The sequence below is a fragment of the Bemisia tabaci genome, chromosome 8, assembly GCF_918797505.1.
Source record: "Bemisia tabaci chromosome 8, PGI_BMITA_v3".
NCBI classification, from domain to species: Eukaryota; Metazoa; Arthropoda; class Insecta; order Hemiptera; family Aleyrodidae; genus Bemisia; species Bemisia tabaci.
Genome location: NC_092800.1, coordinates 18,502,135 through 18,773,497, shown reverse-complemented (window position 1 = coordinate 18,773,497; position 271,363 = coordinate 18,502,135). Strand labels below are relative to the sequence as shown.

Here is a 271,363-nt window from a genome sequence, read left to right as displayed (position 1 = left end):
CTCGACTTTGCATTTTTGAAGAGGAAAATTTGACAATGAGACTGGTACCTATAATTTAAAACAGCGTCTAACTCATTATTTGCTAAACTTTGACACTGTGAGTTTCCGTTAAGCGTGGTTCAATTTTCTACTGTAAATTTGACGTAGCGTGCATGCAGGACTGCTAAAATGCAAATTCCACGCTAGCCTGAAAAAGTTTTGAAGTTGTTCGCACGCACTGTTTGGCGCTGTTCCCAGCCACGATCTTTACCAGTCTATAAATCAGAGGGCATATTCGCGAAAGCAGTAAACCCTGCAGAATGAACCAGGATGTGGCAAAGGATGGATGCCGCACATGGAAAACAGAAGTGATGGACTCCGTAGGAATATTGCAACAAAATAGAAATTGATATTCCAGCGTTGCCGTTTGTTTTACATTTCTGCATTTTCTGGTTTCTGCTTTCATGGTTGAGATTTCAATAGTTTTACTAACACCAAAAAATTTTTGAGTAAATCTAGTTACAGAATGAGGCTTTTGTTTATCAACTATTTTTCCCCAACAGGAAACTCTGACTATAAAAGTTTTAAGCTCGGCTAAACTTTGTTTACCTGCTTTTAGTTTTTTTTCACTACTTTAACCTCACTAAAAAATGTTTCATCTAAATTTCAGGTTTCTTTTCCAGCATTAATACTTATTGTCAGCATATTCAACACGGAGAGAAAAAAATAAAATAACACAAAAGTTCCACTCATATGGAAGCGGAACACACAGTAACCCAAGCCGTCAATTGATTCTGGACTATTTTGATGTTGTCCCTAAAACAAACTGTGCCAAAATCAACGAAAAGTTTCGGCTTATTTGTGTTTCACTTCGCTCTTTAACCAAATGTGATATACAAGAACACAGGCATTGTATTTTTAGAATGATGAAAATATCGATGCATTCTTAGTTGATTTCTAGGATATATTTTCGGGTTTTTTTTTTTGCCAAAATGTTCGGAACATACCCTTTTAAGTTGTAATACCAGTAATTATATTTCAAATTTTGGTTTTGGCCTTTTTTTCGTGGTTGGTCGAACGGTCGATTTATGAAAATTAAACGGCAACGCCGCAAATACAACGACGGGGTGTCTCGACCGATTGACCAAGTTGGCTGCAAATACACAGAAGCAAGCCTGAAAGTGTACCGATATGAGTCAAGCTAAAAGTTATTATCCGAGTTTCTTGCTGCACTTCCTTATCAGGATGATCCTGTGGTGAAATTCCGACGGACAGATCCGCGAAGAATCTAATCCGACCAGGAAAACACACCCGTAATGGATTTTGAAAAATAGCGAGTATGATACCCACATAATTCAGGACTAAAAAACACAAAAAATCGGGTAACCAAGGCTAAAAAAACAACAAAACTCAAAGTTTGGGTTGTTTGGGGGTGGCTCCAACCGCCTTTTTGACCGAGAAAGAAAAATATAAAAATCAAAATGCCTAGACGTCCATTTCGTGTTAAAAATAGCCGATAATCGATTTATGATGCACCTGATGATGAGGATTGGACCTGGTAAATTTTCCCACTTATCTGTGATAAAAGCGTCGCACTCGATCAAACTGTCCTGTGCATGTTGTTACTAACATGTTGATCGTTGGCGACGGGACTACAGAACTTTTTAAACGAAAATTTTTTACGCGTTTTTAAAGGTTTCGGATCGAAATGAAAAAAAAAAAAATTCTGGAGCTAACAAAAATATCGTAGAAAAACTCAAAATTCTGAGCTGAAGATGATATACGTGAACAATCAAATAGGTCTAATCCTCATGGGATCTGCGCCTTAAAACCTATCTACTGGAGCGAGGACCTAAATTACACCATTATTCGTCGGATTTTTCTCAGTCATTTACTCACTTCCTGTGTGCTAAACTCGGTCCATATTATGATGGGACACTCAAAGCACGAAGTCGGTCCTATATCGTCGCCTACCCGACATAAGAGCGTAACCACACTCTGTAATGAACCCTGTTTTCCATACGTTTCAATGCTTGTTCAGGCTCATCTCAATGTGTAATTACGCCCTTGCGTTGACCAAGCGGCGATATGTTGCGTCTAAGCGAGCGCTGAGTCGCGCATCTCTGCCGTGCTAAGGAAAAACCCCGTATGAACAATCGGGAGTTGCCAAATTTCCTTCGATAAAATGTTTATTTTTGAGGAAAGATATGAATATTTTTCCACTAAATTTTCAGAATATTTAGGTGATATTGCCAACAGAATTATCTAAAAAATTGGTGGAAAAATATATTCAAAAAATCCTGAAAATTAGTGATTTGCCGGGAGAAATTTGGCAACGCCTGAAGGCTCATACGGCGTTTTTCCTGAGCACGGCAGATCTGGTCTTGGGCACGCACGCGCACGCGGGCAGCGAGAGCGATGCGGTATCCGTTAGCCGAGGAAGCAGCGAGCAGCGCGCCGCGTGCTCGCATCTGGGACCAGACACCGGTCTCCAGTCTTTGTGCACCGCTAATTCGCATTATCGGATTAGTTTTCCATACCCAAGCAAGATGACACTCAGCGCATCGCGATGGGCCTTATTGCAAACGTCAGCTAGAGCTAAAAGATGAGTTGCTTTTAATAGAATATGCCGCAAAAGTCATGATGCGCGCATTGAGAAAGTCTAAGGTATACACTCCTAACTTCACAATCTGTGTAAGAAATATGCGTTTCGCTCAACGATCCGGAGGTCCTGGGTTCGATTTCCGGCCAGGTGACCCGGGTTTGATGGTCTCAAACAACGGTTACTTACCCTCCCGATGCGCTAATCGTGATTTTTTAGGCATGTTTTCCAAGAAACAACTCTTCTATTTGCTGTAGCTGAAGTTCACAAAAAGCCCATTTAATTAGTATAGTCTGTGCCTACGATCACGGTTTTAACAAACCCGAAAACTGAGCTTGATATCAAGAGTGAGGGTTGCAAACTTCATCAGGCATGAGAACAAGAGTTTTTTTTCACATGGAGAGTGGGCTTAAAACTCTCTCTGAGCGAATGAGCCTCTTAGCAAGGTACATAGCACATGTTTTTGCTTCAGAATCTTACGCAAAAAACGGTCTACACAATGTAAAGATCGTAAATCAACCTACAAATGACATTTTAACAGGTATTTTTGGCACAGATCAACTTGAAACTATAGACTACACAAATGACGTCATTTGCATTTTTGTCATTCAAGTAATGACAATTGTAAATGTATACATCTTGTTGTAAGGTCGATTCTACGATTTATCTCCTTGTAGAGAAAACGAAATGCGTAGTGCTTTCATGTGTACCTACCCCGTTGAATGTCTCACTATGGATGGTATAGAGGTTTGTGCTAACAAACACAGCTTACTCTATTCTGAAGTTAAATGGCAGACATGTAACGTGAGACATCACTTAACTTAGTAGCAGACAGAAGACACGTTTTAGTTACTTACGTTCTTATAAAATCCCCTTCATTTTGACAGAGATAACTATTCAGACGTGGCTGTCATCGGGTTGCATATTTTTCATTTTGAAGGCGATTATGTTTGCTGTCTACAAATAGTCCTCTGATTGTGAGTAAAGTTGACTTATTGTTAGTTGCAGGTAAGATTCAATTTCCTATACTCGAAAGAGATAATGACTTTAAATTTTACAAAGCCAAGTCAAGGATTTATCACCCATAAATTATGATTGCCAAGTTTCAAAGTCTCTGTCTAATTTGACTGAAATCGACACAAGTTTCAGAATGTAAATTGAATTTCCGATTCTAATAGACCATGCATTCTTCCCAAAATCAGCTTAAAAGCTCATGATGGGCACATTTTCAAAGCTGAAAGATCTTATAGACAAAGATTCGTTGAAGAGCTACCTGCCGACACTACCACATATAACCACTCATAACCTGCGACATATCGATGGCCAAAGTGCGAAACCACGTAGGTATCTCCATTTACGTCGTTGCAGACTTCCTGTCATATTTTATTTTCTCTTTGTGAAACTAGCCAACGTACTTCCTTGAACATTTTCTTGGTATTCTTCGCTGCGTGAGGAATATTCTGTATAAATTCCAAGCTATAATTTTGGCTTTTTTTTTATAAAAAAGTAAAAAAATAAAATAGAAGCGGAACTTTTGAAGTATTGCGATTAAGATACGTGGTCTCGCACTTTGGTTATCGATGTACTTCAACATTGAGTTCCTGTACGGAGAGAGTACGAACATGTCGGTAATTTGGAGGTTGGGTAATGGAGCTTTTAGAGCCCAAGAGGGCAGCAAACCTACAAACTTCAACTATCCAGAATGATCTCTTTAAAACTTTTCCGATCTTTTGTTTGTAAAGCACGTTTTGACTTAGTTTTTTATAAATTCACACATTTTTGCGGATCGTAGTACTCTTATTTATGAACACTCAAAATGTGTTTTGGCTGTCATACATATAATATATGCAGTATTTTAATGAGGTATCAACCATCATTTTTTTTTCAAGTATGGCGATTCTCGCTCGTATGGTAGGAAATCCATCCTTGAAAAAACCAATGGATATTTTTGCCAAACGGAACTATGTGCATTAAGACATAAGCCCTGAGGCCCATGAGTATATATGCATAACAGAGCACAATGCATAGAGTTCTGTGTGACAGAAATACGTCCATTTATGAACATTCTTGGCCGTCTTGGTTTGATATTGGAAAATGAAGATTGGCTATTCCTAAGGTTTTTTATGTTAGACGGTTGGAAGCCCTTTTGGGCCCTAAGAGCTCCATATTTCAACATGTCCGTACTCTCCTCATATAAAATCTCTACTTAAACATGTCCTTAACCAGTTCCTATTTCTAACAAACTCTTGGCACGAGGTCTCTATCACCGCTCGCTCGGTCTAAGTTGGCAACGCTGATAATCGCTGCCAATTAATAATTAGGATTAACCAGAGTGGCCACAACCGAATATGCCGTTAGCCAGCATTTTATCCGACCAAGCTAATTCGTATGACGATGCGCCGTATTATCCTCCCCCCCTTTCCTGCCAGGCCCTCGTTGCGAGATCGATACGAAGCTTAATGATAATGCGTCATTCCGCCGACGAGAGAACGTAATTGAACATCAAGATGAGACTTAGATTCCGTATAGCTATGTACTTTTTGGAGCCCAAACGGAGATAGGGATGAGTTCTCGTAGGAATGAAAGGAGTCCGAATTAAAGCACTGCATCGTGTGCGTGGTTGGATTTCACTTCATCGGGAAGCAGTTTGTGAATATCTGGCTTAAACAGATCTGAAACGTGATATAGTATCAGTCGAGATCAAAATGTTTATGTCGTGTATCAGGTCTTCATTTGCAGAAAATGCTTGGATTTATTGGTTTAATAAAGTGCCAAATAATAAGCCTTCGGTAGAAATAAGCTTAATCTGTTGTAGTGGTACTTATCGAATATTTGCTGAAATTTGTCGAGCATTCTTTAAAAATTGAGTCAAGATTACGATGTAGAGTCTCAGAGAAATATTAATGTATAGTATTGATGTCTTAATTTGTGAGTACTTTTTCGGTAATTTTTTACCAAGTGTTTACTAATCGAAATTCTATCCTTCTAAGGGTCATTTTTTGGATCTTAATCAAAGAGGTTGTTCCATCCCCCATTAGATTTGGCCCCCTATCAAATATGATCCATCTTTTCAGGAGTGATACAGTAGCATGCAAGACGTTCAAATATGGCGGTCATTTTGACTTAGGCCCCCCCAGAGAGGGGGGGCGGGGGGTCAAAGACAAAACCTTCAACTGCCTATAACTTTTGAGTGAAAAATCGGATTGAGTTGAACTTTTTTTTAAATTAAAGATCTCAAAAAGATCTATCTGCTGATACCAGAAAAATTGAAAAAAGTTAAATTCAATGCAAATTTTTAGCAATTTTTCGATTTTTTAGGAGACAAAATTTTCAATTTTGTCGTGTTTCGGCACCGCGCAATGACTCCACTAAAACAAAAACAAGTTTTTTAGATTCTATACTCAATTTCCTATAAAATGCAAAAAACCGCATCTTGGGGAAACGTTTAGATCGCGAGCTATGGCTTGTCAAAGGTAGCCCCGCGCTGTTCGCATATCCTCCACGCGTCTGCCACCGATCCTGTTGCCCCTCCTCCCGCATCCTAAATGCAAATTAACATTCTACTACCCAGCTTTCGTATATATCTGCGTTATAGGTACGTGAAAATTTCAGCAAGTTCGTGATTTCCAGTGGAATTGATACTTTATTTCGCTCCCCCCCCCCCCCCACCCGGCCACTGGCACTGAAGTTTGCTCCTGCCTACAAGTTGTAGTAGTTTTTTCTTGTGTCTAACTAGAGGTATTTGTTTTCTAGATTACACGCTAAAATGAACAGAATAGGTATAAAAAAAGTAATTTATTAAGTGAATTGAAAGCAGTTACACAAGGATACACACAGGTTACACAAGGAGGTTGGGAGGTGGGATAAAAAATTACCTCAATTCGATTTCGTAGTCACAGGGTGCTACATCAGCAAAAACATGTAACAAGAAAATGTTTGTAATTCTTTTTCGCACAATGTTTGGAGCACAGTGGCCGGGTTGGGGGGGGGGGGGGGGAGAGATATAAAGCATCAATTCCACTGGAAATCACGAACTTGCTGGATTTTCACGTACCTATAACGCAGATATATACGAAAGCTGGGTAGTAGAATGTTAATTTGCATTTAGGATGCGGGAGGAGGGGCAACAGGATCGGTGGCAGACGCGTGGAGGATATGCGAACAGCGCGGGGCTACCTTTGACAAGCCATAGCTCGCGATCTAAACGTTTCCCCAAGATGCGGTTTTTTGCATCTTATAGGAAATTGAGTGTAGAATCTAAAAAACTGGTTTTTGTTTTAGTGGAGTCATTGCGCGGTGCCGAAACACGACAAAATTGAAAATTTTGTCTCCTAAAAAATCGAAAAATTGCTAAAAATTTGCATTAAATTTAACTTTTTTCAATTTTTCTGGTATCAGCAGATAGATCTTTTTGAGATCTTTCATTTAAAAAAAAGTTCAACTCAATCCGATTTTTCGCTCAAAAGTTATAGGCAGTTGAAGGTTTTGTCTTTGACCCCCCGCCCCCCCTCTCTGGGGGGGCCTAAGTCAAAATGACCGCCATATTTGAACGTCTTGCATGCTACTGTATCACTCCTGAAAAGATGGATCATATTTGATAGGGGGCCAAATCTAATGGGGGATGGAACAACCTCTTTGAGCCTCAGTTAAAAGGAGACTGTAAGATTGTGTGCGTAGTGTGAATAATGTGGAAGATTAAAATTTAAGAAAAATTTCTTTAGTCAAAAACATACCAAAGATGAAGATAAATTTGACTACACCGGAACTTTGCCTGACATAACACTAACGACTATTTGCAGGTAGAGAACAGAAATTGCCTTCATAATGGTAGATATGCAACCGGATAGCAGTCCCGTTTGAATAGTTATCGCACATAAATCAAGGGGCTTTTCACGGGACGGGTCAAGAGAGGCTTTAGGGGAAATACATAAGTACATGGCATGTGGCTCTTATTTGCCCCTAATCTTGGCCGATAATTATGTGGATTTACCTCTCATTTTATGTCCATAGTCAAACTTCAAAAGCTTTTTTTTCTTCTTCTTCTATCCCTCCATAGATACGTAGTCTCCAGAATAAATAATATAAGATATATACACCTGTAAAAGTTCTTTTAGGCAGTCGAGCGAAGCACCACCAACGGGCGAATACGCCCCTATGTCTAAGGGTTGACTGACAGACCGCAAAGCTGCGTTTCTCACCCATGGTAACCCAATACACCATCATTTTAGTCAACATGTAATGGGTCATTCTATTTTGTTCAAGATCTGCGGATTTTTAAGGAGATTTGGGTATTTTTACGAAATCCAGAGATTCATCTCGGATCAGAGCCATACTTTTCGGTACGGTACTGGAAGACCACGTTCCTTGACAGAAATATCCCAATCTACTATAGCCTCGGTCAATATGTCATTGACCATTCATTGTCCAAGATCTGCGAGCTTTTTTCGCAAAATCTGAGGACTTCTGAGGCATATTAAAAAAAAAAATCAAGATCTCCAATATACTACATTTTCAGTCAGTACGTCATTGGCCATTCTTCTCCTGCAGGCTGATTGTTGAAATTGATAGACAAAGCTATAAACATAGAGGACAAAACTGATATGGATGGATCCTATTGGTGTAAGTGGGTGGTTGTGATGGACAAAGGACGTAAGTATATAATAGACATACAAATGTCAACCCACGAAAGACCCTACAGTTAGTCCATCATTTTGTCCCTGAGTCTATATAAGAACCACTCATTTTAACCAAAAGGATCGCTCCCTACTCCTCATGTCTTCTTTGTCAGCAGCTTTGTCTATCAATTTCAACAATCAGCCCGCTGCCTAGATTACCGGATTTTTTGGGGGATATTCGACAAAGTCTGTAAATTTTGGGCATTTCGCGAAAACTAGGGATTTCATTGGACTTGAATGCGGCAACAGGGGTCCGGACTTGGGTTAGACGATTAGTGCAAAATCCAAGAAATTCTAGGGCATATTTATAAAAAATCAGTATCCCCAATAAACAGCATTATCAAAGTCAGTACGTCATCGGTTATTCTTTTCCTGCCAAGATTGGCGGATTTTTTGGGGGTATCCGAGAAAGTCTGTAAATTTTGGGCATTTCACAAAATCTGGAATTCGGCAACGGGGGTCCGGCTTTGGGTTGGATTGGTGCTGACGCCGCTGACGGATGGTCATCGACCATTCATCCTCTGCCAAGATTGGCGGATTCTTTGGGGATTTTCGTAAAAGTCTGCAATTTTTGGGCATTTTTCAAAATGTAGGGATTCCACTGGACTTGAATGCGGCAACGGGGGTCCAGATTGATGCTGACGGATAGTTGGTTATCGGTCATTTTTCTCCTGCCAAGATTACCGATTTGCGGATAGATTTTGCAAGATAGATTGCGGGTTTTTTGGAGGATACCTATTCGAAAAAGTCTGCAAATTTTGGACATTTCCTAAAATCCAGGGATTCCACCGGACTTGAATGCGGCAACGGGGGTCCATAGATTGGTGCTGACGGATGGTTATCGGTCAGGAATGTTTTTTTCCCAAGATTTGCAACCTTTTTTCGCAAAATCTAAGGATTTCTAGGAAATTTTTTTTAGAAAAAAACCAATACATCCAATGCCAGTATACCGCATTTTCAAAGCCTGTGCGTCATCGGCCATTCTCCTCCTGCCAAGATTAGCGGATTCTTTAGGGATATTCGAAAAAGTCTGCAAATTTTGCGCATTTCCTAAAATCTAGGGATTCCACTGGACTTGAATGCGGCAACGGGGGTCCGGATTGGTGCTGACGGATGGTTGGTTATCGGTTAGGACGGAGATGGCTCGCCGGAACAATGGTGCGGACTGGGCCTGCGCCTGGGCTGCGCTCTCCGGGGGCGGCCGCTCCGTGCCGTAGCCGTAGCGCGGCATCCATCGACGACTCCGGCCGCGGCCGGACAGGTTCCTAGCGAGACCCAAGTTCATTCCCCTGTTCCATGCCTCCATCCTTCCTTCGCCGACTCCGCACCGCAACCGCCGCCGCCGCCGCCACCGGCCCGACCAGGCCCCGTATCCAGAGCGCGTTATCAGCTGACAACCTCAGTTGCCTCCACCGAGCGGCTGAAGGACACCACTTCCTGGATCCGCCCGGCCTCCCATCCGATAAGTCCTTCCACCCTCGCGAAAATCCTCACTCGCCCTCACACCCGCGGAAAAACCCATCCCTTAAACTTGTCCGCACACGTTCGGATAACCCTCATTTTTAAACCCTCGCTGTAAACGTCAGAATATTTCCGGAAGATGCCCGCGCCCCCACAGTTCCACCCTCCGCGATTTTCGGTGGTGACCAGAAATATTTAAATCCCCCTTCGACCCCTCGTATTTTTTTCCTTTTCGATTTTTTTTTCACTTTAATCGTTGTTATTTAATTTTTTTTCTTACCGGGATAAATTTGTAATTTTTTTCGTTTGTGTGCAGTGAAATGTTTTCCTGTTGATATTTTTTCGGTAATTTTTGATCCTTCTGTGCGCGAAACTTCGTATCATGAGACGGAAAAGTGTTTTTACGTTGCGTTCCTAGTCATGTGATACGCGGAGTGAAGTTCGTGCTCGTGGCGTGTTTTTCGTTCGATCGAAGGATATCAAGAGGATTACCCAAATTTTTCCGGTTTTTTGAAGAATAAGGTAAGAGAAAAATTGCGATGTGTTCGGCGAGAGATTGAGCGAAATCTCTTGCCATTTGAAATAAAATAACAATGATTAAAAACAAACGGAAAAGAAGTGAATAAGGGTAAAGTCTTGAGGATCAGAAAAATCGCGTGTAGTGGACAAGTATGAAAGAATAAATAGACCCAAAAAAAAAAAAAAAATGGGTATATTTTTTTGGGGTGATGAAACCACGCTCAGCGAAATTTCAAACTAAATAGGAGACCCCCAACTCTCCTAGGGCCTTATTTAACCCTTGCTGCGTGTAATTCAAGAATCATCTGGGTACTTTTTTTTTCTTTTTACAAACTAGATATTTTTTTACTTTCAAGTTATTCACACAACTAGCAAAAAAGAAAAAGCCCACGTGCATCAAATTAAGATAAGAATCAAAGTAAGTGAAAAATGCCTTGTTGCGTCGTAATCATCAATGGGGAAAAGACAGTTATCTTGAGTTCGTTGCCTTACCGTTTTAGAAATTCAATTTGTAAATCTCGGAAAAGTGTTAATCCTCTTTTAATCGTCTAGTTTTCTTAGTCATCGGGGAATCATGTAGAAAATGTAACCTTGAGGTTATAAATGCACGGATTTGAAGGAAAACCGAGTGCGCAGTAGATTCTTAGTGGATTTTTTTTTAAAGCTCACTGGGATGTATTTATGTCAAAGTAACTAAATTATATTAATTAAATCTAGAGGAATCAGGAAGTACGCATTTTCTACTTACATAGTTTCATTCTTTTGCTTCATTTCACGTATTCATAGTTTCTTTTGACGTAAATACGTACATTTGTAAGAGAATCATTTGTTGATTGTCATTATCCGATCAGTGAGCTCATGCATTTACACACGACGTCTGATCGATCTCCATCATTTGAATGATTTCCTTCCCGATTCTTCGCTCGTTCATTGATGTCTGCTTCATTCAGCCGTTTAGGATCATTGCCTCGAATTCATCATCTCCCCCACGAAAGAACTTAACTACATATCAGTGTTACCAAATCCTCGTAAATTGCAACTTTACCAGGAGAATCTTGGGTTTCTCTAACTGGAAATTTCACTGGATTTTTTTCTGATCTCATGCAAAAATCAGACAAATTTTTCGACTAAATCTGCACATGAACAGTCTTGCAAAAAATTGAACTTTTGGGTCGATTTTGCAACCTTGGAATAGAGTTACGTTCCTTCGCTCGGGGAACATCGAATTATCGGTGAGAGATGTTGTGATCGTGAGAATTGCTATTTTTTTTATTAATACTGTCTCGGAGAGGAAACACGCTGTATGAGCATTCGAATGTTGCCGAATTCCCACTGATAAATAAGTATTTCGAATTGGAATTATCAATTTTTTTTCTGAAAATCTCCAGATAAGACATTCAATTGCAAGCGAAATATTTTGAAAATTTCAACGGAAAAAAATCTGAAGCTTTCCAGAAAAACATCCAATTCATCGGAAGAAATTTGACAACCTAGAAATGTTCATACGAAGTTTTCTCTCAACTGAGTGGAAACTGTTGATAGGTTACTTTTCCTCTCATTTTTCTTTCAACATCTTCCATTTTCCCGCTTGACCTCAGAAAAAATCATTGGTTTGAAAAGCTTGTTTGTGTTTTTACTCGAAGACGGTGTCTACCTTGTCAGACTACTAATGCAACAGATTATTCATCCAATCCGCTTCTCTTTTATACCTCTCTTGGTTGTAATCAAAATGGCAATTGTATGTAGTGTTCCTCTTCAGACTGGCAGCATAACGGAAGATTTAGTTTTAGTACACGTTTCGCAAGTGTTTTGAAAATTTTAACGACACCCAGGAAAATGAAAGGCACGAGGAAAAGGCTAATAAATAATCTATCTTGGCTAAAAACGTGAGTTCAATGACCTGGTGCTGTTAGATTTAATTAATCGTTCCTTTTTAGACATTTGAATGTATTTCTATCAAACGAAACTATGTGTGCATCATAATATGAGCCCTGTTATATATTGTTCTTACAGGTCTCGGGGCTCATGTCTTAATGCACATGGATACGTTTGGTAAAAATACATATTAGACCTAGAATCTTGGCACTCGTATGAATCGCTTCTTTGTTACCGATCTAAAAATAGTCTGTGAGGCACTTGCAAAATTACGACCCTCACTCAAAGGAACGCACCGTTTTCACAAAAATAAGACATGAATGAGAAACTTAGAAAACAATTTCAATTCGATCGATTTTTACGTTAGTTTTGTGGAAGTGACAATTTTTGATGCAGAAACTTGTATGGTACCAAATGTTAGTTTAACTGACGATCTTCTCTGATCCGAAATGAAATCCGCAATCTTGGAGACTTTAACGCACGGATGGGAAAGAACAATCTCGAAATTTGAACTTTGTGAAGTGTCCTTCGTACTCCGAAATTTTGACAGATAGACATATCTTGCGGTCCGTAATGTAAGTTTGACTGAGGATATTCTCTGATCTGAAATGAAACCTGCACTCCTGGAGACTTCAACGCACGAGTAGGAAAAAATAATTTTGGAATTCGGAAATTTGTTAATTGTCCATCGTGGCCTGCGTGAGATTTTAACAAAAAAGTATCCTGAGGGCTGTTTGTTGAAATTGATAGACAAAGAAGATTTAAGGAGTATGGAGCGATCCTAGCGGTTGAAATGGGTGGTTGTTATAGACTAAAGGAGAAAAATATGGATTAACCATAGCGTCTCTCATTTTGGTGCCCTTAGTTATAGTCTATTACCTACCTTCTTTGTCCATTGCATCCACCCGCTTCTACTACTAGGATACCTCCGTATTTCTTTTGTCTTCTTTGTTTATAGATTCGTCTACATCTTTGTCTATTGATTTCTGCTCCAGGTCTGCAGACTGATTACTGAAATTGATAGACAAAGCGATAGACAAGAAGGACACAGGGAAGATGCAGCTATCTTATCAGTGGAAGCGGGTGGTTGTAATGGGCAAAGAAGGGAAGTAATAAACTAACTGCAACCAACCTATCAGTCTCCTCTTTGTCTAAAAGAACAACCCGTTTCAACCAATAGGATCGCTCTATTTTCCTTTTGACTCCTTTGTTTATCGCGTTGTATATCAAACCCAAAAATCATCCCGCAGAATTCATATTTTAGCAGAGGAGTATAGGCCATAACCTCCATAACCTTATTTTCTTCTTCACGGAAAAAAAGGTTAGGTAGCATGTACTATACTCTGGTTAAAAAACGGCACAATCAGACAGTATGATAATTTCCACCAAAATTATTGTCACAATTAGGAAATTTCTTGTCACTTTCACGATAATTTTGATGAAAGTTCTATACTCTCTGGTTGTGCCATTTATGAACCAAAATATGGTGAATGCTACCTAATTTCTTTTCCAGGTTTGTATATCGCTTTGTCTACCAATTTCAACAATAAACCCGCTGGGGTACATAATTTTTGACCTTGTCCAGTGGTCCTTTTTAGCTGAAACCAAAATGACGTCATAACGAAAGCGATGGAATGCGAGTTATTCCTGGCGACCCGGCAACGTTGCGGGAGGCGGCAACGGACAGCGAGTGACGAAGACGCGGCGGCGGCTCGCGCACACTTGTGCGTCCAGTGTCGAGAGCCAGATCCACCCGTCCCGTTTCCCGTTTCGAATGTAAATGTTTGTATCGGAATATTGACCTTGCCTCCTTTATGACCTACTTACGCCCAGCGCCTCGCCAGCCGGGGCCCGGGCCCGGGGTCCCCGCTTTCCTCCCGAGACAGGAAAACCGACTCCGCCGAAACCGCTTCCGCTTTCCCGGTCGCGAGGCCCTTTCGCCTTTCACCGCCCGAGGGGGGGAGGAAGGGGGGTAGGCAATTTTGAGTCTACGAACCGATAAGATAAGAAGGCTTTTTTTGGTCCATACTGCGTATACCGTACCCAGAAAAACGATGTATGAACATTCGAAGGTTGCCAAATTTCCTCCAGTAAAAATGTTCATTTAAAAAGAGAGTTATGAAAATGTTTGCTTGAAATTTTCAGATAATCGAAATGTTGCATGTGTGAGGAATTTGCGATTTGACTGTTGATTTTTATGTAAAAGTTCGCGAGAAACATGATGGTGCCACTGGTTTTCTCTGATATCAACTCCCAAGCTTAAAAAAGTTCTCAAGTTGAGGCCGAAATGGAGGGTATATCTCACGCTATCCTGAGAGTCCACCTCTACATCAAAACCAACTCTCCATCATGCAAAGATGGGGAGAAAATACATTGATAGGGCTGCCACTTTATTTGGGGGCTCTAAAAGTGAAAACACGGCAGCCCTGTCAATGTATTTGCTCCCTATCTTTGCAAGGAGAGTTTGTCTTGATGTAGAGATGGACTCTCAGGATAGCGTGGGATATTCCCTCCATTCTGGCCTCAACTTGAGAGCTTTTTTTGAGCTTGGGAGTTGATTTCAGAAAAAACCAGTGGCACCATCGTGTTTCTCGCGAACTTTTACGTAAGAATCAACAGTCAAATCGCAAATTCCTCACACATGCAACATCTCCATTTTGAGTCTACGAACCGATAAGATAAGAAGGCTTTTTTTGGTCCATACTGCGTATACCGTGCCCAAAAAAACAATGTATGAACATTCGAAGGTTGCCAAATTTCTGCCAATAAAAATGTTTATTTAAAAAGAGAGTTATGAAAATGTTCGCCTAAAATTTTCAGATAGTTCTCATTTCCTTGACGAAGGAACGTAACTCCATGCCAAGGTCTAATAATTATTTTGTGTTTTTATTATATTTATAATTTAATGGGCTCCGTACCAATGGCCTGCCAAAGAGTGCTATGCCTTAGCCGTTTGTAGAAAAAACTAGAGAGAGTAATAATAAGTCAGTTTTGGACTCGACAAATTTTCTTCCACAGCGCAACAAAATCATCGATGAAAACGGTTTTCTTTAGTGTAACGAAGCCAGTTTTCCTTAAACTATTGTCAACCAGCCGCATTATAATGTTTTAGAGTGCAAGAACTTGTCCCACGGGTTTAAAATCTTATATAATCTAATTGAATCGAAAATAATCGTCGAGCTTTAACTAAAAATCTTTGTTACTCCAAACCTAAATCGTCTAAGGATAGGCAACAGCCTAAAGACGCACGCAACAGAATATTTCCGAGGAAGTTGGGAGGGCCGAGGATGGACATAAGAGCCAGCCATCGCACCAATGGCGAGGCGTGAATGATCGATTATCGATTTCCCCCATTGGAAGCTTTGGTAGAGAATCGATTATTAGGTGTTGTATCAGTGGCGTGGCGTGAATTGCGATATATCGATTGATATGCCATTTAAACCTATGAAAAAAGATCGATTATCAGGGTGTTCGCAGCAAACACCTTAGTAATCGATTCTTTACCATAGCTTCAAATGGCGAGATATCGATAATCGATTATTCACGCCACGCCACTGTGTTGTATATACATCCTTTCCCATAGGTTTCAATGGCAGATCAATCGATAAATCGCAAATCACTCCACTCCACTGTACCGCACAGTAAAATGAGTCAATAGGAGAGGTCAGACATAATGTCGAAATTGTAAAAGTTCATATCTCCATTTATGAAACAATTTAGAGGATTGAAAGTGGTTTCAGTGGTTTTTCCGTAACATTTTCTTCCCATTTGTATTTACGATGCAACGAAATGAACATCGCAAGACGCAATTTCAACAAAAAATTTATGTCTGAGTTCTCCCGAGGGCTCTTTCCACTTTGCGCCGTCTGACGGTGTGCGTGGCTGGCTGGGTCAAGGCCTCGTCAAAATGCTTGAGGCTCCGCCATTCTGGCTGCAAGCAACAAACTAATTTGTTCTGCCCGCCAGAAACCACGCATCGTCAACAGGGACCTCGATGAGGATACGCTTTTTTTGGTTATGTTCTCCCCTGCTCACCTGCACTCGGAGAACTAATTACTTTGATGCGTTCGCTCACTCCCAAGTGCACCAGTGCGGTCTTCGGTCGCTGGTCTGGCAAGCTGCTGCCAACTTCACCGTTGACTTTCCCTGTATTCTTGAACACAAAGGAATATCGATGGTAGAACTGCAAAAGAGGTATTATTGCTTCGCAACGCTACAGACTTCCTGTCATGATTTCTTCTACAAATCGATGGCCAAAGTATGGAACCACGTATAACCATCATAGCTGAGTCCAAAATTTTCCGTCTTACTCACACTGGTAAAAAAACCTCTTGGTTCAAGAGTGCAGTTTCTTGTCGCCGGATTTAAGAGTCTGGACTCTTGTTTCAATGCAAAATCCGCTTGAAACAAGAGTTCAAGACTCTTAAATCCGGTGACAAGAAACTGCACTCTTAAGTCAATGTAATGCGGCATTGGTCCAAGAGGTTTCTTTTACCAGTGCAATTTTTTTGAGAAGAAACAAGTTAATGACACTTATATGTATACGGAATATTCTACATACAAATAGAAAAATCAACGAAGTTTTCAAAAAATTCCGTTGAACAGTTTTTTTCAGGAAAAATGAAGTAAGCCCGGAAGTCTACATCGTCGCAAACGCGCAATTGCAATTTTTAAATAATTCTATACCGTCCCAATTTTAATGAACTGGATGATCCCACTAAAAGAGGAGAGTTCGTTTTCTTTAAAAAAAAAAACAAAACGAGATCCTACGAAAAAAAAGTAAAAGTGCGAAAATAAACATCATCTCCAATTTTCCGACAAAACGGCGGTAAATCTACAATATCCCGTGATAGAGTGGAACATCCTGCTGTCCCGTGTAAAATGTTAAGCTTTTCCGGCGAGCGTGACATTAAAATTGTTTTTATTCGTTGAAGTAGTAACCAATCGAGTATGCATGACACTGCACAAACGCATTTGCATGAATCCCAAATCCACTGATTTGTTCAACAATGCGAAGTTCAAAAGAGGATGTCTCTTCGTTAAATGCCCACAATCAATTTTATAGAGACTTTAACGCATGGAGAGAAAGAACATCGCCCTCTGGCATTACTCTCGGACTGATTATCAGTATCGTGGCAAACTTTGCAGTATATTGATTGATACATCCATCATTTAAATTTATGGAAAAGGATCGGTAGATAAGGTGTTCGCAACGAACACCTTAATAATCGATTTTTTGTCATAGCTTCAAATGAGGAAATATCAAAAATTGATCATCCACTCTCGCTACTGCTGTTCAGACTAAGTCTTTGAAAGATTTTATTTTCGATTGCTTTATCACCGACAAAAGTTTTTTATGTTTACCTCTTTCGATGAACCTAGGTGTAAGGATCCGAGATCGTATGCTTCCTCATTATGGTTTGACCGACTGATTATCGGCATGTTCGCGTCTTTTCCAAAATTACTTTCCGAGTTCACGTCATTAAACCCAATCATATTCTGGGAATCCTCGGTGACGTGAGCGAATGCGTCTTCAACAAATGCAAAATGACTCAACCCGTCCTAGGAGATTTCACTTTTCTTGAAGCTTGAGATTGTTACAAGTACGATGCTATGGATACCCTGAAATTACCGGTCACTCTGAGTTACACACACAAAAATTTTACCAAGATCAGCCTGGAAATTTTTCTGTTCTTTCAAATTAAGTAACGTGCATACTCTCTCTACAAAATTTCACGTGGGATACGATTCGGACAACGAAACTACCTAATATGAGCTCATAACTAAGATATTCATGTTTTTATGTAGTACTAGCTAAGAATAAGTTCTTCATTTAGTAACAGGAAAGTTCCCTTTCGAAGCTATATATAGGAAGAAATTAAAAATTTGGTCAAGCAACGAACGGTACAGTTTTGGTCCCCGAAAACAACAGTTAGACTATGAAAACTGGGGGGTCCACCTGCTAGATTGCGCTAAATTATGTTAATCCTCTCACCTGACTTGTTCTGGTCTACTCATAAAAATAGGCTCTTCCCTCTATTTCAAAAATCACTTTCCCTTCCTTTCTGTTGGTCACATTGCTCAATACATCCCTCTCAACTTTAATTACAATATGAGAGCTGCTCGTAAAAAGAAAGAACGAACATTCAATCAATAATGCTACACCGGAAAGCTAATAAATGTCAGCAGCAGTGTAAAATAAAGTCAGTAATGGTTGTTCTTAATCTAAAAAGCCGTCCCATTGGTGGAACGCACTTTTACCCAGTATGATTAGACCCCCATCAATTTATATTCGAGTTATGAACGGCCTGAGGGTGTTACTCAACCGTGGCGATTGCCGGCAATAAAGCAAGCTGCAATGAATATCGCGCGTCATTTTAATTTTCATCCAAATAATTAATTTTTTCCGGTAAACTGACAAATGAATGTAGAGGTATTTGATGTAGGTATAGATAAAAACACACACAGTCAATCTCATCGTTACTTCTCAGGAACATTAAATATTCCTGTGATTACGAGAATAACCTCTGATCTTGATTAAATGGGAAATTAAATTGAATGTTGCATCAGGTGCATCTAAAGGGTGGCTGCGTTTAATTATGCATGATATGTGCAGTTTAGATAAACGAGATTAATTTAACACCGTGTTCCAAAAACACTTCACCTAAACTAGAATCTCGAAATGGATAGACTCTTTTTGCACAAATATATGAGGTTTATCTGCTTTCATTATGCATTATGCAAATTATGGAAAGACGTTTGTCGGGAAGAAGCCTTAGTTTGGTAGCAAAGGAGAGAGGAAAAACTATGCACGCGTGGTTCCGATCGACGCACAGTGGATCAAGTCAATTGGAAAGGTCGGACACAATTTGGAAACATTAAAAGCTTATAACTTCGTTATTACAAGGAGTTCCCCAAAAAGAGGCAAAAAGAGATCTTTTTTTGACAGGGTTGTCCTTGATTAGGAAAGGATAGGAGGAGACCGCATCAAAAAATATCCCTTCATCATAGAGAGTAGGCAAAAAGGCATCCCACCACTTAAAATTGTGATATTTTATTGCCTCAAAAACTGTTACAAAATTCGGAAGAAATTGACTACAGTTTAACAATCGACGGATAGGTTAAGCTGAGATTCAATACAATGTAAAACTGTGATATGTAGGCACTACATAGCTGCTGACTGTCATTCGGATAGAGTAAAGCATTCATTTAAGATCACATCGGCAAAAAACGCCTTCATTTCCGAGGTTAGGCAATAGGGGCATGCCATAGGTCGAAATAGTGGTATCTAAACTGTTACATTACCACACAGTAATTCATGTGAAGTTATACCATAAAATGGACGACATCGCTGCCGTGATAGCGAAGAGAGCAGTAAGTGCAAAAATGAAGTTTTGAGAAAACGGACTCAGAAGCCTCTGGTCGGAAAATTTTATTGAAAGAAGCCTCAGTTCTTCGTCAAATTGCTATTAATCATCCGAAATATTCTTAGAAATCGTTTGGGTGATTGAAAATTGACTGATTTTATTTCAATTACATGAGAAGGGTCTGTTTCATTTCATGAAAGTAAAACAAACAATAAAAGATTTAAAGTACCAATTATTATGCTCGGAATTGATTCAGACCTCTTTTCTATTTGTACGTGTCGCACCAGTTAGCAAACTCCCGAGTAATAATGAAATCAGCGACCTTAGTTAGGTTTGGTTGGGTTCAGCAACTAAACTAACTCCCCGGCAAAGCGGAGAGTATCGCTGGATTTGAAGGGGCTCCACGTGTTGCACCAGTTAGCACACTCCCGAGTAATAATGCAATCAGCGACCTTAGTTAGGTTTGGTTGGGTTAAGCAACTAAACTAACTCCCCGGCGAAGCGGAGAGTATCGCCGGATTTGAAGGCGCTCCACGCGTTGCACCAGTTAGCACACTACCCAGTAATAATGCAATCAGCAACCTTAGTTAGGCTTGGCTGGGTTAAGCAACTAAACTAACAGCAACTAAACTGTTACGCTACCACACGGTAATTCATGTGAAGTTATACCAAAAATGGACGACATCGCTGCTGTGATAGCGAAGAGAGCAGCAGTAAGTGCAAAAATGAAGTTTTGAGAAAACGGGCTCAGAAGCCTCTGACCGGAAAATTTTATTGAAAGAAAACTCCGTTCTTCGTCAAATTGCCATTAATCATCCGAAAGATTCTTAGAAATCGTTCGGGTGATTGAATCTCGACAAATTTTACTTCAATTACATGAAAAGGGTATTTTTCACTTTCATGCTAAGTTATTGTTTAGTAAGACAGCCGTAAGTGCTATCCACTGCATGATTTCGTGGTTGCGTTTTGGACACACAAAAAACACACATTTCGGCACATTTTCTGGTTAGGCATTGGCAGAGGAGGGCGGCATTTTACTTGAAAGCACCGTTTTCACTGGCTCTCTGGAGGAATAATGCCACTTACTACTGTTTTGTCTGAAACTACGCCATTTTTGCGCGCTCACGGCTTTCTCATATGTCTCGTTTAACCACAATCAACAGTTCAATTTGCAATTGGACTGTTGATTCTCACGTAAAAGTTTGCAAGAAACACGATGGTGCCACTGGTTTTCTCTGAAATCAACTCCCAAGCTCAAAAAAAGCTCTCAAGTTGAGGCCAAAATGGAGGGGATATCCAACGCTACCCTGAGAGTTCACCTCCACATCAAGACGAACTCTCCATGCAAAGATAGGGAGCAAATACATTGACAGGGCTGCCACTTTATTTGGGGACTCTAAAACTGAAAATACAGCACCCCTGCTAATGTATTTGCTCCCAACCTTTGCATGGAGAGTTCGTCTTGATGTAGAGGTGGACTCTCAGGGTAGCGTGGGATATCCCCTTCATTTTGGCCTCAACTTGAGAGCTTTTCTTGAGCTTGGGAGTTGCTTTCAGAGAAAACCAGTGGCACCATCGTGTTTCTCGCAAACTTTTACGTGAGAATCAACAGTCCAATTGCAAATTCCTCACATATGCAACATCACCATTAAGATGAATTTTGCTGTTTTAGCGATTTCAGTAATTTCATCTAAAAGAGATTAGACGAATTCTGAAGGCAACTATATTTTGAAATTTTGAGGCTTAATGCTCTCTTTGCTATCACGGCAGTCGAGTGCCGTAAACTTACGAACATGGGAACCGACATGGCATCCGTGGCGAAAAAGAGGGAGAGTATCACGGATTTTACTCTCGCCTCGGGTTTCCTCGTGCCCGATTCAATCGGACGGGATGGAGTTGTTTATTTCGCCAACAATGAGGTTCCACGTGAACTGTTAAGATGGAACCAACTCCTCGGCCCTTGGGAAACGGCACGCGGAGCCAGGAAGACGAGAGTGGATCAGGACAAAATCAGCGAGCCGAACTAAAAACACTCAAGTCCCACGGGAATCCTGAGGGAATACGATGTTTTTCCTGAGCACGACGGAGCATTGCTCTGACCACCTCAGACGTTGTCACGTTCGCAAGACTGATTTAGAGTCGAATTCATCGTCGATCCTTACATGAATCTGCGGGCTGATTGTTGTAATTGATTGACAAAGCAATAGACAAAGAAGACAAAAATTATATGGAGGGATCCTATTGGTTACACTGGAAAAAAAACACATTGGATCTAGAGTCCGGACTCTTGAAAACATTGACAAGGAAAAGGACTCTTGGTTCAATCAGATTTAAGCTTAAATCAAAAGGAAATCCGCTCAAATTAAGAGGCTTGGTTTTTGATTTAAGCTTAAATCTGATTGAATCAAGAGTATTTTTTCTTGTCGATGTTTTTAAGAGTCTGGACTCTAGATCCAATGTGTTTTTTTCCAGTGTACTTTGGGTGGTTCTTAGAGACTAAGGGGGTAAATGGTGGAATAACGGAAGGGTCTCTCGTGAGTTGCCGTTAGTTAGTGTATTATCTACCTCCTTTGTCCATTGCAATCGCCCGCTTCCACCAATAGGATCCCTCCATATCCTTTTTGTCTTCCTCGTCTATTAATTTCAACAATCAGCCCGCTGTCAAGATTAGCGGATTTTTGGGGATATTCAAAAAGTCTGTAAATTTTGGGATAGGCAAGGAGAGTTATAGTCAAAACTTTAGATAAAGAAGACAATAGGGACATGGAGGGATCCTATTGGTGGAAACGAATGGTTGCAATGGACATAGGAAGTAGGTAGTTGACTGACTAACGGCAACCCACGAGAAACCTGATAGTAAGTCCATCATTCTCTTCTTTAGCCTATGGAAACCACCCATTTCAAACAATAGGATAGCTCCTTACTTTTTATATACTTTTTGTCTATAGCTGTGTCTATCAATTTCAACAATCAGCCCGCAGCCGTTTTCAAAAGGGAAGAGGTCCATCTTTACATGAGCCTTGGCTGGCATAAAAATACATGATAACTAAGACTCATCGAGGAATGGGCCTATTACCTTTTGAAAACAACTGATTCACATATCTCCTTTCCTCAAGAGGCTGCATATGATTTAACTTTGTGGTTGAGATGGGTTTTAGGGAGATCCTTAATATCGCGCCATATAAAGGACAGTTTCAACGAATCTAAAGTAAAATTTAACAGAATAACAACCGAAATTGATCCTCGCAAGGGATGGCATTTTTCATCCCTTCTTTAAATATTTCTAAACTAGTCAAAAAATCGAAAGAAAAAATTCCATAATTTAAAAAAAAAAACTATTACAGTTAATTTGTTTTAAATGCAAATTATTGTACCAATTATTTAAATTGCGCTTCGTCATATAACGAAAGAAATTGAAAAGAAAACCCTGGCAAGCAAGAAACCATACTGTCACGTTACATTGGAGGGAGGTAGGGGCCAAATTTTGAAATCAAGTTCACTTTCATTTTCGGATCTAATTTGAGAGAAATCGATGATTCCGATTGTAAGCATATCACGTCTCATTTGCAACTATCAAGAATTTTGAGGGAGCACTGAGTCAGTCAATATCAATGGCGTTATCGACAAAATAGCAGTAAGTCCGAATATCCTTACGGCGAATAGTACACTGAAAAAAAAAAGTAGCTTGGATCAAGCATGATAATTCTTGAATTTGCCGCCGAGAATTTTCTTCATCTTGCTTTAAGCTGACTTTTTCTTGATTCAAGAAAAATAATGCTCAGGCTAAGCAAAAAAAGTAGCTTGTATTAACCAGCAAAATTCTTGATTTAAGAAGAAATACTTCTTGGCGGCAACTTTAAGATTCTTTTTTTCCAGTGCACCTCCTACCGTCTTGAGCTAAGTGATATCACTTTTCTACCGACTTCTGACCATAAAACTGATTTGTTATTTGTCAAGGAAACAAGAAAACAAACATGCAGAGAGTGGTAAAGACAAATGGTTTACTTAATATTGAATAAATAAATCAATTTTTTATACAGTTGGAGACAAAGTTAGTCCGTTCTATTACAATAATCGATCTCAAGGCACTTGCTGCTTTATTATATGAAAACTTGAGTACATGTTCCTTGAAGGTTCCGACTCGGATGTTAACAAATGCATTTTCAGCTGCATCCAGGAGTAACTACTCTCTTCAAGGACGTGATTGCTAGTTTCTCTGACGCAGGACCGTAACACCATTTGCAAACTTGCAAAATTGACAAAAATATTTTTTTAATTTTTCATTGGAGCATGACTGTACCATACCTGTCCAAAAGTTTGATGGTTTTAGCCTGTAACCAGACGAAAAATCAATGAAATTTTCAAGAAAAAATATACCCATTAGTTTTTTGTAACAATAAAATTTGCGTGTGATATTTTTGCAACGTCGAGATATAATACCGTTCTTGCGTCTGAGAAACAACGGAAACTTTGACAAATCCAAATAAATTGGCATAGTCCAGGAAACCAAATTTTTATGTCGAGACAAAAAACTAAATTTCTCGTGAAGCAGGAACAATTTGAAAGTTCCTGGAATGTCCAAAGGGCGAGTAAATATCTATTTGAAAGTTCGGGAATCAATTCTCTGATACGGAAAATGTTAACGACCTTTTAGGCTAATTCGACTATTTCGACTTACGCTTTTTTCAAGAAAATGAAAAATAACTGAGACGCCTTCACGTTACAAGAAGGATTCCAAGTAAATTATGAAAAACTCATCAGACATTTTGGTCATTGAAGTAGAGCTTAACCTACCTGAAGTAGAGCTTGAAGTAGAGATAGGTATAACCTTTAGATAAAGACAAAAATGAAGAGAAATCGGTATTTTTTTAGTTTTTTAAAAAAAAAACCTTGGAGAGTTCCTTCTAGAAAGTCACAAATTCAAAAATAAAGAGTTTCACAAGTTTTGACTTACACTTTTTCACCAGAAACCGACTCCAACGTTCCCCGTTCCAATCTTGAGCATCGCGAGTGTCCACCGAAGGCGAAAGTGGAAGTGGCAACATGGCCTGCAGCGATGCCGAGTTATGTAAATTCCACGACTTTCCATCGAATTAACACGTGGATGAGTCTGTTTAAAAGGGGAAATCTGGCACCCTCATCTACTCGTCACCGTCGTCGGTGCGATAACTTCACGCAGATGCTCTTGGCCAGTGCAGTGACCTTTCCCTTTATTACATCCGAGTTGCGTCTCTCTGCTCCGAACTAGATCCAATTATTTTTCGATTTTTATGCACTTGAATCCCCTCGCCGATTGTCGGACCGTTCCGCCGAGTCGGAACCACTTACCTTCAATGGTTTTCCGTTGGACTTACGAGGTTCTCCTCCGAAGATACATCGTCAACCGATTGTTCACACGACACACGCTTTTATTCCGCCGCGCCGAGGAGGAACTTCTTACAAGCTATCAGACGTCGCCGAAACTCCTCTGCTAAAATATGAATTCTGCGGGATGATTATTGGAATTGATAGGCAGTGCGATAGATAAAGGAGTCAAAAGGAAAATTGAGCGATCCTATTGGTTGAAGCGGGTGGTTCCTATAGACTAGGGAGGGACTGATAGGTTCGTAGCAACAACCACCCCCTTCCACCGATAAGATAACTCCATCTCCCCTTCGTCCTTCTTGTCTGTCACGTTGTCTATCAGTTTCAAAAATCAGCCTGCAGGATAAATTGATAGACAAGGATATAGATATAGCTATAAACAAAGAAGAAATAAGGGATACTGAGAGATCCTACTGGTCAAAGCAGGTGGTTGCATTTGACGAAGGAGGTAGGTAATAGACTACCTAAAGGCAATCCACGAGAGACCCTATAGTTAGTTCATTATTTTCTCCCTAAGTCTATAGGAACCATCCATTTCAACAAATAGGATCCTCCGTGCGCCTTGTGTCTTCTTTATCTACAGCTTTCTCTATCAATTTTAATAATCAGCCCGCTAGCGAAAATTTGTGAATTTATACTTTGGTTTTTTTAGAAGTCCATCTGGCACAAATTCAACTAAACCCGCTCGAAACTCATTCTCTAAGACAGCAAGTAGAGTCAGACTACATTATGCATTCAAAAGCGACTTTGCCTGGCTTATCTTAAAAACAAAGTATGTGAAAATAGTTTCCCTGCTCAGGAAAGTATAAAGGAACCAGAAATGTAGTTCCAAAATGCAAAAAACTGTCCAGTTTTCCGCCAAAAACTCAAAATCTAGTTTTTTAGCCCAACTCAAGAGCATTGGCGAATCCAGCATATTGGCAACATTGTCATTGTCATAATTTCTATGGAAATGTATCGATTCTTGGAAGGACCAGGTGCTCCGACAAAAATCGATCATTTGGCATAGATTTTAATGGAGGCAATCCGGTGTTGCGAAATTTCTGGATCCGCCTCTGCTCAAGAGAAATTACTCCTCAGCAAATTTTAACTCCTTAGAAATAGGGTTCCTCTCCTCAAGGACAGCCAAACTTATTAATTTGATGGAAGAATAGTCATAAAATTTCTCAAACATGTATAATTTATCGGAGAAAAATTGACAACATTCGAATGCCCTTACGGCATTCTTCCGTGGTCCCATTCAGCGCCTTTCTCTGCCCCTCTGCTCACAAAGTTGTCTTCGATCAAATCAAAGAGGCGCTGATTGACCGGACAAATTAAATTTGGGAGGTTTGATTTCGTTTCGGCCTCGAGGCCTGGGATTTCTCGGTAGCAATCGAATATGATCTGTCTTCGTCCAAAAGAAAGCGAGTGAATGAGCACGGTTATAAAATCCCCTGCACACACAGGTATATTGATAGTGGATAAGGCGTTTCTCAAATAAGGAAGTAAGTTAGTTTCTTATTGATGGACACCGACGTTTGAGTCGTCTTGGACTGCATTGAAACAAAAATTACGAGCTATGTAGACATACCGTCCGTTCCGGGCTCACAAGCCGAAAGTTCCGGGTGCTGGAGCCGTACCTCCGACTGCTCCGGGTGCTACACCCAGAACTTTCGGCCTCTGAACCCGGAATGCGATTGGTATGTCTATATATATAGCCTGTAAGTACGGCTAGTGGCCTCCACGGCCAGAGTTTTTGTTTTCAGTGTATGGTCAGGTGTAACCCCATCCCCTCAATAGGCTAGTTGCGCTGGTCACAGAATCGTGTTTCGATGCCTGATTCTTGTAAATTAGCTATAAATTAAAAGATCCGTCTAAACAGCAACTCTTTACGTTCAATATTAACCGGGATATTGCGCTTTGAAAAATTCGGTTAATGATGTCATCCACAGCGGAAATGATACCTCCGTTTCTTCCATGTTGGTTTTATCCGTGTTTTAAGTCGAGCAACCAGTGCATATATGTATATTAATGATTGATGAATCCAAGTTGGAAGAAACTAAGGCTGTCCCAACCGCGAGGTGGATGACGTCAAAAACCGAGTTTTTGAATGGGCGATATTTCGGTTAATATTGAACGTAGAAAGTTGTTGTTTGGACAGATCTTAATATTTTTAGCTTAGATACAAGAATCGAGCATCGAAACACGATTTTGTAACTAGCGCAACTGACCCATTTCGACCTGGACTTTGAGAGTTTATGAGAGCTTTGGAGTTGATTCCGTAATAAAACTATTGGCACTATCGTGTTTCCCGCGAAATTTCACGTACCAGAGAATGAAATACACGGAAAAAAATGGATTGCTGATTTAACAATTTTTTAGTTGAAAAACATACAAACACAATGTAAACGTACATTTTACAATAGTGGACAGCTAATTCGTCGCTCCTCTGACGTAAGGCGTATCTCGATTCCGCATGAGCCTCAGAAAGCATGGCCTATATTTAAAACAGGGCTCACGTAAGAAATGGGATACGCCCTTACGTCAGAGGGGCGACGATTTAACCACCCTCAAGGTTCAAATATCATTTTTTTTATTGTAGAATCTACATTGGAACATTACAGTCACTTATTTTAACTACAAAATTGTTAAATCAGCAATTAATTATTTCCGTGTATTTTGACTTTACCGGAAATTGAAAATCTATCGGGTGGATTTAAGACGCTAATCTGATGCTTTTGCGACTGTCTCAGGCTGAACAGCCGATTGAGCAAAGAAACAAGGACTCGGAAGAGATGGCAGGTGATTTCCACGCCGCCGTGAGAATACGAGACAGCGAGGAAAAAATTGTGGCTAATTTCCCAGCAAATCGCTCTACTTCTACCGGAAATAAGCGCTGCCATGTAGCATTGTCAATAGCTCGGGGAATGAGAGGGGAGACTTTTTAATTTCGGGGCTCTTTGATGGCGCTGTCAAGTACAACGCTGCCAATTGGAAGAAAATTTGCGGGTCTAATGTCTACATCGAAGCGTTTCTGTGGTCTAAAAGCGCTGACTCTATCATTAAAAGGCCCTGTGTTAGATTCCTGTGAGAGTTATATCGTTGTTCGGGGCTGCGGGCTGATTATTGAAATCGATTTAAAAAACGATGGACAAAGAATACATACAGAGTATGGAGCGATTCTATTGGTTGAAATGTAAGGTTGTTAAAACCAAGGGCGTAAATGCATGGACTAACTAAAGGGTCCCTCGTGGTTTGCCGTTAGTCAGTGTACTACACTGAGAAAAAACTATGGTTTATAAACCTATTAGAGGTAAATATGGAACACCTATAATAGTCGTAAATAAACTAATGATTCTCGGTCTGTGAACCATACTAAGGTCTCTGTACCTAATTAAGGTACCCCGTACCATAACTAAGGTATATGTGCTATTATTATATGTAGAGGTACTACTATTAGTGGTGTTCCATATTTACCTCTAATAGGTTTATAAGCCATAGTTTTTTCTCAGTGTACCTCCCTCTTTTGTCCATTGAAACCACCCGCTTCCACCAATAGGATGCCTTCATACCCTGCTTGTCTTCTTTGTCTATCGCTTTGTCTACCAATTCCAACAATCAGCCCTCTGGTTTTTAAGTATGGACTGAGGGGTGATGAGGCTCTAATGAGCCTGTTGCAAACTTAAGCTAAAGAAAGAAGAGAGGTGTTTCTAATCGGGAATGGCTCAAAAATCACTATGAAAGCATCAGAAATGTCTGAAATACACTCCTAACTTCACAATCACAATCACTAAAAAATATGCGTTTTTTTAAGCTTTCCGCTTCATAAGCGATACACTGGAAAAAACACATCTAGAGTCCAGACTCTTGAAAAAATTGACATGAAAAAAAATACTCTTGATTCAATCGGATTTTTGCTTGAATCAAAACGAAATCCACTTAAATTAAGAGGCTTGGTTCTTCATTTAAGCTAGATTCTAATTAAATCAAGAGTACTTTTTCTTGTCGATGTTTTCAAGGGTCTGGACTCTAGATCCAATGTGCTTTTTTTCAGTGTATTATGGCATAGGTGAAAATTTCGTAAGAGGAGTCGTTCCATCCAACCCATAGTATTTGATAGTATGAGTATATCATAGTATGCAATTTTGCCCCTAGCGTTCTCACAACGAGGAATCATCATTCCACAATCCCGCGATCTTTTATGTATTCGTGATACGTTTTTCCCAGAAAATCTGGCGACAATGGAAACAAAAAATGTCTCAGCTGCAAATCAACCTAAATAATAAAATGCGAGTGCTCCGAAAAAAAGTAGGAAGCAGGATTGGCAAGATAATAATATTATTATTCAATCAGAGGGGCGCTCTAGCGAGACGTGAACTAAAAATATCGCGATTGTTAATTGGAGCTTCTTCTTGTGAATAGGTCATTGGGTGCCTCGAAACAATGGCTCGGAGAATCTTCGCTGTTTCGTACAGTCACCTGCCTGGCGCGCGGCAGTGGGACATTATCTCTCAGGATTTTTTGGAGGTCAATGATTCTATTCAAACGACAAAAATTCTCAAAACACATTGTCCACACTAAGCTCTGGGATTAAACGCCTATTTTACCGTTAGACTAATTGATCCATTCCTTGCAGAGGCAACGTTCAACCTTGCGAATACTTGGTGACTAATTCGCAACTAACTAATAATTCAGTCCCACTTGATCCCGAAAAATGCACAGTTTATTTCCTCATTTCTTTTTACATCAGCTCAAATGGACTACATTTTTGCAATTAGGAATTACTTTTTCTAGCTCATCCGTAACACGTACGTATCTGCAAAGAGGAACCTACGTCGTTTTTAAAATGAGATGGAAATCTTTGTTCCTTCATTGCAAGATGTGCCTCAATGATTGTACTTCACCAAATCAGTGCTTTAATCGAAAAAGAATGATAGAATGATGATCGACTTTTTTCCTAACCCTGCGTTCAAGTCTCCGAGGATTTGTTACTGAGATTCCAGTGGCGTGGCATAATTTGCGATAAATCTATTGATCTGCTATTTAAACCCATAGAATGGATCCCCCTATATACCTTCACTGAAAGCAAATCGACTGTAAAACTCCTGAACTAAATATCTCAGTTTGCGACGTTGCAGACTTCCTGTCATACTTTTTTTAAACTGGAAAACGACTCAACATCAATGCTTAAAAAGCTTTCATAATTTTTCTTCTCTGTGCGGGAAAAATCCTGAGAGTTTCAAGGAATAATGTTAATTTATTCTCCTTAAAAAAATAAAATATAGGAGAGGAGATTTTAAAAGTGGTTTGCCAGATTTACCGTCGAAATGCTGTTCCTCAAAAGAACCAGAAATAATAATTCCTCGTTGAAAAATCAAGTCCAATTATTTTACCAAACACCTTTTCGTTCTATTCGTCTTTTTCATAAGCGGAATCATCAGCTAAGAATATGGTTGCATGTATTATTCTTTTTTCCATGGAGTCACAACATTTTCCTATGATACCACCAAAACACACAATTTCTCCCTGAATCCAAGCAAAATATTGGAGAAGCTTCAAGATGGACGTCCACCGAGATTTTACGCATTCAAAAAGTATTCGTATTTGCATTAATTTACAATGATGAAACGACTTCTTGCAACGGATGAACCCGTCTGGAATGTTAATCTTCTGTGCAAGCCTGCGGTTTGTTTTTGCCATCTCTCTCCTTCTCTCTCTTTTTCTGATCCACAGATGAGGAGATTCAGCTATGGGAAATGTTTCCTGACAACGGACCGCGTTCTGGAAGTTATGACCTCAGCCTGGTGGATCTTCCTATGCATATGTTTGCTGAATCATGATATCGCTAGAGCTACACCAGTTTGGCAGTCGACACTTATGGGAGGTAAGCACGGTATAATTTTATGTTTTTTGTTTTACCCTCAGTATTAGATACTAGTATCAGTATATTATTACGGACAAATAGAGAAAATTGCTATCATAAATTGCGGTGGCGTTTTCTGCCTCTATTAAGCAATGCCTATCCAAAGAAATGGTGAAGTGATTTCTTATTTGCATTATATTTATGTTTATTCAATATCAAGTAGATGCTTAGGGAGAGAAACGAAGCTAACATAAAAATAGCCTAGTTTAACCTAATTTTTGGTGAAGTATTTTTAAAGAATGCGATAAATCTTTGAATGAGTAATTATTGCCGCAAAAGGAATGTGTTGTGTTTTATTCTGGAAATTGAAGGTGGAAAAGCAATCCGCATTATCTTCATAAAGTGTTCATATCAATTCTGTCTTCTCTAAATAAAAAAAAAATAATAATAAAAAAAAAAAGTCAGGATTTTTCGACTTCAGCCATCGATACGCACCTTGTCTTGAACTGTTACACTGGAATCTCTTTTTTTATCATAACTTCCAGTTCATACTTCATTGTATTTGTTAATTAACGTCCAAATGAACTACTAGATTTGCCATCAATTTGGTGTTACATCGACCTGACAAAAATGAATAGTTTTAAGGTGTAAAATAGAGCAATTAACTCCCACTTGGTTGCTATTGAATACGACGAAAGATCACTTCTATCTTTGAAATTGGTGTCCGGATAAGGGGTTGGCTATCGATGACGTATTTTTGTGGTTGAATGAAATTGGAGGTTGAGCGAATTCAATCAGTAGAGAATGACTTTCAATTTTTTTCATGGTTCATGATTAATGGCCGTATAGATCATTGTACGCTGGATGGATCAAGATTTCGCGCGTTGGTTTCTAGAGATTTGCTTTCAAAAAGTAGGAGTGAGTTTTCAAATTCATTTTTTATATGTCCTTGTACATTCCGGTCAATGTTCTTGCTCCTAATTGATCCATTTTTGACGTATAGAAGCCAAGAAACAGTTTTTTACTCAAGTCTTGAGATACTTTGATCAAGTCTTGAGATACTTTGATGACGATGATAATGAGCAGGAGCACCCAAATTTGTTACAGATTGGTTGGTTAGTTTACGGTTACCCATTTGGATGTATTTGTGCTAAAAAAAAAAATAAAAAAAAAAAAAATAAATAAATAAATAAATGTTAAAATGAAATAAATCGAAAGGAATTTGTGAATAGGGTTTCATGTTAAATGCTTCATATTAATTTCATTCATTAGCATATATAATTCATCATTCTTATGTGTATTCAAAGCGTTCAATAGATTTTTCTCAAAACAATGTTTTTTGATCATAAGGGACATTTTTCTCAGGGTCGTCAGGTAGAATTTTCAGAAACATATTTTTAGCTGTTCCCTAACATTTTCTCTACCTACAGACAGACAAGAGGGTTTTCTCTGATTACTCGTCAAGCACCAAAAAAAAAAAAAAAATAGTCTGGTGGGCCCTTCTGCTGAAATGCATTCAATTTTTCTTTTAAAAACTCAAGAAAATTTCAGTTTTTTCAATTTTCAAAAATTCTCTCGTCTAAGCAAGAAAAAATCTGAGGAAGCAAACTAAAAACAGTTTTAAATAACTTATCCTGCAGAACTTGAAAAATGCGTACCTTAGCATCAGTAAATTTTACAATGTGACGATAGATAGGACTTCTTTTAAGAAACGACCATGGCAATGTTGTTAGGTCATGTTGAGCAGCATCCCTACACTGGAAAAAAAACTCCGGCCGTGGAAGCCGTACTTACGGGCTATATAGACATATCGTCCACGTTTCAGCCTCTCGAAGTTCCGGGTGTAGCGCCCGGAGCAGTCGATACTACGGCTCCAGCACCCGGAACTTTCAGCCTCAGAGCCCAGAACGGACGGTATCTCTATACAGCCCATAACTTTTTCCTCAGTGTAGGGAAAGAAACTTTAAAGAAGCGACCATAAGTCTGGCCTTTTGTTTCACTTGCAACACGAAAAAAGGGTAAAATTACCGAGAATTCAGGGTTCTATTTGATCCCAGTTTTTTCTTGGTAAAATTACCATTTATGGAATTGGTAATTTCACCGAGAAATCTTGGTAAAACTATTAAACTTTCTCGGTAATTTTACTGGACCTTGGTAAAAACGCCAATATTTTTTATCGACTGCGGTAGAATTACCGAGATAAAATGGCAAAGTCACCAAGAATCGATCACCAATTTTCAACAGTCCTTCCAGATTCACGCACGGTCGCTTCCGGGAGTTCACAGTTTGCCCTAGTTTCCTCCTCTGCCAAGAAGTCGCCTATCTCGCGAGGCATCTGCAAACTTTTACGCGTGGATTCGGACATAAACCCACCCACCTCACGCCCGACCCGAGGCCGGCAAGATCATCAAACTACGAAATCCGCAAGCTCCGCGGGACTGATAACACTCCGGGCCCAACGGGCCCACACATAGCGAGCTACTGACTCATCAGTGCACGCCATTGTCGCCGGGAATAATGCCCACGAACAGCGTGCGCTCCCCATTATCTCCTAACTTTCACGACTGGAAAGTTCGAGCTTTGACACCCTGTCCGGTTCCTTTTGTTTCGTCATGCGCGCCCAGACGGATGTGAGCTTCGCTCTAGCTCGGGGAATTTCTGTCGCGGCTGGTGTTTAGGTGTGAAAAGGTGAGCACGCGTTGGGATTCCCATTATAAAACATTGAGAAGAAAACTTCGGTTATGAGGAGAGAACTTTGGATCATATGCAGCAACCATGCGTTGTTCTGCCGTGCTAAGTCAAAACGCCGTATGAGCATTCGAATGTTGCCCAATTTTCCTCAGAAAATATATATTTTTGAAGAATGGTACGAATATTGTTCCTTAAAAGTTTCCAAATTTTCGGATTAATTTACGAACAAAATCCTGTGAAAAATTGTATAAGAATATTCACAAATTTTACTGAAGATTTGTGATTTTTCCACGGAAATTTGGCAACGCCTGGTGGCTCATAAAGCGTTCTTACTTGGCACGGCATGCGGCATTGTCGTAAAAAAGTTGTCAGGGAAGAAAAGGACTCCCTTTTTTGTCCACACACGTATATTAACACTTCATACCCTCTTTAGGGGCTGATTTTCAGTTTTCCCATTGTAGGCTTTGTTTCTCTCGAAAATTTTTGGACAAAACCCATTTTTCAACACGAAAAATGGGTAAACAAATTGTTGTGGTGCCACAATTTTAGGGGTTAGCCCCTACCCTAGCCTCACCTTTTAAATCCATTTGCTGCTCTATTTTCTTATCCTTTCGTTCAAGTCACCCAGCCCTCACCGTAAAATATCCGATTATTGCGCAGTTGTACAAATCCCTTTAATGACACAACTGTCTCCGGAGAAAGTCTTTTTCTGCACTGAAGTCTCAGATGCGTTTTGAATCATTTTTTTTTCTCTAATAATAAATGTACGCAGAAAAGTTTTATGTTGCAACCACGCTGCATTTGCGACAAGCAATGCGAAAAGGTCGTCATGGGTCACATTTTCAGAAACAATGACAGCAGATGAGGCTTTTTTTCATGGAACAAATGTTTTCTGGATGGAAGTTATTATAATGTCCAAGGCCGAAAGTGAGCTCTCGCCATAGATCAGCGCAACAACTGAGATGAACCTCGCATCAAAAGATGATTCTCGTGATTTTGCCATTAGGGGCTGTGTTCCCCCCTGGCGTTATCGACTTACAAACTTATTTTTAGAGAGTTTGCGGAAAGTAACGTCTATACGTTGATATTATCTTTTTTCTCTTCGTAGGAACATGAATGGAGCGTCAAAGACCCTCTGGAGCTCCAGGATCAGGTCCCTGAAAAAACAAAGTACAAAGGTTTGGATCGCATGGCGCGCCTTTTTGACAATACCTTGGTAACCGCAGAGGCGAGACATAAATCATCGATCATCGATATTTCTCCGTTTGAAACTCTGTTAAAGAATCGATTATTCAGGTGTCCGTTGTGAACACACTGTTTATCGATCCTTTTCCATAGGTTTAATTGGCAGATTAATCGATATGTCGCAAATCACGCCACACCACGAGTAACGCAAAAACACAAGTAGAGAGACTTAAACGCAAGGACGTTATTTGTTTGTTTATGGGAAGAGATACGCTTTTGTTAATTCAGATCAAAAATCATTTAGGTTTACTCCCTTATACTTTAAATTTTACACCTCAAGCCTTTTAATGCCACAAAGTATGGAACCGAGCCTATTTTCAACTCATTTTTCGGGACACTTGTTTTTCTCTATAGTTCGTCTCAGGAATGCTCTCGTAAATCAATCCGCGCAAAAATAAAATGTCCCCGAAAATTTTGAAATAATGCAACAGACTTGACACCTCTATGCAAAAACTCAATTCAATTTTGAGTATTTCCTAAACTGCACGGCTCCTCCTGTCACGCTCGGTCACTTTTCTGCAGCGTGACGCAGCGATCCATTCCGGAACTAAAAGAGTGGATTAACCTCAGAGATGAACCAAAAAAGCGGACTTACTGACAGGATAAATCATTCGCCTATTACTCCCGGACGGGCACAGCGATGACCCACAGCGAAAATAACCTGTCGCTAATGGGCGAGCCCAATAAAAATCGCGTCGTGTTGATAGAGTCGCAATCGATTCGGCTGTGTCTGATTGAGTCCGGTCATTTCGTCGCTCCCCCGACTCAAGGGCTTATCTCTATTTTCAAATGAGCCCCGGGAAGCATGGAGTCATACGGAGAGCAGGAGTCACGTGCAGATTGAGATACGCCTTTCTGTAAAAGGAGGGACTAATTCTGGGAGGCCGGAATGACTCGTCGATTCAGACGTTTGATAGCGGCGATGCCCTGCTCCGCCAAGAACCACGCAACTCGGATGGCGACTGTACGAGGATACGTGGTTTCTGCGCAGCACGGTGGAGCGCGTTGTGGGGTGGGGCGGGGAGGGGCGGGAGGCGAAGACGTGAGGTTAATGAAACTGGGAGCCCCATTAATCAATCTCGGCTCGGGAGCTTCGTTGCCGGGTTTGTTGGAGATATCCGAGCGAGTTTAGATGGAAAATCGTGAAAAATGATAACATCTAGTGAAAATTTTGTCCGCCAGTTCACTCTACACTGGAAAAAAAAACACATTGGATCTAGAGTCCAGACTCTTAAAAACATCGACAAGAAAAAATACTCTTGATTCAATCAGAATCTAGCTTAAATCAAGAACCAAGCCTCTTAATTTAAGCAGATTTCGTTTTGATTCAAGCAAAAATCCGATTGAATCAAGAGTATTTTTTCTTGTCAATGTTTTCAAGAGTCTGGACTCTAGATCCAATGTGTTCTTTTTTCCAGTGTACCGCAAACCCAAGTAGCATTTACAGCAGAAAAGTTGCGATATTTTGAAATTAAGTTGCGATTATTTTACGATTTTTTACCGATGAAATCGCTAGAATCATCATCTGAGTGATAATCCTCGATCTTGTTGCGATTTTATCCCCATGAAATCGCGTACAACAAAATCGGATTTTAATCTCACTTTATTACAGTTTTTTCTTCAATATTATTTCAATACATCGCCATGGATAAAATCGCGATTTCATTGTAATTTTATGAGATGAAATCGCAATTTATTGCAATTTTTCATCCAATAATATTGTGATGAAATGCCGTCGATAAAATCGCAATTTCGTTGCAGCTTTGTGTAATGACAACGAAATTTACCGCAATTTTTTATCCACTGGAATTACAATAAATCGAATTCGATGAAATCGCGGGACATTTTCCGATCAAACCGCAACTTATCGCGATTACTGCTATACTTAGGAATGTCGATTACGCGAACCAAAAGTTCAGTATGATAAATCAAATAACTATACATATGAGGAATACCGAGCATTCGGTTCATATGATCGAACTTCTTTTTTGTCAGCGACAGGGTAGCTCCAGTTTTCCTTCGCCTTCTTTGTCTATCAATTTCAATACTCGGCCCGCAATTGGCATATTCAGTTCAGAGTAATTTCCCTTCACTCAAGGGAACTAACCGCTTTAGTTCACGGAAGTGAATTTCACTTCAGTGGGCCAATGGTTCAGCTCACCGAGCTGAAAACACTTCGTTCGATACGGAACATGTTGCAATATAAATCTAAGTTTATACGTATAATGTTTTTCGTTGAAAGTTTTTCTGTATAGAAAGTCCTTAGCAGGCTGATTATTGATACTGATAGACTAAACGATAGACAAAGAAGATATAGAGAGTATGGAGCAATTCTATCGGTTGAAACGGGTGGTTATTATAGACTAAGGAGGAAAACGATGGACTAACTGCATGGTCTCTCGCGGGTTGCCGTTAGTTTGCCGGTCACCTTCCTCCAGTGTCCATTGCAACCACCTGCTTCCAGGATCGTTTAATTCTCAGTTAGTCATCTTTTTCTATTGCTTTGTCTATCAATTTCAATAATCAGCCCGCAGTTCTGTGAACTGGTCGCTAGTCACTGCGTTCTGATCAGTTCGCTCGACTGAAAGTTTACTTCTGTGAACTGAATAAGCGTCTGCCGTATTATTCGGTTCGCATAACCAACGTTTTTTTCACCCCGTATCAGTGCAACGAACTAGCTCGTTTTTGAACTCAATAACATACAATTTGGCAAAGCTCGAACGGTGGAAGTTAACTATCGTGTAACATCTCAGACAGATTCGCCGGATTGCATTCCAACCCTGCGCAGTGCGCAGATCCCGGAGAAAATGACGCCTTAGCGGAATAAATTAATATCGGCGCCAGTAGCGTGGCACTGCGATATATCGATTGATCTACCATTTAAACCTACGGTAAAAGATCGATAAACAGGGTGTTGGCGACGAACACCTTAATAATCGATTTTTTTCAATGGTTTCAAATGGGGAAATATCGATAATCGACCAATCACGCCTCGCCACTGATTTTCATTAGCATTCAGATGACCGACCGCGTGTTTCCTCTTGTTTCTGCGATACTTCGCCACGCCAAGGAAGAACGCCGTATGAGCATTCGAGAGTTGCCAAATTTCCTTCGATAAAATGTTTATTTCTGAGGAAAGTTATGAATATTTTTCCTTTAAATTTTCAGAATCTTCAGGGGAAATTGCGAGCAATATTATCTGCAAAATTGGGAGGAAAATAATTATAAGTTTACCAAAAAATTTCCGTTTTATCAAAGGAAATTTGGCAACGCTTGAAGATTCATACGGCGTTTTTCCTCAGCACGGCAGTACAGCGCCATGCACTCTACCCGATGATTCCCTCATCCGTCGCTTCAACATTCGAATTCTTGATGGCTTCTGAATATTACGTGATTTCTGTTTTTCCTCCTTTGAATGCTGCCCAAACAGGAATGTAGGTTTTTGGCACACGTTTTGATCAGAAATTTAATTTTTCGGAAATTTCTTAATTTCCGGCCGTAGAGAGAATACACAGGGTAGTATATAGTAAGTGAAAAAAATGTACATTCCTACAATCTATGAACTGCGGACAATCAAAGGTTCTATAAGAATCTTTGCAAAGTTAAGTCATGCGTGACGCGAGACGGTAAACGTAAAATGGATCGTATTCGATAATGGTTTGATGTGCCGTTTGGTTAAAAAAAAAAAAAAAAAAAAAAAAAAAAAAAAAAAAACAGAACACAATCTCAAACAAAAATTTTAGGTATGAACCTAGAAAAGCTGAAAAAGAGAAAATTTCTTCAATTATATAGTCTCGGTGTATTCAACTGATGCATGGATTAACAACATCATCATTGACTTTACTTGCTCATATAGGCATAAATAGCTGCTTTTCGCGTCACAAACAAAAGCCATGAAGTAAAAGTTCAAACAACGGTACCTAAAGTGCATTTGAGGACATCGTGAACATGCATTTATGAAGAATTCAAAACAAAAGAAGCTCACGAGCGGTAATTTAGGTTCTTTCTCCCTATCAATCTCTTTTTCCTTTTCTTTTGCTTTCTCTCAACATTAACTGCAAATCTAGTCATTATTTTCTATAATGGTTCATGAAGAATTTTTTAGTTTGATGCTCTAATGATGATTCAATTCAAGAAAGAGAGTTAAAAACAGAAGCAGAGAAGCTATACAACACTGCTTTCTCATCATGTTCGGAGTATAACGTGTGAGCACAAAACCAGGAACATATGTCGCATTTGCATAACACAAAACCAAAGCTCTGTCAGCACCTCGAGAAGATCTGTAACATCAGTTTGCACTCCTTTGACACATCGTGTCTTCCTTACAGTGTTTCAAAGTTTCCAGGGAAGATACTTTTCATCATGCAGGACCATTCGATGGTAAAAGTTGCAAAACACGTATCTGAATTGCGACTATTACACCTCTCCGCTATTATTTCATTTCTAGGAAAAAATCGCGAATCGCCATTGTTCGAAATTTTTACCGAAATTTCAACGCAGGATAAAGATAATGTTTAAAAAAAATGTGCTTGGCTCAAGCACGATGATTCTTGAATTTGCCGCCAAGAATTTGTTTATCTTTCAAGCTGAATTTTTCCTAATACAAGAAAAAATGTTCGGGTTAAGCAAAAAAGTAAATTAAATGAAGCAGCAAACTTCTTTTTTCAAGAAAAAATACTTCATAGTGGCAACTTTAAGATTCATTTTTTTTTCAATGAGTGCTAATTTATTTCTCCTTGCGAAAAGAAAATGTGACAAGAAAAATTCAGGGTGGCAAAGCGAGTTACGAGTTTTGCGAGTTTTAACTTCGCGTTGTTCTGAGGTCAAAAATTCCATCAAGGGATTTCTTTTTGCAGGAGCATTTAAAACTTCGGAAACAGGGTACTTGCTAAAGTTGAGTGTGGTGAAAATCTGAAAATGTCATTTTATTGCAGAAGAAAAATTAGTCTGTTGGTCCAGTTTTAGTGCCACAGTAAAGTTGCTTGAAATGAGTTTTGGACGCGATTTTTATCCTGATGTCTTTGAAAAGGAAGGCATACTATTAAAATTGTTTAGTTCCAATTCTTAACGTGGCGACGCAGAAACAAATTTATCAACAATGATTTTCAATGATTTTAGATTGAGTCATTTTGATAATCATCAAGCATGAATCACATATTTGATGTTACATAAATTAATAATTTCAGAGAAAAAACTTTTAATATAAAATATTCTTTCTTCTTTTTCAACATGTATTCAACATGACAACTATCCTTACCACCTTCAGAAGTGACAGTTATTGTTGTACGCAAATTATTTCCAGAATATTCAAGATTCATAGGCTAGATCTCATGAAAATTAGGACATCTCCACCTCTATTGTCTGCCTTTCTTGCTGCGAGGTTCAAACGTGACACCACCGGCTATGGCTCAGAAAAAGGAGCCGAAAAAGTATCGAAACAATACAGTCGCGAGCATGGTGTAAACATGTACACGACTCTCTTCCCCATTTCACTTATTTAGGGGGGGGGGGAGGGGAGGACTGTATAATGGAGACGTTGATTAAGGTCATTGTTTACTGACAGTGTTTGCGTTGCTCAGTGTTGCGCTCTTGAATGGGGTCGATTCGATATATTTATAACCGTTTCATGGCGTGAGCCATACGCGGTTTAAGAAATTAAGCCAATGAATCTTCGAAAAATTCGTTGTTTGTCGAGGGAATATGCTCATGCGCACTTTTTTCTTGTCATCAAAAGATGAAAGAACTTACGACGCTATGTGGTATCTTTTACAAAAATGTAGTTATCCACGATGATCAATAGCTCAGTAAAATGTTTCCCTTTAATTCCTCTACATTTTTGCATGTGACTTAAGAGAAACACGATTAAAATATTTGCGTAGTATGGCCAAATCGCGCCAAAAATGAAGTTTTACTGACTGATTTTGAGCGAAAATGTCAAACCAACCTTTTGTGTGGAAAAGTCAATCCACGTTTCTGTGTGGAAATGTCAATCCACGTTTTTGTGTGGAAATGTCAAAATCGGAATTTTTGTGCAGAAACATCAAACTACCGTATAATTGATAGGAATTCCTTGCATCACTCTCTCCGATCGGAGACGACAGAATTTTGTGCGGAAATATCAATCGAGGTTTTTGTGTGGAAATGTCAAAATCGGAAGTTTTGTGTGGAAACGTCAATCCAGGTTTTTGTGTGGAAACGTCAAAGTCGGAAGTTTTGTGCGGAAACGTCAAACTACCGTCTAATTGATAGGAATTCCTTGCATCACTCTCTCCGATGGGAGACGACAGAATTTTGTGCGGAAATATCAATCGAGGTTTTTGTGTGGAAATGTCAATCCAGGTTTTTGTGTGGAAATGTCAAAATCGGAAGTTTTGTGCGGAAACATCAACCTACCGTCCAATTGATAGATTTTCCTTGCATCACTCTCTCCGACGGAAGACGACGGATACCTCGGGGAGCTCGCGAGGCGACGTCGAGAGGGTTGTGGGCGCGAAGTTGAAGTTGAAGTTTACGTCCTCGACTTGCGGCGGCGGGTGGCGGGAGTCGGCACTCGACACTAGGCCGCGCCACGCCGGGATAACTGTACTATGCACGCCCAACTCGTACTTATGAATGACCCACATATTTGTGACACATCGGCATCACTACCGCACAGTGTCGTCGGCGTCGGTGTCGGCGTCGCCGCGCCCGCCGAGGGCTAATCGAGCCCAAGTTCACGGACGAGTCGAGTCGTTGACGCCAGGATTAATGAACCGCCGCGTGCGCCGCCGCACAGTGGAGCCAGCCAATCAGAGAGGCCAGACAAAATGCTGAAACTTTAATCGCTTATAACTCCGCTTATACACAATTTTGAGGTTCTAAAAATGGTTCCATTGGTCTTCTCGTAAAAATTTCCTTCAAAATCACCCCTTAAAGTTGATAATGTGATGAAATAAACATCAAAATTTGCAATTTTTGTTAAAAATATCATGTCCGACAGCTCCAATGGAGATGTTGCATGTGTGATCGGAATTTGCGATTTGACTGTTGATTCCTGTGTAAAAGTTCGCGAGAAACACGATGGTGCTACTAGTTTTCTCTAAAATCAACTCCTAAGTTCAAAAAAAGCTTTCAAGTCGAGGCCAAAAAGGAGGGGATATCCCATCACGCTATCCGGAGAGTCCACCTCTACATCAAGACAAACTCTAAATGCAAAGATAGGGAGCAAATACATTGACAGGGCTGCTACTTTCCCTGGCAGGGAGGTCGGACATGACATTTTTCACTAAAACGGCCATTTTTGATGTTTATTACGTCACATTTTGAATTTTACGGGGTGCTTTTGAAAGATAATTTCACGAGGAAACCAATGGAGCCACTGCTAGAACCTCAAAGTTTTGTATAAACGGAGTTATAAGCGTTTAAAGTTTCAGAATGGTGATGTTGTATGTGTGAGGAATTTGCGATTTGACCGTTGATTCTTATGTAAAAGTTCGCGAGAAACAAGATTGTGCCACTAGTTTCCTCTGAAATCAATGTGATCACGTGAATGATCGATTATCGATATGTATTTCCCCATTTGAAGCTACGGCAGGGAAACGTTTATTACAATGTTTCATTGCGAACACGCTGTTTATCGATCCTATTCTGTGGGTTTAAATGGCAGGTCAATAGATTTATCGCAAATTATGCCACGCCACTGGAATCGCAGTAACAAATCCTCGGAGACTTGAACGCAGGGTTAGGAAAGAAGTCGATCATTATTCTATTATCCTTTTTCGATTAAAGTACTAATTTGGTGACGTAAAATCATTGGAACGCACTTCGTAATGAAGGAGCAATGATTTTTAGCCCATTTCAGAAACGACGTAAGTTCCTCTCTCCCGATACGTGCTTGTTACGGATGAGCTGGAAATAGTAATTCCTAATTGAAAAACGCAGTCCATTTAAGCTGATGTAAGAAGAAATGAGGAAATAAACGGTTTACATTTTTTGGGATCAAGTGGGACTGAATGAAGATGTTGGCATGTGTGAAGAATTTGCGATTTGACTGTTGATTCTTACGTGAAAGTTCGCGAGAAACTAGATGGTGCCACTGGTTTTCTCTGAAATCAACTCCCAAGCTCAGAAAAAGCTTTCAAAATGAGGCCAAAATGGAGGGTATATCCCACGCCATACCCTGAGAGTCCACCTCTACATTAAGACAAACTCTCCATGCAAAGATAGGGAGTAAATACATTAGCAGGGTTGCCGTGTTTTCAGTTTTGGAGTCCCCAAATAAAGTGGCAGCCCTGTCAATGTATTTGCTCCCTATCTTTGCATGGAGAGTTTGTCTCAATGTAGAGGTGGACTCTCAGGGTAGGGTGGGATATCCCCTCCATTTTGGCCTCAACTTGAGAGCTTTTTTTGAGCTTGGCAAAACCAAAACCAGTGGCATCCTCGTGTTTCTCGCAAACTTTTACGGAAGAATCAACCGTCAAATCGCAAATTTCTCACACATACAACATCACCATTCTGAAACTTTAAACGCTTATAACTCCGTTTATACAAAACTTTGAGGTTCTAAGAGTGGCTCGATTGGTTTCCTCGTGAAATTATTTTTTAGAGGCACCCCGTAAAATTCAAAATGTGACGTAATAAACATCAGAAATGTCAGTTTTAGTAAAAAATGTCATGTCCGACCTCTCTGATGGACTCGATCCATGTGCGCCGCAGCCAGCACTCGGAGCTTCACGCCGCGCCGCACCGCCGACTAGGATCTTAGAGAGGGAACGTTGTACCTGTAACCTGGTCCCAGGAGTGGAAGAACCGTTCAAAAAAGCTAACCTTAGCGCCGTATTCGTAGTACAGTACCTACCAATATGGGAAGAGAACGAACGTCGGTAATTTTGGAGGTTAGGGATGCTGCCGTAATAGCAGAAAGCCATAACTCTCAAATTTTCGAATTCAGGTTTCGGGACCGCGAAATTCGAATCCTTTGGGGTCTATTCCTTATTTACCTCCGCTGTCCCTGACTTCGTACAACCTAAACAAACCGAGAAAAAGGTCTGATGCGAGCGGTCTGGGACGCACCCTACATAAGAAATAAAACACACCGGAGAAAAAAGTATATGCTTTTGACTAACTTTCAAATTTTCAAAACCTGAACAATTTTTCTATGATATTTCTCAGTTTTTGTGGAGACAAATCATTGTAATTCCTTGCAACGGTCTAATTTTATAGTTATGCTGTTTGAATCTTACTTGGAATTTGTTAAATTTGCTCTTTTTGTGATGTTGTGTTGAGGATCTCGTGAAACCTCCCTTCATCACAATATAAACCATATCGCCAGTGAAACTACCAGACCACGTATCTCGTTAGCGGTGTTAAAAAATCTCCGCTCCTATTTTATTTTTTTGAAGGAGAACAAAACAAAACCATTTCTTAGAATTTTCACAGAGTTTTCTTCGTACAGAGAAGAAAAAACAGGGAACTTTTCAAGAATTGACTTTGAGAAGTTTTCCATTTAAAAAATAAAGTATGACAGGTGACAGGAAATCTAAAAAGCGCCACAAACCGAGATACGTGGTCTGGTACTTTCACCGTCGATATAGGACTTCCTACGGGAAGGAGCTGTCCAAGGAATGACCATGAAAAACTTTGCGCATGAACGATCGTTCAAGATCTACTGTGCGCAGCCTCTGACGTGTGCCATCACTGGATCCTCGTCATATATTCATAGACGTGTATGTTAACGCGTACATGCCGGTATTATGTTACGTGTCCTGGCTTGCACGGCGAGCCGCGTCGGCTGCGCCAACATACACGCACTTCGTTGCCGTGGCTCTATTCTAACCATGCGATCATTGATGTCTTGCTCGGTTGAATACGCCATTTATGTCATACAACAAGGGGTTAAATTAATCAGCATGTTGCATTTTAGGAGGAGTCTCAAATGATAGTTTTTCCCCAAATGTCGCAGCAAACGTTATACTTACCTACTCATAAAGTCCAGAAAAAAATCAAAATTAAAATGTGGCCGGAATACAGTGTGAAACAGGACGGGAAAGTAACACTGAAACTCAGTAGTTGATTTTGTGACTCTGATTCTAATATTTGGTTTTTCTGTGGCGTTGAGTTCCCCGTGAAACACAGCTTTAATCCACCATCCTGCAGACTGATTGTTGAAATTGATAGACAAAGCTATAGACAAAGAAGACAGGGCATTTTAGGTGAAGTTATAAATTTGATAAATCATTCGAATCAAGCTGTAAACGCTGCATCAGGAGTTTAGAAATACAGCTGGGAAATACCATTAATATGTTATTGTTTCAGGAAGTCTGGCAACTGGCACCCTCATCAATTTTTAATTACCTTCAAACTATTCTTCTTCGCGACGCGGCGACACCACAGACCTCTTTTTCCTCGCGACCTAAAAAAAATCCGTCGTTTGCACTTATAACACCCCTCCCCCCCCCCTTCAAGATTTGGGACGCCCTTCTTCGCGACCCTGCGCTGTGTCTTGACCGCAGGATCGCGACCAGAGATGAATTAATGATGTTAATGGCACAGCTTGAAGTCCCGTAATACACCCATAAATATGTAATTACCGTCATCTTTACACCTCTCAAACGGTCGTAGATAATTTTTAACCGTTTGCCGCACCTTTAAAAAGCAATCACAGTTATCGTCGCACCTCCTAAATGATTGAAGATGATTTTGAACTGTCCCGCAAAAAAACGGGACCAGTTGAAACGGGTGAGTCAGGAAAATTAGAGAACGATTAAAAAATTATGGACTGGAGGTTATCGAATCCTATCTCGTCGTGGCCTTAATTTTAGATATTTTTTGCGAACTATTTATGCTGGAGTACTAGCAAGGCCAAACGGGAGAGAAAAGATATCAAAACTACCCTTTTTTCAGCAGAAATTGATAGGTAAATAATTCGTATTTTCCCATACGAAAAAAACGTAACTGCATTTCCTATCAAATTTCCTTGCACAAATTACATTTTTACCAGAAGAATTTTGGGTATCTCTAATCGAAAGTTTCCCAAATTTTTCTGCTCATCTTTTGCAAAAATCAAGGAAATTTTGGACAAAAATTGCACAGATACATTCTTGTACAAATTTAGATTGTTTCAGTCAATTTTGCAACCGTTAAATGAAGTTACGTTCTTTCACTCGGGGAACGACGAATTGAGTATCATGGAATCAACATGCATTAACTTTTCATTTGTGGGTGACTTTAAATGTTTTAACGATAAAACTAGCTTCACTTCTTAAAAATTCACCACACAAACAATTAGAACCACGTTGGGTTTCCCTTGTTGGACTATCCTGAAAACGTGGAAAGCACAAATTAATCTGTAAGGATATCTGATTATTTCAAGGTAAGAAAACTGATTTCTCTTGCGTATCAGTTGAAATAAAAGATAACGCACTCCACATTTGAGTTGGGGAGTGCTAGCCTGTGAGGAACATATTGAAGTCTGCCTTCATTTTGAACGGTTAGGCAACTATTTCAACGTGCAGGGGCTGGTTTACCTATTAGTGGGAAATGAAGTTGCAGGAATAAAGGACCCGAGATGGCAGGATGCGTGCTATCTAAGTGGCATAAGAGGGTACATAAATAGTTGATTTTTGGAAGCATCGCCATTTTTCGCCTTAAAGTAACGGATTAAATCAGCGAACGTTTGAATACTGATTATTCCCCCAGTGTAATGTTTTGCACTTTTGAGACCACCACTCACAGCACAAGAGAACTATCGCCGAGAGCTGACTGCGATGCAAATTATCAGCATTATTTCTACTTCATTGGCCTCCATGAGACGCGACTGGCAACAGTCGCTCGAACGCTCTAATTACCGGCAAAAATAAATGAAAGTAATGGAATTATCCTCGCTGCATACCTTGCACATTTGACCCGGTCTTGTTTCTGTTGAGGTCCTTTTCACCAAACTTCCATAGTAACTATTTTTTCAAATTCTATTGTATTATGTCTGCAAGATTAGATGCGATAAAGAATACTTCCCATAACTGAATTTTACTATATAATGAGGAGCTATTATTGCTGGCTCAGAGGCTCATCTAAGGAGGCAATTTTCTGCATAGAAAGATGTATGGCACATATTATGTTGCCGCTAAAATGAGGCAAAAACATGGTTCATTATTACAGAATGTAAACTGAATGGACACTGAAATTTCACATAGAATATGGTAACACAATGACAATTTCCAAATTCAATCCGTAAATTGGACCACTTTTAGCATAAAAAAAACAAGCCACTTCAGCTATTGCCAAATTTAACTAGGCACTTCAATTGTTTACAAGAAAACGTTTGTGCGGATTCCTTCAAAAATGTTAAGGAATTTTCTTTATGCTATAAGCAGGTGAATTTCAGGGAAATTTGCAGGGAAAAATCCGCACAACCATTTTTACGTAAAAAATTAAATTGACCTTAAAATTTTGCAATGGCTGATGTCGCTTAGTTCCTCTCTGCTTTAAATGAGTAATTAACATGTTCATCCTACCATTCGAAAATCATCCCCACATTTCGCGGTTTCCATTGACGATCGAGGATTTTCATCTGCAGACTACGGTCTTTTCTTTTAGATTGAACTAATAATTAGGTCACTCTTGTCTGATGAAATGTAAATCTAAACTCAATCGTTCTCTAATCTAAATAAAAAATCCCCAAACGAAACTGATTACTCTGTAAAGTTACTTGCAACATTTCGTTTTTATTTTTGTACCCAAATTGTGATTGCCTCTGGTAAGAAGGGTGTGCGTCGAGGTGTGACAATTGGGAGTGAGCATCGAGAGTCTAATTTCGTATCTTTAAATAACTGTCACTCTTTAGTCATCGGATTACCCAGATACGCAATGTTGCGTTTAACCTCGTGTATCGAAAGTGTGACCGAATCAACGCCTTCTTATATTCATCATGGATGTTGGTCTAAGATGAGCCAAAAGATTAAGAATTGAATTGTATCCATCCAATACACAGTTAAAAATTTCCGTGTTGGATGTCATTCTGTGTTATTTTGCGTTACTTTTTTTTGTGTCAGGTCAGTCGAAGGGACTTGGTTGATTGACACAATTTTGTGTTAAATTGACCCAGAGATTGTGAAGTGAGGAGTGTACTTCAGACTTTCCCGATGCGCCCATCATGATTTTTTATTCATTTTCTATAAGAAACATATCGTATAAGAAACATAACAAATTATTTTCAAAGACAGTCGTAAAAAAGTAACGTACGATCCACTACTACCGTGCTAAGGAAAAACGCTGTATGAACATTTGATAGTTGCCAAATTTCTCCGGATAAAACTTACATTTTCGGGGAAAGTTATGCTTATTTTTCATTGAAATTTTAGCACATTTTAGACTAAATTGCGCACAAAATTGTCCGAAAATTTTGAAGGAAAATTTTAATAATTCGTTTTTCGGATATTCGTTTTGTATTGAAGTAAATATGGCAACGTCTAAAGGCTTATACGGTGTTCTTCCTTAACACGGCAGACTAAATCACCTTATTGCATACACTGAAAAAAAATTCTCGGCGTTTTTACCAAGGTCCGTTGGTACCTTTACCATCTCACTTTTTTTTACAAATTATTGGTAATTTTACCAAGACAGACTGGTAAGCTTACCTAAAAACCGGTATTTTTACTGTTTTTTCAGGTAAGAATACCACTTTTATCGGTAATCAATTCCCGGTAACTTTGCCATTTTATCTCGGTAATTCTCCTACAGTCGATAAAAAATATTGGCGTTTTTACCGGGGTCCAGTAAAATTACCGAGAAAGTCAATAATTTTACCGAGATTTCTCGGTAAAATTACCAATTCCATAAATGGTAATTTTACCAAGAAAAAACTGGGATCAAATAGAACCCTGAATTCTTGGTAATTTTACCCTTTTCTTAGTAAATACACCGATATATTTTTTTTCCAGTGTACGCATTTTCCTGAAGCTCCTCTCGTATATTTTAATTTTTCCTTAATGACGGCCCATTACTCCATTAGGGAAGAATTCCAGGCCGGCTCGGCAGCGATGTCGGGCGGTGATGTCGGGCGGTGATGTCGATGTCGTCGACCGGCCGGTGGCGCGGAATTACCCGGGAAGCTAGAAATCAAATAAATCGTCATATCCAGGTCAGTGTGCCTCTGTTGTAAGTCCAGGGTCGGTACCGTCCGACTTGTAGGGCGAGCTGTGCCTGTGCGCAGCCACCAGCGTGCGGCATCGTAATTTCAGTCCGGCCGTTAACATAATGGTCCGAGGAATTACTCGTGCGGTTATTCCTCGACGAGGTGATCCATCGATCGACCGGGAAGCATCAATCACCAGGATCTGATGAGTTCCGAAGTTCTGCCGTCACCGGGGACCGATATCCTGGTCCTGGGTACTTCGCGCCGAGGGCTTCCCATAGGGAACCGTCCGTAAATGACGTCAGTTGCCTAGGGGAAGGGGGAGGTCCGGGACTGCCTGACTAACATTTTAAAAATATCGACACAAGGGAAGAGGCTACCTGACACGGGCAGGAGCCAAAAAATTTGAAACGTGCCCGAGTCATTGATGCATGGATTCAGGGATGTCTGCCGGCTGTTTATTGAAATTGATAGAAGCTATAGACAAAGAAGACTTAGGAAGTTTGGAGCGATTCTATTGGTTGAGATGGGTTGCTCTTGTAGACGAAGGGTGAAAATGATGGACTAACTAAAGGGTCTCTCGTCAGTTGCCGTTAGTTAGTCTATTACCTACATCCGTTATCCATCGCAACCACTCGATTCCACCAATAGGATCCCTCCATATCCTTTTTGTCTTCTTTGTCTGTAGCTTTTCCTATCAATTTCAATAATCGGCCCTCTGGTCCAAACTTTGAGAGTCCAATCTGTAATGTCCGAAATGCAACTTCCAAAGGCAGAAGATCCAAAACATAAAGTCCAAATTTTAGAGGTCCGAGCACGCATAAGTCCATTCATGAAACGTGCAAATACATTACGTTCAATTTTTAAAAAAAAAATTTACCGTGGGTGAGAAGGGGAATCATGCATTTTCTTCTGCAGACGGAGCTCTCAGTTTAAGTCTATATAACTTAACTAATGGAGCGGAGGTAGGTGTTTTTCCTCCTATGCATAACCACACCTTTCATTGGACTACATTCAGCAATTGGAAACTACAATTTCTGGCTCATCTGTTAAATCACTTATTTGCATGAAGAAATTGTTGGTACAAACGTTGTCCTAAACTGAGCCAGAAATCGTAGTTCCTAATTGCAAAATGCAGTCTTATTAAGGTGAATCCAGGCTTGGAACTTCGCGATTTCGCCACCACGTCGCGCTGCTCAGAATAGCCGCATATATTTGCCAAAATAATAAAAATCGTAATACATATTCAAGATTGGGGATCCAAGGGATATAGCAACATACTTGAGGAACACACAGTAAAAAAATCTTCTCAAAATTCCCAAACATAAAGTCGTAACTACGGCAGAAAGTAATTCCCATTGCGGTAATGGGAGTGAGAGAGACAGAACAGAAGGTATTCGGTTGCGCGCTTGGCCGCCGCGCCGCTGAGCTGAAAGTTTCAGCCGTACTTTCTCTGCGCTTGTAATTCTAATTGCCAATATTTTTGCCTCAAAAAATCAAGCAAAAAAATAATCTATATCTTGTGGATCTCCTTTTTGTAATTTGAACAATATTATTTCAGTAATCGTCGGAGGAAAGTGAAATTCTCAGTGGTGACTGGTGGCGCTATCTCTAATCTTGAATTATCCCTAATCGAACCCTGGATTCACCTTAAGTCTACTTAGACAATCATGACTATTGGGAAAACTACAAACAACCATGGATGTAGGGGGTTCTGGAGCGAAAGCCGACAGTCAGTGAGTGAAAGAAAGCATGCTGATGTGTAAGCCTCAAGCTTGACAGATTGCGTTTAGACAAAGGGCGAAAATGATGTTAAAGTCCGTATTATCAAACGCAGTGAAAGTTCACCGGGAGGGGGAGTGAGCAAATGAAGTCATAACGGAAGAAAGGCGGCCCTAACAGAAGTGAAGGTGTGTGAGGTGACGATGTGGGTCCTTGCTGGTATTATTCTCGGACGTCAACGGCAACGGATTCAACGCATTCTTGTCAGATTTCGCGGTAGGATTTGGCTTTTTCATCGAAGTTAAACAGGCGCTGAAGGATGGTCAGATTGCAATTAGCAGTAGGAGACCAACGCAACCGTTCGAGGAAATCGAGTCAAAAGCTATAGTGCTCCAGTTTTTCAAAATTGCATGACGCGTACAACTGAGGATTTGCTGCCCATCAACTAAAATACGTTCTGACGACTGAAATGAAATTATTGAATTGATAACTCGAAGTATCAATGAATTAGAATCATTTAACTGAAGTAATTGGATTGATAACTCAAAGTTTTTAATTACAATTATTTGATATGACTACTGTATTTCTATGTATCTATGATCATTTCAGAGGAGGGAACCAACTCACAGCTGCCTCCGTCTTGCCTTCTCTCAAATTGATTGCAACTGAATATAGGGGAGAGAACTGGGACTGACTTAGGCTGGATCCGTAATGTAAATTTCGCTTTCATAAGGCGAGGGCATGGTTCCGATCGTGAAAAAGTGCCTTCAATTACCCGGTTATGCTAAACCCCAGACAGGGAAACACGAATAGTCGTATTTATTCGGCAACCCACGAGGAACCCTGTCCTGTAGTGAGTCCACCATTTCTCCCTACAATCTATAACAGCCAGCCGTTTCAACTATCAGGTTCTGATCTCTGAATTCGAATTTGCAAAAAAAAAAAAAAAAAAAAAAAAAGATACTTGGGAATCATTAAAGCAGAATCACTTTCCGAAGAAATTGCATCGCATTTGTCAAAGGACAATGGTCGTTTCAGTTTTCCGTAAAGTTCAATGATCTACGGGCTGATTGTTGACATTGATAGACAAAGCGATAAACAAAGTAGACATAAGGAGTATGGACCGACCCTCTTGGTTGAAATGGGTGGTTCTTTTAGACTGAGGGAGAAAATTATGGACTAACTGTAGGGTATCTCATGGGTTGCCGTTATAGTTAGTCTATTGCTTACCTACTTTGTCCATTGTAACCACCCGCTTCTAGCAATAGGATCCGGGCATCCCTCCACATCCTTCTTGTCTTTTTGCCCATTGCTTTGTCTACCAATTTTAAAAATCAGCCCGCAGCTCGCTATGTTCTCTGGTGGCAATTTTTTCGCCTCTTCGTATCGCAACTCAGAGGAGACGATTGTTTCTTCTTAGATAGAAACCCAAGTTTTCACAAAATGTCACCACTTTATTCAGTAGTTCGTCCTCTCGGTCTCGGAAAATCGCGCAGCCATTTCCACCGACCTTGAGGAGGTTAGGTCCGTCCGCGGGCCGCGGGGGGCCGTTGAGGAGAGGGGGGGGACGGCAGAATATTTCCCAGCCGAGCCGAAAGGACGAGCGGCGAGCGGCTCAGACGCTGTTGCGTGAGCACGTGAAAGTGCGCGTGTGTGAGTATGCGTCCCGTTAACCGAATGGGCTACAACAAAAGGGAATCGGTGAATAAGTCTTAAAAAATTAACTCGTCCAGGAGGTGACCCGTATGTGTTATCACCGTCGGCGGGGGAAGGGGGGGGGGGCGGGATTGGGAAGGTCAGAGACCGGCTCCTCAGTGCTCTCGCATACCTCTCAGAGTTGAAATAACGGTGAACATGACGTAGTCCCCCCCCTTCCTCCCCCCCGTACCCCGACGTATCCACCTCGCGCCGGCGCGAGCTTCCTAGGATGCTCCGGTGGCCTTAACTTTGCCATCCGCGGCATTCCGAGTAAGAACGACCGATCTACGCGGGGTTGGCGTTTGGAGTTAGGCGGTTTTGTCCGGCCGGGTCGCGGCTCATCGATCTTGTTCGATCTGCGATGGAAGTGGCGTACAGTTCCGGTGACGGATGATTCTCGTCTTCATTTCTCGAGAATTTGGTGGAAAAAATAAGGAGTTATGTGTGGATGTTGCATATTTATGAACTTCGTAATACTCGGAATTCGTGACTTTGGTCGGTGTCGTAAGTTGGAAGCGCACTCTGTCCTCTGACGAAACCTTTTTTGGGTTCCTCTGAGCTCACCGCTTGTTTGTTTGGCCGATAATGGATCGCTGCACAGGGTGAGGAATCGAAAATATAAACGCGCAGATTGAAATGACATGATGACGTAGCATCTTGAATGTGTTAATTGGACGTATTTCTGTGAAACGGAACTATCAGCATTGAGACGTGAGCCTTGTTTTGCATGTATTCTTGTGGGTCTGCAGTGACAGAATCTACTTGCCCTTACTCATTGAAAATTTGAGAGCTTCGAGCATGCATGTATCAATTCTACGATGGTGTTTACGGACATCGATTAGAATCTCTAGATGGCTGTAGGTTCCAAATCGCAGCATACGCCAATAAATAAGCAAAAAATAGGAAAAAGTTAGGGGGAAAAAACATTTTTTTTTTTTTTGAAAACCCATCCACTAAATTCTGAGAAAACTGTATCTCGTGGTCAAAAATCATTGTTTCAAGAAAAATTTGTTTAAAATTTTAAATACGCATCCAAATAACGTTATTAAGGCGCCGAGTTGAATTATTCTATGTGTCACAAAACTCTGCCAGATCAGACAATGATCAGATTTAAAAAAATTAGTTTTGCATTAAAGCTGGAGATTTGTAAAGTGTGATTAGACCAACGGCGAAGCGTGAACGATCGATTATCAATATTTCGCAGGGTCGGACTGGCTCGCATCTGAGAGCGTAGACCCTTGGCTGGTTAAAGGGGCGTAATGTGATATTTCCTGATGGGGCATCTCCTTCGTAGAGAGGGGTTCAGAAAGTTTTGGCAAAGCAGCACGAGTTTACGCTATTTTCAGGTTCAAAGTTTATTAATCGTACAGAGTAAAAATTGTAAAATTGAACCTATTGAAGTGGCCGACAGACTTCTGAAATTAAAGAAAACATAAAAAATTAAAGTCACTAGACGCATCCAAGCACCATTATTTCCATAAGAACTGTGTCAGTGCTGCGGTTTACACGAGCTTAAGACGTGGGTCTAAAAATCCATCCTAAAAAAGAATCAGGCAAGAACCTGAAAAAAGAAGAAAGAACTAGTATCAACACAGCCGACGACAAGAAAGACGTATTCGGGCCTCATTTTTAACTTTTCTCCCGAATCTGAGCGACACTTCATTGGCATCATATTGCAGGGCATTGAGAACTCACGCTTCGCGTCATCGCGCCTTCAATTTTTCAGATGCAGCACGGAAGTCCATCAAGTACGAATAGTTGTATCTCTGCGCCGTCGTTAACGCGCATCCTTTCCCTCGCTTTATTTCCATATTGTGTGTTTGTTTGCGTTCGTCTTATTCGTAATGGTGCTTCAAGCACTACTTGAATAACACAGCCAAAGGTAGGAGAGATGTGTTCGGGCCTCTTTTTTAACTTTTCTCCCGAATCTGGGCGACATCTCATTGGCAGCATATTGCAGGGCATTGAGAACTCACGCCTCGCGTCATCGCGCCTTCAATTTTTCAGATGCAGCACGGACGTCCATCAAGTACGAATAGTTGTATCTCTGCGCCGTCGTTAACGCGCATCCTTTCCCTCGTTTTATTTCCATGTTGTGTTTGTCTAATTTGTAATGTTGCTTTAAACTAGAGCAGAGCATTGCGAGTTCACGACTCACGCCATCGCTTCTTACATTTTTCGTATGCAATATGGACATCCATCTTGCGAGAATAGTTGTATCGCGTTTACACTTTATATGTCTCTTACTTTTGAATTTCGAAATAAATTAAGGTTAAGTTTGCCCGAGATATGCTATGATATGTCCAAATCAATAGTCATTTTGAAAAGGAAGAAATATGTTTAAAGGTCTCTCAAGGGGTCTATAAAGTGTGCGTATGTCTAAAAATCGAACCGGCTATCGCTTCTACGGGAGTTACACATAGAGAATGAAGGAAGGGGATGATAAAGCGCCTGTATGTCAACAAAAAGGTGACAATTTCACAGAAAAGTGTTTACGCTTCAGAAAGTAGTTCTTGGACCTCTCTTCACCACTATGCGTAAAAGCACCTCTCTTCACTCCTAACTCTCTCTTTTTCCGTTCATTTAAGAAATTTTCCGAATATATTCTCCGTCGTAATTTTTTTCTCTCTTCTGATTTTTCTTTCTGTCAGAGAGGCGCGTTTTTGGCGCGCCAAGGGGGCGTATCTGCCAATGGCAGATCGGCCTTATGGCCAGTCCGAGCCTGATATTTCCCCATTTGAAGCTGTGGTAAAGAATCGATTGTTAAGGTGTTCGTTGCGAACACCCTGTTCATCGATACTTTTCCGTAGGTTTATATGGCAGATCAATCAATACATCGCAAATCACCCCCACGCCACCGGATTAGACAAAAAAGTGAAAAAAAATTGACAAAAAATGACTCATAATGGAGACGTTGCATGTGTAAGGAAATTGCGATTTGACTGATGATTCTTATTGAAAGTTCCCGAGAAACACGATGGTGCCACTGGTTTTCTCTGAAATCAACTCCCAAGCTCAAAAAAAGCTCTCAAAGTGAGACCAAAATGGAGGAGATATCCCACCCTACCCTGAGAGTTCACCTCTACATCAAAACAGACCCTCCATGCAAAGATAGGGAGCAAATACATTAGCAGGGTTGCCGTGTTTTCAGTTGTTGAGTCCCCAAATAAAGTGGCAGCCCTTTCAATGTATTTGCTTCCTATCTTTGCATGGAGAGTTCGTCTTGATGTAGAGGTGGACTCTCAAAATAGCGTGGGATATATATCCCCTCCATTTCGGCCTCAACTTGAGAGCTTTTTTTGAGCTTTGGAGTTGATTTCAGAGAAAACCAGTGGCACCATCGTATTTCTCGCAAACTTTTACATAAAAATCAGTAGTCAAGTCGCAAATTCCTCACACATGCAACATCTCCATTAGACAACAAACTGAGAAAAAATATTTGACAAAAAAATGACTCATAATTCCCCTAAAAGCGGCAACAGCGATGGAACTTGGTCGGTGCACTGCAGCGCACCGTTTAGCAGAGCCACGAACGCCGTGAAGGGAGTCGAGTGAGTGTGGATTATTAGGGGGCCATCGGAGCCCCCTTTCCTCCTCGGTCGCCTAATCATGCGTGTCCCGGACTCCCGGGCTCCCGGCATCGACCTGCCCCTGCTCGTGTCGGAGATCAATGGGCGATGCTCAGGAGTTCCTTGGAGGCAGTCATCGTTTCTTCTCGGCGATGATTTGACGAAGCCAGGAGGGCATCGGAAGAAAAGAGACCGATGATCAATGACGTGCCGCGCCGTGCTGTCATCGACGACGTGAACTGTCTACGGTGGCGCGCTCTCCGCTACTCGAAGAGTAAAGAATCCTTGCTTTGTAAATGGTCATAATAGATTCCACGTACCAACTGGTTTTAAAGTCGTTGTAAAAACTTTACAACGCGGTATAGTTTTTAGTTATTACCGTTTAGTTATTCGCCGTTTAGTTATAGGTAGTTTGGTTTAGTTTAGTTTAGTTAGTTACCAGTTAGTCACCGTTTAGTTATTACTTGAAGGCGATCGGGGGCCCAGATATCACAATCAAAAGCGTCCTGTTGCGTTCTAGGACTCAATCATAACGTGAGTTGGACGTATTTCTGTCAAACGGAACTATGTGCATTAAGACATGATCCCTGAGACCCGTAAGAACAATATGTAACAGGGCTCACGTCATAATGCACACAGTTCCGTTTGCCAGAAATTCGTTCAGTTGGAGTTTTCATCTGGCCCACTATATTCGATTTACTTGACACCCGAGAAGAAACTCCTCCCTCTCCCTGTTAAATTATTATAATATTTTCAACTGTGAAAGACTTACAGAAAGAGTTATTCTGCGCGCTTGCGTTTCCTTAGAAACTTACTTTAACTTCGGCACGAACCTTTTTATTTATTCATATGATTAATGGGAAATAATTTAATTATTATTTGAGATATGGTAACATTATTACCTGTCGACAGTACAGAACCGAATGAATCACTGAAAGATACACCACTAACCTAAACCTAAAGCTAATAATATCAGCTGTTTTGACATGGCATTCTAGCATGGAGTAATGTATAGGGTTCATGTTATACAGGGTGTCCCAAAAGTCCGTACCCCCCCTCGTAACTTTTGAACGGTTAGAGATAGAAAAACGAAACTTTAGTAATGAATCTATCTTAAAGGGGTCCATCTTCTAGGGGGGTCAAAATTTTTATCCCCCCCTCAGGGGGGGCGCGGGGGCCCCCAAATTTTTTTTTTTCAAATGGTAGCCCCTATCTTGTGATACATCATTAAAAAGAGCATAAAAAACTAAGAATTTTGGCGCAAACCGCAAATCAATATCTGAATTTTTGACCGAGTTATGATAGGTCAAAGGTCAAATTTGACCTATTTTCAAAAAATCATATCTCCGGCTCAAATTATCGTAAAAAAAAAATAAAACGGGAAAATTTACCAAATTGTAAGCACTTTCAAGTAAAAATCACAGAAATTACTTAAAACTAATTTTAAGGGGGGTTTCGGACCCCCAAAAACGTCATTTTAAAGGTCATAAGATATTCTCGCGAAATGAGCCAATTTCTCCTTACTTTCCCTCAACTTTATCTTAGCAAGTTCAAAATTAGTTCAAAATTGCGTTTTCAAGTCCCCAAATTTTGAACAAAGTTTTAAAAAAAATGAAATTTAAATGGTTGAATTGAATTACCTTAAATTTCGTTTTTTGAACTTTGCTCGAAATTTGGGGACTTGAAAACGCAATTTTGAACTAATTTTGAACTTGCTAAGATAAAGTTGAGGAAAAGTAAGGAGAAATTGGCTCATTTCGCGAGAATATCTTATGACCTTTAAAATGACGTTTTTGGGGGTCCGAAACCCCCCTTAAAATTAGTTTTAAGTAATTTCTGTGATTATTACTTGAAAGTGCTTACAATTTGGTAAATTTTCCCGTTTTATTTTTTTCTTTACGATAATTTGAACCGGAGATATGATTTTTTGAAAATAGGTCAAATTTGACCTTTGACCTATCATAACTCGGTCAAAAATTAAGATATTGATTTGCGGTTTGCGCCAAAATTCTTAGTTTTTTATGCTCTTTTTAATGATGTATCACAAGATAGGGGTTACCATTTGAAAAAAAAAAGTTGGGGGCCCCCGCGCCCCCCTGAGGGGGGGGACAAAAATGTTGACCCCCCTAGAAGATGGACCCCTTTAAGATAGAAACATTTCCAAAGTTTTGTTTTTCTATCTCTAACCGTTCAAAAGTTACGAGGGGGGGTACGGACTTTTGGGACACCCTGTATAGTGAATGGGTACTTCGTTCACCACAAACTCGGAGCAAAATTTTTTGACGTGAACTAGAATTTGAAATAAAAACGTTAGTAAATTGAAAATTTTCTCGAAGAAGAAAAAAGTAATGTCAGAAAAAAGCATACCATGATTGCATGAAGTGCTACATACCAAAGAAATGCGTAAGCAATATTAACAAATACCTAAATGATGAAAATACAAAATGTTTTCCTTTTGCAGAGAATGGCGAAATCCCCATAAAGGAAAGCAGGGCTATTAACATTATAGCATGTTACAATGTTATCTTGCAGCTTCAAGAAAATCGCCAGAAAAGGAGTCTGCTACGCGTGGGCGAAACGCTCAATGAGTGTGCCTTAGTATCAGTAAATTTTATAGCTTGAGGATGGGAGATCATGACTCCTTTCAGGTACCGTTGATAAAAATACGAATAGCGCTAATATGATTTTTTTACAACCCCCTCCATTGGAAAAAATCAAATGCCCTTTCTCAACTAAATGGTTCAATAACTCTTACACCCGGAATACTCTTCTCCTATACTCTACTCCTCTACCTATCCATCTGTGTAACATCAAGCGTAGCTAATGAAAAAAATAAACGATCGGCTCTAATTTCTTTCCGATGAACTAATGATTTTCGACTCCGAAAAATCGCCCAAAAGTACAGAGCCCAATAAAAACGATTTTACAAGGATATCGGTCGGACAGTTTCTGATGCACATGGTTACACACGGATTAATCACAGGCCTGATGAGTTACCTGTCAATAGATCCAGTCAAGAACTCTTCTTCATACTTGAGTAGCAACGGTAATAGACCTCATTTTTTTCTTGTGGCTTTTTAAACATGCTTGTTAATCACGTTGCCGATTTTCTATTTATAATCCCCTTGAATAGTTACGAAGATCCAAGGTTGCCAAAATGCGTGGAAAAACCTGGAAATTTTACATCGAGTTAAATGGAGAAGTGTGCTGAATTTTCAGCAAAATCTGGCAACAATGTGACGATTTCAGAACTTTAAAAAATAGATCAAGAAGGTTTGCCCTGTGTCAACGGGTCTATAAATTATACCACCAAAATATCCGATGAGAAAACAGGAGCCCCAATTTGAATTACGGACCGAGCGGCACCCCCCACTTTTTCGAATCGTCTCTGATTGGCTGATGCGCCTGGTGCCTACTTTCTAGGGCCCATATGAAAATAACACGGGGTTCATTTTTCATCGATGATATCATTAATTATCCAAAAACAAGGAAAAATTTATTATTCGGACATTTCAGAAATCGATTTTTCAGATTTTTTAAAGAGATTGATGGGTTATACATAACACTTTTTTCTCAAATGCACCGAACAGTTCGACCTAGAATTTTGTTTTTTTCAACTGGAAGTATGGCCTTTTGTATTATGAAAAAACAAAATTCCACATCGAAGTGTTGGGTGCTTTTGTATAAAAAGTGCCGCGTGTGCATCAACCTCTTTAGAAAAATCTGGGAAATCCATTTCTAAAGTCTCTGACACATACAGGGGGTGGTCGAAAAGTTAGGAGGCGACCTAAATGTGGGGGCCCCTCCTGTCATTCGGGGGCCCCTTTAAGAAGGCCCGGGGGCCCTCCCCCGGAAAATTTTGAAAGTTTCACACTTTTTAAACGCAATTTCAAGCATTATTGGAGTTAAATTCTACAGTGCTTAAACTTCAAAATAACCCATTCTCAGGATTCTTCGGGGGCCCCTTCATCACATAAGCTTTAGGCGACCTTTCATGTCTCTTAGAGACAAATTTCCAAGGATTTTGGGGCCTTTTAGTGACTGAAAAGGATAGGAAAATTACAACATTACGGGGAAGAAACCGATGACTCGAAAAAAATTCGCCGCGGGGGCCCCTTCGGGACCTACGCGGCAAATCGTTAGGAGGCGATCGCCTCCCCGCCCCCATGGCCAGTCCGCCCCTGGACACATACATTTTTTTCTTGTTTTCAAAATATATTCGATGAAAAATGAACCCCATGTTATTTTTCACAAAGGCCCCATGAAAGTGGGTACCAGGCGAATAAGCCAATCAGAGACGACTCGTAAAAGTCGAAAGTGCCAATCGGTTCGCGATTCAAATTGCGACTCTTATCTTCTCTTTGGAAATATGTTGATTTCTCTTATTTTTTTTCTAAATAAAGCCTGTGGATCAGTCTGCAAACTCCAATTGAGGTGACCGTTCATAACTTGCCTTTTGCTCCTTGACTTTTTTATCATCTAAATGAAATAATTTTACTGGTCTTGATCCTAAAGAATGTTATAATGTTGAATGGCCATGACCTACTTATCAATCATCCGTCATGACTTCATTTTCCAAAATAAGTAATTATTCCAGATTTTTATCCATGGTGCCTTAAATTTGTACTGTTCTGCACAAATTATTTTCTTGGTAAATTTAAAAAAAATTGTAAATTTACATTTTAAAAAAATTAAAAAATTCAATTGAGACAATTGTTTACAGTTTGAATTGAATGGATGTTTATTTTTTTTATTTTTGGGGTCCTTTGATGAGCCCGTCCCATCCAAATTTTGGAAATGAGTATGACCCACATATTTTATATATTACGTCATCAAGATTTGAATTCCTTCATTCAATCAATGTAAATGTTCATTTTTTGTCACAGTTCATTCTATAAATCTATTAGGCTCATTTTCATGATATTTTGGCTATACCGATAGGAGATAGCTCCTTGATGAGCCTGCTTTATTTAGATTTACCCGCGATGAACGAGAAAACGCCCTTTCGGGGTTGGGTCGCGTAGTGGCCAGGGGCCCAACCTACTTACTGGAAAGTGCATCGGTTCGCAGCATGTGAAATGGACGTATTTCTATCAAATGGAACTATGTGCATTATGACGTGAGCCCTGTTATGCATATATTCTTACGGGTATCATGGCTCATGTCTTAATGCGCATAGTTCCGTTTGACAGAAATACGTCCAAATATGCCGACTAAGCCGAACGCGATCAAGCTGGTCAGTTGTATTTCCATGGGGTTAGCACTTTCCGAACAATGGCTCAAATGATACTGCAGCATTTACTCGGATCGCGCAAAGCCTAAAGCATTAGTTTTCATTTTTCCGAGCTTGAGTAAGGATATCTGAGTAAGGATTCTGAAGAGAGTGAGTCCAAATCCTCGTAAGTGTATTGTGACCAGTGCCGTGATAACTGTCAATGGAAGAGGAAATACGGAACTTGAAGGCACGGCCAATGTACGTACGAACAAAATCAGGAGAAGAGGTTGATATTTCGGCGGATTTTTGGGATGATATTTTGGCGGCTTTTTGGAACAGTTACAGTTACAGTTCTTACGACGGCACGCTGCGAAACAAAGTGACTAGGTATTTATTACGGGTGAAAATCAGGTGCGGGTTTACGTATTTGCGAAGAGCGGGTGATTTGCCGACAACTTTGGCGGACAAGAAGTATGATAACTTTGTTTTAATTGTAAGTTCGCGTGAATTTCACATTATTTAAAGTGTTGTTCTTGCATGCTGATCGTGATAGAAGGGATCAGAGATAGAAGGGCCAAGCTGCATTTCAGCGTCGTAAAATTTCCCCTACCAACTTATACTTGAATCGCATTTAAGAAGAAGAAACCTGCGCGCTTACAATGTTGTAAAAATGTTGCTTCTTCATATATAGGTATCTAAAACATCTCCCTAGAATAGCAAATAGTTTTTGCCACCACCAAAAAATTGTTAACTTTAAAGGAAAGTAACTGTGTACATTTTTATACTGTAGGTACATATATTTTAAGTATTTTTGAAAGAAATAAGAAGTTGCACGATTTTGAATTCAATGCAGTCACGCTGGTTTCTTTTTACTAAATGCGATCTACGTGTATTATTTACGACTGCATGTTTCTCATTAAAAGTTTCAGAGAACTCTGTCGTTTCACTTGGCAACTGATAACTGGCACTTTTTTTTTTTTTTTTTTTTTTAAATTACTTCCGGTTTTTATTTGAGATAGGTATTTCGCTGAAATACGCCGGGAAGAGAGCAACAAAGGTGTTGAAAAGATTCATCCAAAAAGGGCAGGATTTTCCCGGCTTGTCTCATCAATCACTGATACCAGTGGATACCGGTGTTACCAGATTCGACCAATCAGATCCATTGGTTTTCGATAGGTCGAACCTTTTTTAGAACCACCTCACGAGCTCTGCCGTGATAGCGAAGAGAGCCGTAAATGCAAAAATGAAGTTTTGAGAAAACGGGCTCAGAAGCTTCTGACAAGAACATTTTATTGAAAGAAGCCTCCGTTCTTTGTCAAATTGCCACTAATCGTCCGGAAGACTCCTAGAAATCGCATGGATGATTAAAAATCGACTGATTTTATTTCAATTACATAAAAAGGGTATTTTTCATTTTCATGCTAGGTTAATGTTAGGCAAGACAGCCGTAAGTGCTATCTTCTGCATGCTTTCGTGGTTTCGTTTTGGATGCACAACAAACACATTTTCAGGTTAGAAATTGGCAGAAGAGGGCGGCACTTTACTGGAAAGCACTGTTCTCATTGGCTCTCATGCATTTACGGTTGTCTTGAAAAAAAAACTGTGTCATTTTTTGTGCACTTACGGCTTTTACATACGTCTCGTTTTCATTAAATTAGGATGCATTTTGCTGTTTTAGCTGTCTCAGTAATTTCATCTAAAAGAGTTTAGACGAATTTTGAAGAAAACTCGATTTCGAAAATATTGCACTTACGGCTCTCTTTGCTATCACGGCAGAGCTGGTACCGAAATCAAACACCAACGTTTGCGATTCGTTAGTAACCGAACCAGAAGTTCCGAACTCAATAGAATGACAGCTCGAAGGTTCGGGCACAAAAGTAGTACCAAACCTCTAAATAAAATTCGCTTTATGCCCTCTTCAAACCTCTCACTGACCATTGATTCAAGCCCGGGTCACTTGATTACACATTCCGACAGATTTCATTTGGGCAGCAAAAAGGAACCAAGTGACTTTTGCTCTTAAAAAAAAGTAATTAAGTACCAATCGACCTCCTGTGGTGTAATGATTTTAGCGCCAGTCCTATGATCAGGACGTTCCAGGGTCGAATCCCGGGGAAGAGACACGAGTTTGAGTCATACAAAGGTTGCCGGGGGCTGGTTGTTGAGTAGGAATTAGGAGAGAAGGGGCGACTTCAAGTGTAAGTGCAGGATTATTTATCGAACGGCACTTGAAATAATTAAAAACAAGTTGGTTTTTGCAATCGCTAGCGATAGCAATATTCGTCATGGGAACTTTTGCTTCTGGGACATGAAAATTTTAAGGTACAGTTCGTTTGGAGTATCTTCAGAATTGAAGGGGCTATGTAATTTTGTGTCCGACATCTCTTTTTAACATTTTTAATTTTTTTTCTTTGCATACAAAAACTTTATTTACCAATTATTTATTTTCGTTGGATTATGTATGGTTATTGGAAGTTAACGCATTTAACTTTCAGTTTCGTTTTTTCGGCTAAGTATGATATTTTTACTCTACGCATATGCCCGTAATACGCATCATAACGACGGTGAAACTACCAAACCACGTATCTCGTTTTGCGGTGTTTAAAAATCTCCGCTCACATTTTATTTTTTTTTGAAGTAACCAAAATCAATACATTTCCTTGAAATTTTTCACCCAGAATTTTCCCTTCTCCGCACGAAGAGGAAAAATCCGAGAAATTTTCAAGACGGGACCTTAAGTAGCTTTGCATTTAAAAAAAATAAAATAATGACAGAAGTCTCACGAGGTCGCAAACCCGAATAACGACGTGTTTGGTAGTTTCACCGTCGATAAGTGACCTATGTGCTTCCTAAGTTGCCATTTTTTTTTTCATTCAAATAATGTAACCGAAATGTTAGATGGTACTACCTATACTATATCTTCATGTCATTGCTTTATATCTTTATATGACTTTTGCGTAGTATAAATTGTTATTTTTGCAGAATTTTGAGAAAGTTGGCTTTAAGACGTGGGAATGTAAAATGAATTTTATTGAAAGAAAGAAAATACCATCAATAATTTGGCGAACAGAGAAAATATACATCAAGATGTGGGTCAACATCTCCCTAGTTTTATAAAGGATGAATATAGAGTATTTCTGTAACAAAAAACTTAGCTTTTGTCTTCAGACAGACATGATCTAGTCCCAGTCCAATTTGTTTTTAATTGAAAAAAACAAAAAAAACAAAAATAAATAAATAAAAAAAAAACAACGGAAATGTTAGACATACGATATTCATGTCTTCTATTGGTATCAATCGGGTACTTTTTGCTTAACTTACGAACGTTGAACTGCAAATTAACTGTATTGAAAAAGAAAAACGTCATTAAATTTGGGGAACATGTGGTGATTATATGAAGGAGGTATATTCCAGTATTTTTTGTTTAACATATTATCTCACGTGAAAATGTTCGTACCATTTATCAACTCACTATTAAGTATTTTTTGATGTTAGTCGAAAACATCAATACAACCATTAAAAATAGTTCCCATCGTCGGTATCGAACTCCCCGTCGCCGGTGCCCGCACCTAAATCAAAAATACGAGGCGGTTTAGTCAACTAGGCTTATACGGTTTTCCAACGAGCGGAGTAAAAATACATTTAAAAGACTCGGCAAATGGCGACTTATCACAAGAGACCCCTTTGGGAATATGAACGCATTGCTGAAGAGCCATGGTTCGCACTGTTTTTAATGCGTCGCGAGGTTCATCCTCCCAAGCCTCGACACATTCCGAGCCGCGGCAGTTGAGCTAAGGCAATATTGCGTATCCATGAATTAAATCAATCAATCGAGCTCTGATTTTGACTTCTTTATCCGTAACGAGTCCTCCAGAACAATTTTCCACCTTGTACGATGGTTATTATTTCTTTACTTCTATTTTTCAAATTTGAGGTGGGATAATGGCGGCTTCTCAAGAACACCGAGGTAGGCGATCTTTTGCACCAACGAACAGAAAACTGATGGCGAAAAATAACCAATCAGAACCTCCCAAAAAAAAGAATTTGTCTAGGTGGAAAAAAACTCGCTGAAAGCGAATTTTAGCAATCAACACAACTTGACGTAGAGACATGATTGGCTAAAAAATACAACGGTTTTTGATACATCGGAAAATCAACCAAAAATCGGAGACTGGGCGAAACGCTCAAGGTCGCAGAGGTATAGGGAATCCCATAGCGAAAGCAACGGAACGATTGTAATATCATGGGGAACTCCGTTCCCATGACAAAACTCCGTTCCCATGACAACAAGGGATTGGTTCCAACGTACGGGTGTTGGAGAGAGTTCACCGCACGAACCTTTTTATTTATTACTATTATTAATAGGACATAATTTAATTATTATTTGAGATACGGTAATATCATTACAGCTGTCGACAGTACAGAACCGAATGAATCACTGAAAGATACAAAACTAACCCAGAGCTAATAATATCAGCTGTTTTGACATGGCATTCTATCATGGAGTAATGTATAGGGTTCATGTTACATAGTGAATGGGTACTTCGTTCACCACAAACTCGAAGCAAAACTTTTGGACGTGAACTGGAATTTAACATAAAAATGTAATTAATTTCAACAGTTTCACGGAGAAAGAATAAATTATATAAAAGACAAGCGTACCCCTCATTGCGTGAAGTGCACCATAACAAAGAAAAACGTAAGCAATATTATCAAAAAAATATTGAGAAATATACAACCTCTTCCCGCCGCATTAAAATTGTGGAAATCCCCATACTAAGCAGCGCGGGGTTTTACCATTATAGTAAGTCCAGCGGACCGATTGTCGTAATTGATAGACAAAGCTATAGACAAAGAAGACAAAAGGGATATGGAGGGATCCTATTTGTGGAAGCAGGTGGTTGCAATGGACATAAGAGGAAGGTGATAGACTAAATAACCGCAACCCACGTGGGACCTTGTAGTTAGTCTATCATTTACCCCCTTAGTCGATGAAAACCACCCATCTCAACCAATAGGATCGCTCCATGCTCCCCATGTCTTTTTTATTGATCGCTTTGTCTATCAATTTCAACAATCAGCCCTCATAGCCGATTAATCTCCGGAAAGAGCGTCCGCTGCGCATAGCGTGGTGAACGCTCAAAAAAAAATCATACCGGTGAAGTTGTCTTAAATCATGTTTCCTCCTGTCTACAACTCATTTCGACTAACAATATTACGTGCGCAAAAGGTGACTTGAAGTTCGTCTTTTACGGTTGAGTACTATACTACCGTGCGAAGGAAAAACGTCGTATGAGCATTCCGGTGTTGTCAAATTTTCCCGGATAAAATATGTATTTTAGAGGAAAGTCATACATATTTTCCCTTCACATTTTCAGACAGTTAAGATTAAAATGCGTACGAAATTGTCCGAAAATTGGAAGTAAAAAAGTTCACACATTTTCTTGAAAATTCGTATTTTATTTAAACAGATTTGGCAACGCCTGAGAGTTCATAAGGCGTTTTTCCTTAGCACGGCAGTATAGGAGGATGGAACTTCCAGTTATTTTTTCTTGTCATAGATCTGCAACAGTTGAATTTCTTTTGCTAAGCACGGCCCGTTTTTTCGTATGCGAAGGGTTTACCGCATACTGCGCTGAGAAAAAGCTATGGTTTATAAACCAATTAGTGATTCATATGAAACACTATTAATAGTTGTATATGAACTAAATATTATCAGTCTGTGAACCATACTGTGGTAGCTCGTAACATAGTATGGTGTAGTTACCATAACTAAGGTATATGTGCTATTATTATACGTTGCCTTCACCACTATTAGTGGTGTCCCATATGAACCACTAATAGAGAATTTGCACACAACTGAATTCATCTCTGCTTCATCTGAAAAAACCTAATGAGCTGAGTTCGCAGTGTTTTTCATAATTTCTTTCTGACATGAGAAATTGGAGAAAAATTGATTTAAAAGTGAGAAAATTTGCCGCCTTGTGACGTCATCTGGCGGCATTTCCCATTTAAACACATATATTTCAGCAGAATCGTTTATTTTGTCATTAGTATATATCTCCTCTAATAATTGCTCAATTTATGAATGAAGGGTAATTTCGTGTTCAGTTCACTCCGTAGATTCCACTTCAACACGAAATTCAGCAAATTTTAGACCCTTGCAAATTCTCCATTGAATTATACTGCCGTGCTAAGGAAGAACGCCGTATGAGCCATTAGGCGTTGCCAAATTTTCTTCAATAAAAATTGAATTTACCGAGAAAATTGTGGATATTTTTTTTCAATTTTTTTAGACAATTTTACCTAAAATATCCCAGGATTTCAAGGAAGAATATGCACAACTTTTCTAAAAAATACAGTTTATATTCGGGAAAAATTTGGCAACTCTCGAATGTTCATACGGCGTTCTTCCTTAGCACGGCGGTATATGCCACAGATTTTTCTCCGTGTGCTGCATCACAAATTGCCTACCCTTCAAACGAAGGCGTTACCCGCGGTCGATTCCACGGCAACGCCGCCTCTTCTCGGATGCTCCACCGGAGATAGGAGCTAGGACGCTCGTTTTTTGCTTCGTTTGCGCGAGTAATCGCGGTGTTTATTCGGTGGTTTGAGGAGCGCTCGTGACCGGAATCCATCGCCAGGCCGCTCGCAAAACCGCCCAGCCCCCGGCGGAAATCGCGAGTGTTTGCGCGGTTTCGCAAGCGCGGACGCGATCGGGATACTGGATGCATGCACGAGTCGGGCTCGGCGAGACCGAAGACCGATCCATCTGCCAATTACGGAAGTCGGGAGGGTTTTGTAAAGAAGCACGTAAGCACCGTGCGGATGTCGCTGCGGTTACGCTCTTCTTCGGGAGACGCGTGCGGTTGAGGTATCTGACTCCTCCGAGCAATCGATCAGCTCGTCCAATTAAAACTCTGTCGGTTCGCGACTTCTGTTCGAGCGCATCTCCTGCGGAAACCCTATCGAACCAATGGACAAAACTGCTAAACGCAGAAATTTAATTTCAAGCTTTATCTTTGTGCTCGATGACAATATACAGGGGCAAGGACAGGTTAAACCGCCAGACTGGAGGCGGATCCAGACACCTAGCACTGCGGGCTGATTGTTGAAATTGATAGACAAAGCAATAGACCAAGAGGGAAAAAAGGATATGGAGGGATCCTATTGGTGGAAGCGGGTACGTTGCAATGGACAACGGACGTAGGTAATAGACTAACTAACGGCCACCCACGAGAGACCCGATAGTTAGTCCATCATTTTCTCCCTCTGTCTATAAGAACTACCCATTTCAACCGATAGGGTCGCTCTATACTTCTTATGTCTTCTTTGTCTATGGCTTTGTCTATCAATTTCAATAATCAGCCCGCTGGGGAGGAGGGGGGCGTAAAGAGGAGTTGAAGGGAGTTAAGGGGGATTTAGGGGCCCCCAGAGAAACTTTTTGGATTTGTGAAGCAACTTCTAAGCAGTTTGAGTCAGTTTCGTCATGAATAATTACCAAATGTAAGCGTATTTCCTTCTTCTTTCCTACGTTCCTTATTTTTCTTCCTTCTCTTTGTCTTAATCCCTCTTTTCGGCCAAAGGGAGGGGGGGGGGGGGCGTACGCCCACTCGGATCCGCCGATGTAAAAGAGCGTGTTCTATTGATCAATATAAAAAATGTTTCTTCAATGACTTCTCTACCAAGAGTGTCTATTCGAGGGTGCTACCCTCCCCCCCCCCCCCCCAAGTTCTGGGAAATTAATAGTTTTTACGCATTTTGGCAACTTTAAACTTTCTGGCCGAATCTCTTGAAAATTAGTATGCAACCATAATTTAATTTTCCTTAAAGTTAAACCTCTTCCTTCATGCGCGAAAAAATAGCGACGAGAGTGCCACGGTTTGGCGACATCGCAAGGGATCCGGCTACATCTCGCTACTACAGTTCGTCTAGCTGAGCTCGTCAGCTGCTTTTGAATAAGGAAAACGAACAAAATATTATTTTTCTCCTCTCCCTCTTTGGCGCACACACATGTATGCCCCCTGTTTGTACGTTAAAATGATGCTTTTTGCAGTTTTTATGCAGAGAAAAAATTGTAAAACTTTCAAACCGCTTTTAACGTCCGCAGGAAATTTTTCTAAGTTTGTAAATTTGAATTAGAACCAAGGTGTTGTGTTGAATACAACACCTGTCAATACAACACCTTGGTTCTAATTCAAATTTACAAATTAAAAAGGTGTTGTTCCAATCAAACCTTATTAATTTTCTAAGTTCATTTCTAAAAAGTTTACATTGAAATTTATATTTTCTACACTGGAATTTGTATCAAGCATCACGGCCGGATTTGCCTAATTGCCGCCCATGGGCCGCCTGTATTTTGCCGCCCCCTTCTCATTCCTTCTGAAACATCAATAAAAACCATCTAATGAACGTGCCGGAGGATTAGGGGTGCATAAGACGCGTTTACTCGTGTTGAACACATGTTTTGGGAAAGCCCTGGCAACACATCTAGCAAAAGTTCACGGAACTTTGCGCGAAAGTTAAGTTTCGTGAACCTATCTCTGTGTGGACAAGGCCTTCCATCCATAAGAAATGAACGAAAAAATTATGAAAGAACAAACATAAATGTGGATTAATGATTTTAACTTCCGCCGCCGCGCCGCGCAGACCGCACCGTGTTTGGCGCAATGCGTGAAGTATTGACGCAGTCTTGTAGGCGCTATGCGTTTCACGCTGATCGCACTGTGTTTGCCGCAATGCGTGAAGTATTCATGCATTCTTGTAAGCGCTATCCGTTTCACGCTGACCGCAATGACCGCACTGTGTTTGATGCAATGCTTGAAGTATTCGTGCAGTCTTGTAGGCGCTAATGTATGTTAAATGCCGATCGCCACGCCGAGGGTTTCTCCTTTTCATCTTAAGTCCTCGTCATCATTCCTCTCTAAGTCGTGCCGTTCCAGACCAAAGTGCGTGTTTGGTTTCTCTCTTAACTCGACTAATTGAAAGTGCTGTATCTTGTATCACTGAGAGACGACAAAATTAGATATTACTATACTCTCAGGAAATGAGAGATTTTGTCGCCTTTTCTCGTTAGTGATTTTTTTCTTCTAAATCCGATTTTTTTTGTACCTACATTAAAAAAAATTGCAAAATTTGCCGCCTCCTATAGATTTGCCACCATGGTTAATGTGGCCTTCCCTTTAATCTGGCCCTGTCAAGCATGCTAAGATCGTCCTCTGGTGGCTTAAAATTGATTTGATGGCCGCTGAAGCCAAAATTTGTTCAGCGCGCTCTCCTTTCCGAAGGGTCAGTTAGCTCCTCTATCTCTCAATCCTTATTTAAAGTGCGCGCAATGAGTTGCTACTCATCGCGCGCACTTTCGTCCATATTTCTGTGCACTCTATTTCCTTCCTCCGACGCTTAGTGCTCGCTATGAGAAGCATCTCGGTCAATATCTGGTCTGGATGTGTCTGTAAGTGCACACTTTGAGTCGCATATCGGCTTTAGCACGGTTTTCAATTTTGATTGAATTAGCTGTTGAATTGATATTCTCGGTAGTCACCGATGTAATACTTTTTGCCTAGTTCTTCAATTGAAGGCACTTTTGAAAATTAGTTGGTTTTACTATTTGAAATTGGTTGATTTGAAAAACTTTTTTTCGGTGTAATTCAGCAAATAATAAAACATACTAATGACATAATATCGAAATTTTTGTTTCAATAGTGCAATATCTGTGATAAAAACAATCTTTGGTAGTTACTTAGACCTTCCGAGATTTCTGAAATCTACACATCCACAAAAGAATCGGTACAAACGCTCTTTTTTTCTTTTCTTTTTTAACTTATTCACCTACTTATACAGCAATTGGAATATTTACAATATGATTATAACTAGACTTAAGGCTAAGACTTAATGATATTGCTATTAAAATGTTATGTCCCCTGGATAGGGGTAGGAGGAAAAGTATAAAATTAATTGCCCCGTTAAATTCGGCAATAGCTGATGTGGCTGGGGTCCATTCTGTTAAACAGGGTCCATTTAGGGACAACTTCGGAGTCGCGTTCTTCTATCTCCTAGAGATCTTCCTCTAGAGAACGTCCCGCTTTTTTTCTGCACAGTGAAATCTAAAATCCAATCTAAGTGAAACTTCTTTTCGGTATGTTCCAGGAGCGGGCAGGAACATCAGGCACCTACCATGCGTGAGCAGGCGGACAGGCGAGACCGGCCTCTGCATGTTCGCGTTCTCCTGCGCCAAGGCCAACGGCACCCACCTGGGCACCTGCATCGACCGCTTCTACTTCGGGAGCTGCTGCAAGATCTTCCCCGGCATCGACGTGGACCTCGCCGAGCCGCTGCAGAACAACCTCCTCAACTACGAGGAGTTCGGCGGCAGCAGCAGCACCACCCACAAGACCATCGACCCCAGCGAGAAGCCCCACTTCAGCCTCGCCCCCAAGCCCAACATATCTACCTCCAGCCCCTACGGATCCTCCACCGTGTCCATCAGCACGCCCATGGGGTCCGTCTCCACCGGCTACAACCCCACCCACCGACCCCTAATCTCATCGACCGTATACTCGTCATCCACAATCCACCCCGCTACTAAAACCGAATCCACAAACAAGTTCTCGTCGCCGTATACCAGCACACCCAGACCGGTTTCGACCCTCGCCGGATCGACCATCAACCCCTTGACCGTTTCCGCCCCACACTACTCCACCTCGAAATTCGCGGATTCAGTATCTTCGACATCTACCCCGTACTCGAAACCGTCGACAGTATCGTCGACGCATGAGGTGTCGAGTTCTCATTTCGTGACGACGCCGGCGCCGAGTCAGTCGACGCCAAAATCGACGTCGAAACCGGTTTCCACGCCGAAGCCGGTTCCCTCGGGGAAGCCCACGAAGCCGCCGGGCTACGGGACGACGCCGCAGAAGCTGGGGCCCACGAAGCCGGGGTCGGCGAAACCGGCGTCGACGAAGCCGGGGATCCCGCCCAAGCCGAGCGCGGCGCCCACCAAAGCGCCCACGACGCCCGGCAAGCCCACGAAGCCGTACTCGAAGCCCAGCTACGGGCCCACGAAACCGAGCGTGGCCACCGTGACGTACGGCGAGAGCTCGTACAGTCAGACTGCCAAGCCGCTGAGCCAGGTAAATTCTTTCAAATATAATTGTAAAACTCACTTGCACGTAAAAATTAGTTAAATTGCGGAAGCTTTTCGTCGGCTCGCAACTCCGGCATCCTCAGCGCGACATTTGATCAATTTTATTGATATTTAAAACAATTTAATTTGATCAATTATCTTGTGCGGGTCTCCAAACGAATCTTGAGGCAGATTCTTTATTTTATAATCCGAATCAGGATTTTCTTTACACCAAGAAAAATGAATCAGTGAGAACGGTTTTCACCACGACTCGGTACCTTGAAAATGCTCACTTTTCACTTAGGACAGACAACTTTCATAAAGGCCATTGAAGTTACCGTATCTGTGCCAAATCTGGCATTTAAAGTTTCCTTAAATACTTGCTTTTAGGCACCAAAAATCTTTTTCTCAGACTAACTTCTTCACCTGATATGCAGTTTTGTGTGTGTCTTGATTATTTTCATTTTTTCGAGTTGGTGTGTTTTCGTTCTCGCTGATTCAAATGAGAAATTACTTCAAAGCGACCGAAAATGTCTTTGAATGAGCACGAACACTGTTTGAAACAAGGAGATTTTCTGTATCCATCCCTTTCATAGCACATATTCCACAGTTGTTATTTCACGTGTAAGGTCTCTACCCTCCTAGTAACGTTAACAACGCTCTTGCAGTGACTTATCCCAGATCAGTTTAATCGATTATTTTATCATCCAAGTATCCTTTATTGTATCACCGGAAATCGAAGGCGAATCATGTTCTCCACATCCCACGTTAGTCATTCTTTCACGTTTCTAGTAACGTTAACAACGCTCTTTTAGAGGCCTCTTCAAAATCAGTTTTAGTCGATTGTTTTATCATTCAAGTAACCCTCATTGTATCACGAAAGATCGAAGGCGAATCATGTTCTCCATATTCACGTGTACAATCTCTACCCTCCTGGTAACGTAACAACGATCTTGCAGTGACTTCTCCTAAATCAGTTAAGTCGATTATTTTACCATCCGAGTATCCCTTATTGTATCGCCAGAAATCGAAGGCGAATTATGTATCCCACATCACACGATAGTCATTATTTCACGCATTTGATCTTTGCCCTCCAGGTGACGTCCTCGCCGTCGAGCGTGCACGTGTCCTCGCCCTCCTCGCCGATCTCCACGGTCTCGAGCACGACGACGAACTACGTGGAGGTGCCCGTCTCGACGCTGACCCCGGCGACGCACGGACACGGCTCCCAGTCGCCGCTGCTGAGCACCCTCTCGCACTTCCCGTCGCACGCGTCCGCCTCCACGCTGCAGCGCCTCAACCTGTCCTCCACGACACCGCCGCCCCCGCCTCGCCCGCCTCCATCGAGACCCTCGAGGAGGAGACCAACCTCATCTCGGGCGGCAGCGTGTCCACCTCCAAGCCCAGTCTCGTCACCTGGACCACGATCGACGAGGTGCCCATCATCCCGCCCGACCGCACCAAGCCGCCCACCATCCGACCTCCAGGTGAGCATCGTATACCTCAAGAGCTATACATGGAGGCATAGGCGGAGCTAAGAGGGCCCGGGGGAGCAGCGGGCTGATTATTGAAATAGAGCGATGAGGCTATACTGCCGTGCTAAGGAAAAACGCTGTATGAACCTTCAGGCGTTGCCAAATTTCCTTTGATAAAACACGAATTTCTAGGTAAACATATGACTATTTTTCTTCCAATTTTCCAGATAATTTCGTTCGGAATGTCACCAATAGTTCCTGAAAATTTCAAGGAAAAATATTCATAACTTGCCTCCAAAATAAACATTTTATCGAAGGAAATCTGGCAACTCTCGAATGTTCATAAGGCGTTCTTCCTTGGCATGGCAGTATAGCCAAAAGAGGCAAAGGGAAAGTAGAGCGATTTTATTGGTTAAAACTGGTGGTTGTGATAGACTAGGGGGAACGAAAGACTGACTATACTGCTGAGCTAAAGAAAAACGCCGTATTAGCCTTCAAGCGTTGGCAAATTTCCCTTGGCAAATGACAAATTTTGAGGAAAATTTGAGAATATTTTCCTTTCAATTTCTCAGATAATTCTGTTCATAAATTGATCTAAAGCGTCTGAAATTTTCATGTTCATACGGCGTTCTTCCTTAGCATGGAGAAAAACAGGATAGCGCTCAGCAAATCGATCGCATCCATGTTGAGAATTTTGGAGAAAGAACTACGAAAAAAAGCAAGGAACTGGTAATAATTAGACTACATTCTGCCATTTCGAACTACAATTTCTGGCTCAGTTTTGAAACAACATATTTACCATTATTTTCCCAATTTACACAAGTCTTTTTACTGATGAGCCAGAGATTTTAGTTCCTAATTGAAAAAGCAAGTTCAACTACTAACGGCGAGACTGTAATGGCGCGTATCTTGATTCAGTAAAATCCAAATCTCAGCTCCTATTCCATTTTTTCAAAGGAAGCTGAACGCTCCGTCTCGAAAATTTTCGCATCTTTTTCACACAGAGACGAAAATTGAGGAGAAAAAATACAAACAACGTTGAATGGTCTTCTAAATAGAAAATATAGTATGACAGGAAGTCTGCAACGCCGCAGAAACGAGATTTATGTTTCTGCCAGTGGCGAGGAGTGAATGATCGATTATCGATATTTCGCCATTTGATGCTATGGTAAAGAATCGATTATTAAGGTGTTCGTTGCAAACACCCTGTTTATCGATTCTTTTTCATAGGTTTCGAATGGCGGAACAATCGATGTATCGCAAAGCACGCCACGCCACTGGTTTCTGCGTTTTCCTGGTTGATATTGATTCATGGAAGACGCGAATACGCGGAACATAGCGTCCAGGTGTCTGGACGGATCCCACTATTTTCGCTGACCGGTAAGATTCAACCGAACAATCATGATTCTAGGAAACTAGCAACAGACCCTTAATCTACAAATATTAGTTCTCGAGCGTTTTGCAAAAAGTCCGATTGTTAGAACCGATGATGGGTGTCTGGACGGATCCTACTAGTTTTTGCTGACCGCAAAATTCAATCGACAAATCATGATTCTAAGAAATTAGACCGATCAGTTTAAGAATCGAAGTTCTCGAGAGTTATTGTAAAAAAGCCCGATTGTTAGAACCGATGATCATGCAAACTTCGGACTTTCAACTCGTATGACCTGAGGTTATAGGGCTCATCGACTCTGATTTATTCAACACCGAATTGGGGCTTCTTTAGGGTGCCAGTTTTGACGAAGAGCTCTTAGTATGATTTCAATTGTTGAGTGTTCTTTGAACTTCCTCAAGGCCTCTTGGACGCTGATGCCACATTTAAATTTGAGTATAGCGGAGCTGAATATGGTTTTCAACAATCAAACCAATGTGCTGAGCCTCAGTGATCAACATTTAACTATAACTGTCCGTAAGATAGGCAATCTCAGTGCCAAAAAACTCAAATCTGAGATATTCATCCATGCATAAAGACGGATTCGACAAATTTTGTGACCTAAAAATCGTTCAAATGCAAGAGAAGTTGATTCAGCTGGTCAATAATCATTTTTCCTCACTAATATCAGTGCTAAAACTCGAAAGCGCTCCAATTTCGACAAAGAGGGGTATCGTTAAGGGCATTTTTTGGAGCCCATCCTGAATGTTTTCAATTCTACGATTTTTTGCTCATTGAAGGTCCGTATTCCATGGAATGCAATATGAGTCAGTCAATTTTGGACTCTTTTCGAGTCTCATACCAGCCTAAATATGGGTCTGAAACCCGATTTTGGCGAAAAAATGCGGATTTTTTGCACGATAGTAATATTTACTGAAAAGAATAACTTTGCAGGACATTGAAGGTCCATATGCTATAGAATGCAATATGATTAATTGGTCACTTTTGGACTCTTTTCGAGTCTAATACGAGCTGAACATGGGATCTAAAACCCGTTTTTGGCGGAAAATGCGGATTTTTCGGCACGATAGTAATATTTACCGATAAAGTAACTTTTCCAGGAAACTCATGGACAACATTTTTTATTTTGCACAGTTCCAACAAAACCTATCATACACTGGAAAAAAAGATCGGTCTTGTGAATCGAACGTTCGGTGATCCATGTCATCCAAAATATTCTGTTTGTCAAACTTAACTTTAGGTTCGTGACAAACTTAGTTCCGTCAGTCCACTTTACCGCACAAGTTCGGTTACACGAACCGAATTAGTTTGAATGATACGGAACACGCAAAAAAGTAGTCAGTGCTGATGACAGAACCTTCGGTTTCAGTGATACACAAATTCGCCAACTTTCATTGTTATCAACTTACAGAACTTTCTGTGTGAGGCGATAAGTTCGTTTCAGTGAACCGAATTAGTTTGGATGATATGGAACACCGAACTTCGGTAAATGCGACCGAACTTTTCACTGGAAAAAAACACATATTGCGATCTAGTGACTGGACTCTTAAAAACATCGACAAGAAAAGAGTACTCTTGATTCAATCAGAATCTAGCCTAAATCAAGAACCAAGCCTCTTAATTTCGGACAGCTCGTTGCGTTTTGATTCAAGCAAAAAATGCGATGGAAATCTAAGAGTGCATGTTTTCTTGTCGATAGTTTGCCGAAGAGTCTGGACTCTATATCCGAATGTTTTTTTCCAGTGCACAACAAAAAATTCGCCAAAAATTGAATTCTCATCCAACATCAATAAATTCTGGGAGCGATAAGCGAGACTAATTTGGCCTCAGCGCGTCGGCGTCGGCATCGGACGACCGACGTCGCGGCGCTGAGACCGCGGGTGGGTGACCATCGCAGTGCGATAGGATCTTCGAGAGTGATGTGTGGCTCTGGCTCTGGAAAAGAGCTCGTTGTTGTTGTTCTGCGGCGTCTCTTGCCCCTGCTAATCGCTCACGATCTCGCAGTTTCAGTGACCTACGAGTCGGCCACGGCGTCCCCAGCGCCCTCATCCCCCTCGTCCTCGCCGTCGTCCCTGCCGCCGAGCCCCGCCCCCTCGTCGCCCTCCACCGAGTCCTGGGTCCAGGTTCAGCTCACCACCCACGCCCCAGACGCAGCAAGTAAGTCCCGATTCCGTTTTGTAAAGAAGGAGGATTTTTTTCTTTTTTTAAAATAAAAGCATAAAACACGGGGGAAAAATATTCCTGATTCAGCAATTATGGAGATGTTGCATGTGTGAGGAATTTGCGATTTGACTGTTGATTTTTATATAAAAGTTCGCAAGAAACACGATGGTGCCACTAGACTCCCTTTATACAGAGAGTCAAGACAATGAGAATCCATTTCTGATTGGTTCCCGTATTTTAGGCCTTCACAGTGTCACAAACGGGAATAAAGATTACATTTTCACCGACTACAAAGATTATATTCTGGATTGGACCAGGGAATTACGGGTTCGGCAAGGAACAAACGGAATGAGAGAAGGAACGGAGAAAGGAATTTGAGAATGGGCCGATCAAAGATTACGAAAAACGTTCAATTTCTATAATCTTTATTCCCGTTTGTGACTCCATGAGGGGGTGCTGTCTTGACTCTCAGTATGAAGGGACTCTATTGTAAACAAGAGGGATTTTTTTCTTTTTTTAAAAATAAAAGCATAAAACACGGGGGAAAAATATTCCTGATTTAGCAATTATGGAGATGTTGCATGTGTGAGGAATTTGCGATTTGACTGTTGATTCCCATGTAAAAGTTCGCGAGAAACACGATGGTGCCACTGGTCTTCTTTGATATCTTGTCTATTCTGAAACTTGTGTCTATTTCAGTCAAATTCAATTGAGACTCCGAAACTCGGTAATCATAAACAATTTTAATTTATGGGTGAAAATACTTGACGCAGCGTTGGAAAATTCAAAGTCATTATCTCTTTCGAGTATCGTGAATTGAACCTCACCTACAACTAACAATAAGTGAACTTTATTTGGAGGACTATTCACAGGCGGCGAACATAACCGCCTTCAAAATGGAAAATATGCAACCCAATGACAGCCACGTCTAAATAGTTATCTCTGTCAAAATGAGGGGGATTTTATGAGAACGTAAGTGCATGAAACGTGTCTTCTGAAGGTGATACCTCACGTTTCAGGTCTTCTATTGAACTTTACAATGGAGATGTTGCATGTGTGAGGAATTTGCGGTTTGACTATTGATTCTTATGTAAAAGTTCACGAGAAACACGATGGTGCCATGGGTTTTCTCTGAAATCAACCCCCAAGCTCAAAAAAAGCTCTCAAAGTTGAGGCAAAAATGGAGGGGATATCCCACGCTATCCTGAGAGTCCACCTCTACATCAAGACAAACTCTCCATGCAAAGATAGGGAGCAAATACATTACAGGGCTGCCGTGTTTTCAGTTTGGGACTCCCAAACTGAAACAGGCAGCCCTGACAATGTATTTGCTCCCTATCTTTGCATGGAGAGTTTGTCTTGACGTAGAGGTGGACTCTCAGGATAGCGTGGGATATCCCTCCATTTTGACCTCAAGTTGAGAGCTTTTTTTGAGCTTGGGAGTTGATTTCAGGGAAAACCAGTGGCCACATCGTGTTTCTCGCGAACTTTTACATAGGATCAACAGTCAAATCGCAAATTCCTCACACATGCAAGATCTCCATTGTGTAGTTAAAAAAGTGTCCGACATATTTAAATGTAGATTTTACAATAAAATAAATGCTAATTCAACCACCCCCATGGATAGATTACCTTTCCACCACTGTAAAATGTGCATTTGAAACATGTTGGACACATCTTTTAACCTAACCTATTCATAACCATTTATCAGATCTATAACCATTCATAACCTAACCTAACAATTACATTGCTAGGGAATACGATTTCTGGCTGATTCGCAAAAACTCTTATGCGTACAGGCAAACTAATGGTGCATAAGCTCTTTCTGAAATTATACGTAACGATAATTATTGCTCTCAAAGACACAAATCGCAGAGCAGCGCGGGTGTAGTGGCGAATCTCGTCCCTAGATCGCATAGAATCACTTTAAGTGTTTGCACTGCAAAAATGAGGCGGCATGATTCATCAGATCCGATATTGAAACCGCAAGCTTAGACCTTTTTGAACTCCAGAATCAATAGTTCTGCAGTGTCTAGTCTCTCTATCATCCCTGCAATAGAAAAGTTGCGTGATGTTATTTCCCCAGTTACTGTCGGCGCGATTCACAGATTTTTTTTCGATAACCATGAAGTATATTTTCTCTAATTTTCAATCTCTGTTCCCAGGTTCACCGCAATCGGGAGACGTGTACACAACGCCGAGTGGGCTCCCGAAAGACAACGTAACGTCTGCACTTCCGGAAGTCAGCAGTCAACAACCCGTTTCCGTATCGTCGGCATCGTCCACCAATCCAGATCCTTCGATCTCGTCATCCTCCTCTTCGACAGGCCCCACCGAACCAACTCTGGCACCATTCGAAACCAACGAGATCGATTTCAGCGGCTTCAACACCTCAAATTTCAGGGAGAGTACGTTATTTATATCACCTTACTCACCGATTAATACACATACTTATTTTGTAACGGTAAAAACACGGAATATATGTCATTCAGTCTGTTCATTTATAAAAGTTCCAAAAAAAAATAAAGAAAAAATATATACATTTTAAAACTGGAACATATTAGTATGAAATCTAAAGGGCACAAATCCGAGGTCATTTTTTTCAAAATTTAAAAATTATCACAAGGATGTATTCTCTATTAATCACACCACACTGGGGAAACAACACATTGGATCTAGAGTCCAGACTCTTAAAAACATCGACAAGAAAAAATACTCTTGATTCAATCGGATTTTTGCTTAAATCAAAAGGAAATCCGCTCAAATTAAGAGGCTTGGTTTTTTATTTAAGCAAAAATCCGATTGAAACAAGAGTATTTTTTCTTGTCAATGTTTTTAAGAGTCTGGGCTCTAGATCCAATGTGTTTTTTTTCCAGTGCACTATATAATGATGTAACTAATCATTTTCTTTTGGGGGGAGGGGCGACAAAAAATATACGAAGACGCGTAATTAAGATCCTTGAAATTAAGAAAAAAGCATCTATACTTTATATTCGTATTAAAAAATGTTGGAGCGAACTAATTGAAAGCTAGTTCTCAGCATTTCCACCAGTTTTGGGAAGTTCCAGATCAAAGAAAGCTCACTGAAAGCATTTGTCCAAACCTTAAAACAGAATGCATCTCGGAAGGTGCAATTTTTACTGAATTAGGAATATTGGAAACTTTTAACAAAATTAATCTAATGAACGTTGTATGACGTAAACTCAGGAGAAAAATTATCCGAAAAAATAAAAATATTGCTGCCTGAACATGAGTTTAAACTATTTATGAGTCTTCAGCGCTAAATGTAATACCCCAACCAGAAACTCTGTTTCCCTCAAAATTAAACAAAATGACTTTACCCCATTCATTGGCCGAGGCTCCGAAGCACATATTTTTAGTGACTTTTTTCAATTCTCTTTTTTAACATTATTTCCAGTTTGCGGAAGGAGGCTATTCCCTACTCCGAGGATCGTTGGAGGAGAGAAAGCATCTTTCGGAAAGTGGCCATGGCAGGTAAGATCACAGGATTACATATACATCATTTTTAGGCGGTGTTCATCAAAAGGAATTGATATAAAAACAATTTTTCAAACCGTTCAAGGAAATGAGGGTTCGACTTCGTTGTCAGGGCCGGATCTAGGGAATGGCCACATGGGCCGCGGCCCATGGCGGCAAATTTAGGGGCGGCAAATTTTGCAATTTTTTTAAATATAGGTATCAAAAAAATCGGATTCAGAAAAAAATTACAAACGAGAAAAGGGACAAAATCTCTCATTTACTGAGAGTATAGTAATTTCTAATTTTGTCATCTTTCGGTGATACAAGAGACAGCACCTTTAATTAGTCGAGTTAAGAGAGAAACCAAACACGCAATTTGGCCTGGAACCGCGCGGCGCAGAGAGCAATGATGACGAGAACTTGAGATGAACAGGAGAAACCCTCGGCGCGGCGCGGCGGTCGGCATGTAACACATATCAGCGCCTACAAGACTGCATGAATACTTCACGCATTGCGTCAAACACAGTGCGGTCAACAGCGATCGGCGTGAAACGCAAAGCGCCTACAAGACTGTAGGAATACTTTACGAATTGCGCCAAACCCATTGCGGTCAGCGCGGCGCAGCGGCGGAAGTTAAAATTATTAAATCACATTTATGTTTGTTCTTTCATAATTTTTTCGTTCATTTCTTCAAATGGGAGATCTCGTCCACACAGAGATAGGTATACGGAACTTAACTTTTGCGCAAAGTTTTGTGAACTTTTGCTAGTAGCGTTGACAGGGTTTTCGCAAATAATGTGTCCAACAAGAATGAACGCGTCTAATGCACCCCTCTCCCTTTGGCATGTTCACTTAATGGTTTTTATTGATGTTTCAAAACGAATGATAAAGGGGGCGGCAAAATGCAGGCGGCCCATGGGCGGCAAGTTGGTAAATCCGGCCCTGTTCGTTGTCTCTAGACTTCGTTTTTTAAAAGCATAGTCCTCTTAGAGGAAGAGTACACATAAAAACTGAGCTTTGAAGAGCTCTTGACGATGGTGCCTCAAATGATGATGATCACTTTCAGCCGTCTGATTTATTAATTCTAGAATTTATTACATTTTCTTGGGCTGAATAATTGTTGAACTTAGATCCTTAAGATTCGAATTGGACGAAACAATGGTTATCTCCGTTGGGATTTGTTAATGAAAAAACAGGAGAAACAATCAAGACAGACGTCATCGTCATGACCGAGCGTTAAGATTTGCCGTTTAGAAGGAGAAGACCGCAAGAGCATTTATATGTTGCTAAATTTTCGCCTATAAATTTCCTTTCTTCTTAAAAGAGAAAATAAAAATAAAAAATTGAAATTATTTTTCTTCCATTCTCAAATTCACTTAAATAATTTTCGAAATTCATATTTTACCATAGGAACTTTGACTACTCATTTCTTCCAAAAACGCCGTAAGAGCATTTGAATGTCGCCAAATTTTCCCTCAGGATATATTTATTAATGAAGGAAGTTATGAATATTTTTCTTTGAAATTTTCAACCTTTTTAGATCAAATTCCGAAAGAAAACCTTTTGAAAATCGCGACGAATATTCACAAATTTTCCCGAAAATTCGTGATTTGTTGAAGGAAACTTGGCAATGCCTGAGGTTTTTTACGGCGTTTTTTCTTATAGCGCGGCAGCGTGATGCTCCTACAGTCCTACCTGTCTACTGACCGCTAATTTGGTCCTCCCTCCAAACTTATTTCTCTCGCCGACCGTTCCTTGTCCGTTAATCTGAGGAGATGAAACAATTGTTGTGATTAAAATACCGTGAAAGAATTCCGTGTCCTTAAAGATGGGCTTCTATGCAGCCCCCTTCCGTGCATCTACTCCTCTCTCCCATTGGTATCGTTTCTCAGTGCTCTTCGCTTGTCGTAAGATTTTTGACGCGATAATTAACGAAACTTTTGCACGATAGCAAGGTCATTGCCACCGGAAATTAGTATCTTTTCTGCGCCTCCTCGTTTTCCCGTTGAACTTAGAGTAGAATACTGCCGTGCTAGGGAAAAACGCCGTATGGACCTTCAGGCGTTACCAAATTTCCATTTCTAAAACACAAATTTCCTGGTGAACTCGTGAATATTTTTCTTCCAATTTTTCGGATAATGTTGTTTGCAATTTCACCTAAAATTCCTGAAACTTTCGAGGGAAAATATTCATAGCTTTCCTCAAAAATAAACATTTTACTGAAGGAAATTTGGCTACTCTCGAAGTTCATACGGCGTTCTTCCTTAGCACGGCAGAATAGGGAGGTGGTCCTCGGCATAACTGTTTCACTATCTTCGATCCAGAGTACAGAGATGGTCGCTAGATATACGCTGGGAAAATTTTGAAGGAAGTCAGAAGTTGCTCATAATTTGCATACCATATTTATTCGTTTTGACCTTTTTCAGAAGACGAATAGAAAAACAGAGGTATAGCGTCAGAATCATCAGACTTTGTCAGGAATTTTGACACAATTTCTTACGAGACAAGATTTGTAGATAACTAAAAGAAAAGACACCAATCCTCGTATGAGCACCTATTACAGCCCAGAGCTTGTTTTTTTACCAACCTCAGAAATTGAAGGCGAAATATTTATCAACGTAACATTCTATGAGCGCATTTCTGCCAAACGGAACTATGTGCATTATGACGTGAGCCCTGTTATGCATACATTCTCACGGGTCTTAGGGCTCATATCTCAATGCACATACTAGTCCCATTTGACAGAAATACGTCCATGTATCCTTGTGTCAATGCATCTTGCAATCAGAAAACGTCTCAGGTCGTAACAGGGGATACCTGTGACATTTCTTTCCATCGCCCTTCCCCACCCACCTCCCAATATTATATGTCCCAGTTCCAATAGTTTAAAACTTACCTTCTTTTGATATTTTATGATTTCTTCTCTTATTTCCAGATATCACTGAGGCAGTGGAGAACTTCGACGTACTTGCACAAATGCGGAGCTGCTCTGTTCAACGAAAATTGGGCCGTCACAGCCGCTCATTGCGTGGAGAAGTAATTATTTAGATTTATACATTTTTATAATTTTACAAGAGCAGTCAACAAAATTTAACAATGATTTTAACGAGAATTTTTGTTAGAGTCAGCTCTTGGTAGTAGCCTGTCTTCATTTGTTTGATTTTTCATCTGTAAATTTAATGCACCACCCGCTCAAACGAGATAAATAGTGTGCTTATTTATTTCAGCTTTTTTTAAGTATGGATAAAAAAACAAGAGTGACTTTCATTCACCTCCTGTCTCATTATTTTTTTAATGGTATAATTAAGCACTTAGAATGTCATAAATTATTGACCAGTCAGTCCGATCAATTAAAAATATCAAAGTTCAGTTATATGACATTACTGAGCAATAAAGGTTTTTCTACTTAGGAGTGTTGATTTAAAAAAAAAAAAAAAAAAAAAAAAAAAAAAAAACAACAACAACAACAACAACAAATTTGTTAGGCATATTTTCCGTATGCACCGTGATATATCGTTATCTACATACTTATGCAAGCAAAATTGTATTCATCTGATTTGAAGGCACTTCTTTACACCCACCGTACAATCCGCTGCGCTGCGTCTATCATCCAAGCCTAAACAACCGCGAAACTAGGTTTAGCTTTACATCATCCATTCCAGCAACTCGCTGCATGTTGACTCGCGCCCAATTTTTTTTTTTTAAAAAAAGGAGCCACGTATACATTCATGCATATTCTTTACTGCTTGGTGGGAAACAGTTGAATGTTGGAGTCTCAAAAGTAATGACTTCCAATTTGGAGTATCTTGCACAGAGCGGATACTCTCCATATGCGCCGTGATGTTTAGGTGTCACAGGCAAATAGTCATATCAAACATTTTATCAAATGTTTAGGCAGACAGTCAAATTTTCAGAGTTTGCAAGATTTTTTTATGTTTTCACAAATACCTCTCGAATTTTCAATATTTCGAGAGTAAAAATCCATTAACGTATCAACTGTCATTGTATTTTTCGTTTAAAAAAACTCCTCATATTTCCTGCACCAGCAAAATTGTGAATACTCTTCATTTTATAAAATGCTGCATATTTTGACATATGGGTGTATTTAAGGACCGAATAAATGTATTTAACCTTGTTTGAAGCAAATTGTATAGAGAATTCTTTCTCACCTGATCAGCAAATTATTTTGTCCACAATTAGCACACATCAGAATTTCAGTCTATGTAAAAGACGTTGGACTATTTGCTGAGACATTTGATAAAATGCCTGATTTGACTATTTGCCTGCGACTTAGGCAATCATTCGTTCATGCATACGAAATTGCGTGTGTCCAATTCAAGGCACTATTCAACACCAACGATTTAGAAACTATATAGATGGGGGATCCTATGCTACACCAATGTTGAATTATAGGAGCAACAGCTATAGGTTAAGACCAAAATAGTAGGTTTCCATAGCTTCTTATGGGACTGTTGCTGAACAATGACTTTTATAAAATTCGCAACAAACTGTTTGAAAATCTGTGTCCAGATATGAAACGTAGCTATTCTTCAAAAGAGTTTACGAAATTCCAACGCTAAATTATTTATTGTAAAAACTCCCGTAGGTATAAGGTACCATGTGTTGGAGGTATGACGAAGATAGCAATCTCCCATTTCCACTCCCCGCCCGCCTATCGAACGACCGCCCCATGTGTGTAGAGTACCTATACAGCGAGAGTATAGACATATGTCAAACTACGAAAATCCATCGGGCCTTCACCGATGCCTTCGCAAATAAAGTTAGGGCCCAGAAATGCAGGCAATCTATGAACTTCAATTATCCAGAGGGATTAACTAATACAATTGTTAGGAACCGTCGTTTATAAACCACATATTTGACATAGTTTTTTCATAAATTTACTCATTTATGCGGAATAACGCACATTTATATGTATATTCTTGGCCATTTTGGTTAGAATTGGAATCTGCAGACTCCGCGGACTGGAAGGGAAATTTTGTGTGTTAGAGTTTGGTTAGAGGAATGGCTGCACTTTTGGGCCCTAAGCCCTCCATGAAACGATCTGTCCATACACGTGTGTTACGTTTTTCTGGAGGCCACCACCAATTTAAGGTCCCGATAGACGATCAAATTCCCGAACCAATTACCATCAAAGTGTCGGGAGTCATCAGTCTTAAACTCATTAATTTGCTTCGTTTTAAAATGAAAACTTGGCAGAAATGTTTCCTGTGGCAGGAAATGATGAATGGTGGCACTCCATTCTGATCTTACTTTGAACAAATAAGTGCGGCCCTTCAAAATTTGATGGTAGATGGTGACCATCAGTCATCAGCATGTCTACTTTGATCGGAATTGGTTCGGAATTTGATCGTCTATCCAGGACTTTATAATTTTCCATAAGGAATTGTTGAATCCCCGAAAGTAAAAGCTTCCAGCTATCGCCAAGAGGTCAGTGGAGGGCCTCTTTGTCTCTGGTTACGTTTTTTCGGTAGGCCACCACCAATCCACAGTTTCTAGATCGTTGTTCAACACCAAATCTTTCAACTTGCTGAATCTGCGATGCGATGATCCTGGAAAGGAGGTTAATAGCTTGGCGTTGTGTTTTTCAGCGTGCCGCCGAGTGACCTGCTTCTGAGGTTGGGCGAGCACGATCTGTCGATCGAGAACGAGCCGTACGGGTACCAAGAGCGACGGGTCCAGATCGTGGCGTCGCATCCCCAGTTCGACCCGCGGACCTTCGAGTACGACCTGGCCCTCCTCCGCTTCTACGAGCCGGTCAAGTTCCAGCCGAACATCATCCCCATCTGCGTCCCGGAGGACGACACCAACTTCGTCAGCTCCACCGCTTACGTCACTGGATGGGGACGACTTTACGAAGGTATTTCCCCATGTGTTATTTTCGTTTTCAAGTATACCATCGTGCCAAGGAACACGGAGAAAAAAAACTTCGTGCGTGGGACCCAAAGTTTAGGTCATATGGATCTCTGAAGTTTTCGGATTGAGCATCTGAACACTTTAGGTCTAGCTGCTGAGGTTTGGATCACACATCTGAAACTTCAGTTCTTACATCTGAAGTATTTCGGTTTTCACATCCGAAAACCTTCGGTTCTCACATCCGAAAAACTTCAGTTCTCACATCTGAAGTACTTCAGATGTAAGAACTGAAGTTTCAGATGTGTGATCCGAACCTCGACAGCTAGACCTAAAGTGTTCAGATGCTCAATACGAAAAAATCAGAGATCCATATGACCTATAAACTTCGGGTCCCACGCACGAGGTTTTTTTTCTCCGTGTACCATCGTGCTAAGGTAGAACGCCCTATGAACATTCGAGAGTTGCCGAATTTCCCTTAATGAAACATGTATTTTTGATGACATTCGTACATATTTTCCCTTGAAATTTTCAGATATATTGAATTACATTGCATACAAAATTTTCTGAAAATTTTGGGGGAAAAAATTTACAATTCTTACGGTAAATTTGGTTTTTATTGAAGGAAACTTGGCCACGTCTGAAGGCTCATATGGCGTTCTTCCTCAGCACGGCAGTATAGATGAAAATGGATTGAATTTTTCAAAAAGGAACCAACGGTATTTCAAAGTCGCTAAGATTGTGCAACTTGTTTCACGTTGCAAATATGAACTGAGCATCTATAAAAGTTTTATCTTTACTCCCGATAAACTATGAATTCAAGACGAAAATTACCTTTGTAAATTTAATTTTTTGCATGATTTCAGTAATTTTTTGCAAAGAATGTAAGTTGTATAACTATAGCAACACCAGAGTACTCTTCGCTCCTTTTTGAAAAATGCAATCCGAATCATGAAAAAACTAAAACTGCATTCCGGAGGGAAAACGCTTCAAAACATTTGAACGTTTCCAAATGGACTGCATTTTGCAATTAGGAACCAAAATTTCTGGTTCATCCGTACAAACACTTATCTGCATAGGGATACTAATGACACATACATTGTTTCTAAACGGAGCCACAAATTGTGGTTCCTATTACTAAATGTGGTCCAAATGTGCCTCTATAATGTTTGAATCACTGTGCGGCATATTTTCTTCAAAATTCATGAGGGAAATTGATGGAAAAACAATAAGTCTGGAAAATCGATCCCAAGAAAAGATAAAAGTGTTTAGAATTCACATTGGTTGAGCGGCAAAAGTACAAACAACGTCATTCACAAAATCTAACTTTCATTTGTCACGAATACCTGTTATAACTCATTCAAGATTGATTTCAGAACTTATTTTTATGTGAATTTTGTCCCCCCCCCCCCCCCGTAAAATTCTGAAGAGATAATTTGCAAGGTTTTTTCTAGTCCCAACTAACTTGTTGCCCACTGATGTAGAGCGTCTTTTAAAGAAAAATGATTTGATTTAATCAATTATCAGTTGGTACAGATGTACAGATGCTTCTAAGTGCATTGCAAGAGGTATCATTCAAGATCGGAAGGCGCGTGTAATTGATTTATAGCGTTATTTGTTTTATAGAAATATGATTGATCTGATCCATGTTTAATCGTTACAGATGGACCTCTTCCGAGTGTCTTGCAAGAGGTATCAGTGCCAGTTATCAATAACTCGGTGTGTGAAACTATGTACAGATCAGCTGGTTTCATTGAGCACATTCCTGAAATATTCATCTGTGCCGGCTGGAGGAAAGGAGGCTTCGATTCTTGCGAGGTGAGAATTTAACTCACTTACACTACTTTTGATTGATTGAAGGTGAAATAATGTCTGGAAATGATGTTGATCGTAACAAATCTAACAGGAAATCTGACTGAATTCCTTGACAACAAATATAGCAAAAATTGAGTAACAGAAAATGAAAATGTGTCATTATAGGGACGAGATAACTTAACGAAAATCCCAAATTGCAAAGTCTTACACATTTTTGACAGAATATGACTGCGCAATTCCTGTTCAAAATTTTACTGAATTTTGCGTGTAATCGAAAGAGCAATCTGGCAAGTCTAATACTTTTTTTAGTCACATTTGAAAATGGACATTTCATTACGTTGAACATACGCTCTGTCATGCGGGAAATGACAAATGGAGTGATGCGATTTACACTCGCTGAGATCTGCAGTGAATGCCAGTCAATTGCACTTGCAAACGGTAGCAAGTCATTTTTCCTAAAACATTGTTTCCCACTGCAAGTTTACTTCATACTTTTTTCCTACTCGTTTTTTGTCCCATCACAGTTAGTCCTGCGAGTGAGATGTCCTAATGGTTTTTTTCCTAGGTTCATTTGTCCTAAATTCAATTTCTAAAAACAACATAGGCACCTCAAGAGTAAAAGTGGTGGCCACATGCCCGCAAGTAGTGGAGCTTCATCCTCTTCCTTGTATTGAGGGTATGGAAGGCTCAGATTGTGCTGTCTCCTGTTCACGCGCTTGTATTCGGTTCGCTGAGGAAATTTTACACTTTCCGAAACATTTCCCTCTGCTCTACTCATGTTCACGTTTCAATTATTATTGAATTATTGGGACAAACGCCCTTAGGAAAAATGCCAGTGGGACATCTCACTCGTAGGATTTACTGTAATGTGACAAAAAACGAGTAGGAAAAAAGTATCAGGAAAACCTGATGTAGGAAAAAAAATTTATGAAAAATGACCCAGCACCGCAAACAACTGAATGTTTAAGTCCAATAATAACGAACGAATCACTCATCGAAAAACATGACGTTATTAACCGCAAGAGTACATACGATGGTTTCTTCTACCTTGAGTAAATGGGTTCGAGATACACAAATGTGCACTAAAACAAAGAAGAAACCATGGCGTGTACACCCTCGGATGATGCTGTCAGGTCGGAGAAGCCCTTTGAATCTTACGGTTATGTTCATAGTTAACTGACTCTATTTTTTTCTGCTTCAGGGTGACTCTGGTGGCCCGATGGTGATCCAAAGGCCCGACAAAAGGTGGCTCCTCGCTGGTGTCATCTCGTGGGGAATCGGTTGCGCCGAACCCAACCAACCCGGAGTTTACACCCGGATATCGGAGTTCAGAGACTGGATCAATCAAATCCTGCAGTTTTGATTGTCGCGACAAATTTCTGTGATGTAATATAATTTCAGTCTGGAGCGAGACTCCTGAAAAATCCAGGGTTTTGCAAGACTCAAAGACTGCGAAGTGAAAACTCTCACTGCAGTGGCGTGGCGTGCTTTGCGATAAATCGATTTATCTGCCATTTAAATCTATGGAAAAGTATCCATAGACAGGACGTTCGCAACGAATACCTGAATAATCGATTCTTTACATAGGTTTAAATAGAGAAATATCGATAATTGATCATTCATGCCTCGCCACTGTCACACTGAAAAAGTACACTGTTGAAAAGAGTAACACTTGGTGCCCATGTTGAAGATAAGATCGAGTCAATTTGACTCCAACTTTGAATCAAATTTGACTGAATTTCGATTCATTTGACTCTAATTTTCCCTAAGAGACAGTAACTGAATCTTAATTAATGAAAAAACATGAACGGGGTCAGACTCAAGTATTTGATGGGTAAAATTTTAAAAATGTTAACATAATTTCAAATGACTGTAACATAATCTAAAAACATCTGATTCGGTCTACGAGTAAGTCGACTCAGCTTGTTGTCTGTTCGGGACGAGAATTTTAACAGTGTATCAGTAACTGTTAGTTTGACCAGATTTCATGAAAACTAGAGATCGAAAACCGGTTTTGTTGGTTGCTCATGTTCAAATAACCAGTCAAATATTGCAATTTTTCACTTTTTTACGATTAATTTTTGAAGTGTATCTTTCCGCTAATTTTTGCCGCTAAAAATGGTCCCCAAGTATCCGCAAGACAGCTGTTGAGTATTCTTTGCAAGTCAATTTTTACATAAAGAATATTAAGAAGAATATTCATCTCAGGAATATTCATAGGGCGAGGATTGTCTCACGTAAAGTTCTTACAGACTGATTTTGTGGCTATACCTCATTATTTGCGAAATTCGATAAATCGACGTTCGGTGGTTTTGATATAGACGGTTCATTTGCGATGACCTCGTCATTGAGTAACGATGAAGACATTTTGATTTGGAGAAATACTTGGACAGTTTCAATCATTGCAACGGAATTACATCTAAGTATTGACTCCACTTTTTAAAAAAGCAACTACAGCAATATTTCTGTGGCCTTTTTCGTTCAATCTTAGGCAGGAGTAACAGCATGTGCACTGTTATCTTAATTTCTTGTGGTGAATGTCAGTTTTCACAAGAAATATGTATGTAATTAGACAATAGTTATGGATTTAAAATCCAAAAATCTGTACATAGTTTGGGAACCAAAAATTTTACAAGCAATTTTTCTAAAACCTACTGAATTAATTTTACTACCAATACTTATCCGCGACCGTGCTATCAGACGGAAAAGTGTTGTCTAAAATGTATAAATATATATACGGAAAAAGAAAAGTTTCACTTAGATCCATAGGAGATTCCAAAATTAGATTGCAAAGGTCTTCAATTTTTTTCATTGGAAAAAAGAACACATTTTAAAGGATTGATGAACAGTAAAATTTTGTAACGCGAAGGATTTGGTCAAAATTATTGAAATTCAAAAAGGGGCAATGGGGCATCCTAGTTCCTGGGCGATTTCTTAATTTGACATGGTATAAACTGAATCAGGGATATATGAAACATTTTAACCAAAGCTTAAATAAAACAAAGTCCTTGAATTATGAATGGCCCTATTTAAAACCTTAGACTTGACCTTTGATTTTGATTTTTCTGTTGAAAATTTTCCCTGGTGAACCTTTCAAATGTTTGATGGTCTAAAACGTATAATGTATTGACACCAAAAGGTGTAATTAGTAAGTAAGAATAAATTATTTTCTTTTTTATCTTCTTTTGCTTGTAATTAAAAATTATTTTTAAAGAATTTGATTAGTTACTGGCGATGTAGGAAGCGTTTTTGACAAGTGTCTGTTCAATTACAGGTAAAATGGTTCAATATAATGTATGGTATTTCATTGTTTTTAAAACAAGCGCTGCAACGATACGCATAAAAATGGGGGTATTGGTTTTATATTTTCTGAATATAAAAATTACCACTCATATTTCTAATATTATTAAGAAATGGAATGAGCGTAGTTTTACTTTCTAAGAATTGTGCCCTGTATAACTTGAGTTAAGAAAACACATACATAAACAGATAGTACTTCTCAAGTCTCTTGTGAGCCCACGATTAAAGTCTGTATGTATTCGGCTATAACCATAATGTAATTTTTCAGAGGCATTTCTAAAAGCTGAGTTGAACGACATTGAATTTGATTAAGAACCTTCCTATTGAAACTGCGATAATGTAACTATACGGTTGTAAATACAAGTACATTACTTTTATTACATTTTTATTTATTAACTGGGATGTCCCCTCCATTGTGATAATTAAGGATGCCTACTCATATACAACGAATACAGGTGTTCTTGCTAAATTTAGAATTTTCTGCCAATATTTTTAGAGATATGTCGACGAAATACTCGCACATCAGACGACTATGGAATTCTGCCCTTATATCTACAACAAGGAGACCAGTACTATGATGATTTTAAATCTCATTTTTATTGTAAACAGGTATTTCAAGCGATCCTCGTTAAAATTATTTATTTTATTAAATAAATTTAAAATCTAAAACCCATTGGTTTATTGTTCATCGATTGTTATTACATCATTCCTTTAATACCAAGTCTTATTTAATGTGGTGAAATGAAAGGCCTTTGAACGAGTCTAATGCGACCCGTGACTTAGAATTCTTAGTAAGGGTATTTTGCTGCGCCATTGCGCCTTCATCGAAAACATGCTTCGATTTCGAGCAACTATTTAAACTCTCCGGAGATCAAATTGCCTATGGGACAAAATGAAGGGGTTTTGAGGGAATCCGATGCGACGCGATATGAATCTCAGGCATTCAGCGACGTTCCTGGGCTTAGCCACTGACATTCTTTTCGACTATTATTGTGGCTATAATGTCCAGAACTAGAGTCAGTGAATTTATAAAATATATTATCATTTGAATTCTTTTAGAACAGTAATCCCCAGTACCGTGACAGGACACTCTACCATTTTCTGATTGGTAAACTCTTCGGTCATGAAGGTGCGTTTCTAAATTACGTCATGCTCAACGGGGAGGTCGAGGAGAGCTTTCCGCCATTTTGTTTTTACGTGTTTTTATAGGATAGGGACTTACGTCTCAAAAACGTTACGAGGGGGTGGGAGAGAGTAAAATATTCCTGGAAAAAAATGCATTACGTAAGTTAGGAGCGATCCCTGATCGATTTAATAAATATTACTTGGAGACTTTAACTTACATTTAGGAAAATAAACAAGGTTCTGTGCCGCCTTACGTGGAGCGAAACCCACTTTGTCGACTTCCGGCCAAAGTATCACGAACGCCGCGTGCAATGTTTAAACTTTCCACTGACATTTTATTTTTTTACATTGTTCAACGAAGCTGTCCGAAAATTTTCACTGAATTTAATAGGCAGCACAATGAAAATTTAGTGAAATTTTCGGACGGCTTCGTTGAAAAATTCTCAGTGAAAAAATAAAATGACGTCGGAAATATTTAAACATCACAAAGCGCTTGTGATACTTAGGCCGGAATATGACGATTTATGAACGCGCCCTAGCCTGCATTTTTGGGCGAATCTGGACGTTGACTTCCAATGGTAACTTTTAGTCTATTAGGAGATAGTGGATCCTGAATTGGGGCCTCTAAAATCTCTGGGTCTCGCGTAAGATCAAAAATTATATAAAATTATTTATACGTGCTCTGCGTATTTGCTGCATGCGATTCATATTTCGCTCTGATGCACTTTCCTGCACGCGGCGGTATCGAAAGACAATGAGGACTGCAGCACAGTTCTTTGTCTGTGGGCATTTTTTGTTGTTTGATTGAGTCATAAAATGAAGCGTAGAAACGTGACATTTCACACTCGTCGGTGCTGGTTATTTCCTCCTTCATGCAGGGAACGATGCACTTGGTTGCCGCCAGTTGTGTCGCGTTCTATACTGCCGTGCTAAGGAAGAACGCCGTATGAACATTCGAGAGTTGCCAAACTTCCTACGATAAAATGTTTATTTTTGAGGAAAATTGTGAATATTTGTCCTTGAAATTTTCATACTATTTAGATAAAATCAGAGGCATAATTATCTTAAAAATTGGAAGAAAAATATTTGAAAATTTGCCTGAAAATTAGTGATTTGCCAGAGGAAATTTGGCAATGCCTGAAGGTTCATATGGCGTTTTTCCTTAGCACGGCAATATACTCTCTTTTCACGCGAGTGTGTTTCAACGTTTTCGATGTGCGTTATACCAATTTTGATTGGATTTTCGAATAAAATGGGGGAGTTTTTTGGGCTGTTAATAGTCATATTAGGTTTTTTTTCAAAATTTAGACATTTAGTCAATCGAGAATGTGTAAGCCAATTTTTATTGCTTTATCTAAGAGTGCTTAAAGAGCTTACTCGGGAGTATTTATTATCATTTTTTTCTGATAAGGGAGACACTGGTTCGATCGACAAATTGCTAAAAAAACCGATGTCGGTTTGATCGACATGAATCGATTGAAACGAGAAAAGGTAAGTCGAAAGACGTGATTCCATTGACAAAATTCGATCGACTCACCGATTTGTCGATCGATTCTCGGATTTACCGATCGATCCACGGGTTTTTCGATCGACTCATGGATTTTGTCGATCGGTTCTTGCATTTGTCGATTGATTCACGCATTCGTCGATCGATTCACAGTCTTTGGTTGACTCACTTTGATCGCTTCAAGTTTTTGTGTTTCGATCGATTCATGTCGATCGAATCGCCACTGGTTTTTTAATTATTGTCGATCGATTCACGTTTTCATTTTCCAATCGAATTTATACCCACCTCTTCCATTTTGCCAAGAGGAATCGCCCTCACTTACAAACGAGTACACCTCACCTTTCCGACGCGTCGCTAGTTCCTCCTAGCAGAAATACGTCCGTATAAGCACTGTCTTCACTCGTCAAAATGGCGCCAAAATGGGAGCTCAAAGTGAATCGGTTTCAACGATACGTGGCTCAAAGTCGGGACTTGATGTGATTGATGCGTGTTGCATCTCAAAATAGAGCGACGCGACTCTTTTTTGATCAACAATCCTGAACAGATCGTATTTTTCGATTCACTTTGAGCATCCATTTTCACGCCATTTTGACGAGTGAACACAGGACTGTAGTGTCTTTGCTATACGGTGATTCTGTTCACACCACGTTCATCGATACGTCAATCGTAACCGTGACGTCACACCGCGCTGGATGAGGATCCGTGCTCGGATGCATGGTGTCATATGGTGTTTTGATATGGTTGGACGCGCGCGCGTGGACCCCTGCGAGTGTCCGAGCGCTCGCTGGCGCGCGCGGGTTTCTTGCCGCGTTTTGCTAAATGCTCCCAACGTTTCCATGTTTTCGCGCATGGTTGCGTCGCATCAGTATCGCTCGCCGCGCCTCAGTTGATAACATTATGGCTATGGAGGCGATCCGAATCGCCCACTGTTTCGTGCTTGTGAATCACGTGGTTGTGTTAGTGCACGCTTTTGGATCTTTGCTCGACTTAGGAACTAACGGTAAGCTCGACTTTTCGTCTTCACTTCTGCCCTTTTGTGACTGACAGGTGGACCGAGTTCATTAGAAAGGAACAGGGTGGCATGAAACGTAAGAAAATAATGAAAGATTGGAAATGGACCACGTTAAGCAGAAAGGAACAAAGCCACATCAGCTATTGCCAAATTTCATTGTAGAATTTTATTTTTTACATGGAAATGGTTGTGCGGATTTTTGTGAAAATTTCAGTGAATTTGCTGGATATTACGAGGAGATTTCCTTAAAATTTTCAAAGGAATCCGCACGAACGTTCTCTTTTAAAAAATGAAATTGCCCAGTTAAATTTGGCAATAGCTGATGTGACTTGGCTCCTTTCTGTTAAACGCGATCCAAATGTCAGTGAAATATTTCATGAAATTTCACGAGGCTGTAAAATCTTTCATATTTTTCAGGGGCTAGAGGATGCAACCCGCACTTAAACACGCAAAAACAGAGAAGGTCCCAATTTTTACGTTTTGCGAAACATGAAAAGGAACCAGTATTTTTCAATATCTTTCATAAATTTCTGAAATTTGATGAAATATTTCACGTGAAATTTCAAGATTTTATTTTTCATGAAATTTTGCCACCCTGGAAAGGAACCAGCCCTCATAAATTTGAAACTGAGAAAAAGGGGTTTGAAGTTTTACTCCTGCATAAGGCTCAATGTAGAAAATAAACTTTAACCCCTCTTTTTACAGACTAATTCCTGTTTTCCGACTGTCAGTTTTTGGCAGGGGAAAATATACGGCTCTAGTGGAACTCCAAAAAATTCTTAACTTTTTTCGAAAATGTGAGTTGGTTCCTTTCTGATAAACTGGGTCCAGGTGACACCTAAAGAAGACTATTTTTTCAGAGCATGGTCTTGTTTAGAATGGTACAACCTGGTACTATTTTTTAAATTCTTATACGTGTTTTTATGTAACTGAAGATGGCTGCATGCGGCGTTTCCAGCTGAAACATCTTGGTGAATGTGTCCTTTTCTAGCCTTGATACCCGCAGCTGTAATTTTTAAAAAAGTAAACAACAAAAAGTCTGGAACCTTTCGGGGTCATTTCACCCCCCATTATCAAACATCTACCAAAAAAATAAAAAAAAAAAATAAAAAAATAAAAGAGATCACCGATGTTTAAAAAAGGTGGAAGAATGAATCATTAGCTTACTTGCGACTTTTAAGAATCTTTGATTACGCTTCATTCTCCTCGAGGAAAACTAATCAAAATGCTTCGTTGCAATTTTCTGTGTTTTAGTTAAAATTAGTACAGAAAATTCGCAAAATAATTCAGTAAAATTTATTATACATATGGTTTTCCTCCAAAATGATAAAACATGCGGAAACTTACAACGTCGTAAAGTTCAAAGTTTACCGTAAGACGCATATGGTTCAAAAACACAAACATAATTGAACCGCGTTTAACAGATAGGAACCAAGCCACATCAGCTATTGCCAAATTTAATTGGGCAATTTAATTTTTTACGTGAGAACGTTTGTGCGGATTCCTTTGATAATTTTGAGGAATTTGCTTCGCGCTATGGAGAAAGTTCACTGAAGTTTGCACGAAAAGTCAATAGATGATGAAACGAAAACTTTTTTCTAATAGTAGCTTCACAGGCAAAGATTAGATAATAAAGCAACATCTCATGATACCTCATGACTTCATACGTAAAAATACTGGCAAAAATAGTGCAGGACGAATACAATATTGTGCAGCTTCACGGTTATTGAAATAACCTAGCAGTCTGCTGTGTTGAGCTACTGTTCGAGCACATACCTTCTTTGGCCTCACACGACATTTGAATCGTCCCTGAGAAAACGCATTAAATTTTTATAATTTTCTCGACAACACTTTTCCGTGCTTCTTTCAAAGCTTTCCATCATCAATGCCGTTTGCATGTCTGTGTTACATTTTTCTTACACGTGCACTCGTGTAGTAAATATTTTTATTTATGATCGTAAAAAAACATGTTTTTAGTGGACCACCATGCATTACTAGCTTTTCATGCAACTCGATGCTGTTGTTGAAAGCAACTACATGTTTATTATTTTTTTCACATTAAAACTAATTTCAATTCATAAAGTTGACGGTTTCTCTTCAAAAAAAAAAAAAAAAAAATAGAATTGGAGCAGACATTTTGAAACACTGCTATGGAAATACGTGATTTCGCGCTTTAGCCATGTAAATGTGTCATTACTTTCCGGGCAGAAGTAGCATGTGCCTTATAGATTTTTTAGCACAAAAGTTAAAATACAAACCTCAACGGTCAACTGCTATAGCATTGTTTCAATTTTAATTAAAATTATACAACTATTATCCATTTCGGAGAGTCTCAGTTCCTTAACCGGAGTTTCGGTTTACCTATCGGTCCGTGAAGAGTTGTCAAGGATCTTTCTCGAGATTTCGTGGTCCATCAGTTTTCTATCGATCGATTAGAAGAATGTCAACTCAAATTAGGAACTGGCATCCGCCGAAATAATTAGTTTGCCAGTCGGGTTTCTGTCTCTCGTCTTAAAAGGACCTCTCTGTCCTGTGCGATTTATTTCTTTACAGACTAAATATTCATATTCTAGCTTGCAACGTGAGAGGGATGATATTGTTACGTGAGTACTTTAATTCTGAATATTACAGCCTCATTTTGCCTTGATTCTAGTTTGGTTGAAAAGATAATAATAAATACACGACTTAAATCGGACTTTTCTTGTGTAATAATGGCACGATGTTCTTCATGTAGTACCTACCATGTCTAAAAATATTTTACAAATTCAAAAATATAGAGATACTTTATATATTTCGTAATAAAAATTGTCAATTTAAAGTATTTTAACTTTCACACACGGAACATTCTCTTGAAAAGTCCGCAATTTATTCTACAGTCAACTCTTTTTCCGTCTCGCTTTACTCAATCCGTTTGAGTAGGAGATGATTTATTGAAAATCGGGCGTGTATCAAGAATTCTTAAAATGGCAAATACAAAGTTTAAATACATTCCATACGAACTAAAAATTTGAAAATACCCTCCGGTTGAACGTCCTTCATTGTTCGAGCTACCTATCAAGCATCAAAGGAGTCTACTTTGAAAACTAACACAAAAGTTTAAGTTTATAAAGTTTTATTTTTTTGAAAAGAGCAACATTTTGCCTTTTTTGTCAAAATTTAGCAATATAACGAATAGAGTATATTCAATTATTGCAGGTAATCCAAATAGTACAGATTGTAAAACATTGCAAATTTATGGTAAAGTTATTGCTACTGCATCGAAATGTTGTATATGTTGCCTAGCTGCTGACTGAAGGGACAGCTTTATTCCATTTTATCGCAATATTTATTTGCATTGCAAAATGCCTATCTAACTGATACTTAAAACTTGTCTCATCGATTGGTAAAAACGGCATTAATTGATCAAATAATATAAAACTATTTTCATTTTATTGTAGAAAAAGCATGTAATATTTTTACATTAAATCACAATTATATTTCAAATGTCTGTACTATGCGCTAATGTTTTTCTACTATAAAAACGACAACGATATATTTGAGGTCACCCAAAAACTTTATCCTTTCGGTTTTCATGTGAATAATAATGATCACGAGATGAGCAGAGAGAAAACATCCGTGCAGAAATCCAGAAATTGATATATCAAGCGAGAGTGACTGTGTAGAAAATTGGTAGTGGACAGTCCGGCGTGGCAAGAACAAATAAAATAATTTAATGACGAAATAACGCGGTTCGTTAGGAAATAGGAATGATCGACTGTGGGCAGTTTGATTCTTACACCCGCACATAGCGCGCCGGTTGCCAAACGTCCGAGTAATAAATTCAGAGTTGACTGCTCTCTTTTTTCACACGAACAACTTTTTCTCAGAAATAGCAAATCGAGGCGTCAATTCACTATTATTAATGTGCATCTATTCATCGTCCATTTCAGCAGTGCAACGCATGAATATTCTGGTAACAAAGTTTATTTTTTTATGCTCCTTTATTATCGTAAAGAAGAATCATAGTAGTGCAAAGGTCCTGTAATTTCAGTGGCACTCCTGGAGAATCTTAAAGTCCTCTTTGGAAAATAAATTGGGTCGAGAAAACCGATGTGATCAGTCATCGGATGACGACTTTCATTCCAAAAAAAAATTGAATTGATTTATGTAAGAATACATCAACCGTTTGTTTATCATACTTCATGAAATTTGTTGGTTACTTTTTCTACCCGTGCGTTAAAGTCTCCGACAAATTTTCAAGTAAAATCTAATTTCAGACGCACAATGTTTGTCAATCAGTTGCTTTGGCTTCTGATAAGGTAGTTGCAAGTGTTATAGCATCGATTTAAAAAAAAAAATTATCATTGAGTTATTTCTACATCAAATCCGACACCTATGTTTACCGATCAACCTCGTATGTACACCCTCTCGTTGCCAGACCTCCGTGAAAATCCATTCGAGTTAAAAACCAGGGTTATTTCTGGGCGATGCAATCGGAGTGACCGTTGACGACGCGTCGCCGTGTCACTGCGTTTTCCAGCGTCAGCCGTGCATCCGAAAAACAACGGATATGCGGAAAGTTTCTACGGGAGTTACGAGTTTCTTGCTTAGCGGGGCCACGCAGGCGCAGCGCTGCGACGCTTGATTCGCCGCGTAATCGAGTTACATCAGTCGATTGGGTCCGGATATTTGCTCGCATCGATACAGTGACCATTGCAACGAATCGACGCCTCGATTAGCATTGACGGTCACACCGCGCCGGCTGATTATTGAAATTGATAGACAAATTGATAGACGAAGAAGCCATAGAGAGTATGGAGCACAATTATTCAATCCTTTTATCAGACACTTTATTTATTAAAATCTGACTTTAATTAATCCAAAGTTGCATTTTGGCCCGCCGCCGGCTGATTATTGCAACTGATTGACAAACATTGTGCATCTGAAATTAGATTTTACTTGAAAATTTGTCGGAGACTTTAACGCACGGGTAGAAAAAGTAACCAACAAATTTCATGAAGTATGATAAACAAACGGTTGATGTATTCTTACATAAATCAATTTAATTTTTCTTTGGAATGAAAGTTGTCATCCGATGACTGATCACATCGGTTCTCTCGACCCAATTTATTTTCCAAAGAGAACTTTAAGATTCTCCAGCACTGAAAAAAAAGTATAGCTTGGATCAAGCATGATGATTCTTGAATTTGCCGCCAAGAAACTTTTTTTTCTTGCTTTAAGCTGATTTTTTCTTGATACAAGAAAAATAATGCTTGGGTTAAGCAAAAAAGTAGCTTATATTCACCAGAAAAATTCTAGATTTAAGAAGCAATACTTCTTGGCGGCAAATTTAAGATTCTTTTTTTTTCCAGTGAGGAGTGCCACTGAAATTACAGGACCTTTGCACTACTATGATTGAAACTTATAGACAAATTGATACACAAAGAAGACATAGGAAGTATGGAGTCCAATTCAAGCCTTTTCTCAGGCACTTTATTTATTAAAATTTTAAACTGATTAATTCCAAAATTGTATTTTAATGGTATTGAATAACTTTTAATAATATATGAGAGCTCCACTTCAACTTTCAAATAATTATATATTTGCTTGATTTTTTTTTAATTTTGATAAAAAATATAAATTACTTTAAAATGTATTATTGACAGCGATTTATAAATATGCGACTTTGATAAAATGGGGGAAATCGTGGACCATCAGTTATAGAGCAGATTCCTCTAGTAAAGCTGAACTACTGCCAAATCTTTTAAGTTTGAAGATCTTCCTTTGATTTACAGGGATTTTAATTTTGTTTGCAATTGGAGGATTGACTGGGATTATTTTGGGTAATAATTCTTCTGTTGACGTTTCTTTATATACAAGACACTTACTTTGTTGTTGCTCATTGTCATGATGTGTTATCAATCGGAATTATTTTTGCTATTATAGGCGGACTTCATCATTGATTTCCTTTGGTTCTAGGTGTAACATGGAATTCGTTTCTATTGCAGTTGAAACTGGTGATTTTTACAGGCTAAGAAGGAAATTTATGAACTAGCTGCGGGGTTTTTTGTCGATTGCCGTTAGTTAGTTTATTTCTTACCTCCTTTGTCCAATACAACCACCCTTTTCCACCGATAGGATCGTTTCATTTTCCCTGTGTCTTCTTTGTTTATCGATCTGTCCATTTCAATAATAATCAGCCCGCCGCCGGTGAAAATGTCGCACTTAAATGGCTGAGCTGCGAGATTCAGTCACCCAGGCAAGAGCCAGTGACATGTGTGATAGACCCATGGATCGAGTTAAATATACCTACATTAAGCAGGCATTCTATCGCTAAGATTTATAGATATCGATTGGTTCAACATGTAAAAATAGTCTTAATAGTCAATCGAGTAATCTGTAGGAACGGGATTTTTGCGATTGTTTTTTTATTCTTATGAGCACTAGGTATATCGCAATGAAAAGTGAAATTGTTAGAAAATTTCTATTTTTCAGCTTTCTAACTTAAGTCCTGAAAGTCTTGTTTGAGGTTATGCTCTATTGTTTCGGACCAAACGATACATCGAACCACTATCGAATACGATCCATAGATCCTCTTGCACTTGTCTCTAAGGGAAGACTCTAAAGGGAACATCGCTGTGTAAAAGTGTATTCTCATCGTGAGAATAAATCCACCGTTTCTCCTTACAAGCTGGTAACAGTGGCGTTTAAAAATCAATTATGATGATCACGGGAACACAACTGAAAACAAAACTTGCTATTCGCGAGTGGCGGGTCATATTCTTGCGCAATTACTAATCGATGTGTTGCGAATGAGATGTCGCTGGGCATGTAGCAGCGTATGATTACAGATTAGATCCCAAGAAAAGCCAGACGTATTGCAAATTGATACCAGTATCTCGGTGCACCATTAAGCTAATTAAAAAACACTAGGAAATGGGCAACAAAGGCTAAAAACAATCAAACAGAAAGCCTGGGACGTTTCGGTGTTCTCCTCGACAAAAATCCAAAATTTAATGCAGTTATAAAAATCAAGAATCCCATTTAGACCCCCATTCGTGATAAAAAAAAGGCTTTATGGTAAACTTTCTCCTTTTATTTGTTATCATGAATGGGGGTTTAAAGGGGTTTCTTGATTTGTATAAAACTGGTTAAAAAAACCTCTTGGTTCAAGAGTGCAGTTTCTTGTCGCCGGATTTAAGAGTCTGGACTCTTGTTTCAAGTGGATTTTGAATTGAATCAATGCAAAATCCGCTTGAAACAAGAGTTCAAGACTCTTAAATCCGGCGACAAGAAACTGCACTATTTAGTCAATGTACCGCGGCATTGGTCCAAGAGGTTTTTTTTACCAGTGAATTTTATATTATGCTTTGTGCCGGGTCGAACCTCCCCGAAACGTGCTAGGCTTTATGTTTGATTGTTTTTAGCCTTTGTAGCGTATTTTTTTGTGTTGTCAGGTGGATCATTCAGGTTTTTTTTGTGTACTATTTCTTGCACTATTAAGTTTTCTACGCACAATTTCGAAAGAAAACCTGTCACGTGTTTTCTAATGTAGACCTTGTCTAATGTCCCGTTGAAAAAGAAGATTATGAGGATACACGAAAATGTTCCTGCACTGCCGTGCTAAGTAAAAACGCCGTATGAGCACTCGAATGTCGCCAAATTTCCCATCAGAAAATATTTATTTTTGAAGAAAGTTAAGAATATTCTTCCTTGTTTCCAGACTTTTTAGATTAAAATTCGAACGAAATCCTCCGATAATCGGAAGAAACATATTCACCAGTACTCTCTAAAATTTGTGATTGGTCAAAGGGAATGTGGCAACGTTCAAAAGCTCTTACGGCTTTCTTCCTTTGCATGACAGTGTACTGCCGTGCTGAGGAAGAACGCCGTATTAGCCATCAGACGTTGCCAAATTTCCTCCGGCAAATCACCAATTTTCAGGCAAATTTTTGAATAGTTTTCTACTAATTTTTCAGATGATTTTGTTCGCAATTTTACCGAAAGTCCCTGAAAATTTCTGGGAAAAAATATCCAAAACTTTCTTCAAAAAGAAACATTTCTTCAGAGGAAATTCGGCAACTCTCGAATGCTCATACGGCGTTCTTCCTTAACACGGCAGTGTAGGTCCAGGGACCATGGCAACGCCCCCTAGTTCACAGCTAGGCACGATGAGCGGTGTAACACAGAATGGCAGAGGATACTCGTAAAATATGCTGATGAGATAATTACCTGATGTCCTCTTAGATATGCGCCAGATAATCCTAACGCATGAACTCACAGCAAGGTCTCAGTGCTCCTCGGATATCTGTCATTGTTCTTGGAGCTTTGCCTGAGACGCTCGAGTGGTAGAACTACTAATTAAACCTCAAACGAGCGGAGGACGGATATTTCATCGTGCTCCATGATCATTTTGGCAATGAATTAAATTGAAATACTCAGTTTCAAAGTTGCTTGAAGTCGATCAAACACTGGCCTCTTCCCGGATAATTCTACCCTGAAATAAAACTCCGGCTGTGGAATTCGGCTGCATAGACATACAGTCTGCGTTCCGGGCTCAGAGGCCGAAAGTTCCGTACTGGAAAAAAAAAACACATTGGATCTAGAGTCCAGACTCTTGAAAACATTGACAAGAAAACGGACTCTTGATTTAATCAGATTTAAGCTTAAATCAAGAACCAAGCCTCTTTTGAGCGGACTTCCTTTTGATTTAAGCTTAAATCTGATTGAATCAAGAGTCCGTTTTCTTGTCAATGTTTTCAAGAGTCTGGACTCTAGATCCATAATGTGTTTTTTTTTTTTTTCCAGTGTGGAATTCGGCTACATAGACATGCAGTCTGCGTTCCGGGCTTAGAGGCCGAAAGTTCCGGGCGTAGGACCCGGAGCAATGGTAGTTTCGGTTCCAGTACCCGAACCTTACGGCCTCTGAGCCCGGAACTTATGGTAAATCTATATAACCCGTAACTATTTCTTGAGTGTTGCTCAGCTACTGTACTGCCGTGCTGAAGAAGAACGCCGTATAAACATTCGAGAGTTGCCAAATTTCCCTCGATAAAATGTGTATTTTTTACGAAATTTCTGCACATTTTTCTTTGAAATTTTCAGATGTTTTAAATTACATTGCGTACAAAATTGTCTGAAATTTTTGGGAAAAAAAAATATTAACAATTTTCCCGGTAAATTCGATTTTTATCGAGGAAAAGTTGGCAGGGTCTGAAGGCTCATACGTTGTTCTTCCTTAGCACGGCAGTGTAGGAGTAGCCACGGTTAATGGTAGAGATCTTAAAGAGCGCAGCTTTGACGAGAATTCAAGTGTTCAATTCAGCAGTTCTGAGTGTTCTAAATTTTGACCATTCCGTGGCTTATTTTGGAAAAATCGGAATGTCGGTCTCTAGATCAATCATCGAAAAATTCCTGCGGTACCAACAATTTTCTTTCAAAATTGAATATGAAGTCTTAAGGACTGTTTCCAATTATCTATGTCTGCGCCTCGAAATCGATATCGTATAACAGTATGTTTGAAAGCTCCAGGTTCAAATTCCGCCCTGGTAAAAATGAGCGATAGGAGCTGCGTTTCAAAATACTATAGGAGTTCTTATAGCAGACTAAAGAAGGCTATTGAAAATCATATAGCTGGCTGTAGAAAGCGGAGCAAATCATAAAGCCGGGCTATACAAAGCTATAAAAAAGTGAACAGTCGGGCTATAGTTCCTATCCCCGGGCTTTACACTTTATCGCCATTGACTATAAAAGACTATAAGAAATTGTGTAGAAATTTGTGTGCTTTGGAAATCATTAAGTTTGATACGGAACTACCTTAATATTTACAAAACACAAATTATATTTTCCTTTAAAACTTATTTTTTTTTCATCAATTAAAATGAAAATTATCCATACAGAGTGTGCAAACATTTCAAAATCATGAGTTGGAAAACGCTGACTCCGCATGATTAAATATTAGAGCCTAACACAAAGCGGAGCGGCGACGCACTGGCGCCTACAAACCTAACAGGGATACTTCACGCATTGCGCAACGCGTGAAGTATCCCTGTTAAGCGCGTTTCGCGCTCTCTGCCCGCCCGCCGCACCGCAGCGTGCCACGGCGTCTGAAGCAACTATTTCACACCTGAGGTATTGCACAGTATCATAAGAAATTGAAGGCGCTCCAACATATTAAGAATGACAGGCATTCTTCAAAAGTACGGAACATTCCTCGCAAAATAAATCAAGATACTACGGCACAAAAAGAGAGCGGTGGTCCGAAAACTAATTAAGTCCTAGTATCCTTATTTAGTAACGTTTAGCATGAACTTTATCGTCTGGCTGTTGCTTAGTCGCCATCGGCTATAAAAGGCTAAAAGAAATTTTACAGCCGGCTACAGAAGCTATTGGAAATCTTACAGCCGGCTTTAAGTCTATGGTATTTTGGAACACAGATTCTACTGCCAATTTTTACCAGGGCGGTGATGGTGGCAAATGCTCACGGATCTGACGAATGGATTTGCTGAAAATATTCCACTCCGGACCTTGATACCTGAATTTTTGAAAATTCTAAAGCATGATTAGCATGAATGTTTTCGATTCTCTTGGTGTCTGTGGGCAATAATCAACTTAACGAAGAACAGAAGACAATAAACATAAGGATATATCATATCTGAAATATTTATTTGAAGTGCATGGCCGTTGTTTGCCGTTCTATTATGTACCCACTCCAAAATTTTTATTGAAAATATTAGATTGTTGACTTTAATTAGTATTTAATGATTTTTCTGTTTTAATTTTTTGCAGAGTGTTTTGAACGAGTAGCCATAGGTAAAAAATTAAATTTGAGCGATATTTCAAAATCAGTAATGTCAAAAAGTCTACGGCAATGTGATATTGAGTGCGAACGAGAGATGTGTAATGCATACGCTTTTGGGTGAGTGTTTGATCTCTTCTCTTTCCTGTCCTATTCTTCACTTTACCTTCATAAAGACTAGGAAACAAGCGAACATATTTGAAAGGAAAACTTTTATCAACTTTAAAAGCCTCTGGTGTTTCATAGCTACTTTATTATGAAACATCTGTGGATCTACATAGAATACGTAAATTCTAATTGGTGCGTGCCTGTATATAATCTGCACCGAGTTGAAAAAAAAAAAACAATTGAGAAATGCCCCAAAAAAGTTGTAATTTTTGCAGTGAACTTGTAATCGCGTCTCATTAGAGGCTCTTAAGATATTAAGTTCATGTTGTTGAGTTTTATGAATCATACAAAATCTATAACTATTGACATCCACGGAATTTCACTTTCCTTCTCTATTCTTCTCCACGTATTACCAAAAATACCAAAAAGATAGTTTTCGACCGAACATTGTTCGGGCGCATTCCAAGGTTTTAATGTCTTGCAGTTTAGAAAAGACGTTTTACAGACGTCAAAATCTATATTCAACTTTGTAACTTAGTTATTTACAAGTAAAGACTCTGCGCGAAGTTCAAAGATTCAGCTAAATACTGCGGAGTTCCTATACTATGTATTAGTACAAGTTAAAAGAGAAGAAGTCGAAAACAGGTCAAAGATCGGCACCCAAATGTGATTCATTACTACAGACTGCCACTGCAAAAAAATTAACCAGCACATTCTTGTCAAATTATGTCGACCGAACTTGGACTTTATGTTGCTGAGTAAAATGAAAGCTTCCAAATGGACTGCATTTTGCGATAAGGTTCTACTAATCCTGGCTCATTTTAAAAACAGCTTGTCTGCAATTAGTTTCGCTATGCAGATAGGTGATTTTACGAATGAGCAAGAAATTGTAGTTCCTCAACGCAAAATACAGTGTAAATATAACACGATTCTTTCCACTGACTCTGGGTATCAGACCGAGCATCCATAGACAATATCCGCACTTTTTTTGACGAAAGAGGATGTCCGCAATAATTCGACATGACCTTGAGCAGAATAAGCGTGCGAAGAATTGATTTATAGAATATTGACGACGAAATAGTTCACGCTTTGCTCCACGACTGTGCTGATGAATGCATTTACACAGGAAATCAATTTTTATAATTTATCGTACGACGAGTGTGGCAGTGACGTTGCGTGCTTTGCAATATATCGGTTGATCTGTAATTTAAACCTACAGAAAAGGCTCCATGAACAGGATGTTCACAACGGACACCTTAACCTATTTGGCCTCCTACGGACGAGTATACGCGTCTTGGAACCTCAAAAATCTTCATTTTCGGTGTGATTTATTAAAAAAAAAAAAAAAAAAAAAAAAAAAAAAAAAAAAAAAAAATGGGTAGCAATTGAATTTTGGTGACCGATCTTCGCTCAATTCTGTCCTTCAATAATTGTTGAATTAATGAACCAAAAGTTTCCTTGTGTTCAGTTCTCTCAGTAGTTCCCACTTAAACACGAAATTCATCACGGCTCAGACACCTACAAATTCTCCATATTGGGTTATTTTTCCCTCAGTGTGCGTTCTAAAAGATTTACTTTCAAAATATTTCAAACCGATTACGCGAATATTCTTGCAAAAATATCGTCATCCTCTTCGAACGAGGCAGTCAGCAATACTGCTGTGCTAAAGAAGAACACCGTATGAACATTCAAGCATTTCCAAATTTCCCTTGATTGAACATGTACTTTTGACGACATTTATGCATTAATTTCCTTGAAATGGAGATGTTGCATGTGTGAGGAATTAGCGATTTGATTTTTGATTCTGTTGTAAATGTTCGCGAGAAACACGATGGTGCCACTGGTTTTCTCTGAAATTAACTCCCAAGCTCCAAAAAAGCTTTCAAGTTAAGGCCAAAATGGAGGGGATAGGGGATATCCCACGCCATCCTGAGAGTCCACTTCTACATCAAGACGAAATCATCAAAGACAGGGAGCAAATACATTGACAGGGTTGCCTCTTTATTTGGGGACTCTAAATCCGAAAACACGGCAACCCTGCTAATGTATTTGCTCCCTGTCTTTGCATGGAGAGTTCGCCTTGATATAGAGGTGGACTCTCATGATAGCGTGGGATATCCCCTCCATTTTGGCCTCAACTTGAGAGCTTTTTTTGAGCTTGGGAGTTGATTTCAGAGAAAACCAGTGGCACCATCATCGTGTTTCTTGCAAACTTTTACATAAGAATCAACGGACAAATCGCAAATTCCTCACATATGCAACAGCTCTATTTTCAGATATTTTAGATTAAATTTGGTAAAATATTGTCTACAAATCTTGAAAAAAAGGAAATATTCACGGCAACTTCTGAGGGCAACTTGCTCAGCACGGCAAAATATGAGGACGTAGGGCAGGAAGAGTTAAGCGGGCCGTATCGTGAATCGGTGATTTCTGGCTAGCGCGACTGCGAGTGCCGTGGCCGGGGGGCCGATGCCTCGGGGAGGTTCGCTACCGGCTACTGGTGAGCCACCGCCCGGATAATCCTCAGACAAGATGACGCCGCCGGCGAGGCCCGGATCTTTACCTCCGAGGAGACAATTACGTCACCCAATTAATGTTCCGTCCTTGTCAAATCTAGCCAATAATTCAGCGTTTCATACAGTACACTGAAAAAAAAAAAACTCCGGCCGAGGGAGTCGTACTTACGGGCTTTAAACACGGAGGAAAAATCTCGTGCGTGGGACCCGAAGTTTAGGTCATATGGATCTCTGAAGTTTTCAGATTGAGCATCTGAACACTTTAGGTCTAGCTGTCGAGGTTTTGATCTCACATCTGAAACTTCAGTTCATACATCTGAAGTACCTCGGTTCTCACATCCGAAAATCTTCGGTTCTCACATCTGAAGTACCTCAGATGTAAGAACTGAAGTTTTAGCTGTGTGATCCGAACCTCGACAGCTAGACCAAAAGTGTTGAGATGCTCAATCTAAAAACTTCAGAGATCCATAAGACCTAAACTTCGGGTCCCACGCACGAGGTTTTTTTCTTCGTGTAGACATACAGTCCACGTTTCGGGCTCAGAGGCCAAAAGTATCAGGTGTGGCACCCGGAGCAGTCGAAGCTACGGCTCTAGAACCTGGAACTTTCGGCCTCTGAGCCCGGAACGGATGATATGTCTGTAAAGCCCGTAACCTTCTTTCAGTGTAGAACTTTACTGCCGTGATAGCGGAAGGAGGCGTGAGACTCAAAGTATCGAGTTTCCTTCGAAATTCATATAATCTCTTGCAGATGAAATCACTCAAATAGCTAAAATTGCAAAATCGTCTTATTTGTAGGAAAACGAGACATATGAGAAAGCCGCTAGTTTGCAAAAAATTGCGTAGTTTCGGAAAAAAAAGCCGTAAGGAGCATTATTCCTCCAGAGAGCCAATGAAAAAGGTGCTTTCAAGTAAATTGCCGCCCTTCTTTATCAATTCCTAACCTGAAAGTGTGCTTGTTGTACCCTTTTTATAGAATTGTAATAAAATTGCTCGGTTTTTTAATCATCCGACCGATTTTTGAGAGTCTTCCTGATTATTGCTGGCAATACGACAAAGGACGAGGGCTTTTTTTAATGAAATTTCCCGCTCAGACGCTGGTGAGCCCATTTTCTCATAATATCATTTTTCCATTGACGGCTCTCTTCAGAACGGGGCAGGGCAGCAGGCCGCGTAGAGACCTGCGCACAGTAAGTGTGAACGTTAAAGGCCCGTATTATAACCCACGTGTCTTATTGTTTGACTTTAAAGGACTCGCCACCGATTGGTACACGGAGGAAAAAACTTCGTACGTGGGACCGGAAGTTGAGGTATGGATCTCTGAAATTTTCGGATCTCGCACCCGAAAACTTGAGGTCCAGCTGCCGATGTTCGGATCAGACATCCGAAGTACTTAGGTACATACCGAAGGGTTCGGGTCACACATTTGAAGTATCCGGTACACACTTAAGTACTTTAGATGTCTGACCCGATCTTCGGCAGCTGGACCTCAAGTTTTCGGATGTGAGATCCGAAAACTTCAGAGATCTATATGACCTCAACTTCGGGTTCCACGCACGAAGTTTTTTTCTCCGTGTATAGTTATAAGGAATAGGCATAGGTTGGAAGCTACACGTAAAAATTAAACACCTCGTGATATTTAAATTTCAAATTTTTCGGGCGAACCTTTCAGAGAATAAAATTTAAACTAGACTACCGAACTTGAGGTGGCATTATAGTATAACTCCATCTTCTGAATGGCGTCTACTTAATGGGTGAATACAGCTAGCGGCAGCAGCGGCGCAGGTCCAGAATTCAGCACGTAATGGTGGATTGAGTTTCAATTAAAGAGGTTGCGCAATGGCCTGATCCTCCTTGCGTAGAGCTCCTTGCTCGACACCCCGAGACTGAGACGGATTTGACTGTCTGACCGGACCGGGAGCCGGCAGCAATCCTCTATGCCCCGGCTTCCATTGTTCTAACCAGAGCTAAACTCCCGTGTGCTTGTCCGGGGCACTGATAGCCGTGTTTTCTTTGTTGTCAAAATTGCCGCTTGGTTCCCTGCGCTGCACTGAGAGAAAAAGTTCCAACATATGAAGCGTGAAAATTCAAAACTTGTTTTATTTTCCTGCAGGTGACCCAGTTTAAATGGGTCCGTTGTAAACGTTTGCTAGAGCAAAATGAATTTTTTTTTAGAGGGGATGTCTCAAAAATCCTCTATACGTTCGCCCTGCCAAATCATGGATTGGAGGAATACGGCAGGAAATGAGGAGATGCGATCAGCTGGGCAGGATCGCTATCAGTGGCGGTTGGGTGTCGCAGGGCGCACAGAAGTGCTGTAAGAGTGACTCGTCAGTAGTAGTCTCAAAAATCACGAGGAGCGCACCGGCAAAGTCTGAAATGCACAGTATTAACCTCACAATCTGAGTAAGAAATTGAGCTTTCTACTTCAAAAACAATTCTACGGCATGGGTGCATTTACTAGAGTCGTTCAATCCAACCCGTAATACGATCTAGGATGCTACGTAGTATTCAACATAACCGACGCCAATGCGCCAAAATCTATGTGACGGAACAAGATTCGGCCCTTTGATACCAACATTCGTGCTTCATAGATGTACTTGAAGTCAAATGGAAGGCAAAATGAGACACTAACTTGATCTTAACTCCGACTTTTTGCTGCGCTTGAGGACGACTTTTCTCCATCTAAACGAGACAATTATCCCCGAAATTCGAGCAAACTTCATCTTCATTTTTCTCCATTTCACTATACACTATCGAACCTAGACACATGCGTAAAAAATGCCGCTGAGATGTGAAAAATCAAGAAATGGATCTCGAACTCACACGACACTTTGATACCGCACTATTCGTACCACGTGGATGTGCTTGAAGCATTATTGAAATGCAATGAGAAATGAGACACTCGATCTTGACTTTGACTTTGTGCTGCGCTATATGGAGAACAACTTTCGTCTATCAAAACGAGAGGACTATCCTCGACATTCGGGCAAACTTAATCTTAGTTTTTCTCAATTTTACGACTGACTTTGACTCAGACTTCGAGTCGCGGTTAGGGACTAACTCTATTTATTAAAGCGAAACAATCATCCTCGATATTTGGGCAAACTCTATTCTACCCTGATAAAAATTGGCGATAGGAGCTGCGTTTCAAAATACCATAGGAGTTCTTATAGCCGACTAAAGAGGGCTATTGAAAATCATATAGCTGGCTGTAGAAAGCGGAGCAAATCATATAGCCGGGCTATGCGAAGCTATAAAAAAGTATATAGTCGGGCTATAGTTCCTATCGCCGGGCTTTACGCTTTATCGCCATTGGCTATAAAAGGCTATAAGAAATTGTGTAGAAATTCGTGTGCTTTGGAAATGATTAAGTTTGATGCGGAACTACCTTTATATTTACAAAACACACATTATATTTTCCTTTTAAACATATTTTTTTTTTCATCAATTAAAATGAGAGTAGTCCACACAGAGTGTGCAAACATTTCAAAATCACGAGTTAAAAAACGCTGACTCCGCGAGATTAAATATTAGAACCTAACACAAAGCGGAGCGGCGACGCACTGGCGCCTACAAACCTAACAGGGATACTTCACGCATTGCGCAATGCGTGAAGTATCCCCGTTAGGTTTGTAGGCGCTAATGCGCGTTTCGCGCTCTCTGTCCGCCCGCCGCGCCGCAGCATGCCACGGCGTCTGAAGCAACTATTTCACACCAGAGGTACTGCACAGTATCATAAGAAATTTAAGGCGCTCCAACATATTAAGAATGACAGGCATCCTTCAAAAGTACGGAGCTTTCCTCGTAAAATAAATCAAGATACTACGGCACAAAAAGAGAGCGGTAGTCCAAGAACTAACTAAGTCCTAGTATCCGTATTTAGTAACGTTTAGCATGAACTTTATCGTCTGGCTATTGCCTAATCGCCATCGGCTATAAGAGGCTACAAGAAATTGTACAGCCGGCTACAGAAGCTGTTGGAAATCTTACAGCCGGCTTTAGGTCTATGGTAGTTTGGAACACACATTCTACTGCCAATTTTTACCAGGGTAGTTACTTACTCAATTTTACGACACTATTGAACCAAGACGCGATTTTGAGGCTACAACTTTTAGACTGTAATGCAACTTCTCGTACTTTCCTGGCACCAAAAGCAAATTTCAAAGAAATAAATTACATCACTCAAAAAATACTCTTAAGGGCGCAAGTGAATTGTCTGCCGAAAATTCAAAATTCACTTTTTTCTACAATTTAAGAAACATCTGCTCTCCGGAAGAATAGACGAGCGTGTTCCCAGAAGCGGATCCAGCAGTTCGGCAACACCGGGTTTCCTTCATTTAAACCTATGTTAAATAATCGAATCTTGTCGAAGCACGTGGCCCCTCCAAGAATCGATACATTTCCATCGGTTTAAATGGCGAAAAAACAATGTTGCCAATTTGCTGGATCCGCCGCAATGCGTGTTCCCTGTTCCATTCCTTCCCTCGACAACCGGCAGATTCTTTTAAGAGAGAGAAGTTCTCAGTAGTGGAACATAAAGTAACTGTAGCCTTTGTTTTACTCTGGAGTTTCTCGGGTTTTTTGGAGTTTTCTCTGCTAAATGCAACTTACATTGTTACGAAATTGGGGTTGGTTCATATGTCTCACTTCCTACATAAACCGGAAGGACTCGCAAGCACGAAAACAATAAAGCTTTTTAGCCTAATAACAAATGACTTTATTAAAAAGTAACTATGAGTCAGTGAGTCACGCACATCCAATGAACATAACTCTTTTCCTTTGGCATCCTATAGTCAATTTTCACATAAGTCCTTTCTTCATACACTTTCCGAAAACTTCCTCGGGTTTCATACTTCTTCGTGTTCAATCGCAATTTCTTTTATATTTCCCAGGAAATTCATCGAGACTCATCTTTTTAATACATTTTTATTCCGTTTTTTTTTTTTTTTTTTTATTTTAATAAAATTGTTCGGCCTTGCACCTCTGTATCAAAACCAAAAAAAAAAAAAAAAAAAAAAAAAAAAAAAAAAAAAAAACGCCCGCCAAAATACCGGATATTTCGATTTCTCAACACCGTACGAGCAAAACAAGTGCTTCAATAGGTGAAAATTTTGATTGCTATCCAAGATGCAGATTTCAGATTCGTTTCAATTTTAAAATGACCTTCGGAGCAGAAATTATTTTTATCCAGTGAAACTGGTTAGAGTACGATAGCCACATAACAGAAAAAAATCTCCTTCAAGCGACGGAATACTATTCACCCATCACGTGTGTATGTGCGTCAGGCAGTCAGGCGCCACCAAGTGTTCTCTACTTTGTCGGAAGCAACCTGCGATAGCAGACCAATGCAATGGCGTGGCGCGTGCTTTGCGATACATCGATAGATGTGCCATTTCAAGCTATGGAAAAGGATAGATAAACAAGGTGTTCGCAACGAACACCTTGATAATCAATTCTTTACCATAGCTTCAAATGAGGAGATGTCGATAGGTCTTTCCCTCCTCGCCATTGGTCTATTGTTGTAAGGACGATATTAGTGGCCAAACTACCGTAGGGATTCTCCAGTATGTCAACTTGAATCCAAAAAATAAAAATTATATAACCTTTATCCAATAATTACATAAGAATAAATCTATAGCTATTGCTTTTCTGAAACGTTTCAATGAAACGTATATGGCTTCAAGGTTATAGGACTTTTGGTCCAATTTTTTTTGTCCACAAATTTTTTCGTCCAATTTATTTTGTCCACGACTTTTTGTCCTTGAAATCTGGTCCAAGTTAAATTCGTCCTGGTAAATAGTTAGTCCTACGCATTTGTTCGTCCAGTGGTATTAGGTCACATTTCTGTGGTCCAGTAAGGTAAAAAAGTTATGTCCAAAACTCACGTCCAATGAGGCCGTTTCAGTTACTTCCTTTCAGCTTTCAGCTACTTTCAGTCATCGTCTGAGTCTTCTTCGTCCGAGTCCGGTGGATCTGCGCGTGGCGTGTGAATCAATTGGCGTTAAGATCAATTTATTTCGTTGCTATGGAGACCCTTAAATGTAATCCCAACATCGAAGAGGTTATTTTAAAATTTTCGTTTAAAATTCAATGACGGTATATATTTACAGAGCGTACGTTAACACAGGCTCGGGGGGGTCATCGCCGCTTTAAACCACCGGTGAGCAAGAAGTACACTACCAATCAGGCAATGATTGCCAACATCGTCCGAAATTACCAACATTACAAGGACACGAACTCACTTAAGAAGTACCTCCGAGCATGTGCGTACCACCTCAAGTTGCACACGCCACGCGCAGATCCACCGGACTCGGACGAAGAAGACTCAGACGATGACTGAAAGTAGCTGAAAGCTGAAAGGAAATAGCTAAAACGGCCTCATTGGACGTGAGTTTTGGACATAACTTTTTTACCTTACTGGACCACAGAAATGTGACCTAATACCACTGGACGAACAAATGCGTAGGACTAACTATTTACCAGGACGAATTTAACTTGGACCAGATTTCAAGGACAAAAAGTCGTGGACAAAATAAATTGGACGAAAAAATTTGTGGACAAAAAAAATTGGACCAAAAGTCCTGTAACCGGCTTCAAGCTCCGTAAAAAAGTATGAGGTTCCCGGTAAAGTTATGGAGGTACCGAAGCGCTATTACGTTGGTACATTGGCAGTCGATTGATTGATCGATTCTCTTTGGATTTTAAAGTGTTCCTCGAAAATCCGCGAAAGTCGTACCTCGCGGTGGTGCATGAGGCAATGAGGCATTGATACAAATAACAGTTTATCAAAAAAAACTTTCGGAGTTATTTCGAAATATCCCGTGAACGGCGGTCTTTTCCATAATCACACTTGACGTGCTACATCGTGAAATTGCGAGGTTAACCTTCCACCGACATCTTTTCGATCGACTTTGACCGAGAGATAGTCATGGAGATAATTTTTTATGTAAACTAATGGTGTGCTGTCATTTAAATTAAACGCATTAATGGTAAAAGTAACTTGTTACAAATGAACGAAGTTAAAGGGAACTACCTATGCTCACAGAATTTGCGTGTCCCACTTTTGGTTGGATTCATCTGCAGTGACGTGGCATACTTTGCGATTTATCGATTGATATTTTATTGAAACCTATGAGAAAAGATCGATTATTAGAGCGTTCGCAACGAACACTGTAATAATCGATTCTTTATCATAGCCTCAAATGAGGTAGTATCGATAGTCCATTATCACGCTTTGCCACTGTTCATCTATGCATGGTTCCTTTTAGCAAAAAGACGTCAAAATGTCAACCCGCCTACCATGACCCCTATCGACCAACTCAAGCCTTTGAAAATAGTAAACTTTAGGTGTGCTTTTTTTCCAGGGTTACAGTTCAAGGAAACAGCACTTGTGATATCAGTGCGAAACTACCACAAACAATACCTATTGACGATCCTGAATACGACCTGTTTGTGAAAATTTATGAGTGCCAAAATATGACAAGTAAGTCTAAACAATCATAATATTTCTTTTTCTGCTTTCATGATTTGTGGCCTAGCCTTAAAATATATGGATGCATGTGCCAGATTATGAATCAGGCTCAATGTAAACATATCAAATCAGTGTAACTAAAAAGCCTGTTTGAAAAGCTCATGATAAATGATGGGCTTGGAAGGCAGCGCATATAAGTGCAGTTTTTGCTATTTAGAGAAATTCGTGTTGGAAGTCTCGAAATTACATGGACCCTTATGGCGGAAAAAAGTTCAAAGTGCCTTTTTCATGCTTAAAAATTGGAATTTGGAAGCGAATTTTTCACGGAAAATGCATAAAGTCTTTTTTTACTTGAAATTATTAATATCTCAATTTTTTCAAAAACTGCATTTATGCGCCTTGTCCTCCAAGCCCCTCTGACATCAGAAGCCAATGTGATGCCTTATCCTAGGGTCATTTGATGTTTACTATCTGTGCTTGTTATTCTATTCATTTACGGCTGGATTTGGAGCCAAAATAAGTGATACATAATCGTTGCGATGTTTGGTAGCCCAAATTGCATATCCACTGAGACGAAGGAGAACTGAGCTCTAAGAATATATGATACATGAACTTCACCATCTGAGTGCCAAAAATTGAAAAATCCAATATTATAAACGTCCAACATTTGGCAACGAGGAGGGCACTATGAGAAGATGAAGTCATTACCGCGCGCGTGATTGGTCGATACAATGACGAGTTTTCAACGGTTTATTCGCTATCCGTCAATCTATTCGCACCGAAACACATCGGCACCTGGTTCAAGCTCGCGTTCAACAGATGCCTCACATCGATAAACCACCTATTTCCTGTTCTGTTTTCCGCACTCCATGATCATGCTAAAAAAACTGCACAGTGCTCATACATTTGTGAATCGATTAATGTAAAAACCTTTTAAGTCCATGTGTTGAAGGGCCCTCGGCTCCATAAGATCGCGTGAATTCCAGGGCTCATCAGATGATGGACGCACTCGGTTTTGTTCGATGAAAATGTAGGCCACGGTGACAATTAATCGATCGATGAGCTCATTAATTGATGTCTCTCACGTAACGCGACACAAAAGCTGAGATCTCCGTCATGTAAATATTGTTGTCAAAAGTTTTTTGCACGATCATTTAACTTTTTGCGAGCTTTTGTTGTCAGTGCAAAGAAAGTTGCGGAAGAGGATTGTCTCTGTGGGGATCGAATTTCGCGTGATTCGCAGTCATTGATGCGTTGATACTAGCGTTCCTGTTACTCTCTTTTGTTTTAAGAGCACTTTCATTTTCGTTTGTCTCCATTCCAAAACAAATTGCGGGGAGGCGATCGCCTCCAATAAATCTGTTTTAATTTTCCAATCCTTTCCAGTCTCAGTCATTATAAGGCCTCAAAGGCCTCAAAACCTTTGAAAATTTGTCTCCAAGAGACATAAAGATTGCCTAAAGCTTATGATACAGGATATACAGGGAAATCTAGTGGGCTCCTGGAGCCCCAGAAGTGATGAGGGGGCCTCCGAAAACTCCTGAGAATGGGTTATTTTGAAGTTCAAATACTATTGAATTTGACTCCAAAAATGCTTGAAATTGCGTTTAAAAAGTGTAAAATTTTCAAAAACTTCTAGGGGGGGGGGGGCGAACGACAGGAGGATCCTCCAAATCTAGGTCGCCTCCTAACTTTTCGAATGCAAGTGCGCCCCTGCAAATTGGTAAATGTGCACGGGATGGATTATTTTGCTAAAGATTCAAAACTATTCGATTTCCATTACAAACAAAATTATCTTAAGAAATCTGAGTTGTCTGAATTATCTGAGCAATTGGAGAAAGAATATCGACAAATTTTCCTGAAATTAGTGTTTTATCAAAGAAAATGTGGTAACGTCTGAGGGGTTATACGGCATTTTCCTTATCACGGCAGTATGTCCCTCTACTCACTGATGGTCACGCATTAAAAAAACGCAAAAATTCCTAAACTTGGCATCCCCGGTGGGAACCTCTAGCGGGGGCGGGGAGGAGGTTCGTAACCCGGGTGCAATTGACTTTGAGTCGCACAAAGCCTCGACTTGAGTGACGTTTGAATCGGCTAAACGGTGTGGCCACTTCCAACTTCCAAGCCCTCTCAACACGTCATTTTCCGCGATGAAGCTTCGGTAACGGTGCTTCAACTCCGTCCAAGTCGAAGATCATGGTAGCGGCAGTGCGGCGCTAACCTTCACCGGTGACCGAATCTCGGGGCCTTAGACCTTCGGCAGTCGCCCTGTGGTTATCTGATCGTGGACCTGTTCGTTGACCACCGCCAATTCTCATGGGTTTGAGCATTCCCGATTGTTCGGTCCAGTAGAGTGACCACGAATGGTATTTCGGAATATAGTTCGGGCATAGGATTTGTTATAGTCCGCATAGCTGACTATAGGATTTTAAGTGTCCCTATATCCCGTATAGCTGTATAGTCGTATAGCCTGGCAATACTGCGGCAATAGTAAATCCTAAAGCTGGGCTAGAGGCAGAGATGGACAATTTCATGAAATTTATTCGAGTGAAATTTCACGCGTGAAATTTATCGAAACTTTTGGGAATAGATTCAGAAGGCTAAGAAACGCCTAGAAACAGTGACTCTAAATCTTAAAATTTTTTACCCCAAGCCTAAAACATTCGCGCGTTGTAAAGGTCTTCATTTAGCTTAGAGGTTACGTTGGGGTTTTTCTCTCTAAACTACCCTTTTTGCCCCCTCTTTGTGTCTGACACCTTCAGTAGAGTAGCATAATGCCGCAGCATCAACAGAAAGACCATCTGAAACGATTTCAGACCTCCAAAGGTGTAGTCAATAATTCTAAAAAAAATTAATAAATTTCAACTTTTGTGAAATTTATTCGAGCCTTATCAAATTTCACTTTCCATCTCTGGCTAAAGGAACCATAAGAAATCCTAAATTCAGGCTTAGCGGGCTGTAACAAATCCTATAGACAATGTCTCAAATTGGGGTATGTGATACGACGAGAATACATTATCAAGGATGTAGATAGTTTTTTTTTTTTTCCGGTATATCCATGACCGAAGTGCGAGACCACGTAACTCAGTTTGCGAGGTTTGAAACCTCCTGATTTCATACTTTATTTTTGAGAAACTAGTCAACGTTATTTCTTAAAAAAAAGCCCTTAATTTGTTTATGTTTGTAAACATAACATGATGTATAAATTTCAAGCTAGAAATATGATTTTTTTTTCCTTCGAAAAACTAGGATTGGAAATTTTGCGATGGAGATACGTGGTTTTGCACTTTAGCCATCGATATATTACAGACACTGCATCCTTCAGTCAGCGTTATGCAACAGAAAAAAAGTCTAAGTGCAACCTCGACCTCGAGTACATTTCCCTGGAGTTGCTGCAAGCCCCGCAAATCGTGCGGTTTGACTTATTCAGCATTGTTAACATAAATAGCTCAGCAACGATTCCCTTAAAGACGTTACGTTATCTTGAGGACGGCTTTCCGGTTCACCTTACGTTGACGTCGGTGGGAAATGGATTCGGAAAGTGGTTTAGGAAGCCCTGATGAAGGTGTCTGATCTTAGCAAGATGAGGCTTTGTTTTCACTGGAAGCGCTCCGCTAGCTTCCTTCATCCTTGAGCCAAGGTAATTATCCTCGACTTTCGATGTTAAAATCAGTGAGAAATACCAACACTGAAACCGCTAATTTTGGCGCATTTGAGTATAGAATATGCCTGGAGACTCGGTAATAATTTTGAGAGCTTTGATGAACTTGTTGAAATTCAAGAATCAATGGAAGACTTAGAAAAAATATTAAAACGGTGTCGTTAGACGATAGATTGATGGAATGTCACTCATTCAAACACGAATAAAAGTTGAGTATCTAGTGGCCACAATACGACCTAGCAATATTCTGATCCTCAGAGAGTGTATTGGCCACACTGAAAAAAAACTCCGGCTCCAGGAGCCGAAGCTTTTTTTCTCAGTGTAGTACTACACTTGTTCACAATACTTTTGGTGAGCCAGTGGCCAGTGATGGACTTTTGGTATGGCTACAGAATTTTCTACAGAGCACATGAAACACACAAAATTGAAAGTGCGTAAGTCCGCTATATATTTGAATTATTTCAGATAATAGCACCCCTACGTAATACTTTTAAGCCGTATCCGAAAAGATAGAGATATTGTATTGGAGTCCTGGGAGAATCTTTACCTTTCAAAATTTTGACAAAAAAAAAAAAAAAAAAAAAAAAAAAAAAAAAAAAAAAAAAAACAAATTGACTAAATCCAAGAAAAAAATATTCCTTTCACTCAAGGTCTTCATTGAGAATTCTAGAGTTTAGCGTGCCAAACTCTTTTACGAAATTTTTCAACGCACCAATCAAAACTTCTCGATTTACTTTCAACGCCTGCCCGCGCAGTGGATCGAGTCAATAGGAGAAATCGGACAAAATTTCCCTGATAAAAATTGGCGATAAGAGCTGCGTTTCAAAATACCATAAGAATTCTTATAGCCGGCTAAAGAAGGCTACAGAAAATCATATAGCTGGCTGTAGAATGCGGAAATAATCATACGGCCGGGCTATACGAAGCGATAAAAAATTATGCAGCCGGGCTATAGTTCCTATCGCCGGGCTTTACACTTAATCGCCTGGCTTTTGCTTTTTCGTCATTGATTATAAAAGGCTATAAGAAATTGTGTAGAAATTCGTATGCTTTGGAAATCAGTAAGTTTGATACGGAACCACCTTAATATTTACAAAACACACATTATATTTTCCTTTAATACATATTTTTTTTCATCAATTAAAATGAGCATAATCCATACAGGATGTGCAAACATTTCAAAATCATGTGTTGAATAACGCTGACTCCGCCACATTAAATATTAGAGCCTAACACAAAGCGGAGCGGCGACGCACTGGCGCCTACAAACCTAACAGGGATACTTCACGCATCGCGCAACGCGTGAAGTATCCTTGTTAGGTTTGTAGGCGCCAATGCGTGTTTCGCGCTGGCTGCCCGCCTACCACGGCGCTTGAAGCAACTATTTCACACCAGAGGTATTGCACAGTATCATACGAAACTGGAGGCGCTCTAATATATTAGTAATGGCAGGCTTCCATCAAAAGTACGGAGCTTTCCTCGCAAAATAAATCAAGATACTACGGCCCAAAAAGAGAGCAGTATTCCAAAAACTCACCAAGTCCTAGCATCCGTAATTAGTAACGTTTAGCATACTTTATCGCCTGGCTGTTGCTTAATCGCCATCGGCTATAAAAGGCTATAGGAAATTGTGTAGCCGGCTATAGAAGCTATTGGAAATCTTACAGCCGGCTGTAGGTCTATGGTATTTTGGAACACAGATTCTACTGCCAATTTTTACCAGGGTTGGAAACTTTAAAAGTTTATAACTTCGTGTATACAGACTTTTGAGATTCTAAAAGTGGCTTCATTTGTTTCCTCGTAAAATTTTCTCTTACAAGCATTCCTTGAAATGAAAAAGATGACGAAATAAACATCAACATTTGCAGATTTAGTAAATAATTTTATGTCCGACCTCTCTAATTGAATCGATCCACCGTGGCCCGGTTATCGATTGTTATGCCATTTAAACCTTTGGAAAATAATCGATAAACAGGGCGTTCGCAGCGAACACCTTAATAATCGACTCTTTACTGTAGGTTTAAATGGCAGAACAATCGATATATACATCGCAATGCACGCCACGCCACTGGTACTTAAGTCTTGAGAAGGGGAACGAGTGTCGAGATGGAAGCGAGCGTTTTGTGAATAATTAATTGGTCTCACTCTCGGTGCTTCACATAACCAAGGGATCGATGATCTCAAATCATCCGAAGATCCTCTCCGGAGGAAGTAGCCATGAATAGGACGTATTTATGTGAAAAGGAACTAAGTTCATAGGGTTTGCGTAAGACATAGATCCTTTTAGCATAAATATGTCCAACAGAGGTGGAGTCTTTAGGGTAGATGGACTCGAGTCCATCGAGCTGTTTGGTCGACCAAATGTGTGCAGATTTCTGCCAAGAGCTGTTTGAGGTCGACGCTCTTCACCGCAACCGAGAGGGTTATACTGCCGTGCTAAGGAAGAACACCGTATGAACATTCGGGAGTTGCCGAATAGGTCAGTTGCGCTGGTCGTAGAATCGTGTTTTGATGCTTCTTACCTGTAGATTAGCTAGAAATAATAAGATCTGCATGACCAAACAATAACTTTCTACATTTATATTAACCGCGATATCGGCCTTTGAAAAGTCGGGTTTTTGACGTCATCCACCGCGGTAGTGACACCCATGGTTTCTTCCACCTTGCTTTTATCCCAGTTTCAAGTTGAGTCGTCAGTACAAGTATGCATCGCACCGACTGATGAAAGCAAGGTGAAAGAGACCAAAGGTGTCACTACCGTGGTGGATGACGTCAAAAACCAAACTTTGACGTCTCGGTTGAAATCAGATCTTATTATTTTTAGCTAATCTAAGAGAACCAAGCATCAAAACACAATTCTGTGACCAGCGAAACTGAACCATTCCTTCAAATTAAACATGTATATTTTAAAAAAGTTATTAATTCATTTCCTTTAAATTTTCCGATATTTCAAATTAAATTGCGAACAAACTTGTCTGAAAAATTGGTGGAGAATCACCCAGAATTTCTCCAACTATGTTATTTTTGGAGGGAATATGGCAACGCCTGAATGCTCTTATACGACGTTCATCCTTAGCATGGCAGTATAGTCTTTCATCGTCATTGTACCTATACCTTACAAAGTATTTCATTTGATGCATGTCGAAACAAAAGGGCACAAAGACACTCTTTTGAAACTCCAAAATTGCAAGAAAACCGCAATTTCCATCAGGCATGGTGAGCTGAAGCCCAAATCACAGCTTAGCACTGTTGCGATTAAATCTGGAAATTTCAAAAGTCAAAATTGAAATTGATAGACAAACATTCTGGAAGGAATATGGATTTGTGTCTTATTGATTCTAACTTTTTTCACCATTAAATTTAGTATTATTTGAATTCATGCATTATGCATTTGAATTTATGAAACTTCGGCAATTTAATGGAGGATTCAAACAATGTCTAATGAAATACATTTTAAATTCTCGATTAATACCTTCAAGAAAATTCATTTTCCTTTTATTCCAAACATACCGACGTCTGATTTACGTTAAATTGAGATGCCAATGTCATAGGACATCCGAATCACTAAAAACTTTCGGTCAGGTTTTAGTCCACAATTTATGGTCAAGTTTAAGCCTCTTGTCAATTTCTTCCAGCTGACCATAAATACAACTTAAAGATCGGCACAGAACATCAGACGCTATTACTTGGAAATTAGTGATTGCTTGGCGTGACACGTTCCCATTAAACACGTAATTTACCAGTTCGGCGTGTCCTCTAGTTCAGGGCTGGAGATGGCTAGGTCTCCCAAATAACGTTCAGTTTCTGCGGTAAACACTGGAAGTGATTCCGCAGGAAAGAGAGAGGAAGAGTCTCCTAGATAGCCTTGTATCGCTTTTTGATGGATCAGCGAACAATTATTAACAAAAATATTTTATTAATTCTCACACGTGCGAATAAGTCATGATAATTTTGGGAACGCTGTTTACCTTGTTTTAGTGCCGTGCCAAAAAGTTAGTAGGTATCTCTGTAGACACAGTTATTTGGGGGGAAAAATTGTGCATTCTCACCTCAAATACGATGATAAAATCCAAGATTCTGTCAATAAATGATTCTTATTTTGTCGATTTGAAATTGGGCCTTAATTCTTTTTTACATTTTTTGGTTTTTTAGTGCTGATAATTTTTTTTTTTTTTTGCAAAATAATACCAGGAAGAGAAAATAATTTTTATATTTCATTCCTGGTATAAAATTGAACTACATTTTGGAATAAGGAATTTCTGGCTCATTTTAGAAACAGCACATATATCATCGGTTTCCCAATGCAGAAAGGTATGCTTTTATGGAGGAGCCAGAGATTGTGGTTCCTTATTACAAAAGATGTGATCCAATTATACAACAAATATTTTCTAAAGGGTTCTCTGTTTCTGAAGTTTAAAGTCGTTTTTGCGATGGGACTTTTCGACATTCGTACCGCAGGAAGTGGAATAGAGGGGGGCTAGCGGCACAATTCACCGTATTTCAAATTCAAATTAGAAGAACCGCTCAGAGCAATTGACAAAAAGGCAGGAATGTCGAAGGAGATTGTTATGCAGTGCGCTTCTTTTCACAATTTTGATCATTAATATTTTTCACAACAGGTAAACGGTAACAGGTGACAGGCAGTTGGCCTCATAGAGTTTTAAATTGGCGGGCGAATTTGAAAATGGTGAAGACCGAAGACATTACGGAAAAATATTACAAAAATATAAACTTGGAATAATTACCCATTTTTTTATCCGGCTGAAAGTCATCAACCCAACATTGCCCAAAATCCCCCTTCCCTTTCCCAACGGACGCTCAAGAGAAGGGGGCAATTTTTCCATTCTTTCCTTTTCTCGTGTCGCAAAATTCGCGTTCGTGCAATGTCGGTCGTGGCCACAGGCTCGAATACCTCTCCGCACTCACGAAAAACCACTCATCTCCACAGGATCCCGACCAGTCTTACGCGGTTTTGATCCGGCGGGGCGCTGTTGGAGTGGTCAGCGGCCACCGGTAATGAGGCTTGAAGTCACGTGACATTGAAATGGACGTTACGACACATAACCTCAAAGGAGATCCGAGTTCATTAGCGACCGCGGTACACCCCCGCTGCGCCGCGCCGCGACGCCGCTTGATCCGCGAACGTCAACGCGTCGGCGTCGGCGTCGTCTCGCGAATTTTCGGCTCATCCGCGCCTCCGCTCGCACGCACTCCGTCGGACGCGCTCCCGACCGCGACACCCGGAAAACCCGCGAAAACCGCGAGGAAGTTGATGTTCCGAGTCGTGAAGTTGTTTCCATGACCGCGATGAATTTCGTGAAGTTTGATTGACCGTGATTTTTTCCGCGAAATTGTATTTTATTCAATTTTGGTATTTTCGAGTGACTTTCCATTGCGGGAGAATTCAAAGCTACGGGAAGTTGAAGTTCCGAGCCCCGAAGTTGCTTCCATGACTGCGATGATTTTCGTGAAGTTTGATTGACCGTGATTTTTTCCGCCTGATTGTATTTCATTCAATTTTCGTCCCTTTGTGAGGCAACGATTGCCGTTGCAAAAGTTGGCATTTTTGAGTGACTATCCATAGCGGGAGACTTCAAAGGTACGGGAAGTTGAAGTTCCAAGTCGTGAAGTTGCTTCCACAACCGCGATGATTTTCGTGAAGTTTGATCGGCCGTGATTTTTTCCGCGAAATTGTATTTTATTCAATTTTCCTCTCTGTGTGAGGCAACGATTGCCGTCGCAAAAGTTTGCATTTTCGAGTGACTATTCATCGCGGGAGAATTCCAAGGTACGGGAAGTTGAAGTTCCGAGTCGTGAAGTTTGATTGACTGTGATTTTTTCCGCGTAATTGCATTCTATTCAATTTTCGTCTCTTCGTGAGGCAACGATTGCCGTTTGAAAAGTTGGCATTTCCGAGTGACTATCCATCGCAGGAGACTTCAAAGGTACGGGAAGTTGAAGTCCCGAGTCTTGAAGTTCCATGACCGTGGCGATTTTCGTGAAGTTTGATCGACCGTGATTTTTTCCGCGAAGTTTTATTTTATTCTATCACTCTCCCTTCAAGGAGGGGTAATTGCGGTCGTAAGAGCAGGAATTTTTGATCGACTATAACGCGAATAAATTCAAAGGCACCGGGTGTCAAAATTGGTGCGGTCTTCGTGAAGTTCTGTGGTTGGACGGGCGCGTCTCACTAGATTGGTCGCAATTGTTTTTCGTGAATTTTTTTGTGGTGCTACAATTGACACTGCAAAAGTTGACATTTTGCAGGGTAGAAAATTTTCGCTACCATTGTCGCTCGGCGGTATAATTCAAAGTCAACAAAATTCAAAATTGGTGCCAAAAAAATGTGGAGATAGAAGAAGAGCATGATTCCACATGATAGTTGCTTACGACTTTAAAATTCCTTTATTTGAAAATTTTCGTACGCAGTGGTCTATTGCAGGTGCAAAAGTGCAAAAGTGACGATTTAACGCGATTAGCTTCTAAGTGAAGTAATCCGAAAACCAGTGCCATCTTCAAAAATTACATCGGTCGGTAGATCACATGTTCGCACGAACAAACCCTTGTGATTTTCCAATTTTTTTTGTAAAATTTTTCCACCGCGGTGTTGCGTTCACTGTTGCGACGTTTGAACATTTCAAAAGAAGATTCACCGCGGTAAAATTCTAAGTGATGAAGTTTCAAAACCGGTGCAATGCTCAGAATTTAAATCTGTTTGAGAGTCTGACTTCCGCGTGAGTAGGGGCGTTTCACCTCGCCCTTAATTCACAAGAGATCTCTTACATTTTCGTGGAAATCGGTGGTAAAAACTTCCGTTTTTTTCATCACGGAAAAATTTCGCCGGGAAAATTCCTTACAAAAAATCCATCTATAAAGCTCCGGTTGTTTATAAACAAAAATAAAAGTTCTTTCGCAGAGTTTCAATTATTGTAGCAAAAATAGAAGTTATCAAGTGATATTTCACCTACTGAAGATCGACAAACTACCCATTGCTGACGAATTTCCTTTATAGCTTTTGATGAATTTTTACACCCACTGCGATCCTCGTGAAATTGTGTCTCGGAGGTTTTTAAGTGCTGAAGGCCCTGTCCAGACGTAGCCTTTTTCCACTATGCATCACATTGTCTCTTAATACTTAAAATGTTTTCATGTCTCTGGCTATGAATCTTGAAAGTCTGAGACACCAGTTCGATTGCACGCATGGTCCGGTCAAGGAATGCAAAGTCGCGAATCACCAAAAAGATAACAAAGAAAAACTTCTTAAAGTTTATGGTTATAAACGTTGCTTAAAATGCGTCATCTAACACTCCTCACATTTACCAGTCTGTTGGTTCCGATCTTCGACTTCCGGTCTTTGATTGTCATTCAGGATGCACCAGGTACGATCTCCTAATCAAACTCTACCAATTACGTCCGATAGTAACTTGCTAAAAAATGGTCCTCTCTTAGATCTAACAGAACCGTTCAAACACGAATTTGCTGAATGCGCAATGGGGGAACTTTGATGGTATTGCTAATCACCCTGGTAAAAATTGGCGATAAGAGCTGCGTTTCAAAATACCATAGGAATTCTTATAGCCGGCTAAAGAAGGCTACAGAAAATCATATAGCTGGCTGTAGAATGCGGAGAAAATCATAAGGCCGGGCTATACGAAGCGATAAAAAATAATGCAGCCGGGCTATAGTTTCTATCGCCAGGCTTTACACTCTATCGCCTGGCTGTTGCTTTTTCGCCATCGATTATAAAAGGCTATTAGAAATTGTGTAGAAATTCGTGTGCTTTGGAAATCATTAAGTTTGATACGGGACCACCTTAATAAATACAAAACACACATTATATTTTCCTTTAATACATATTTTTTTTTCATCAATTAAAATGTGAATTATCCATACAGGATGTGCAAAAATTTCAAAATCATGAGTTGAATAAAGCTGACTCCACCAGATTAAATATTAGAGCCTAACACAAAGCGGAGCGGCGACGCACTGGCGCCTACAAACCTAACAGGGATACTTCACGCATTGCGCAACGCGTGAAGTATCCCTGTTAGGTTTGTAGGCGCCAATGCGCGTCTCGCGCTGGCTGGTATTTTGGAACACAGATTCTACTGCCAATTTTTACCAGGGCATGGAATTTTAATCATTCTAATTTTGAATGTTTGGTTCATTTATGTTGCGCCGATGTCTATTCAAGTGAATATGGGTGTGGAGACAGTGAATTGTAAGAGAGGTAATTTAGGAAAGTGTAAGTAAAGAGAGGTACATAGGCATATCTGGAGACAAGTCTACCCGGTAGATGCCTAAAGTTAGAAACAAACTCCGGATACATTCTTTGTGAGCAAAAAAAAAATCGCATTCCTCCAGTGCCTTTTTTAAAGTAAAATTCGGTACAGTACTACAAACGCAGAAATCTACCAGAAAGATTTGGGGGGCTGAGGGCGCAACTATTTTAACATTCTGGATGTACTTTTGCCTATACAGCATTTTGAAGGAAATCCTTGGAGGCAGAAAACTATAATGTCTTCAATCTAAGCTGTTCTGCTAGCCGGGGAACCTTTCTGAATCATTTTAAATTTTATCTAATTTTTTTGGCGATTCCTTCACATACTTCTTCATTTCCCGAAAAAAATGAAAAAATTTATAAAAAACACAATAATATGAAATTTCATAAAGAAATATCGTGAGCTTTTTCGAAAGGTTCTACGATGTTATCGCAAACAGTTTGCCATGAAATGTAAAAAAACAGTACCTACATAACTCAATTTTTAAATTTTAGAAAAAACTAATGAGTCAAATTTCGAAGTCTCTCATCGAATTCTAAGATCTTTGCTGCGGGTTGCATACGCAGCCTCTGTAAAATCGTCGGAATTTCATGGAAAATGAAATTTTACTTTTCAGCAAAATTACACTGGAAAAAAAACACATTGGATTTAGAGTCCAGACTCTGAAAAACATCGACAAGAAAAAATACTCTTGATTCGATCAGATTTAAGCTTAAATGAAGAACCAAGCCTCTTAATTTGAGCGGATTTCCTTTTGATTTAAGCTTAAATCTGATTGAATCGAGAGTCCTTTTTCTTGTCAATGTTTTCAGGAGTCTGGACTCTAGATCCAATGTGCTTTTTTTCCAGTGTACATTTCTTGTGAAATTGGATGATATTTCATTCTGTGAAAATGCAAGAAATTTCAATCTGTGAAAATGCAAGAAATTTCAATCTGTGAAATCGCAAGAAATTGTATTCCGTGAAATTTCATTCCGCATCTCTGTTTCTCTCTTTTCTGATGATTGCACACCAAAAATGAGTTCCTCGAGGGGGCGACGTCATAGCACGTGTGTTTGCCGGGAAGTGGTATCTAAGGAAGCGGAACCTGTGACGTCATTGGTTCGGCGTTTGCATGGCTTATGAAATGATTTGTCGTGTTTGGGCGTGTGTTGCAGCATGCTTCAGGAGACTGGTGACGGGCCGACGTCTGGCCGACAGATTCATCCGCAGAGTTCTCCCGTGCGACGCCTTGCGTCACTGCCAACTCGCCTGTGCCATCGAGAAGGAGTTCGTCTGCGAGGGCTTCAATTTCAGGTGAGCCCGCACCACGCATCGATCATAACTCCGGTCAATTATTTGATCGTACTCGAAGAAAAACTTCGATCACGAACACTGAACTGCAGTTTCATTGAAAAAAAAATCGATGTAATCCCAAATATTCGGTTCGTCAAACTGAACTTTCGATTTGTCAAACTGTACTTTCGGTTCGTCAAACTGAACTTCCGGTTCGTCAAACTGAACTTTCGGTTCGTCAAACTGAACTTTCGGTTCGTCAAACTGTACTTTCGGTTCGTCAAACTGTACTTTCGGTTCGTCAAACTGAACTTCCGGTTCGTCAAACTGAACTTTCGGTTCGTCAAACTGAACTTTCGGTTCGTCAAACTGAACTTCCGGTTTGTCAAACTGAACTTTCGGTTTGTCAAACTGAACTTTCGGTTTGTCAAACTGAACTTTCGGTTCGTCAAACTGAACTTTCGGTTTGTCAAACTGAACTTTCGATTTATCAGTGGCGTGGCGTGAATAATCGATTATCGATATCTCGCCATTTGAAGCTATGGTAGAGAATCGATTACTAAGGTGTTCGCTGCGAACACCCTGATAATCGATCTTTTTTCATAGGTTTAAATGGCATAACGATCGATATATCGCAATTCACGCCACGCCACTGCGGTTTATCCAAGTGAACTTTCGGTTTGTCAAATTGAACTTCCGGTTTGTCAAACTGAACTTTCGGTTTGTCAAACTGAACTTTCGGTTTGTCCAACTGAACTTTCGGTTTGTCAAACTGAACTTTCGATTTGTGTAACCGAACGTTTGGCATATGAGACCATACTTAGTTCGTCAGTTCACTTTACCGCACAAGTTCGGTTACACGAGCCGAATTTGCTGGGATGATATGGAACACCGAACTTTTTTTTCAGTGATGGGGGACACCAGTTTGGCTTGTAGTTCGATGTATCATCTGTCTTTCTTATTCGATAGCTTATCCAGCCAAATAGCATTCCAATGCAGTTAAGTGCTTCTTGGTTCGGAACAAGGTGTGTCCTAGTAACACAGCGAACTGTTTTTCGCCAAAAAGGTCTCGCATAAAGACTGGATATCTTATGTCTCATCGGTGAGCATCATAAACTCAAATGAAGCAGATTCAGAGAGTTACGATCAGTCTGATCTCAGCGGGTCTATCTGCGTTTTTTGCCTTCACAGCTGGGGGCCATGTGTTGAATATGGTGTGCGTGAATGAACTCCTCTTCTTAAACAGGCGTGAAGAAAGTGAAGGTCCTAGAGGGCTGTCACTCGAACACTATTATGACCTCAACTTTGAAAGCTTTTTCCGCTCTATGGACTGGATTTTGCACTTAATTATATGACCGGTAAATTTTCGCGACTGGGAGTATATTCGTGGATCGCGCTCGCTTAGATTGCAACGAACATCTGCGCCGCTACAACTGCGTAGCTTCTTTAGTATGAACCGTGTTGCAGTTTTAAAACGGTTACATTAGGGTTATCCTAGGGGGACGCTCCCTGGCCACTACGCAGCCTAACTCTCATAGGACGCGAAAAGCCACCTAAAGGCCGCAAATCGTCCACAAATCGCGAACATTCGTGAAGTAATCTGATTAGAGCGGGATTTTCCCGGGACAATCGTATGAATAGTTGCAGAAATCATGAAAATCGGCTAGATAGATATTTTTATCAAACTAAGAAAAAAATTGACACTTGCATTCTTTATAAATACGAGAATTCACAACTTAATCACGTAATATAAAAACATCTGTGTCATATTTTCAAAATTTGAATGGAGGGGCTTCAGTTAGTCATCCTATCGAAAATTACAAAACTCCAAAAGACTGAGGGAACGAACTGTGACAAAAAATGAAAATTTAAGGGGTCAGTTTGCTTACATAATAAAAATGTCGATGGTTGAATTTTCCCTGTGGTCCGGCCGAAGAAACTTCATCCCTCTTTTTCCCCCTAGAGTCTAGACTGACAAAACCAGTGTGAATATTTTATATTCTTGTGGCTCAACTTAAAGAGTTTCGAATTTCATTTAAATTGGAAAGTCCATTAAACACGTAAAAAAATTGAAATTTTAGTCATATTAAAAGATAACGTCACAAGATTGCAAAATTCGTTTATCTGTGCTTGAAACGCTCAATAAACAGACCCAATTTTTGCATTTCCTAAATTTAGAAAAAAGAATAAAACTAATTAGATAATAGTATTGCGCAAATACCCTACGCTTCGGTCTGAGAACCGTTCCTGATGAAGTGACGGGTTGTTACACTGGAGTTAACAAACTCATCCTCACACAATTCACAGTCACGGAAGAGAAAGAGGAAGATAGTGAAAAAATACCTGCAAAAAAAACGGCACCAGCTTTATGCTTTGTTCCTCCAGTTCTTTCGGATCGGTAAGATGTGCAAAGTTGTCCATCAGATCAGACCAACTTGAAAGCTCCATAATAAGCCCTAACAAGGGTCCTAAGAAAGAGGTGGGGGTCCCTATCCTCAGAAAAATTTGGACTACATAGGGCAGCTGAACACTAGGAAATCAGAAAGAAGTTGGTGGTGGTAATCTCTGTTACTACGAAATCAGTTGATGAGTAGGTAATATTAATTTGAGAGCTAAAATGTTTTTCAACATGTTGAAAGTGAGATTGAGATTGTGATCAATTCGCCTTCAGCTGCGTCTGCAGCAATTGTTGTTTCGAGTATGCTGTGCGTGTTGATTTCAGCCCATTACATACTTGACTATCTGAAGGCGTTTTATGTGCGCAAGTAGCGCACACTGTTGGAGAACAACAGAAGTAAAGATTGGATAAATAGCTCAATTCCTACTTAGTTCGTTCTCCAACAGAATGCGTTACTTGCGCAAAAAAACGCCTTCAGAGAGTCAAGTATGTAATGAGGTGAAATCAGCACGCACAACATGTTTGTAACAAAAATTGCTGCAAAGTAGTATTTTTCATATATACTGGATACCAAGAGCACAAAAGAATACTTCAGATTACAAATTAGACGAGAATAAAACCCACAGAGGGTGCACCATCAGCAGAAGGGAGGAAGGAAGGGCAGAGGCGATGGAAGTGAGATAAGGAGGGCATCTTGACCTTGATAACTTTAGTGACGAACATAGAAACCTCATCCCGATTTCTTTGAGAGGATAACATTAAAGGTTGGACCATATCCAAAAGAAAGGCACGATTCATTATCCACAATTTCATTATACATTGCATTGCACGATGCATCTGGATGAAAATCCCGGCCTAAATGTTATGACGGTGCGATTTGAAAACAAGTGGCGGTGCGGTTATGAGCTGTGACAGGATATCTTAATAATTAGAGTCAAGGACGGGCGGCATCGCAAAATGATGAGTACTTAGCCTCCTGAAAAACGGAACTTCACCGTTCGGCGTTCGGCTGCATTGTGAAGGATCGATGATTATGAGTTCCATTAAATCACGAAACAAGCCATTCCATTGTTCTCACCATGAGATTTTCGTACTGCAGTTTGTTTTCTCCCGTTGATGCGGGACTCGTAGGTATGCGAAATGACCGTTGCTAAACTCCGCGAATCTAATGGAAAATTTTCCAGGCTCAAATGCTCGCAGCCGATGACGTAATCCGATGCACATATGCATGGCTACGACCTTGGGTAAATTTTGAGTTGCATTCCCTGCACCTTGGAACGTAAAAACAATACACTGGAAAAAAAACATATTGGATCTAGAGTCCAGACTCTTAAAAACATCGACAAGAAAAAGTACTCTTGATTCAATCAGAATCTAGCTTAAATCAAGAACCAAGCCTCTTAATCTAAGCGAATTTCGTTTTGATTCGAGCAAAAATCTGATTGCATCAAGAATATTTTTTCTTGTCAATGTTTTCGAGAGTCTGGACTCTAGATCGAATGTGTTTTTTTTTTCCAGTGTAATGTGATCGAAATTGAGGGGTTGGGTGCAAAAACGGCTCGAGTAGCAAAATCGCGGTTCCACAAAACGGCGATTAAATATATATTATGGCACCAGGTTTTTACATTATGAGGTATAGTATTAGCTGCGGCCAATATAATTGAGTCATATCCTCAAGTTTGAGTTGCTACGATTGAAACACAGAAAAAATATTGTTGGGAATGAGAGATAACAGAAATAGGAAAGGTGTACTCGGGTCATATCTGGATAGAGCGACCGATTGAGAAGTACATTTTGTGTTCAAGTGTCTAATATTTGGGTCATTTTTGTGTATAGAATCACTTTTTACGTACGTGGGATGAAAATAGGGGTTTCTTAGAAAAAGAGAAAAAAATTGAAAGAAAAAGTTGAATTTTTTTTAAAAACTTTATAATAAAAATTGAGAATTTGTTCACATAATAATGACAATATGGACGTATTTCTGCCAAACGGACCTATGTCCATTAAGACATGAGCCCTGAGACTCATAAGAATACATGCATAACAGGGCTCACGTCGTAATGCACATAGTTCCGTTTAGCAGAAATACGTCCATATGTAAAATCCGAAAAGCTGTTCTCCGCAAAAACGGGCCGACCACGGTCAATCCCTTTTTGCGCCTAACTCCTCAATTCTGAGTGCAAATATCTAACTATGGTTAAAATCTTCCTTTTATACTTTTATATTCTCTGTTCCCTCACGGAAAAAAATTGCTGAAGTAACATCCCGAAAGTTGAGAATTTGTGCGACAACTCTTGAATTTTGATCTAGACGCCACGGCTGTTATTGCAACGTAGCTAGGATGTTACTCTAACAGTCGTAGCGTTCAGATCAACATTCAAGAGTTGTCGCACAATTTCTTAACATTCGAGATGTTACTTACTTTTGTCTCCATGCTGATCGACGAGGGAGTTGGAACTACTCAGTAACGAACCAGGCTTTCTGTTTGTTTGTTTCTACTAGCCTCAGTTGCCTATTTTCTTGTGTTTTGTTGCCTTATGACCTTATTCCTATACCTATTTCATTCTGTTCTGACCTAGGTTTGAGCCGACGGGAGAGTCCCTCGGGAGCTGCCAGCTGACCTCCTACCCGGCAGACCACCTGGACCTGAGCCAGGACTTCAACTCGGACCTGGCCTACGACTTCTTCGAGCGAGACCGCAATGCTGGACCCGGCTGCAACGGCTGGAGCATCGGCGGCCCGTCCCAGTGGGGGAGCAAGGGCCCCTACCTGCCCCCCAAATTCGACCCTCACGCTGGTGGCGGGATCCCTTACGGCTGGAACAAGCCGGCGCCGCACTACCCCCTCGCACCCCCCAACGAGCTGCCAGGAGTCTACGGTGGCGGCAAGATCGATCACATTTACAAGGGCCAACCGCACCACTCCGTCACCGAAGGGCTGACCCCTCCTTTCAGCCTCCCTAACGTCCCGCTCACCGATGGTTAGTCCGCTTCCAGCACCCCTTTCCTCTTCTACCAGAGGCTATTCTTACAATTTGGCCACACTGTAAGCACTCCATTCATTAACTATACATAAGCTTCTGGCCAATTCATCACAAGCGCCATGCGACGTTTCAAAATTACCGCCGCCATTTTTTTTTTTACAGAGAAATTGTTGGTTGAATCTGTTTGAAAATTTCACTGCATTTTATCGGCAGCGTAAAGAAAATTGAGTAAAATTATCAAACAGATTCAACCAGCAAATTTGCTGTAAAAACGTAAAATGGCGGCGGAAATTTTTAAACATCGCATGGCGCTAGTGATACTTTGGCCGGAAGGTTACGATAAGTTAAACGATTGATTGTAGGTGAGGAAGCCCACCTTGAATCGACATATTTAATGGATTTAAATGGAGTACTTACAGTGCTGCCAACTTGCTGGAATCGCCACTGTTTTCTACCGTGACGCCGTGCTGAGAAAAACGTCCTATGATCATTCGGATGTTGCCAACTGCCTCTGATAAGATCAGAGGCGTGGCGTGCTTTGCGATATATCGATTGATCTGTCATTTAAACCTATGGAAAAGGATCGATGAACAGGGTATTCGCAGCGAACACCTTAATAATCGATTCTTTACCATAGGTTTAAATGGCATAACAATCGATACATCGCAATTCACGCCACGCCACTGGATAAGATATTCAAATTCGAGAAAAGTTATGAGAGCCTACTCTTCCTTGAAATTTTCAGATAAATGCGGAAAAATTACGAATACAGATCGCTGAAGAATTCAAAGAAGAAAATCTCAAATTTCTAGAGTACGCATACTCCACCAGAGGAATTTTTGCGACGGCGAAATGAGCTACATTTTGTAATAAGGAATTTCATTTCTGGCTCAATTATAAATACACCTGTCTACAAAAAGAAGCTAATGACAAAGGTGTTTCTAAAATATACCCGAAATGGTACTTCCTCATTGCAAAATGTAATCCTCAGGCTCAAACGGCGTTTTTACGACTAGCGGTAGTCTTCCTATTCTATCTAACCTTTTGAAAGGCAAAGATTAACTCGCTTCGCAAAGAGATCCATTCAGATGAAGGCTGTCTCGAACCTAGGATTGAAAATCCATAATAAAATACATGAAATGAGGCTTTAATTTTAGAATAATGAGGTGATCACTCGTGATTTCATACAAAAAGGCAGAGTAAATTGAATGGTCTGGTAGAATTCAATTTACTCAGTAAAAATCACATGTTGTGCGTGTCTCCTTGCGTTAGAAGTTCCTTCAAAAATACTGGATGCAATTAAACGTACACTGTCGTGAAAACGCATCTCATCTGGTGTGCGACGCGATGCAGACAGCTTTTCTCTGCAAAGTGATTCGACGGTTGCTGAATTACTTTAATGGGTTTGTCGTTGAAGGAAAAAAAAGAATTTGCCATGAACATAACTTATTCTTAAACGTGGACCTAAATTTGAATTGTGACCATTGGCTGTAAAATGAAAAACAACTTTATCAGGTTCCAAATCTCATTTTGCGGGGGAAAAAACCTACACTCATTCTCTTTCCTTTTCCCGTTACTCTGCCGTGCTAATGAAAAACGCTGTATGAACATACAAGAGTTGCCAAATTTCCTTGGATAAAATGTTTATTTTTGAGGAAAGTTATGAACAGTTTTTCTTTAAACTTTCAGACACTTTAGATCAAATTACAAACAAATTTATCTGAAAAATTGGCAGAAAATATTCAAAAATTTTCCTAAGAATGGTGATTTGCCAGAGGAAATTTGGCAACGCCTGGAGGCTCATACGGCGTTTTCCTAAGCACGGCAGTACTATTGTAATGACAAAATTCAAGCCTCGAATGTATTTTGGAAAATTTTATGAAAATAGTTTAATTGATCAGTAAGTATTGGCAGCCTTCATCATTACAAATACTAAGTTTGCCACAATCGCCGAAGCTTGCTCATGCTTAAAATTTACTGAGCTTATAGCTTAACGCGGCTGTATTCTCAGTTTCCAATTTCCTAACAACACCAGCAGAGGTCGAGGTAGCAAGCAAATCAGACGCAAACTAACTAATTTTCCTTTCAGGTCCAAACCGATCAAATCGGGATAGTTCTAATAATCGCTGAGTTTTCTGTAAATGTAGTGTGTTGAATTTTAGAGTGTTTTATGCGAGCGCGGAGTGGGTTCCGGCTGGAGAGATCCATCATTGTCATGTCCCTGAATGCACCGACCTTATACGACTGCGAATTCCATTGCGCCAACGAGAGGAAGTTTACTTGTAATATATTCGGATTTAGGTAAGTTGCGCGGGTATTCACACTGAAAAAAAATTCTCGGCGCTTTTACCAAGGTCCGTTGGTACCTTTACCATCTCACTTTTTTTACCAATTATTAGTAATTTTACCAAGACAGACTGGTAGGCTTACTTAAAAACCGGTATTTTTACTGTTCTTCTCAGGTAAGAATATCACTTTTATTGGTAATCGATTCCCGGTAACTTTGCCATTTTATCTCGGTAATTCTACCACAGTCGATAAAAAATATTGGCGTTTTTACCAAGGTCCAGTAAAATTACCAAGAAAGTTCGATAATTTTACCGAAGTTTCTCGGGAAAATTACCAATTCCGTAAATGGTAATTTTACCAAGAAAAAACTGGGATCAAAAAGAACCGTGAATTCTTGGTAATTTTACCCTTTTCTTAGTAAATACACCGAGATTTTTTTTCAGTGCATAACGAAATGGTAGAGATTGCTTTCAGGAAGAGATTGAATCGTCGCACAGAGGATGAAGTCAATTAGAGAGGTCAGACATGAAATGTTCGACTAGAACTGTATATTTTGATGTTTATTTCGTCGAATTTTAAACTTTAAAGGGCACTTCTAGAAGAAAAATTTCACAAGGAAACCAACGGAACCACTTTCAGAACCTCGAGGTTTTGTCAAAGCGTTTACATTGACTTCAAAATAATCGAACATGCTTGGAGACTTAAACGCAGCATTAGAAAAGTAAAGTATCTCTCTTGGGCCGCACATCACGTAAAAGTGCGCCGATTTTGAAAGTAATGTGTTTTATCGCAAGGGTGTTTATTCAAGAAGCTTACGTTTTGATTATTTCGATGATGATGAAGATTGATCAAATCATCAGCGCCATTGATTTTGGCTTTGAATCAAATAAAATTAAGCTTGTCACTCTGATTAAAGTTAGTTTGCCAGCTTCGACTCACATTGATTCACTATTAAATTTAATTTTTGAATTGGTTTTAGTCGGGATCGCTTATGACCTGTTTTGCTATTAAAAATCCACTTTTTGGTTATTAATCTATGAAATGCGTATTCCGTTTAAACTTGAAAAATCTGGCATGATCCAACCCTTACACGTCACTCTGTCAAAGTTCACCGGTTTGAGAACCTTTAAAACAAAATACGCGGATATTGCTCCTACAGGTATAGTGCCAATGCAGCCACAGATAACTGCCAACTGGGTGAGAGGACGATTAGACAAATTGACTTGTACAGCGATTTAGTTCCAGACAGAGACTACGATGTCTACGTTAGAAATGAGTTGGGACGTCCTGGATGTCAACCTACTAAAACATTTGACAGTGGTAAGTAAGCCCCTTACAACATTTGGAGCTATTTCCTTTATTTACTTTCAATTTCCGTACATGAATATTCATCACCGTGCTTAAAATTTAATTTAAAAACTGCTTTAGGTTTCCCTTGTCAAGAGAAATTGGTCGTGATCCCCTAGCAATCACCGAAAAAGATGTCTTTCGATTTGATTCGTACCAAACTGTTGAACAATATCTACTCATACTTGGCCGTTCCTAAGATTGTATAAGCATCAAATAGGTCACTAAACTTGGCACTTATTGTTAATTCCAAAACGCTGTTTAGCAGAAGAGGTGAGCTCAAATCAAAGGCAAGGCCATGATCAGGAACATGTGAAGTGTTTTACAATTGTTGTCCAGTAAACGAATGTGTCGAAAATAACATACTTTGAGTCCTACACTGGAAAAAAAACACATTGGATCTAGAGTCCAGACTCTTAAACACATCGACAAGAAAAAGTACTCTTGATTCAATCAGCTTAAATCAAGAACCAAGCATCTTAATTTAAGCGGATTTCGTTTTGATTCAAGCAAAAATCCGATTGAATCAAGAGTATTTTTTCTTGTCAATGTTTTCAAAAGTCTGGACTCTAGATCCAATGTGTTTTTTTCCAGTGTATCAACGATTCTAATCCTACAGATTCTGGTTGGCAAAGAAATGAAGCACACTCGTATTTTTTTTTATTTTCTTCCTTGTGCATTAATTTTCCCAATTATATTGCTTTAATATTGTAAAAAATCAACACTCCCTTTGTTTTGTCAACAGATTGCTTCGAGCGCCTTCGAAGTGGGCTCCGACTTGAGGGAGTTGTCGTCAAGTTCACGATCAGTACTCAAACTCTGAGCGAATGCCAGCTTGTGTGCCTTCACATAAAGCACTTCACCTGTCGAGCTCTAAGTTACAGGTACTAATCATTTAAACCATACATGTAATTTTGGTTAGAATGATCGCTTTTGACAAGTAAATGTATATGGATAGAGAATAGTTGCTCGTATCGAATTGATCCAAACATTAATGTGACCTCTCTCTATGTTACGAATGAAAATACATCACAATTTAAAACCTACTATCCAATCGAATCAGTCATTCAGCTACGATTACTGGAAAATGGAATATGGATTATGAAAATGGAAGATAGGAATGGAACAATTATATATTCAGTGTTGAAGTCTAATTATTAAAATTGATGGACAAAGCTATAGACAAAGGGAAAATGGAGTAATCCTGTTGGTGGAAGCGGGTAGCTGCAGTGGTAAAATGAGGTAAGTAATAGACTAACTAAAGGCAACCTACGAGAGACTCTATAATTAGTCCATCATTTCTACCTCGGTCTACAGACAGCAGTCTCAACCGTTAGAATCACTCTATTTTTTGCAATCTTCGTCTACAGCTTTCTCTATCACTTTAAAAAATCAACCTGCATAGGTCAGAAATTTACTAGGTTCAGCAGTATGGCACTGAAGGCGCACAGGTCAACCGTGCAAGTCGGCGACCTTAGGTCGCGTAAGAATCTTTGACAAATCGTCCTGCTGAAGTCGGTCGCCGACTTGCGCCTTAAATCGCCGATCCTATGACGTAAGGGAGTATCTCATTTATGACGTGAGCCCTGCTTTACATATGAATAAATGCTTTCTGGGGCTCATACGGAAATCGAGGTGTGCCCTTACGCCAAAACAGCAACAGAATGTCGTACCTTAAACTCTTGATCAAAAATGGGTCCGTTACGCTGGTCACAGAATCGTCTTTGATGCTTAATTCTTTTAGATGAACTGAAAATAATAAGATCCGTCCAAAAAGCAACTTTTTACATTCAATATTATCAGAGAAATGGCCCTTTGAAAAGTCGGGTTTTTGACATCAACCACCGCGGTGGTGACACCTTTGGTTTCACTACCAAGTGTGTCACTACCTCTGTGGATGACGTCAAAAACCTCGACTTTTCAAAGTGCGATATCTCTGGTAAAATTGAACGTAGAAAGTTGCTGTTTGGGCGGATCTTATTATTCTTCTGTGACCAGCGCAACTGACCCATTACGAATAGGGGTTGTATCACTTTGATCATTATCTAATTCTCCAGGCTCTGTTCTCATGGCGACTTTCTTTACAGGTATGGGTCACCGACCATCGGTAGCCCGGCAGACAACTGCATCCTGACGGACTGGCCGATGACCGAGCTGGACCCCACCAAACACTTCGTCGACGACGCAGGCTACGAGCTCTACCACCGAGCCAGCTACGGCCACGGCTGCGAGCTTGATCGCTGGCCCTTCCTCTCTCCCGCCTTCCCCACAATCCCCACTCCCGAGGGCCCTGCCGGCGGATACCCTACGCCACGACCCCCCTTCGGCGGCTACCCTCACCACCCCACCGTCCCCCCAACCGGCGGCTACCCACACCACCCCACAGTCCCCCCAACCGGCGGCTACCCCCACCTCCCCTCAGTGCCCCCGACTGGCGGCTACCCTCACCTCCCCTCTGTACCCCCAACTGGTGGCTACCCACCACCCTCCGGCCCCCCGACCGGCAGCTACCCCCCTCCGGCCAGCCCGCCCTCGGATGGGGGCTACCCTGCGGCTGGGCCCCCTCCTGGAGGATTCCCCCATGGTTTTCCCCATGGTGGAGGAGGGCATTATCCTCCCGACGGTGCCGGTCCCCCTTACTTACCCCCGACAGATCACAAGCCGCCGCTGTGGCCGTCGTACCCGCCACCGAAGGGTGGCTCTTATCCCCCTCCAAACTACCCTCCTGCTTACTTGCCCCCCAAAAAGCCTATCGACAGGCCGACGATTTTTTCCACGCCTGGGTTTATTCCCAACCCTCCGACTTATGGACTTGGTGGTTACTTGCCTCCTTCGTCCTATGGGCCAACGCCACATATTCCACGACCGACGGATCAAAGTAAGTGGACAATGAATAATGTTATTTTGGATCATTTTTTTATAATAAAAAGTGAAAAATCCACGGTAATAAATATTTTGCGATTTTTCATTCATGAGCAGCAGTATTTGGATCAAATTAAGCAGAGAGGAACTGAACCACATCCAGCTATTGCCAAATTTGACTCAGAAATATCATTTGTAACATGAAAAGGGTTGTGCGTATTTTTGTACAAATTTCAGTAAATTTTTAGCGAGTACCCAGCACATTTCTTAAAATTGTCAAAGAAATCCACACAAATGTTCTCGCGTAAAAAATTAAAGTGTCCGGTTAGATTTGACAATAGCTGATGTGGCTTGGTTCCTTTCTACTGTGCGCAGTCCATTTGAGCGTGCTTACGCGGAATGAAGCCAACTACTATGACGATTTTAAAACATCACGTATAGACTCATACTAAACAATGAGAAAAACTGGGCTCTTTGAAGTTTTTAATGTATATAAATGTTGGCGCTTGTTCCATAATTTTCCACTGAACCTAGAAGATTTCACTAAAGGGAGAATTTTTCAAATGACAAAATTCGTTCTACACCTCGCGAAAAGATTTACTGAAATACTCCGGCCATTGCAATATTACGGATTTTTTAGTGACAAAAAAATATTGTAGCAGCGAGTATAAATTGGAATCCGAAAAATCATAAATTTTGTTTGCTTGCAGTATGTTACATCAGCTATGGGACTCCAGCTCGCCTGCTTCCTGCCGCTGTCAAAACTTCTTTGATAGTCCCCTCCGAACTGGATTGCAAAGCTGAATGCAGTCGCGTCCGAGAAAAATCACAATTCAGATGTGCTTCTTTAAGTTATAGGTATTTCAATAAAATTAAACTTTTTATTGACCCGGATTACTTTTATAATTAAGTATTCTACTATCCTGTTGGCACAACGTCACTGATCTTTAATAGATCTTACAAAAGTTTGTTAAAAGCATAGTCGCAGAAGTTTTTTATGGGAAAAAATCAGGTGGAAAAATTATTTTTTTTTAATTTTCAACAATTTAAGTTGGTTCTGAACAAAGTTTGCTGTATATTTTTGCCAATAATCACACTTTTTCTACAAGTTTCCATTATTTCTCCGTCAAAAGTACTAATTCCTGTAAATGGTTTATAGTGGTCCTTAAGAACTTCATGAAAAGCCTCAGACTGACAAAAGGATCAGAGAACGGCACAGACATGGCAATGGGGGAATTTAAGGGTGTCAGCAATTTGTTGAATGTCGTGTTCAAGTGGAAACTACTAAGTGAGCTGATCACTGAGATGAAGCAATAAAGAATTTTCGGGGAATTTCTCCATTAGCTCCATACATTGTTCAATTGTACCGCGTTTAGCAGAAAGGAACCAAGCCTAATCAGCTGTTGCAGAATTTAACCGGGAAATTTGATTTTTTACAAGAGAACGTTTGTGCGGATTCCTTTGACATTTTTCAATAGATTTTCTTCGCGCAATGCAGAAAATTCACCGAAATTTGCACCGAAATTCTTACACCCGTTTTCATGTGAAAAATTAAATTCCCCACTTAAAATAGCTGATGTGGCTTGGTTTCTTTCTGCTGAACGCGGTCCAATTTGTCTCTAATCATAGGAGAATTCCTAAAGTGACCTCATGTCCGAGTCATAGTTCACACGGTGAGAAAAACTTCGTTCGTGGGACCCGAAGTTGAGGTCATATGGATCCCTGAAGTTTTCGGATCACGTATCTAAAAACTTGAGGTCGAGCTGCCGAAGTTCGAGTCAGACATCTGAAGTATTTCGATATATACCGAAGGGTTCGGGTCACACATCTACAGTACTCCGGTGCGTACCGAAGTGCCTCGATGTCTGGCCCGAACTTCGGCAGCTCGACCTCAAGTTTGCGGATGCGTGATCAGAAAACGTCAGAGATCCATATGACCTCAACTTCGGGTCCCATGTACGAAGTTTTTTTCTCCGTGCATTGCAGCTAATTTCTCACCAATGCTTGGATGGACACGTAAAGCGCACGGTCGAGGTTACTACGTCTCCAACGCGCGGTGTCTGATCAGCCATTAGATCACCAGCTGACCTATATCCCCTCGTTCCAGGTCCGGAAACTGCGAGCTGAGCGACATCGAGCTGCGAGACCTGAGGCCGGACGTGGATTTCGCAAAGGACGAGCACTACTGGCTCCACTCCTGGGACTTCACCGACGCCCGCTGCTACGTCCCGCCGGCCGGCAAGATCCCCTACCCCGGCGCCGGAGGGGGCGGCGGCGGCGGCGGCTACGGGGGGCCGCCGGCCCCGGCGTTTACATAAACAGTGAGTACTCTTCGTTGTCCCCGTCCGGGCTATCACGACACGGATGTTAGATAACCGGGTGTTTTCTTGCCCTCCGCCGACGAGCTTGTGCAAGGGAGTGATTGCGAGGGCGTGTTGCCGATTGCCGCCGAAAATTTCACTCTTGGGAATCTTGGAGTGCATTTCACTCCTGAGCTTAGTTTGCACTTAGCACCGGAAAAAAGTTCGGTCAGCAAAACTGGATGTGTTCCTTATCATCCTGTAATCAAACGGGTTGTCGACCAGAACTTCCTCCATTAGTTCATTCAACCTCAAAAGTTTGGTTACGCGAGCAGAAAGTTTAGTTTGACAAACCTTATAGTTTGAATGACATGAAACACCAAACGTCCAGTTTGACAAACCGAAAACTTCGGAAAACATAAAACACCAAACGGCAGTGGCGTAGCTAGGAATTCTTTAAGGGGGGGGGGGGTCCATTCGCCGAAAGTTCTGGGGGATTCTTCCAAAAGGTAAAAATTGTGACAGAAACAGCAACTCAACCCTGCATTATTCAAAAACGAGACGGTAAATTTACATTATTTTGTGTACGTCCCTGATAAAATTTTATGTCCGCCCTGCAAAAATAAAAAAAAGGTACAACTAACGAGGCTGAGGGGGGTCCAGACCCCCTGGACACCTCCCTTCCCTCTCTTGTCCACGCCACTGCCCAACAGTCAGTTCTTATGACCGAACTTTTTCCCAGCGCAGTCAGTGCAGTACTTACTGAACCAGACTTCAGTGGTAAAAATTATCCTGGTCTCGGTAACAATGTAGCATCGTTGTCAAGACTGGACCAAAAAAGTAAATAAAATAGCCTTTGTTAGGAGAGAAATGTCGCTTAAAATTAAATTGCTCTATCAGTCCAACTTGAACAGTATTAGTAAGAATGGGCGATTCACTATACTAATAGCAGGCAACTGCGGATGAGTGAACTGGTCGTGTCAATGAAAGGTGATGGGTTATCCGAGCGATGTGTTTGAAGCTCGCTGGACGAGGCCGGAAATGTGTCATGTCGAACAAGAGAATCGTAACTCGAGCACAGCATTGCTCTTTTCCCGCTCATCTTGACTCTCCTCGTCGGAGTCTCTGTTAAGATAATTTCTGGAATCGTAGGTCGGGAATGAAAATCTCAATTGAGGAGCTTGGAAGACAAGGCGCACAAGTGCAGTTTTTGGAAAAATGAGATATTCATCAACTCAACTAAAACTAGTTTGAAAGTATATTCTGTGAAAAATTCACAGCTAAAATCCAAACTTTAAAACATCAAAAAGTGGAGTTGAACTTCCTTTCCGCCATAAGGCTCCATGTAATTTTGAGACTTAAAACATGTATTTCTTGGAATAGCAAAAACTGCACTTATGCGCCTTGTCCTCCAAGCCCCTAAATTAGAAGGAATGTCTCCTAAAACCTATTCGATAATCAACCCTCTAAGTTCCAATCAACGCCTCTCCTCAGTTCATTAGGAGCGAAGTTTGATCCTGACTGACACAGTGATAGCGAAATTGAACGAAAAGTTCGATGAAAACTTCAAGGGGGCATCACAATTAGATTTCAGCCGCCTTTTGAAAATTCGATTGAAAGTTGTAACAAAATTTTCGGTCGAACGCCGGCCGAAAGTGTGGCCAAAATATATAACTTTGAAAAAAAAACCATATCTATTCTTGCTAATAGCAATAGACCTATGACTTCCTGAGTTAAAACCAAGATTTCCATCTTACCATCAAACTTGTATATATTTGCTCTTGAATTTATCTAATTATCGTCGAAATAAATATTGCAATAGTGTAAATCAAGTAAAATATATTCTTTTATTATTACAACCTAGTCAAGAGAAATTTTGTGAGATTGCAGGAGTAAAATTTTATTTAGTTTGACCTTTGGTTTTTCCAATTCTTATAACAACGGTATCACATTGTCTCTTTGTATTGTTGCATACCAAGAATAATGAAGTGTCTAAAAGTAGATAAATCAGATAGTTAAAACTATAATCTTATGAATGTTCTTTAAAAAAAATTGTTTTTTTTCTTTTATCAGTTGATAGAGGCGAAAGTACTTGGCAGCGATTTACGGTGACAGGTCGGCCGTGTAAAGCAGGCACTTTCTGCACAGAGAACTTGGACGTTGGGGTCTGGTCATGTCCTGTGGATGACGGAGATTGGGATTACTGCTGCAGGGCTGGGCATCATTGCGGTTATTCCGAAGGATACAATTACCCGTGGTATGGTTAATTTAATTTTAATCTTAATTTTAAATTTAATTGTATGGTGTGATCCTAGAAGCCGGGACGGTCGAAAAACGACTTGGGAATGTTTTAGCTTCAACTTTATGCACAATGCACGTATAAATGATGTGGGGAAAAAAAGAAAAAGAAAAAAAAAGATATTAAGGATGAAGGAGGCAAAGAGGTCATGAAATATCTCTATTTTTGAGCTGATACGTTCAAAAGTGAAAAATGTCAAGGAAAATTTCAAGTCAATCAAAGAGGTAGAGCGCTAAAGTGGTCATATTATACATGGTATATTTTTTGAAATAAATAAAACTACTTCTTTCTCCTTCCGAGTAATTTGGTACGAAATCCATTTCCTTACCTTCCGTCCAAGGTATCACAAGCGCCATGCGACTTTTAAAAAGTCCCACCGCCATTTTATTTTTTACGGAGAAATTGTTAAAAGAAGCTGTCCGAAAATTTCACTGAAAATTCTTTGTGGTGCCGTTGAAATTCAGTGAAATTTTCAAACAGATTCGACCAGCAATATCTCTGTAAAAAAATAGAATGGCGACGCACTTTTTAAACGTCGCATTCGCTTGTGATATCTTGACTGGAAGGTGACGAAATGGATTTCGTACTAAATTACTCGGAAGGAGAAATAAGTAGTTTTATTATTTTCAAAAAATATACCACGTAAAATATGGCCACTTTAGCGCTCTTGCTCTTTTCAAAATGACAGAAATTTTGATCTTTTCAAAAGTGCTATATTTTAATATTTGAATTCTGAAATCCTTCCTCCGTATTCCGTAATCGGAGAGAGTGACCGAGGCTTTAAATGTCAATCGCTCGAATAGCCCAGACTTTAGCCGTGGCAATGCCTCCTGCAAGTCAAGTTGCCCACTAGCGAAGTTGAAGGCGATTTAATTGTTCAGAGGATGTGTTCTTCGCTCCGCTGTCGACTGCCCGATCAATAAATAGAGGAGGAGTAATTTTGTAGCAACACCTCCTGAGAGTAATTTATTAATTCATTTTTACAAGTTTATCTCATGGACTCTTTGACTAATAAATTACAATTTGAATTAGCTGAGGTGATCCAATACAGCAGAATCATCTCGAACTTCAATGTATTTCAAGAACAGAATGTGAAATTGTGGTCTAAAATTCTGCTACTTTTTGCGGGCGCAATCAGAACAGATATCAGTGAAATTATCCGTGAAAAACTCTCTACACTTTTCAGGTAAAAAAAAAAATCTTGCCGATAGAAGTTCTGGCAGGCTGAAAAGTACGTAGCTAAGTTACTTCGTCTGGGAAACGGTGAATTCTGAGTTTTCACCTGTTAAATCAGATCAAAAATTGTTGATGAATAATTTCTCCTGGAAGTAGCCTCAATGAGAAGCGGATCTAGCAATTCGGCAACACCGGGTTTGCTCCATTTAGACCTATGTTAAATTATCGATTCCTGTCAGAGCACTAGGCCTCTCCTAGAATCGATATATTTCCATAGGTTTAAATGGAGGAAAACAATGTTGCCAATTTTCTGGATCCGCCAATGGCCTCCGACTCATTTTTTGGACATTTGAGTTGTTTCTAAATATTCAACTCGGTCCGTTTAATCACCACTCTTTCTACTTCCTGCAGGTGCTACGTGGGAAGCCTAAGTCGCACCCAATGGCGGCCGTGCAGCAACTTCTACTTCCCATACCAACCCTCAAACCGTCCGCTCCACTGGCCGGTGGCCTATCTCCACCGCGAGGGCCCACCGAATATCACCATGGGCCACCAACCCTCCATCGTCGACAGCTTCCTCAACTCGCTCAAATACGAGCACACCAGGAAACTGGGCGACTTGAACGGAACGGACGCCAACAACACCACAACACCACCCACCTTCGAGGTGGTCGACGTCAAACTCATCCCGGAAGCGGAACCGAGCACCAAACCCAAAGACGACCAGTCCGAAGCCCAGTCGGGGCACTTCACCAAATACGCGGCCCCAAACGAAACCCTGAACACCAAACACTACCAAAAGTTTACTTTAACGCCCAACTCCAGAGACGGGTCCTATTTTTACAAACACACAGCCCCCAACGAGACCTTGAACCGGTTAGCATACCTACACCCTCACTCAAACGCGACTTTAAACACCAAGGATCAATATTACAAAACCATGGGCCCCACGGGTTTCTCGAACACCAACACCGTGGGCCCCACAGGTTTCTCGAACACTAACTCCGTGGGCCCTACCGCTTCCTCAAACAACCATAATACCGTAGGCCCCACGAATTCATTCAACACCAAGGACCACTTTTACAACACCGTGGGCCTCATGAACACCAAGGATCGGTCACAAACGTCTAGGGCCCCGAATGAGTCCTTGAACGACAGGTTCAACACCAGGGACCACGCTGGGGCCCACTCCACGCATTTCCACAATTTCGCGACGGCGCCGAACGCGACGCTGAGTCCCGGCGTCGTGAAGAGGGGCCCACCCCCGACGACGTCGGCCGTGGCCAAGGTGGAGAAGGTCGAGAAGCCCCTCGACGCCATGACCAAAATGTGGGCCTGGGGCCAGGCGAAATACAACTCGAGTTCTATGTCCAAAGATCAGTTGCGGATATCGAATCGAATCGGGAGGACGTTCGATAATAGTTCGACTCCCGCCTCCGCAGCCTAAGAACTAACAGCGGTGAAGAATGTTGATTGCAGTGGCGTGGCGTGCGATATATCGATTGATCTGCCGTTTAAATCTATGGGAAAGGATCGATAAATAAGGTGAACTCCTTAATAATCGATTCTTCACCATAGTTTCAGACGAGGAAATATTGATAATCGATTATTGACGTCTTGTCACTGGTTGATTGTTAGATTTGCTTTGCACATATTGGACGCTAGACAATCGAAATGAGGGGCTTGGAAGACATAAAGCGCATGATTGGAATTTTTGCTATTTTAAGAAATACGTGTTTGAAGTTTCGAAATTACATGGATTTTTATGGCAAGACAGTTCGGAAAGTTCAACAGACTTTTTGATGCTTAAAAATTGTTCACAGAATACGCATTAAGCCTTATTTTTCTTCAAAGCGTCAATATAAAAAACTGCGCTTTGTCCTCCAAGCCCCTCAAATTTGATCCGTACAATCGAAATATGTGCATTGTGAATTCAACAATTAAATTATTTTGTGTGATGATTTGATTGTGACGTCAGGGATATAACTCTAACTTACATGGTAAAACGAAGTGCGAATCTTATAATTTTATACTTACGCACATCAGAATGACACTGACAGAAGTATTGATGCATTTGCACAAACACCTACACACTAAATTATAATAAGTCTAATAATGTTAATGTCAATATATGGTTAGATCTATTGGCTTTCTTTGCGCCTTTAACGGGAAATGACAATACCAGAATCAGAAGGATAACTTTTACCACTGCGTTGTGGCCATGATTGTCTAATTTCTTCACTAGTGGCACTTCAAAGGTCAGTCCGATTGGAACAACTATTTACTGGGTCGGTTATTTCTATGACGTCATTCTGAAACCATCCGCATGAATTCCCCTGTGCCAAAATCAAATAAACGACTATGTAGGGATTGATGTTATTTTAAAAATTTCTCGGAAGTACATAGCCTGATTTTGACTTTTTGTATACGAACTTGTACATAGTAGACGTAATTTTTATGAAATGTGTAAATTATTGACTTGTAAAAAATGAAACGTTTGTTTTGATAACTGAAGTGTAGAAAGTACCAATTTAATTTATACAAAATAGAATTAAAATATTAGAAAAATATCGCGATCAACTTTATATCATATGCTCTAATCCTTATTGTCAGCTCTCATTTACAAACTTTCGTTTTTAGAGTACAACCTATTTTGAGTGACCAAAAGGACTGATATCTTAGTTTCCTCCGAAACTCAAAGCTCCTATGTCAATGAAACAATTCATTTTAAAGCAACCAAAATCGGATCATTGGACAGGACAAGGATCTAAAAATTACTCGTTCAACCAATCATAAAATTTTGATGAGAAAACAAACATTATGATGCTTAAATTTGCGCGATGCTCAGTGGTTTGCGCTCGTTGCGTCTCTACGCAGGGATTGGTTACGGCGCATGCATACAACTAAACCTGCACGATGGATGAGCGTGTTGCATATGTAAGCTAAATGAAGGCGTTTTGGGAATCCTTGCGCACATGACATTTCAGTTCCTTCTTAAACATCATGATATCGGCTATCGATAGTCTTTTTTTACATTAACGCGTCCAATAGTTATTTTTGGCTCCTACTTTTGATTCACACGATCTTGGCAACACATATTGCCACTTAGGATATTCTCAGCACATGACTGAAACAACTTACACTCAGAGAGCGGCAGTTACGATTGTGTCAGTTTGCGGTATTGCGGTCTCAATGCTGGGATGCTGTGTCAATGAAGGCGCATGCATACAACTATACCTGCACCATAAATGTGCGTATTCCATATACAAGTTAAATGAAGGCGTTTCAAGAATTCCTGCAGTCACAATACAGACGCTTGTTTGGATTATGGATTTCTCTCTTTTTAACGTGCAATTGGATTGAGTCCAAGAGACTATTGTTTTTATCTATGGGCAGACTAACTTTCCGTAAATGTTACACAAAGTGTGTTTTATGAAACATTTAGGTGAGAAAAAATAAATCACGATGCTTAAATTCTCTCCTTGTCTATAATAATGGTCCATTGCGAAGCGTGGTCGGCTTAAATATTGCCGTGCTGAGGAAGAACACCGTATGAACATTCGAGAGTTGCCGAATTTTCTTCAATAAAATGTTTAGTTTTGAGGAAAGTTGTGGATATCTTCCTTTGAAGTTTTCAGAAACTTTCGATGAAATTGCGAACAAAATTGTCTAAAAAATTGGGAGGAAAATATCTATAAGTTTACTGGGAAAATCGTGTTTTATTAAAGGAAATTTGGCAACGCCTGAAGGCTCATACGGCGTTTTTCCGTAGCACGGCAGTATATAAGTGAGATATTACCGTATTTTTTATTCTTCGAGCAAAACTTCCCATTCACCGATAACCCGAGATGTATTTCTTTTGTCGAACCGCTCAAAAATTTAAGCACGCTAAATTATTCCTGATTATTCCAGATTGTGTATCAAAAAAAAGGGAGATTTTTAAGAAATCAAACTCAAGTTCTTTGCGCGACTTACGACTTAATTCTAAGGGTAAAAACTTCCGTTAATTCGTGATAAATTTCGCAAATAGGAAGTTTTAATTAGCTGCTTTTAATATATGAGTAGCTGGACTGCAGTTTGCAATTAACGACTACAATTTCGAGCTTATTTTAGGAACAACATATTTTCCATACGTTTCCCTATGCCAAAAGGTGCTTTTGTGAATAAACGAGAATTCGTATTTTTACATTGAAAAATGTATTCTCACTGTAAACAATAATTCCTGGTAATTAAAAGTTTATTCAACGTGTATAACGGATCCAAAGTGCAATTTCAACGCGGAAATCAACATGTCGATGACTAAATTCCAAAAATGTGTATCTTTTGATTCCGACGTTGCTGACTAATCCTCGTGAATTGAATTTTTTTTTTCATTTTTTTAGAAAAAATTAATCGACTGTTTCTCTTAAAATTGTTCGTACATTTTCTTCACACGGCAATCAATAAAATTTACAGAGAATGCCAAAGAAATATTCCAGTTTGTGTTGTTTCTAAAAAATAAAAAATGATCGAAGATTTTGAAACCTTGCAATAGGAATACGCTACTCGATATCTTGTGATGTTTTAATGGTTATTTTGTCTCGTAATACATTCTATCAAAGGAGGGTGGAGGGAGGTCCTCCAACTACCTGGCACTGTGCCGATGGGTGCGTCCAGTAATATCTCAAATAACTCGCCCACATTCCTCCATCTGATACAGGTTTTCGATTTAGGGGTTGAAATGGAATGGATGAAAATTATGCCAGGTATGCTCGAGACAAGGAATCAATTAATATGGATTCGTATTCCAGTGTATATTTACATTGATAATCGTGATGACGTCACGTTAATGATCCGAACCTTTCAAAAGCATACCTACCTTTAGACGAGCCCTGAGGGAAGAATTAGGGCGGTTTCTCGATTTTTTTATGCAGCCCAAGAAAGTAAACAAAGAACCCGCGGTTGCAGGTTGTTTTTGATACCTACATCTCAATCCTCGTTGAATTCCGGCCTATCACAACACATGGTAGTCAAATTGAGCTGAAAATTATCTGTTTCTAGGGTATAGCTCAATGCAAAGTAAGTAAATTATCATGGAATTTGGGTCCTTCTTTCAACATTACACATTCAAGGGGCCTTTTTTGTTTTGTTGATTAATATGAATTGACTCGAGCTTCACTTTAAAATGAAGAGATTAAAAAGCGATGGGGTCAAACAGACGGCCTCACTCTCGGATTTGAGGATGAGTCAGGTTAATTTGGAAGAAAAATTAACCCTTGGTTAAGGCGATACGACTAGAGGGTGCGCTCCTTGCCGCTACGCGGCTCAACTCTCAAATAGCGGCGGCGAGGCCCCGCGAGTTAATCTAAAAAGAACGGGCTCGTTCAAGGATTGTTTTATATCGATAGCCACTTCTGTCGAAAAAATTGGCCCAGTAGATGTTTAGAACAAACTAAGAGAAAAATTTAACATTTACTTTATGAATATGGGAAAGATGAAAACTATATTAGTATTATAAAAAACACTTGGGTCATTTTTCCAAAATCTGAATAGAGAGGGCTCAGTAGGAGACTATCACTCGTCGACAGCTGTAAAAATCGCTGAAATCGGCCCGGTAGAGCAAGGAGACAATTTTTCGACCAAGCCTCGGAACTAAATTTGTTGCGAGCCGCTCACTATTTTAATCTAATTTTTTTGATATTTTTTTTCCATTTTTATAAAAATTGAAATCAATAAAAATCATCCCAGGAAAAAACCGGCAGGAGATTTCACTCGTAAGACTAAGGCGTCGTTCCTAAATTACGCAACGAACTTTTCCCGCGCGGAAAACGTGGACTAAACTGTGACGGGACAAAAAGCATGTGTGGAAAAAAGTATTTGGAAGACGGAAGACGTGTAGTAGGAAAACATGCTTTAAGAAAAATGACTTGCCACCAAAAAAGCGAAAAAATGCATTAAAAAAAATCAAAATGAATTTTTAAAGAAATCAGATTTTCGATTTCTTTGGTCCGAGGCAAATGAAAAGCACCTCACGGCGATCCCCACACGAGGCCCCGTTTTTTGGCGGGAAGGAGCCAAAAACGCGCCGATTCGACCGCCCAGGTAAAAATCGGCGAACAAGGTGCGCTGCCACGCTAAGGAAGAACGCCTTATAAACCTTCGAGAGTTGCCGAATTTCCCCGGCTAAAACATGTATTTTTGAAGAGAGTTTTGCATATTTTCCCTTAAAATTTTTAGATATTTTAGAGTCAATCGTGAACAAAATTACCTGAAAAATTGGCGGAAAAATATTCCAAATTATCCCAGTGAATTCGCTTTTTATGGAAGGAGATATGGCAACGCCTGAATGCTCATACGGCGTTTTTCTTTAGCACGGCAGAGTGCGGGTCCTCGGTTTCACCTCTGTGGAGCGCGGTTGGCCGAGGTTTATCTTTTCTCCAGGAACTTTTCTCCCTTCCGAATCCGACACCGCCACCGCCACCTCCCGCAGCGACGCGACACCGGGCTCCATTAACCATCCACCGTTCCACCGGTGAAGCGAACCCACCAAACCGCGCGCTGCTCCTCAAACAACCTCACGACTCACGTGCGTGTCTTGTTTATCCGTTCGTTTGTATTTGTATTTGTATTTGTTTCCCCGGTATGTTCGGCTCGTGCCCCCGGATCCGAAGACGCGAGAGATCGCGATGTGTGGAATGATTACTCGCGCTTGAAAATTTATCGATGCGAAATTTAGTGCCATGACATGTAACGCCTTTCCGAGGGAAACTCATCCGTCGAAATTCTTAGTTTTCTTACTGCACTCTCACTCCCAGAGCTGATACTTGTTGGTGATTAAAGTATTATCTGCAGTGATAAGGATTGGTCCTGGTGATGGAACAGTAAGCCGGTTTTTAGTGTTGATCGAAGTGTAGTGATCAGTGATTGGTGCTTGGATCGTGTAAAGTACTGGAAAATTACACCTGAGGAGTAACATCAAAGTTTGGATATATCGTCACGATGAGGCAGCTATATTACCCGGTAAGTGGAGGGTTCGACGCTTTTTTGTTTCATTTGTACACTGGGAAAAGTCTCTTGGATCAAGGGTCCAGACTCTTAAAAATTTGACGAGATAAAACACTCTTGATTCCAACGGATTTTTACGTAAATCAAATGAAAATCCGCTGAAAGTACCGGCTCAAGATTCAATCAAGAGATGATTGAAATCAAAATTGTCAAATTTATTACCTAAGAGTCTGGACTCTTTTTTGATTCATTTGTACACTGGAAAAAGTCTCTTGGATGAAAGGTCAAGGCTCTTGAAAATTTTCCAAGGAAAAAAACTCTTCACTCTATCGGATTTTTGCTTGAATCAAATAGAAATCCGCTGAAAGTAATGCCTTGGCTCACGATTCATACAAGAATTGATTGAATCAAGAGTATTTTTCTTGTCAAATTTGTTCAGAGTCTGGATCCAAGAAACTAATTTTCAGCGTATATGTACTGTCGCGAAAAAAGGAACAAAATATGCTGAGAGGAGATGACCCACTATGATTGAAAAAAAGGCGAAGTATTTTTTTGCAAGAGTTGAAGACGGAATTGAATAAATATGCTTCAACTCATAGCTCGTCGTTTCTCCAACGAAGCGCGTTACTACCTATCAACGCTGCGAATTTTTCGCACGGAGATTGTAGTTTTCCCGGGTGACCGTTGGGCATTTCTGACTGAAAATTTCGTTGATTATTTTTCTGATTGCGCGAGAAAATCAGCTGAGTTCTTGATAGAAATTACGTGGCATATTCTTTTAAAAAATTGAATAGCTTGAGTCTGTTTTGAAACCTTTTGACTTGAGATACGTTCTCTCCTCCACTTTTTGGGCCTTAAATTTTAGATCGAACTAAAAACTATTGGAGTACCGTACATTTTGAACTTGAAAATTTATTTTCTTTTTTCAAATTGAAATGATTATATTGAAAGTTACCGAGGGTCTTCTTTCTGTACGAGGATAGATTAATAAATTTCCATTTTCAAATAGAAAATTTGAGGAGGCTGGATGAATTGCGACAAAAAAGGTGGGTTTTGCACTATTCGAAGAAGTGTTCACATGATGAATTGAATTCCGAGTAAAATATTATGAAAATTTTTGACAACTTTCCGGGGAATTTCACGTTTCACCGAGAGATGTTTGGCAACGTTCAAAGCTCTTAGCCTGCCGAAATACCAAAAACGCCGAAGAAATTTTTAAATTTGTATTTATCTATTGATTTATGTCGATACAAATATCAGCATTGGTTCGTGTGATCATACAGTGCGTTGGAATAATCGCAAGCTCGCACATAGTTGGATATTTTAATTAAAACTAAGCAGAGTAGACAAGAGCAGTTGTGACGGAGAATTCTCGGCGCGGGGATTCCTTTGCAAGCACGTGGAAAATGCTTTTAAACTGCCGCTAGGGGTGATATTCAGACCGCTGCAATGTCACCTTGGAATTGAACCATCGGTTTAGTCCGTGGGTAATGACCGTAAGGGAGAGAAGGATTGCGAGTTGCCAAACGAGACTAAAAAGATGATAGTTGGAAAGGATGCAATTGAGATATTCTTTACAGAAACGACTACATCACATTTACTAACATATATTCTAGAAAAATGGGAGGGGAATGCAGGTTTTTAGGAAGGCATCAAGATCTAATCACGTTTAATTTAAAATGAAGCACGAATTTGCACAATCGGAGCGGCATCATACATAATTCCACATAGTTTCCAAAAAAATGGCCCAATTTGGTTGTCTGACGTAATACCTCATCCCTTCACCTATTTGATTAGGCTCACCGCTAGAGGCACAAATAGTGCACCCTCGCGTAGGGCACCAAACGTGGGGGCGGCAAAATTCCCCGTTTTTTTTAATAATTTAAATTTCAAGCGACTCTTGGGTTTTGTTTGTTATTTTATAACCTATCCTGAACAATATTCAGCGTCGTTTTTTAACTTAAACAGTTACGACTCTTACGTTCTCAGTAATCATTCTCATTTGATTGCCATTATAGAACATTGTTCCCGTCTTTACAATACTTTTCCAACTCCACCCCTTCCACTCATTAATTCAAGGGGGCGCCAAAAGAACTATCTGAGTAAAGGCCCTACACTCTCCATGCAGTTGCTTTTTGGAACCTCTCGGGAAAATTATACATTTTTGACTGGAGACAAATTGGACTACATCTTGCAATTATTTGGAATAACAATAAGTTCTGACTCATCCGTAAAAACACTTGCGTGGGTAAGGAATCTGATGGCACATGCGTTGTTCCTAAACTGAACCAGAAATCGTAGTTTTTGATTGCAAAATAAAGTCAAATTATCATACCGATGTCTCAACTCAAATCATGTATCTTACTTGTATTATTTACTTACATAATAATCAATCTTCTCTCTTGAAATGATTTATGATTTTTCTCATGTTTGAAAAAAAGCTCGTATTTCTTCATTTTCGTTTTTTTCTGAGTGAATAAGATGAAAACGGAAATTATGGAACGCCGCGGTCAAGGTACGAGGTTTCTAATTTCAGTGATCACAATTTAAGGTAATTTTATGAAATTTCAGCACGAATTGATAACACTGTAGTGGCTGAGGTGTGAAAGTCTCACCCCGACTTTTCTTCAAACTCCTTAAACTGTGTACTCGAGAAAAATTCCCCGACGTTCTTATTCGCAGTCATTATTTTGCACTTGAGCAATGTTGCCAATGATAAGTAAAAACGCCATATGAACCATTGGACGTTGCCAAATTTATTCTAATAAAGCACGAATTTAAGGCGATTTTTCATTTAATTTTTCAGAAGATGTATTCAGCAATCTATGTTACGGCGCCTGACAATTTTGAGAGAAAATATTCATAACTTTTCTAAAAGATACATATTTTATCGAGGAAAATTTGGACCAATTTGAATGTTCCCACTGTGTTCTTCCAAAATTCCAAATTCAGAGTGCACCCACTGGAAACACATAAATTTGAGAAAAGCGTACATGAATTTTGCTGCCGCTGTTGCCAGGTGTAAAATTAAAACACCATTGATAAGGAAAATGATGGTTTGAAATTTTTTATCGGAGCTTTTCAAGAAAAAAGTTTAGCATTGGAAAGTAAAAATCGATATTTTTATATCAACTCTGCGTCTGACTCTAGGTCAATAGGTCCCGGGTTCGAATCCCGGTGGTGGCGACAAATTTTCATGGAACTGACGAGTGGATCTGTAAGCAGAATTCGCTCGGCCTTAATCCGTGAAAATTTGTAAGCCCGAGCATGGATGTCTACCAAACTCCCTGATGTCTTCGGACAATAAATAGTGCCTATAGATGGCTGTAGATTCCTAAAGGAATAGAAGCCACTAAACTCTCAATAAAAAAAAAATATATCAACTCTGTCTCTCTACCGAGCTAAAGAAATTGAATCTCCACCTCGAAGGCCCTTTAGTCCTACTCCTTTACAAATAAGTGGAGGAAAGACATTTACAAAATCACGCGCATGTCTCTAGACTCGTGCCGCGCCGTAAGAGGTATGTGTTGGTTGTCTCAGTTTACGGATACCAATTTGACGAATATAGATTCCTACCGGTTAATGAGTTGAGGCAAGTTGTCCCTAAAGTCGAATGTGCCACCCGACACTTCCGTTATAAACTCTTCCTGTCTGTATTTTAGCGCGTGCTTTACATCAGGTATCAGTGAGAAAATAACACGTTTCCAATTTCAAGCTCATTTAACGGAGGATTAACTCGAAACAGTTATACACTTCCCTGTACCAGTAATTGTTATTGTTATGGGTGATTTATTAAAAATTACGCGTACTCGTTGTCTCAAATTATTAATTATCGCAGTGAGAAAGTAAAATACTGAGCCAAAATTATTCATTTGAGACCACGGAAAAAGAGACCTTGGGCGAACAAGACGACTCAAAATTTTGATACTGGCGCTGGTGCTTGGAGATTAATTTTACAAATGATATAACACAGAAAATGGCTGCATTTTCCACTCCAATCTAGAGTGCGAGTACCTATTTAGGGAGAGCACGGGCATGTGGGTAATTTTGAGGTTAGATGGTGGAGCTGTTAAGGCCCAAAGGGTAGCCTGTCTATACATTCAAATTATCCAGTGATTTATTAATACAATTGTTACGACTAGTCCTTATGGTAAATCATGTATTGACTTAGTTTTTGTATAAATTTACTCATTTTTGCGGGAAAACGCTCATTTTTGAACATTTTTGGCCATTTTGCTTTGATATTGGAATCTGAAGATTGGCAGTGAGATTTCTAGTTTTCAAAGGTTTTCTGCTTTTATGGGCCCCAAGAGCTCCATATTTCGACATGGAATTGATCTATTCTTAGTAAGCAACGATATTTTCATCAATAATTCTCTTTCTGGTGGTTAAAATTTTTGTTGTCCATATTATCCTGTGCCATTCAATTAGCACCTCTTTGCTACCATTTCAGAATGTGCGAAGTCAGTCATCGAGTCATTTGGGTTTATCTTGCGCCTGAATAATTTTATGATTGACTCAAATTCAATTTAAAATTGGACAAAAGCATAAAGGCACTGGCCTATCATGCACCGAAATCTCTTCTCAGCCCATTTATGATGGAAAGCCTTTGTTCTTAGTCGTGTAGCACAGTCTGCACAGGTGCTAATCTGAGAATAACACTCAACCAGCTGATCAAGGCTCAGCATTCTTTCTTTTTGAGCATCCAGCGGACGGCTAACTGAGCGATACCTTTAATCTCTAACACATCTACCCCTCCCGCGAAACAAAACAAAGACGACACCTTTAAACAAACCTAATAATGCGGCTGTCACTCGCTCAAAGGTGTAAAAGAGCCCCAAAAAAGGGATGCGGAGAGGGTAATTTACCTTATCTGATACAGCGGAAAAAGATCTTCTGAATGGCGCCTAATACCTTGGGCGGCCTTCTTTTAAATCCGCGGCTCCTTGGTTCCTTAAAACTCTCAACCTTGTTTTCTACCTGTCCTGAACCTTTTGCAGGAAAACATTAACTTTCGCACCCTGCGTTCCATCTAATGAGGTAGCAGCTAGGGTGTAGACAGAGGTTGATATTATTCCGTCATGTCGGTTAAAATAAATCCTTTAGTGGAAAAAACATAACTGCGATTAATTTGCAGCCTTTTCTAGACTAACGAAGTATGCTTTTCAAAGATTCAGATTTTATTTGATGGCTACAATGTTATATTTGTGCATACCTTTATGTACAAAAACATTATCAGGAGATTTTTTCAGTATTTGAACGAGTAGGTTAGTAATATGAGATGCTGGGGCTCATTCGCTTTTCAGTTCAGTATGTTGAAATAATTAAAATCGATATTTCATCCTGTTAAGGACGTCCAAGCACCTTCAGTATCGAACGCTTGCCTTAATCCATTAACTATTTAATTTAATCTGTTTAATTCATTCCGTTCACGAATCCATTCATTGGTTCAGGTATATCAAAATCTAGAAAAATAACTTGCACTGGAAAAAAACACATTGGATCTAGAGTCCAGACTCTTGAAAATATTGACAAAAAAAGGACTCTTGATTCAATCAGATTTAAGCTTAAATCAAAAGGAAATCCACTCAAATTAAGAGGCTTGGTTCTTGATTTAAGCTTATACCTGATTGAATCAAGAGTCTTTTTTCTTGTCGATGTTTTTAAGAGTCTGGACTCTAGATCCAATGTGTTTTTTTTCCAGTGTGGCAGGTTTGAATATACACTAACAACAATTAAGTCAATATTTATTCACGGTAATAAACCTCCGAATATGGTCCTTTTCATCTACTTGCTTGTTTCTAAGCCGTTTGAAAAATAGGTCTTGTTGATTTGGCATTTCGAATTCATAAATACATACGAAACGATATGTGTTAAATCACCAGCGGTAACTCGAAGAGCCTTGTACCTTATTGTTCTTTCGCTTAACGTCCCTTTGGCAATTTTCTGCCCTTATCGCTTTAAAGTATCTATGTTCAAATGTGTAAACTACCGCCAGTCTCGCATTTGGGTCCTGTTTTAGTGAGTTTCGTATCATTTTGTAGCATAGTATTTTTTTCTACCCTTGCGTTAAAGTCTCCGAGTATACATGGATCAACTACAGTGGCGAGGTGTGAATGATCGATCATCGATCCCATTTGAAGCTATGGTAAAGAATCGAGTATTAAGATGTTTGTTGCGAACACCCTGTTTATTGATCCTTCTCCATAGGTTTAATCGGCAGATCAATCAATATGTCGCAAAGCACGCCACGCCACTGATCAACTACTGTCAGGCGCACATACTTAACAGTGCAGCCATTCGCCAGAGGCTTATCAATCAGGCATGCTTATCGCTGGAGATGGGCTACGTGCCCGAAATCGGTCGGAAAAAATTATTTTAAATGAATGTGCAAAAGAATCAATAATTATACATATATTTTTCCTCATTAATTTAATTTATCCTACGCAGTCCGTGCAATGCTTACGTTTCAATGGAGAATTTGCATGAAAATGTTATATTGCTTCATCTGAAAGTGCTTAAAGAGCTGTTTTCACCGTATTTTTTATAATTTTTTTCTGATTTGGGAAATAGTATTAAAATAGATTTGAAAGTGAGAAAGTGCACCACCTAGTGACGTGATCTGCCGGCATTTCCCATTTAAACACGTGTATTTTACTGGATTAAATCATTTTGTCATATCTTCTCCAATAACTGTTCCATGAACCAGGATCCGCGGGATATCCTCGTGTCCAGTTCACTCTGTTGTTCCCATTTAAACACGGAATTTATCAAATTCCAGACACCTACAAATTCTCTATTGCATATGTCCTACTTTGATGAGGATTGTATCATTTTATAGTATAGTATTTTTTTCTACCCTTACGTTAAAGTCTCCGAGTACACATGGATCAACTACAGTGGCGAGGTGTGAATGATCGATATCTCCCGATTTGAAGCCATGGTGAAGAATCGATTATTAAGGTGTTCGTTGCGAACACCCTGTTTATCGATCATTTTTCATTGGTTTAAACGGCAGATCAATCGATATATCGCAAAGCACGCCACGCCACTACATGCCTTGTGGAAAGTGATAATATGGCATCGCTACAACTCTTGACTCTTTTCTTGGGACGGAAGAGTGAGAGTGAAGATGTCGAGGAATCCTTAAACTTGAATAGAACTCTCAATAGCTACCTCAGTGTTGCCAGTTCACCATAAAAAACTATTTATTAATAAAATAAAAAAAATGAATACACTCTCTCACCCCATGAGTCCCTTCCATTAATAATCACCTGACCTGAAACTATCAACAGAAATATGATTGTCGTAATTTTATTTCCGATATATACACGAATCAATGGAGAATTTGAATGCAACTTTTTTATTGCTTCATCTGAAAGTGCTTAAAAAACCGATTTCACAGTATTTTTTATAATTTTTTTCTGATTTGGGAAATAGTATAAAAATAGATCTAAAAGTGATAAAATGCACCACCTAGTGACGTCATCTGGCGGCTTTTCCCATTTAATTATATGTATTTTAGCAGATTAGATTATTTTGTCATATCTTCTCCAATAATTGTTTATTTCATGAACCAAGGGTATCCTCGTGTTCAGTTCATTCAGCAGTTTCTACTTAAACACGAAATTCATCAAATTTCAGACACCTGCAAATCCTCTATTGAGCGTTTGACCTCGCTCTTAGACTCCTCGAATTCAACGTCAAAATCATTATTTCCTGGGGCGGGATGGCAACGTCGCAGGCTCCACCCGCGCACGCACCGTGCATATACTCATCTTCCCGGGGCGGCGCGGCGGTTAAAAGTAGAATGTGAGAAATACCGAATAATTGTAGCGTTTTCGCGTTGTTAATTATAATTAGCACGATGATGGCCGGCGGAGGCGCTAGGGACGCGGCGGTTCAACGTCACCTGGGACGTATACACGTACACGTCGCTGTCTGCTCCTTTTCAACGAAACAGAAAGTTCGATGTTTTTGAAACTCGTCCGACGGTTTCGTCTCTATTAAGCTCCCACCTCAGTCATTTCCCTTTTGTTTTAGACACCCCCTCCCTTCTCTGCCCTTCCTCGAGATCGTTGAGTCCAACTTACTTATGGACACGTTCCGACGTTCGGTGAGATGGGAGCATTTACATTTCGGAATGAGCCTTGTTTATGATGTATTTAATATACTATCAGGGCTCCATGTCGAATGGTGCATGGTGTTCTTTCGAATAAGGCTATACAGGTGTTCTGCAGGGTCCTGTCGAAGAAGATGACCGTTTGGAATTTTTATTGGATGGGTCAAGCTTCGGTTCAAGCAAGGATCTTGCTCTGATCCAGTTACAAGATTTTTGGTGTGTACAACTTGAGTTCACACGTACTACTGTTTTGTAGACAAACGTCTTATGGACATGCATATGTTGCCAAGTTTTCTTCCTTAAGCTAATAAGTTTTTTTTGGAGGAGGGAGACTTTGATTTTTCGAAGAATTTTACTCACGGTTTTGTCCGGTGTTGCTGATTCCATAAAGCCCGAAAATTCTTTATTTCGCTCTGAAATAATTTGAGGCATGACTCATATCGATGACTCAAATGAAAAAGGCGTACCTTCATTGTAAAGTTAAACATCTGGATGTAGTTTTATTGATTTGAAGAAAAATAACCAGAATGTCCCTTTGAAATTCGCGTAAGTAATCATTGTCCAATGAAAAGATGAAACTCTTAGCGAATTTCAAGAAAGACTTTTGAGTAGTTTTCCTTCAAAATAAAATAAAAACCAAGCCGTTATTTTCAAATTTGCAATTAGAGATACACTTATTTTTACTTTGGCTTCCGGTATAATCTCACACTTCATACACTACTCAACAAGCGTGCTAATTATGTAGCCTTAATGAAAATCGATGGCGGGTGCATTGCAGTAAGTAACTTGTATATTGGAATCACGCTTGTTCTAATTTTTTGTTGACATCGCAATATTATGTAATTGAAAGTGTAAGTTACGCATACTAAGAGAGCTAATTAACATTGGGACCCGTGCGTAAACACAGAAAAAAGTCAGAGTCATGCGGATTTGAATATTAATGAGACCAGGATATCACTATAATAACGAGAAAAGCCACTGGTTTCAGCGTTGGACAAGTATTTGCTCTACATTTCCGCAATCGGGGATAATCATTGGCCCTGCCATATCTGAGTCATGCCTAAAAGTAACGTGTGTCTGTGAGAATTCATTATCAAGGTGTCAATTATAAGGACAACCTTCGTGGTTGACATTAGATGGAAGTTTCGGGAATTTTGCTCATTAATTGCACTAATTAGGTAAACACTCCGCGGTATGAAAATTACGTTTGCAAATTCGAGAATTTCGTTCCTAAAGGTCCTGTTATCCATTTCATGGAAACAGGTTTTTTCATTCAACATTCTCGATGCATTTCCTTCTTTCGGAGTAAGGTTCTCTCATGAACATTTCGGTACATTTAATCTTTCCCTGATCAAGCAGGAATGATCCTGGGTAGCCAGTAAAGATCACCTACATTTTAATTATCAATCGAAGCTCATACGGTTTGATCCAAAAAATGTGCGTTAAGTTCGCTTACTCTGAAGCTGTCTCTTAAAATAATTAATACAAATTTCTGGTATAATCTTTTTGAAGCAAAAAAATAATATTAAAGATGTCTTGCATATGCAAACGCATTGAAAATTGGAATTTTAAAGTGGAAAAATAACATGCAAATACGATCAAACTTGGAACTAAAGTACTAGGGCTCCTGCACGTTCTTTGTTATACTTACAGGACTTTCTGTTGTGAGAAAAGAACTTCGGTCGTGTACTCAGAGTACTCTGTCCTCATAACGGAAACTTCTGTAACTGTAACCGAATAAGTGCAGGAGCCCTATGAACAGAACTATTTTTTTCAAAGCGCCTTCTGGGGATCAGGTAGTGAGGTGGCCAGGGGGCATACCCCTTGATCTCTATACCATAAGCTCCGAGACCTCCTAAATTTGCGTACCTAGTAACGCTTAGCTCGAGCGTTCTACTGGGCCGATTTTCATGATTTTTGCGGTTATCGACAGGTCTGTAGATGAGCCCGTTTTAATCAGATTTTGGAAATAGAATCCAGGTTTTTTATATACGGGTAGACTAGGGAGCTCAAAAAGGGGGGCCAATATTGAAATTCCCGCCAATGAAAAATGGAAATTTCAAATTTAGCGGCAAACTGAACTAAGCGGGAAATGTTTATTCTTGGTCTATTAGGAGGGTAAGGTAAGTGAATCGAAGGTATGCTCCTTTGCTACAGATTATCCAAAAGTGACGGAACGCTCCGTTCCGTTTGTTCCGTTTCGTTTCAGTCTTCGCGTGAAGTTTGAAATAAATGCCGATTTTTTTATTCGATTCTTATTGGTCCAATCGCTCCCGGCTAAAGGAAGATTGGACAAATGAGAGTCAGGTATGAAATCTTTCAATTTTTCTTCGGTCGTTCTTTTGTCGAAGCGGGCTTAAGAGAGCGCGAAGCGCCCGGGGATTGGGCCGCGTAGCGGGCCAAGGGCGTAGCCCGCTAGTTTAGTATACGTTCAAAGTGACGTTTGATTACGTGGGATTTAAATTTTCATCCAGCCGAGCTGTAAATGTTAGACACGCTGCCAATAAGCGCAGCAAAGTGAGGCAGGACGGCCGGCGCGGCTATGACGCGAAGATAACGATCAATCCGCAGCGCTCTGATTTTTCAATAATTCAACGATGATTTATTTTCCGAGTCTTGGGGCTCTGTCTCCGAGGCAAGCAGGACGCCGCGTATCGATGGCGGTTTCGAATTATGCCGCTGATTTTGGAGACAGGATGTTCGGCATGGCAGCCCCGTGAAATAACTCCAACGCCCACGTAGCTGCCACTTACAGGTAGCATTCGGGTAGATCATCCACCCGCCGGCATCAATCAACCGATAAAGTTTACTGGAACACAGAGAAAACTGTCTTGTTTTATCATCGGCGATGGACTAGTAAAACCATTGCTCCGGCTGAGACAACGATGTTCGTCCATATTTCCCTGTCTGGCTGTGACGTCAGGTCGTCTGTCCTGTGGTGCCATATTGAACAGGTTAATGCGCGTGCCAGGGAGGTCCTCACGATCGCTACAACCAACACTGGAAAAAAAAAAAAAACACATTGGATCGAGAGTCCAGACTCTTGAAAACATTGACAAGGAAAAGGACACTGGAAAAAAACACATTGGATCTAGAGTCCAGACTCTTAAAAACATCGACAAAAAAAACTACTCTTGATTCAATCGGATTTAAGCTTAAATCAAGAGCCCAGCCTCTTAATTTGAGCGGATTTCCTTTTGATTTAAGCTTAAATCTGATTGAATCAAGAGTATTTTTTCTTGTCAATGTTTTCAAGAATCTGGACTCTAGATCCAATGTGTTTTTTTCCAGTGGACTCTTGATTCAATCAGATTTAAGCTAAAATCAAAAAGAAATCCGCTCAAATTAAGAGGCTTGGTTCTTGATTTAAGCTTAAATCTGATTTAATCAAGAGTATTTTTTCTTGTCGATGTTTTTAAGAGTCCGGACTCTAGATCCAATGTGTTTTTTTTTCTCCAGTGAAAGACATAAAGAAGGAGCCCTAGAAGAAAAAAATTATGCAAATTCATGCAAACGCTCCGATTGGCTAGAGGCTTGGAGGCAAAATCGGGACAAGTTTGCAAGGTAGACTGTTTCTAAGAGGACAGTAAAAATCAATTTATAACCAATTTTCATTGGACGATAAATTCATTCCGATAAATTTTGGACGAGTTCGGCGACGCACAGCGAATCGAGTCAATAAGAGGGGTTCGACAAAATTTGGCAACTTCAAAAGCTTATAACTCCGTTAATACAAAATTTTGATGTCCTAAAAGTATAGTTTCGTTGGTTTCCTCGTGAAATTTTCTTCTAGATGCACCCTTTGAAATTCAGAATGTGCGGAAAAAAACATTAAACTTTGCGGTTTTAGTCAAAAATGTCATGTCTCTAATTGACTCGATCCACTGTGTGACGGTGACAGATAAATGTTTCTTACACATTAAAGATTTTTCAGTAAACTTTCATTTTGACATGCCACCCATAAAAATATGTTTGCAAGCTGACAACGTTGAGGGGCGAATGAAACCACCCTCTGTGAGTGGGATCACACCCCTAATTCCTCGAGGACTCTGAATTGCATTTTACAACGAAAACATAGGTTATCTATATGATGAATACCTGTTAGCAGTGTTACCTGTGCCAGCGCGGAGAATTAAAAGAAGTGGTCTGGGACGCTGTTGTCCAATTTCTCCAAAAAAAATTCACTGTGTTACGTATACGAGAATGAAATGATGTTGATAGTGGCAATCTCCTCCAGCTAAGGGTGGTTTATTTATTGCACCATCATGATTATCTGTGGAGACTCCTCGAAAGCATTCAAATTGGGTCTCCCGATAGGGGTGAGAATTGAGAGAAGCATTTATACAATCTCGTTAGGTTTGTAGTGCTTTGTCCGAGAGAGCCAAGTTGAGTAATGATGGATCAATAGAGTCCAAAGTCTCGTCTACTGCCCAGTTTGCTTCCTTTTTACAACGTTTTTAAAAAATCCCAAGAAAGCAGTATTGTGAAAGACCTCTAAAAGTCCTTTTTCCGTAAGTTTTTGTCGACACTAATTTCGTTCAACGCGAAGTATGGAGTTCTTTGACTAAAAATCTAACAAACAAATAGCAAGTATAAATTTGACTTTTTTAATTTTGAGCGCACATAAGAAAATTGGGACCTTTGTAAAAACTTACAAAACATTTCAAGTGGTTTACATTTATTTATTTCCCCGTTTAGTTCCTCTGATGGCTTAAACGTGTAAATCTTAGACGAAATAAGTAAATACAACTCAGTAGTGTCAATGTCTCGCAATTATTGTTATCTTCCGTCGCATTCCTAAGGCGCAATGATACAACTATTTGAACTCTCCGGAATGCGTGAGGTATCACGCCGCATTTGAAGGCGTTTTCAAAACAGCCAAGTTCCGCCAACCGGATTGGGCGTCGATCATTTCCGCGAGTAACTGAAAAAGGGGCTGGAAATCGGCGATCATTTCCGCTAGGAAATCATCGATCGTTTCCGCAAGTGCAAAAAATGAATATGCACAACGTGGCAACTCTAAGTTGTTGGAATGATCTAGAAGGAGGTTTGCCGCATCACATGTCGCATCGCGCTGCACTGATAAGAAATGAATGAAAGGTGCGACACCGCTGACCGCTCTCTCGGAACTGAAACTGATCAGTTGGTATCAAGTCAGTGCGTGACTGCGTGTGCGGGATGGATGTTCAAATTTCGGAAAAGTACGTTAGTACGCGAGGCGGAAATTGCATAGTAATTGAAAATTACAAATTGTGTCAAGCAAATGTACTTAAGAACGGAAATGTGCGGTATCGGTGTACGATGAAAAGTTGTAGGTACAGTGTTTTAGTTGATAAATCCCGCGAACATGTTTTGGAAGTTAAGAACGAACATTCTGCACCAAATCACCAATATTCTGATGATGAAATAACGAGACAGAAATTTCTCAACTCAATCAAGAAGCAATCTACAAATGTTATCCGGAAAGAAACCGCCGATCGACTTGCAACATCCATCCAGGCATGGAATACATGCAAAGAAGCATTAGAAGGAGGCTCTGAAACGGCTCGCTTGAGGTACCTGAAGTTTATGGGATACCGATTTCACGGGAAGAAAGTTTAAAGTTTTCGACTTAAAATGTGACGTGATAATTATTTTATCTTAAAAAAAAACTGTGCGCACAGTTTCTTTGTTGTTTTTTTTTAAAGTGGATTTTGAAATGTTGAGATGTGCAAAAATCCTTACCGTGCGGACAGTTTCTTTATTTTTTTTTAAAAAGAAAGAGGTTTTTTGAAATTTTGCGATTTGCATATACGTGATTTAAGGGAGGGGGGGAAAAAGTTCCGAACTTTTACTTTTTACAAAATGAAGTGGAGTTTTGGAACTTTTTGTCAACCGACCTCTTGTATCTTCTTTTGCTACTTCAAATCACAGTCTTCTTCTTGAATCTTCTTGAATCAATGGGTGAGTACATTAATGTTTATTTAGGGGATAGTTTCAGGTTTGCCGACGTTGCCAACTCCTCCAAATGGTAACAAAAATTGTCATGAAATAATTTGCGGAAATGATCGCCGATTTCCAGCCCCTTTTTCAGTTCCTCGCGGAAATGACCGCCGCCCACCGGATTATTGTTTTGCATAGTTCCTATAATTATGTTGTCATGGGAACGGAGTTCCCCATGATATTACAATCGTTCCGTTGCTTTCGCTATGGGATTCCCTATACCTCTGCGACCTTGAGCGTCTCGCCCAGTCTCCGATTTTTGGTTGATTTTCCGATGTATCAAAAACCGTTGTATTTTTTAGCCAATCATGTCTCTACGTCAAGTTGTGTTGATTGCTAAAATTCGCTTTCAGCGAGTTTTTTTCCACCTTGAGATGTCGTGTCTGACTGGTAAATCTGCGCAGAACCACGAAGTTCCGTTTTTAGGCAAATTCTTTTTTTTGGGAGGTTCTGATTGGTTATTTTTCGCCATCAGTTTTCTGTTCGTTGGTGCAAAAGATCGCCTACCTCGTTGCTCTTGAGAAGCCGCCATTATCCCACCTCAAATTTTACAAATAGAAATAAAGAAATTATAACTATTGTGCAAGGTGGAAAACTGCTCTGGAGGACTCGTTACGGATATATGAGCCAAAATTGGAACTCGATTGATTGATTTATTCCATGAATACAGAAATATTGCCTCAGCTTACTGCCGCGATAGCAAATGCATGGTGAGATGAACCTTGAGACACATGATAGCATAGGCAAACAATGTCTCACAGAGAAAGGCGCTTAGCTCATTTTTCTCATATCTCAGAGGCTACGAAGACGCGAATCGCTCAAGGACAACTCTTGTGATAAGTCCCGCCCATCGTCCGAGTCTTTTAAATGCTATTTTTTCTCAGATTGCCGCGGATCCGTGATAGCCTAGTTGACTGAGGCGCCCCATTTTTTTGATAAGGTGCGGGCAATAGGTGATCGGGAGTTCGATACCCGGCGATGGGAGTTAATTTTTAATGGTTGTATTGAATGTTTTAGACCAATCATCAAAAAATAATTAATACTAGATGATAAATGTACGAACATTTTCTCGTGAGTTAATATGTTAAACAAAAATACTGGAATATACCTCCTTCATATAATCAGCCACATGTTTCCCCAAATTAATGACGTTATTTTCTTTTTTTCAATAAAGTTTATTTGCATTCAACGTTCGTAAGTTAAGCAAGATGTACCTATTGATACAAATAGAAAGACATGAAAATAGTATGTCTAACATTTCAGTTGTTGTTGTTTTTTTTTTTTTTTTGTTTGTTTTTTGTCTTTTCAATAAAACAAATTGCCTTGGACTAGAATCAGTGTATCTCTGAAGACAAAAGCTAAGTTTTTTGATACAGAAATACTAATATATTCATCCGTTATATAATCAGGGAGATGTTGACCCAAATATTGATGTATATTTTCTCTGTTCGCCCAAATTAATGATGGTATTTTCTTTTTTCAAAAAATAAATAAAGCAATGACATGAAAGTAGTATAGTGCACATCGAACATTTCAGTTACATCTATTTGAATGAAAAAATGGCAACTTAGGAGGCACATAGGTCACTTATGATGCGTATTCGGGCATATGTGTAGAGTAAAAATATCATACTTTACGCCGAAAAAGCGAAACTGAAAGTTAAATGCGTTAACTTCCGAAAACCATGTATAATCCAACGAAAATAAATAATTGGTAAATAACAGCTTTCTTGTATGCAAAGAAAAAAAAATTAAAAATGTTAAAAAAGAGATGTTGACACAAAATTACATAGCCCCTTCAATTCTGAAGATACTGCAAACGAACTGTACCTTAAAATTTTCATATCCTAGAAGCTAAAGTTCCCATGACGAATATTGCTATCACTAGCGATTGCAAAAACCAACTTGTTTTATTTCCTACCATTTGTTTGTTTTCAATCGTCCTATAACAACTACTCATTTGCTGAATACACTTCTGGCTGGAGCGCATTTTAGGTATGCATTCACCACTGCAAAAATGTCGAAGGAAATCGACAAGCCCAGCGTGCATGAAAGCTATTTCAATTGAGGACACCGCACCAAAAACAGCCTATAACTTGAAACCGCGTTTTGAGAAAAACGCGTTTAAAGTTTTGTTTTTGATTTACCGCGCAGACTTTTCTATGCAGGTAACCTGTTTTGGTGTTTTTGGGTGACCTTACCCTTCTTTTGAAGGATGCCGGGTAGATTTTGAGATACATTTTGGGTTCACATTCTAATATATTTAATTTAAAAAAGCGGTTTAAAGGCCATTATTACGCCCAACAGTCATTTTGGTGGCAATATGAAGTATAAATCATTTTAATCACGCATGATTAACGCAAAATGAAAGAATATCGATAGTGAGTAAAGAAAGGGGTCACTAGCACCTTATAGGCCCTTAAGTTTATAGGCCCGTTTATAGGTCTTTCTTGCACCCATCGATCCAGTGATCGATTTAACTCGGAAAGAAAAGGTTTTCCGACCTCGAGCCGTAACCTATCGATATTCTATCGCTACCACAGTATAATCCAGGGTACGTAGAATCCGACAAGCAGATGGGCGTAATAACGACCTATACGCCTATAGGCTGTCCTTTGTGCGGTGTCCTCAATTGGAGTTGGGTATAAAAACAATTTATGTAAACCCTTCCAACGCTGTTCGGTGGAGCTGTATTTTTATGTTTTCAGTATATTATTTTTCCCGTTATCGTCAATGGAAATTCTTTCAAGATCAAAATCTTAGGGTATACTTCGGACACGATGGCGGTTTAAGGTTTGCAGTTCAAAATATGTAATTACTAGGGGCTTATGGGGCTGCTTCGCAGCCCCTTATTTTTCCTGTACATTTTTCACTTTCACATGTTTTTTTTTTTTATTTATTTTCATTTAATTTTCTGTTTTGTCTTTGAATCGGGTCTAATTATTTCTTTGAGAGAATAAATATAACAAATGTTTTCAAAAATTGTAATTTTATTTAGTAAACTTTAAACTAAAATTGTGTTTTAATCTTCATACGAAATTATTTTTTAGGTTTTACATTTGTTTTCAAACTAATTTTAAAGAAGATCTTTTTTTACTTTTTAAATACTTTGCTTTTTTTTCGATTAAATTGTTGATTCTTCTTTTGCCATTTCTGTCCTGCTTTTCTTCCTATATTTCCTACAACTTTGCTCTTCTTCTTTCCTCCTTTTGTCTTTTCTTTTTTTGCTTCTTCTTTTTCTTCTAAATTAAAAAAAATAAATCAGAAGAAAAAGGATGAAATGAAAATGGAAATTAATAATAAACATATTTATACACATTGAAAAGAAACAGCGTGAAAAGTTCTGATCGGAAATGAGAAAAAAAACTTGGAGGTTATTGCCTTAATGAGGAAAAATTGGCAATAGGAAAAAGATGGAACCAATCATGAAAAACCGTAAATAAAAAAAAAAAAAAAAAAACGCGGGAAAAGAAAAATGTAAGTTGATGGCAGTTGAGTGTTGGAAGTAACCTCACTTAATGATGATTGTTGAATGAAAACAGCTGATAAAAAGACAGCAAACAGTAAAGTAAGACGCGTAGCAACAAAACTTCTCCGAAAAACAAAAAACAAAAAACCCCCACTTCCCCTCATCCAATTTATGAGTTTTTAGGGATTTAAAAATCGGGGACGAACCCCAGAAAATAATTTATAGTTTTCCCGAAGCATTGAGAACAACACCTTTCAAATGAACCAACGCCCCTCGCAATTAGTACAGTGGTTGATTCACAATTTCATTCTATTTTTCAAATTAGATATTAAGATGAGTAATAGATAACCAGTGTCTTTTGCCTTGTTCAAGGCACAAGACTGTCATTGTGCGATGCATCCTTACGCCCTATAATTGTTTAACAATTTTATTAAAACCGCCCGCAGCTAGCATATTCTTCAGGTTACTGGGGATAATTTCCCTTCAAACTCTCAAAATTAGATTTTTAAGTCCAATTTTTCAAAAATCGCTGTACCAAAAATGGCACCTCTTTAGAGCGAGGTATCTTCTTTTTATTTTTAAGGTATGTTCTGCCGTGCTAAGGAAAAGAGCCGTATAAGCCATCAGGCGTGGCCGAATTTCCTTAGACAAGTCGCGAACTTTCGGAGAAAATTATGAATATTTCTCTTCCAATTTTTCGGAGGATTTCGTTCAGAATTTGATCGAGAAACTCTGAAAATTTCAAGGTCAAATGTTCGTAGCTTTCTTCAAAAATAAACTTTTTCTGAGAGAAAATATGGCGGTATTCGAATGCTCGCACGGCGTTTTTACGTAGCACGGCAGCATATTTGGACGTGCTTCCATCAAACGGAACCATGTGCATTATGACGTGAGCCTTGTTATGCATGTATTCTTATGGGTCTCAGGGCTCATGTCTTAATGCACATAGTTCCGTTTGATAGAAATGCGTCCATTTGATCTGCAGAGCTTCAGATGATTTCAGACCGGTGACTTTCGTGTAACTCTTCTGAGGAGAAATCAGCTCATGTCCAAAACGACTAACTCTGACAATAGCGTGCGTCTTAAATTGCGCGTGAGGCCAAACCCAAAGAGAACTAATGGCTAAGCAAACCTCAAGTGAGACTCGGCTTCAAGCCTGGTTTACATTAGCGAACAAATTTACGGAGAAGACGAGAGGGTCCAATCGACAACCCAGGATTCGATCTTTCGATATCAATAGATCGAAATTGAGGCTGCTGATTGGGTTTCTCGACAGCTTTTGGTGTTTATCGGGTCCATTGTAAACTGGGTCTTAAGAACATCGCTTCGCTAACACTTGGATCCCTACTTGCTAATTGCAAACTCGATCATGAATTTCGAGGCGAGAAAGAGGAGGTAGCCTTTTCGAGTAAAACAAATAGTCGAAGCAAAAATTTGGATGCAGCGCGGTAGAACTATTAAAATTTACATGCGTCAAAATTTAAAAATAAAATAAAATAAATTTGATAGTTTATACTTAGGAGCTCGATATCTCCTTCACTACCATTCAAAATTAACAACTCACTGATTACGCTGCCCACAAGATAAAGGTGCCTTGGAATATTAATTAAATACCGAGAGTATGGAAAAATTTAGAAGCCACACAGCGGATCAAGTCAATAGAAGAGGTCGGACACAATTCGGAAACTTTAACTTACTCTGCTGTAGCGGTTAATTCAGCGTTTTGTGAGTTGCTGCACACTTGTTTACATCCAGAATGTTAGATCAGCATCCTGTCTTTTTGGTGTGCGTAAACGCATATTTGAACAGGCAGCAAAGTAAAAGGTAACTCATTTCGTAGCATAACATCGGTATTACACTTCTCGGCTATTTTTAGTTACTTTCGTTGACTTCTGAAATCTGGGAGGACCCGCTCGTAGCTGATTACCTTGTAATTTCAGAGACCCGACGACGACGCGAGCTGTGTCCAAGTAAAAGTGAAAGATGAGGAACCGAGTAAACGGTGTTTGAACTCGGTGCTCCAGCGCATGCTGGATCCGCCGCTCCTATGACATAAAGACGTATCTCTATTAACACATAAACCCCGGAAAGCATAGTGTTATACGGAGAACAGGGCTCATGTGGAAATCGAGGTACGAATTGCTGATACCCGATGAGTATCATTTACTCCAAATTAAACTCGTGTCGATGCTCGCGTGGCTCGTCTTGTGAATTTGTAATTTGAGGGAGCCGGCCGGCCCGGGCTCACAGATTACTTCCGTCAAATTAGCCGGAACGGATGGGGATTAAGATGAGGCGACAAATGACGTCGTGGCCGTGGTGCGTGCTCAGAACAAGACTCGGAATCGCCGATTACCGCCTCAGGTGTAAAAAGTCGGTAGCTGGCATGACGTCACATTCGTTCGAACGACTAAAATTATGCTGTACTTCTTAGAGGAAACTTAGAGCATCTATACTGCCGTGCTAAGGAAAAACGCAGTATGAACCTCCAGGCATTGCCAAATTTCTTTTGATAAAATACGGATTTCCTGGTAAACTTATGAATATTTTCTCTCCAATTTTTCAGACGATTTTGCTCGCAATTTCACCTAAAGTTCCTGAAACTGTAAAAGAAAAATATTTATACATACACATCAAGCCGCTACCTCAGCGCACTAGAGCGCTCTGCGACTCCAAATCGCCATCGGAATCGATCCTCTCACAAATCATCGGGCAGATTACACCGTCTGATCTCCCCCTCCACTCCCTCTCGCCAACCTTTTACTGGACGTCCACGCCGTCTTCTTCCGGGAGGAACCCAATCAAATACCTTTCTGGGCAACCTACTATCTGCCATTCTCCGCACATGTCCATACCAAACCAGCTGCTTGGTTTTGATATCGTGCACAATATCTTCCTCAACTCCCATTATTTCACGCACTCGTTCATTACGAACGCGCTCTCTCCGCGAGATCCCTGCAGACCTAAAATATTTATAACTTACCTTAAAAATGAAAATTTTGTCGACTGAAATTTGGCAACTCTCGAATGTTAATACGGCGTTCTTCCTTAGCACGGCAGTATATGGGAAGAGTATGTGCCTGTTGCAAACTTTGCTAGAGCAAAAATAAGCGGTGTTTCTTACGGAATATGTCTCAAAAATCACGCTGAGCGCATTGGTAAAGTCAATGCACTCTTAACTTCACAATCTGCGTGAGAAATTTTCGTCTGTCTTCTGAAATCTTCCTGCTTCAAAAAGGATGCTAAGGCACGGGTGAAAATTTCGTAAGAGCGAGTCGTTACATCTAACCATTGCCCACTTGGGCGCTACGCAATATTCAACATGTCCGACGCCGCCAAAACACACGTGACAAAACGGAATTTTATCAACTGCCTTTATATTTACATTTTCCATCCTTTGATAGAGGCCATGGCGCTTCCTCACAATTTGCGAGCGGAATTCTTATGAGTGCTTCATGGCAAGGATGAGTGAAATTCTTAGCATTTTTCTCTTGTTCAACTATCCTGACTTTAATCCTAAAATTTTTGTTTGAGGTTATGTTCTATTGTTTCGATACATCGAACCAGTTTCAAATAAGGTCCATTGCTGTTTAACCCTGACACACCCTGTATATCATTCCAGTTTGTAGCCGAACTATCGGGACCGCGAAGTCCGGCGAAAGGAGTCGAGCCCGAGCTTTACCGCAAGGCGTTACCGGTTCGAGCGTTACCGGTGCGTTGACAGAAGCGACCCGCGCGAAAATCCAGGCACGGAGTCATCTCGCCGACTCTCACGTAGCCACGCCGAAGAAGCGCGAGCCACTCGCGCCAGCCGGCGAACGAACGCAGGCGGGAAGCGCGTCGCGACGCCGACGCCGCGGCGCTTGGCTCAATTACCCGCGGTATGCACTTAAATTCCTCGGCTCTTAACAATACGAGGGACGGGCGAGTTTCGAGAAAAAGGCACACTTAACCACCGCACTCACACACTCGCAGGCGGACACAGACACATTCGCCAGCCCGAGCTTTCCGTTTTTGAATAATAACGTTTTCGAGACGCAACAAGGCACCACTTTCCCTCTCCTCGCGGCTGCGTTGCCGCTCCCAAAGTTGCGAACGTCCCTGGTTGCTTTCCTCTTTTACAGAAGAAGGGATACCCTGAAGCTTCAATTATGGAACACGATATCGTCTGTTCTCTAGGGATGAGCCAATTTTAGCTGATAATAATGCAACTTATGTTGCCAATAATTGGAGCTCATACATCTAATTTTTAAAACCGTATCATTGTTACCGTTTACTTCTGTTACGCCAACACGGAAGAAGAATTTCACGGTTTGGTCATTTTTTTTCTACCCTTGCGTTAAAGTCTCCATGAATCGTCATCCTACTTTAATGGGCACTGAATCATTTCATGGTATGTTCATTTTGTTCTACCCTTGCGTTAAAGTCTCCATGAATCGTCATCCTACTTTAATGGGCACTGAATCATTTCATGGTATGTTCATTTTGTTCTACCCTTGCGTTAAAGTATCCATGTATAATGCATCCTACTTTAATAAGCACTGAATCATTTCATGGTGTAGTCATTTTTTTCTACCCTTGCGTTAAAGTCTCCATGTATGAAAACTGTCTTTCTGGTGCACGAAGCAACTTTTCTGATTGCAAGGATCAAATGTTCGTTTATATTATGAAACAACGATGATACTTTTCAAAAGAAATAATTGATGTTTTGTTTTAAGTTGATCTTCGGTGAAAAATAAGACTCTTTAAGACTGGCTACTGTTACGTGCATCGACGGGTTGCTTATCAAACATCTCTAATACGGTGATTGTTGCCGTTAATTTCCTCAATGTTGACCGGGGTAGACTTTTGGGAGAAAATATGTACCTCAGCCATGGTAAATGCTGTAGTGGAACTTCCATTAACTTCATCCAAAAGTCTATACACGAGAGTCTAAAATCAAGTAGACTTATCACGGTCTAATTAAGATAATTTTTTCCGTGTACTTTATTGTCATTGTTTATTTCCTTTGACAGATTTGATCATTATACCATGTCATGGCTTAAAATGAGTTTGAACGTACTACATTATTATTCTCAGTGCAATTAGTAGTTACGCTAAGTTTTGCCAAATCTATTTCTGAAACATCCGTCCGTGCGGTAACACAACTTTCCAACAATAGCAGACCCTTTCGATTTTTGATATTCGAGCCAAATTACTCAGTATACCAAGCGTTGCAATATTGTACACGATAACCTATTATCTTCTCTAAATTCTAAAAGGAGCGCGAATAATTTCACTGTAAATTTGGCAAGCTCATGCTTGTGCATGATTGATGCGCGCGCAAGTGCAACTTACGCCGTGCACGCGCATGACGACACCATCCGGATAAATGCCAACTGTGAGAAAAATTTCGCTTTTCAAGCCGTAAAAAACAGTAAAAATATATTGATTTGCGAGCTATTTGGCAACGGCAAGTGTTATTTGTATGCGTCTGGGGTCAAAGAATTGGCACTAAAAGCTCCGAAAGGAAAGTGATCGGTTTTGGACATCGCGAATCCCCGCGTCGCACCGACGACATACTAATCAGTCTTGAAAGTCTTTTTCGCGAGGTTTCCTTATGCAGTTCGGATGGACTTTTGCCCAAAATTTCGACATGGACGTCACTGTTTTAAATTATGAATGTATGCAATCGTCGTGGGTAAAAACCGTACCTTTCAACAGAAAGGAAACTTCAAATGATTGCCAGACCAATCTTACGCGTGTGCAATGGATGGCAAGGGAACGTTTTGCCCGAGACGACATGTACTGTCTAGACTGTTTGGCACAGTGCGCTATTGTATTTTACCAAAAATTCCGAGGTTGCCCGAATTAATTCAAATCTCCAAGAGTTCCAAGAAAAATTCCGATGTTTTTTAAAAGTTCGGGGGGGGGAAATTCCAAATTACGATCGGATTTCGTCCCGAAGATCGTCAAATTTGACCAAAAAATCATCAAATTTGATCAAGTAATCGGTCAAACTGACAAAAATCCCGAAGATCCGAGAAAATTCCGAAATTTGCTGAAATTCCAGGATATTTAAGGAATTTCGAAGATTCCAAGTAAAGTTCCGAGAGATTTCGAAAGCTCCGGAATTCGGAACTAATTTCGGTAAATAGTAGAACAAAGACATATATAGGCAGCCCAAAATAGAAACAGTTGAACGAAAAGCAGCAAACCGCGGAAATAATTTGATGTATTTGAAGATGTATTTTAGCCTTGTCTCCGCTGTTTCCTTGATTTCCTTCTACTGTTTCGGGAAATACACCATTGATTTGGCATTAATGTGGCACAGGCACAACAGATCAACAAAGTATTCTAATTTTTAATGTGCATTGCAAAAGTTGTAGGTACGTTTGCACACATGTATTGATAAAAGAGAAGATGAGAAGTAATCAGAGGTGAGGCGTGAATAATTGATTATCGATATTTCCCCATTTGAAGCAATGGCGAAGAATCGATTATTAAGATGTTCGTTGCGAACACCCTGTTCAGTGTTCATCGACCCTTTTCCATAGGTTTAAATGGCAGATCAATCGATCTATCGCAAAGCACGCCACGCCACTGGAAGTAATGAACTGCTCCTCTTCAAAGAGGACGTATTTATGCTAAAAGGAACTATGCGCATAGGGTTTGCGTGGAACATAGTTCCTTATAGCCTAAATACGTCTATGATGATCATCACTGAGAGTAATTTGAATGTTCATTAGCTTTTCTCATGAATAAGGCAACTTGTCACACAGGCACCATTGTTCTACTTGCTTTCTCGATATCAATTTAAAATGATAAAAAACAGATAAAAATGACTAGATCCATGGAACGCTTGAAGATTGAAGTGGAAAGGGAGAAGTCATTATATCTATCTCATTCTAAAACTATTAAAGCAGACTGCATTGTCGTTGCCGTTCTGCATCGGGCGGAAGCAGTAACAGAGTCTAAAACTTTGATTAATGACACGGTCAATTTTGGAAAATACAGCGTGTGATTTGCATTGAAGTTGCACTCCTTTCATAAGTTCTCTGTGTCCTCAAGTGCGCAAGTTTTGCCTCCGTAAATCTGAGCTTACGTGAGATTTTAGTTAGTACCTAGGCTGCATAAGGTCCAAAAATAGCGACGGCTTTGGATAAGGAGGAAGTTTGTGCCGACATATCAGCTATCACCTGATGGACTTGGAGACCTTGCGATTGAAGAGATCCAAGCATAAAGGTTTTTTAACGTAATGCTTTTACTTTGGCTCAGAACTTAAAATTGGTAATTAGGTTTCATCGAGTGAATCAAGTATTATTTATAATGCTGCAAACAATTCAACCAAAATTTTAAAAAATTTTCACCTATGTACCTACATCTATTTCCAAGGTCCATTATTTTTGGACTACAATCAGCCTAAAGTGGCTTAACATGGTTGAACCAATCAGCGGGGTGATTATTGCAATTGATAGACAGAGCGATAGACAAAGACAAAGGGAGATATGATGGGATCCTGTCAATTGAAACGGGAGTTGTTGAAGAAAGCGGAAAAATGATGGATTAACTACAGGGTCTTTTGTGGGTTGCCGCTACATAGTCTAATACCTTTACTTTCATTGTCCTATGCAACCATCCGCTTCCACAAATAGGATCGTTTCATTTTCAGCTTGTGTTCTTTTGTCTATTGCTTTGTCTATTAATTTCAATAATCAGCCCGCAGGAATAAAACCCGCAGCGTCCTCACCCTCCCTCTAAAGGTGCTCTATACGAGGAACGTCCCTATACGCTCACCATGTGGACGTATACACACACTCAAGATGAAAGCGAATCAATATCGCAGCCTCTGCATTCACCGGGAAAAAAATTAAATTAAAACTCGATAAACGTCAAAGCGGGATGGATTGCTGCGCCGCGCCGTGTAGGTCTGTTTGCACTACCGTGGTACGGAAAAACACCACTTGAACATTCGAACGTTGCCAACTTTCTTTTAATAGGATACAAATTATTTAAAAAAACTTATATATTACTAGCCGTTCTGGGCGCGCTTCGCGCGCCCGTCACGCCTAGCCGGGGGCTACGCCCCCTGGACCCCCGGTCACTCGCTGCGCGAGTGACATTCGGCTCGCTTCGCGAGCCGATTTTGTAGTAGTTGCAAATTTTTTATCACTATATTTTGAAGATTTCATAGAAAACATTATGAAATTCTCATTCCACAATTAACTTGTAGAATAATAATGGCAGGGCAAGAAATAGACTATATCTTATGGACGGTTCCCACTTAGTAAAAACAGCCAACACCACGAGAAGGTGAGGAACCATTGTTAGCCACTTTTTTTTTACTTTTCTGAAAAAATTTACTGAAATTTTAGTTGCGTCCCCTAAAAGGAAACACGGAGAAAAAAATTTTGTGCATGGAACCCGAAGCTGATTGTGAGATCATATGGATCTCTGAAGTTTTCGGATCACGCATCCGAAAAGTTAAGGTCCATCTGCCGAAGTTCGGGTCAGACAATTGAAGTAGTTCGGTATATACCGAAGGTTTCAGGTCACACATCTGAAGTACTCGGTGCATACCGAAGTGTTTCAGATTTCTGACCCGAATTTCGGCAGCTGGACCTCAAGTTTTAAAAGATTCATATGATCTCAACGTCGGGTCCCATGCACGAAGTTTTTTCTCCGTGTGAGTATTAATATAAATTTCAACACAGTCAAACACAGTAGAGAACCAAGGAAATCACAGTAGAACAGAGAAAAAATACCGTCGAATAAATAAAGAAAACTATTATCGAAGAAATTCTAATTATTTGGAAAGTAATTCGCTGGCGTAGGTAATCAATGCGTAGCTGCGTAGGAGCATGAGCGAGATTTATCATCAACTGACCGCTGGCCGGTAGCCGGTAGGTACCTGGGTGGGCGAGCGACAATACGTAAGCGGTGGCATATGGTTCGATTGACAGAGGAGTGGGGAACGGTCAGACGTAGGGGAAAGGTTCAGGCTGAACCGTTCAGCACAGCGCAGCGTCAGTCACCGGGTGGGGAAGAGAGTCCGGGAGGGGACACTTCCCCTCGAGTGAAATAGAAAAAGGCAGAATCCTTCGAAGTTTATATTAATGATTTTAAAAAAAGCAGTGAAAAGATGGTGGTAGGGAGTTTTACAGGAAATGATGGGGGTGCCAACTCCCTAAAGGGCCTTAGGAGGATAGGGGACTATGGCGGCTGGGTGTCTCAAAGCGATAAAGAGCTCTGTGAAAGCGGCTTACGTGTGTGTAAAAAAAGCAGAGAAAATTGTCCAGAACTTACTATATGCCAGATAATTCAAGCGAAAAGATACATATTTGGACCGCGTTTAGTAGAGAGTAACGAAACCACATCAGCTATTGCCAAAAACTGCACAATTTAATTTTTTACAAGAGAACGTTTGTGCGGACTCTTTGGAAAAATTTTAAGGAATTTGCTTCGTACTGTGCAAAAAATTCAGTGAAAATTGTACAAAAATCCTGACAACCATTTTCATGTAAAAAATTAAATTGCCCAATTTTTGAAAATAGCTGATGTGGCTTGGTTCCTTCCTGCTTAACGCAATCTATTTATGAAGCTCCTTCTGAAATAAATATACTATCGGTAGAGATTTAGCAACATTCGGTCGCGCATACGGCGTTCCTCCGTAGAATGTGAGTGCAGCTCTCTACTGCCAAGTGCTCAGGAAGAACCGCGTTTTTACACATGGTTTCTATTGGAGTTACGCGGTTTTTCCTCAGCACGATGGTCCGGATCTCCAGGGTCCGATGCGAAGCTGCGGGTAGCGGCTCATTCCAGAGTTGGGATCCTAACCTAATGTAAAATCGATTTGAGCGGGGAAGGAAATAAATATTTCGTCGGAGCAGCTTCTGCTTTTGAAATTGACTTTCTAGCCGCGTTTGGGCGCCACTGATTGATGCACTTTTAACGAGGCACATCAGTTTCTTCCGCAGCGACACTGGTCGGATGAAGCCAAATTGCACAACTTTTCTTATTTTACGGATACAGTTTTATCTGGATGCGCGAAAAAACTAGGACTTTTTCACGCGATCTGGCTAAAGTAAAAACTACGAATACTCACGTATTTCACTCTACGGTCCGGTATATAAGGTGGGACTACGTTTCCGGTGTGTTGTGTACTATGGATGATAGTGGGTGAAATTTGTTCGTCGGAGTATGTCAGACACCCAAATAATTTAACGGCTAATTTTGAAGATATTCCGAGCAGGTTAGCATAAGATTCAACTAATCATTGATGAGATTCTCTGAAAACTTGTGCAGTTGCGGGCTAATGATTGAAATTGATAGACAAAGCTATAGACATTAAAGACAAAGGCATATTGGGGCGATCCTATTGGTGGTGGCGGTTGGCTCCTGAATTTTATTATTTGAATTTTCTTACCTTCTTTGAAACTATGGTAAAGAATCGATTATTATGGTACGAACACGCTGTTAATCGAACCTTTTTCATAGGTTTAAATGACAGATCAATCGATATATCGCAAAGCATGCCACGCCACTGCCTCCGAGCATCACTGAAATCCTCTCTTTGCGAACAATTATATTACTCAACCGTAAAGCAAGTAGTTGTGGCACACATCCTTAATATTCCACCAAATATGTCTGGGACCTCCGAAAAAATCCCTTCTACAGGCCCTTTTCATTTTTTTGCGAGTCGCTTTTTGTGGGCTTTCATCCTGAAGCTAGTGAGTAAAAAGTGAAAGTCAGCATCGAAGACTCACTGACCGATAACATCATTCCGTCTTAGCCTGGCACATCCAAACTCCGTTTTGCGGGGTTAGGTTTAAATGAACGCCCAACCACCTGAAAGCAGATAGGATATTTAGGCATATTTCTGCTAAACGGAACTATGTGCATTAAGACATGAGCCCTGAGACCCATAAGAATATTTGCGTAGCAGGGCTCCCGTCATAATGCACATAGTTCCGTTTGGCAGAAATACGTCCATTTGATCTGCCTGTCTTTTAGATACCGTCACCTCTCTGGCGCCCCATCTGGGCGTACCTCAGTTTCCATGTGAGCCCTATTTCACACAGAGGTCCAAGCTTTCTGGGGCTCATGCGAAAAGCGAGATAAGTCCTTCCGCCAGAAGAGCGACGATACGCGAAGGACGATGATCGTTTCTGATAATAAAGGCGCTCGGCAGACGACTCGAAATTTGGACGTATTTATGCTAAAAAGAACTATGCGCATAGGGTTTGCGTGTAACATAGTTCCGTTAAGCATAAAGACGTTCATTTATGGATGGTACGCGCGTTAAAGAGAGGCGCCGTGTTTTACACCGAAAACCGCAACTGCGAGGTAATTAGTATTGCATCAGCATCCGCGGCGGTGGGTGGGTGAACTGCTGGTGATTTTTAACCACTGTTAAATCTAGTTGTCTGATGCGTTAAAATAGTAGTTTTGTCTTCCGGTTCCTCCTTGGCCTCCAGTCAGAATATATCCATATTTCCTAAAATTTAAAATACTTATCTCTGTTTTATTAAAACCTAACGAGGAAGTCGGTTTAGTGAAGAAAAATGAAAGTTCTTCGCATTTAATGAGTTGTAAATTGGTGGAAGGAAATAATCAAAACAATCGACATCGGTCGAAACAATCTTATGTCGTTCTAAAGGCAGGAGGAATAATCTTCTCCCTCTTCTACTTGTCTCTTCTTTTATTAGAGCTTAACGAGGAAGTTAGTTTGATGAAGAAAAATGAAAGTTCGTCGAGTATTAAAATGGAATAATCAAGACAATCAACATCAGTCAAAACAATCTTATGTCATTCTAAAGGCAGGAGGACTGATTTTCTCCCTGCTTTGAAGCACCGAGAAAAAAGAGCTATAGGAGGGCTGCAACTCTCACACCAGGCATGGAAACATATTTTGATCGTTAGAGCTTACAGCTTAACGTAAAACGGACTACATTTTGCAATTAGGTACTAAGATTCCTGGCTCGGTTTAGAAACAATGTACATATGTATATATCATCGTTTGCCCAATGCGCATAATTATTTTTACGGATAAGCCAAAAATTGTAATTCCTAATTACAAAATGTAGTCCAAATGATTCCTTTAGGGGAGCACCTTAGTCCTTTGATAGCGGTCTAAATAGGATCAACCGTAGTGCCGTGCCAAGGAAGAACACCGTATGAGCCTTCGGACGTTGCCATGTTCCCTTTGATAAAAAAAAACGAATTTACCGAGAAAATTGTGAATATTTTTCTAAGAACTTTTCAGAAAGATTCGTTCACAATTTTATCCAAAAAATCTGAAAATGTCAAGGAAAAGCATGCCTATACCTTTCCTCAAGAATATATGTTTTCTTGAGGAAATTTAGCGACTTTTAAATGTTCATACGGCGTTCTTCCTCAGTACGGTAGCATGTTGCCATTCCAAGGAAAAACGCCGTGAGAACATTCGAGAATTGCCAAATTTCCTTCTAATTTTTTTTTTTTTTAAAGTAAATTAAGAATATTGTTCCTTGAAATTTTCATGAACGTTATGTGTAATTGCGAAGAACATTATCTGAAAAATAGGAAGACAAATATTCATAAGTTTACCAGGAAATTCGTGCTTTATCGAAGGAAATTTGGCAACACCTAGAGGATCATACGACATTTTTCCTTTAGCTCGGCAGCACAGGCGCAGAACAAACCGAGCTAGAGAGTTCAAACCATCGGTGGAGATAAAATCTGCACTTGATTTAATTGACGATATCACCTCGGTGAACGCGTGGCGAATTGATCTCCGACTTGGGTCTCACCATCAACGGCGTTGAGGAACTAAATCCACACTGCAAGTCATCCTCAGGCTCCAGGTACCTTCACTGGTCATCCTGATGGATACCTCTACCATTCCGGACTGCGAGTCGGTCGGCACCCACACCGTATGGAAATCGATAGCCCCGTCGGCTTATTTTAAGAAATTAATGTTAAACGGCCGCTCGCCGCGCGGAGGGGGAATTAGCGTTGGATCGAAGCGAAGAGTTAAGCACACAATAGATGCGCTCGGATCTGTTATTCCGTTGTCTCTGGCAGGGCCCAATCCCAATGTGACGTGCTATATGATCCGAGGCACGGTCAAGAAGTCAACTTTCTCCCTTTATTTTTTCTGAGGCTCTGTCCACCGATCTCCACTACCGCGTTGTTTTCCTACAGCATATTTTGGCGCGATGTTGTCGGATGAGGGGGAATCGTGGCTTTAATAACGGGGGCAATGGCGTCTTCCGACTGAAAATTTAGACGATTCACGACCAAATCATTCGGTTGAAAACAACCTGACTTCTCAATTTTTGAAAATTAGTCCAATGAACCACTAGACAAGGTTGGAACTAATAGCAAAAACCGAATGTTTTCTCCTCAAAATTTTACGAAAAAGACGATTCTCACAATAGTAAGTTCGGATATAAGGTCCTGAACGAGTTACTAACAAGTACCTCTAACACAGATCAAATGGAAGTTAGTTCATACCAATGATGTCATTTGTATATTTGCCATTGAACTAATGTTATTTGTAAACACTGATTGATTTCCAAGATTCTTATTTTGTGAATTGTTTTCCTCGCAAAATTTTGAAGAGAAAACATGCTCAATTCATACCTTGTCTAGAGTCTAGAGGCTCATTGCAGCGTAAAAGGCTCTGAAGCACCAGACACGGTTTCCATTCCGAACTGCGGACTGATTATTGAAATTTTCGCTTACTTTCTTACTCCTGCGTTTAAGTCTCCAAAGATGCGCATAATGACATTGGTCTACTACACGCATAGCTAATTTCTCAAAAGCGCCCAAGCTGGCAGATCACGTATCTAGCATTGCCTCGAACTGAATCATTTAGCTTCACGAGATCTGGCAAGTTAAGTTCCCATATGTGATTCCTAGACATCTGTGATCTATGCGAAAACTACTTTTGGAGGAGAGATGCAGGTGGAACATGAGAGAAGACCAGTCTTTCGACTAAACTTGAATCCTCTTCTAATATTCAAGCAAGTTTTAAAAAATATGAAGGAGGATTGTCGATTCCTTAAATTCAAGCCTAGTTGCTTTCCACATACTACAATAATGGTCAAATTTAAGCAGCGTTTATTTTACTCATTTAAATTTATGAAATCAACTCATCTTAATACACGTGTGAAGATTTCAATTGAACTAAATTTCGTAGTTAGGAACAAACTACAAGTTATAGCCAATCCGTATAAACACAACGATGTATAGGAAAACTAATGGTGCATATACGTCGTCTCTAAACTGAGCCATATATTGTAGTTCTAAGTTGCAGTATACAGTCCAATTGTCTCTCTATAAAACCTACTCAAACATGGAACGTATTAAGAACGTGATATTAAAGTTATGAAAGTTAAAAAACATGAAAAAACTTAAAATTCACCTGAAATTGTCTGCTTCGTTTCATCATTGTCTCCTCGTGGTTAAATACATAATATGGATCTCTTTAATGGTCATCGAAATGATTATTAGGAAAAAGTCATATAGCAGGTGTCGTTTAAGTAACAATTCTATGCTAATTTAAGAACAACGGTTTGAAAAGATACACATCAGCCGTTATTGTGAACAACTCATCTGGAAAATGATGTCCTCGAACAAAGACTAAAGGTTAACGACACTTAGCGGAACCCATGACAAAAGTGCTTCGATTTTGTAATAAAAGGCTCAGTGGAGCAAATATTCATCGCTGTCAACTTAGGATAAATCTACTCTTGGCAAAAGCGGATCATCATACTCAGAATACGAATCAGAATTGGATCCATCAATTTGGCAACACCGGATTTCCTCCATTTAAATCTATGTTAAATGATCGATTTAAGTCGGAGCACCTAGACCCTCCAAGACTCGATACATTTCCATAGGTTTAAATGGAGAAAAACAATGTTGCTAATTTGCTGGATCCGCCAATGATACGAATACAACAGGGGCCGATAAACGAAGTATGAACTAAAGCACCATGTCGTAAGGTTTCTCTTAAACATTTTACGTCAAAAACGCGCGGTTCATGCAGCAGAAAATTCTGAAATCAACTCGAGACGTGCATTTCACTCCATGCAAGGCATCGCAGAACTCTGTTCATTTTTCTAACCCTGCGTTAAAGTCTCCTAATAATAATACGCTTTCTTTTCAAGATTTTACATTCAAAACAAATCAAGCGACAGGAAATTGGAAAATCAACTCTGAGGCGAGATATAGTAACGAGTGCATTTCACTTAATCCACGGTAACGGAGAACTTTGTTTATTTTCCTAACCGTGCGTTAAAGTCTCCAAGCAATACTTTTTTAAATCGGCCAGGGATCATTCCTAACTGATATTTTTGATCCTCTTCCCCCTCCCTTCGACCCTTGTAAGACTTTTAAAACACAGATCCCTATCCTTCAACGCATAAAAACAAAATGGGGTGGGGGAATGCACTCCTCGGCCCTCCCCCCCCCCTCCCTAGAGCGTTACGTATTTTATAAACAGCCCCTCAGGAATAATTCAAGTCAGATTTTAGTTCAACTTCTTAACTCCCTCACATACTAAATTACAACGACATAAAGTAAACAGAGTTTAAGAGATAGAAACCATGCCGTATCAAAATTAAACCGAGAAAAATCAGTTTCAAGTTGTAAAGTCCTCGATCGGACTCAATGTGACAGAAAAATTTCAACGCCAAGTTTCAAAGCCGAAATATTTGTTCTTAACTTTGCATTTTTCGAGAGGAGACGTGCGGCTGTAGTTAGGCGCAAAACTACGGCTTGGCTCGTTTTATTTTAATGCATTCCAAAAAACGTAAAGATCGGGACAAGTTCATCACTTTGAAATTGACACGGTTACGTCAGCCCATCACGCTGCATCTCACATCGTGTCTATCTTAATTTCTGCCCGGAAGAATCCGTAATCGTGGTATTCCTCGAACTTCCGAAAAGCTCATTACTGTGGCTTGGGATGGGTATTTTCGTTTAGATTGTTGCGTCATATCAAAATTGCGTTGCGTTTTGTTCATTACCGATTGTTCTTTTCCTCAAGAAACGCAAAACGCACCGACCCGCGATTAGAAATCAGCCCATCCCCGACTCGTGTGCTGGCTGTATATGAAAGTTGTGTGATCTCAAGAACCTATGAAGTATATGATCTAAGAAAGATATCGTGATAGTGAGGAAATTCTTGTTGACTCATTTGATTCAATTTAATTTCATTCGATTAATAGGCCACCCCCAAAAAAGAGAATCCTTCACTGAAAAAAAAGTAGTTAGCGTTGAGAACTAATTTGGTAAGTTCTCGCCAAGTAGAATCAAAATTAGGCTTCAGAACTAATTTATTGTACTGAAGCACCAATCAATTCGCTTCATACGCTGACTTCACTTTACTAGAGCGCGAACCAGAATTGGAAAACAGCACTAGCTGTAAAATTATCGCTGTGGTAAGACAAATTCACCTTCGGGTCAAACTAATTCGCCCTCAACGCTAACTGCCACGTTGTCCGTTACATTTATTTAGTTTCGAAAAAGTGGCGTCGGTACAACAGCCTCAATCGCGTCAGCTCGTGAAAATCAATTAAAATGTGAAATTTCGGGCTCGTTTGACAATGTAAATACTCCCGGTATGATTTATAGTGTCCTCCCTTTCTTGAAAACGCTCGAAAGCAACATAAATAAACCTGTTAAGGTTAGAAATCGTCTGTTCGATTCAAAAAGTAAACAAGCATGATATTCGTTGGAGTCGTCAATCTTCTGTATTAAATTGCGATTAAAGCGTTCCGCGTTCAGTTTATATTTTACGAAAATCTGTGAACTTACTGCTTACTTCTATAGTTCGCGTTCTCCCGTAATTTCAAAAGAATATCTCAAGTGTTCGGACGAGATATGTTTATTCAGTGTGAACATTCGCTACCGTTTCATGTGTGAGTGTGTGTCTCTCTAAAGGATAATTCTGTCTACTTGCACGTACCTATGGGATATTCCTTTCCTCTGTCGTTCATTTGGAACCGGTCAGTTTATTTTTACCTCTCATCTTTTAAGAAATCTTATTATCCTGAAAGTATTGTCCAGTTATCATTCGCTAAGCCGTTTTCTCCTCTCTCAGTTTTGAGGTTAGGTTGACCCAACCCTACCGAATGCGAATTAGAGTAGCGGAATTAGTTTCCAGCACTAATAGTGGTTAGTGTACAGAAACCAAAAATCATGTGTGTCCAAATCACACAATTTGAGTTAGTGTATAGAAACCATTTTTAGTCATCTGACGCTAACTCATTTTTTTCAGTGTTAAATAACTACTGAGAATGGTGATGATGGCTAATATTTTCGAGAATGGTAGACGACAGGTTGCCGGTAGTAATCCTTGATTGAGTTCCTTCTGAAAGAAAGCTCAGAAGGCACCCAATGAAAGGATAATGTGACGGAATTGAATGGGTCAGTTACGCAGTCACAGAATCGTTTTTTGATGCTTGATTTTTGCGGAATTAGTCAAAAATAATAAGATCTGCTCAATCAACAAATTTCTACGTTCAATATTAATCCGGTTATTACCTTTTGAAAAGTCAGAGTTTTTGACGTCATTCACGGCGGTAGGGTCACCCTTGGTTTCTTCCACCTTGCTTTAATTCAAGTTTCACGTAGAATAACCTGTGCAAATGTGCGTCACACCGACTGATGAAAGCACCGTGGAAGAAACCAAGGGTGTCACTACCTCGGTGGATGACGTCAAAAGTTCGACTTTTTAAAGGGCGATATCTCGGCTAATATTGAACGTAAAAAGTTGCTGTTTGGACAGACCTTATTATTTTTAGCTAATTTTTAAGAATCAATCATCAAAACACGATTCTGTGACCAGTGCAACTATGGTCATCAGTTGCCCATTCGCACTAAAAAGGAGCTACGGACTCCAATGCCGTGAACTATTAAGTTAAAAGGCAGCGGTGCCCCCCTGCACGGCAAAATGTTACACTACGCACCGCTGAAGATTCACCTTTATCGATTTGCTCGGGTATTATTGGGGCCGTAGCGAAAAATTTGGAACGGAACTGAAATTGGTGAGGCAAGAGAGGGACGTCACCGAATTGCGTGTTTACACTCACCCGAGAGCACACGGTTTTGTGAGGTGAGTGTACTCACCGATATCTGATTAGCATTCATACGAGCGTATCTTCGATTTACATAAAAACTGAAGGCAAGGTGTAGAAAGTATTTTAGCTACGTGCTAAGACAATAATTCCGATACCGGGATATTTTGACCGGGCGTATTGGCACCGTCTCCGTGAAAGTCGGAGCCTTCCGTCTATTTCACGACACTTTCCTCGGCGCTGATTGCGAACGGCTCATTTAGGGTGCGACTCCTCATTGTTTTATTCTAGCTTCGAGGCATGAATACCTACCGGTAGAGGGAATATTTGTCGTATGAATTTGACGTTTACTGTAGGGTGAAAAGTTTTGCTCAATGGAGATGTTGCATGTGTGAGGAATTTGCAATTTGACTATTGATTCTAACGTAAAAGTTTGCGAGAAACACGATGCGATGGTGCCACTGGTTTTCTCTGAGATCAACTCCCAAGCTCAAAAAAATCTCTCAAGTTGAGGCCAAAATGGAGGGTATATCCCACGCTATCCTGAGAGTCCACCTCTACATCAAGACAAACTCTCCATGCAAAGATAGACAGCAAATACATTGACAGGGTTGCCAGTTTATTTGGGGACTCCAAAATTGAAAACACGGCATCACTGCTAATGTATTTGTTCCCTATCTTTGCATGGAGAGTTTGTATTGATGTAGAGGTGGACTCTCAGGATAGCGTGGAATATTCCCTCCATTTTGGCCTCAACTTGAGAGCTTTTTTTGAGCTTGGGAGTTGATTTCAGAGAAAACCAGTGGCACCATCGTGTTTCTCGCGAACTTTTGCATGAAAACATCGCAAATATCTCACACATGCAACATCTCCATTCAGAAATTCCCTGATTTTTCAGGGGTTTTGGACGGAATAATTTCGCATGATTTTTAAGTTACATATTTTTACTTTTACTTTTACCCTGACATTTATATGATTTTTCCACTAAAAAAAAACTCCGGCCGTGGGAGCCGTACTTACAGGCTATATACCGTCCGCGTTCCGGGTTCAGAGGCCGGAAGTTCCGATCGTAGCACCCGAGGCAATCGAAGCCTTACGGATCCAGCATTCGGAAGTTTCGGCCACTGAGCCCGGAACGGACGGTATGTATATATAGCCCGTAACTTTTATGATCTAAGAAACACCCCTTGAAATGGAATTTGTTAGAAAATGAACATCAAAATTTAAAATTTTAGCCAAAAATTTTACGTTCGACCTCTTCTATTAGCTCGTCCCTCTATGCGCCGCCATTTTTGGGCCCTAAGCTCTCCCTAGGGCCCGCTGTCCATACTCGCCCTATAAAGGTACTCTAAAAATGACTATCTCCATTCCATTCTTGGGGGGCCGAATATGGCAGGATAGAACGTTCCCGGTCATTTCAGTATGTGACCCTTTTGGGTCATCTTTACGCTGAAACGGTTGGAGGTTGCAGGGGGACCTTCACCTAGTTACCCCGGACTTGATCTCGCAGCCGGGAACGGCGGTCCAGAGCGGTCATGTTGTGGCCGTCCGTCGTCATTGGCATTGGCATTGCGCCGTCGGCCCGTCAGAACGCAACATGATATCCGAGCTTCTCGCGATGCAGTTCCCACGCTGTTGCCACGGTGGGCAAACAAAACCCTACTTTCCTCCGCGCTGTTCAATAGATTGTTAAATAAGCTACGGACTGAAGCATCAAATGAATTTTTTTCAGAGGGACAATACATCGATGGCCAAAGTGCGAAACCATGTACCTCAACTTTAAGGAAGAGGAAGAGGAAATGGGCTTGGTAGCGTCTTAGCGGAAAAGTGTATTGGAATCGACCGGTTTTCTTCAAAAGCCGCCGATCATTCAGAAGACTTTCAGAAGTTGTTCGAGTGATTAAAACTCTACGAATTTTATTTCAAGTACATTAAAAGGGTATTTTTCCTTCTCATGTCAGGCTATGTCAGGCAAGACAGCCGTAAGTGCTACCTTCTGCATGCTTTCTTGGCTGCGTTTTGGACGCACAACAGACAAATTCTCAGGTTGGAAATCGACAGCAAAGGGCGCAATTTTACTTTAATGTACTGCACTCATTGGCACTCTGGCGGAATAATGCTTCTTACGGCTGTTTGGTCTGAAACAACCACACTTACGGTTTTCTCACAGCTCTCGTTTTCATACAAATAAAACGAATTAAGCTATTTTAGTGTTTTAGCAGTTTCAATCGTTTCATCCTAAAGAGATATGGCCCATTTTGAAAGAAACTCGATTTCGAAATTTTGAGAATTACGGCTCTCCTCGCTATCACGGCAGTATTTCTCCCACCCACCCGCTACGCCATTGTTCTTGTTAACCTAACTATAATGATGCCTTGTTGTTACCTTGTGTTAACAACTATAATGATTTTTAGAAAAAATAAAACTATTATAATTGAATGAAAAATAATATCACTAAGAAGGAGGGACATAAATATGTCTAGGGCAGATTCCTCTAGTTAGGTTAAGCTACCGCCAAATTTTTTAAGTTTGAAGATTTTCTTTTACTACTTTAATTGCATCTAATTCCATTTATTTTTCTATTTTTGTTTCAATTTTTAAAATCAACTTCTATGAATTTTATTTTGTTTTTAAATGTGTATATAAAAAGTCGCTTCACAGCACTTCTTGGCGCTTTGCGACAGCTCACCTCGACTGCCTCCGTTGAACCAAGACCCTTCGGGCATCGAGCATCTTATACCTCGGCGTTTATCACACAATGTATATGTCTCCAGAAATCTGGCATCGTTGCTCCCTCGTGCGTGGGCGGGGGGCGCGGGTGGTGCGTCGGGCTGGAAGTGGCGCGCGAACCGCGGACGAGCGTCGAGCGTGTCGCATGGCGCACGCAGCGGGAGCACGCTCCGCCGTGGGACCGGGCGCCGGCCGCGCCGCCGTCGTCGCATCAATGGCACGTTACGTCACACAACTTCCCTGCAGCTTTCACGCTCTGCTCCTCTTCGCATCATTCATCGTTCGACGCCTCTCCCCCTTCTCCCCCTCCTGGCCATCCGCCCCGCCCGTCCGGATATCCGCGGAAATAGCTCCGAGGCGCCGCCGCTCGGGATTCAGCTTATTTCTTCCAGAATTTCCTCGACGTATGTGACCACGGGCTGATTATTGAAATTGATAGACAAAGCGATAGACAAAGAAGACGTAAGGAGCGACCCTATTGGTATAAATGGGTGGTTCCTATGGACTAAGGGGGAAAATGATGGACTAACTAGACCGTGTTTGGCAGAAAGGAACCAAGCCACAAGAAATTGATAGACAAAGAGAGACTGCATGCGAGAGACAAAGAAGACGTAAGGAGTATGGAGCGATTTTATTGGTATAAATGGGTGGTTCCTACGGACTATGGGGAAGATGATGGACGATGGGGAAAATGATGGGCTAACTAGACCGCGTTTAGCAGAAAGGAACCAGGCCACAAGAAATTGATAGACAAAGGAGACGTAAGGAGACGTAAGGAGTATGGAGCGATCCTATCGGTATAAATGGGTGGCTACTATGGACTAGGGGGAAAATTATGGACTAACTAGACCCCGTCTAGCAGAAAGGAGCCAAGCCACAAGAAATTGATAGACAAAGTGATAGACAAAGAAGACGTAAGGAGTATGGAGCGATCCTATTAGTATAAATGAGTGGTTCCTATGGACTAGGGGGGAAAATGATGGACTAACTAGACCGCGTTTAGCAGAAAGGAACCAAGTCACAAGAAATTGATAGACAAAGCTATAGACAAAGAAGACGTAAGGAGTATAAAGCGATCCTATTGATATAAATGAGTGGTTCCTATGGACTAGGGGGGGAAATGATGGACTAACTAGACCGTGTCTAGCAAAAAGGAACTAAGCCATAAGAATTTGATGGACAATGCTATAGACGAAGGAGACGTAAGGAGTATGGGGCGATCCTGTTGGTATCAATGAGTGGTTCCTATGGACTAGGGGAAAATGATGGACTAACTAGACCGCGTTTAGCAGAAAGGAACCAAGCCACAAGAAATTGATAGACAAAAAGATAGACAAAGAAGACGTAAGGAATATGGAGAAATCCTATTGGTATTAATGGGTGATTCCTTCGGACTAAGGGGGGAAATGATGAACTGACTAGACCGCGTTTAGCAGAAAAAAACCAAGCCACATCAGCTATCGCCAAATTTAACCGGGCAATTTAATTTTTTACTAAAGAATGTTTTTGCGGATTCCTTCAAAAATTGTGAAGAATTTGCTTCGCCTTATGCAGAAAATTACCTGAAAGCCTTAAGATCTGCACAACCATTTTCATGTACACGATTAAACTGCCTAATTTTTGGCAATAGCTGATGCGGCTTGGTTCCTTTCTGCTTAACACGGTCCAACTATGGGGTCTCTCGTGGGTTGCCGTTAGTTAGTCTATTACCTACCTCTGTTGTTCATTGCAACCACCCACTTCCATCAACAGGAGCTCTCTATAAATCCCTCTTGTCTCCTTTGTCCGTAACTTTGTCTATCAATTTCAATAATCGTGATTATCCGGTGACTGTCATGGCGGCTCGACAGCTCAGCTAGAATCTCAGCCTCTTCGGGGACTGCAGAGGTGGATTGTACATAACCAGGATTATATGGACATAACTTAAGATTGGGTGATCTACCACCTTAACGGATTCACACTTACGTGGTTGAACAGCGGGTGACACAACGAAAACTCTACAGTTTTTTCATGACGAACGCATCTTTTTGAGACAGAAACACACGCATGCACACCCTAACAACACCTAATCATTTACTCTTTGAAAGTTCAGCAGGGCAGAAATTCAAGACAAATTTGTAGACAATGGAGTGTAGAATTTATTCTAAATCCGAGACATTCCAGAGGTATTAGTTGCTCACACAGTGGCGGATGGAACTTTCGTTCGGATCTCCGTGAGAAACGCTACTAAATTACTGTGTCACGAGTATCATGTGTGTCGTGCAGGACACTGGATTGGATTTGTGGGATCTGGTATCTAAGGAACTTCTTGCTTACCCAATAGTAAAGTACAGCGTTTATAATTAGTGTTTATTCATTAGGATCAGTAAGAAAAGTTCAATACAGAGGTACTAAGGCAATGAGGTCAGAATACTGAGGTCCTCAGCATAATTCTGCATTTTTCGGATGAAATTCTTCAATTATCTTGTTCTAATTTTCATTATCTGCAGGCTACCGTTTTTCACGCTTTGCACTTAATGAACGAATTTTTCTAATACTAAGGCCAAGCTAATAACGGAACTGTTTTCGGTGAGAGAAAAATGCAGTAAAAATAGGGCTGCGGGGAAATGTCTGAACTATACAATGAGATTTTTGGTAAAATAGGGAATATGCTAGAGAGAATGTAGAAAGACGCCAGGAAAAAAGAGGAAAATGGCAGAAATGTGAGAAAATATCTGAAATAGTGGGCTTAAAATAGAAAAATATGTAAGAGAACAGGTAAATATTCAAAGAACAAAAAACAAACAAAAAAAAAACAGAAGAACATCAGAGAAAACAAGAAAATGGCAAGAAAATCATGGATATCTAAAAAGATGGAAATATGAAGAAAACGTGAGAAAAAATGGTGCGTTGTCTGGGAGATCAAGGTATGTCAAGGAAAAAGTTCCTGTCAGAGAAATCGCAACCAATAGAGTACCGCACACTATCTAAAGACCAAAGTATCTTAATGAAATCATAACCGAAACCCACGCGATTATACAACAGTGAAGGTTGGTCAGTTTTTTCGCGAGGCAGGGAAGATGAGCTTGGCTCTTCCCTCTCCCTTTTTTACGAGCATACAAGTTTCCACACTGAGACAATGAAAACAAAACTAAAAGTGAAGTCGGTGCCACCGTTGACAGATTTGGCAAGAAAATCCCTCGTTTCGCACGGTAGTGTATGGTACCGTGAGCCAGCACCCCAGTCGGCATAAGCGCGAAGTGCTTAGCAAGTTGGCAGGACTCACGCTCTAGACCCATGAGCGAGTGCAGTGCAAACAACGTTGCTAAATTTCTTGAAATTTCTCCGATTTTAATGCGAGCTAATCAGTGATGTACATGCAATGTACGGATAACCGGAATAATGATATACTACTACGTTTACAAAATCCTGTGGGGAAATCCAAGCTAGAATCAAAGCAATTCAGAGGAAATGATAGTTTTTCCGAAAAATTAGAGGGAGACCGTTGCTTCATTCGACTGGAAGGACTTTTGAAACAAAAAATTTACGGAAGAAGCATTTATAGTTAGTGTTTTAAAACTCTTATCCAGCAGACTGATTATTGAAATAGGTAGACAAAGCGATGACAACGAAAACGAAGAGAAAATGGAGCAATGGAGCATTTGTAGGTGTCTGAACTTAGGTGAATTTCATGTTTAAGATGAATACTATGAATACTGAGTGCGAGATTATCCTTAGTTTCGAAACTGACCAATTATCGACAAAATAACCGAATCTGCTGAAATACACGTGTTTATATATAGGGAAAGCCGCCAGATGACGTCACAAGGCGGGACATTTTCTCACTTTTAAATATATGTTTATACAATTTCCTATATCGGAAAAAAATTATGAAAAATACTACGAAAATACAACTTATATAAAATACTCATTAAGCACTCTCAGATGAAGCAATAAAATTCCTTTGTGTAAATTATCCATCCTTTGTGGAAGCGAATGGTTGCAATGGATAAAGGAGGTAAGGAATAGACGAAGTAACGACAACCCGCGCGAGACCCTATAGAGTAAGTCCATCTCTTTCCAATTAAGTCTATAAAGACCTTCCGTTTCAACGAGTAGGCTCACTTCATTTCCTCTTGGTCTCCTCCGTCTTTGCCTTTGTCCATCAATTTCAAGAATCAGCCCAATGGAGACCACGCTTCTGCACACTGAAAAAAAATTCTCGGCGTTTTTACCAAGGTCCGTTGGTACCTTTACCATCTCACTTTTTTTACCAATTATTGATAATTTTACCAAGACAGACTGGTAAGCTTACCTAAAAACCGGTATTTTTACTGTTTTTTTTCAGGTAAGAATACCTTTTTTACTGGTAATCAATTCCCGGTAACTTTGCCATTTTATCTCGGTAATTCTACCACAGTCGATAAAAAATATTGGCGTTTTTACCAAGGTCCAGTAAAATTACCGAGAAAGTTCATTAATTTCACTGAGATCTCTCGGTAAAATTACCAATTCCATAAATGGTAATTTTACCAAGAAAAAACTGGGATCAAATAGAACCCTGAATTCTTGGTAATTTTACCCTTTTCTTAGTAAATACACCGATATTTTTTTTTCAGTGCAGTCCAGCCGTAAATCCTAAGACCCCGTGCACCGTGCTTTGATAATTCCTCCTTTTTCTTCCCTCAGTGGCAACGCCGCGCGGGAATATTTAAAAGCGAAGCGGGAAAAGGAGAGGGAAAAGTGCTCCGGTGACCCGGCGCCGGAGTACGGGTGACACGGTTCACACCGGATGCTCCGTGCGGAGAGCGCTCAGTTCACAGTTCACACTGCATCTCTTCCCGTCGAACACATACACCCCCCCCCCACTCTCCCCCATGCCCCCCCCCCTCTCGCCTCCCGAGCTGGTATTAATAAGAAGAAACCACCTAGCCAAGGATAATAGCGGCCGGGCTAATAATCTACGGAAAGAGAAATTTTGTTTTCATTCAGGAATAAGAATCGCTTTTAGCGGATCGCGCGTGGATTCCTCTGCGCGATGCGCAAAAGCGCGTAATTTCGGTCGAACACCTATCGATGTACGAGTTAAAAACTGCGGTGTGATTGTGTAAATTGCTAGATAAAGCTGGCAATCCGGATATAAACACCTGCGGGCTCATTATTGAAATTTTCGCTTACTTTCGTACCCCTGCGTTTAAGTCTCCAGAAATGTCTTCACATACAAAGTGTTCATGACATTAGTTTAAGATTCGCATTGATGGACGGAAGTCAAACTATGCGAGTGACGAAGCTTCCTAAGGGCTGATCAATTGAATTGATAGACAAAACGATAGACAAAGGGGACATACTGAAACTTAAGCTACCCAATTAATGGAAGCGGGTGGTTATGCAAGGGACGATGGAAATGATTAATAGATATTAACGGCACCCCGCGATCTATCATTTTCTCCCTCGGTCTATGAGAACTACCCGTTTTATCCAATAGGATCACTCCATGGTTTTTTGCGCCTCTGCCTTTTTTGTCTATAGTTTTGTCTATCAATTTCGATAACCAGCCAGTATTGGCCAGAAGCAGGCTGGGTCAATGGTTGTTTCAGACTGAGAGGAAAATTATGGATTAACTACAGGGTCTATCGCGAGTTGTCGTTAGTTAATTGATGATTTACCTCCTTAATCTATTGCAAACACCCGTTTCCACCAATATCGCTCCATCGCTCCTTCTCTTTTGTCTATCAATGTCAATAATCAGCCTGCTTCTTGAGGCTCCTTTGGATGGACCCCTACACCTTTTTTGAATGCATTTCTATCCAAAATTTCTTTTTTATTACGGTCTTCAACTATTTGACGTAGGTCTAACTTAGGGTGGGGGGCGAGGAGGGGGGGGGGTAGTGGAGAGCGTTACGCTATTTTGTTTTTACGTGTTAAAGGGTAAGGACCTACGTCACAAAAGCTTTACAAGGGACTGGGGTCAAAAATGCCGGAAAAGTAGGGTACGTAATATACACTGGAAAAAAAATTGAATCTAGAGTCCAGACTCTTAAAAACATCGACAAGAAAAAATACTCTTGATTCAATCAAATTTAAGCTTAAATCAAGAACCAAGCCTCTTAATTTGAGCGGATTTCCTTTTGATGTAAGCTTTAATCTGATTGAATCAAGAGTCCTTTTTCTTGTCAATGCTTTCAAGAGTCTAGACTCTAGATCCAATGTGTTTTTTTATCCAGAGTAGGGACGGCCCCTTCATACAGAATTTTCCATACAGATATGTTTTATTTCCCTGGTTTCAATAATTTCTACTTGACATTTTCCAGTTTAGGAGATTGAATCACGATGAAAACTTACAGAAAATTTGACGGAATGTCACAAGTTCTCATGGAATGCGATGTTTATGAGCAGAAATTTGGCAACTCTTGAATGTTCATACGACGCATTTACTTAGCACAGCGGATCTCTTACTTAACTCTGCGACTAGAGAACAATGAGAATCATCGGGAGCTAATATTGGCGTCGATACTTTGACCAACTCTTTTTGATTACGCACACGAAAAATTCACCGTGATTGCCTTTGTTTTGGAGCGAGCTTGGCCCGTCCGTAAGTGAAAGTAATTCGTTAAGTTGGGCAAGCTCTCCCTCTTCGCGGCGTGTAATTTTTCCCGAAAGTATCATAAAAGCTTTGGATAATAAATGGAATTGGTGGGTTGTAATCCCATTGTCAAGTAATAGGAAGTGTTGCGTTATTTGGTGCTCCGGGATTTTATTTTAGCATTGAAGCGGTAATATGAGTGATGAAATCATCGTTACCATCGCGAGAAGCTTTATAGACAAAATTGCGAAAGGAAAAAGATTGAGGTCTTAGACGCACTGTCTAAAACGCAATTTTTCATCCACTTGAGCACAGTTTTAAAGACTTTGACACATCATTCGGAAAAAAGGTATGCAGTAAATATACACGTTTCATGAAACGTATTGATTTTCAATATTTTATCCGCAATATATTTTTCAAAGTTACTGGTTACTATTCAAACTTCTTGAGTAAAATTCAACAGTATGACTTTCGAAGTACATCTTTGTAAGGTATTACGATGATTTAAATACGAAAACAATTCAAAATACAGAAGATAAATTTTGGAGGTTTTGAAATATTTATGATAGGTTTGTTTTTACCTTTAGGTTTTTCAAAATCGTATGACTTCTTCTCTCGTGTTTTTTTTTTTTTTTTTTTTTTTTTTTTTTTTTTTTTTTTTTTTTTTGCAGTGTGGGTCATTGTAATTATTGTAATCATTTGAGTGGGTCGAATTCCAAAGTTTCACGTTGAAATTCACTCAAGATTCGTTAAAATTGTCCTTTGTATGATGCTATGACTAGGGCTCCTTAAATCTTAAATTCTTAATCTTAGAATAAAACTTAATCACTATGTAAACCATACGGGACTTCCAAAGGAAGAAAACTGTTCGAGGAGCAACTATGAATATGGCCATCATTCTTTTTCACTAAAAAATGTTTCAGGTGGAACTGCTTCCAGTTCTCTTTGCATGCAAAGGGAAGTTTTGAAAAAAATCAAACGCTTCAGCAAAAAAAGAGAAGGAAATGCACCGAGACACGGAGTGTACAAATTATGGTCCTGTCGGGGTTTTTTTTTGTCTACCATGCGTTAAAGTCTCTAAGTATATCGAGTATAGGTCGTAAACTTTTGGTAACAGTGATCATCGAACCTTAATCAACGGCCTGTACTATCAACTGCCATCAAACTTCAATGTTTTATCGATCAAGATCATAAAATTATGGATAGAGGGGATATTAATGACACAGACCTACGAATTTTGGGTCATGTCATATGTTGAGAGTTGACTTAACTGATTCTCTTGTATCTTTGAGGCTAACTTGGGAGAAAATGCCTCAAAAATTTTACCACCAGGACTTTCCGGAAAACCAGTACGTGATGGGTAAAATCCAAGGTGATTGTTTAATATAGTAGCAAAAAATTGGAATGCCCCGGAGACATGTTAAAGCATTACTTTTGCTCTTCTTGGTGCTAAGAAATTTTACTTTCATTCTAAGTTTTGTCAAAGAATATTCCACGACTTTAACAAGATTGAGAAATGACGTGAAGTGTCAAAAAAACCAATTTTTCAGGTACAATAAATAAAAAAAAGACTTGATTTAGAAGTTATGACCAGCGATCAGAAAGTACCTACCATTAAATAGTGAATAATCCTACCATATAAATTTATTGCTCTTTTAGTTGAAATGAAAGTTTCAAGAATCAATCAGGTCAGTTAATATTACTAAAATAGAGATAAAAAACACAGCATGATAGATTACTCACGCAGATCGTAAAGTCAGGAGTAATTTTTACACCTTTTTATTGCTTTTATTATGATTTTTCAGCCATTTCCCTTAAAAGTAGCTTGTTTGCAGTGAGCATATTTTATTTTTCAATTTCAAAGCCCTTCGACTAGATTCTAAATGCTACAACTGGATCCCACATTTAGATTGATGATATTAAATTAAGGAGTCACTTATACCCCAGCTTGATACTTAACTATTTAGAATTGACAACATCGCAAGTTTACGCATACGCACTCGTCCAAGTTCGTGAACCCATGCGTGGTGCCATTGACACTGACGCTTAAGTCACGCGACTTGCGTTTTTAATCCTCGAAAACCGCACACAGCATAACAAAATAGGAGTTCCGCAGCTTTTTTTGGAGTTCCCATATCTCATATTTCGATAACTGCTCAGAATCTAAGGGATTTCCTAGATGATAACCGAACATAAATACCGATGGATAATCAGTTAAATACATTGAAAAAAACATTGAAAGGAAAATACAAAATAGAATAAAACTCGTAATAATTAATGATCTGTCTCGAAACAAAGATAAAAAATAACTAAATTCATAAATAATGAAAGTTCATGGTTTTAGAAAATCAATTTAAATTTCTTAAAAAGTTGATCTAAATTGCATTACCAGAAAATTTAAGAAATTGCTATCTATACTATAAGCTCCGAGACCTCCTAATTTTGCGAAACTGGTAACGCTTAGTTCCAGCGTTCTACCGGGCCGATTTTCATGATTTTTGCGGCTATCGACGGGCAATTGTCTCTAGATAAGCCAACTCTTTTTAGATTTTCAAAATATGGCCCAGGTTTTTTTATATTACGTGGTAAAGTTGCGAATTCTCCCATTTAAACAATGTAAATTTATACTTTTTGTCATAGTTCATTTGAGCGTTCTACCGGGCCGATTTCCATGATTTTTGCGTAAATCGACAGGTAATAGGCCCTAGATGAGCCCGCTGTAATCAGATTTTGGAAAAAGGATCCAGGTTTTTTTAAAATCACGTTATAAAAGTGAGTGAGTTTACAGAATGCTCCGGTACTGCTACCGCTATGCGCGGGAGGATGCGCAGTGGTCGAGGAGGTTGCGCAGTAGCTGGGTAGCCTGCGCATCAGCTCTACACTTATCTACACAAGATTCGCTCCAACGATCTCACGTCGAGCGATGGCCGAGTCGTCTAAGACGTCGAATGCGTCCACCGAGAATTCGGTGTTGGTTCGATCCCCGACTCATAAGATACTTAATTATTATCCGACTATCATTGTTCATTGTTTTACTGCAATAATTCATCAAGCAGTCATTCCAAAACGCGTCCTTTTAATTTTAAGTAAAGTTTAAAATTAAAGTATACCTCATATCGTAATTGTTTAGGGGAAAATTAAATATAACACTGATAGGAGGGTAAAAATAGGGCCGCGAAGCGGCCCATTGATGGCGCGGAGCGCCTTCAGGGGGTTGGGCCGCGTAGCGGCCAGGGGGCGTAGCCCCCTAGTATTCTTATATTGTGCGAACGACACCATCTCAGTAAACCAATAACACGGATAAATTGTATAATGCTGACAAATTTGAGATTTAGTTACTAATACAAGTGTTACAGTAGAAAGGATTCTGGAACCTGCCACCAACTTTCTGTCGAAGATCCGATCGACCTCCCTAAAATATTAAAATTGTCAGCTTAATTTATTTTCAATGTGCCAATTTATTTACTTGGTCGTTTAATTCCTTCTTATAACGTAATTCAGCTATTATTTTTTTTTTATTTTCTAGTGCGTATCAATGTTTCATTCAATTATACGTAGTAAAAAGGGGGAAACTGGCCTTTTCAAACCTTCGCTGGTTTGCACAGAAATGATTAAAAAAGGGAAAAGTATTTCGTCACGCGAGTCAAAGATGTCTAAAACTGTCCCATGCCTCATTCCGTCTTCAGGCACGTTTCCTATGTACACTGATTGCGCCAATCTTCAATGTCAGACTTATTATGCAAATGTTTTGCAAAACTGGTAAAAATTACGCAATCTCTAGGGCAAATTCGTTCGGATTTTCCGTCATTTACCAAACGCTCAGGAAAAGGTACCGAGCTGGCGGTCACGGGTACTCAAGCTACTATTGTCATCAGCCTGTGTCATCCACCGATGCTTTTAGCCGTTATTGCCGATTGTGAAAAGTACAATGAAACTAATCCTCTTTAGAACCATGTTTCGAAGATTCGAAATATGTGTTTTCCGGAAATGTGGCAAACGCCCCCTAAAAGCTCGGAGTTCCAAGTTTGGGGCTTGGCCCGGGATTAATATTTCTGGTCACGTGCGGGTCCGGCGGATTCTTTCGCTTGGTTGCAACATTGTGCAGATTAATGTGTAAATTTATCGTATAATTTCAAGAGATTTACGAAATGTGGCAGCTTTTCTTTTGTGCATCCCGTTGGAGCACAATCCGTATCTGCCAGACTGAGCAATTGGTATTTCAGATATATTATTCTGATAAGCCTGCATTTACAGGATAGGCACCTGAGGCAGTTGCTTAGGCTGCTGAGATAGCGAAGAGAGCCGTAAGTGCAAAAATGAAGTGTTGAGAAATTGAGCTCAGTAGCCTCGACACGGAAATTTTTACTGAGAGTATCCTCTGTTCTTTGTCAAATTGCCACCAATCATCCGAAAGACTCTTAGAAATCGTTTAGATGATCATAAATTGACCGATTTTATTTCAACTATGCAAAAAGGATAATATTCATTTTTATGTTATTTTATGTTTTAAGTTTGACAATAAGACGGTCATAGGTGCTCCGTGCTATCATCTGCATGCATTCGTGTTTGCGTTTTAGAAATACAACAAACACATTTTCAGGTTAGAAATTGGCTGCAAAGAGCGCCATGTTACTTAAAATTTCTGTTTTTATTGGCTCTGTGGATGAATAATACTCCTTACGGCTGTCTTGCCTGAGACTACATCATTTTTGCGTACTCACGGCTCTCTCACATGTTTCGTTTTCATAGAGATATGACAAATTTTGCTGTTTTAGCTATTTCAGTGATTTCATCCAAAAGAGATTCAACGGGCTCCGATTTCACAATTTTGAAAGTTTCGGCACCCGTCGGTATCACGGTAGAACTTGGGATCTATGGAATGGATGTTGAGGGAAATTGGAAACCAGTGGCGTGGCGTGCTCTGCGATGTATTGATTGATCCGTCATTTAAACCTATGGAAAATTATCGATAAACAGGGTGTTCAAAGCGAACATCTTAATAATCGATTCTTTACCATAGGTTTAAATGGCATAATAATCGATAAATCGCAATTCACGCTACGCTACTGTATGGAAACTTTACCCTTGCGAGGCGGCAACGAGGGACAAGCTGCGTAAGTTACGGTGACTTTCGACAACGGTGGGGCCATTTGCGAGGCGACGCGCGTTTGTTTGAAAAAAGGGAAATGGAGCCACTCACTTGGCTGAAAGCCTCCTCAAACAATGAGCAACGTGCGCCCGTGCCCCATGACATATTGCGTCATTAAGTATTAGTTATCTCCGGCCGGCCGGCCCGGCAGCCACTTCGAGGACCTGTGCCGAGGTCCAGTGGCCTACCAACAGCACACGAAAGTCTAAAAGGAGAGACAAATGAAATCCTGGACTAACGTGTGGATCACCAAGGTGTCTACACTGAAAAAAAAAAAAAAAGGAGGAAGCCGTGCTTACGGGCTGTATAGACATACCGTCTGCATTCCGGGTTTAGAGGCCGAAAGTCCCGTTCGTAGCACCCGGAGTAATCGAAGCTACGGCTCCAGGAACTTCCAGCCTCTGAGCCCGGAACGGACGGTATCTCTGTACAGCCCGTACTTTTTTTCATCGTCATAATCAGGCTCGCCAAAAAGGAGTATTTTTACTGTACTTTTTCAGTACACTCCCAAAAAGTTTAGTACCTTCAGTTGATTTGTAATTTTTTATTGTTAAAATTCAGTACTTTTTCAGTACCTCCTTTTGACCATATTCGAAAAAATCGAGGTTGGCAAAAATTATCTATTTATGATGCTTTATTCGAGGCTTTCTTTACTCTCCCTCGAACACACTGTTAAACAATTGGGGTCTCCTCAGGAAAGGAGCTGAAATAACATGTTTGACGTATTAATGAACTTTAAGGCTTTTTTTCGAACTTTCACGTAAGCCGACTATTCTACAACCGTGACAAAATTCCTTGCCACTGGCCAAATTGCAAGACAAAACCAATCTTGCTTAGAATTCCAACCTCCTCGTAAAAGCAACGCACTTCCAGGTTGCGATTATGCTTTTCGAGAGAACAATTTTTCGACGAAACTAGGAGACGCTCAAAAAGCACACCCATGGAGACAGCATCGGAGGCGATCAGGATTCGCTGAGCTTATCTTTGGAAAGTCGAGAGTTCAAGTCAGATATCCCGGGCCGTGCTTAAATATTTACGGCCGAGCCGAGAGCGACAATATTTTACGATTTCTGGGGAAAGCAAAAGTTGTGCTTGACTCCGCGGTTAAAAATTACGAGGGAGTTGCTTTGGTCTCGCAGTGGATGCCTAGCTATTGTTTTTTTGTCGGTATCCTAGAGTTTTGGAGTGGCGCTAACTTCTACAGCTGTAAACGGACTTTCTATACTGCAGATTCGTTTATTATTACCTCTGAGCAGATCGTCAAAATTTTGGAATTTAACGATGTTTTTGTCGTTTTAACAAAGATCCGTCGAATTTTCAGTATTTTGAAAGTAAAAAAATTTCAAACTGCGATCTCTCATTGTATTTTCCTCTTCAAAATGTTCTTCTTAAGTTTCTCACCATAAACTGGGCACTGTATTTAAAAAAATGTTCCATCTTTTGAGATATGTTGTTCATATCCAGGCTAGAAACCATTTCAGCAACAATGATGCAATCTTTTCGCAAGTCTATTAAATTTTGAATTAAGGAATGGATTTCAGACCTTTCTGATCAGCTCTAGAGATGTTTACATAATTTGATCCATGGTGCGTGTTATAATTTAGCTGCATCTCTTTTTGTCGACGGACCGATTCCAACGGGTGAGGGTCGTTCGTAATTATATTACCGTTCTGTTAGTTTAGACGCTGAAACGAGGCTTCTTACAGAGAATTTTAGGAGAAAATCAATAAAAACAATCCTAAAGTCTCTACGTTCTGTGTTAATATAAATATGAGCTTTTCATGTAGCTGCATTTTGTAAGCCTCTCCTCATTAACTCGCTCCGTAGAGTGCCACTGCTGAGGCAGTTGGTGTCCAAAATCAAAACGCCTTCACTTCCGTGCGTATGTAACACAGACATCATGGAGCCCGAATAATGTTTGTCCAGTGTCCATCGCCTGCGACACTTGAAGCCTTGATTGTATATACACCTTAACTTGATTGCAGAGTTGCCGATTGTGTCGATGAAGTAAAACATAACTGATTTTTATCGCGGCGTTGTACATTTTCCGAGAAATGCATTATTTAAATGTATTACAACGTTAGCAGTCCTAGAAATCACAAAAAATTAGGTATCTGAGCATGATATGTAAAGTTTTCTGTAGCGAAGAAAAGAAATCCAACTTTTTAGCTTGAAATTTACAAGGAATATATTCTACTGGCAGAGAAAAGAAAATCAAGAGAATTGTCAGCAAATTACGACGACTAGTTTTCCAAAGAGACATGAAGTATGTATGACATTGGTTAACCTTGTGAATGACGGAAACGGAGATACGAGGTCTCGCACTCTGGCCACCGATGTGCCGAACAGTGGCGAGGCGATATCGATTATCGATATTTCCCCAGTTGAAGCTATGGTAAAGACTAGATTATCAAGGAGTTCGTAGCAAACACCCTGTCTATCGATCCTTCCCCATAGGTTTAGATGACAGATCAATCGATATATCGCCAAGCACGCCACGCTACTGCTAAGAATCCACCTCTACGTGACATTCCAAGGACATCCCTAGTCGCTATCGCCATTCTTCTCTACTTGCGCCCAAAACACATCTCAATTTTACAGCAGCATTGTTCTGTTTTGTTTCAGGTCCGGCTCCACGCTTCCCTGCTCCTAGTCACACTGCTCTCCACCCACTGCCACAGCGATAGCATCAACGGCAAACCCATCCACGTCCCGAATATAAACGAGCCAGTATTAGAATCGGGCTTCAGGCCCATCGACAACGGTCGCGACAAAGAGGTCGTCAGGAAACGCGGTCTAGTCATCGACGAACGGATATCCTTGAGCCAAGTCAAACGGGCCGACGACGAACGTAACATAGAGGCTGAGATCCTCGGATCATCCGAGAGTGAAAACAAATCTGTAGAAAGGGTCTCAAAAGATTTGAGAAATTTCCCGCCTTACCAACGCAGCTCGGAATTCGCCAACAGATGTGATAACTGCAACGCCTTCCCCTGGATACCAATCGCCCGGGCCATCCGCCTTCCACCCCCTTCGAACATCAACACCCCCAGTGGCTACCCTCCACCACCACCGCAAGGGGGGTACCCTCCACACAACCAGGGAGGGTTCCCGCCGCTTCACAATCAAGATGGATCCCAGGGTAGGTTCCCCCCGATGCCCCCACCGCCGAATTTCATCAACTCTGAACCCCACCCCGGAGGGGATAATATCCCCGCAGCCTCCGTCCAGAACTCTCCGCCCCCATCCCCGCCCCCACAAGAGCAACAACCAATCAGAAAGCCGTCCAGTCTTAATATCCCGAACCCCGAGTTCCACTACAACCGGAACATACCGATACCGTCGGGCCCGTCGCAGAATTTCCTGACCTACCCCAACGGCGGATCAGGCTTCAAGAAGGAACCTCCGATGCAAGTGACCCTGGTCAACCGGCCAGAGCGACCTGCAGGGATGCTCCAATCCATCCTAAACTTCTTTTCACCTCGCCCGCAACAACCCCCAAAACCGCCGATCAAGAACGTGCGCCCGCCCCCTATGCCGATCGGCCTGAAGCAACCCTCCAACGAGCCGTTCCCGTCGGCATCGTCCGACTTCGAATACGAGAAACCGCCCCCCTTCCCGAACCCCCCGTACATCCCCCTGAACAACGACTTCCGCGGGCTCCCGCCGTCGATGAGCCTGCCCCCGAACAAGATCTTCATCTACAACATCGCCGCCGACCAGAACGCCAAGGCCAACCAGGAGCTCCCCATCTACAACACCAACCCCCGGAAGCCGGAAGTGAACACGATCCGACCCATGCAGCAGTTCGCCAACTTCCGTTACGCCCCGATGGCGATCTTCCCGCAGCCGATCCCGATGCACCTGATGCAGCCCTTCAACCGGTTCAACGGGCCCCAGAAGATCGTCCCGGGGATCATCCCCGGGGCGATCCGACTCCCGGCCAGCATCGAGACCGTCAAGAGCCGGCCGGTCGCGTCGTACCTCGCCTCCATCGAGTACCCCCAGGAGATCATCCAGTCTCCGCTCATCGACGTCCCGACGAACTACTCGCATGAACCCAAGTTAGACAGCAGCAACTACCTCAGCACGCCGCGGCCGATCTTCGTCCCGGAGACAGTCGACAACAGCCTGACCGGCGGCGTCCAGACGGCCACTTTGCCCACCTCCAGCGAGCCCGCGTATGAGCCTTCTTCGACGCCGTATCCGGATTTGAACCCCAGCGCGGGTAATATTATCACGAACCTGACGGGGTCGCCGTTCCGGACGACGACCGACGGGTACACCGGGTTGGATTTGGTGCAGTCTCAGTCGTATGCGGACTTCGACTGGCCGGTCACGCAGACGTCCACGCTGTCCAGCGAGGACACGACATTGACCGACTACCCGACCACGTACCAGCCGGAGGTGTCGAGCCTCAAACCCACGCAGTTCTTCAACGTCTCTCAGGTAAACCTAATTTTCTAGTAGCCTGTAAATTTTTTCTTGATCTTCCAAAAGTCCTGACAGAGTTCTTGGCAGCTTTCGAAACTCACTTGTGGGTTTTAGGAGCCATGTGGCGCATCAAGCTCGATTTTTAGGGGCCATTGAAAATCTTTTAGGGGCCAGGTTGATTTTTTGCCTATATATCGCGGCGCATTTAGTGAAATGTTAGACGCAAGATGTTTTAGTCACAGTGCTAGTAACTGTAACTTGGGGGAAATTTTGAAAATTCACCAAAAAGAAAAATTAGGATTTTTTTCTGGGGGAGGGCAATTTTTAGGGGCCACGTTGGCGCAGAGCCTTCATTTTTTAGGCGCCATGACCGATTTCTTAGGCGCATTTGGCGCGTTGGCGTCTGTGAGTTTCGGACACTGGTTCTTAGGGTTTTTCAAATACTTACTGCTCGCTTGATTTGAACGAAAGAGGATAGTGACAAATCATTTGGGCCGCGTTTAACAGAAAGGAACCATGCCACATCAGCCATTGTCAAATTCAACTGCCGGGCAATTTAGTTTTTTACAAGAGAACGTTCTTGCAGATTCCTTTGAAAAGTTTAAGGAATTTGCTTCGTGCTATGTAAAAAAGTACTTAAATTTGCACACAAAAAAATGCGCACAACCGCTTCCATGTAAAATATTAAATTCCCCAGTTACATTTGGCGATAGCTGATGTGGCTTGATTCCTTTCTGTTTGACGCGGTCCATTTGATCGCTAGTTTAGAAGTAAACTTGACAAAAAGTTGACTTTAGAAACTCAATTATCATAATGGACCACTAGACAAGGTACGAATTTCAGCATTCTGATATATGATCCGTGACCAAAATTTCACGTAGAGCACGATGCGCACAATGAAAATTATCGAAATCAACTCCTCACAACGATATTTAATGATTCTTGATGCGTAAATTCAAACCACCCGCTCATGAAAACTCAATGCTCTACGTGATTCACATCGCGCGCTAAACGTTATCATGACAGTCTCTGCGCGATGTAAAAATCTGGCAACCTCAATCTTGACGCTTTGGCTCAGCTATAGCAAATTGCCTATAGTTCGAACAACACATGGTGGGAAATGAATATTGCTCGATTAAGAAACTTGCTGAGACCGTTGTCGTGCGCGATTTGACTCACGTAGAGCTTTGAGTTTCTTGTGAGCGGGCAGTTCAAATTCCTCGTAACCAATGTGAAATGAAAAGGTTAATATCTTCGTTAGGAGTTGGTTTCAGTAATTTTCGTTGCGCGAATCGTGTTCTACGTGAAATTTTGGTTAAGAACCATGTACCGGAATGCTTAAATTCGTACCTTGTCTAGTGATCCATTGAACTTTTCACGGTCTACACGTCTAAGCGTAATTTTTAAACTTTAAATTCGTTTCTCTCCAAAACGTAACAATTTTACCTACATCCTCCATTCAAATTGAACTATAATTGCTCTAAAACTGATAAAGCTCTTGTCTTTTTCACATCCCTCAGGTGGAGGAAGGTCGCGCTCAAGAGAGACCGGGTGACCCGGCGTTCAACTACCTCAGCCCTCCCCCCGTCTCAGCCGACTGGTCGCAAGATCTGTGGTCGTCGCGGCCCGCTTTGGGTTCCGGGTTCCAGTCAACACCAGGCTCCGGGTTCCAATCGACACTTGGCTCCGGATTCCAATCAACACCTGAATCTGGATTCCAATCGATACCTGGGTCCGGGTTCCAATCGACTCCTGGTTCCGGGTTCCAATCAACTCCTGGTTCCGGGTTCCAATCAACTCCTGGCTCCGGGTTCCAATCAACTCCTGGTTCCGGTTCCAATCGACACCTGGTTCCGGGTTCCAATCGACACCTGGATCCGGGTTCCAGTCGACGGCGGGCTCAGAATATCAAACGACGGTGGGTCCCTCGCCGCTGAAGAAGAAGAAGCAGATCCAGATCATCGTGCCGTACATGGTATCGCCGCTGGACGCGGAGGGGAAGGTCGTGACGTCAGTGACGTCGACGGAGAACCTGATCACGGCGATCAATCAGCTGCCCGAGACGACGCTGGCCGAGCGGCCGTTCGTGACGCTGGACCACCTGCAGCAGTTCCTGGACGAGAACAGGGCCAAGGGCAACGGCATCGACCTCTTCAGGCTCCAGAAGAACATCGACAATTGGACGGCGCAGGGGTTCTCGAACCACAAGCACGGGCAGACGCTGGGCATTGGCCAGGAGGACCATATCGCGCAGATCCACCCGGCGAAGAATATCCCGGAGAATTTCCTGACGGGAAGTGAGGTAAAGTATTTTCCTTGACCCTCGACGAATTTTCCCCTCCGAAAAGGATTCTCTAGATGCTGAATTTGATGCTGAACGATAAAGCACAAAAACATAGCCCGGAGATACGAAGAAAGAGGAGATTTAATTAAAATATGGGTAAACAAGGCTAAAAAATTATTAAAACACTAAAAGGCAGGACGTTTCGAGCTGTTACCAGCTCATTTTCAGCTGCAAAAACACATAAAAACAAGTAAAAAATTGAGTGGCGACCTGACCCCAGCTGTTATCACGTAACCACTCCACTCCGTAACGGCTGGGGTCAGGTCGTCACTCGGTTTTTTACTTGTTTTTATGTGTTTTTGCAGCTGAAAATGAGCTGGTAACAGTTCGAAACGTCCTGCCTTTTAGTGTTTTAATCATTTTTTAGCCTTGTTTACCCAGATTTTAATTAAATCTCCTCTTTCTTTGATGCTAAATTGATATTTAATTATTCAATAAAGAAAAAAAAGAAAAAAAGAAAAAAAAGATGCTGAAAATATGAGGCAGTGCCGAAGCTTGACTGGTCGATTATAAATGTTTCCCCGTTTGAAGCTATGGTAAAGAATCGATTCTGTTTATCGGCCCTTTTCCATAGATTTGAATGGCAGATCAATCGGTGTGTCGCAAAGCACGCCACGCCATTGAAATGGGGACATTCAATTGACCACTAGACAATGTGCAAATTTAAGTGTCGTGATATGAGTTTCATAGCCAAACACAATTCAGGCAAAGAAAATTACTGAAATTGACTCTTGACGCTGACACTTTTAACTTTCTTGAGCAAGTCGTCTGAATTTCAACAATTGCAATAAGCGAGAGGCATAAGAGACAATGCGCCTCCTTTGCGTCCTGTGGCAGGGTGACAAAAATTCATGGTTGGAAATTATGAAATTTCTCCGGAAATATTTCTAGAAATGTAAAATCAGAATTAGGGGCCAAACATCAAGGTTTCTCGCGTTTAAGTGAGGTTTGCATACGTAGCCCCTGAAAAACACATTTTAAAAATTTCCAAAGTTTCACAGGCCCGTGAAATTTCTAGAAATATTTCACGGATAATTCCTATGTTTCATACCTCTCTTGCGTTTTATGACACCTTGTGCTGCGGCAAGCATGAGCTACAATTGGACTGCATTTTGCAATTTATCAGGAACTACACTTTCTGACTCGGTTTAGAAACAACGTATGCACCGATATTTTCCCTATGCACGCAAGTGTTTTTACGGATGAGCCAGAGGTTGTAGTCCCTAATTGCAAAATGCTGTCCAACTCACCTTCAGCCTTCATGCTTTCATTGGGTCAAGAGGCATCCTGACCCCATCACATTTGAACTGTGTTTTGCGATAAGCAACTACAATTTCTGGCACATTTCAAAAATAACGAATATGCCACTCGTTCCCTATGTAGAGTGGTGTTTTTAAGGACTAGTCTGCAATTGCACTTCTTTATATTGCAAAATGGATCGCATTTAGCAAAAAGGAACCAGCACGATTACAGTGTTTTTAAAATCGTGCGACTTCTTCTTTTATTTTAAAAGTACAATATATATGCACAGTATTAAAATTCACACAGTTATTTTCCTTAAACATTAACAATTTTCCGGTGGGAAGCCAAAACTATTGGATATTCGAAACTTTGTCGGAGAAATATGAAGAAGCGACAGTTTTACAACACTGTAATGGAGCTGCGAGCCGATTATTGAAATTGATAGACAAAGCTGTAGACATAGAAGACAAAAGGGGCACGGAGGGATTCTCTTGGTGGAAGCGGGTGGTTGCAGTGTACAAAGGAGGTAGGTGATAGACTTACTAACGGCAACCCACGAGGGACCCTATACTTAGTCCATCATTTTCTCCCTAAGTGTTTAGGAACTACCCACTTTAACTGATAGAATCGCTCCATACTCCCACACATCTACATCTTTGTCTATAGCTTTTTCTAGGGACATCTTTGTCTATAGCTTTGTCTGTCAATTTCAATAATCAGCCCGCTGGTTCTTTTCCGCACTGAAAAAAAATCTCGGTGTATTTACTAAGAAAAGGGTAAAATTACCAAGAGTTCAGGGTTCTATTTGATCCCAGTTTTTTCTTGGTAAAACTACCATTTATGGAATTAGTAATTTTACCGAGAAATTTCGGTAAAATTATTGAACTTTCTCGGAAATTTTACTGGACCTTGGTAAAAACGCCAATATTTTTTATCGATTGTGGTAGAATTACCGAGATAAAATGGCAAAGTTACCGGGAATTGATTACCAATAAAAGTGGTATTCTTACCTAAAAAAAAAAACGGTAAAAACACCGGTTTTTAGGTAAGCTTACCAGTCTGTCTTGGTAAAATTTCCAATAATTTGTAAAAAAAAAAGTGAGATGGTAAAGGTACCAACGGACCGTGGTAAAAACGCTGAGATTTTTTTTCAGTGCGCTAAATGCGCTATAAATGTGGTCTATTCATTCGATATCACCGAGAAAGACTCATCTTCATTCTCCTCCCCGATCCAGGTGTTCTCGAACTCGTTCGTGTCGACGTACAACAGCCGCGACAACGAGAAGCGGCACATCTACTCGGAGCGGCGCTCGGTGGGCTTGGGAAACCCGCACCCTCACAACCACTTGAGCCCGGACGCGGCCGGCGCGGAGTCGAGCTTGCGGGCGAGCAAGGTCATCGCCGAGGGGAAGCGGACGAGCCCCGCGACGCCGGTGACGACGTCCACGTCGACGTCAACGTCAACGGAGAGGACGGACGCGGGCGGAGCCGGGGTCTGGGACTCCATCCCGGTCGCCATCTCGCCCCTGACCAAGGAGAAGGTCTACATGGTCACCGCTGTGCCCCACGTCGACCGGCCCGCCAACCAGCAGGCGCGCTCATTTGCTCAACAATCGTAAGGTAAACCCATCATGGTGAAACTTTCATCAAACACATGAGCCTACCGAAGAAACACATTTCTGAAACATGCAAACATTTCTAAAACATTTCATAGTGAACAGTCAGAACCTAATTTTCTCAAACACATGTTACAGAAATGTTGCTGAAACGATTCAGTGAAACTTTGAAACATCCTCAATAGGTTTCAGAAACATCTTCCCACGGTGTAGGCGACACAAGAATTTGGGGTGACGTAGAGAAGTGTCTGAAACGTGTTAAAAACTGAATGAACACATTCTGAACGTGTTTAATATGTTTCGATGAAACGTAAGAAATATTTTGAAAACCATCGAAATGTTTTGGAAACGTTTCTGAAACAATTTTGTGAGAGCATCAATCACCTTTCCTTTCAAAAATATATTTCAGAAATGTTCCTGAAACGTATCAGTGAAACTTTGATACAACCTCAATAGGTATCAGAAACATCCGCATAGTGTGTCAGTTTGACAAATATTTGTGGTGACATAGAGAAGTATCTGAAACGTGTTAAAAACTGAATGAAAACATTTTGAACGTATTTAAAATGTTTCGATGAAATGTGTTGACGATGTTTTTTAATTTCAGTGACACATTTTTGAAACATTTTAAACACTAATTGTGCTACTAGGGTAGAGTACCTATATTGAGAGAGTATGGCCACTGGTGTTACCACCTCTGATTGGCTCAGCCATCTTAGGCTGAATGGAGCCCTTAGGACCCAAAAATGGCGGACGCCATAAATTAATGTAATGCAAAATGACTCAAGATGTAGTTTTCTTTGCTTATCGTAACGAGAAATTTACCCAAATGCACTATTGCGACTTCTTTACATATTTTTAAGGCTAATCGCGTGCAATTTTTGAGAAAAATTATCTTAGATGTAGTAAGGTTGGCAGCAAGTGCGGTTGGTGACAATACCGTCAAAAGTTGGCAATGACCCCCCTCCCTTCCACAAAAACCAAAACAACGCACCGCCATTTTAGGGTCCTAAGCCTCTCCATGGGGCCCCGTGGCCATACTCTCTCAATATAGGTACTCTACATGAGCCCAATCCTGCCGTGCAACGCAAAAACGCCATAAACGCCATTTTAAATTTTTTGGAAACAACGTATCGTAGCAGAAAAACTTGTGTACCTTGGGACAATGTTTATACAGAATTCTTTCGCAAATATGCTATCAAGTACTTAACCTGAAAATTTGAGGTGCATCGGTAACACAGTTTTTATTTTATATAGTGTTAAGTTCCAAAAAACGAGGAAAAATCTCGATGGATTCGCGGCGTTCTTGCTTAGCACGGCAGAATTGGACCGCATTTAGCATAAAGGAACCAAGCCACATTAGCTATTGCCAAATTTATCTAGGCAATTTGATTTTTTACAAGAGAATGTTTTCGTGCAGATTCCTTTGAAAATGTTAAGGAATTTGCTTCGCACTGTGCAAAATATACGCTGAAATTTGCATGAATATTCGCTCAACCGTGTTTATGTAAAAAATTAAATGGCCCAATTAAATTTGGCCATAGCTGATGTGGCTTGCCTCCTTTTTGCTTAACGCGATCCGATTCGCACTATCGAACTTTTCATCCGACATAAAAGAACGGAAAGTTGGGTGGAAAATTGAACGCAGAAAAATTGATTCAATGACTCTTGTTGTTACTAAATGTTGAATTTGATGTCACATTCAAGTTTCCGTTCAATTTTTCATCAAATTGTCGTTTTCTCGCGTCAGTGTCACACAATCCATCTTTTCATTCGACAAGTTGCATTCAAGAGATTAATGAAAAGTTTGATGGTGTGAATTGGGCTTTAAGGGTGGAAACTAGATGGATATGCACGAAGCTCTTGTCCCCGCAGGACATTTCGCGGGATTTGTCCCAGGGAAAAATCTCACGGGCGAAGCTGGGAAAAATATTGAGTCATTCAATTCTAATCACAGTATAGCAATTCTCACTCAAGTAGCATTTTTCAACGGAAAAATCGCGATATTTTGAAATTAAGTTGTGATATTTTTACGATTTTTTTATGATCAGTCTTACGTCGATAATTTTGTGCTCAATGACGATTCAATCAAATTATATAACGCTTCATTTCAAGTAGGGTTAATTTCCATAGTTTGTGGGCTTGATGGGATAATTTTTCCCCCAAAATGTTGATTTAAAATGAGTTGAATCCATCTTTAATACACTTATAATATAGCTAATAAATTGTTTGTTTCTTGTTTTTCAGCTCAATTTCACGATGATTTCGAGACCAGACCCACAATAGACTGAATGAAGTGTATATATGTTTATATAATTAGCGTAATGTTGTCGACAAGTAGTAAGAGCTATACGTCGGATTACGATGACCAATTTACGAGGAATATCCAATCAGTCTGGCATTTGGAAGTTAATCGTCCGGCACTCCAGCGCAGGGTCTTTGAAAAATCGGGTTTCGGATAGTATTTTGGGATTTCAGTCATACACCAAAATAGAGACGCGATGGTGAGAAAAGAGACGCGTTGATCTTCATTATACTTCCAGTTTACCGGATGATCTGATCCAGTTGGGAGGGTTAAAAAATAAATACATTTTTTATTGTTTTTAAGAAGACATGCATTAAAATGTTTATACACCTTAGCTGAAAGTCTACCATAGAAAGTATCTTCTTGGGAATACCGACACCGAGTAAAAAATGTTTAGTTGTTACAACTAGAATGACAATGTCCTTATCATCATAACCTTGTCTGGTTGATTGGGAGGTCGTAACACTAAATAAGTGACAGTTGAGAAAGGCTGCCATTTAGTTACAACCGGTATAATCAAAATCACGATATTTGAAAACAGACTGACTCCGAAAAAAAATCCTAAGAATAAAAACATTAATTTAGCTGAATATTTTAACTTAGAATTCTTGGTGAGGTTATTGCGCATCACCACGTCGCGCCTTCATCGAAAGTGTGCTTCGATTTCGAGCAACTATTTTAACTCTCCGGAGATCAAATTGCCTATGCGCTGAAATGAAGGAGTTTGGAACGAGTCCGACGCAACGTGTACAACTCATAGTGAGAGCGTGCGCACCGTGCTGCCACCACGCCTTCATCAAAGGTGTGTTTCAACTTCGAGCAACTATTTTAACTCTCCGGAGATCAAATTGCCTATGCGCTGAAATGAGGGAGTTTTGAACGAGTCCGACGCAACGTGTACAACTCATAGTGAGAGCGTGCGCACCGTGCTGCCACCACGCCTTCATCAAAGGTGTGTTTCAACTTCGAGCAACTATTTTAACTCTCCGGAGATCAAATTGCCTATGCGCTGAAATGAGGGGGTTTTGAACGAGTCCGGCGCGACGTGAGACGGTACTCGACGTGTTGCCGTCGCGCCTTCATTGATGGTGTGCTTCAACTTCGAGCAACTATTTTAACTCTCCGGAGATCAAATTGCCTATGCGCTGAAATGAAGGGGTTTTGAACGAGTCCGGCGCCGTAACAGCCGAAAACTTGAGTTTAGTTTCTTTAAGTATCCATGGGACCATCCCATAACCTGCCGGCCTATGATTATTTTTTACCCAGTCCCAAAATATTCCCCGAGAGACCGACTTTTTAATAACCCTGCATTATATTACGACGTCTAATTAGGATCCGCAACAAGCAGGCCTCTGACGACGCCGACGCATATACAATGGAGAAAGATATGGGAAATTTTCTGCGGCTAAATTAGCAATCCTCTCATCACCATAGCTCCCGGCTCCATGCTTCTCTTCCTAGCTTCTCTCGTCCATCTTACACTTTCTTATCGATTTTTTTTTTTATTTTTTTATTTTTTTTATTTTTATTTTTTTTTGGTCGCTGGACTGGACAGTGGACACTGAAGAAAGCACCTAAAATCAGTGGTCAAACTATAGGTAAAAGCACGAGGCACAATTCTCGCGTTTTAAAATTTACGCTCTTACGCTAAGAAAACAAATATCCTAAGTAAGCTTACTAGGAATAGAGCGTATTTATGTAAAAGGAACTACACATCGTCACCTTCCGGCCAAAGTATCACAGACGCCATTCGATGTTTAAAAATTTCCGCCGCCATTTAATTTACTTACAGAGAACTTGTTCAACGAAGCTGTCCGAAAATTTCACTGGATTTTCTTTGTGCTGTCGATAAAATTCAGTGAAATTTTCAAAGAAAATCTACCAATAATTTCTCTGTGAAAAATTAAAATGGCGGCGGGAATATTTAAACGGCGCATGGCTCTTGTAATACTTTGGCCGGAAGGTGGCGACCTATATATGCAAGAATTATATCGAAGAATTGTGTGCATAAGATTTGCGTATGTTATACCCAAATCCAGTCCTGTATCTGTGTTGTCCTTTTGATTTAACTCAATTGTGTAGGTACAGTTTTTTTACTAAAAAAAGAAAAAAATGAAGGAGTGAATTGCCACGACGATGCTTGCAAATCGAGATACCGCGAGACGATCAACGGGAATGTAGATAACGCACTAAAACGAGAGATCGATGAACCTAATGTAAAAACTAAAAAGTAGCGATGAACCATCGAATTTTGTAAAATTTGCATTTCTGTTATATTTCCTCCCTTGATAATATTATAACCGCCCCATCAAGTAATATATAATCAAAATATTTTTGATGATCCTCAACATTCTGCGGACTCACAGACTCACATAGACGGCGAAGGTTGCAAAACACGTTTCTCAACTTGCAAATTTGCAGATTTTTTGTTGTATTTTACATTTTAAAAAATAAAACCAACGAACACATTTTATTTGAGTTTCTTCCTAATCTATACTCATTCTGAATGAGCTGTTCTGTGAAAATTTCAAGCAATCAAGCGCATTGCTTTTTTTCTTCAAAAAAAAAAAGTCAAATGCAGAAACAGCGTAGATTTTGAAACGTCGCTATCGAAATTTGTGTTTTGCTTTTTTCATCGCCGATACCTGCGGGAGTCGATACAAACTAATTGTTTTTCACCCATGATTTTAGAGTATTTAAGTTTCTGGTATTTCTTGAAATAGGAAGCAGGGAGGAGAATATATATCCTAGGATCTACTGATTAATTACTCTCTGAAGGCGTTTAATGTGCGAAAGTAGAACACCCTGTTGAAGAACAACAGAGGTGCGATTAAATGAATCGCTCAATCCCTACTTCGTTCGTTCTCCGACAGATCGCGCTACTTGCGCACATAAAACGCCTTCAGATAGTCGAATATGTAATGAGCTGGAATAAGCACGCACAACATATTCGTAACAACAATGGACCACTAGACAAGGTACGAATTTCAGCATTCTGATACATGCTTCTTAACCAAAATTTCACGTAGAACACGATGCGCACAACGAAAATTACCGAAATCAACTCCTTACGAAGGTATTCAATAATTCTTGATGCGTGAATTCAAACCACCCGCTCATGAAAACTCAATGCTCTACGTGATACACATCGCGCTAAACGTTTATCGTGACAGTCTCTGCGTTATAAAAATCTGGCAACCTCAATCTTGACACTTTGGCTCAGCTATAGCAAATTGCTTATAGTTGGAACAACACATGGTGGTAAATGAACATTGCTTGATTGAGAAGCTTGCTGAAACCGTTGTAGTGCGCGATTTGACTCACGTAGAGTTTTGAGTTTCTTGTGAGCGGGCAGTTCAAATTCCTCTTAACCAATGTGAAATAAAAATGTTAATATCTCCGTTAGGAGTTGGTTCCAGTAATTTTCATTGCGCGAATCGTGTTTTACGTGAAATTCTGGTTAAGATTCATGTATCAGAATGCTTAAATTCGTACCTTGTCTAGTGGTCCATTGCTGCAGACGCAGCTGAAGGCGCATTGCTTTCGCACATGAAACACCTCCGTCAAATGCGTCAACTTTTGGGTTATTGAATTGTTTGTTTTTTTTTTAAAAAAAAAGTCTGCAGTTGAATACAAGATGTTAACTTCCTATAATCTCTGCAATCCGACATCTCCAATCGTGAGGAAATGCGTGTTGAAGGTCATCAAACTAATTTTTTTCGTTAATATCTCTGATTGTAAATATGTGTGTCAGATATGATATGTAAGTACAATATAAATAACAAGAGCAAACTGTAAGTGTCTACTCTACTTACATGGGCGCTGACTTGATTTCATGTTTTGATTAGATACTTAAGTATCATATTTTTTTCCAAGATCAGGGAGGTCCTTAATTATTGTAATCGCTGCAGCTGTAAATACATAATGTATAGGTACCTGATTCGATGTGCTAACATTTAAGTTATGATTCAAATAAATCTGGTTTTTGATACTGTATGAAGTTTTCTTGCTTTTGATGATGACCTTAGTATTCTTACATAATTCACTATGAAAAAACCTCATAGGTATTCGTTTCGATGCCATCATGAATTTTGCGGGATGCTAAGTTGGGCTCACTGACGAGTGTGATCTACTGATGAGGTCTAAAAAGACCCAAAACGTTATAGATCTCTTGGCGTGACCTCAACTTAATATTCCAAAGCAAACTGCCTGAGCTGAACAGAACAAGTGAACACTCTCCTCTCCCCCCTCAGTTATGTACTGATAGGTGCCCATTAGAGCTCAACCTTTTTACTCTAATTGAAATTTTTGATCTTTTGGGCTTAAAATAGTGTGTACCTGACACTACTTCACCATCTTGTAGGTATTATTCGCGGTGAAAAATCGCAAGTAAATAATTCATAAAACATTCAAATGAATCAAGTTGGTTTCTTTTAGGAGATGAATCTGGTGAATTTCACGAATTTTCAGATGATAAATAAGAAGTTATTCTCTTGCCCCTCCTCAAATGCAAAAGGAAAAGTAACACATTAAAGTTTAAATAACACATTAAAGTTTAAAAAAAATTCAGTGAAGCAAATATTCGCTAACAATATTAATATAATTAGAAAATATTAAAAACTGATGTCTACACGAGAAATTTCCATACTTTTGCTTGCTCATAATGTTAAAATAAAGAATAAACCTTTTAATTACCATTTACTTATTCAGATATTCTCACGAGTTTCCGTTCCACCAGCGGTTGCAGTATCTTTTCCAACAGAGGTGTCGCCTTCAATTCGAGAAAATGCAACTTTCATTACACTTGATGCATCTATGCAGGCGCACGCACGCGGCACGTAGACACGGGCACGTTAACGACGCCCCACGACGTACAGTGGAACGAGCTACTAGAAGAGGTCGGACATGAAATGTTTGACTGAAATTTCAAGCTTTAATATTTATTTCGTCACAAATTTAATTTCAAAGAGTATTTTTGAAAGGAAATTGCGCGAAAAAATCAACGGAACTATTTATAAAAATTTTTGTTTCATATTTTCGAAAATATAAGCTTTCAAAGTTTCCAGATTTTGTCTGACTTCTCCTATTGGCTCGGTCCACTGTGCGACGTGGTAACTTCTTCTCTTCATAATTCTTCATCGTTGATTTTATTTTTTACTCGTGACCGTCTAAAGGAAGAGAAACTTAAGTCAGTAGTAATACTCAACGTTGAGTTGTTGGTACCGAAGAATAGAAGAGTGTTCTTACGAACGTTCGGAGACAAAAAAAAAAAAAAAAAAAAAAAATCCTGTCTTAATAAGTTGCGAATTGGAGTTAGGGCGCGGTTTGAATTTCTACAGCTCGCGCGAAAGAAATAGTTCCGATGATAAACATATTGACGATAAATTCAGGGCCGGGTTTACCTACTTGCCGCCCATGGGCTGCTAGTATTTTGCCGCCCATGGGCTGCTAGTATTTTGCCGCCCCCTTCTCATTCGTTTTGAAACATCAATGAAAACCATCAAATGAACATGCCATCGGGGGAGGGGTGCATAAGACGCGTTTGCTGGTGTTGAACACATTTTCTGGGAAAGCCCTGTCAACACTACTAGCAAAAGTTCACGGAACTTTGCGCGAAAGTTAAGTTTCGTAAACCTATCTCTGTGTGGACAAGACCTTCCATTCATAAGAAATGAACGAAAAAATTATGAAAGAACAAACATAAATGTGGTTCAATGATTGTAACTTCCGCCGCCGCGCCTCGCAGACCGCACTGTGTTTGACGCAATGCGTGAAGTATTCACGCAGTCTTGTAGGCGCTATGCGTCTCACGCTGATCGCACTGTATTTACCGCAATGCGTGAGGTATTCATGCATTCTTGTAGGCGCTATCCGTTTCACGCTGTCCGCAACGACCGCACTGTGTTTGATGCAATGCGTGAAGTATTCTTGCAGTCTTGTAGGCGCTAATATGTGTTACATGCCGATCGCCGCGCCGAGGGCTTCTCCTGTTCATCTCAAGTCCTCGTCATCATTTCTCTCTAGGTAAGTCGCGCCGTTCCAGGCCAAATTGCGTGTTTTGTTTCTTTTAACTCGACTAATTAAAGGTGCTGCCTCTTATATCACTGAAAGACGACAAAAGTAGAAATTACTATACTCTCAGAAAATTAGAGATTTTGTCGCCTTTTCTCGTTTATAATTTTTTTTTCTAAATCCGAATTTTTTTTTTATACCTACATTTAAAAAAATTGCAAAATTTGCCGCCCGGCCCTTATAGATTTGCCGCCATGGGCCGCGGCCCATGTGGCCACCCCCTTAGTCCGGCCCTGGATAAATTATAATCTGACTTACGAATCGTCAGATTGCAGTGGCGATTCTTACGAATTGGCAACGCTGTTTTTCCTTCATTTAAATGTATTAGAAAAAATCGATTCTTGTAAAACAGCTTGCCTTACCTAGAAACGATATATTTAATGGATGTAAATTGAAGAAAATCAGTGTTGCCAACTTGCAAAATCGCCACTGTTAGATTGTAATGCAACTTGACACCCTCGAATTTGCACAAATTGACTACATTTTGCGATTAATTGAATTTGAAATGTATTGCAACACAAGACATGACATATAAAAGAAAACTAATCCGCCTGGAAAATTAAGTTCACCAATGAAACAAAGGAACTAGATCCGGAACTAATATTCCTGGCTCATTTGAGAAACAACAAACAGGGTGTTCCATACCACCTGTACTAGCCTTTTTTCTCGGTTTCCTAGGTCGCACCAAGCCAGAGAAGCCCCCTAGTCTCTCTTTGGGAGATAACTAGAAAAGACTCCTGCGTCAATTTTTTAAGAAATTCGCCTTATTTCTTTAAGTAGAAACCCTCCAATTTAAATTTAAATATTGCTCAATGTTAGAGTGTAAGCCAGATAACTTTACACACTTTTTGAAAGAAACAGACGATCAATAATCTTAATTCTTGTATTTACAAACAATGCTAAGCTGTAGACAGCTGATCTTCTACAGCTTTAGAAACGCTAAAAAAAATTTAAAAATTTAGGCGTGCGCTTCTTACACGTACATTACTTCAGAAAAATAGGGACACAATTGCTTGCTAGACGCACTAATCCTTGAACACAATAATTCAAGCTGGAGCGCAATTCAGCTATGCATTCACCACTGCAAAAATGTCAGAGGAAATCAAAAAAGCCAGCGTGCATGAAGGCTATTTCAATTGTAATCTTCCGTTACATTCTTACGGCGCAATGATAAAACTATTTGAACTCTCCGGAATGCGTGAGGTATCACGCCGCATTTGAAGGCGTTTTCAAAACAGCCAAGTTCCGATACCCGGATTATCGTTTTGCATAATTCATATTATTTTGTTTTCCTTTCTAACCAATTTTTTATTCTTAATCCTCGTACAAAAACCACCCATTTGCTAAATACAATTCTAGCTGGAGCGCAATTCAGCTATGCATTCACCACTGCAAAAATGTCAGAGGAAATCGAAAAGGCCAGCGTGCATGAAGGCTATTCAATTGTAATCTTCCGTCACATTCTTACGGCGCAATGATACAACTATTTGAACTCTCCGGAATGCGTGAGGTATCACGCCGCATTTGAAGGCGTTTTCAAAACAGCCAAGTTCCGATATCCGGATTATCGTTTTGCATAGTTCATATTATTTTTTTATCTTCTGTACCTTTTGTTTATGCTTTATCCTCGTATAAAAACCACCCATTTGCTAAATACAATTCTAGCTGGAGCGCAATTTAGCTATGCATTCACCACTGCAAAAATGTCAGAGGAAATCGAAAAGGCCAGCGTGCATGAAGGCTATTCAATTGTAATCTTCCGTCACATTCTTACGGCGCAATGATACAACTATTTGAACTCTCCGGAATGCGTGAGGTATCACGCCGCATTTGAAGGCGTTTTCAAAACAGCCATGTTCCGATATCCGGATTATCGTTTTGCATAGTTCATATTAATTTTTTATATTCTGTACCTTTTGTTTATGCTTTATCCTCGTATAAAAACCACCCATTTGCTAAATACAATTCTAGCTGGAGCGCAATTCAGCTATGCATTCACCACTGCAAAAATGTCAGAGGAAATCGAAAAGGCCAGCGCGCATGAAGGCTATTTCAATTGTAATCTTCCGTCACATTCTTACGGCGCAATGATACAACTATTTGAACTCTCCGGAATGCGTGAGGTATCACGCCGCATTTGAGGGCGTTTTCTAAACAGCCAAGTTCCGATACCCGGATTATCGTTTCGCATAGTTCATATTATTTTGTTATATTCCGTACCACTTGTTATTCTTTAATCCTCGTATAAAAACCACCCATTTGCTGAATACAATTGAGGAGCTTTCCGGAAGAAGGCACATACCGAAAAAACAAGTTGTGAGAAAAACTCATTTGAAGTTTTCAATCCTACTTTCTGGGCACTGATGATGACATACATTGGAACTTGGGCACTCATATCAACGTTCATACACCCTAGAAAGAATAACGGCCATTGGTAAAACTCACACTTCTTTCCGTGTTGTGGGAGGAATTTTTTAAAATTATCCGTTATGTGCCCTTTTTCCGGAAATGGACCGGTGGTTATAGGTTTTGGCTTTCAAAGCCAAATTTTCAAGGCTTTAACGAGTTTCTAAACGAAAATAAATCATAATTTGCGGGTGGATCATTTTCGATCATCGTTAATAAAATAGACAGCAAATCACGCGAAAAAAACGAAAAATTCAAACCCACAAGAGACCATTAGAAATTGAATCATTAATAATTACAAAATTTCACGTGTCACCGGTGCAACGTGTAGACAATCACTGCAACCCGATGATATTGCATTCATTAGTATAGAATCAGTGCGATGCATCGGTAGTGAAGGATCCTTACTTATATCAGTACCCATCACCTGCCTGCCTGCCTGCGCCCTGCGCGCTATCTCCTCAACGTCGCGTCGTCGTGGCGACCGTACCCAGGGGCAAATAGATGAAATACGCCTGACTTAGCCTCACAAAACTTGGTCTCATAGCTCCAAAAATTGATAAATTAAGCTGAAACTCGGGACATTGGTACATTAGGATGCAAAGAATCCGTTTCTGCCATTTCCGGAAAAAGGGCACATACGTGTATGTGCCCCATTTCCGGAATGCTCCTCAATTGTGTAGAGCTAACATTGGATAAAGAACTTTGTTCATTTCTAGCCTTCTCGATCACCCATCATTTTCTGATGATATCATCAGCCGTGTTCTTGAAAAAATGCTACTCTTTAAAGGAAGACAAACTGAGTTCATGAGACATTTTGACGGTGAAACTATCAGACCACGTTTTTAGTTTACAGTGTTTGAAAACCTTTGCTGTCATTTGATTGTTTTAAAGAATAAATCAATATCATTTCTTGAAATTGTCAAAGAGAATTTTCTTTGCAGAGCAGCACAGAGAAGAAAAAACACGGAAATTTTTAAGAATTGACGTTGAGTAGTTTTCCATTTAAAAAATAAAGTATGACAGGAAGTCTGCAACATCGCAAACTGAGAGACTTGGTCATTTAATTTCATAGTTGATTTTTTTGTTCTGATCAAAGATAAAAAAAAAAAAACATATTAATTAAAATGAAACTTTATATTAATAAACTTAAAAACAAAAAACAAATACATTTATAATAATGTTACATCAGAGCAAAAATAAATGATTTATTCTTTTGAAAGGCAATTTTTTTCCTGATACAAGTTTTCCCAAACTGGGGCTGCAGATTAAAGGCCCAGGGAATATAAATTGCATACGCGGTAAGATTACCACAAACAAAAACAGAGGAAAAAAGAAGGCATGATTAAGTTTCAATTAGAGGCAATCACATGAGAAATCACCAGGAATGAAAGAAAAAATGTTTAACATGTTACAAAATAACCTTTCAAAACCAATGGCCGGCAGGGGTGCAATTAAACATCTAACAGAAAAAATTTGAGTTCGATGACCTATAGTCACTAAACTACTGACTATAAGCTGAAGGAATTTCCCCGTTTTATAGTTGGACGGAATGAATAAAATAAAAAAAATGATTCTTTCATCATTGCTGAATAGAGGTCCTCTTGATGGTCAGAAAATATTAATTGCTATCTAGACCACCATGATTTTCCCTTTAATTCTTGAGATCAGCGAACCACTGGCATTATAAATCACTTCATACAATTGTGATGATTAGAATAATAAATTATCACAGAAATACTGTCAATGAAGCTAGGTTCTTGGAGTCAGCAAACTATAGCAACACTGTAAAAACCCAATGCGAAAGACGACACCCTGCTTAAATGACTGTTAACTCCAAGTACTTAAACCATATATTTTTACTGGTAGCTGCCGCCTGTATGGAGATTCAATCACTGTTTTTACCCCTTTTGCATGCAAGGTAACCGAAGAAAAGAATGTTTCACTGATGCTACCTGAAAGGGCAAAAAAAATTGGACGTAGATTTTCCAAGAGGTTTTGGAACACCTACAGCATAGCAATAAGTAACTAGTGCTGGTAGTTTGCTGACTCCAAAAATGCATTGATAGACTTTTACAAGTTATAAATGGACGGAAAGAAAAAATAGTCAAAAAGTAACAATAATAAAGCAGGACGTCTCCTGAGATCTTTTCAAAAGTTCTCAAACTCCTTGAATAATATTTCCCAACCATTCAAAATAAGCACTTCCTCTAAAAGAAAAATGAAGTGCTTTATCGGTGCTTATTAAAGCTTTGATATGAATTATGTACTTAACTCCCTAATAAAGGGGCTGATTAGATCGAATTCACTCCAGCTATTTGGATGCAAATAATAACATAACCTCAACAAGCCATGATTTGTAGCTCCACAACAGTTTTTTGTAGTACAGTTTGCGGCACAGCTTTCAACTGTTAAAACTTTTTTACATTTCAGGCTTATTCCTGCAAGTACAATTGTAAAACCTTATTTTAAGAAGATAAGTCATGTTATCTTTTGCATTCCATTATGTCTTAACCATCAATTAGGTCTTCCTTTACACGTAAGTGAGGCTAGTTGGTGCAAAACTCTTTCACTAGAGCGTACAATGCACTTCATACTTACGGCTACGTATTCAAAATTTCAAAATCATCATTTTATATCCAATGTTCTGAACTTTTTTCACAAGTAGACACCCTGCTTGACTATCACAAAAGAGAGCCTCTCTTGAACCGCAAAAGAGACAAGGCAAAAAAATTAAATTATTTTGACCTGGATTCGTATGATTAAGGTATCATCGTCCAAGTAGCCGTTCTCAAGAACCTGCGAGATGGAAATGAATTCATTGAAGCCGAAAGCTCGAGCATTCATCATGTCTTTGATGGGTCGCTTGAAAGCTTCTAGATCTGGTTCTGACATGACTGTCTCTTTGACTGTTAACAACGAATCGTCTGGGTGAGCAACGGCCAGCATGATCTGGCCGGAGAATGGCCAGTCCAAGGTTGCATCGTGGTCTCCTGACACAAGGTGAATGTTCAAAGCCAGGTAGTTTTTATTTTGCAAGGAGATATTCAATCTTGCCCGAAATCTGGTAAAAAATAAAAGCAAAAGAGACTTATAATAAGAACCCAAAGGGCTTCTGGTATTCTGTAAGTTTTGGACTCAAAGGATTGCCATAATTTTTTCATTTTCCAATTCTCTGAATTTTCTTGCTTTTCCTTGAATCTAAAGTTTCCTGAATCCCTGACTTTTCCACACCTCTCAACAAAATTTTCACAATTTCTTTTTTTTTAAATGTGTTGACTTTTTCTAAATTTTGTAGTCCTTATTTAGCAATCGAATTATGGAAAACTACATTCAGTGGCTAGATTAAATATGACAAGCCTTAAAAATGCCAAGTAAAAGGAAAAATTCGGAACATCAGTGATATGTTTCAGTGATTAGTAGATGTGTCAGAAATTCCCTGATTTTTCTTAGTTGCCGCAGATTCCCCGACTTTCTTCTTTTTTCAGATTGCAGGCAACCCTTGACTTATATTTTTAAATTACACAAAATGTGGTTCAATTCATTTAATTAGATGCTTAAATATAAATTTGATTTCATATTTAAATATAAACGTACATACCTATACCCATAGGCAGATGTGTAAATGTATGGACTGTAGTACATGTAGGTTGGATTTATGAGCATTCTATTCAGAGTTAACTTAAACTTGTTGATCTTCCAAACATACTCTCCCGAATGCATGATGCGAGAAAGATGCTCCTTGCAAACACTCAATTCAGCAGACAGTGAAGATACTTGCTGTTGTGACTTTCGCAGTTCTGCCTCTTGTTCACGATTACTTTGCTCCAGGAGCACGATCCTTTCATAGAGAGCCCTGTAAAAGAATGAGTAAATTCAAAGGTTGAATTAAAGAAACAGTTAAACCATCATCCATCAAGTTTTCAGGAAATGAAAGAATACAGCCCTTCTGTGAAAATTCTTCATACTTACTGACAACAAAATTTATGAATTATTCTAAAGACTTTCCAAGTAAACCTGCAATGACTTTTGAAGAAATTAAATTCGGAAATAAATTAAAGTTTGATGGGTACGGTTATGACCTTTTCTAACAGAACTATACAAGACCCACTTAATGACAAAGGTACCTACTACAGCATGGTGTTTAGAATTCTTGACCATACTCATTCTGATTTTTACCTGATGTTTAAGTTCTCATTCTCTGATGAGAAACCGAAGTTTTCTCTCTCATCCCATGGATTTTCTCGGGAAAAACCATATAAAGCTTCCGACTTTCAAATATGAAAGTTGAATTTTTTTCATCTTTCACCCAATTTTCTGGCACACATAAAATGTTTAATTCCAATAGCGATCCTGATTTTTGAATTATCTGGGTGATGATATTAATTGCATCAAATTATTCCAGTAAGCATGTACTCCAACTTTCTAGTCTTTGGAACACGTATTATTTGGTCAATTGAAAGGAGTAGTGAGCACTGTACTAAATACACAAATCGACGATGTAAGTCGGCAATCACACAACTCGTTTGCGGTGTCTGAAAATCTCCGCCTCTATGTTATTTTTTTAAAGGAGAACAAATTGACATCATTCCTTGAAGTTTATGCAGAATTTTCTTCGCACAGAGAAGAAAAATCATGGCAGTTTTAAAGAATTGCCGTTGAGTAGTTTTCCGTTTAAAAAATGAAGTATGACAGGAAGTCTGCGACGTCGCAAACAGAGTTATGTGATTGCCGACTTACACGCCCTCAATATGTATTTAAGCACTAATGCGGGCTTAGATTGGAAGAAAAATAGGGGGGGGGGGGGGGTCTTCATTATTTTGCGGAAAATTTTGTGAAAAGCCGACAGGAAAAATGTGGGAAGCTGGCGGGCGGGCGAGTTGGAATTTGGAGGCCTGGAGGATTCTGCACCCTTGACCTACTTAAAAGGGGACTTCAGGTATCCCTCTACGATCTAAAATCTTGGGCACTTCAGTAGTTAGCATGACAGCAACAAAATACCTGATCAATTCCTTTTGAGGCAGAATTGCAGGTGACTCTTCATCTGCTTTTGAAGGACTCCAGAAATGTTCCGATTCTTGAGCTTTGTGTGCCAAACTAGGTTGAGTGAGCCTCGAGCATGTCTTCACCAGAAGCTACAGGAAAAAGAGATCAAGCAAATTAAGGAGGAAGATTGGAAAGGACAGGAGTACGAAATTTCGAATTCCCTCTTTCAGGAGAAAGCCTCCTCAGAACAGGAAGGTCTTTTTAGGGTGCCTATTAAAATTTCACTTTGATTTTCCCGATATTTTATATTAAATTTCCTGATATTCAGCGCGAATGAACTGTTACACTCTTTGATTTTGCAAACTCAAGTATTTAATGAGTTGAATCAAATGTTTCACTTTAAAATGTACTAAACTGCATGTAAGTAAAAAACTGCACTTTGACTTTCCTTTTCCATGACTGATTTCCCTGATGACTTCAAATACTTTGATATTTTCTGGCTTTTCCAGTTTTTACAGATGGTAAACACCTTGTTATTTAAGGGGCCACTGGACTTCTTTCACACACAGGTAAAATAAAATCTTGAAAGGAAACAACTCCTCTATTTTTTTAACTAAAATTAGTTTGTTTTGGTAGTAGGTATAGTGATACAAAGTTCAAAAGGATACAAAAGGAGTTCAAAGACCTAGCCCATCCACAATCAAGAGTTGTCCCAATTTAAAGAATGAAATTCCCAGGCTGTTCTCTCTCACATTTTGGTAAAATTGCCTGACAATTGAAGATAAGCCAGATGGTTAAAAAGACATAATTTGAATCAGTTTTTGTTTCAAAAATCAGTTGTTCAAAATAGCGAACCCATTCAAGGAAGCAAATAAACGTCACTTAAAAATTTTTCCCTGACCGTCCCGTCATTGCTCCTGACATTTCCAGGTTTCCTCTGACTTTTTAGAATTCCCTAGTTTACCTAACTGTGACAACCTTGTATTATGATTCCGTTCTCATTACCGATCAATACTAACTTACTTCCATATGATTGTGTAGCTCTGATTGAAGGTGCTTTGAAAGATCTTCACTATTTGTAAGAACTGCTAAACAACCAAAAGCTTTGAATGAGCACTCCTTTTCCTTCTCGGGTTCGACATTTTCCTTTGAAAAAAAGAACAAAATAACAGCTGATTAGACATAGAAAAGGAGGGAATCCATTACCTTCTATCTACAAATTGAAGGGGCATTATCATTTTCAAAATCAATACTTTTTCTTTCCTAGAACTTGAACGTTTACGGTAGAGTCTTTAAAGGAAACGAAGATCTTTTCCAAAGTTTAATAACTTGACCCATTCAAAATGAATTAAAATTCTTTACATAATATGACTTTTTAATCTGATGTTTTAAGCCTTTTCCGCAGTTAGATTGTTATTTACAGTGTATTTTCAGGTGATTAAGTTGTTTTTTCTTCTACTTCTAGATACTTCTTCTCAAGGCGGATGAAGAAAGGTGGTCGCATTTCGAGTTGAGCCGCCATTTTAAAGGCTGTGACTCGCAAAGGGTAGATGCTTTGCCATGCAAGCAGGATGTACCCGAAATGTACCCAATGCCATGTGACGTCAAGAAGGTACGAAATGCGACCACCATTCTTCATCTGTCTTGCTTCTTTTAGATATCCTACACTTGTAATCTTCACTTCATTTAGATATATTATTACTTTTGGTATATTTACTTGTAGAAACAGAAGAGAGACATACTTTGAAGGAGCACTCTGTCATGTGTCCATCAAGTTCCATCAGCGGTAGGGAAATGCCACAGCCCTCGAACGGACATAGAATCCGTTGCTCTAAAATCTCACGTTTTGTGTAAAGGTCAGGAAACAAATCTGAATCTTCCAAGGCTGCACCATCAATAGGACAACTTTTACTCCTCTTCCTGAAAGTGAAAATAAACAAAGTTAGTAGAAGAAAGGGGTAGGAAAAATAAACAGATTACTGCGCATAATTAGTTTGGTGGATAACTTACGCACAATGAAATAATAAGTATTACAGAAAAATTTTTGCCTTAGAGCTAGATTCAGGTTATAAGGGTGACTCAAATTTTAAAGAAGGTACAACCATTGCGGGCTGATTGTTGAAATTGATAGACAAAGCGAATAACAAAAAAGACATAAGGAGTATGGAGCTATGTTGAAATGAGTGGTTCTTACAGACTGAGGGAGAAAATGATGAACTAACCGTAGGGTCTCCCAAGGGTTGCCATTAGTGAGTCTATTACATACCTCCTTTGTCCATTGCATCCACCCACTTACACCAGTACAAGCCCTCCATATCCTTTTTGTCTTCTGTGTCTATTGCTTTGTCTACCAATTTCAACAATCAGCCCGTAGGTATTATGTAATTTTATCTGATAAATTATGGATTTTCTGGAAAATTTCTCCTCTGTAAGCAGAATATATTGCGTAAATTTCAAGCTTTTAAGTCGGCTAGTTTTTCTTTGAAAAATAAAACGGAAGCAAAAATTTTGAAACACGGCAGAGAAGATATGTGGTATGGCACTTTAAGTAGTCATTGATATTTTATTTTTAAAGAGGAAAGCTACTTCTACATTTTTATTGAAATTCTGAAAATATAGAAAATTCGATCATTTAAGATTAAATGAACATATGTTCGACATGAATGCTCATGTTTCAAATATTCTTTACTCCAGTTCTATTTTTTCATTATGAAGCAGACTTCATTTGACTCTATTACCTTTGGATTGTTCATTACAACAATAAAATCTCCTATTAGATCAGACTGAAGAGAGAATGAGAAATGGAAAAAATTCCTAGATTCACCTCTCTCCTTATGAATTTGATTTTTTATAAGAATGAGGGGCGGGGAGATTGTTGTCCTAAAGCAAAATCCCGATTTGATATGCTGTTTAAGAAATACTTTACTTACTCTAACCACATATGAATACAGCTTTCACAAAAACGATGCCCACACTTTGTGAGCACTGGATCCTTCAAGCAGGAAAGGCATACAGGACATTCATAACGCTGATCAAACAGCTGTGCTTTGCTTGATTTTAAGTCATCCTAGGATAAAAAAAATCACTATGAGTCGGAAATACATACATAAATGAACAGCTATATTGTAGTTGTTGAGAGAGAGATATATAAATATATGGATAAAATGACTTGCAGCCCGACATGATATAAACGATGATACAAAAAAATTGGGATAAAACCTGTAAACACTTATAAAAGAAACCGTACGTTTCGGGGCGAAGCAACCAACACCTTCCTCCGCGGCTAAAAACAAAAAAATTAAACTAAAAACCTAAAAAAACTACCTCCTCCCCATCTCGCCAAACAATCATAAAATCTCTTCGGATTGGCGAGATGGGGAGGAGGTAGTTCTTTTAGGTTTTTAGTTTAATTTTTTTGTTTTTAGCCACTGAGGAAGGGGTTGGTTGTTTCATCCCGAAACGTATGGTTACTTACTTTCAAATGTGTATACAGCTTTTATCCCAATTTTTTTATGTCATCGTTTATATAATGTAAACGTGAATTTGAATGGCATGCATATTCAAAATCTACAACCTATGTCAGATGACAATTCAACAATCCATGCGGAGTTTTACTTAAATGCAATCCTGACCTCGGGTCATACCACTTCAAATCACAGATATCCTCATCCATTGCATTTTACTTCTATAGATGAAACATAAGCCCCTCAGTAAATATGTCATTTCTAGGCGAGAGACCTGACGACTATGGCTGCTCAGTCATTAGGAATTAGCACACCTGACAGGCGATTACTGGAACTACATCAGCACGACAAGACAAGATACAGTCCTATCTATACCATGCAATAAATCACATTTCAATGTCTAATCAGGCCACTATAAACGTACAATAATTGATTCGCTGCCTTGGAAACAACGTAGAAGATAAGAAACTTTGGGATGTACTTACGAACACCAGATAAAGAGATGAGAAAAAGTGAGTAACTTTATCTTGAAGTTACAGAAAAAGCTGCGACATTCATACTTATGTACCAATGTATAAACATATAATACAATTTGTGTTATAAGTCTATGTACTACAGATAACTTCGGCTGATGTTACAATTCTGTATAAGTAAGTACCTGAGGGAGTGAGTCATCCTCCTTCGTATGCCTCAGATCCATCTGGACACAAGTGCGTTAAAACTTGCAGGTAATGATTAATGATACAAATGCTAAGTAAAATTCACAACTAATTCACCATGGAGTGAGATCCATTTATAAAAATACACTATAACTGAAAGATGTAAATCAAATAAACGTAAAAAAACTTCTTTGAGAGGGCAGAAACCTGAAATATCCTTGTTTGTTTTGCATTGTTATTCTTCTTCGGTCAGGTGAGACGTCAGGTAGCGAAGTGGGCTCTGATTGGCCGGATTGGCCCCCTTCCCCTTGCACCTTACCTCTTTCACCCTCACCCCTCTTCACCTGCAAATCTACAGGCTGTTAAATGCAGAAAAATCAAAGTCTCTTGAGCTCAGCTTTTGTTTGCAAACTTTTAGCACAAAGTTTTGTAATCTTTTAAACACTATCCTACCTTTTATGTTTTTTGATAAATTATTTCAAAAACGCTGTTAAAACAAAGTATACAGTATCATCTTCCTTTCGCTGTCGATGAAAAGATGAGGAATCAAGAAAGTTCTAGTGCTTGCCCCTAAGGGGAAAAACAAGAGGGATTTTAATAGCATCCTAACAAAGAGAAAGTCCCTACTCCTTAAATACACTTTATTGATTAATTTAAATTGTTGGTAATTAGTCTAAGAAGAGTTAAATAGGATTGATTGCTTGCAGCCTACTTTAATTGAGCAGAAATATTTATCTGTGGTCCCTTATCAGCCCATAACAGTTTAAATATCATTCAAACATTGATACCAAAAATAAGTTAAACTAAAGAGTTCCAGCGTTCTGTTGGCTGCATTGTCATGCATAACCTAAATATGCAAGAATTTTCTTTTTGTCTCCTCCAGCTTCAATGTGATGTGTGTCAGCCAGTGTTTTCTTTTCTTTTGAAAAAGTAAAGTGGTTCAATTTCGAGAATTTCTCAGTGACTTCAAGTGACCCGTTGACAACTATTATCAAGCAGAAACCACACGCATAACTCCACATTTTTCCACGCTCATTTTGATGTTCTTCTCAACTCGACCCACCAAGAGTCAACTTACTATGTTTTCCTACCCAGTACCTTCTTCACTACCTGTTAGATCGGAACTTTAAGTCGGATTGGATATTATGCGTCAGAGAAGTAAATCTAAAGCTTTCACATAGAATCGGGAATGTTTCGTCTCCAGGAAGTATGGGCTCCCAACTCAAAACTTGGCCTAGTCCCGTAGAATTTTCTATTAACAGCAAGAAAACGAGTGGTGATTACAAAGGTCCGGTCCTTCAAGATATAAACATGCCTTTGTCTCGTAATCAATCTGTGGTCAATAATGTAAACGGTGCGTCTTGTAGTGTTCCAAATGAAGAATACACAGAGTCGAAAGATCATCTGCCCCCATTGAAGTACGGTATCAATGATGACTTCAACAACATGTGCGTCAAGAGCACTAATTCTTGCACAACTAACACAACCCATCAATCTTTACCTCTAGTTAGTTCTTCTGAGGATGCTCAAAGTTGTGTACCGTTCAAGAATGGCACAAAACTGAAAACAATGGTAGCCACACCAGAACAAGTTGTAAAAATGTATATTAACAAACTTACTCCGTATGAATTGCTTGAAATCTACACTTACCCACAGATATATTTCATCGGAGCATCTGCAAAGAAGAGACCTGGCATCGTAGGAGCTCCAAACAACTGCAGTTATGATAATGAACAGGGATCTTACATTCATATTGCGCATGACCATATAGCATATCGATATGAGGTGCTGAAAACTATAGGCAAAGGCAGCTTTGGACAGGTTTTAAAGGTCTACGACCACAAAAATCATGAACATGTTGCACTCAAAGTTGTCCGAAATGAGAAAAGATTCCATCGGCAAGCTCAGGAAGAAATTCGAATCTTGGAACACCTTCGGAATCAAGATGAAGACAACACAATGAATATTATTCATATGTTCAATAGTTTTACTTTTCGTAATCATATGTGCATAACGTTTGAGCTATTATCTGTGAATCTTTATGAGCTCATAAAGAAAAATAAGTTTCAAGGATTTAGCTTGCAACTTGTTCGGAAATTTTCTCATTCTCTCCTTCAATGTCTAGATGCCCTTAACAAATTTAAAATAATTCATTGTGATCTGAAACCGGAAAACATTCTTCTCAAGCAGCAAGGACGAAGTGGGATCAAGGTTCGTACAAATATATGTCAGTTATGTGTGTATTTCTTACTTTCCCATGTCAAAATTGGCACAGCTGTATGAGCTGATTGCAAGGAGAATTGTATAAAAATTAGCCACAAAAAAATGAATATTTTGTCACACAACTGCTTTAAATTAAGAATGGAAAAATTGTTTCCTACATTCTTCCTAGGAGAGCAGTTACTAGACCTTGCATTATCTCTTCCTAAATTCGCTCTAAATACTGTACCTATATTTTCCAGGCCATCATCAAATTTTTGTAAGAATCATTACAATTGTTGTGCAAAGTTGAAAAAGTTCACTTCAGACTGTACTAGTGAACTCATTGTGATGTTCAAGACATGTTCCACAAGGAACAACCCGCATTTTCAAATGAGTTTATGTCAATGCTAAGTTTGCTACAGACCGATTGTTGAACAACACGGAGGGCAATGTATTTTTGCAGGGTTGTAGTAGGTGTATAGCTACTTGCATGTAAAATGTTCTTAAAAACATGAAAGTGCATTAAAAAGTTCAAAAATAATTTCTAATGGGAGAAAAAACCAATCGAAATCTGATCAATCAATAACCGACAGTAGTGTTGATGTAACAGGGCTGTACCTATAGTTAAGTTCAAATGATCACTCATAGGGTCACCAAAATGTGACCGAATTCCTAGAATCTTAGTTCCACCTATTATTTCAGAAAATGAATTATAAAAAATTCATGCCACTGAATGACATGATTAATCGGGGGTAAAGGAAATCATTACCCGAGTACTATAAAAGAAATTAGTAAGCGTACAAGGTGAGGTTTTCATTGGGTTTTCACAGATTAAAGAGAATGGAAATAATAATAATTTCCAGTGAATATTGACTACTGTGCTCAAGAACATTACAAGTTCCTTGTAATGGAACAATTTTCCCAGTATGGTGCTGATTTCCTGTGACAATTTTTTAATCTCTTAGTAAGTATCTGAAGGAAAACTTAAGTCTTGTAATAAATCTACCTCAATATACTCTGTATCTACTTTCAGGGTATTTTGGCAAAAGCTAACTTGATGTAATTTGATATTGAGTAATAATTTTTTCTGCAGGAAGTACGAATTGACGGGATGTACCTAATGCGAACTACAAACATTGATTTCTCCCTCATGAGTTGATTTTGGTCAGCGCAAGTTAAATAATTCAACAATAAGTTCAAATTTGATGAGAAAATTTGTTCTATGGTACTTTAGTTCTCATCTTGTCCACTAGATTATTTCATTATATCCTATTTTTCTAATCCATAGTGATATTTCTGATTTCTTTTTCAGGTGATTGACTTCGGCTCCAGTTGTTACGAGAATGAAAGAGTGTATACCTACATTCAGTCTAGATTCTACCGAGCTCCTGAGGTGATTCTTGGAGTCAAGTATGGGATGCCCATAGATATGTGGAGTTTTGGCTGTATACTTGCTGAATTATTAACCGGATTCCCATTGTTACCAGGTGAGGACGAATCAGATCAATTCGCATGTATCATTGAGCTTCTTGGACTTCCTCCAAAAGAACTCTTAAGCGCTTCAAAAAGAACTCAAATATTTATGAATTCGAAAGGTCACCCTCGGTATTGCAGTAAAACTGTTTTGTCAAACGGTATGACCTTATTAGGACCAGGAACCTCGCGCCGAGGCAAAACTCGAGGCGCACCAGGCTCGAAAACCTTCTCTGGCGCATTAAAAGGATGTGATGATCCCTTGTTCCTGGATTTTATTCGCCGATGTTTGGCATGGGATCCAGCGGAGAGACTGACACCAGCAGCTGCGTTAAGGCATCAGTGGCTGAGAAGACGCTTGCCTCGACCACCTCCAACTCCAGGATCAGCGAGCTTACGAACGGTAACTGTTTCAGAGTCCCACCACATTGCCAAGCTGCCTCCTGTGTCCTAGCCTCCATCACCTAGCTCACAGTCAGCATTCACCCAATGATCTCCGACTGCTTTGACTTAGCTAAGTCATATTTTTTTAATATCCGTAAGCTTGAATTGCTTAATTTTCCATTGTTCCCTTACTTTGTTTTATAATTTTTATTTCCTCTTTCTCTCTTTCCCTTTTTTTTCTCCCTTCCCATTTCATGTTGAGTCACTGAGTCACTTAGTCATTTTATAATTAAATAAATATGACTGATCATTTTAAATGCTAGTTTGTATTCCTTTGTGTAAAGTATTCTGCAGTACTTTTAACCATATTGTAATTATTGTACATTTTCAACTTATCGATAGTGTGTAATGATTGTTTAGCTCATGACCAGCACTTATTTTCGCTTGAAAATCAAAGTGGTAGATTTCAAAACATTGCAAAAAATTGAGAGATAAAAATTCGGAGGAAAAAAACAATAAAATCTTACTTGAGGGAGAAATCGGTGGCTAGTTAGGAAAAATTTTCTGTCATTTGGTAGCCATTATTCCATAATTGAATCAGTGAGAATGAAAATACACCAACTCGGAAAAATGAAAGTGTTCAAGAGACACAAAACACTGCACAGTAGGTGAATAAGATGGTCCTGCAAAAAGCTTTTTGGAGTCAAAGGACAAGCATTTTGGGACTTTTTAAAGGCCCAAGTTGACATAGATGCGCGGCTTTCAATGGTTTTTTTCTTAACTTAGGCATCTTAAATGACATTTTGGCATTTTAAGTTTCCAAGTTGGTTTGTTTTCATTCTCACAGATTCATTGTCTTCTTCCTTGTTTTTAAACTGTTAGAGTGAGTTTGTCTCCTTGCACACATTCACACAATTTATCTGACAAATTTTATACTTTCCCACAATAATTTGTATACTTGTTCCTAGTCATGTGTTGATAGCTTTACTGGCCCCCAACTCATCAATCAGTTGATATTCACTGTCCAAGAGTATTCGAATCGAACAGCTAGTTCAGCTTTCTGTAAGCATTTTTTATAACATTTATTTTGAACTTGAACCCAACCTCTTGTCTTAAAGACTTTATGATTTTGAGCATTTACTATCCCTAATTAGTATACTGAATATTGAATCCTCTCATATTATTAGTAACGACTTTAATTTTGCATTTCCTTCCAGTGTTCTTTAATTTTAGGTGCTGCACACAATCTTACTACATATTATCTGAGTCGAATAAGACTCAGTTCTAATGTTTTGACTGAGGAACTGCAATTTCAATTAGTGATAAAATTTAACTGATCTAAGTCTGTGCCCTTCTCTTGCTTCATAATTTTAAAGTTCTTACTTAATTTAGCTGAAAACGTATCAAAATATGATTCCATCATGAAGAATTCCTCCATGGTTGGTACTCAATTGATAGTTCCCTGCGTGGCTCCCCATGACATTTTGTTGCTCTAATTTCTTTCACTGTAATTTCGAACTCAGCGTTGCCAGAATGCACATCCCCCCCCCCCAACTCTTAAAGAAAAGAAGTAAAGCCTTACTGCTGTGCTAAGGAAAAACGCTGTATGAGCCTTCAGAACTTGCTTAATTTCCTTTGACTAATCACGAATACTCTGGAAAATTGGTAAATATTTTGCCTCTGGTTTTCAGAAAAATGTGTTCATAATTTGATCTAAGATGTCTGAAAATTTCATGGAAAAATATTCATAACGCTTGTCAAAAATAAACCTTTTCTGATAGGAAATTTGGCATCATTCAAGTGCTCATACAGCGTTTTTCCTTAGCAAGGTAGCACAGCAATTACTGAATTCTCACTGTATTGGATATCTATGAAATGTAACATAACCCCTCTCTGAACCCTCCAAGTTGAGATGTATCAAACATTAATCAGATCAATGTATACAGTCTTGTGTAAATCTTTTCTGAAGTATGATTTACACTCAATTTTCTACATCTCCTGAAAGAAGAATTGGAGGAATCGAGTAGGTCGAATTCAAAAATCATCAAATTTTGATGAATTTTGTCATCATAATCTCTTATGAAGGAGTCGAGATACTATTGCATGTCTGGGAAGTCCTTACTGGACAGTTTGCTAGTTTTCTGGAAAATAGGTCAATCTTAGGGTATTTTTGGAAACAAGAAAAAGCTTGAAAGAAACTCGTAGAATTTTAATTATTCTCAAAACCTTGGTCAATGAAAGGTGTTTATCTGAGTTTTATTGCCATTAATCGTATCTCCAATCCCTTGTTTAGAATGGTTCAGAAATACAGAGGGAATTTCTCATGGTTTTTTAGCAACCTGGCAACCTTGGTACGATGCAAAGTCTGAACCCTTTTTGCTCTATTTCTGCTGTATGAAAATTCAGCTGTTGCCAAATTTCTTCCAATGAGACAAACATTAATTTATTCATAGGATACATTTTTCTGGACATTCATTCCTTGTAAAATATCCGTGATTGCAAAGCATTTGCATTCTTTAAAATTTCCAAGAAAAATATTTGTTCCTTTCCTCAAAAAGAAATGTTTTATCAGACCATATTTGTCAACATATTAGTGCTCATAACATATGGACTTCATTTTGCAATTCAGAACTGTAATTTCTAGTACATTTGTAAAAACACTTTTGTGCATAGGGAAACTAACGGTTCACACGTTGTTTCAAACTGAGCCAGAAATTGCGGTTCCAAATTGCACAATGCAGTCCATACAGCGTTCTCTCATAGCATGGCAGAATTAGGGGAAAAGTAAATGGGAGAAAGCATAGTAAGAAGTAGAGTATATAATAGTCAAGCCCTATCTTTTGAGCATATTATTGAGCCATCATTTTTCAATCTCTTCCTCTCTTTTTCTAAGTCAGGTACCCAAGAATGGGGAAGGGCCTTAAATGAATGAGTTAGTTATTTTGTCGTGTGTTTATAAATACAATGAGGCAAGTCTCCAGTTCTGATCGGTCTATTTCTAGCTTATTGTAACACTTTCTCGATGAAATTACTTGCACTGTGGCCACTCAGAATAACAACAAATCAAATGTGCTGAATTTGATTCTCTGCCAATTTAACCAACATGGAGCGTGTATCAAGCCCTCTATTGAGTCTATTAGCCTTGCGAAAAAATAAAAAGAGTCAATGAACCATTCTTTCACAACAAAGGCTTTCTCTCTGAACTTCCTTGTTTTTTCTCTCCCATTTAAATTCGAGCTCATGGAATTATAAGATAATAAACACAATCCTTGCTAAAATCTAATGATGAAAAAGAGGAGGGGGGGGAGGGTTAGGCGCATTGCTCCAAATAATTCTCATTTCAGTGTTATCCAGGATTGCCATTCTTGAAAAAAAATTATACAAGAAAAAATAATGAGAAGAACCATCATCCTCAATCTTCCGAACAATACTTCTCATTCAAATTTGCACCAGGGTTGTCAAAGATATGGGAAAATAGGAACTTCATGGAAACCCTTCAGAAGTCTCAATAAAATTTGAAAAAAAAATTGACTTATTTCAAATACTCAAGGCTGTATTCAAGTCTTTCCTTAAAAAGCTCCTTATGTCATAGAGGCCCCATGTAGTTTATACTGTCATAAGAAAGTGAAAGGAAGCCTGGAACACAGAATCATAAAAGCGACATATCCTGCAAACCTCAAGTAAATTCAGCAGTATACCTCTGAAAATAGACCCCAAGAAGGATTGCAATGATTTGCTGCTACAAAAAATACAAACGAAAATATACTACAAATTTTGTAAAATATAAGGTAGGTTGGCACCTACCGTTCTGTTTATCAAAATCATGGAAATTTTTCTTCCGTATTTTGCTATTTTTGCTGTAGCAAATCATTTTAATCCCTTTGGGGGATCAATTCCCAAACTTTTACTGCTGTATCTTACTCCCAGTTTTATGTTGCCATGTTCTAAGCCTTATATAACCTCCCTTAAAGACAGTGTAAATCATATGAAAAAGAGCCGTCAGAAGGAGGACTATGAAAACAGCCCTTAATATCTCTTCAAATAAACCGTTTCCAGAACAAATACCTCCCTTCCAATTTGATTGATCTGATTTGGACTCAAATCTCTTATTCCTTTTCTTATCAGTAAAACAGAGTACTCTAACTAGCGCCCAAAGGGACTACATTTTGACTAATTTTTGGCTCAGTTTAGAAAAAACGTATGGACCATCAGTTTCCTTATGCACATACGTGTTTTTACAGATAAGCCAGAAATTTTAGTTCCGAATTGCAAAATGTAGTCCAAATGATTTCCACCTTTGATCCTCCTCTCTTCGACCTCGTCTTTAAGTTTTTAAACTTTGTCAAGTGATGGGATGGTACTTTCCGCTTTAGTTTAATAGTATATGTCTTTCATCGTTTAGTTTTTAAGAATGACCCTGTAATCTTTTTTTTACCGGTAAATGAGTGTCCTGAGGCTCCATTTTGTCAGGTTCTGCGTCTAGTGCTTAATAATTTTTCCCTCTTTGTTATGACTAGGTCTGTAAATCATTATCCTCTACTGCTCTTTTTTATTACTGTAACAACTGGAGAAATTGGCATAAGAAATACACACTTGAAACTACTTTGTCAATTAGGTAGATTATCGATAGATTTTTAGTTTTCATAACTGGATTTCTAGGGTTTCCAACAACTTGGGCAGTGAGTCAATTAATTTAGTATCCAATGTCAACGTATGTAACTAGCAATCATTGACAAGAAACTTCTAAAAGTCCCCTATTCACAGTTACCTACCATTACATTTTGATGACCAAAAAGCCAAACGACGTATCTTCATCGCAAAGTTTCCAAAGTTCTGCTCTTATTTTATTTTTTCGTAGAGAAACAAATCAACCACATAGCTTGAAATCCACACAGAATATATTCTGCTAAGAGCAAAGAAAAATTAAGGAACTTATCAAGAAATTAAGTTAACTAGCTTTCTGATGAAAAAATAAAGTAGGACAGGAATTCTGCAAATGGTGATACAATGTTTAGCAGTATAGTCATTGATTTGGACTTAAAAAAAATTGTTAAAGTGCTTTAAATATAAACCCTCAAAAAGAGTTTCTGAATTCAGAAACCCTTTTTGAGTTCCTTGGTAAAATTGATGGTCAAAAGAAAAAGTGAACATTCACATTTTGTCAAATTTGAACTCTCATTCGTATTGGTGCGAAATGCAAACCACAAGCAATGTTTCAATGCTTTTTTTCGGCGCCGCAGGGTTTCTATCATTTAACATTTTTAATTGGAAAACTGATCAACCTAATTTCTTGAAAATGCCCCTGATTTTTCTTCTTTGTTTAAATAATTTTTCTTTGAAAATTTTAAGCATTAAAGCTGGCTTGTTTTCCACTGATTCATTGTACGAATGAAAGTTCTTCAACACCTCAACCGAGTTATGCGATTCCCGAAATAACTGACAGAAAACTTTTTTTAAAATTTACCAAAGAAAAAAAACTTGTAAAAGTGTGAAATGGCATTTTAATGTTAAAAAAGACCAAGAAGAAATTCTTAGTTTCCATACTTTGACAGTTTCCCCCCCCCCCCCCCAAGTTAAACTTCTTTAAATTGATAAGTTCTTCATGATTTTTTTTTCGTGTCACTGCTGTTTGAAGCTATTTCTTTTAATGGAGGGGGGGGGGGGCTAAAAATCAAATGAAACTTTTATAATGACAAAGCTGCAGCTCTACGTTGAAATAATCTTTAATATTTGCCTAAATTTCAAAACAAGATGTCACTCTCCTCAATCTAATTAGACTGCATTTTGTAAATAGGAACAACCATGTCTCACTCAACCCTAAAAGAACCTTTCTGAAGAAGGGAAGCAATGACGTGCACACTGTTCCTAAAATGAGCTAGAAATGCAGGTTCTTATTACAAAATGTAGTCCAATTCCTTGGTTGGTTTTTTGTCTAATTAAAACTGCCGATGGATTTCTATCTATGACATACCATTTTCCGCAGAAGTTTTTTGTTCGTTAATTCTCGCAGTAGATATGGGGAGGTAGAAACCCTAGATTTTCATACAAATGAAACAAATTTGTTAAATGCCAATAAAGTTATTCAAATGCAAATGTGAGAAAGTGTTTCAAAATTCTCCTCATACTTGCATTCTCTCTAAATCCATGTCTAAAAATTGTGAGGGAAGGAGAAAATACGGATGGTGAAACTCCGAAACGACGTATTTTGTTTGCGGTGTTTAAAAATCTCTGCTCCAATTTTATTTTTTAAAAGGGAACCAATCAACATCATTCCTTAAAGTTTTTTCACAGTTTGCTTTAAAAAGATAAGAAATATCATGGAAGTTTTTTTTAAGAATTAAAGTTGAGTAGTTCTCCACTTAAAAACTAAACTACAACAGGAAGTCTGCAACGTCGCAAACCGAAAAACGTGGTTCGAGAGTTTCACCATCAATATGTTGAAAACTTCAACCATAGTTATTATAGCCAAGAACAGTATATTCCAATAATTTGATAGCCAAAAACAGCTTATACAAGTTTCATCTCTTAGTTGTTAACACGCATAGCTAGCAAGAATAATAGGGACTTTTAAAACAAGACTTTCATTGTATACTCTTCGTGTTTTTTCTATCATTTACTTCACTCTCAAAAACAAACCAAATTTAGTGATCGGGCAAATTCCATTCACTTATTTGACCCTCGCGACTGTTGTATTCTTAGATTACACTTTGATCAAACCATCAACTGTCTTGGTTGTTGTTAGCCTAATTTTTTAAAAATCTCTCTTGTCCTTCACTCATCTTTTGTATCGCTGTGAAACAATGTAGGTTAGACCTCAGTTAAGTCTTCATTGTTTTATATGTCTATTTGTACGTCTGAATAATCCCATTGAGCATCAGCGTTTTAAACTCTTGTTAGAGCGATCACATGAACTTAAGAACGTTCACATGTCCTTTTGCCAGCATTTTTACCTTAGTATCACTCTTTTTTACTTTAGTTTCCTATGATCACTCAACTTAGTACGTGATTCTCAAGGATTTTAAACGCTAGCTCGGACAAAGTTAAATATACGGCGTATCAACATATCGATGGCTGAATTTAAAAAAGGCGTATCTCAGATTTCCTCGTTGCAGATCCCCTCCAGTGTTTTATTCTTTCAAAAGAAAGCTAACCAACAATTTTTTTTTTTTTTTTTTTTTTTTTTTTTTTTTTACCTTTTTGTGAATTTTTTTTATCCATTCACAAATATTCTGTGAGAGTTTCAGTTTGATCCTCTTTGAAAAATATAGAACATGATTTGAAATTTGAAATGTCGTATTTAGAGATTTGCTTTGTTTGACTTCAGCCACTAATATAGGGAATTGGTTGATATTCCCTCTCCTGTATGCGAAACCAGATGTTAACTTTAAATCCAAGTAAAACTAAAAATCTTTGTTACATTTTACTAATTAAACATCTAAAGAAATATTGGGTATTTTGATGTTTAAAATACAAATTGAAGGTGTAAAGAGAAAAAAAATCAAGAACAAACCCATCAATCATCGATTGTTTTTTTCTAGCTTAGACTTCCAAGAGCTAATGAATCTGTCGTTGTAAGTGTTTATTAATGGCTCATGATTCTGTGATGGTATATTGTCAAGTCAAAGAAGTATTTTGATAGAAAGTGACACAGATTCTTCAATGGGCCTTTAGACAAGATATGAATTGAAGCACTACGCAACTTGTTTTCTCTGCATTTTAGAAGGAAAATGATTCATATAACATGACGTCTGGAAATGAACTCCTAATAAAGCTGTGAGTGTTCATAATTAACATTGGTTGAATGCCAAAAGTACTAACCAACATCATTTTGATGACTGGAGTGCGAAACCACGTATCTCTGTTGAAGTGTTTTCAAAGGTTCTGCTCCTATTTTATTTTTGCGAGGAGAAATAACGCAACTTTACAGCTTGAAATTTATACAGAAAATTCTGCTAACAGAGAAGAAAAATCAAAGAAGTTTTCAGGAAATTACTTTGACCAGTTTTCCAAAGGAAAAATAAAGCATGATAGGAAGTCTGCAACACTTATAGAAATACGTGGTTTTTGCACTGTAACCATCGATTTATGTAAAACCTGAATCAAATTTCATTTGATCTGTGTTGAAAATATTTGTTAATATCTCGTGTTGGTGTTGATTTCTGGACTTCCCATTGTGAGAATCCGTTTTATACTCAAGATTCTGAAGGAAAATCTTGTGACTTTTTTTACAGCGCAGTTTTTGTCTACAGGCTGACAGAATGTATAAATTTCCATGCAATTAAGTTTTGAAGGCACTCTTGGTACCTTGGAAGTCAAGTTAGAACACTGAATGCGTAGCCAGTCTTAGTACTTAGACCCTTTTTTTTTGGACAAAATAACACCTAGTACTTCTTTTCTGTCCTTTACAACATTTTAAAATGCAACACGGTATTTCGATTAAGGAGTAGTAAATCACTATCCTGCCCGTAAATACATCCCGCATCCATTTGTGTACTTCTTATCCGAAAAGGACATATTTTATAGGTACTTTAAAACATAAGAAATTACTTGAATTTGCAAGCTTAGTTTTAGAAGCTGCTCTTTACTTCTCTGGAGCCAGATCAATTTTTATACACTACTTTTGGCATCTGAAGTTTTACTTCTTGCCTCAACTGCATCAGTGTCAATATCGCACATTAAATACTAGTCTTGTGTCTACTCTTAAAATCTAAAGTTGCATCCGATAATTTCAAGCCAATCTTGAGTCACGGTTTGTAGCTGCTTCAACCATCTTCTTTCAATAGTTTCAGCAAGTATACAACGTTAAGTGTCTTGAATATCAGCTTCTTTGAAAATTCAATTTTAAATGAGCTTTACCTCCCCTTCTTCTAACGTGGACCCAATTACAAAATCTTGAACGCCACAATGTCCATTTTCACCTGAGCCGAGAATCGCTGGTGAAAGAGCAGGATTGATAGTTTTGAAAACCATTCAACCTTTTCTATTTTTCTACCACTGCACAGCTCTCAGACTAGAATATTGTTTTGCATGTGTATGCTCCATGTCTCAGTGTCAACTCTGCAGGTAGACTTGCTGCAAAAGGGATCAAAAACTTGAACCCATCTTGAATTTAAATTATTTTGGTCCGGGGAAAACCTGGGAAAGTCAGGGAATTTTTCTCGCCAAATCTATGAACACCCTGCTTCAGCTGGAAGTAAATTAATCAACTCATCTTCCTGAGGACATAAGCAACACATAAATTTAAGGACCTTGATGAAGATAGAACAGCATACGTATTATTCAAAGATCTGTAATTTTGCACTATTGTAGTGTTGTGTTTGTAGCTCTATATGTATACATATCTATTGTCATAAAGTGTGCAGTAGAATTTGGAAGAAAGTGGCTAAATATTTACCTAGAAAACGAACTTTAAATTCAACTACTTACTGTTAATAGTCTTCGCTCTTTCTTGAAACAGAGCAGGACATAAGAGAGATTGCTGACAATTTTCATCAAATTTCTGAGGAATATTTTGCAACAATCCAACTGGATGTAGGTATCTTAATCAGAACATGTCTTTTTCTAAAATGCTGGTACCTAATTTTATTGTTAACCCCCCGACTCATCTAAAAACTGGCATGCTCCCTCGTGTAAACAACTCTTTCAATAGGACAGAAATCTTGTTTCTAAGCGAGTGAGTAAAAAAAGTGGTTGTACTAATTATTCGCTGCTTGCTATAAGAATAAAAGTATCAAATGCTTTATTTCAGTGACAAAATTGTGAAAGAAGAACCTGCATCTAAGTTTGTAATGTTGCAGATATTCAATACAAATTTAAAATTACAAGCAAAAAAAAACTATTTATGTTTTTGAAAACGAAATTGTCACCATCGCATGCACAAGTTTAATAATGTGAAAAAAAATGTGCTAAAGTAAGAGTTTGTTTTTGCCTAAAAAAATTAAACATTGGAAGGTTTTAAGGTTGGCAATCTAAGAGCACGTCTCGTCAGTCGTTTGTCTCGCTCTTCCTCTTAAAAGTCAGTCTTTTTACCATGACTCATATATATTTGTGAAAAATTTCTCTCCGCTACCAAGCATTTTACGAAAGACTATCAAGAATATTGTTAATTTAAGATATTCTCAGTGCGCTGATACTTCACAGGCCTGATCAGCCGCTCAAGTTTGTATGTTTTTCTACATCTCTTTTTAGATCTGAATCATGGGAAACCTCGAGTCTTCTATTTTTAATTTTCGCACATAAATACATGTAAGCATTTTTCAGTCTGTCTCGCGTAAATATTTGCCTAAGTGTGTGTGTATTCGTCTAAAAGCGATCTTCGTCACAAGCTAGGAGTCCGCATGCAATGGGTCAGTCAAGCACCTCTAAGAATTGTATTTTGATGGTTGACTCTCACAGATCATTAAAGAATAATAAGTGTTCTATGTTTTGCCCTCCGAAAAAAATGTGAAGTCAACCAGTAGGATAGTAAACATCATGTTTATTCTACCATAGGTCCTTTGGTCAGTAATGCACTGATTTACATTAGTTCTGTCTCGCATACATCATTGATAGAACCAAGGTGAAAGAAAGTATTGTATGTGTTGAAGGTCAATAGTCAGTAGACGAAGTGAGCATCTTTTTAAAAAAATGTCTTTTTTTACAAATTCAAGTATCACGCAAGTGGTAATCGTGAGCCTCTTTTCAGTTGTAGCCCCATCCCCCTACTATACAACCAGCCCTAGGCAACCGTTGTTTAAGACCATCCAACCCGAGGCAGTAACCCAACAGTTTCTTAAATTTTTCAGATTGAAGTCTCCCATCCATTGAGGAAGAGCTCTTAATGTTTTGTTCTTCTACATTTAAATATACTTAACAAGTTGCATATTTTTCATAAATTTTACGAATCAATATCTTTCTTGTCAATTTTAATTTTCCAAAATATGCCAAACTTTGTAAATTACACAATATTGCAATATTTTAAATCAGCTGTTCATTCAAGTAATCCAAACTAATTTAACAGCTCAAAATGATCTGAAGATTTTGTGAGCATCCTTACACCCGCTTACTCTAAACGTTGTTTCCTCAAAATTGAGCAATAGATTCAGATTTTCAGTTTGAAAGTGTTTGATAGACCTCCTGCCTAGGAATTTGATGAAAACGACTGCTATTGGCCTTCAATGCATACTATAACCTGCTGAGAGATGTTCATCAATATGCATTTGGGAAGGTGATAGCTTCATTGATATTGGACCGAAAAACTTATCAGTAGAACAAATCTTATATATTGGTAATCTTTAAGTTTAATCCGTCACAACATGCTTTTCACACTCTGGTGTAACTGACCTATTACAAGTGCTATACAAGAGAAAAGTAAGCTACTGATACCCTGAAGAGCCACAAGACGAAAATCTTCTAAAATTAAGGTCTTTCGCTCAAATTCAGAAACTTAGAACTGCTTAATGACTGTCCTTAAATCACCAAGTATAAATCTCTTCGTTTCTTGATGTGGTAATGGCTGTCTATGGTTTTTGTGTTGGTAGTCAATCTATTTCTCACTGTCTTACGACGAATTATTTACTATGATTTAAACCACAACTGCCTTTAAATGTCCTTTAGTGATAGTCTCCTTATAATTGTCTCACTTTTTTTTAAAAATGCATTTTCATTTTTATTTTCAAAGCACAGAAAATTTTGCCAATGACGAGTGCGCCTGCGAAAGAATTTTTATTGTTGACAATTTAAAAAAACCAAATTATTTGTTTTGTCACTCATTGGTGTACACTTTTGTGCGCTGTGATGGTTTTGACTCACTTAAAAATTGGTTGCTCCTCATGGAAATGTTCACTAATCAGAACATTGATACCAAAATTTGGAAATTATATAAACACTTTCTGTGAAAGCAGGAAGTACTCATCATCGAATGATACTGGAGACAGATATACCCATAAGAGAATCTAAATCATCATGTAACAAATGTAAATGATGATTAATTTTAAAGGGAAGTTTAAAATCATTTCTTCCTCTGCTGTCTTTTGTTGTACTCCTAACTTTGAACCTGCATAGGTATCCTCAAGTCACAACTTACGCAGAACCAAAAGTACCCACCTACTTAACTGCTTTCAATGCTCTTTTTTTTTCATCCTTAGTAAGATCTAATCACCGGGATTTGAAATCAAGATTTTCAGGTAATGTAGGCCAAAGGTTCAAAAATTAATTCATCTTGCTGTTAGATATTGCTAACATGCGCACGCCTAATATTTGAAAATGAGCCCTCTTTTGTTTTAGAGATTGTTAATATTAATTTTGTAATGTAATTGAACATGTTCAGGAAAAATTTGTTATACAACATAGGTAGAAAATAATGTAAATAAGCGTAATAAAAAATTAAAGCCGCAACTGCTTGCTGTTTTATCCTCACTGTCCCAAAGCCTCAAGACTCAGATTAACTAAGTCGAGACCAATCCACACAGTCATTGCACATCTCTTTGAAATATACTCCTCAGCCTGGTTCTCACTTAACTGCAGCCAGTGCAAAATAGTATCAGCTGCTCCTATAAGAACTGCATTACATTTTAACTTCCTGCGGCCAATGTGCAGCAGGGTTTCAAAACTTGTTTCTGTGTGGGCTGGTCTTGGATTAAGTATGTAAGGCAAGCCACAGCCACAAGGGTAAGGCCTTCAGTGTAAATTAACTCAAAAGATTTTTTTTCTTTTAACTTGTCTTTCATTCTTATGACAAACCCAATTCGATAATATATCCAAGGAAATTTGCTCCACTAAACGCCTATAGAAAAATGAACTGTCCCTGGCAACTATGAAATATTTGAATGGATTTTTGTTTTGCAACAAGCAATTGGTTCCACTTAACAGATCTATTCGGTAGCTGAGCAAAACGATCATCAGGATAGGTGAATACTCAGAAAATTTGAAGAAATGTTTGCTTTACAGATTTAATAATTTTATTTTTCTAACTTACATTTTTAACAAGCAGTACAAACAATATCATTTTAGTTTCGTGCTTAAAATGAGGGAGATTTGTTTTAATTCCTTTTCCATTAGATTAAATTCCATGAAACTCGCATTCTAGAATAAATTTTCATGGATGGCTAAACAATGAGGAACTAATATCAAGAGGTGGGTTGGCAACTGCCATCTTCTTCATTTTTAGAGATAGTAAAAGAAAAAATTCATTAAAATCAAATGACATTTTCATTTCCAGCACTAACACAATAAAATCACATTTCATACACATAAGGGAGATAATAAAAAGCGAACCCATGACGGCCAACTTAGTAGATACCCTTAACATGAAAGACGCCAATCAAGGCAGAATTAGATACATATGGTGAAGGAGGACTGGAATTGCTGCTTCAATAAACAACTTTAAAAAAATCATGCACAAATTTCGAATAACTCGCATAAAATGATTAATTTGATTTCATCTTCCACGGATATTAACATTCGAGGGGCATGTCTTCCAGAATTTGTGGCCAGAACTCTGTGCAAGTTTATTCTACTGTGAGTGTCTTTAAAAGCTCTAGAATCTTGGGACCGAGTGCTTTAGGCTTTCAAAATTGATGAAAATCTGGGATAAATCATGCCCCAAAAAATCAAATAACCTCCCCTACATATTCTAAAACTGACATTAATTGCACCCTCGTCAATATTGAAGTACATGAGTTGGTGGTACATTTACTTGTTGTTACCTATTTCTTTGCTGTCCTTGAGGGAGATAATGCAACATTTTATTATTCTTGACTTCCATGAAAGAAAGAAGAAAAAAAAAAAAAAAAATTTGCTTTCCCCTGTTTTCCACTGCAAGGGTCAGAACGGTCAATATAGAGAAAAAAAAGCAAAAATTTCACCTACTTTGAAAGACAGCGTTCTTGCTAAGGATTGAAATTACATTAATGTTATTTAAGGTGAACAAAGAGGTATTTCATAAGAGGTTTTCCACAGAATGAATCCCCATATGAGCAAGATTATGGTGACCAAACCATTACAACTTTGTTATATGCCTAGTTAAAGTAAATCAACATCCACAAGTTGAGACAGTTTTTCTTAAGCAGTGGTTCCAGCTCAAATTTTTATAATGAAACAAAACAATCACGCCAAGAAGCACAGCGTAGTTAGCAATTCATAAATGGATCACTTTCAGCAACGCTAAATTAAAATTGGAAGTATCCCCTAAAACCATCCTTCGGATTGACTTGTCAAATTGACTTTCTGTCATAATTTGTGTTTGAATACTTTCAATTGTGATTAAGGGTTTCTAAAAGAGATTTTTCCCGACTGAATTGCGCTTCTGGATGCAGTCATTTCGTATTTTTAATACAAATGTATGATGAGACCGAACTTAGCAAAATTCGTTTGATGTTCCTAGACAACTTTTGTGCATTCAAAAAATTGAAACTGGCTTTAGCAATTGATACAAATCTCCAACAAGAACAGGCAAAAATAACTTATACAAGTTAGATTAAAGTAAAGGCATGCATCACCTTGACATCCAGCTAAAACACTCGATTGAGTAAAACAAAGGGTGACCGTAGAGAAGCAAGAGGCTGTGACAAAGAATAAGAGAAATTCTAGAACGCTGTACACTTGCAGTAACTTATCTTGAGTATAAGAGAAAGAGGTCTGATCATATTCCAGCGTAAGAAATTTGACTCTGATTCAAAAATTTGACACAAATCTTGATTATCTACAATCGATGGTGTACTGGAAAAAATGATTCCTGATTTGCAACGTTCCAAATTTCTAGTCGCATTATTATTCTGCAAAAAAACCAAGCCCATTGTTTCCCAAAACTTGTATAACCTCTCTCTGTTAGAGTGTGTGAATTTTTTTGATAATTCCATTAAAATTGATGCTTGGCCTTCTCCATAAAGAGAAAATAAGAGCGTTGACGATCGAGAGAATTTTTTTCCAGTTACACCATCAAGATGCTCCATAAACTGAAATCACTAAGCTACACATTGCAACAGGACCCTTTTCAGTCTAAGAGAAAAAACTTGAGCTCTACCATAACTTTGGTTTCGAAACACTTAATTATAAACTCTGAAAACTAAAAACAACTGTTCTCCACATTTTTATCGTTGAACATTATTACAAAATAAAAGCGTGAAATAAAAACGAGTGCTCTTCTCTCAAACATGAACGGATGGAGATCATTATTTATACAAACACAATTTCATTATAAGGAGGAGGCAGTGATACTGATTCATCGCAGTCTTAAATATTTTAGTTTCCATCCGCGCCTAACCTAAAAACTTCTGAGCAACAGTGGCTTTGCTGGCGGTAGGATTATTTGGTTGATGATGACCCATTAACACGACACCCAACAATGCCACTGCTGTTTCAAAAAAATGAAAGCTTCAATAGACAGGATTTGAAGAAATAGACTCGGAATGAATTAAAAACTCATCCCAGAGTGCAATATGATAAACAAATGACTGAGTTTTGAATTTAGGAATCCTTTCCTGTTTTCAAGCCCAATTAGAGCCTTCAAACGCCATTACAGAGCGTACAGAAAATCCCAAAATTAGTAACACAATGCATGGCACATAAAAAAACTTTCAAATTTGATTTCTCAGTTTTACATGTAGCAGAAATTTGATTCTTTAAAAGTTCAACTTCGTTAGTCATTCTTCAGGGAACGCCGACTGATTGCCCACATTCACTAGTCAAGGAAATCTAAGTTGTAGCTGACAATACAGATAATTTTCAACAGAGTTTCACTGATACTTTCAGATAAACAAAAATTGAGATGCAAATCCGAAAAAAAAGTTTGAGCAATTTCAAAAATTGAGCAGTAAGAGTACATTAACAATTAACTGACATCTGAAAATCATTCATGAGAAACCTGGCCTCATGAACGGTTTCCTCCCAAAAATGTGTCAATAAAAAATGAGCTTGAAGCTTACAGTTCCAGCGAGTAAATAAAGTTACAGCCAGGGTGGCTTTATCAGAATACAATGTTGTGAAGTTTCATTTAGTGATACTTTTTTTCGTTGTTTTTGTTTCCTGAATAACAAGTTACAAATTTTCAAATAAAATTTAAAAGAATTTTCTGAGGGGCTTACAAAACAGTTTCTAAAATTTTCAGTACAAAACATGCACCTTCTAGTGAATAAAGCAAGTTGTGGGGTGAAACTTTACAATGTTATGCTAAAATGTAGCCCCTCTGGCTCTAACCCTAAGAGATGTCATTTGTTGCAAAAATACTCTACTCTAAATAAGTATTTCAAATAAGTTACGCATAGCATTAAGTGAGCAATAAAAACCTGAGAAAAATTAAGACATTCTATGGAACTGAGAAACCATTTTTGAAAGAGACAACTTACATTCGTTCTGCAAATCATAGTCATTGTTTATCAAAATAAAAAAAATAAATAAAAAAAGATTCGGTTAAGCTGTTAAGATGAAAGAACATAGAATTGAGCTAAGAACTTAGAACAGTTGGAGTGAGTCCAGTTGAAGAGTGATCGACAGAAATAAAAAAAAAAAAAAGCGAAAAATCAGAAAGAGTAAGAAAAAGAAAAAACCCTGGTGCACACTAAAAGAATAACTAACTAAACCCTAATCGTCTAAAGCTGGATTTTAGCGATCCTCTACTCCCGCTGGGTTGTCCAGCACTCCATGTTTTCGACTTGGATCTAAAATGGCGCAGTTCGTCCTCGTGGTCCGGATGAACCATTGGTAAATAGCTACAAGGTTCGCATAACGTGCGATACTTTTCGAAAAATGCTTTATAACCTCCGTGCAACAGGTACGTTTCGGGATAATGCAAATCGGGATACAAGTTATTTTGCCGGTCTTGTTTCCGCAGGAACCGACATCTGAAAAAAAAATTATCACAGTTGAGTATCAGAACTAAATTTCAAATATTTTCTACAATGGGTTACACAACAATGGATAAGAGTAAGGATTCAAGCATGACAAGACATGATTTTTCTTCGAAATTGCTAGCGAGATATATTGAACTTACTGAAAATTTCTAAATTCAACTCGAAGGAAGAATCAGTGATTGGTTAATTTAAATTAGAGCTTTTTGCTCGCACAAAAAGTCAAAATCAACATTGCGACAAAGATGTTGATATTAGCACAGGCATTTAAATCCTTGTTAGCCATCGGTGCTTCTTGCTATAAGGGTCAGAAATTTTTCCCAAAGATATGAATTGATAATTTTTTCAATATTCAACACAAATAGTTAACTTAGTGCTCTGATGATTATCAATATACAGTATATAGCACCAAGAATTTAATGAGGGCTATGGTATTCATTTGAAAAAAAAAATAGGGTTAACTTTGGCTTTGAGCAACAAAAACGAAATTCTATAAAATTTGGATTCTGAAAGTGAAATGAAAAAGTAATTTAAAAAATGAACCACTAAATACCACTATGAAATGAAAAAACAAGGAATTGAACTGCAGAAACTTAAAGTGGGCAATGTTAAGAAACTGTTCACCGCTAAGGCTGTTTTTTTTTTTTAAATTCATCATAAAAATCCTGTACTCCCAAACCTTTTCATAAAAAATCCATATATTCTCTGCACTTCCATGCAAACAATTCAAAATCAGTGCTTTTACAGTACATCTATCATTCTCTTCACATTGTGACAATAGATCAGTTGCCCTAGTTTCAGAATTATGTTTTAATGATTTATGCTCATACAATATCAAAAATGAATGAGATCTGAGTGCCAAATTTCTACATCCGATGTTAATAGAGATATTACCCTTCGAAACACCAGAGAGTGAGATCATCCTCCGTGATAGTACATACCATGGCTCCTTCTACCTTGGGTTCATCAATTAAAGATACACACATTTTAGTGTATTTTCCGAGGGAAATACACTATTGCGTTTTTTCAATGAATGCTCCACTTAGAACACAAGGATAATACTAAGGTGGAAGAAACCATGGTACATTCCATCCCAGTGGATGACAACATACACAGTGTTTTTCAAACAGCGATATGTCCTTTGATATTGGATGTGGAAACTTAATGTTAGGACAGAACTTTTATTGTTTGTTGATCTTCGATCTGAAATCATCAAAACACGATTCTGCGACTGCGCTGACTGATCCACTGTCAAGGCGGAGAACAAGACAAACAATCTAAACTCTGCCTGACTTTTTGTCGGAACTTCTTGTAAAGAAAAATTATTTGGTGGAATAATTAAAAAAAAGAAAGCAGTAATGCTGGATACTTACAATTTTGGACCTCTTTCTGATGAAAATTCACAGTGAAATATTAGAACATGATGCTTGGAATCTACACTTGAAGTATTTGAATTTGAACTAAATTTCTTCTTTACATCCACAAATTGTTTGACAATTTCTTCTTCAGAATATATATTTCTAGCGCCTCTAATATGACCACCTTCGTATTCATACGGATACCTGGGGAAAGAAAACATAGATATCATTTCTGCATAATAAGAAAAAACAAAATAAAACAGACAAAACATCTTCAGGCTGTGATTGTAGATTTTTTCCAACTATGCAAATAAGTCTATGCTTTAATGGCATTTTATATCAGCAATACAAAAACAAAAAATAAAAATAGGTACATCAGGATGCAGTATGCTGAGAAAACACAAATGAAGACCATTCCTACTTTTATTGATTAAGAAAATGAAAATGGAGGTAGAAAAGTCATGTTCTTTAGCATGTATTTTTGCATGCAGATTTTTTGCAATGAAAATTGAATTCCTACTTACAGATTGCATACTTTCTAATTTTACTTAAATTACAACTCCTGAACAGGCAGATGAAATGCTTGACTATCCAAAGTCTCAATTTAAAAGTACAATATAGAAATAATGACAACAGTTCTCACAATAGAAATTTTACAGTCTTAGAACAATAATACAAAAATATAAAAGCCACCTACCGGCAGTCGATTATGGTGAAAGATTTAATGTCTTGACTAAAATCTCCATTCATTAATTTGGCTAATGTATCACAAGAGATGCTTTTAAGATCGACATGTTTTCCAAGGGTTAGGGGCAGAATACATGGTCGACTGTAGTCTCCAATCAGATTAGGATCTAAGTTCGAGCGATCGACAGCAGACTTAGCATCTACGGCTTCTGAGAACGAACGATACAGCTTCGGCCGCGAAGACACTGGATTGAAACCATAGTCGTGGAGAGTTGTTTTATGACGAACCATTGGACTGATTACGAACGAATTCCTATCCTTCAGTGCTGAATTATCAAGCAGTCTATTGCGTTTTATTACAGGGGAGTCCTCTTCTAGTATGGTTGGGTCTGCTACTCTCTTGTTTGTGTTGCTGTCGTGAGGCGTCAGAGGTAGAATACCTTCATGAGACAACGCTTTAGGTGTACGGCAATTGGTTGATAATGAGAATGGACTACATAGCTGCACAGAAAGTAAGATAAAAATTAGAACAGGAATATACTAAATTTAAGGGGAAGGGAAAATATAATCTACGTTTATTAAGCTCTAAGGTGCATAAAGCTGATAAAAAAAAAGTTAAGAGAAAAAAACATTCTAACCATTCAGAAAGGGAACTTAGATGCACAGGCAGTGAATTTTTGGGAGTGAAAAATTATCATTGAGAATTTACGGAGAGAAAATGAACTTGAACTAGTTCCAAGTTACTGCCATGATAATTTTACTTCCCAAGAAATTTTCTTTTTTTATCACTAATTGAAAAAATCAGTACTATTTCAGGACTTTCCAAGAATTCTGAACTAGTAGACACCCTGATGCAGCGTTTAAATATCCCCAATTATGTCTGATTCCCATCAAGGAAACTGATCAAAATGTTTCCTTACAATCTTTTGATTTTTTCTTTGTACCTAGAATGAAAGAAGAAATTGCAGAGAAAATCCCCCAACAAAACTGTTCCTTAGTTTCCCTTTGTAGTTTTTAAGAGGGAGGACTGACAACATCACAACCTAAGATGAGCATTTTTCACTTTAGCCATTGATATGACAAAATAAAAGTAGATCGAACTTTTGCGAGATGTTGGTTTTTTGGAAGATCTGCAGTGAGGAAAAATTGACACTTTGAGGTACAAACGGAAAAAGGTTGGTTGATATAACCTGCTTACTTAATAGCATAAGTCTTTCATCTGATTAATCATTCAATTTTGGCTCTTTTTCCTGAGAAAACACTGAGATCAGACCATTTGGACTTCGGATAACAAATGACAATGGTTTTGAACAATTTTAGTACTTAAATTTTTTTATTCCAAAGAACTGTTTATTTTCAGTTCATACTTAAAGGAGAAACTGAGGAGCTATTTCTCTCCTTAAATTATGAGTGAACATATCGCACGTTTGTAAACATGAATTGGATTGCATTTTGCAAAAAGGAACCAATAGCATTCCAATGTTGCTAGGATTGTGCAACTTGCATTTTCTGCAATAAAATGACTAGCATCATGCAAAAAATTACATTTACAAGGCAATTCTTATCTTGAATTTATAGTTTATTGAGATTATAGATTAAACTTGTTTGAATGATTAGTTTATATTTTCAGAGTAAAAAAAGTTGCACAATCTTAGAGACATTGGAATTCTTTTGCTTCTTTTTTGCAAAATGCAATCCATTTAGCATCTATCATCAAAGTATTAACGGGAATGAAAATTTTTCCATGGAATACTGCCAAAACACTGTTTACATGTAATACAAGCTAGATACAATGAAAATTTACTTACGCGGCTAGGTGTTCCTTGTCTTTCAACATTGTTTTTATGGTTTAAATGTACTGGAAATCTAAATTCTGAGCCAGCTGACAGGCTATTACTGACTTGGTCACTAAGAATATCTCCACTGAGAAGTGACTGAAAATCCGGTGGCAACAAAGAATTCTCATTTGAAATCTGGAAAAAGAAAAAAGAAGTTATTAGAATCCAATTTTGTTACTCATCTCAGCATTTCAACTTAGATGATGTGAAATTCTAGAAATAAATGCCTTGCCTTTGCATACTACTGTCAATTTCAATGCAATATGAGACATTTCGACGGTGTAAGTCGGCAATCACATAACTCATTTGCGGTGTCTTAAAATCTCCGCCTCAATGTTATTTTTTTAAAGGAGAACAAATTGACATCATTCCTTGAAGTTTTTGCAGAATTTTCTTTGCACAGAGAAGAAAAATCACGGCAGTTTTAAGGAATTGCCGTTGAGTAGTTTTCCGTTTAAAAAATAAAGTATGACAGGAAGTCTGCGACGTCGTAAACCGAGTTATGTGATTGCCGACTTACACCGTCAATTTAATCTAAAAATGTGTATCTTCATAAAATATTCCAGATTAATCTTTAAAACGTAATTATGGAAAATTAAACTCCTTGTCTTTTCTAGTCAAATATTTGAGTCCTTATGCAGTCGATAACTACGCAGCAACAGAAATCCTTTAATAAAAATCTTAGATCTGTCAATACAACTACCCTGATTCATACTCAAATAATTCAAACTTTTTACAAGGTTCAGTCACGCATGAAAAGTTCTCTTAGGGGTCAAAATTTCTTGAGTTTCCAAGGTTTTTTAATATGGAAATGCTTATCCTTCAAAATTGAGACTAAAAGTACCTTGAAATTGAAAAAATACATAATATTAGACTTAGATTGGAGAAGTTACGCTACAAGTGAATAGAAAACATGAGTGTGGACTTAGCAGGTTCAAATTTTGGCTGATAATTAAGTGCAGAAGAAAACAATTAAGATGTTCTGGATTTGAGCCATAAATCTTTCGGTTCAAAAGCAAAATATCCTGAATTTTCAAGAGCGAGTTTACTTACCTGCTTCCAAAGAGTTTGGTACGCAATGAGAGACATGTAATAAAACTAATATGCTTTTACTGAAGAAAAGAATGGTGGAATTTGAAGAATTCCTCTCATGAACCTGAACTGCTTGTTCATTGCAATGCCTACTCTTGAGCAATACAATTATCAAAGGCAAGTATTTGCAACAGAAAAACTTACTTTGGCAGGGCTCAGGAAAGGACAGGCGGGGCTTTTTAACAGCATGTATCCTGAGTTTTCTTTGTCTGCCGATCCGGGCGCCATTCTTCTTTGTAATGGATAAGATTTACTAGGAGTGTTCATAATTCCAGACTTTCAAGACAGAATTTTAATTCTGAAACAGAAGGAGAAAGAAAGTTAGATAAAAATTTCAATTTTAATAATGGATAAGATAGCGGATCTGTTAAAATTCTATAAAACATAATATATAACTTTATTTTTTATAAATAAAAATAAAGTTACCCAACAAAGATAGCCTCAGCTTAAAAAAGAGCGAGCCACTTTGGGTGGCAAATTGCTATGAAATACGCAATTGCAAGTCATGCACACTTTTTTTTTGCATTATCTTCATATCAATCACAACTCCTTAGATGTTAGACGCTTTGAAATGAAAACATACAGCAAAAAATGGTTTGCAGAAAGTTTGGTGTGATGAGTCATCTCATTTTCAGAGTAGAATTTTTGGAAGAGTTTCTGATGTTTCGAATTTTTAAGGGCAATTCTCAATTATTCGACTATTAGTGATTTTAGAATTTTTGGATACCTTGTCAAAATTGCCTGATTAAGAGTTGTCCGAGATTACTTGTTTTATAATAATTCTCGACATCTTATCCTCTGAACTTATGAAAACCTATCAAGTACTCGAATGAGAGCATAGGTAACTGAAGCTTTTCAGCCTGCCACTTGAGAGATAAAGTGTGCAAACTGTATTTTCACAGCTAATGCACCAATATTTTTGCTGCTGAATCATGCACTTTGAGTTGCTGCAAACAATTTACCTTTTAAAGTTTCATATTCTAATATCTTATGATCATATTAACCATGACAGATGCTTTTGATAGGGTATCTCGGTCAGAATTAAGTAGAGGCACTGAATCTACAAGGGTTGTAAACACGGATTAGCTTCTTCAATAATGCCACCAGGTATTGCCACTCTAAACATCAGGTATGGTCTTGGGAATTATTGGCTCAAATACCATCCATTGCATCAAGCGAGCAAAATATATTGATTCTCTGCTGATTCTCTCTCGACTTTTTTTTGAGGAAGCCCCACTTTCCAAGATGAATGAAACTTCATTGGGAAAAAGGCCTTTCCCTCTGAAATCATTGCGATTTTGCTAAAATTTTGAAGGTAAGCAATCTGTTTCTTTCATGAACGCCGACATAAAAAAAAATATAAAATTTGAATGATTGAATACTGCATAAGAAAAGAGGATTAAAACAAAAAATTCCTGAAATAGTTTGACACAGATGTAATGGGTGATGAAAGCAGAAAGGGTGGAAAGAAAATGGCTTAAATGTCAAAAAGGTTATCAAGTTTAGAAGCGGGGAGTTACAATTCAGTGTAATCCCTGAGCTGCTAAAATATTAAGAATCTGAGTGGAATTTTGAATGGTTGAGTTTGGAGTTGGCAAAAGTTGAAGAACAGAGCTCAAAAATATGTATGAGGTACTGTGAGTGTCTCACAAAAATAACAGCAAAGTGTGCCAGGTAAAAGGCAGAAGACAAAGAAACTAAGGGCTACTATTTCTAGAGCTGAAATTTCGCATACAGAGAGCCACCAAAAAAGAATAAATAAATGTTAACTCCTCAAAATCAATGGTGAAAACATGACCTTGGGAGTAAGTAATGAAAAATTGAAGGGGTCTAGACCATGGAGAAAGAAGACAGCAGACAAGTCCACCTTGATTTTCCAGCAGCCTCGGAACAAGAAAGCAAAAGCTAATTTATTGCTACCTACAGAATCAGGGGCATTTAAGTGAAAATTGGATGTATTTTTGCTAAAAGGAGCTATGCGCATAGGGTTTGTGTGCAACATAGTTCCTTTTAGCATAAATATGTCCAATTAAAAGGAAGAGAAGAGATTGATGGCTAAGGAACAATACAGCCTTTCTGCAAACTAATGATTATACGGGAAAGAGAGGAAACTTAACCATTTTTGTAATTTTGTTGCTTGAATAGCAATTCTTTTAGTGCATTGCAGCATCTTTATAGCGCTCTCATGCGGAATTGGGAAAAACTAAAATCATTAGCTTGCGAATTTAATAAGTACTGAAGAATTTGGCAAAGTTGCGAACTCATTTACGCCAAAATTGTTAGTTAGGTGCAGTTTCCGCTATAAGTATCAAGAAAAAATTATTTTAAGTTTCAAAATTACACGGCGTCTTGTGGCAGAAGGGAGGTTTGAACTCACTGCTTTGAAGTTGGAATTTGGGAGCAAATTTTTCACAGATTTAGCATTAAGACTAGTTTTAGTTACAAATTTTTCACAGAATATACTTTCAAACTAGCTTCAGTTGCGTTCGTGAATACCTCAATTTTTTCAAAAACAGTGCTTATGCACCGTAATTGTTCCTCAGCCCTTAAAATGGATCATATAGTGCGCTTTAATGGTTCCTTAGCCCTCGAAATAGATCATCTATCACTTAAAAAGACTGGATCAAGAGTTAGAATCTAAAAACGAGAGGGATGAATCGCTGGATCAATAGACGAGAATCATCTGCTACTTTGGTACGTGCTTGGATCCCTCAAGTAATTCCGCCACCAACAAAAATTCTATGAATTACATGTGCTGCAATGCATTCTGAAGTTAGTGTAGCTTGTGAATCCTGGCTAGGTTATTTCCCCTTGGTATTCATTCCCACAAGAAGCATCTACTTAGATACCTACTACAAACGCTTAAAATTAAAGCTTGTGATAACGCAATGAATGTTAGTTAGAGGCTACCCTCAAAGGCAACAGATTAAAATAATGCAGAGAGAAATATACTCACCCTCGAGATTATCTGCTAATTTAACTAGATAGTTATCACAAATTACCAATAAGGGAAGATTCCTCGGGTCAGAAAATGAACATCATGATGGTAATCCACATTTCTGTGATGTTTTCTAGACCCCACATTAGATCACAAATTGACTCAAAACTTGAAGGAATTAGACGATGAATATAGCTCTCGGTTCAAATAACGCTTTACAGGAAAGTTTCAACTTTCACTCATCCCGGGACGACACAGAGGTGTACTTAAAAAGTTTGAAAGAGAAATAGGCTGATTTGAAGAGGGCAAGTAGTCTGAGAGGTAAATCACTAGATAACGGATAATAGAGGTAGATAAACTGTAAAGAATAGAGTTACGAAGTGGACAGATATTTGGTAAGGCTTTGGCAAATTTAAAACGAAAAGGAAAACAAAAACAGACTAGAGAAGTTGAGGAAACCACTGGAAATCGCTCGGTTAGTGAAATTGCAAGTCGTTAGGAAGCCGATGCAGAAATGCAACTTTGGACGCTATGAAATCCGTACACGTACACTTAGAAGTTCGTTGCAAATAGCACTGCCGGGAGTCAGGTCCGCATCACTTCGTCGATATTTCACACAAACGATAACATTTTAATGCACTTCAACTAATTCTACGGAGAACTATACTGTACACTTAATTTACTGAGTATCACCAACGGCTTCAAAGCACCATGGGCCGAGCCGAAAGGTTCCCTGCAACCTCCAGCCTAACTGACAACACGGTACATTGACAGTTGGCGAACTGAGTAACAAAGAAAACAGGTGATAGAGAAGGCGAAAAGTATTAATGAGCAGGGACGTAGGGGAATATGAGGGGAAGTGGAATCTGTTGTGGTAGGGGAGCTGCGAACACACACGCAACAATCCTTGTGCTTACACACGCTCACACAAGTTGGCGCGGTTTTCGTTGGGTTATCTACACTGCCAGCATGAGTTCGGCGGAGTTCACTTTTCGTTGATAACATAATCGCGCTTGTTGGACTTGCCCGCCGGGGGGGGGGGGGGGGGGGGGGTGCTCCACTTTTTTATGGAGCCGTCAAGAGCGTCTATCGCCATTGTAAAGTTCGTTTCCAAAGAACCGTTAACTCTTTGCACAAATTCTTCATTGAATAAAATACAATAAAAGAATAGCAGTGAAAAATAATGGGGGAAAAAGTTAAAAAGGAAAACTCTGACTCCTAAGAGAATAAATGTGATTTAACGAGGGTATGTGTGAAAAGCTACGAAAAAGCCCCTGATCCCAGTGCTCGGCAGTGGTACTAAGTACCGCACCGTGACTCTTGCAAACTTTTAGACGAAGGCAGGGTGCAGAATATCCGGGGCAACTGGAAAATCCATTCGTATTCTCCTGATACCACTATAGATGCTCTCGGGAACGCATTTTGCCTACTTTGTCAAATGAAGGAAAATCCATCTTGTCGAAGCACGTGAATGCACCGAGTCCGATGGTGCGTGGCTTCTAGTAGAGGATCCCTCCCGGCTATTGCATGAGCTACTTCCTTCATTTTAGAGAGTAGGCAAAAGCGGACTCCTCCGCGGTAAATAAGTGGTATCATAGTGTCTGCCATGAAAGTCATGCCATAGATGAGCGGTTCCTCATTATTTTGCGGTGGTAATTGATCGATCACAGAGCGATCATGGACGTACTTGTATCGAAAGGAACTATGTAAACATGAACTAATCGAAAGAGAGTATGTACATTGTGTATATCGCAACTGTATTCAGAACTTATCGCCGTAAAAAATGACATTAAAACAGCAATATACCTTCAACATTAAAATTGGCAGAAATTAAATTGCAATTGAATGACAATTTTATTCCAAAAATATGTCCATTAATTGCCAATATTGTCGGTTTCCAATATATGGATTATAAATCCGCAATTTATCACCCATCAAGATCTCAGTCCTGCTACATGGGGTGTACTTCATTCTAATTGATTTACTTGTAAACAGTCATTTTTCAGTCCAATCAGTAAATTTTTCAGCTAGAATCGTCTAATTGATTTGTAGAGTAAAAATGCAATTTTCGAAACGAAATTTTGCGGCGTCGAGATGCAGATCTTACATTATTAGATTCTTACGTCTGGGAAATTCGAAAACGACTCTTTTAAGAATGGATTACATTTTGCAATAAGGAACCACTATCTCTGGCTCTTCCACGGAAGCACATATCTGCGTACCAATGGCATGTATGTTGTTTCTAAAGTGGTCCAGAAATAGCGGTTCCTTATTGCAAAATGTAATCCAAATGACCCATTGATCGGTGCTCGAAATGCCTGAGAAACATAGTTAATTTTTTACTGATCTTGACTAATCAAGATCGGTATAGTATTCGATTGTTTTCTTTGCATCTCGACTATGTTTCACTGATTATTTATACCGGAAGAGAAAAACAGCCGCACAATCATGCAAAACCACCTGCGGGCTGATAATTGAAAGTGTCGCTTACTTTCTTACTCCTGCGTTTAAGTCTCCAGAGATGTCGATGGTGACATTTGTGAAGTACACGCATTGGACGTAAATTAAACTATTCTATGTGAGTTATACTTGGACGAGTGACTTTGGTAGTCTAAACGTGCAGTTTTTCGGAGCAGTGGGCTGATTATTAAAATAGATAGACAAAGCGATAGACAAAAAACGACGGGCAAGTGGGTCGGTCGCACTGGTTGAAACGGGTAGTTGTTACCGACTATTAGAAATGACCGGATGAAGATGATGGTATCCGACCAGCATCAATTTCGAAAATCTGTTTACAAGCCCGATTATGATCTCGCCGTCATTGTCGCGGCGTTTTGACTCGACCGACCATCAACGAAAATACGCTTTATGTCTTTTTTTTCTATCGCTTTGTCTATCGATTTCAACAATCGGCTTCGATTTTCACTCTTTGAACGGAACACACTCCGCAGTATCTAACAGCCTTCCTCGTCTCTCGATTTTCGCTTTGGATTTTTCAAACTTTGGACATTCCGAGAGACTTCCGAAAGAGGGCAAAAGGTAAATGGAGGGATCTTGTTGGTCAAAATGGGTGGTTGCAATGGACAAAGAAGATAGATAATAGACTAAGTTACAGACGAGAGACCCAATAGCTGTAATCCATCATTTTCTCCCTTGGTCTATGTGAACTAACCGTTTCAACCAACAGGATCGCTCCATACTCCCTATGTCTTTTTTGTCTATCGCTTGGTCTATCAATTTCAACAATCGGCCCACGCGGGTTTTGAATTTTCACTCTTTGAACGGAACACACTCCGTAGTATCCAACAGCCTTCCTCGTCTCTCGATTTTCGCTTTGGATTTTTCAAACTTTGGACATTCCGAAAGACTCCATCGTCCACCTCCGGCCACGATTCTGAAGAGGGTCAGTAAACAAAGCCGCGTATTTGCCGCCACGGGTTAAGGCCCCGGCTCGTTCCCGGCAGAGCATGAAATCCCAGATTTTCTGGGAACGGGAGAGGCTGCTCTCCTCCGTTCAGCCGTGGACCTCTGAGCTCTGGCTTGCCCGTCTGGTCTGCTTCAGCGGATGCTGCTCCACCACCGCCACCCCCACCCCCGCTCCACCCGGGATAAGAATCAGTTGCGGCGACCGTTGCCGCCGCGCCGAATTCCCAGAGCTTCCTCCGTAAGACCGACGCAATATTTACGTAAAAGCGGCAACGTTGATCGCGGCGTGCTGAGGAAGGTCGGGATTGGCCGGTCGGCGGCCGAGACTCCAACGGCTCGGGACCAGCTCCATTGTTGCCGCTTCTGAGCGTTTTCCGACTAGGGATTGACTAGCGGGCTGATTATTGAAACTTATAGACAAAGCTATGGATAAAGACGACAAAAGGGATTTGGAGGGATCCTAGGAGGAGTTTTTCCCGTTCCCCCCCCCCCCAGGACCCCCCTAGCTACGCCCATGCACATGTCCATCGCTAGAGCTACTCCATCCACATAACATGCACCGGAAAATATGCTTATGACTGCATTTCTAATGCAACGATGACGCCAGGGTCGGACTGGCTCGCATCTGAGGGCGTAGACGCTTGGCTGGTTAAAGGGGCGTAATGTGATATTTCCTGATGGGGAGTGGAGAGGGGTTCGGAAAATTTTGGCAAAGCAGCACAAGTTTACGCTATTTTAAGGTTCAAAGTTTATCAATCGTACAGAGTAAAAATTGTAAAATTGAACGTATTGATGTGACCGACAGACTAAGTATGGCCATTATTTCCACAAGAACCGTGTCAGTGCTGCGGTTTACACTAGCTCAAGACGTGGGTCTAAAAATCCATCCTAAAAAAGAATCAGGCAAGAACCTGAAAAAAGAAGAAAGAACGAGTATCAACACAGCCGACGACAAGAAAGACGTATTCGGGCCTCTTTTTTAACTTTTCTCCCGAATCTGAGCGACACCTCATTGGCAGCATATAGCAGAGCATTGAGAACTCACGCTTCGCGTCATCGCGCCTTCAATTTTTCAGATGCAGCACGGACGTCCATCAAGTACGAATAGTTGTATCTCTGCGCCGTCGTTGACGCGCATCCTTTCCCTCGCTTTATTTCCATATTGTGTTTGTTTGCGTTCGTCTTATTCGTAATGGTGCTTCAAGCACTACGTGAATAACACAGCCGAGGGTAGGAGAGATGTGTTCGGGCCTCTTTTTTAACTTTTCTCCCGAATCTGAGCGACACCTCATTGGCAGCATATAGCAGAGCAAACTCACGCTTCGCGTCATCGCGCCTTCAATTTTTCAGATGCAGCACAGACGTCCATCAAGTACGAATAGTTGTATCTCTGCGCCGTCGTTAACGCGCATCCTTTCCCTCGCTTTATTTCCATATTGTGTTTGTTTCCGTTTGTCTTATTTGTGATGTTGCTTTAAACTAGAGCAGAGCAATGCGAGTTCACGACTCACGCCATCGCGTCTTACATTTTTCATATGCAATGTGGACGTCCATCTTGCGAGAATAGTTGTATCGCGTTTACACTTTATATGTCTCTTACTTTTGAATTTCGAAATAAATTAAGGTTAAGTTTGCCCGAGATATGCTATGATATGTCCAAATCAATAGTCATTTTGAAAAGGAAGAAATATGTTTAAAGGTCTCTCATGAGGTCTATAAAGTGTGCGTATGTGTAAAAATCGAACCGGCTATCGTTTCTACGGGAGTTACACATAAAGAATGAAGGAGGGGGATGATAAAGCGCCTGTATGTCAACAAAAAGGTGACAATTTCACAGAAAAGTGTTTACGCTTCAGAAAGTAGTTCTTGGACCTCTGTTCACCACTATGCGTAAAAGCACCTCTCTTCACACCTAACTCTGTCTTCTTCCGTTCATTTAAGAAATTTTCCGCATATATTCTCGGTCGTAATTTTTTTTTTCGCTTCTTATTTTGTTATCTATCAGAGGGGCTCGTTTTTGGCGCGCCAAGGGGGCGTATCTGCCAATGGCAGATTGGCCTTATGGCCAGTCCGAGCCTAGATGACGCGAAAGGCTCATTGTTTTAAAGGGAAGACATTTTATTAAGTTACGAAAACTGCTCTGAAATGAGAAAAAATTTCCCAAAAGAGATCATACTTATTAATTCAAAGGGCACATCACCATCACTCCCAAGCTGTCGATTATCACCAGAGGGTTGAGGTGATTCGTCAAGCTCAAATGACGTGGTCGAACTGGCATGCGATATATCGCATCGATTAGGTCAAAAATCTCGGCAGACTTTGAATTTTCAGCAACAAACAGGACGATAGCCCCTGCGCATAAGCCTGAAGAATCACTCTGAATCCAAAAATCGGCAAAATTCAGAGAAATGAAAGCAGAACGAGTGTCAGAATTTCTCTGAATTTTACCAATTTTTGGGTTAGGAATGATCCCTTAGGCTCATGCGCAGGGGTTATCGCGTCCTTTGTTTTGCTAAAAATTCAAAATCTGCCGAGATTTTTGACCTAACAGATGCGACATATCGCATGCCAGTTCAACCACTTCTTTTGAGCTTGACGAATCACCTTACCCAAGTAGCAGTGATCGCGATAAATACCGATTTCATCGGTTGATTATCGCGATTATATCGGAGGCAATTTATCGCAATATTATCAAATAAAAAGTTGCGATTCATGGGGATTAAATCGCTACATCGCAATTTTTTGTTCAATAAAATCGCGATCAATTTTCGTCAATAAAATCGAGATTAAATCGCCGTATATCGCGATTTTTGTTGCGATGATATCGCGATAGATTGCCGGGCGATAAAATCGCGATTTTATTGCAACAAGATCGAGGATAATCACTCAGATGTTGATGATCCTTGCGATTTTATCGCCGACACAATCGCAACAAATCGCGATTTTTCCGTTGAAAAATGCTACTTGGGTAAGACCCCCCGCACTTGCGTTTTGCAGGAAAATCCTCACTTAAAGTTATGCTCAACAGTTTCCTTAATCTTAAACTTGGCGACTCCGCGATCGAGTTTGAAATAGTCGTTGAAGGCGCTGTTGCCGTTGCCCGGTCGAGAGGAAAATCTCGGGATCCGTTCGGGTCTCGGCGGGGGTCGGGGATTTAAGGGCCCGGCGCGGCAAGCGGGGACCGAGGAGATGAGACGGGCCCGTGGGATCATAAAAAGCCGCAGGACAGCCGCTTCGGGTTCTCGGACGCCTTCGTTTGAAACCCAAGCGCCATCATCCTAAGAAAAAACCTCGTATCTGCACGCCGTTCCCGGGTGGAGTTAGGTGGTTGCGTCGTAGCCGGCCTCGACGAGGGCAACCCAGGGTGGCGGTGGGCCCCTCCCCGCGGATCTGCCGCGCTGAGCAAGAACATCGCATCTCCAAGGGAGGACGCGATGTGGATAAGATGTTCTTGGTGAGGACCGTTGAGATCTCGCCCGGCAGATGAAATGTAAACCCTCTCCGCGGCCGAGCTGCAACAGTCGCCGCGTGCAGTCGGCGGATTTTCGCGCGTGGAGGGGGCCCGGTTGAATCGCTCGGATTCGTCTCTCCCGTGCCGAGGAAAAACGCTGTGTAAACATTCGAACGTTGCTGAAATTTTAAAGATGAAATGTACATTTTCGAGGGAGGTCGCGGACTTTTCCCCTAGAAATTCTCAGATCTACAAATTGGACGTATTTCTGCTAAATAAAACTATGTATGGGTGGGAAAGATCTTTTGCGCCTTTGAGTTGGATGAGAAACAATCGCGCGTGGAGGGGGCCGGGTTGAATCGCTCGGATTCGTCTCTCCCGTGCCCAGGGAAAACGCTGTGTAAACGTTCGAACGTTGCTGAAATTTTGAAGATGAAGTATACATTTTCGAGAGAAGTCGCGGACTTTTCCCCTAGAAATTCTCAGATCTTCAAATTGGGCGTATTTCTGCTGAATGAAACTATGTATGGGTGGAAAAGGTGGGGTGTGCTCATTTGAGCTGGATAAGAAACAATGTAATAGTGGTCGTGATTCCGTTTGCGTAAATGGAAAAGCGGGATTTTACATTCTATGAAATGGAACTAAGCGCCCACTGTATGCGGGACTGGTGAGCCGTGGTCATGGGATAGGAGCGTTGTGGACAGGGCTCATGAGTTAATGATTAGGCGGCGGGGCGTCGTCGCACAGTGGATCGAGTCAGTAGGAGGGGTCGGACAAAATTTGGAAACTCTAAAAGCTTAAAACTCCGTTCATACACAATTTCAAGGTTCTAAAAGTGGTTTCATTGATTTCCTCGTGAAATTTTCTTCCGAAAGCACCCTTGTAATGTAAAATGTGACAAAATAAACATCAAAATGTGCAGTTTTAGTTAAAAATTTCATGTCCGACCTCTCGAGTTGACTCGATCCACTGTGCGTCGTTGCTCCCGTCGCTCCCGTCGTCGCCGCTGACGTCACTGGCGCTTTATAATTCCCATTGATTCTTACCGCACTCTCAACTAAGAGGCACACCCCATCTCTCTTACTCGTACACGGCTCCGTTCAGCAAAAATATGTCCAATTGATTGGCCTTTACAAAAAAAAAAACAACAAAAAACAAAAACAAAAAAAAAAACTATTTCTGGCTCATTAATAAAAGCACCTATGTGCAAGGGAGATCAGATGGCGCTTACGTTGTTTCTAGGATGAGCCAGAGGTAGTTGTTCCGAATTGCAAGAAGTAATCCAACTGTGACGCTGTAAGCCGAGGTGTGCTTAAAGGTGGAGGGATAGTGAGAAAACTACGCCACAGTTTAAAAGGGTTAACATAATCATCATCTAGCGCAAAGGACACTCAAAAATTCCAAAAATTGAGTCTTAAGCAGCAATTCAAAGTTTAAGGACGAGGCTACGTCCCTCCGAGGTCCCTCCAGGCCTGAGCCTGTGGGTAGAGTACGGGCTATCCAGAATTTGAAGCTTGACTTTTACTGAGCCATTTAATCCATTCTCTGAAGTTTTGCCGCTCCAAGCAAGTTTTGGCCTGGCTGAAATGAAACCTCTAAAATCATCCTTGGGAACGTCTTGGGGTAAATTTTTGTATTTCTGTGGTTGAAGCGACTTTGGAACGTCACTTGGCGGGAATTGATCGGGAGGAGGTCTCCGGTCAAAAATCACTCTCAAGAGGGGGTAGGAATTCAAAGGTAAGAAATTTCTGAAATTGATGACAAATGAAGTTTTTTGGGGAATATTTTCTAGTTATTGAGGGGCCCAGACGCCTTGAGCCCCTACCTGCCCCCCGTCCTTTCCGGCCACCCCACTGAAGACAGCAGTGCGGTTGTTCCAGGTTTAGAATTTCATATACGCGAGGGAATTCTTTTGAAATGAACTGACCAGTTCCACCAAAGAAAAAAACACCGAAACTAGGCCAACTACTGCAGTAAAAACGAAAACGCAAGGCAAGGATCTCCTGCCGACATCTCGGATATCCCGAGAGTTCCTAGGAATTCTGTCTGACTTGTCCCTGGGATTTTTCCTCCTGGCGCCCGGAGAAATGAGAATCCTTGTTTTTTGAGGATATCGTCCACAGCTGAGATTAGCAGGAATTATACGCAATACCTTCAGTTAGGA

At 39.7% G+C, this 271,363-nt stretch overlaps 7 protein-coding genes across 11 annotated transcripts; 5 read left to right on the top strand and 2 right to left on the bottom strand.

Moving 5' to 3' along the window:
* The first annotated feature begins 30,079 nt into the window (after positions 1 to 30,079).
* Positions 30,080 to 92,232, top strand: Np (serine protease notopleural). The gene is made up of 11 exons (XM_072303554.1): positions 30,080 to 30,708; positions 71,087 to 72,069; positions 73,160 to 73,549; positions 75,332 to 75,446; positions 76,875 to 77,087; positions 79,259 to 79,501; positions 80,512 to 80,588; positions 83,509 to 83,609; positions 86,183 to 86,451; positions 88,108 to 88,262; positions 89,461 to 92,232. Exons 1-11 carry the CDS (start codon positions 30,444 to 30,446, stop codon positions 89,620 to 89,622), a joined length of 2,973 nt encoding a protein of 990 aa, XP_072159655.1. The 5' UTR covers positions 30,080 to 30,443; the 3' UTR covers positions 89,623 to 92,232.
* Positions 92,233 to 94,803: 2,571 nt separating this feature from the next.
* Positions 94,804 to 149,522, top strand: LOC109044389 (uncharacterized). Its single transcript, XM_072303286.1, has 13 exons — positions 94,804 to 95,191; positions 105,971 to 106,100; positions 115,971 to 116,089; positions 129,181 to 129,319; positions 134,276 to 134,676; positions 136,842 to 136,980; positions 138,128 to 138,288; positions 139,061 to 139,199; positions 140,403 to 141,193; positions 141,888 to 142,035; positions 143,285 to 143,457; positions 145,560 to 145,734; positions 147,364 to 149,522. The coding sequence occupies exons 1-13, from the start codon at positions 95,011 to 95,013 to the stop codon at positions 148,397 to 148,399; spliced, it is 3,732 nt and encodes a 1,243-aa protein (XP_072159387.1). The 5' UTR covers positions 94,804 to 95,010; the 3' UTR covers positions 148,400 to 149,522.
* A 3,821-nt stretch (positions 149,523 to 153,343) lies between these two features.
* LOC109044390 (uncharacterized) lies at positions 153,344 to 210,370 on the top strand. Of its 2 annotated transcripts, XM_072303427.1 has the most exons (3): positions 153,344 to 153,951; positions 206,625 to 208,448; positions 209,954 to 210,370. In XM_072303427.1, the coding sequence occupies exons 1-3, from the start codon at positions 153,931 to 153,933 to the stop codon at positions 210,368 to 210,370; spliced, it is 2,262 nt and encodes a 753-aa protein (XP_072159528.1). In that variant the 5' UTR covers positions 153,344 to 153,930. The 2 variants fall into 2 exon arrangements, with proteins under 2 accessions (XP_072159528.1, XP_072159527.1); XM_072303426.1 differs by lacking the exon at positions 153,344 to 153,951 and having other exon boundaries at positions 206,078 to 208,448.
* LOC140225236 (uncharacterized) lies at positions 210,274 to 218,110 on the top strand. Its single transcript, XM_072303428.1, has 3 exons — positions 210,274 to 210,735; positions 213,255 to 213,639; positions 215,883 to 218,110. The coding sequence occupies exons 1-2, from the start codon at positions 210,406 to 210,408 to the stop codon at positions 213,636 to 213,638; spliced, it is 714 nt and encodes a 237-aa protein (XP_072159529.1). The 5' UTR covers positions 210,274 to 210,405; the 3' UTR covers position 213,639; positions 215,883 to 218,110.
* A 7,426-nt stretch (positions 218,111 to 225,536) lies between these two features.
* Positions 225,537 to 233,761, bottom strand: Traf6 (TNF-receptor-associated factor 6). Of its 2 annotated transcripts, none has more exons than XM_019062424.2 (7): positions 233,527 to 233,761; positions 232,335 to 232,471; positions 231,147 to 231,324; positions 230,428 to 230,550; positions 229,420 to 229,553; positions 228,020 to 228,274; positions 225,537 to 227,482 (listed from the first exon to the last, which is right to left on the bottom strand). In XM_019062424.2, the coding sequence occupies exons 1-7, from the start codon at positions 233,566 to 233,568 to the stop codon at positions 227,152 to 227,154; spliced, it is 1,200 nt and encodes a 399-aa protein (XP_018917969.2). In that variant the 5' UTR covers positions 233,569 to 233,761; the 3' UTR covers positions 225,537 to 227,151. The 2 variants fall into 2 exon arrangements, with proteins under 2 accessions (XP_018917969.2, XP_072159526.1); XM_072303425.1 differs by lacking the exon at positions 233,527 to 233,761 and adding an exon at positions 233,354 to 233,467.
* Positions 233,762 to 234,260: 499 nt separating this feature from the next.
* LOC109044539 (dual specificity tyrosine-phosphorylation-regulated kinase 2) lies at positions 234,261 to 249,961 on the top strand. Its single transcript, XM_019062322.2, has 2 exons — positions 234,261 to 235,738; positions 237,042 to 249,961. The coding sequence occupies exons 1-2, from the start codon at positions 234,737 to 234,739 to the stop codon at positions 237,654 to 237,656; spliced, it is 1,617 nt and encodes a 538-aa protein (XP_018917867.1). The 5' UTR covers positions 234,261 to 234,736; the 3' UTR covers positions 237,657 to 249,961.
* Positions 249,962 to 250,501: 540 nt separating this feature from the next.
* Positions 250,502 to 263,122, bottom strand: LOC109044543 (M-phase inducer phosphatase). 3 transcript variants are annotated; one of them, XM_019062332.2, is made up of 6 exons: positions 262,341 to 263,122; positions 259,529 to 259,682; positions 258,263 to 258,427; positions 256,465 to 256,955; positions 255,783 to 255,971; positions 250,502 to 254,403 (listed from the first exon to the last, which is right to left on the bottom strand). In XM_019062332.2, the coding sequence occupies exons 2-6, from the start codon at positions 259,649 to 259,651 to the stop codon at positions 254,133 to 254,135; spliced, it is 1,239 nt and encodes a 412-aa protein (XP_018917877.2). In that variant the 5' UTR covers positions 259,652 to 259,682; positions 262,341 to 263,122; the 3' UTR covers positions 250,502 to 254,132. The 3 variants fall into 3 exon arrangements, with proteins under 3 accessions (XP_018917877.2, XP_018917878.2, XP_018917879.2); XM_019062333.2 differs by having other exon boundaries at positions 262,387 to 263,122; XM_019062334.2 differs by having other exon boundaries at positions 262,873 to 263,122.
* Between the last annotated feature and the right edge of the window lie 8,241 nt (positions 263,123 to 271,363).

Bases quoted from the DNA above. Each gene is read 5' to 3' on its own strand.
- Np (XM_072303554.1), top strand. From the start codon at position 30,444: ATGATGAAACGACTTCTTGCAACGGATGAACCCGTCTGGAATGTTAAT. The intron at 75,447-76,874 runs GTAAGATAGGCA...GCTCTGGAAAAG, and splicing joins ACATTTAACTATAACTGTCC to AGCTCGTTGTTGTTGTTCTG. The intron at 80,589-83,508 runs GTAAGATCACAG...TCTTATTTCCAG, and splicing joins TCGGAAAGTGGCCATGGCAG to ATATCACTGAGGCAGTGGAG.
- LOC109044389 (XM_072303286.1), top strand. From the start codon at position 95,011: ATGCTCCCAACGTTTCCATGTTTTCGCGCATGGTTGCGTCGCATCAGT. The intron at 106,101-115,970 runs GTGAGTGTTTGA...CTTTTTTTCCAG, and splicing joins TGTAATGCATACGCTTTTGG to GGTTACAGTTCAAGGAAACA. The intron at 129,320-134,275 runs GTGAGCCCGCAC...GTTCTGACCTAG, and splicing joins TGCGAGGGCTTCAATTTCAG to GTTTGAGCCGACGGGAGAGT.
- LOC109044390 (XM_072303426.1), top strand. From the start codon at position 206,463: ATGACAGATCAATCGATATATCGCCAAGCACGCCACGCTACTGCTAAG. The intron at 208,449-209,953 runs GTAAACCTAATT...CACATCCCTCAG, and splicing joins AGTTCTTCAACGTCTCTCAG to GTGGAGGAAGGTCGCGCTCA.
- LOC140225236 (XM_072303428.1), top strand. From the start codon at position 210,406: ATGGTATCGCCGCTGGACGCGGAGGGGAAGGTCGTGACGTCAGTGACG. The intron at 210,736-213,254 runs GTAAAGTATTTT...TCCCCGATCCAG, and splicing joins ATTTCCTGACGGGAAGTGAG to GTGTTCTCGAACTCGTTCGT.
- Traf6 (XM_019062424.2), bottom strand. From the start codon at position 233,568: ATGGATCTGAGGCATACGAAGGAGGATGACTCACTCCCTCAG. The intron at 232,472-233,526 runs GTACTTACTTAT...TTTTTATCCTAG, and splicing joins AGGATGACTCACTCCCTCAG to GATGACTTAAAATCAAGCAA. The intron at 230,551-231,146 runs GTATGTCTCTCT...TTTTTTTCAAAG, and splicing joins TGACAGAGTGCTCCTTCAAA to GAAAATGTCGAACCCGAGAA.
- LOC109044539 (XM_019062322.2), top strand. From the start codon at position 234,737: ATGGGCTCCCAACTCAAAACTTGGCCTAGTCCCGTAGAATTTTCTATT. The intron at 235,739-237,041 runs GTTCGTACAAAT...TTTCTTTTTCAG, and splicing joins AAGGACGAAGTGGGATCAAG to GTGATTGACTTCGGCTCCAG.
- LOC109044543 (XM_019062332.2), bottom strand. From the start codon at position 259,651: ATGAACACTCCTAGTAAATCTTATCCATTACAAAGAAGAATGGCGCCC. The intron at 258,428-259,528 runs GTAAGTTTTTCT...TTCTTTTTCCAG, and splicing joins CTTTCCTGAGCCCTGCCAAA to ATTTCAAATGAGAATTCTTT. The intron at 256,956-258,262 runs GTAAGTAAATTT...CTTTCTGTGCAG, and splicing joins GACAAGGAACACCTAGCCGC to CTATGTAGTCCATTCTCATT.